This window comes from Phaenicophaeus curvirostris, chromosome Z, assembly GCF_032191515.1.
Source record: "Phaenicophaeus curvirostris isolate KB17595 chromosome Z, BPBGC_Pcur_1.0, whole genome shotgun sequence".
Taxonomy (NCBI): Eukaryota; Metazoa; Chordata; class Aves; order Cuculiformes; family Cuculidae; genus Phaenicophaeus; species Phaenicophaeus curvirostris.
Genome location: NC_091431.1, coordinates 64,037,308 through 64,325,665, shown reverse-complemented (window position 1 = coordinate 64,325,665; position 288,358 = coordinate 64,037,308). Strand labels below are relative to the sequence as shown.

Genomic DNA, 288,358 nt, shown 5'->3' with positions numbered 1-288,358 from the left:
AATAACCTCAGCTGCTTTATTTAAAGAAACAGAACAACTACATGGCTATTCTGAAGCACAGAGGAGGGTAGTGAAGGATGTGGAACTGTCTTGAGCTCCGGAAAAGGTGGACTGAATTGCCAAAGAAATTTATGACCAGGACTATTAGCTTCCTGTCTTTGATGTCTATTCTTGGTTTTCCAGGAGCATTATGGCATTCATGAGGTGAAAACCATGCTGGAGCCAAGGTCAGCTAAGGCTGATGCAGCCTGTTGTACTGCAAAGCTGAGAAATTCACTCTGAACTGTTTCAAGATGCTATGTTTAAAGCTTAAAGACACTTCACTGACTGCCTGAGTTTACTTCCACTGAATCAATGAGAGGTTTTTTCATCAGCTTAATGAGACTGTGACTGCATCTTCAAGCCAAAAAATGAATCAGAGATCAACCTCCAGGCAAAACATGCTGTCAGGGAGCACACTGTTATTTTGAACAGAAACATTTTCAAAGCACTAGCTACACCTTAATAACTCTCCATTAAAAACATCACTTCCAATAATGCAATAAAGCATTTCTCAAAAACAGGTCAATAAAATGTATTTTCTGAAGTAAATGAATATAACTCCTTAATAAACTGAGCTCTGGCTTCATCTTGCAAGGTGCACAGCACCCTCCATCAAAAGTTTTGGCAATGACTGAATGTTCTCAGAACCCAGTTGGGTTTGGTCCTCAGTGAAGCAAAACACAGAAGGAGCTTGAAATTAACTGGTGATGGAGGTAGTCATCGGTAGCTCAGGACATGCAAACAGTCCATAAACAAAACTTCCATAACTACAAATTGCCTGGGACAAAGCATCTGGGCATCCGATTCTTAAGCTGTGGTCTCAGCATACTAAACCACAGGTTTATTGACATTTTGTTTCATCTTTGTGAGCTTAGAGTAGAAGCCTGTGTATTGAAGGCAAGACAGTGGAAGTCAGGTAATTTGTACATAGAACCCTCGAGAAGAAGATTCTGAGGTTAATTAGCTATTACTCCAACCAGTATTTGGTAATTTAAAAAAATTCTCCATTAGCAGAATTTGTCAAACTTTGGCAAACAAGAAGTATGACACCACTACTTCAATTTCAGTTTAACAGGCATAACTAAGATTTAGCAATAAACACGTGACCTACAGGGTCACCCTTTCTCTGATTCAAGCTTACAGCAAGATTTCCTTTGGTTCAGACACACCCAGGATAATACCCTTTGGTCTCCAGTGAGTAAAGCACTTAAAAGCTGAAGTTGTGCATATTTTAAGTGTGTTCTGAAGTGCTGAGCTGGGCCAAGGCCCTCCTTTTGCTGCTCTGCAATACAGATGTATATTTGTAATATGGGCAATTTGTTGAAGCCAAAAATGTAGGTTTTGAGAACTCTTTTGAGAATCAATTATTATTATTTTGATTAGACATTCCCTTACAGTTGAAGTCTAAACATTGTGGCATTGAGCTAATGCAGATGAACCAGAAAGGAAAAGTACATTAGCTGGTAAAGAATCTCTCTGCTAAATAACCTAAACTCAAGGTAGTTTTGATCTACGGTCCACAGAAGACCTGGGAACTATTAGCAAGAGGCCTGTGAAAGGCAGCAAAGGAGAATAAGTTTATTTATGCTACACAGGAATCTACTTACGTGAAATGTCTTAAATGATCTCCACACTTCCATGGGAAAACTGCACAGGTAGCTGTGCACTAATTTAGAAAGACAAACCCCACTGATCCAAAATGTTCTAATGTGCAAGAAAGGCTTACCTTTATTGGGAGGTGCTGGGATGTAAAGTTGTGGTGGCTAGGTCTCCATCAGCATCCCACTAGCAGACATCTCATAAAAACACTTATGAGGCCACGACTAAAAATCCTAAATAAAACTGTTGGTCAGAATTAATATCCCTTTAATTAAAAAGCGACTTCTCATTATATTTTCTTTTTAACATGTTAATTCATAGTATGATGACATAATAAAAAAAGCTGTCTTAACAATTTATTTTCCTAGCCAGATCTCCTGGTCTGACCTGACTCTGCATGGCATAAGAAAAACACAGACGTATGACGCTGTCTTGCACCCTAACTAGTAATTGTGTACTAGTTCACACTGCAAGGCAAGTCATAAAAGACATCATGTTAAAAAGTTTATGCTTCAAATTACACACTCATTTCTCTACACATTAAAAAAAATGCCTTCCTTTTTTTCTGTTGCAAAGTAGTCAAATGGATAAGAGAAAGAGAAAATACTGAAAGGCTTGTTTGCAAAACAAGAAGCAGATCAAAACTCCCTTGGAAATTATCCTAAAAAAACCCAAACCTTAAGCATGCCCAGTGCAAACTGAACTGCTTGAAAAGAATTCCAAAAACTATACAGGAAGCCTTTTTTTCTAGCCAATTCCACCTCCACAGCAGGATGAATGTTTCTCTAACTCACATTCTTCTCAGTTGCCCATGAGATAGGAAGGCTACCTTCAATACCTGTCCACTGACCACAGTGTACTTTGGCTAAGGCATCTTTGCAGAAGTCACACACTCCCAGAGCAGGACATGTGATGATGGAAATCTACCATTCAGTGAACAACAGCTGTTACAATCAGCCCTAAAGACACCATAGCTACCTGGCCTATAGCAACCACCTATACCAGAGCTGCCCTGTCAGGAAGTCCTACCCTATGGCTACCTGGAACACTGGACAACATTTCACAGGGGCAGGCGATGAACCCCTGGATAAGCCAAGAAGCAAGTGAAACAGGAAAATAAAAAAGTCCAAGGAAATACTCCATGGGGTATTTCCCCACCAAAAAACAAAAGGCAAAAGAAAGAAGACTGAAGGCTTTGCTTTTCATTCACTCCCAGCTACCCCAAAAAGGTTTCTCCGAATTGATGCTCTGGCTTCTCAGGGATCAGAAGTGTTGTAGGACAGCGGTATCAGTGCCAGTTTTGAGATATACTTTCAAGCCTGACTATGACTTCCGAGACCAGAAAGTTCTGCTTATGAAATCAGAACAGTATAAATAGAAGGATTTCACACACTGGAACCACAGTCGTAGCTGAGTTTTCCCACAGACAAAAGGTCTTTTTCACCAGATTTATAGTATGTACTGCTCATCTCTGTTTTTTGACTAGAAAGTGCAGAGCTCTCCTTTGTCTAATATAAAACAGCCTGTCAGTACCTAATTCATCACCAATTTTTATTTTGTTCCTGGTAAAGTCAATGGCAAAAGTCCCAAGGATACTATGTACACCTTAGGGTAGTGTTTTACCACGCCGATACCTGAAGGTAGTTCCTTGCATATTTAGTTGTACACAGAAAAACAATTAGTCTCACTGACTAATGCAGGACTATTAAACATATGAAAAGTTCATTATTTTCAGGATCAGGGCCATCATCACATAGACAATTCAAGAATTGCATTTATATTGTTTAAGTAGCTATTTGAATGTAGCACATGCCTGCTGTAGAAGAAAGGTGGACAAAGAGTCTGTTACTATCCATAAAGTCACTTCTCTAAATATGGGTTCTAAAATGTATTTACAGCTGTTGACGTTCCCTGCATGTTACTTCTATCATAAAAAATATGTCTTCAAAACATCTTCTCCCTTAGCTTTTAATCCTACTGAAATAAAAATAGATACTTTAATAGAAAAATACAAGATAAAAAATATCCTAAAAATAAAATGGTAGCATGAAATGTCATCTTTACACAAAAGAGATCCCCTTTCGAGTTGTTTCAGCTATACACTTTCATATTTACAATTCTGGATGCAGTCCTGTGCTCACTGAAGTTAATGGGGTTGTGCCATTGACTTCACTGGGAACAGGAGCAGGCTCTACGTGGACTATAAATAGCTCTCTAAAAAGTCATGGCAGTGGAGAGAAAAGAGCATAATAAAACGCATATAAGACTAAGGAATCAGTACTCTTAGGAGGCCTGATAGTCTTCTCTCTTTCTCATTAATTCACACTAGTGACTCCTCATCCTTCACTGGAGTTATTCTTAACTCTCAGCACCAAACAGGGAGAATCAGTACTTTTAATACTACACAAACAAGGAAAGAATGGTTTGTGTATGTTTCCACCGCCCAACTTTCTCAGTGGAGTTAATTACATCCCAGCGGAGTTGATTACATATAAGTGCCAGTTCCCTCCCAGAATTAAACTCCGTATGTCCAATCTTGTATCCCCTGTAATCGATGGAAACGATTCAGTGATGCAGGACCATACTCAAAATGAACCTCCTTTTTCCTTTTGACAGCAAACTAGCACATGTGCCTGTGAAACCGTATTTAATACCTACGGGTGAGATGCAATTAAAGGAGGTAAAAAAAAAAAAACAAACATGGAACAGACTGAGACATACCCCATCAACCAAACCCAGATCTGCTGCCCTTAATATATGCGTTAGAAACGCTGTCTTTACATATTAACTACATTCTATAACATCAAACTGCATCATTTTCTTTTTCATGAGATGAAAGGCCTTGCGGCACAATGCAATTAATAAATCATTCCTGAGTTTCTGAAAGAATATAAGACAAAATTACTGCTTAAAAGAGTGAGTTCTTCAAGAGCCGCCTCTTTTTACACTGATGTCTTTGGTTGTGTCCTTTTCCCTAATTCTTTTTTTTTTCCCCAGGAAGAATAGGATTCTTTTTCTTCTTCTTCTTTATGCAGCAGAAAAATGAGATCTAATGGAGTCTTCACGTAATTGCCGATGTTTCCCCATATTACAGTCCTCCTGTCGAGTTCGTCTCTCAATAGTTATTCTGTATTTCTTTCTGCATGAAAGGAGAGGAACAGAGTGAGAAATCCTTCTCCCGCTATAGGATAACAGGACTTCCCTTATAAAGAATGCCTGTAGGGGACAGCTGGGTGCCAGTTGAAAAATTAAACGTGGCAGAATGTGAAACCCTGGTCAAAGATTAAAGTAGTTTGCCTTGAAACATTTTACCCAGACTCAAGAATGCCTGTTAATTTCTACACAGCATTCTCAAAGCACCAAGACACAGACATTTGCTTCTTTGAAAATTTCTGATCTAAGTGATGAGGAGTTTTTGTGAAGTGTCATGTGAACTGTGTCACATCACTGCTTTGTATCGATCAAAGCCAAATTTCTTTTCAGTACGTGAGGGGCCACATTCTGCAGAGTTCAAACAGATCTGACTCTTTATTCAGTTTGTTTCTCACTAAAATTATAGATTAACTCACTAAACCTCCCATCTCTCTCCAAGAAAGCTACTATGTTTATAATGCTACAGGAGGTAGTATGATGAATTAAGAAAAGAGATGTAGAGGACAGATAAGAAATAAATACAATTGCTTATGTATCATACACAGTTTTTCCTGAGTGTTTTCCTCCAGGACCTTTTGAAGAATTTTGTTATGTTGCTTTATACATCAAACAAACCCTCTGCCTGCCTTTCAGCTTCCCCTTCAGTACCCAAATCTTCCCTGAAAATCATTAAGATTCATATTTATGTTTTATGTCTTTATGCTTCTACTCAGTTTCAGGACCAGTTTTTCAGAAAGGGATTAGACTGGTCCCACGTGCATACAGTACATGTGCAAATGTGTGACAAAATGCTTGTATGCTAGGGAAAGCTCTGCTCCACTTGAATGTTTAGCAGGAGTCAGAGCTAGATATATAGCAGTGGAAGAATTATTTTTGAAACACTAAGGTTTTAATTTGAGTAACATGGCTCAGTAGAAAGTGGGAACCTACAAGTTCTGAAAAGATTCCCTAGACATTTGTATCTGTATCAGCAGGCTCCAAAACAACCTGAAAAATGTATGCTCGTTACTTCATTTATGTATTTGCAAGTCAGGTTCTTCCACAGGTCAGAGCAGGCACAATAGTAGTTCATGTGCAAGGAGAGGTCCACATTTCAGAAATGTGGCTCTCTGAATTTAAATCCTTTCAAAGGTACAGATCAGAACAACTACATAGATGTTTTAATGGTTTGCATGCACACTCAAAACTGTGTTTGCATGTTCATTTGTGGTAACTGCAGTTCCAAATGAGATGTAATCAGAAGGTACATATACCATCAAAACCACAGAAGCTGCAGGTACAAATTACTTACAGGCACACAATTCCTAGACAGACTTTCTGAAAATCTGACCCATACATCCTGATATGCTACGCCTCATATATTTATTCTAACGGTGGAAATAGAAAGTGGTCCCTACTCCTGCTTTGTGGCCTTAGATGTCTCCAATGTGCAGATCTATCCAATCAAGTACCCCTGCCCTCCTTCAATCAGTGGAGAGAAACAGGTATTTCTAAGAGGCATTCTTCTGACCTAGTTTAGCCTTTACATGAGGATGACATGAGCTGCAACCAAAAAAGTTCTGCTGTCTTCCTCCTGACCATAAATACAAAGACTGCGTGTTCAGTTTAGCTGTGTACATCTACTTTTAAAGACACCTTTGCTCACATGGATTTCCTATCCAAATCTTTGTGTCAGATGAAGAGTTTAAGTCCTGTTTCCTACAATGATGCTTTGCATGGTTTTATACCAGCTGAGGATGTCTTTTGCCTCATTTCTTGTCCTCACCATATCAACTCCTTCCCAATGTCAGCAATGCAAAAGAACACGCCTAAAAAGTATCACTTCAGATTGCAAATGTAGAAGAGATGTGAGAACCTCCGATGACATACAATACAAAGATAGATTTGTATTTTCTTTTTCTTCTACAGACAGTTTTTAACCAGTCCCAGCTAATTTATCTTGTCTCAAACCTAGACAACATTATATAAGCATCAAACAAATGCACGAACACAATCACACTGCAGAACTTCAGTTGTGAGCACCTGATGAATAATCCTGTTTCTGGGACCTTCTGAACCCCTGGGAGTGTGTGCTGGTGAAGCAGGATTTGCTTGTAGCATGTTGTTAACTTTTTTATAAACAGAAATTTTTACTGGATAGAATTCTTTGATTCTTATATGCAGAGGTTAATTCTATTCCCCTGCTTTTCTCTTCATAGAGTAAGAGGACAAATTATAGTACATACAAGATGCTGAACATGTATAACTAATTCATTCTGTCAGTGTAGGAACAGCTCTCAAGACTTTAGATTTGCTGACTAGCAGTGTAAAAATTATTTTACTTAAATGGGAATAAAACACTGATCACCCTGGACTGATCTCAGCTTATTAAGTTAAATGCATAACTTTGAAATCCAAATGCTCTCTTATACGAAAACAGAAAGCTGTTTCTAGCTTCCAGTACAATTCCACTCCATACTCAAAAACTAAGCATGGTACCAGGCAAGTGATACAAATCTCTTGCACAGACACAGCCTGCACAATTGTGCTAGCAAGGAATACCAAACAAAGAATGCTTTCAAGGCCAGGGCGCTTTATCAAGGCAACCATGAATGACTGGAACTCACCAGACTTACTTCCATGAGTAAAGTTACTCTGAGATGAAAGTGGTTATTGGATGAGGCCCTGACTCAATTAAATTATTCAGATACAAACAAGGGACAATCAGAGTGTGCTCACTGTCTTTGGTGGGAATGTTACCACAGATGATTATGGCACCTCTGCTTCCCATTAAAGACATGCTGCCAGAGGCTGAGAGGTTTGGGTGACAAGTAAAGAGTTTACAGAACATTCAGTGCATTGGACTAACCTGAAAAAGTAGAAAGCCAGTAGCAGTCCTGCTCCAAGCAAGGCGCCCACAACTATTCCTGTCACTGCTGATTCTCCTAGACCACCTGCTTGAAAAGGGGAAAAATAAACAATCACGGTTCACATTGAGAGCTATATGCATACACAAATTGGAAAATACACACAACTAGGAAATGAGCGACCAACATCACATAATATCCAAAGCCTTTCTGAGCTCAGGACTCCATGGGAACCTTTTCCTTAGTTCCAGTTTCTGCTTGTTTAGTTTTTGTCCTTGTGTTCCTTGGAATTAAAGAAGTCTCCAAGACCAGTGTCAGCCTTTGCCACTGAGGCACTGGTACCTTCCTATTCTTATCTCCTTGCAATGCCCTGCACATTATAACATTGTTATATCTTGTACATGTATAACTACAAAGGTAGCACACTCGGAAACAAGGACATCTTCTCTGTGTAGGGCACACCCTGCCTTCTGGATTCACAGGTGTTGTTGCATTCAACTGACTTTACTTCTCAGACTGCTGAGCCCCTTGCAGTGCCTTCTCATAGCATTGAAGATCATCCTGCACTGGGAGAACACCGCTCCCACCAGCACTGGCGTCCCCAGCTGCTAATTATATTTATATGATTATTCTCTGTCTGGGGTTTCAGCTACATCCTTCTTGCTGGCTAGAAGAGATTTTACCTTTTAGCCTTGGAAAGTCCTAAATCCTCCAGGGCCCTTGGCTGTGCATCATGATTACTGTCATATTTAAGTAAGGGGAAGTGATTCAGACCACGTACTACCCGGGGCTGCCAGACCTTAACTTCCAAACAGTCAGCAGAGACACAGTCACAAAATCTCAGTCGAACAGCTGTGCTAAGCAATTTAATATGGCCCATTACGTTGCATCACCACATGGATTCCTCCTCTCCGACTGCCTAGGCAGAAGCATTAAGTTACTAAACTTACATGATTTACATGGTGTATTGTTTGTGTGCTCTGAAACTCGGCTTTCATCTACTCGCAGCCTGCCGTGATTCCAAGGATATTTCACATTGGATCGAATTTCAAAACGCCCTTGCTTTCCATAGTAGTCCCCAATCACCTACACAAAAAAGAAAAGAATGAAAAGATTTTCCTGTCAACTTAGGGAAGTGAAACAAACAGGAGAGTGGCATCACTCAGCCTCCTGTGGCAAGATGCTGAAATCACAGAGGACAGAGCTGAAAGGGTGTGTGGGAGGTTATGTAGTGCATGCCCTGCCCCAGGGCAGGATCAGCTGACCAAAAGCATTCCTGACAGATGTTTATCTAACCTGTTCTTAAAAGTCTCCAGAGATGGAGACTTGACAATTCCTGTAGGCAATTAATCTGGAATTCAGATATTCTTACCATCAGTGGTTTTCCCTAACATGTAACCTCTCTCTCTTGTTTTAACCATGTATCACTAATCCTCAAATTGCCAGTGAACATGGAGACTGTTCCTTCCTGCAACAACAGTTTATATATTCAAAAGCTCTTATCTGTTCTCCCCTTAGGTTTCTCTTCTACAGAAACCCCGATCACACAAGATTTTTAACCCTCTGAATGTTCCTCCTGCTCTTAGACTTTCTTCAACTGCTCCATAATGAGCTGAATGCTCAGGGCTGTCACCCAGCTAAGTGGAAGTACCTTTTCAAGTACCTTTCAAGCTGAGGCTCCTGAACACACACTTTAAGCTGGACTTCTCTGTTTTGCAAAGATCTGGAGGCACTTTGTCATTTTCACCTAAAACCTTCAGATCTTCAACACAGCCTGTCTTTTTCCACCTTGCATTTCTGCAGCTGTTGGTATTTACACAGAAAGAGGGTTTCATGCTTTTTATTCTGGTAGCATGGACTATTCTTTCCAAACAAGATACGTCAGAATTTCAGTTCTGTCCTCAACAGTAAATCCAAAAAATTCAGAATACCATGCGCTGATCTACAGCAAAGTTGCAGGACTAAATTGTGCTAACAGTAGTAGGTCACTAATCTGATAGTAATTAAAAAAAATTTTACATACAGTAATGAAGGCCAAATATTACAACACTGAAGTAATCAGAAGCAATAGGAAAAGCACATCAAAAGGCATATTTCCCTACCACAGATAAAATACATATATTAATATTCTACGTTTGGAATTCGAGCCACTGATAGCCTCTTTAAATCTTTCACTAAGTTTCATTTTGAAGGGAAAGAATTAAAATGTAACATTTCCCCTGGTTAGACACACAAAGGAAGATACCACAAAATAAAGGAGTTAATTTCTCTCCCAGTTTTGCAACTGGTAGATAAATCACTAGAAGAAAGACTTTTTAAATTTGGTCAAAAAATACAGACAAATTCAGTAAAATGAAAAAAAGTAAAGCGAAAAAAATCAGAGATCATTGCCAGGCAGAAGGCTATTCATTAAGAGATTGTTTAATTTATGAAACAGAGTGGAAGAGTTCTCTGCTAACAAAGGCTTACTAAATATGAAAGCAGGCAGAAGGCTGAAGAACACAGAGCTGTAAGCAGTGACTAAACTGATTCAGATCAGAAGTAGGATATAGGTTTTTGAATAGCAAGAACAGTTAAACTGTGGAACAAACATTGAGGGAGAAAGAACACAGTTCCTGTTCTTCAATGTCTCCAAACAAAAAAAAGAATGCCAGTTGCAGTATGAGATTTAGTCACATGTAAACGACAGAGCTCCACACAAGGGTGAGGAACCTGCCTGCCTGTAGCACACCAGAGGTCATACTAGGTAATCTGGTGTTTCTGTCTAGCTTTAAACGCTGTGAATGGATCTGAGAAAACAGCTCTGCCCAAACACCCATTCATCTGGCTCAGTTCAGCTGAAACCTTCACACGAGTAAAGCCCTTAGGCATCAAAGAAACAATGTTTGTACAGTGAGGCATAAGGGTAGAAATTAATGTAGCAGACAAGAAATAAGTAATCATGTGTAAAACATGTTAATTGCATATATAGTTGCATGTATCATAAAGCAAAAGAAAATTAAAATGAGAAAAACGTTAAAAGGAAAAATGTAACATCAAGTAAATAAAAGATTGTTTAAATTGCAAGTGAAAGAACAATGGAAAGAAGAGTATGAGAGGTGGATTAAATAGATAAACAGGATAAAAAGCTAATGGATTGAACAAACAAAAGAGCTACAAGTTGTTCAAAGCAAAGTTATCCCAACTAATTTGTACTCTTAGCTTCAATTAATGATGATTACTCCTATCCCTGGTAGTCACTGCAGTTTATTGCTGTAGTTTTTCAGTCAGTAAAACATACCAGAACACACTAAAAATCCTCATGCTTTTAAAAAGGCTTCTTGAGTTTGTCTCTGCCATAGCACCACAGTACCAACAAGGATATAACTTCATCAGATTTAAATCCACACATAGAAATGTCCAGCTTAGATCTACTACTGCTTTACGTTTGACCTTGATGAACGAGAGGAGGCCAGCAAAGCTTAGGTTGATGCTGACATTGTTATTAATGTATGTGCAGCTGGTGCTATTTCTCATAGACTCTTTTTCACAGCATGACTGCTACCACTCCTGCTGTGTACAGTGGAATAACCTATGTGGTGTATACAGAGCTGTCTGATTAAAATGTCTCTTAAACATTGAAAACTAGGCACTCAGGTTTTACTGCCTCATAAACAAGGCTAGGCAAGGTCTGCACTCCTGCCTGCGTTCAGCCACAGGGTGAGTTAAAATATCTGTACTCACTGTGTTTCTACATCAGGGTAACTTGTGCATTCCTGTTGCTGTAGGATCAACCTTGCTTCTTACCAATGAAAAAAAGGCCTTGCTCATTTCAAACAATTTCTCATATTTATAATTTATCAGTGCTTAGCTAGCTTGTGAGATTTCGCCCTTTAAATTTTAAAGACTAGCATCATGTGAAGATGTATTGTTAAAAAAAGGTGAGGAAGTTTTTTTTAAAACTTAGTTAACTATTTCAAGCTAATTACTTTACAGAAAGGATGTGGCCCCCAGGATGATAAGATTAAGCAATACCAGTTGAATGTTTTTATTAAATAAATAGATGTCCACCAAGTAAGTAGATGATACGGTGTTACTGGCTAATTTATCAGTGGTCAATTGCAATGGTGTGTGTTTCCTTACCTCCTGTGTGCCTGTCTCTGGGTCTGTCATTCCAATCACAGAGAAATCCCCGTATCTGTCTCCATTGGCATCAATGGACACTTGCCCTGCAATGCCTAAAGAATGGCATGTGAGGAATTAGAAAATTAATTAGTTAAAATACTGTGCCTTTCCAAGGAAAATAAGAAAACAGTGGACAGGTTTTTACAGACCGATATGACAGGAAATCTCATCAGTCTCCCAGCATTTTTGTTGGCATTCCAAAAGAAATTGTAATTTCATCTCAGTGCCTGCATTCCTGAATTCTTAACATTTCTCTTTTTTTAAATATCAAACGTGTAAGACTGGGGATTACGTGAGAAAAATCTAATCCAAAAGCCAGCATGCAAGACTAAAACACAAACACATTTCATGTGAATTATTTACAGAGAGTCTAACCCTGAAATATCTAACAATGCCTCAATAAGTAAAGTCCATCTCGTGCTGTAGAGGACACAAGGGCACAGCCCTACACCCTCCAGGCTGATGGGGCTGGTGCGCCCATGCAGCCAGTTCAGTGTTGCTTCTATATGAAGCATCCATGGGATACTGGAGGGTGCACAGACAAGAGGCACCTTGTGCATTACACACACATTAAATCCTGCATTCTCATTTACATAGAATTAACTGCATAACGGGGTGCTGTTCATTTTATATTTTTAGACTGCCAGTTCACTTTCTTTCTTTACAAGTTCTAGAAAACTTTAGGGAAAATGGAAATCATAGCCTTATAGAGACTTCAGAATATCCTGAGCCCAACCTCCTGCTCAGAGCAGGGTCACCCAGGAGGTTAGAATAAGAGGATGTGCCCAGTATTATCTGCTCTTCAAAACCTCCAAGAACAGAAAAGCACAATCTCTCCAAGTATCTCGTTCAGCTACCATGGCAAAAAAAATACATCCTTGTATTCATTCTAGATCTCTTCTTTCAAAGGACACACTTGTGTACAAAAAACATGGCTCCAGCTTCTTGTGGTGTAAGTCAAATAGGTTCTTAACACGCACCAAACAATACCAATTAACTATGGTGAAGACACCTTAAGACTTTGCTGATATGCTTTACCACCTCAGATATTCTCAAATATGACTCTCCACTGCCTGACACCAAATATAGCCATTTACACCAGTACAAGTCAAACAAGCATTGTTTTACATCCATGTTACAGCAAGTACATGACAAATCCAGGCACAAATCAGAAGAAAAATGTCACATACTCAGCCAGAGTATGATTTGCCCTTACATTCCTAATGATAGTAAACATGCAACAAATTAACACATCTTCATTTATCTCTGTCTCTGTTCCCGTTCAGCGACATCAGGAATGTTTAAACTTACTTTGATTTTCAAAATATGTAGTGGTTATCAAAACATTATTGTCAAGCTTCTGTTTCATTATAACAATACAATAATCAAACAATTGCCAGTTTGATTTCTGCAAGAAAACAGAATGGGTATAATGACCACCCCAGCTGTGAAAGCACTGGAAGAGGACACTATGAAGAGCTGTAACATCATTGTCTACATGGCAACTTGGATTCTGGATCTGACAGAAGCCATTAACTGGAATAGACATCTTCCTGGTCTAAGAAAGCCAAAAGTAAATTTTTGGAAGTAGATACTAAAATTTGCTGAAACTCAGAATTTCTACTGGATTTTTTTAGTGAGAAAGACTGATTTTTAACTTTTCCATCTGAATCAACACAAAGAGTTTGAAATGCTCTTTTCTGCAACGCTCTTCCTTAAGAAATGCACTTAGGAAATTTTGAAACAACCTTAATAAGAACTGGATAAGGTTGGAGGAATTTTATCCGAATTTTCTTTTTATTCTATTCTGTTACATACTTACATACAGAAGAAATTGCTACTTTTTCAGAGAAAATACCCATGAACAGGAAATATTCTCCACAAAACATGCCCTGCAGTTCTAACAACCAAAGCAATAAGAAATCCTTTGATTACTTCAGCCTTTTCCTTTCCTAAGCACATGATGTTGCCTGTGCAGTCATGGCTGTCAGACTGTGACACAGCAGGGAACACTACCCACATGCCACTGGGATTCTGATGCATCACTTAGCGCAGTCTGTAAAATGATGTGTCCAGGCAATTACATATCTAGATGTCAGCAGTTAATTTAACATCATTTATAAAACTGGAGTTCTCATCGTTCAGGCTTGCAAAAGCTGAAGTGAATTACAAAGCTTCAGGTCTGGTGGATGTATGCATGGACTGTACTCTGCAAGCCTGCACCTGATTCAGAGACAGGCTTATAGACAAATAAAGGATGTGATTTTCCTAAAAGGACTGGCTTGCAAGACATCAAGTTAAAGGCCTCTTTCAATGTCAGTTTTATCCTTGTAAACTATGTCTAGCAAAATGCATTTTCAGAATAGCTGTGAAAGGTTAGCCAGCAACAACAAACTGGTTTTCAAAGGTGGGGAAACAGAATATTTCTTCCTCCTGGTGGGTTTTACAAGAAAGGTGTGAGAACCAACCATGTAAACTGCACAGAGTACCTTGCACTATGAAAGACTTGCATGGGCACACCGGCTGGTGGCTTCCTGAGAAGCAGGAGTAGAGGAAACGCAGACAGTCTGTGCTAGGTCATCTGTTCAGATGCAGGATAACCAAACAGTGAGGCAAATCCTTACACACCAGACTGCCTCTGATAAAACAGGGTGTTTTGGGAAGCCATGAATGTGTAAGGAGGTAGTGGGACATCAAGTACCACATACAACCAGTGCAGGGCTCCTTGTGGGATAACTGCAACCAGCATAATTTAAAGCAATCCTGTGTTGCCTTATGCTATCCTGGGGACCTTCTTCCTTTGTGCTTAGGCCACAATTTGAGAACAAAAAAAGTTCTGAGCTGTCCATCTAGCCTTCCTCCACTATGTTGAAGGCACAGAACCTGGCCAGTGAGATTTTTCTTACACATTCAAAGTAATCATTTGCTTCTTATCTAGGGGAAATGTTCCTTTCCCTTAGGCATTTCCATAGGAAAACTTGCCAACCCTACACCAAAAGGCTAGAGTACTACAAGAGATGGATTGGAATATTAAAAAGATATGGATGGGAATATTATAAGAGATAACAGATTAATCCAATAATCCTCAGTTTCTTTATTATGATCACATTGCTTTGCATCAGCTGGCTGACATATACATGCCAGCTCCTGTGTGGAATTGCAACCTACAGGATTAGGTACAGAAAGCCATAGTACTGTTCAGCTGCTGCCTCTGAGATAACACGCATGGTTCCTCCAAGGAGTCTGGGCAAAATACTTCCAGGGCCCAAAGGAGCCCCATCAAGAAACAAAAAAAAAACCCTGGCACCTGCTTGCTTCTATCTGTTCCCAGGCTTTTAAGATAAAAAATCAAATGGAAAAAATGAGGCAATCTCAGAGCTAATATATGCACATGAGTAAAGCAAGCAGCTGTAATCTTTTCAAAAACAAAGGAGTCTGAGAAAATTATTGATATTTCTTTACAACATCAGTGATTGTCATTAAATTGTTGTGAATTTGAGCTGAATGAGACCACAAGAGATGGTGCAAAAAAGAGTCAGATTGGTGAGTTATGTGAGCCAGCCTTAAAGGTGAATATTGTTTCATATGCTTATTTTCTTCTCATTCGAGAGTGGAATAGACACAGGTCCTTGCTCTGCAGACAAAGATTGGAATTATTTTTACTCTGAAAGGTGTAATTCCATATTCAGTCTTACCTTCATATGTTCTATTTCGTGTTTGCTGAACAATTTTTTCCCCATCTTTCTTACTGAAACCAGACTTCAGGACTTCCTGTAAAGCCAGAGCATAAAGAAGAATAGCATCATGGAATCCCTCCACAAACATGTTCACCTAAAAAAAAAAACAAAAAAGAAAAAAAAAGCAATGGCAACTGACACATGAAAAGCTTTTGTTCCCTATGGATTTCATTAACTAGATGAGATCTCCAAATTAAACAAAATGACTAATTTGGAGGACTATTTTCTCAACTGCTGAAACACAAAGGAATGTGTCTCTAAAAAACCCAGGGGGAAAATGGCAATATTTGACCTGTTTTTAAAAACAGTTAACCACTATCTGCTATTCTGAACAATCAAATCACACTTCAATGTTGTGTCTGTATAGCTCTGCAGATAGGGAAGAAATATGCAGACCACAGTTCCCATGCCCAGACACAAATTCCACAGCTGATCATGCGAGATTCTGTAAGGTGCAGAGCACTCTCATCCCACAGCAACAAGTACGCCCAACTCCCCGTGTGCAGAGGACTTATAACCTCTCAGAATTAGGAAGTATGATCTGTCATGATTTTTTTTTTATTTTGGAGGCCATAACCGGTGGATTTGCTTGTTTAATGATTACCGCTTCCATTTCTGGCCCTTGCTCAGCTGAGCACTACTCCACTAGCAAATGAGCAACGGAGGAAACTACTTACTCTCTACAGTAATGCACTCCCTGGAACTGCCAAGAGAACAGTTTCCTGTCCTTTACAGTTTTTTTCAGTAAGTGACATGAAATGAATGAAATGTTACTTTCTAATCCTAATATAAAAGAAGACTGCTGCCAACCAGCTCTGCCTCCCATGAGTCTACATCGGTAACCTACAGCCTTTGGTCTACACCACTGTCAGCAACAAGACTGCTGCAGAAACATTACAGGTTTGTTCATTTGAGCCTAGTGCGCTTCAGTGATGAAGCAGTAATTATTTTAAGAATTAAGTTCAGATAGAGACCCACCAGCAAAGGCATATAGACATGGCTTGAGCAGCACAGGTATTCCTTCTGTAAGAGCAACTCGTGTCTCAGTAGTGCCGTGCACCCTGGCTTGATGCACAATAATTCAGAATGAATTTTCAGGTGCAAGGAAGATGCTCACTCACATTACAATGGCAAAGCTCCTGACATCCTAGCAAAGGTGTAATCAATGATTATACAATATTATGGGGTCTCTTACTGCTATTTCCAGTGAACAACCCACTTCTACACTATTACAAATATTCTCCTGGATAGAAACAACATTTCGCTTATCCTACTCTTCAGTGTATCTGAACAATTTAAAATATTGGTAATAAAAGTACTACTTTTTTAGCTGGACATTAGAAATGTTAAAAGATAAAAATATGTAGCCAGTTAAATAAATAACTGTCCCCAGGATAAAAGGTATTACAAAGTTGATTGGAAGGCAAACTAATCAAGCCCCCGGCAATGCAATTACATGCAAACAAACTTTCCTTCACTCTAAAACCAGCTGACAACAGTGAGGAGAATTTCAGAACTATTTACTAGTATTAAAAAGGTTTACAGTGCTCTGGTATTTAAAATTGGAGTTGTAGATGACTCCTACATGTTTCATTACGAAAGTGCACTACCAGTTCAGGGCAAGAGCACACAGTACTACAGAAGGCACAGAACAATTCAGCTCAATCTGATAGCCAAAAAGTAAAAGGCAGCTGTAGTTATTCTGACCTAAGGAGAAAGCATGAAAGAGGAGGTGAAAGTCAGGCTTTTTGTGGAATAACAAGAGTTGATGGATGGTGCATGGTAGGAATACGCTTTGCCAGCAGGGGCGTGGGGGGCAGGGGAGCAATTTTTCAGAACTGAAAAAAAGAAAAAACCCTAAACCAAGAAACCACATAGCTTGACAACTACTCTCTGTGCAGCGTTACGAGTCCAACTGGCCTGTGAATGATCAAACATGGGCTTTCTTGATGTGACACTCATTTTCTCTTGAGAGAAATAAGTCTCTCTAGTTGCTTTACCTTCCTGCTGGCTGATTTACAGCTCGTGGCTGGCATCTGTTTCAACGAAAGCTATTTGTCACTTCCTTTGTCCATGACAAAGACCTCTGAGTATAACACAACCTTCAAAATTCATTCTGTCAGCTAAATTGCTCAATCTGAAACGTACCCACACCACCATCCTGAAAGCCCTCCTGTAGACAATGCAGATTTACCAGATAAACCCGGTCAAAACCCACTTGGCAGTCTGGGAGGTTACCATCATGGTCCCTTGCCTTGACTCTTGGCTGAAAACTCTAACATTACATACAAAAGGTCACATTACAAAATCATCAAAAGATCATCTGTGCAACCTCTCAGTTCCTCACAAACAATACTCAGCATTTTATCTTACATTGTCAAGGAAGGTGAAACCACTGGTAATACTGGCCATCTCAAATCATCTTCCAAAAGAGTGATATTTATTTTTTGTATTGTTTGTAGGCAAGACTGCACCTACACTCCCCAGCCAAACCACATGTTGGGCAAACTGGCTACTTTTCACATTGTTCCAGGAACGTGTTCATGCACCAGTGCTTGAAAGGGGATACAGAATCCCATGAAGGCCATGAAGTTTTCCTGCGTATCACCTACTCAATCATTTAGAAATAGCCATGATACTACACAGAGAATGAGTTGTGTGATGCATTGGACTGCTCTAACTGAGAAAGAAGATAACATCAAGAAGAAAAAATTTTTCACAGAAAGGGTCACTGGAACAGGCTGCCCAGGGAGGTGGTTGAGTCACCTTCCCTGGAGGTGTTTAAGGCACGGGTGGACAAGGTGCTAAGGGGCATGGTTTAGTGTTTGATAGGAATGGTTGGACTCGATGATCTGGTGGGTCTCTTCCAACCTGGTTATGCTATGATTCTATGATCAGAGATAGCAAATATACCATGAGGTCCATTTTGGAACCCTGTTTCCTGTGACTGTCTACAACAGATCCTCTGAGTAAAAAGAGGATTTGTGGAATAAATTTGATGCATCTGATACCACTCCTGGCTTATCAGAACAGTGTCCCAGGTCATATAGTTCCAAGAATTCCCTTCTGCACAACATTAACTCTGCTAATGATACCTCTGTACCTCGCGGGTATGAAGGATTTTCCTTCTTATTTTTTTAAATTACTTTAACATAGCTTCTGTTCTACATTTGGTCCCACCAGAAATAATAAAACAGACTGATGCCAAATTTTCCACACCAATTTTCTTTTGAGGCTGCATTTATTTGATTTTTATAATACCCAACAGTAAAAATAAATAATACTTATTAAAAATATCTTCCCTTTGCTGCAGGAAAAGGGCTAAAAAGGCATAGAAATAGTTTACGTTCCACAAATGTTTTAAATAGGGATAAGAGTAAATGTGAAGATGTCTTTCCAAGTTGCTTCAAGGTCTACATTGCAATTTAAAAAGTGTGATTCAACATTAGACAGATTATAAAAGCTACACAAGATCCACTATTCTTGAAGGTAATTAGCATTTCTTTTAGTCGAGCTCTAATAAAAACCAGAAAATTTTAATTACAGTATTTTACGTTTTGGTTTATGCTCGTTTTTTTTTTTTAAATTACATCTGAAAGCTAAACTCCAAATACTGTGATCACAATTTGCCAGGTCTACTGAAATGTGGATGTTCCTGACCCATACCGCACAGCAGAGCCACCCCTCAATGCGTGTCAGCCATAACGCGAGTGGCAGCAGAGAAGCTGCCAGGTTTGCTGAACACCTTTGGAGGTTGCAATACAAATACGTGGAAACCAGACTGCTGAAATATCTTCCAAATTACTTTCACACCCCATTCAAGGTACCATACACTAAAAAGCAGGTAAGCTGTCTGCACAGCTACATGAAGTAAGCATAGACTTGCTCTTTGTGTTTTCCTACCTTACTATTCTAACTATCTTCCATGAGAAAAAAAAACCTCATGGAAATCACATGAATAAACTGAATGTAATTCACAGTTATAGTTCCCCAAGCAACTGCAGTGCGACCACACTATTCATACATACCAAGGTGTTAACAGCATACACAGCAACGCAAAAGACGGGATGGCTACTGCTGTGTATGACCCATAATTTTCCATATCCTGCCCATGACTGTTAAGGAAGCTTATCCTCTTCCATCTGGAACTGCCCAGCTCTGAATTACCACAACTAGAGAAATTCATGCCACTTCAGTGCTAGGAGAGGAAGATCATCATCACTTTCTCTCAAAAAAAAAAGCAAATAGCTGACATTCCCCAAACACAGTCAGTGCTTCTACTTCCCAGTACTTTTGCAGTGATTTTTGCAATGTCAAACTATAGTCACAGCCAATAACAGTGAAGACCCTGGGGCACAGTATAGGATGTACTTCAAACCATTCTCAAGTCAAGCTGGTTCACCTGCTTCATGACTATAGGCTTCTCCAGCACAACAGCACATCTTACAGTTTAGGTAGAGGTTTCCCTACTCACTCTGTTTCTAGTATCACAACACAATAGTCTTTTTTAAAGCAGTTATAAACTAATGGTCAGCTCTTCCTTTTTAATCCTTCTTCACCAAGCCAATTATAATTACAATTACAATCTTGTGAGCTTTTCCAGGAAAAACTGCCATAGCTAATGCTTTTACATGCATTTCCTGACATGTATCTTTGGTTGTTGTGTCTCTATTGACTCACTATTCAGCGATACACTCTTCACTTAATTCTGGAGCAAGGGGGTTTCTCTTGGATGCTATCTACTGATGTTACACAGTCCCATTCAGGACATACTGCTAATGCCATTATTCCATAAAGTACTCCTTTATGTTCCTGGGATGACAGCCTGCTTTGGGTGCCTATAGACAGAATCATAGAATAACCAGGTTGGAAGAGACCCACCGGATCATCCAGTCCAACCATTCCTATCAAACACTAAACCATGCCCCCTAGCACCTCGTCCACCCGTGCCTTAAACACCTCCAGGGAAGGTGAATCAACCACCTCCCTGGGCAGCCTGTTCCAGTGCCTAATGACCCTTTCTGTGAAGAATTTTTTCCTAATGTCCAGCCTAAACCTCCCCTGGCGGAGCTTGAGGCCATTCCCTCTTGTCCTGTCCCCTGTCACTTGGGAGAAGAGGCCAGCACCCTCCCCTCTACAACCTCCTTTCAGGTAGTTGTAGAGAGCAATGAGGTCTCCCCTCAGCGTCCCCTTCTCAAGGCTAAACAACCCCAGCTCTCTTAGCTGCTCCTCATAAGGCCTGTTCTCCAGCCCCCTCACCAGCTTGGTTGCTCTTCTCTGGACTCGCTCCAGAGCCTCAACATCCTTCTTGTGGTGAGGGGCCCAGAACTGAACACAGGATTCGAGGAGCGGTCTCACCAGTGCCGAGTACAGAGGGAGAATAACCTCCCTCTGTACTAACCTGCTGGTCACGCCGTTTCTGATACAAGCCAAGATGCCATTGGCCTTCTTGGTCACCTGGGCCACTGCTGGCTCATATTCAGTCGGCTGCCAACCAACACCCCCAGGTCCCTCTCCTCCAGGCAGCTTTCTAGACAGACTTCTCCTAGTCTGTAGCTGCACAGGGTTGTTGTGCCCCAAGTGCAGGACCCGGCATTTGGCCTTGCTAACCTCATGCCATTGGACTCTGCCCAGCGGTCCAGCCTGTTCAGATCCCTTTGCAGAGCCTCCCTACCCTCCAGCAGATCCACACTTCCACCCAGCTTAGTGTCATCTGCAACCTTACTTAGGGCACATTCAGTCCCCTCATCCAGGTCATTGATAAAGACATTGAACAGGGCTGGACCCAGCACTGAGCCCTGGGGAACCCCACTTGTCACTGGCCTCCAGCTGGATTTCACACCATTTCCCACCACTCTCTGGGCCCGGCCAGCCAACCAGTTTTCTACCCAGGAGAGTGTGCGCCTGTCCAGGCCACAGGTGACAGTTTCCTGAGCAGAATGCTGTGAGAAACTGTGTCAAAGGCTTTGCTGAAGTCCAGGAAGACACATCCAGAGCCTTTCCCTCATCCAGCAGCCGAGTCACTTTGTCATAGAAGGCGATCAGGTTAGTTTGGCAAGACCTGCCTTTTGTGAACCCGTGTTGACTGGGCCTGATCACCCGGTTCTCTTGCATGTGCTAGAGATCACACCACTGTGAAACCAGTCCAGCCCTGCTGTAAAACAGTTAAGTCAAAGCTGTATGTTTAGATGCCCAATACTAAAAATACAGCCTGTTTGCTTGGGCAACCAAAGTGATTCCCTAACAGAACTGGATCTTAGTGGTTCAAAGAAACAGGAAGGGAATAAGAAAAATAATAGAAATATGTCTTCTCTACTGAAGGGCATTTCCTCAATATTTAATTCACAACTGAAAAAGAACATATGGTGTTATGCCAAATTCTGGACAGTGCAGCTGTAGCCAAGGACAGCCTCTCACTGTATTCACCGATATAAACTCTTTACAAATACATAAATATATAAGCTGGCACCTGCTCAAGAACACAAGGCCAGAGCTCAGGACTTGGTTTGCCAAACGACAGATATCTGTGCCAAACCTGACTTGTTATTCGGGGATGGAACCCACATCTCTCCCTAAAAAAAAAAGAGGATGAGCATTCCCCAGTGTAAGAAGATGTCACATAAAAATAAAACGCCATGCATATTTAAAAGATTTAATCCAACCCTTGCACCAATTTAATCCTTCAAAGGAAGACAGTACGTGCGTGGAAACCTGCACAAAACACTTCTATGACTTCTATTATGTGAATTCGGCAAACCAGGGCTTATACTCTGCCTTAAAAATACAGCTTAAAAATTCAGCACTGCAGTTTAACAGAACATCACTCCCCTTTAACTTCAAGGAGCCTTTTTCCAACAAGGCTGCCTGCTTGTGTGCATCTCCTGGCTGGTATTTAACGGCACAGCAGTAATGCAGAGTGCAGAGAAGATGAAGTTCTGTGCCTCTGCCTCAGCTCTCTGCACACCAGGCAGTGTGGCCCCAGCATGGGGACACTGTAGCTAAAGCACAGGTTGAGAGAAGGCGTAGGCAGGAAAAACAGGACGGTGATTCTGCCTGGGTAGCAAGCAGCAGTCACAGTCCATCAGCTGCCCACCTCCATCACAGAGGAGCCTGCAAGCACCATCTGAGAGACAACATACATAGAAAGATCACTGCTTTTACTGCAGTTCATTTGATTTGGACACAAAGATGCTGTGCTGCAGCTAAGCCCTTTCCCTTCTGGTGAGATAACGACTTTGCCTGCCTGCACTGTTCAGCCATGCATCTGACCAGCTGGTACACAAGCTCATGTGCACCCATTGCAACCACTGCTCCACCTGGACAAGAGGATGCTTACACCAACAGGTCTGAAATACCACCAGTGACAAACTCCCACTCGCTTTAAAGACAGCTGTGGACCAGAAGATAGCCCTTTGTTCCACAAAAAAGTTTGCTGAAATGAAATTAACAAGAAAATAGAAGTAAATTAACAATGAATTAAAGCTGCCAATTTAAGGAAGTTAAGGGATTTTGTCAGCAGAGGTTATTTTCTTGCTAGGAAAAGAAAACTAACTGCCAGCTCCCTTGCTCTCCTATCTTCTTCATGCTCTCTTCCTTGTTCTTCTTAAAACCTAATTCATGAAAAACTGGTAGATTTACTCACAGTCGCGCAGCTAGGGCAGCCACAAATTGCTCTTTTGTCTCAATGGTGAATTAACGCAGAAACCTATTCAGTCCCAGGCTGCAAGGCAGCTGCACTGTGAAACACACACTAAAAGTTGATAGGCACTGCAACAACAGAGATGCAAGGACGTGAAGGAACACGAACATTTCCACCTCGCTGCCTGCAAGAACCGCTCATTCTTTACTGTTTGCAACACTCTCCTATCTAGAGAACAGCTTTAAACCCCTAGTGCTTGCTGCCAACAAGCCAGGAAGAAAACTTTCAAGATGCAGCCCAAACCTGCTCCTTGCATTAAACATAGACATAAGAATCGCCACCTCAGCAGATTTAGAGCCTTACCCAGTGAGCTCACACCAAGTTCTTTACTGTTGTTGATTTGCATAAACTTTGGACCAAACCCATATCCTGACACCACTAGGACTCAGTTCCCCCCGCAACCTCCAATAAAGTAGCCGAAACAGGATGGGAATGAGCTTGCAAACTGCCCTGCTCTAGGAACTAGGAGCCACTCATGGACCAGATTTTCCCCCTGCAAACCTGTGTGTAATTTATTCCTGGTTCTATCCAATGCACCCACTGAGGCCTTCTGCAAGCCATTTCACCCCTGTGTGGTTTTGATTCCTGTATTACCTCTTAAAACTGGTCTCAAAGCAGTGCAATCAACGTAGCTAAGGAGCAGCAATGTTTTGTACCAGAAGCAAACTACCTACATAATAATAAACCAGAGGAATTTTTCCTTTATTTATACTTCAGTCACATACTATTCACCTATGTAATTTAGCTCTAAAGGGCTCCTGGCCACCTACCAAGGAAGAGGACAGAATCAAGTGAACATATTAAATGTGTTCCTGCAGTTAAGGTGAAATCCATCTCTCCATGTTCATAGTACACCTCTAATTCCAGATAAACAACCAATGGAAAGGATCTTTAGCACACAGCATTATATTATCATTCCTTGAATACTGATAGGATCTTAACTGTAAAAGCTATAGCTATCATTTAAAAACTAACTATTCTACTTTTTTAGGATTTCCTGTCTTCTAACAAACTATGTGGTCATTCATGCAATGAGTTACAAAACTCTTTTCAGAAATCATATTTCTAGTCACAGTGGTGAAGCATAAGAGATATTAAAGAAGTTACTCTTTCCAGCTCTATGTACGCAGAAATTAAAACATGCTTGTTTTAAATAGATTTTTCTAAGGACTCCATTGCTAGTCTGATGATAACCTGTTATACAGTTGTAATGAATGTCTACATTTTAAGTTAGCATTATGCAACCGTTGGGACATTTTAATTGCAGATAAACACCTAGTAACCAAAAAAACCCACCAGTCCTTTCATTAGATATTAAGTTTTAAATGTCAATGAGCAAGTGTGTTTTTCAAGCAGGAACATATTTCAGCTTTCAGGATGAGAGAGTCACTCATCTGAAAAAATCAGTTCCATTTGCTAAAATAAGCAAACTGGTTTAAATAAATGCAGAGTTAGGACAAACATGAAGGACATTTTTTGTTAAATGTTTATCCTTGTACAATGTGCAATTGGTTTAGGTTCTGTATTCTTACACTAACAACTAAAATGACAAAAATATTTATTTTTCTATACCAAAAACTCCAAAGATCACATGAGTTCTCATGCAAAACTCAAGAGAAAAATCACTGTTTAGAAAACTCAAATGTTCGAACTAAATGTAGCTGTGCTACACTAGCTGGCGAAAAACAGTATAAGGATGGGTGGTGAAATCTTTGACAGGGTAAAAAAACATCTGATAAAAGGAGCATCTGATTTCTGCTTTACAGAGGTTAGCAAGGGCTACCCAGCAGAGCGTTTGCTTTAAATACAGTTTTAAGGGCTGGGTAAACACAGATGACTTAGGCACAGCCAAAAGTGGTGCTTAGCTCAAAAGTATGCTCGGAGCTGGGATTAGTCATCTAAGCTCCTTATTCAGTACCAGGCAAAATTAGGCACACAAAACCAGGATTCATAAGCAACAGCACCCCACCTTGCTCTTGCCAGAATAGGAGGTGGAGAAGAGGGAAGGATGTGACCCTATTACTCCCACACAAGCAGATAACCAGCTCCCCTGCATGGAGATGCAGTCAAATCTTTACAAAAACCCCACAGGGTTTTCAGGGTTTTCAGTCCTTTCAAATCCCCTGCCACTTTCATTTAAAAGCCCCAAGGCTACTGCTGCCGTGCTCGCATGAGAGCAGTTCAGGATCAAATCCCTGTTTGCAGGGAATCTGAGCTCCACCCTCCCCCTGCCCTGCCTGCAGGGCATCCTGGGGTGTGAGTGCCTCAGAGCTGAAGCCAGGTGCTGGGAGAGAGAGATGACCTGCCAGCACCTGGGGTACCCCTGGGCTGGCAGTAAATCCTTTGCCAGAAAATCCCACCCGAGGCTCAAGTTGCCATGACAAATGATCCCTTCATTAATTGCCAGGGTAAGTGGGCATACAAACTTGTAAACTTTAACGGTATTAAACTAATGCAGACCTTCAGGCTGCTACTAATCACGCTTCCATTCCAAAGAATTAAAAAATTTATGACTTGTTTTCGTTATTTTCTTTCGGATAGCAGGTATCTGATGGAAGGTGTTCAGTTGGCTGACTAAACGTCCCTTAACTGGCATACCTGCAAGGATCCCACTAGCACAAGGAGAGGTACAGCAGCTATATCTCAGAAGATTTTTATGTGCACCTGTCAGCAGGCAGCAGAGTTCCAGCCACACACCTGGAATGTGTCCTTTTACCCTCCGGCAGCAGCACAATAGTTAACATCTCAAAATTTGAGGATTTACAACCACCGCAAAAGGCTAAAACCCCATTCTTCTAGCTACTTGGTTCCTTACTGACTGCCTGATCCCCAAGATCCTGTTTGATTTTGCTTTCTAAGGTATTTTGTAGTCTGCAGTCTGGCAGGCTAACTGGATGCATTGTACAAACGTGTGTCCCATCAAATGTAAATGTCCTCCTGCTACTGAATGTTGCCTTGGTTCCCAGCCAACCACTGAAGGACACCCAGTGCTCCTCACCTACCCTCCTCCCATTGTCCCACGCTCCTTTCTCATGCCCCTCTTATTCATTTGCTCTGGGGCATAGACAGTCCTTGTCTTTTCAATCTCCCGTGATATATTAGTTCTTCTTGGAATGGACTAAACCTTTTTATTTTTGTCTCAGGCTTCTTTTCCTAATGAAAAAAGTACTACTAAAGAGAGCAGGAAAGTTGGGAGTATCCTCCTGCGGGCTCCTATGGCTCCTTGTGTGCACAAGAACACCACTACCTTTATTCACACAGCCCATCCTCACAGGCTGACTACATTAACCCCTCTGCGACTGCTAAATATCCACTGGGAAAAAAATAAAAAAAAATCAGAGCTGGCAGAGCAGTATACTCTCCTCACAGTCCAGGCAGAGCACTCAAAAGCCCTGCTGCCTGCCTTTGCTCTGCCAATATTCATAGACCTGGGTGACTTGGCTTGCAGACAGGAATGCCATGCCCTCCTGCTAAAAGTTGTCCCTCCGGAGAGTGGGTCTTTCTCAGGGCCCCTCTCAGGCTGCTGAACCCCCAAGCACGCATCCATAGGAAATGAATGTGCCAGGGTAGGAAGATATCAGAGACTTGTGGTGTTACTGTTTTCCACCCAAACTGTTCTTTGAGGAAGATTTGCCACCCAAAACCACCATAAAGTTAGACCTTGCCCTGCTGCCATTCAGCATAGTTTTCACCCTATCAATACCTCAAATAAGCACCAGAAAACTCCCCGACCCATCTCAGTGCAGAATCTGCCTCTGTAGAGGCAACATCTCTTCTGCCCTGGAGCTCTCAAGCAAGGAATATGCAATTCTGGACTTGAAGACTGCCCTTTCATTATGTTTCTAAAGAACACAGAACGTGTCTCCTTTCCTTTAACACCAGCCACCCTCCTGATCAAGCTCTCCAGTTAAACTGTTTAGCTTACCTGAACTTCAAACACTGAATTCCTAACCTGGTCAGTACATCTGCTCCTCCCAACACTGAGATCAGAGCAGCCTGTTGGCCAGCCAGCCAGCACACAGCTCCCATGAAGAAACACCTTCCAGACGTCCATCTAGGACCCTGCTGCCAGCTGCAATAGCATCCTGACACAGGACAGGCTCACCCACACCTCCTGCTTCATCCCCTGTGGAGTTCAGGGGTTTTTTTCAGTTGAAAAGGAAACTTTCAACCGAGTGTTATTTTCACAAGCTACTTGGTGAATGCCACTCAAAGAAGGTAAGGGCTGCTAGAAAGTCAACTAGTTAGCAAAGGTCTTTCATCTATCAAGTGTCACTGCGCAAAATAAGATACAGTCTTTCCTTGCCCTCATTCAAACATCTCAGAGCCAAACCTGAGGACCATTTAGTACTAGTATCAAAAATCCTGGAATTTACATTTAAAAAAAAAATCTCAGTAGGACAAATTAGCTGTTGAATCATTAGAAAAGTAAATAGCATGGAGAGACATTAAAAACAAAAACAGGTTGTGAACTTCTCTGGGAGACATATTTTTCACAATTTATTAGTGGAAAACAAGGTGTATTTCTAGCAAGTACTTCAAAGGGGGAGAGGTTTGCCCATAAATGTCCAAGTGTCAGTTTAGTAAAGTGGAATGTGAATATCTGTAAAACCCAAGTGAAAACATGGGGCTATGGAAAATATACAAGATACACATGGAGATCCACTCTAAACTTTTACATTCCCAAAGAGTTCAGATGTTAGTATAAAACTGTAGGTATATCTGAAAATACTATCTCCTCCATGGTTTAAGACGGCTCAAAAATATGCTTAGACAGGCTAAAAAAACTAAACAGAAATCCACCAGAAGAGAGAAAATGTCTTTCTTTTCCTGTCTTCTATGACATCTTTTAATGGCAAATAACATTCTATTATGCTGTAGTTTTGCTTAAGACCCCAGTCTTTCAATCACTGAGAAAGCATTAACTTGAGAAAAAAAAAAAGTGTCTGCTGTATTCACCCAGTTTAGCAGTCCAGAATTCAACACTGCTCTTATGGAAATTGAAGAAACCATCATTAATTCCAAGGGGTGAAGGGCTGGTCATGAAAATCCTAAATATGTTTTACTAATAGAATTCATCTTGTTAATAAGCTGGCATATGAACCCATTTTTTTAATGGCTGCTGAAAGCAGCTTGTGGTTTGCTTTTATTCTTTCGAACACAATTAGCAAAGCACTCCAGCAGCTGAATAGACCTATTCATTTGAACAAATTATCGCCTGGCAGGAATTTAAAAAAAAAAAAAAAAAAAATCTCCCTAAAACTGTCTCCCTGTCTCTCCTGGTGTAGTCAGAAGAGACACAAAAGCCTGCCTGTCATTAATCTTGTCTGCCTATGCCTGGAAAAAAGGCAAGTGGGACATACATTGCTGAATACATTACATTTCCTGCACCACAGTGACATAACTGAACTGCTTGCTTCTCCCAGCTCTTATCTTAGCTGGTGTACAATCCTAATTAAAAGGCTGACGTAAGGAATACACACAGGGAAGAGTCTGGCACGGATGTTATGGATGAGATGATAAACTTTATGAGCACAGCTACCTCCCATGCAGCTTTTGTAGTTAACCGTTGGAGCTCTTATGCAGACCCTTTCTCATTTCAGAGGGCTGAAAACGTTAAACAGACTTGCCCTTTCTAATAGTTAGTTGCATCTTGCTTATTTAATTAATCTACATAGCTCATTCTTTCACTGAGATAACTCTACAAGACATGGGCTCCAGTTCCCTTCTCCTGCTGCTCATTTTTGGCGTGAAAAGGGCTGTGGATAGGGTAAAACCCACACATCCACCTTGTGAACAATGCTGTCATGTAGTTAACACAGCAGAAATATTTGTTTAATTAGTTATGTTTTCAGCTTCTAAATGAGAAGAAAAAACAAGCCATGGGTGGTCTGTAACCTCAGAAGAGCAAATATCCCGGGCTGTAAAATCATCCCAGCTCAGAATACTGGGTTGGACATAAAAAAGTTATTTATTGAATCCTAGGCCTGAGTTAGAAACAGAAGGTGCATTAAGAGCTTCCAAACTGCAGCCTACCACCAATTCATTAAGTGTTCGGCATTATTTAATAAAAATGGCTTATGCATATACTTTAACTGAAACGCTATTTATTCATAAACATTTTTAACTAGAGTATCTGTTGGGACTTATACACACACCAATTCAAAGACAGTTTCAAATTTTTCCTTGAAGTAAATGCATGCAATTCCCATTGCTGTCTGCCTTGCCTCGGCTAAAGGTCTGCAAGCAGACCCTGCCGTGTATTTTGCAACTAAACCAAGGACCTCAACTGGTTTATAGAGACTGGGACATGTTGCTATTAATGTCTTAATAACGTAGTAAAATTAGAGAAGTGAAAAAAGCCATGATTTGCATAATACCATTAAACTGATTCTACTGTCCTTATGCCTGAATCACAGATTTGAATGTATTTTTGAAAAAAAATCCTCTTTTTTGGGTATTTTATCAGAGAAGTCAGTCTCCATGTAAGCACAAAATAAAACGGTCAGGCTTCTACAGAACCAGAAGATGTTTCTTGAAAAAAAAATTATGACACTATAGAATGTTGAAATGTGGTCTGAGCAGATCTGATGCTTCAGCCACAGTTCTTTGGGTTCCATTAACATGACAGTAACTGCTTTCAGACTCTAAACGTGGTGACAAAGCAAAATAATACTATTTGCTAATGGACTCAAGCTGTTGCAATGGGATGCTGCAATGGGACACTGCAGACCAGGAACATTTTTAGTCCCATCCTGTGGTACTACTACCTACCCAAATACTTCTAAGATGCTTTCTCAGGAAAAGCATCTTCACTCTTCCTTCACAAGAGAGATTCTTGGAGGAGAGAAATTGCCTTTTCCACACTTTCCTGCTCACTCACAAGGTACAGGTTCTTTCACATTCCCCATTTTCACAGCATAACACCCATGCAGAAACAACAGCAATTTCTGACCTGAGAAAGATGTACTCAAAACATGTTTTTCTCTTTTCTATGTGATTTCACAGCTGGAGATGAAGATGGCCAACACTCTTTGACCTGTTACTCCTCCAAGGGCCATTTGCGTTCTCCATCTGGCAACTGGACAGCTGGGGCTTTAGGACTTTGCCCTTTCTGTCTCCCTTATCTTTCCTTCTGTCATCTGCTTATTTTCCATTTTTATGTTATTCTTTTTTGGTTGATAATACTGACTTTAAGATTAGTGCTGGCAAGAGACCAGGAAAAAATGGCAGCACTAACGACTTTTGTTTGAGTTAGGGTCACTGCACGATAATTTCGAACAGGAGCCTGGGGCCCCATTTTCCCATGACACTGGAAAAAACCACACAGAGAAGCAGAAACAATGAATGCTTCAAACCTAAAGCTCCCCAAGTTCATCATCTTGGGATACAGCTTGCAGAAAAGGATGAGGATTATATTTCAACACCCGTGGACAGGAGTTGAGATGGACTGTACCACTGACTACATTTCCCCCGAGTTTGTTTTCAGCAGCAGAACCCAGCAGAGAAAAATTCATCTCTGTCACTTTCCACCCACTCAGCTGAAGAACTCTCGCCCAAGCTTCCCTTGGAGGACGTAGCATTGCTTACACATACCCTGGCCAAAATTGCCACATTCTTCCCATGCTGCCAAAAGCAGCACAATTAATGAGATGCCCACTACCCACATATCTTCCAGAGAAGTAGCACAGCTAATGTTTTTTGCTATGCACAACCCAGGGCTATCCCTCCCAAAGAAGTTTTATTTTCCCATTGGGTTAGGAGGCTGTGAGAAAGCAGATATGCGAGGCTCTACTGAGACTGATGATCTGTGTAATACCAGCACACACTGCATTTGAAACCAAACCCCCACAGTCACAATCTGTGGCTCCTCCATAGGAAACTCCAGATCCCTACAGCCACCACCACAAGTTTCCTGCCAGTCAAGGATTGTTTCAAACAGAAGGAAGCTGTGGTAAGTGTACACAGATCATGAGTCCTCCCTCTGTCCCAACAGGGAGTGACTGGGAAGGGTGCAGAAAGCCACGTGGGAAAGATAGAGTAGGAAGAGGAATTGGAGAAGCAGCAGCACCAGGAGGGGCCACTGATGCCACTGCCTGTCCCTAGCAAATGCTGATGTTGTTGCATGAGGGAGTGCTTGGGAGCAAGATGAAAAGCTCTGGATTACTGGTGGGAATGGGATATAGGGAGAGGGAGCCCTCAGAGCCGGTCAGGAGAAGGTCAAGGATGAGGCTGTAGGGAGCCAGGCACCCACACAGCTGCCCTGGGACTGCCAGGAGCACTGCCAGCACAGGCAGCTGATTGCACAAGCAACCATGGACTAAAGAAACAGAAAAGAGGACTTCTGGCAGTGGGTATATGCAGCTGTGCAAGGAGTCTCCCCAACACTCATTAGCCTGCAAAACCTCCCCACTGCTGGGACAGGGGAATTTGCTCTCTCATGTATCCACTTGTGCTTGATCATAACAGGGCTTGCATCTATCCAGCACCTATCAACATTGAACTGGCACAGGGTTTCCAATAGGTCCCCATTCTAAAGAACAGCAAAGCATCTCTTTGCATCCCTCCTAACTGCCCACAGACAGCACCACATCCTGAGTTCTCTACGGTTTAAGACCTTTTTCATCTGGGGAAACGTCACACTGCTCAGACTAAAAAGCCACAAAACTGTTGATGCCTGGATCTTTAATATTCAAAATCACATTTCTCACCAACCATGACAAAGAGCACATGGCAGATTTTAAATGTACAAAGCTCACTAAGTGATACCTGCACCTACATAGAGGGAAAGGGAAGGAAAAGCACAAATGACAGTCCCATGCCTTCTTCAAGACGCATCTAGCAGGTTCTTCAGAGAATAGCGCCTTGAACTGGGCATTGAGGTTTCTCCACTAACCTAAGGCAAAGAACACCAAAAAAACGACTACTTATGCCTGCCTTGAATTTGAAAGTTTCACAGGAAAGATAAAAAGCCATTGACGTGATTCAAATATAACATCTTACGTAAAATATTTAAATACAAAAAATTCACATTCTAAGAAGCACAGATTTTCTGAAGACAGATGAGATTATGCAATAAACTGCAGGATAGGTCACTTATTAACACAATATTTTCAGCTTGTGCTTTGAACTAAAGATGACAGCTCCACCTGTGAAAGATACAATGCTTAAAGAAAAAAGATTAGACAGATGCCTAAGTGGGAGCTCACAAATGCAGGGTTTGGGTTGCTCACATGAGTTTCAGGCATAGCTCTCAGTTCCTACAGCTAAAGACTAACAAAACTCTTCAAGTCTCTCTTCTGTATAACTGTATTTGAATAGTTTACTCCCCAGCAGCTCTCCCAGGAAGGTTGACTATCTGGAAAGTATTTATATCAGCATGCAGAAATCCATATAGGTACATGCTATATATTCATGCTTTCACAGAAGACTTTTCTATGAAAATGCCAAATAAACCAGCTTAGTAATGGCTTAGAAGCAATCTTCAGAGATTTCTTTCTCCTCTATTTGGAGAGATTAAAAAATTACATACTTTCCCACATCCATCTCTGGACAACAGCGGTACACCTATAGGCTTAAAAAAACTTCCAAGGACAATAGACGTATTTTAGCCAGATTAAAATAAACAAAAGCAACAACCTAAATATGCTCAATTGGGAAATAAGAGCACTCTTCTCATTTGCGTCAAAAAAACTTCATCAGCTGCAATACACAGCTCTGCAATACACAGCTCTGCAATACATTCTGAGATCTGATTCTATCAAAACAATTATTGGGAGAAAACAAAAAAAAGAATATAGTTATTTTGCTGGGAAAAAAAAAAGACAAACAATTAGTGGGAGAGGGAAAGAGACCAGACAGTCTGCCTTTCCTCAGCCTTCCTGCTGAGAAACAAGGGGATAAGCACAGGACAATTGGTTATGAATGGTGCTGCACCCAGACCAAGCTTATCCTCGCTATTTGCATTACCCATTACGTAGGCAACAGTCGGACTTTGCAACTGAACCCAGGTGGTTCTGTTCTGATAAGGTCTCACTGCTACTTTTGCTTTAATCAGGAGCATGTTTTTGAAGATGCTAAGTCCTGAGGCCCATCAAGTACTTACATAGTCATCCTCATGCAGACCTTGCTTCTGAACAGAACTTTTCACCTCCAAGGAGAACTTCTCAAACTCAGGCTTCACAGTCCTCAGCAGAGTGATGGTTTGGAGGTACGAGTATGCTTTCTTGGCTTCAAGGTCATGTTTGTCTCCTCTTTTCCAAGAGCCATTTCCTAAGGGAAAAACAAGCATATTTCCAAATCCAAATGAGGTATCATATCAGGACTGCCTTCCTTTTTCCATCTGCAAGTCCCCTCTCCTCCGCCTTGGGGGATATGGCAGAGTACAAGGCAGAACTGAACCCGCTCCAAGACCTGCAGGAAACCAGTCAGGGAAGAACAGCTGGTGGGAAGTAAATGTCCAAACAGAAGGTCAGCTTTACCAACATGCTGTGCTTGGTTATTTTTAAAGGGTGGGATGAAGCCTAAGCATGAGAAGACATCTCAGAGGGAAAAATATGTGCCAGATCTCAAACACAGAGATATTTAAGTTTGAACAAGTGAGGGAGGATTCAACCACAAAGTTTTTGTTACACACCACTCCACCAGCAGCAGTCTCAGACAGTTAGAAAGGCACCCGTAAAGTCAATAGTATGCTCATCACCCCAAATGGGAGGCAGATGGTGCCACTACTTCTCCCACAGCTCTCCCACTGCGGTCAAGGAGAAAGCCATGTGTGCAGTTACTGTCAGACCAGCCCTGCTCCTAGAAGAAAAGAAACATTTAGAAATAAAATCGGACCCTGCATCTATGACATATTTACATGATTCGTGTCACAGCAGGGAAAAAATTTAACTGAGACCACCACTAATGAGATCTGTAGAAAGCAGGATCACTGACTGCTCATTTAGAAGGCCTGACCTCAGCAGGTCCTGAGACCCTGATCCAAAGCTGCAAGAGATCAATGGAAAGGTTTACACTGCCCTGAAGGTCTTGTGCTATTCTAAACATAACAGTCCTAGAGGGTACAGCGGTAGCCCTAAGCAGTGTGCCTTCAAATGCTCACAAGTACTTAGAAGCTAGACAGTAGTTTCATTTTTCAAACAAAAGCAACAAACACCATCTTAGCTAAATAACCCAAGAAGATAATGAACATTCAGCAAACACGGGTGAACTGGAGGCACACAGGATCCTGAGATGTGAGAGGATTTGTTTGTTTCGCTTGGGGTGAGGACCATAATGTCATTTGGACCAAGAGAAGCAAGCAGTTGTGAGTGAGCAATGAAGTCTCAGTATCAGACCTATGGTGCTCCTTGCACAGCACTACCAGCTGCATCAGATGCCAGCATGAGCAAATTAATGGGCAGACCATCTCGGTACTCCAGGTGAACACAGAGTTTGCACTTTTTCATCCTAGTACCCTGGCACTACGCTGGGACTCTTTCTCCCTCTTCTTTTCTTTGACAATAAATGCAATTGAAGAATTGTTCTGCTTCCTCACAGAACACAGGAAGGAACAAAGGACCTGCGCTTCTTTGGAGGACAAGCCTTTTCTCCTGCTGCTTTTGGCTCCAGGGCACCTCTTGTCTCTCCAGGAACAGAGCAGGAAGCACAGGACCATCTGAGCCCTTTTACCTCTCTTTTCCACCCCAGGAAAGCCTTTTTTTTTTTCCACAGCTCAGCACCAGTTAGGACTGTAATCTTCATAAATACCATGAACCTTGCCACTTCTTATTTTCTTCTTCTTTTTTTCCTCTCAGAAGTGACTTCATTCTCTTAGGAAGAGGCTCTAGATACATCTGCCTTGGTTTAAGGATTTCTTTCCCAATACAAAGTTTAACTGGTCCAAATTACTTATTCTAGGACCCTATTCATCAGACCTGATGGAAACACTGGAGAGCAACTAACATCCCACCATCTGGCTTTGCCCTCAGAGGCAGCACTCTTCCCTTCTGTGCCTGCACCCTGTGCTTGTCACTGCTTACAAGAAGAAAAAGATGTACATCTGGCAGTTGTAAACTAGCACATCTTGCCAGCTTCCCTGCAAAATCTACAAACTCTCAAGGCTGAAATGTCCCTGACCCGGCAGCATACCTGCATTTCAGAGGTGAAGGGTTCAAGAAGTACAGCAGAGACTACAGCACAGAGGGCTTTGCTATAGCTTTGCATCTACACATAGAGATGGCTAAAAAGAGTGAGATTCCAGACTCAAAAAAAAAAAAAAAAAAAAAGGTGAATAAATCGCTGGCCTGGACACTATACATATTCATTTTTAAAAATCCTGACACTGGAAGCAGAGAAGGTACACTTACATAACAGCGTTCCTAGAATAATTTACATATTTAAATTCCTTCATGGATTATTTTGTAGGAGGTCATCTTTCCACACTATTTACATACAATTATTGCAGCCTCACCACTTAATATGCCTGTTCTTCAGAAAAATTAAAAATATTCAGAATAGAGGGCAACAACAAACTGCAATATGGTCATGTGAACTTATAGGCAAAGTTCCAATTTGCCAATCACACCCACTCTCAGATTATGCCCCTTATATAACACAAAATCTAGTGTCTCCAGACACTAGGAACAAGGAATTTTGGGGAATTTTTTCTACATTTTTCTTTTATGCTTGCTTTCCACATGTGATGACCATCTGCACAAAAGTCAACTTCTAATGCACAGTCTTTCACTCTACATGGGAAATACATCCACACATAAAATTGGTTTAGAAGAATTGTTACTTAGAAATATCAGGTAATACTACATTCTAACTACATTACATTAGAAGACAGTTTTCATTAACCCCTCTGAAAAGCTGCTAGCAGACCAGACTACCTGTGATACAAAGAACGATGGTGCTGAGGTCCCCACAAGACTGCGGGGCAAACGTGTACTGTCCCCATCTCCGTGCCATGTGGAGGTCCCACACCAGAACAGCACAGCATTGCCCTGTACAAAGTGCCATAAACCTGGGGGCTGCACCACCAGGGACACCCACTCCACGCCAGCTGCAATGCCAGAGTCCTTCCTGGAGCAGGGTGCTGAGCCTGGGGATTGGAACACTGGCTCCTGCAACCACCAGTACCCTCTGAGCAAATTCCATCCTGGAAAGCAAAACCACTCCAAAACTCAGCAGCCCACCTCCTGCAGCCAAAGCTCTTACGTAGAGATAACCTGCTGAAGGAGAACTTCAGGTACCATCCATCCCACTCAGCTTCAGCGCTTCCAAGGTAAACACCCTGCACTCATTTCAGTCATGGCAAGGAAATCATCAGTTGTGGGGCATGATTCCTCTGAGCCACTGCAGACACCCAAGGGTGAGGTGAACTGCTGTTCAGGGGTGTTTACTTATTTCCTGTGACTCCAAAGGGAGCCCCGCTCAAACATAGACTTGTACCTGTGGCCAGATGAATCATTTCTGATACATTTCTACTCTTCAAGGTGAAACGCAGCAGTAGCACAGCAGTAACAAGGTACTGCCAGCAGCCAGAGAGGCTATGGGGGTAGCGATTTCTAGTAAAGCCAAGCCTGCAAAACTTCTACAGTTTACAGAAGGGCCCAAACTTCAGCATTTTGTGACTGATTATATGAGTAGACCTGCAGGTTTTTGCTCTGGTCCTGACTAAGGCTGCAGTGCTAAACAGTCTTTGCTTATGTCACACAGAATACATTGATGCCTGCCCCATCCCTGAAAGTGTTCAATGCCAGGCTGGATGGGGCCTTGGGCAGCCTGATCTAGTGGGTGTCCGTGCCCATTCGGGGTGGGGAGGGAGATGCAGGGGTGGAATTAGGCTATCTTTAAGGTCCCTTCCAACCAAAACCATTCTATGATTCTATTAAACCACTCCAAGTTCAACTGAACATGAAGAAAAACTTTGAATCATTGGTTTTGACCTTGTTCTGCCACTTCACACTTTAGTTTGAAGTAATTTCCTTATTACCTGGCAAAACTTGGCACTTCTTTAACTGAGCTGGATGACAAGCGTAGCAGCATCTGTACTTCTGTATGCACCAAATATCTCCAAATTTAATTAGCTACATACATTCATTACCAGACTTTTCAACAAATAGTACTGTTTACTGTGAAATAATATCAGAGGACATAGACAGATAAGAAGTTTATGAAAAGAATTTAACTTACAATTAAATGATTTATTAAACAAAACACAACATCCTTTTTTTAATTCAGTTGTTCTCGTTGGTCAGCTTTTTGATGCTTGAAAGAGACCAAAAAAAAACACCAAACAAGTTTTCCTTCTTTCTCAGCTTCCACTCAAAACTAATTTGTTATTGCAGTGGATTAGTCAAAGCAGCCTGCAGGGAGGAAATTCTTTCCTCTGCACCTGCAAAAAAAGGCTGCTCTTTTCAAAAGCCATGTTGACACTTCAACAAAGCCTAGTTCCTAGGCATGAGCTTGCCTTAGCTTCAGCTATCTGATGTTGTTTAAAGCTCAGCAAACATGTTGCTCCCAGTATTACTTTAACTGTACTTGCTGAGAGCAGGTTTAACCCCTGCCACAATACCAAATGTGACCAAATGCAGGTGTATTTCAAAAAGCAAATGTAATTAATTTACATTTTCAAGTCATGTTTTAATTTAACAAACCTGATCCTTCTACTTAGGACTGGAATCAGCCACTTTTATCTACCTTACTCTAGTAAATTTACACTATCCAGTGTCCCATCCAGTGTTTTCCTTTCAACACAACACTGCTGAATATTTTTGTAGATGCAGTTTCTGATCTAAAGTGGAAACAAATTAGATTTGTGGATCCCCCAGCACAGTGATGACTTCTGAAGACCCAGGCCCTGTAGCAGCCCATAGCCCCGGCCATTGCTAGTGGCTAGTGCCTCCTTCCAGCCATCCATCTGCAGAGACTGGTGCAGGCCATCCGGCAGCTGGGAATACCCCTGCCCTGAGATCTGGCAGACACAAGGCTGGGGATGGTGCAAGCCACGTAGAGCTGAGCACACATGCTGCAACATGAGGCAGCCACACACGGCTGCTAAAAATGTTGTCTCCATCCGGGGCTGCTTCCCCTATGAGTAATTAAATAAGGAACGTCTACAGTGGATCTTGTGATCCACTCAGTGGCAGCTATAGCCATGAGGTCCATTTTATTTTCTGCAATACCGCAGACCAACTGGAAGATAACTGCAACAACAGTGGTGTATTCTGGGACTCAGTGCTGTGTCTCCTGAGGCTAACAACTCTAAAAATATTGCCAGGCTTACAGAAGACTTTTTGCAACATACTTTGGCAGGAAAAAAAAACATTACCATATGATGAGCTGTTGAAGAGTTCAATATTGAAGAAAGCGTAGTCCCCGTTGGTCATTCCTTGTCGATGAGCAGCCAACATGATGTTCCTGATTGTGTCACCACTGGCACACATGATTACAACTGGTGGAAGAAAATGAAAAACACAGATAAGAAGCAGCTCAAGAACTTCAGGGAACAGCCTGTCAAGCATGAAGGCTGCCAGACAGTGACACCAGCTGTCCTCTCAGTGTTGCAACAAACAAGGCAACAGAGATGGTAAACAAAGCTGATTCCCCAAACAACTGACAGAAGACAGGTACCAAATACAGAGAAGCTTCCTAAGACCTTGTCTCCTCTGAAAAAAATTAAATAGAGGCTCTTTGTGATCTATGATTGGTTTTTTACCCCTGCAATATATGATAACTTCTGGCGTCAAATTTCTTCAACTATGGATATTTGGAGAGTCAGTTGCAACCATATGCCTCTGTTGTTACTTCTACGTGGATATAAGACAAGCCGACAGCGAAGAATTAAAGTGATAGAATGGCATTACCATTTTAATTTCCACTCCATTGAACAGTTTAGTATAGATTTACCTCACCTACACCTCAACTATTTAAAAAGCAAGTATCTGGTCTAGAATTTGTCACCTCTCTACAGTAAACAGAGCAGCATCTCCCATCTAGGGACAACAGACTCTCTACAGGATGTGATGTTCTTTCCAGAGACTACACAATAAGCCTAGACCAAGGGGAAAGCAAGTGCCACTTTCGAAGCATGAAAATTAGAAATTGTTACAAGATTAAACAACACAGAGCCTTCTTTATCAGTGACAGAGAGCTAAACTGCTGAGAGCTGCTCTGCTGCTACAATAGGACCTACGAGCCTGCAGGTAAGCTCCATGTAGGCACCAAGACGTACACTGTGAAAATGGTGGTTGAGAGGTGTCCTCCCCAACCTGCTGGGCAGGGGGAAACTACTACTCCTGTTATCCCTTCCTGCATAGGCAAGGTAGGAACTCAGGTGTGGTCTTCAGCAATGAGGAGACAACTCCCACACCAGGCAATTTATACTCTAAACTTCTACATATATTCAGATGACCATGGGCATGAATCTACTACCATCAGAAGGAGCATAAAAGTATTTTATCAGTGCATGCTACAGGGCTATATCCTACAGCAAAGTCGTAAGAGGTTCTGGTGGGACAATGATTTGAAACCAACTACACACAGGTTTCCAAGAGTGCTGTCACGCATGGGAGAGCTCAAAAGCTGCAATAATGTATGCCAATATTTTCACCCCAACAATAAAACTGAATCAAAACCACATTCAGCTTTTCAGGGTAGAAGTGTTTGCTATTATAAGAAATGAAAAGGTCAAACAGGCCAAATTTTTCACACACAATGAATCTTCTCCCATTGCTTTTCTGGTTGGATGCCATCACAGGCATAAACCTCCAGATGCACTGCTAGAGTGAGTCACATTTCGTACATCCCCGTGCTTCAGGAGAGTTATACCATGCATTGCTCTGTCCTCCTGATTACAACAGAGTAATATAATAATTTCCAGAGCAAGAGAACAAGTTATATTTCATTACTATTGCAAAGCATATTAGCATGAAGGAAAATACGAAAAAAAAGTTTTTTTACAATAAAATTTGGATCAAATCTTTTCCAGATGCACATCAGGAAGAAATTCGTCTCACTATTGCTAATTTCAGTATAGGTGAGAGATTTCCTTTTGAAACATTTCCTTGCTGCCTTCCCAATTCTCCCTTGACTTTGCCTTTATAATTCACATCTATCATAAAATCATAATGTTTAGATGGAATCAAAGAGATTCCCACTACAGCAGTAAAAGACCCCGAGCAAAAGGAATAAAAAAAAAGTGGAGGAAAAAAACCCTACTTGAAAATACATTAAATCATATTTTGTAAGCCTCTAAAGGAATGTAAGGGAACTAATATTAACTATTTGGACATGGTTTTAAACCCAGCAGGAGAGCAAAGAACACATATTTCAAGATTTTGAAGCAAATAAGCTCAGAGCATGACTCTTGCAATGTTCCAAAAAACGTAAATTATGTGTATTTAATCTGCATCTGTACCTTACTATTGTGTGTATACAAACGTGTACGTGCAAACACATCCAGAATGTTCTCCCTCCAATATAATTCACACAGACCACAGTAATTCTAATACTAATATTCTGAATTCGTTGACTGGGATTATTGACTCGTTGAGCAAATACTTTAGAGTTTAAACTCAGTTAAAGGAGTAAGTGCTCCCTTTGCTGTGCACATTCCTTGGACTACAGGCTTATGCCGAAGGCATTTAAGCACAATCCTGGATTTGTGACCATAATGGTAAACCTAAGCCTACAGTATCAAGTCTGCAATGTGGCTAACCGAGCCTACAAAGGAACCTGAATTACTCAGTGTTCATTAAAGACAGTGGTTATCCTTTATTATTTTATTTTTCATCGTGATTTTATTGTACAAAACTTGGAGACTGGGCAGGCAGCCACTGCCCAATACAGGTGCATGGCAGAGCGTATCCCTGCCTCCCAGACCCCACAAGCTCAGTGCAAACCCCCTGCCAGCAGCAACCTAAGCCACGGGGAGAGCCTCTGCCCCCGGTCCCCACAGCCCTGCTGGTGGGGCAGCCAGGGAGAGTTTCAGGCAGGTGTTCAGTACCTACTTGAAAGTCCACCCCCATTCAGGCAGTTCAAGGAAGCTCAACCTCTCAGGTCACCAGCAACCTCTGGAAACAGAGAAGGTGCAGGATCAGAGCCCAGGACAACATCATGGCATAGTGCAGCACAGGAACCCCCAAAAAACTGGTGAAAAAAAAACAACGAAAAACACTTCTAGAAAGCACTTCGGACAATGCCTCATCACCCAGAAGTCCTGCTGCCTCACTGGAGGAACCTCTAAGGGGTGCCCAGAGAAAAAAAAAAAAAAGACTTCATCTGGTCAGCTGAGGCACAAGGTGCATAATTCACATGACACATAAAATTTAAAATATTGTGACAACCTGGAAGATGCTAAGCAGCAGGACCACCCCTCAAGGCCTACAGGAATGCGCCAGGCAAGTTCCTACAGTCAGTCTTTAAGGTCAGAAAGGCAACAGTAGAAGCAGAAGGGCCCCACTTTCACAGTAACAACATGAGCCAGAGGACAAATGAAGAGGTGAGACAGCAAGAGAGATCGAGAGGGATCCCACAGAGCACAACAGGATGAAAGAAGTAAGACAGAGGGCAACTTTTGTTCAGTCATTTGCAAGTTACAGAACGATGCAAGACAAAACATCTCATCTCAGCAAAGCATTTAAGTCCAGGCTGAAAGCAAGCTTCTCTTCCCTGACAGCACTGCCTGAAGTGTAGGGCTGTCTTCAGCCATCAGTCATGTTCCCACAGCACAGCCACAGCTCCCTACAGCTTAAGGGAGAACCCCTGTCTCTTCCTGCCATAAGCACGCTGTTATGCTCTTAGCATCAGCAAAGCCAAACACACACCAGTTAGGCTGACTGAAAAAAGTAAAGCACCTTTCCCCACATAGTGGTTTCCTCTAACATACACTTCTCTCCGTTTGGTGTATTTCCCTAAACTGTACTAGGAAAGGTCTGTTTAAGCACCTGCTTTGGTGAATAGAGAATTCTAGGCATACGCTATTAGAGCTCAGTTTTCTCACACATGCTTTTGCACATATAAGGATTTCACAGAAGCGTTACATCAGTTGTGCAAGGCTTCTCCATCTGCAGCCTACAGCACCATAACACCACTTGCACCAGCCACACATGGCATGATCTTTATAGGTCCCATTTTGATGCTATTTTGACCTTCTACAGAGATGTAAAAATTGTACAAAGCACTCTGTGCATCTACACCTCTTACAGAAAAGAGCTAAGGACTTTCTTTAACTTGATCCTGTGGTCCACTCTGGGAAACCACCTTTTCATTTTTGCTATAACTTACCAGGGAGGCTGATGGCTGGGAAAAGCCTCTAACAGAAAATGCTTTTTTTGATAAGCCTGCGTATCCACACATTGCTCAGCATTAAAATACATTTAACTACAAATCCAAACGTCCCAAAGTACTCTGGGCATTTTAGTACTTCATGATGCAAAGCCAGTTTGTCCAGCCCAGGGGTGACTTTCAAAATGTTTTAAAAACCATTTATCTCCACAGTGTTTAGCTAACAGTTGGTGGCAATATTACTGTACACACTCACACATTTCACAACCACACATCCCCCAAAATGAGCATTTCCCCTAAACACATTTGTTATTTATGAGGTACTCAACGCGGCTTCCAATGGCAGGAGTAGGGAAAAGGATCCCTGCAGCAAGACACAGTAGGGTGAGACGAAAACATCTTTGCTCAGACTTTGAACTTGAAGAGAGTCACTTCAAAAACCTCAGAGAGCACACAACGGATTTGCTGCTCCACAGATGCAGGCAATTTTGGGTAACCCAGACCACCTGCCTAAAACTGACTTCCTACTCTACCACAAAACCCTCCTAGTACTGTCCTGAGGACAAACCTCCCTCCCCGATACAGGAGGCAAAGCTCCGGCGAACTTCTTGTGGGCACAACTTTAACTCGGGGCACCAGCTCTCCATCTGTCGGAGGATGCCTGGACCGGGGAGGGGGCTGGTCCCCGTACATCGGGGGACGCCTGGAGCCAGGGAGGGGGGGACCTGGTCCTCGTCCATCGGGGAATGCCTGGACCGGGGGGGATGCTGGACCCCATCCATTGGGGAACGCCTGGACCCGGGGAGAGGGGAAGCTGGTCCCCGTTCATTGGGCGATGCCTGGACCCGGGGAGGGGGTAGGTAGCTGGTCCCCGTCCATCGGGAGATGCCTCTACCGGGGAGGGATGGTGGTCCCCGTCCACCGGGGGATGCCGGGACCCGGGAAAGGGGGGTGCTGGTTCCCGTCCGTCGGGGTATGCCTGGACCAGGGTGGGGATGCTTGTCCCCGTCTATTGGGGAACGCCTGGACCCGGGGAGGGGGGGAGCTGGTCCCCGTCCGTCGGGGGATGCCGGCACCCGGGGGTCGACGCCGCCACAGCACCGCAGCAAGTTTCCCACGGGTGGGGACGCGATGCGGCTCCCCTCTCCCGCAGGGCCTTCCCTCCCCGGTGCTCCCACCGCCCCGAGACCCCATCCTGGACCCCGGCCGGGCGCCCCTGCGCCACTCACCCCTCTCGCCGGTCTGGAGGGCACGGACGACGTCGTCGAGGTCGAGGTGGCGGCTGGTCTCGTCGAAGCTGTGCACGGCCATGTGGAAAGCCTCCTCCTGGAAGACCACATGGACGCCTTCCATGGCGAAGTAGCAGTTGCGCTCGGGGTTGCTGTCGCTGTAGAGCAGCGTGGCCCGGCTCCACTGGTGGTGTCGGAAGAGGGCGAGCAGCATCTCGCCCATCTTGGCGTAGGCGGGGGCGACGCGGGTGAGGTGCGAGTACTCGCCGCCCTTGGCCCCGAAGCCCGCGGCCAGCGCGCCCGCCGACAGCATCGGCACGTCCCAGTGCGCCGCCAGCCGCGCCACCGGCGCCGCCGCGTACTCGCAGACGGGGCCGAGCAGCAGGTCGGGGCGGCGGCGCTGCAGGGCCACCATGTCCACCAGGCTGAAGAGGGCGCGGTTCCCGCACGCCGAGTCCTCGTAGGTGAGCTGGAAGGCGTAGCCGGGCGGCAACCCGCCGCCGCTCTCCCGCAGGCTCCGCACCGCGTACTCGATGGCGGGGCGCACCCGCCCCAGGGAGAAGAGGTAGGCGTCGTCCTGCGGCAGCAGCACCAGCACCCGGATCAGCTTCTCCTCCTCCTCCTCCGCGCCCAGCGCCGCCAGCACGCAGCACAGGCTGCCGAGCAGCCAGGGCGGCATCGCGCCCGCCCCGCCCCGCCCGACCGACGGAAAACTTTTCAGGCTCCCCCTGGAACCCTCTATCCCCCTTTTTCTTTTTTTTTTCTTTTTCCTCTTTTATCCCTCCACCCGCGACCCCGGCCTCGAAACTGTTCGGTCGTGCTTTATTTCTCAGGTGTTTGGCGAGTTCACAACCTGCCCCAGCCTGCGGGTTACGGTCAGAGCATCTCAGCTCCGCTTTTCTCGTTTCCTTATAAATAGCAGATGAAGATGAGGAGGAGGATGATAACGATTAGGCTTATTCGCCCGCCCCTCCCCCTGCGCCGCCGGATCCCCCCGCGGGGCTACCAGCCTGCGCCCTCCCCGCTTAAGTAGCGCGGGAGCGGTCGGTGCCGCCGCCTTTGTGCGCGGGGCGGAGCCGCACCGCCCGCCCGCTGACACGCCCCGCACACCGCCCCGCAGCGCCCCACACACCGCCCCGCTCCCCCCCGCACACCGCGCGGCTCCCGCGGGCAGCGCGCAGCACACGCGGCACCCGCAGGGTGTGTTAAACCGCGGCTTATTGGGGTCCCATACACGTTTGTAGCGCCCAGCATGCGTGTAACCTATAGCAGGCATGTAACCCGTATCGCATATGTAAGCCCTATCACACATGTGACCCGTACATATAGTAATGTGTATCGTGTATGTACTCCTGTCATATATATAACCCATACACATAGTAACGTGCATCGTGTATGTGTACTGTATCACGTATGTACCCCGCATCATGTATGTAACCCTCATCATGGATGTAACTTGAACACTTATGTGAAGCCTAGCATGTGTCACCTATATCACGTATGTAACCCCAATCACATATGTAACTCCTATCACATATGTAACCCATACATATATGTAATGCCTAGCATATGTGTAACCTATATCATGTATGTAACCCCTATTGCATATGTATCCTGTACACACAGTGTGTTATTACCCCATATCATGTATGGTACACATAGTAATATGTATTATTTATGTACCCCATAGCATGTATGTAACCCGTAGCATGTATGTAACTCATACATATATACAAAACATATCATGTATGTGACAGGTATCATCCATGTAAGCCCTATAATGTATGTAATCCATACATGTTTGTGACACGTATCATGTATGTGACCCATACCGCATGCACAAGCCCTATCACATATTTATTTAACCTGTGCACTTATGTAATGAGTATCGTGTATATGACACTTACATACATGTACCCACAAACCTTCCTAACGCATGCCATGTGAGTCCCAGCAGCCGGGACCAGGGAGTAAAGGATCCCATTGCTCTCTCATTTCTTTAAAGTGTTTTTTAGGGGTTGTTTCAGCCCGTGTAAGCTGCACTTCACTGCATGAGGGAAGCATTTCAGCCCCAGCTGAAGGGCTCAGGGCAGGGCTGGGGGATTTGGCAAAGACGAGGTTGTGACATCAGCACCGAGGGATGTGAGCAGCACCCCAGAGGGCACTGCAGCAGGGTTCAAGCAGAGCTGCCCGGTTTCCATCTCCTCACCCACGAATTTGCCCCTACTCAGGGACAGCAGAACCCTACTGGGAAGACTGCACTGGATCCCTAACCCCTGCACATATCCCTCTGGTGTCTTTCTGAGATCCCCATGCCAAGAAGGGCCAGGTGCAGTTTTCTCTTGCTTCCCACCTGCTGTGTCTCAGAGATGTGATTTCATGCCCAAGCAGCAGAAGTTTCCCCAGCGAAAGGAGTCAAGTCCTGTTCTGAGATTATTTTCTTGGGAAAAATATTTTTTTTTCCCTTGACAGCACTGGCGAGTCACAGCATGTCAAATGCATCCCTGTTCAGCTCTAGTCACTGGCCATGGAGCTGCTACGATTAAGATTTTGTTACTGTGCATTCAAAATGGGCACTCCTGTTCTGCAATTAAGTCAATGAAAAATGTTTTGTGAAAGAGGCTTTGGAATACCTGATTCTTTTTGACAGCAAAATCCCAAAGCATGGCTCTGTATGGACTTTTCTGTGCCCTGTAGCAAACCCAGAGCAGGGCTGAGAAGTTTGGTTGGTTTTGCTCACTCAGAGAGTGCCAGGTTTGCACTCAAAAGGTGAGCAGACTGCTCCTGGCTTTACAGGATGTGTTTGTTCAGTTTGGCACAGAGGTCATCATCAGGGCAGTATATGTAAGCTTAACTTTTATTGCTGCCTTCATTGAGGTCTGTGAATGGGAAACCTGCGCTCCTGGGGTGACCATCAGCTCACCTATAGATGCCTCAGTTAAAAAAGAAAGAAAGCTGGAAGCGCTTGTGCAGTTACAGCCGAGAAGTGGAATGACAACAGTAGATAACACAATTTACAGACATAATCATCAAAGACATCTTCTCCTTGGGAGCATTTATCTAACAGGGCTCGTTAAAATAAAGAAGCTCAGAAACTCAAAGATGGGAGGCATCTCTGAGAAATCTGCCTCTCACGTAGTTTTATTTGATTACTGAACCAAACTTCAGAGCGTTCTTGAAGATTACATAAACAGCCACCCTGGTGAAGCTGGTTGTGTATGTCCCTGTACCATAAGTTATGTCAGGCATTTTTTGTTGCAAATGACTCCGTATAACACAGTAGAGATTAAGCAGAATGTTACAATATACAACATCCCAGCCATCTTCACCACAAAGCTTGCAAAAACATTTTCTTAAGACACATTTTGAAATGCTGACCTTTGTAGTCACTGCTTTATGGTGACCCTACAGATGTGTTTACAACACCGAAATCTGGACAGATCTCTCTTGATTCCCTCCTTCCCCCACTGGAATATCTTTTTCATTTTAAGTGTGAGCTCCATATGCTCCTAGCTGCCTTATTTGAGCATAAGCTATGTAAATACAACAGAGGAGATAGCAAATCCACAAATCACAAGGCTGCCACCTCTTCACACTGGCTGCTCCTTGTGAGGTAAAGTGCTGCTGGGAGTGAGTAAAAGTGGGAGAAGCAGGGACAACATGAGGGGGGAAAAGAAACAAAAGGCATCTAGCCAGAACTGCGTAGCAGTAGCAGTATTAAAGAACAGTTTTGTTGCTTTCAGAAAAAGATTTGCTCCTCGGTATGTGGTCCTTACTCACCTGAGCAGTTGCGTTTAGCCTTATGGGAGTCTGCAGAATCAAAGTGTCATGAACATTTCAGTTGTTCCCCTTCACCCTAGGTTGTTTTATAGAGAAAAATCCAAGCCTATGATTGATTTACTTTTCTGAGCCAGAAAGTTAAGCATGAGAATTTACTTGTTAATCCCAATTCAAAATGTCACTTAATCCACCTCATCATTAGTTCACTTACAGTATTTTCCATAGCTATAAATCCAACATTTCTCCACAGACATTATTTTTTTCAGCTACACAAATGCTTTTTAATAGGAACAAATCCTGTAGTCATCAATCAGTAGCAGGCAGAATGCCCACAGACTGCAGTGAGAGCAGAGATTTCAGGCTGGCCCTTTAGGACTAAAGTAATTTCAAACACAGGCTTTCCCACCCTCCACACCCACCCCCCCAATAATCCATACACAGATCAAGAATCACTTAACTTGCTCTAGCTAGCATTAGCAACAGTCTGAACTGCCTGCTGGAGCTGTAGAAAATTCTTCACAGACAGGTTCACTGAAAACATAGTCCCCCCTAGAGGTTGAAAAGATGAAATATTTTAACATCATCTGCCCTGCAAATACATCCCATCATTCAAACTTTAAAATTCTTTCCTTCTTTTATCAAGAAAACTATTCTATTTTGATTTCAAGGAATCTATATTCTTCTAGGACACACCTAAGGGATTTCTTGCCATGACATGTTGTATCTGGGTGTCTTTTCTTGTGTTTCGTTTACTTATGTTATATAAAAATGCAACGCAGCTTTTGGGTGAAAATATTGCAGAATGAAAACTCAAGATGAGCCAATATGATGCTAAAAAAACAAATGGAAAGGGTTTATATTTACTTACTCTTCTTTTCATGGACACCAACTTTTGCATAGATGTGTATCCAAGAACTATAAGATGGCGAAACACACAAAACTTAAGTGTACATACATACAGTAGTAACACTTTGCAGAACTCACTACTTTTGCTATCTAAACAGCTGCCACTTCATGCAGAAAGTAAGGTAAATTTTACAAATAGGCAGAACTAAACGTGGGAAGGCAAGCTGTTATGTTCCAGAGGCCTAGGGCGATCGCAAGATCATCTCTTCACTACACTACTTGTCTTAAATAACACTACTAAAATCATGGCTTGCTGGTCCCCAGCAGTCACACAGCGTGACACCTCTCCTGCCAATGCTGAAAGATGAGCTGAGGTGCAGCTCCACGAGAGATGGGCTGTTCAATTATGTAAAGGCAGATGCTAGGATCATAAAGACTGATAGTCCAACAACTGCCCACCCACAACTAGTACCAGATTCTGCTCATGCTTTCAGAGAGTATTTCAAAAAAGGAGGTACTCTCCTAAAGCAAGCAAATTATGGGTCTAAAACCCAGCCTGGTGACCCAATGGAATCTGATCAATACTTGCTGTCTTTCCTCACATCTACAGAGCAACACCTAATGTAAGGTGGAAAGGGGGAGGACAACAAATCAGGAAATCTTCGGTGAGATAAATACCCAGGCAAAATGCAGCGCTGCTATGTCTTACAGAAAAATCCTGGTCTCAAAATTGTTCTAAGAGGTCTCAATCTGGCATAAGAAGAATTATAACAGGTAGGAATGCTAGGGAAGTACCCTGATTTATCAAAATTAGATCATTGGCAACTGATATGAGTTACAGTAGCTTCAGGAAATACTCAATTAATACCTTGGGACTGATACAGTATAAATCACAGTCAGCACATGTGTTGTGTAACAGCCTTATTTCTGCATGCTATATATCCAGCAAAGAACTGGATACATACCATCATTTGCATCATAAGACTTGGAGACTCCCTGAAGCACTGCCCTTCACTGCATGCAGGAACAACATTAACGACCTTGAAATAAAGATGTCTCATTAGCTCTTCCATGATAAGCTTTCAGTCACCTCATTTCTTCTCCTGTTCTTTTTCAGGCCCATCTATCTGGCATTATAGCAGGGATAAATCAGATCTGACATATTTTATGCACAAAAAAAGTTGAAGATAGGTAATAGATTTGCTTGAGAAGTTGTGAGAATAACCCTATTTTACAGCGGCAGCCCATCAAGACAGCATGTTGGAATTACATTCCATGTTTCCTTTCGAATTAATGCCCTAGTCTGCATGAACAATAAACTGTATACCTTAGTAATGAATGTATCTAAGTATATGATACACTGCCAAGGAAATATAGACCTTGTTCAGATTCATGTTTATTTTAATACAGAGAAATAGTTTTTCATTTCTATGATGTCATTAAAATTGTCACAAATTGTATATAGCATTTTTCAGTTTCTAATAACTTATCACCCATCTCAGGAAGGTTATCCTCTGAAAACTGCAGGAAGAAATTCTGCAAGTTCTGTGAAGGACAGGCAAAATCATCTTTTGAAGTTTTTTTTCAAACAAGAACAGCGTGCACAATATTATGTTTCTATTGTGAACTACTTTCTCTTCAGTACCCCAGCCACTTCTAAACTGAAGTAGTTGCTTTACAGACTATTAAAAAGCACATTTTTCTCTCCCCATGACTAGTATTAATTAAAAAAATAAATAACTCTTGCCTGTCTACAGCTGCAACAATAACTTTGCTACGACTATGTTTTTCATTTCTGAAATGAAAGAAACCTAAAAAAGACATGACTACAGAAGAGGTCCATATTTTTCAATAAATATAATCATTAAGATATCTTAGTTATTATACTTAAAAAGTTCTGGCAACTTCTTTTTTACTTAGGCCCTTCAGTTCGGAATGGAAGGAGGAGCAGGGAGCCTGTGAGTAAGGGACAGGGACATAAAAATGTGTTTGTGTTTAATCAGGTGTGATTTCCAAGGTTAGAAAGAGTGATGTTCCTTCAAGTAGTTCTTCAAGCAGAAAAAGGTTAACAGTGTAAATGCAGTGTTTCCACTGCCCTGTGTGTGCACCATCCCATTGCAACTTGTTTATCATGTAGTTCCGTTGCTGTCCATCCCCAGCAACTGAGCTTTATACTCACCCCAACCCTGTACCCAACCAATAACACAACAGCACATTCAGAGCACCACATGGAATACACTTGCTTTGGGCCAGGACTTTGAGGGACGTTACCTGCCCCACACTGCTGAATAAGGGTATTAGAAATAATACTGGGAAACCTCTTTCATTTTCTTTGTATAGTCCAGGGAAAAGCTGGACTGATTCCTCTGCCTTCTCCTGAGACATGAAAGCACTGGTAATCCTCCAAGGACAGATGGACACTGATTCTTAGCTGCGTCCTACCAAAGATTTTCCAAAGCACATCCTTCCCAGAAAGAAAACACCTTGGGTAACAAGAATCAATCCTTACATTTCATTTCAGTTTGGGGATTTTTTTTAAATTAGTCTGATTAGTAATAAGAAAGTATGCTATATTTTTATGGTATTCCAATTATAACACTATGCCAGGGAGAACTTGGTCTTCTTATTATGTATAGATGGGTATCTATTGAAGTAATTCTCAATTCAGTATCCGCAAAATGTAGTCTCTGAGATTATACTAACAGCAAGCAGCCAAACAAGTAAAGGTGTAAGAATTCAAAGGCCAACTAGAAATCATGGACTCATTTGTTAATATGACCTTATTAAAAAGAACCAGCTGAGAATCAATTCCCAGGGCCGACTTTGAAGGTAAGTAGCTGCTAATAAAAGCCAAGAACTGCTATTCAAATGCAAGTCACTCTATTCTCACTATAAAATTTGGCAGGTGGTTTGTACGTGTGAGGTGATCTGTCTGTCTATTTGTGGCATATGAGTGTTGTGCTACACAAGACACAAGTTGTGCATTTTGGGGTTGGCCTTTGCAGGGATAGGGGTTGAATTAGATGACACTTACGAGTCCCTTCCAACTAAGGTCATTCTATAATTCCATGCTAAGAGCTTGCATGGTGTTGAACTAGTGCCAAACATGGAGCAGGCAATGTGGGCAAACACTCAGAAGCAGTGCAATACTTGCAAACTTCCCTGAAAGATAAATGAGGAAAATCAAAATGACTGACCAGGCTGAGCATAACCCAGGTCACAAGTGGAAATAAAAGGGTTAGCCTTCAAGGGCAATGGAGTATGGCATTACTCATAAATCCACAAATGAAAAAGTGCCCTGCTTGTATAGCATGGTTATTGATGCCGTGCAGGTGTCATTTCTGTACCACCCACAAACAAGAGTCTGTGTTCTTGGGGGTTTATTGGAAACCTATGAGTAATACAATGCTCTACTGTGGAAGTTGTGTTGTGGTGGTTTTGAAATCAGTTAACACGGGCTGTAAAAGAGAGATCTTATTTTTGAACCAGTCCCAGGTGTCAGCCATTTGAGTTCAAGAGGTCTTTTTATTTATACGGGAATTCCTTGTAAAACTGTAAGTGTAATCCAAGTATAAATCCAACCACCAATGAAATCCAGTCTACTAACATAAATACTTTCTACTCTTTCCTGGGTTCAGTTTAGCCTTGGATGGTCACCACTGAGATGAACAGGACATTGGCCACTTTGTTCCTCACGTGCATTCAAAGTCTATACAGAGGACTTAGAAGGACTTGTAAAGGAAAGATCGTTTCTGCCTGAGTTTTGGTAACTCTACAATAGGCACCCATGTTGCCTGTAAAAGAAATGTTAAAAATATTGTCATGACGTCCCTCAAAAACAGAGTTGGGATCAGACATCCCAGATCCAGTGTCAGCCACAGGGTTGGACTGCTGCTGTATATAATCTCAAGACAGGAACTATTTTGATGTGCTACTTTCATGTGTATTCCCGTATAAATGCAACAGAAGTCTTATGACACAAAGAAACCAGACATCTATGCTTTAGCTGGATATTCAACACTACAGGCAGTGCTGGTTTACATACTAATATCAGGCCTAGAGCTGATTAATCTTTAAGAATATCCTGAGGGAAAATGTGGACTATCTTTTTAAGCCAGATGAGTTCGTTGATACAGTTTGTGGTTGTGTTGGTACAGCAGGGTGAGAGATCTGAACAGACAGCAATGAGCCATCAGAGACAGGAGGCAGGAAGCCCTTAGAGCTGCCATTAGCTCTGTGGTCTCCCTAGGTCTTTTTCACTAAGTGTTACTTAATGAATAAGTTATGCAAAACACATGCAGGGGGAACCTCACTTTTGACACTACTGACAGGTCTTGTTGCAGTGACTTGATTTTTCTCTTTCTTGATTTTGAGATATGATATTACAAGTTCTTGAGTAATCATTGGCTTTTGAGGGAAAGAGAGAAATGCTGAAAAGTCTTTTTAGAAAACACAGAATTGAAAAAATCTCCAAGATCATCACACTTCTCATTCTGCAATTAGCAGCAGTCATATGTTCCTCTGCACAAAAATGCACTTGAAGAATGCCTTTTACTGATGGATCTAGCTCTGTTTTAAAATTAGTTCTTATTTTGTCCAGCCATCCCCTCTTTTGGAAGGGTTTCCTATAGTACTGCGCTTTGACTTCCAGAGACTGTCTGTAAATTCAGTTCATATGACACTGAAAAAGGAGGCAGGTCCTTTTTCCCCTTTCAGCTGAATAGCACCTGCTTAATTGTTGGTAACTCTGTTGTATCAAATTTTATCAGATGTCATTCCAGATGCAGTAAGGAGTAATGTCATTTGGTGTTTCACTACATGGAAGGAGGTGGAGTTTCCAAAAACTTTAAAGAGATTAATGTGGGAAAAACATACCAAGTCAAGTTAAAATGAGTTTCATACTGTCTACTTCTGTTATTAGTAGCACAGCTCAGTGAAACATTTGCATTCTAGTTCCTACCCAGGCAGGGAGCCTGGAGAGCTGAAGCTGTGAAGACGAGACTGTTCTTGTGCTACTTTCTGCCTGATGTGAGAGTCAGGTGAAAGACTGATTTACAAGGTATGAAGATCAAGGACCAACAGATCATCATGTAGTCCCGCACTATATGGCCAGAGTCCCATTTGATGGATGGAAGGTGTTCGTGTAATGTCCATGGAAGTCTTCAGACCCAACTCAGAACTTCGCTCAAGATTTAGATATTATTGCTGCTCAGACATGAAAGTATGGAATAAAATATCTTCTATTGTAAGAAGTAGAGTTTTTCTCCAAAGCAGCAGGTAGTGACTTAAAGTATTTAATTAAACACTTTAATTAAAAATTAAAATACGTGCTACAGGAGTTCTGTTATTTTCAGTTTATGAAAGGCCTAATGCAATAAAAGAGGGAATACATGGACTTGGTGGAACACATATTTGTCATTTGTTGTCACATCACTGAAATGGGAACAAATTAGATTTCCAGCTGAGAAGGACAAAGGCTCCAGGAACAGATGGGTGGGTGGAGGAAGACAGAAGAGTAATGAAAAAAGCACAGAGCAAAAAGTGGGACAGCAGTAGTCAATGAGGTGTCATGTGCCAAAACAAGTCAAAGGAGGAGGTCTTGCACTTAATGAAGAGCCGGTCATGTCATATGCTAGTTAATGTCACTTAATTTGACTGAGATGGGTAAGAGGTCAACAAACAACATTGACAGAGATTCACAGGTTCTAGTTCCTGTTAGGAGGCAGTAACGCGGCAGTGCAGAAGAGATCACTTCTTGAAGCTGCCAGAAGCAGAGGAAGAGGAAATGGATATGTCCTCGTCCTCTCTGAAAGACAGAGAGGCCTTTTGGAAGTGTAGGTGCACTTGTGCACTTGCACATCCATCCTAGCAGTAGCTGATCTCAAGGAAGGGGCTTTGCAGACTGGTCTCCAGCCCCTAGCTGGCTGGCTCATCCTGAAGAGTCACAGTCTGAACACGAGTGAACAATACGATGCTGTTACATTAGCAGAAGTGCTGTATGTCAGGTCTGAGCAACAGTCCTCTCCGCTCCGCAGGTGTACTCTGTCTCCTTTGAACTTTATTGTTTCGAGAGAAATAGAGACAAACTGGCAAGTTCAGAAGGGAAGAACAAAAGTCTGGAAGAATGTTTCCCTGAGACAGGCTCAAAACATAAGTTTGCTTAGTCTAGCGAAGAGAAGACTGAAAACAGATGTTGTGGTCCCTACATGGAGGAGAAATGTTTTAAAGATAGGTTGTTTTTCTTCTATTCCATGCTATTGCCAAGGCACCCCATCCCCTTCTTGGAATCCCCAACATAAGAAGGACGTGGAACTGTTGGAACATGTCCAGAGGAGGCTACAGAGATGATCAAAGGGCTGGAGCACCTCTGCTATGAGGACAGGCTGAAAGAGTTGGTATTGTTCAGCCTGGGGAAGAGAAGGTTCCGGGGAGACCTTATAGTGACCTACCAGTACCTGAAGGAGGCCTAAAAGAAAGCTGGGGAGGCACTGTTTACAAGGTTGTGGAGTGACAGCACGAGGGAGAATGTCTTTAAATTGAAAGGGGGAAGATTTAGACTAGATGTTAGGAAGAAACTCTTTGTGATGAGGGTGGTGAGGCACTGGCCCAGGTTGCCCAGGGAAACTGTGGGTGCCCCATCACTGGGGGTGTTCAAGGCCAGGTTGGATGGGGTGGTGAGTAGCCTGCTCTGGTGGGACATGTCCATGGATGATCTTTAAGGTTGCTTCCGACCCAAGTCATTCTATGATTCTGTCTTTCTCCTAAGTAAACTTTGAATAACTGAAATATTGCATCTCCACACCCCCACCACCCCCCCCCCCCAATATGTTCTTCTTCTGATCAGCCTCTAACAACGGAGACCCTCAAGAATCCATCTACTGTAAGCTACTGCTCACTAAGGAGAATTTTGCATCCTCCGTTCCTGTAGATGTTAAACCTTAAAATTATTTACCAGTGTAATATTATTTTTAGTAATATTCTAAGTACTTCTAAACAAAAATGATACAAAGAAGAAAGACTTCACGTAACTTGTCACAAGCAGTTTGACAAAATTCACAGTTAAGATGTTGCTATTTCCATCAGCTTTCTGTGTTTCTTTATTTGAAGCAGTGTTATGGAATTGTATCCATGAAACACCGTTAAAAGGGGATGTTAATGAGAAGATCACCAGAACATTTGAGTCATGGCTAAATAAGAAACTGAGAACATACTTTTCAAATAAAGTAAATTTTACTGGAAATGTGTGGAATTAAGTCATAACTGCAATGAAAAATATGTTCAAAGGAAACAAAACCCTAGAATGCAACATCTGCTCTTCCTATGCTTCCTGCCACTCCCCCCCAGGTTGTCTGATGGAGCCTGTGGACGAGAAGCTAATGGAAGAACTTTTTGTCCTTTGGTGTTTGGAGAGTGTTTTCAGTGCTACAGAGTGTGATGGATATTGCTTGAAGTAAGAAATTGAATTTAGAAAATCGATGGTTAGGGACTGTACCAAAAGAGTGACTCAGAAACTAATTCCTTGCTTCTAATCACAGTGTGTAGGAAATGCCTCCATGTGCCATGTCATGGCTTAGTGTGGAGGACTCTGCCTACAGAGAATATGAATGAACAATTTAGCCTCCATGATGTGCCAATCACTTCTTTTTCTGCTGAGAGTAGCAGGAAGGATATCTGATCAGGCTAATCATTTTTTTTGGGCTAATTATTTTTTAAATTTCATAAGTTATGACATTTAACTTTTCATTGTATAGGTATTAATATAATAATATTTAATAATAATATTTAATAATTATAATAATAATTAATATATCTGTGATCTCTTTTTACAGGCACAGAAAAGACTGTTCTCAGGGGAAAAAACGTAAGTGACATTTAAAGGCAAAAAGAGGTATTCAGAGACTGGAATTCCATCATCACAAAAATATCTGAAATAAACTATGGTCTTAGACTTCAAATTCTGAGATACACACTAAAATGAACCATCAAAGCTTTTTGTTAGGGAAAGAAAGGTTACCACAAAAGTATTTGGGCTTTCAGAAAATCCCACATATGGGGAAAAACGTTCTATGTAGTAGACTATCTTGATGATGCTCAGTTATAGTAAAAGCTAACTTAAATTTATGCAGAAAAGGCAAGGCTGGATCCAAGAGCCAGAACTTTGGGTGAATGTTGTATCGATTGGATATTTAATTTTAGTTCATTGCAATAGTTGAAGTTGTCATGAAGGACAGCTAAGGACATACATTATTAATTTTTTCAGTGTATCGCCCTTCCTGCTCAATATATGCGATTGTGAACATTTTAAATGACTGCTGTCTTCTTTGCCTCAGTCTTTAATAGTAAGGTAAGACGTTCTCAGGGTACTCAGCCTCGTGAGCCAGGAGACAGGGAGGGAGAGCAGAACAAAGCTCCAGTGATCTAGGAGGAAATGGTTAGAGACCTGCTCAGTCAACTAGACATTCACAAGTCTATGGGGCCAGATGCAATCCACACAAGAGTATTAAGGGAGCTGCTAAAGGTGCTCATCAGACACCTTTCCAACATCTGCCAGCAGTGGAGGCAGACCGGGGAAGTTTCACTTGATGGGAAAATGTTATGACCCTGTATGAGAAGAGCGGGAGGGAGGAACCAGGGAACTCCAGGCCTGTCAGTCTGACCTCAGTGCCAGGGAAAGTCATGGAACAGGTCATCTTGAGTGCTATCACACAGCACATGCAAGAGAACCAGGTGATCAGGCGCAGTCAGCATGGGTTTATGAAAGGCAGGTTCTGCCAAACCAACCCGATTGCCTTCTATGACGAGATTACCTGCTTAATGGATGAGGGAAAGGCTGTGGATGTTGTGTACTTGGACTTTAGTAACGCCTTTGACGCTGCTTCTCATAGAATTTGGCTTGAGAAACTGTCTACTACTGGCCTGGACAGGAGTATCCTCTGCCGGCTTAAAAACTGACCCAGTCGCCAGGCCCAAAGAGTGGTGGTAAATAGAGTTAAATCCAGTTGGAGGCTTGTCACAAGTGGTGTCCCCCAGGGCTCAGTGCTGGGTCCAATCCTGTTCAATATCTTTATCACTGACCTGGGTGAATGGATTGAATGTACCCTTAGTAAGTTCATGGATGACACTAAGCTGGGTGGAAGCGTCAAAATGCTGGAGGGTAGGGAGGCTCTGCAAAGGGATCTGAACAGGCTGGACTGATGGGCTGAGACCAATGGCAGAGCCCTGCACTTGGGACACAAAACCCCATGCAGTGCTACAGGCTTGGGGAAGAGCAGCTGGAAAGCCGCCTGGAGTAGAATGACCTGGGGATGTTGGTCAACAGCCAGCAGAATATGAGTCAGCAGTGTGCCCAGGTGGTCAAGAAGGCAAATAGCATCTTTGCCTGTCTCAGAAACAGTGTGGCCAACAGGACCAGAGAAGTGATTCTCCTGCTGTACTCAGCACTGGTAAGGCTGTGCCTCAAACCCTGTGTTCGCCTTTGGGCCCCTTGCTACACGAAAGACATTGAGGTCCTGAAGCACATCCAGAGAAGGGCAACAAAGCTGATGAAGGGCCAGGAGAACAAGTCTTACGAGGAGTGCATGAGGTATCTGGGGTTGTTGAGCCTAGAGAAGAGGAGGCTGAGGGGAGACCGTATCGCTGTCTACAACTATCTGAAAGGAGGCTGTAGTGAGTTGGGTGCAGGTCTCTTCTCCCAAGTGACAGGCAATTGGACAGGAGGAAATGGCCTCAAGCTCCACCAGGGGAGGTTTAGGCTGGACATTAAGAAAAAATTTTTCACAGAAAGGGTCATTGGGCACTGGAACAGGCTGCCCAGGGAGGTGATTGAGTTCCTGGAGGTATTTAAAAGGCAGGTAGATGAGGTGCTCAGGCATTTGGTTTCTTAGGGGACAAGTATGGTTGGACTCCATGATCTCAAAGGTTTTTTCCAACCAAGTGATTCTATGATTCCATGATCTCTTCTGGAAGAAGCAGGAAATTGCCTGGTAGATTTGGCAGACTCCTTGGCACCGTGAATACTACTGGACCACATACCATAGTTGCTATACGTGAAGCCATAATAGACATAGAAACAAAATAAATCTGTCCTCCTCCTTTACCTGAAATATCAGTTAATTTTCTTATTCTTCTAAAAAGACAGCTATTTTCTTTTAATCTTAAGGCCGCAAAGTTGAAAACTATCAAAAGCCAATGATTATACTCTGTTTTCCCAGCATGTTCAAGTCTGAATCAGGATTTCTGTTATTTTCACAGGTGAAATGGCAGCTTGCTTTATTTTTTATATAATATCAAGTGTTGTTAATTTCTGAGTCTGCATTTTTAAGCATGCTTTACTGAGCTTCCATGAAGTATGCAGCTTTGTTCTACCAGCCTGGGAGAGATTAATACAGCAGAAAACTGCACAAAAAGATTTATATTCTCAAAGATGAGATTCCCATATCTGCATCATTTTGTAAGAGGAGCTGATAGCACTTTTCTTGATGTGGGCTCGAAGAAATCCACTAGACCTTGAATCCAAATGATTTATTTTGAATCTTGGATGTAAATGGGTGACTATCACACAATTTGGTTCTCAAATTAGCTGGGAGTTTGAAAAATTAGTAAAAGGTCTACAGTGAACAGGGTGTATTCAATGTACATCAAACATCACAAAACCAAGACACTTTACAGAAAGGTGAGTGCTGCATGAGAAGTTAGATGAGTTTCCCTAGAGCAGCTAGTGAAAGTAAATGGTGTAGGTGTGTTACAGATTGTGAAATATTTTCCTTAAAATATCATATCTTTCTCTTCCTCAATCGTACTCTTTGTTATGCTGGTTTTTTTTCTCCCTTTTAATATTCTGATTAGCTTTTTTAAAAATCTCTTTTCTTAAATGTTAATTATTTTACATTTTAGTATTCATTCTGATTTCATTTTCATTTTGTTTTCATTTTTATTGTATTTTGATTTTTTCAGCTTTCCTAAATGAAACATAAGCCAAACGATGTTGCAATACCAGTCAAACTTTCCAATCACATTTTTTTCCAACAAACTTCAAATGAAGCAGAAATATCCATTCACTTACATGGTGATAACCATTACGGTACACTGAAATCAAATTGCACTGACTTAGAGTCCAGTTAAATTAGGTCACACGTCTTTAATTACGCTGCTTAAAGAGTGAATCCAGTAAAAGGAACTTATTCTTGTATTTTATGCCATAAATTCTGTTATCTAAAGGCAAGAAGGGTGAGCCGGGCATCATGTGGAGTCGTTTCTCACCAGCACTGCGTGTTTTGCTACTGCCATCTGCTGGAAAAAGGGACAGTTCCCCCTTAGTTCTCCCGATTGCATTTGAAGTTTCAGTCACCTCTTTAACAGTATCAGTACAAGGTCTTGTTCATTTGAGGATTAGATAATCTATCTGTAAGTTTTGCAATGTAGTCTTTTAGCTAGTTGTAATTCATTCACACAAAGAGACTTTAGAAGATATAGCAAACCCAAAAATTAGTATTTAAAAATAATCATCCTTTTTATCATTAAACATTGTATTGCTATAGAACATCTTATATTATTAAATGTAGCTGTTTAAGAAATATTTTTTCTAATATTTATGCTGCTCATAGTCTCCTTTTAGACAACAAGTAAATTATTCAGGTCTAGACCTGATTCTTTAAGTTCATATTTACTACACCTTTGCATTTTAATATCTTAAAAAATACAAATATTTGCAATTTTGTTAAGGTCCTACATTTGTGATCAAGTAATGTGGTGATGTTCTCTCATCCATTCTCCACCACTGCATTACCAGTATTTTAAAGCTATGCAAACCTGCATAATTTACCTGCACTTTTTCTTACAGTCTACAGAGTCTGAGGTAAAACTAAGCACACTGTAGCTGACTGAAATGCTTTAAAATCCCGACTCATTGCTGCAGATGAAGAAGCGACTGTTACAACAAGCAGAAGCAGTGGGTGCTCTGCAGGTGGCAGAGGTCCAAGCCAAGCATGACCCCTGATTTTAGACTCTTCCAAGTAAGGATGCTGTGCCAAGATTTCCAAAAACATGAAACCTTGTCATAAACATCTTTCTTACATTAGGCTGCTGTACCACTTCACCAAATGCAGTAAGGGCCTTGAGACAGACCCCTCAGGGAGCCCATACAAGAATGTGCTGAGAAAAAGTAACCTTGCTAAAAGAAGATTTTATTTATTATGTAAAAGCAACAGCAAGGAGAGAAGGAGAGGTGTGGAAGCATGGCTACGAGGGCAGGGGCACATGGACATTCAGGAGCTGGGCTGAGCTGTCAAGGACAGACCGACCTTGACAAGAGCTTTTGCACAAAAACAGGACGTTGTGGTTAGGAGGAATGAGGAAGTAAGCTCGGTAAGTCGGGAATTCTTGGAACTGTAACTTTTGTTGTGATCCAATCAGGTATCGATAATCATGAATATTGATGAGCAGCCACAATATAATGCGTGCCTTCTGATGAATAAACGAAGCTTGCCTATCAACCATATTAGCTGTGCGAGTCTTTCCTCCAGCAAGGAATAGCGACATCTGGTGACCCCGGTGTGATAGCGCTCGACGTGACACCGCTCAGCTACGCTTGCTGTGAGTCCGGGAAAGCGCTAGTTGCAGCCGCTAGGAGATAACAAGGACGAACTAGCAACAAGTCCTCGCATCTGGATCGACCCTACAGAGGGGATCTCGCCGCCCAGAGCTGCCGCCCGCCGTCAAAGCAACAGGAGTTGCCGGTAAGGCTGCCAAAAAGCTCGAGGTCGATATAGAAATTAGAGATGGAAAGGCAGGCAGCATATGATTTGTTAGTGTGCTTTTTAGAAAAGCGAAAAGTACAGGATTTAGACCTGAAAAAGGAGGTGATCAAATTATTAATGTATGGAACAGCTAAGATGCATTTTAGCGATCCCAACACAGTTTTTTGCATTGAGGAATGGAGCGCTCTAGGGGACACATTGTGGGCAGCTGTTATTGATGACGATAAGACAGCCAAAAAGTTGTCCCGTCCCTGGCGAGCAGTCATAAACTGCCTCAAACAGCACCAGGCAGAACAAAAGATTGCCCAGCAAGCTAACCAATACTTAAATCCAAAAAGTCCATCAACCGCATCAGAGTCATTGTCAGGAAAACCCCCAAACCCCTCTGATGGTATAATTCAGTTAGGAAGGCAACAAATCACTCTGCCCCCTTCTCCTGTGAATGTCGTAATCCCCTCGGCTCCTCTACTCCCGGAGCCCTTATCCCCTAGGGACAACAACCCTTCCCTAGGCCCAGCTACCTCAGCTCCGGAGGAGAAGTCCAAACTAGAAGGAGAGGCAGCAAAATACCATAGTGAGGGGGAGGTGGAAGTGCCCCGTGTTAGCAGCCCTACGCCAAGGCGTAGAGAACCCAATATTAATGCACAAAAATGGAAACAAATTTTACGAGATGCAGTAGATGACGGAGACTTTGAGGCTGCTAGTATTTTGGCAGAGGCGGTCGGTCAAGCCTTCCCTGTCACATGCGTTCAGCAGCCTCAAGGGCTCGTGGGTACCGTAATCTCCCTGGATTGGAAACTTATCGCTCAACTAAGAGCTACAATAAATGAGACAGGGATTCATGGAGAACCCGCTAAACAAATGCTGAACTATATTTGGAGCCAGAATATTCTCTTACAAAATGGTATTCGAACTATTACGAAAATGATCCTTAATCACAACAGTTGTTGTGGCAGGCTCACTGGCATGAGCTATGCGTTGCCAGCGCTAACACACAGCATGATCAGGGCCATCCACTCAACAAGGTTACGTATGAGGAACTCATGGGAGTAGGGCCGTTTTCTAACTCAGATCACCAAGCGACGCGGGGGCCCGCTAAGCTAAGGGAAGCGATGAGGTTAACTTCAGAAGCCCTCGGGAGAGTCAAGGTCTCAACGGGTATGCCCACATACATGGGGATTAGGCAAGGCAGAGATGAACCTTTCGCCAGTTTTGTCGACAAAGTTTCAGCCGCTATTGACCAGGAGGTAGATGTCCAAGACTGGATGAAAGGGGGTCTTTTAAGGCAATGTATACTGCAAAACTGTAATTCAACCACGCACTCAGTTTTAGTCACCCTCCCTGGGGATGCCTCAATTGAAGTGATGCTTGATCGAATGAGCAGGGTACCCGTGGGACCACAAACCGTGTTGGTAGAAGCAGTTAAAGAAATAGGGAGGGCAATAGTTAGTAGTCAGGAACAAGTATTGGCAGCCTTGGCACCACTCCGGCAGTCAACCCTCATACCTCGACAAAGACCAGGAGGCGGTCCGTTAAAGTGCTTTCGTTGCGGACGATCCGGTCACATTCGAAGGATGTGCCGCCAACCAACCGTCTGGTGTCCTAGCTGCCGATCGGACACCCACAGCGGAACCGCATGTCATTGCCAAGCGGGAAACGGACGCCCGAGCGCCCAGAGCCGCCACGCGCAGACACCAAGTGCGACTCCCGCAACCTTGATGGTCAGCTCCTCCAACCTTCCTCCCAGCTCCGTCCCTACACCAGCGGATCAGCAGGGCTGGACCTGGCAGCCGCAGTAACTGTCACTCTGATGGACACCCGTTCTACCCGGATTCCCACGTGAATACAGGGACCTGTTAAAATTCATGGTCATCCGGTATCTGCGTTATGGATAGGACGATCTTCGTCTTTTATGAAGGGACTAGAAGTGGCAGTAGGCCTCATTGATCTGGAGTATACGGGAGAAATAGAAATTATGGCAAAAACGGACTTTCCACTGATAATAATAGCAGAAGGAAGCTGCATCGCCCAGCTCGTACCCTTGCCACCCTTCGTTCCTGCCCCACAAGAATCAGTAAAAATAAGAGGAGATCAGGGATTTGGTTCTACAGGAGGCCTAGCCCTACTAACATTGGGGCTAGGAGATCGCCCCATGACAACCATTACAGTAACACTCAACAAGGAAACAATTTGTTTAAGGGCTTTATTGGACACGGGAGCAGATATGAGCATTATAGCCTCGCACGCATGGCCGCACAACTGGCCTCTCAAGGAAGCCCACAGTACAATTGAAGGAGTAGGTGGACTCAATGCTGCTCGGAAGAGCTTACCTGTAAAAATCACATTAGAGGGATGCTCGGTAACCTTACCTGTATCAGTTATTAACCTTCCACTGAACATAAGTGCCTTGTTGGGCTGAGATGTGTTGTCACAGTTGGGACTAATGCTCACAGATATGCGCCAAAATTTTTAATTTCGGCCACTGACAGGACTTTGCCAATCCAGTTGACATGGACAGTAGACAGCTCAGTATGGGTCGAGCAGTGGCCGTTGAAAAAGGAAAGTCTACAACAAGCCCATGCATTGGTCTATGAGCAGTTACAACAAGGACATTTAAAACCCTCAACTAGTCCATGGAATATGCCTATTTTCGTGATAAAGTCTGGTAAATACCGTCTTTTACACTATCTGTATGCAGTTAACGCCCAAATGCAAGAAATGGGGGCCCTTCAGCCTGGAATGCCTAGCGCCTCTATGATCCCGCAAGGATGGCACCTACTCATCATTGATCTCAAAGACTGCTTTTTCACCATTCAATTACATCCTGTGGACACACAGCGGTTTACCTTCTCCTTGCCAGCGATTAGCAAAGAAAGACCGGTGCAGCGTTACGAATGGACAGTATTACCCCAGGGAATGCAGAACTCGCCCACTATATGTCAGCTGTATGTGGACTCTGCGCTTGTACCGCTGCATAAGGAGTGGCCTGAAACAATCATATACCATTATGTGGATGATCACCAAAAGTCTGTTTGTATTAAACCACTTATGTTTTTTTAGACAGTCACAGTTGCCACCAGCTATACGACACCATTGCATAGCATTGGAAGAAACCCAACAGACACGAATGTCGGTCATGTACCGCGACCCAAGAACAGGAACGTGGCAAGGACCGGCTGAGGTCCAATACTTGGGCCGAGGTCACATGTGTGTGCTTACCTCTACAGGCTCTCTTTGGGTCCCGAGTCGATAGACTAAACCAGTGAATGGACCCTGAGGAATGGCAGCGGAAGAGACTTGTCTGTCTGATACGGGCACCACTGCAGGAACTCAACCAGGTGCTGAATAAGCAATATACGGCAGAAAATAGAGATCAGGTTGTTTCCATAATCGTCAAATTAACCCATACCACTAGGCACCTGGCGGTCAGTTGCGTCTGCTATAAGTGTCATAAGCGCGGGAGTAAGGCTTGGATAAAAATATTGTGTGGAGGTTGTAGAAAGCAATGGTGGGTCTTCCAACAAAGGTTGCAGACACTATGGTGTGCCAATTGTGTTTTTAAGTGGTATCGCGCCACGTCACAAAGGGGACTTCAAGAATTTACAGGGTGTCCGGGTTGAGAAGGACTTGAGCTAATAGAAGATTTAGGGGCGCGAGAAAACTTACAGTTGGCTTGGTCATTATATTGGGAGAGCAAGAGAGTTATCGCCCAGCATGACGCTGTTATTTTGGATAGTGTCTGTAAGACGGGCATTGGGATTCCAAGTCTGTGGCAGGTGGACCCTAGGAATTGGGATGACCTTTGCCGTCTTCATGCTCGCGGGACAGTGCGTAACAGCCATTCACAGGATTGATAGCTGCCAGAATATGTGGGTCACCTGAGCCAACCAGATAGGCCAGGAAAGCTTTTGTTTATCTATGAGTACCCCCAGTGATCCCTTTAAGACACGTCTAGTTAGAGTACCGTGAGACAACAGTCATAATGCAACTGAATTTGGGGCCTGGACAAGCGGGTGGAAAACCCCGCAGGCCGCCAATGAGATGTTATGTGAGCTTCTGACCAGTTCTCCTGTTACAGGAACGGTTAATCTTTGTGGTAATAGCACCGGGAAGTTCTTCATAAATAATCTCATTGGGGCGCAGGCATAGTATATAGCTCAAGGCTTGAATACAACAGGCTCCGAGCCTGAAGAATTGGACTTATTAGGCTCTGCCCCCGGCAATTATTGTTTACAGTTTGGTTTTGCAGGCTTAGGAGTAAATATTGTTGAAAAACGAAAACAATATTATCGCACAAGCGGAACGATCATATCCCGTACCAACCCTATATATAGGGACGAAACTATATATTGTGGGAATTGGAGCAAGCCCGTTAACTCCAGTGATCTTCCCAGACGACTACCTCCTGGAATATTTTTAATCTGTGGAGACGGCGCATGGCAGGGAATTCCCTCCCGAGCTGCAGGAGGTCCTTGTTATTTTGGCCGACTTACCATGTTTACCCTCTCTATTCAGCAGTTATTAAAAGCTAGGGGAATGGCTCCAAAGTCCCGACAAAAGCAGGGGGCAAAATGGCTGACCCCAAGATGCAACGACCAAGTTGCGCTATGGCAACCTCCCTCAATTATTACAGCATCTATATTTGCGTCAGAGGTTGCCTCAGCTCAGGCTGTCATGCAGCTAAGACGTCTAGCTTGTTGGACCGGTAAACAGATTAATATAACCTCGCAAGTAATATTTGAGTTACTTTTGGATGTTGGTAACATCCGACATGCAGTATTGCAGAATCGTGCAGCAATCGACTTTTTGCTATTAGCTCACGGGCATAGTTGTGAAGATTTCGAAGGTATGTACTGCATAAACCTATCTGATCATTCTGCTTCTATCCATGCACACTTAAAAGAGCTTGAAAGCAATATGAGGAAACTTAGAGTGGTTAGCAACCCATTTGACGACTAGTTGCAATCCTTGAGAATCTCAAGATAGATCCGGGAAATAGTTTGTGTTAGAATTATATTGATTGTTATCTTTTCTGTGTTACTATTGTTACCCTGTTTGTTAAATTGTATACAACGTATGTTAGACAAGGCAATGCAGTCGGTGTGGCCAGTACAAAAAGAAAAAGGGGGAATTGTGGAAGCATGGCTACGAGGGCAGGGGCACATGGACATTCAGGAGCTGGGCTGAGCTGTCAAGGACAGACCGACCTTGACAAGAGCTTTTGCACAAAAACAGGACGTTGTGGTTAGGAGGAATGAGGAAGTAAGCTCGGTAAGTCGGGAATTCTTGCAACTGTAACTTTTGTTGTGAACCAATCAGGTATCGATAATCATGAATATTGATGAGCACCCACACTATAATGCGTGCTTTCTGATGAATAAATGAAGCTTGCCTATCAACCATATTAGCTGTGCGAGTCTTCCCTCCAGCAAGGAATAGCGACAGAGAGGAAGGTTACAAAGCAAAAAACCTGTGCCTGAGTATCACACTATTTTATTACAGACACCAGTACCCTTCAGCCCCCTAACCTCCACCAAACCTCCCCTCTGGACAGGGACAAGCAAAGTGGGCATACTCCATTGTCCAGATCTGATAGGATCTCCTCAGATCCTGGGAAGTCATAAAATCATAAGCGTTGGAAAAGACCTCCAAGATCATCCAGTGCAATCATCCAGCTGACATCATCATGCCTACAAAACCATGCCCTGAAATACATTTTTTTAACACCTCTAAGGAAGGAGACTCCATCACTTCCCTGGGCAGCCTGATCCACTGCTTCACCACTCTTCTAGTGAAGAAATTTTTCCTAATATCCAATCTAAATCTCCCCTGGTGCAACTTGAGGCCATATCCTGTCATCCTGCCACTTGTAACTTGGAAGAAGAGATCATAGAATCATAGAATAACCAGGTTGGAAGAGACCCACTGGATCATCGAGTCCAACCATTCCTATCAAACGCTAAGCCATGCCCCTTAGCACCTCGTCCACCCATGCCTTAAACACCTCCAGGGAAGGTGAATCAACCACCTCCCTGGGCAGCCTGTTCCAGTGCCCAATGACCGTTTCCATGAAAAATTTTTTCTGATGTCAAGCCTGAACCTCCCCTGGTGGAGCTTGAGGCCATTCCCTCTTGTCCTGTCCCCTGTCACCTGGGAGAAGAGGCCAGCTCCCTCCTCTCCACAACCTCTTTTCAGGCAGTTGAAGAGAGCAATAAGGTCTCCCCTCAGCCTCCTCTTCCCAAGGCTGAACCCCAGCTCTCCCCTTGTAGAGCCTCTCTACCCTCCAGTAGATCAACACTTCCACCCAGCTTAGTGTCATCTGCAAACTTGCTAAGGGTGTACTCAATGCCTTCATCCAGGTCATTGATAAAGACATTGAAAAGAGCTGGACCCAGCACTCAGTCCTGGGGACACCACTTGTAACTGGCCTCCAACTGGAATTAACTCCATTTCCCACCACTCTCTGGGCCTGGCCATCCAACCAGTTTTCCACCCAGGAGAGTGTGTGCCTGTCCAGGCCAGAGGCTGACAGTTTTCTAAGCAAAATGGTGTGAGAAACTGTGTCAAAGGCTTTCCTGAAGTCTGGGAAGATACATCCACAGCCTTTCCCTCATTCAGTAGTCGTGTCACTTCGTCATAGAAGGCGATCAGGTTTGTTTGGCAAGACCTGCCTTTCATGAACCCGTGTTGACTGGGCCTGATCACTCAGTTTTCTTGCATGTGCTGTATGATAGCACTCAAGATTGCCTGTTCCATGACTTTTCCCTGGCACTGAGGTCTGACTGACAGGCCTGTAGTTCCCTGGACCCTCCCTCTGAAAAAATTTTAAATGATCTCTCCACTTGTCCCATTACACCGTGGCCTGTCGCCCCCATGCACTGCAGACTTGTTGCTGGGCCCCACCTGCTCCAGCTTTTGGTCTACACTAAGTGATGCTGCTGCCTCTCTCTAGGTCCATCAGCCAATACCAGCTGATGCAGCACACACACTGCAGCCTTGAACCCATGGGTGTCAATCTGGCTGGCTTTGCCTCCCCTGCCTGGCTAGGATTACAGTAGTGTGCCACTGCACCCGGCAAGTACAAATCAGACATTGGTCAATCTCAATTTTATTTTATTTTATTTTGTTTTAGTCTGCTTTGCAAAGAGTACTCCCATTACTTGATTCATCCTTCATAGTATAATAGAATATCCTGAGCTGGAAGGGACCCACAAGGATCATCAGGTCCAACTCCTGTCCCTGCATAAAACACCAAAATTCACACTACATATCCGAAAGCATTGTCCAAACGCTTCTGATACATTGTCAGGCTTGCTGCCATGACTCTTTCTCTGGGGAGCTGTTCCAGTGCCCCATCACTCTCTGGGTGAAGAACCTTTTTCTGATATCCAACTTAAACCTTCCCTCACACATCTTCCTGCCATTCCCTTGGGTTCTATCATTGGTCACTCAAGAGAAGAGATCACAGAATCACAGAATCACTAGCTTGGAGAAGACCACCTTTATCATTGAGTCCAACCATTCCTATCAAACACTATACCATGCCCCTTAGCACCTCGTCCACCCGTGCCTTAAACACCTCCAGGGAAGGTGACTCAACCACCTCCCTGGGCAGCCTTTGCCAGTGTCCAATGACCCTTTCTGTGAAAAGAATTTTCCTAATGTTCAGCCTGAACCTCCCCTGGTGGAGCTTGAGGCCATTCCCCCTTGTCCTGTCCCCTGTTACTTGGGAGAAGAGGCCAGATCTCTCCTCTCTACAACCTCCTTTCAGGTAGTTGTAGAGAGCAATGAGGTCTCTGCTCAGCCTCCTCTTCTCCAGGCTAAACACCCCCAGCTCTCTCAGCCGTTCCTCATAAGGCCTGTTCTCCAGCCCCTTCACCAGCTTTGTTGCTTTTCTCTGGACTCGCTCCAGAGCCTCAACATCCTTCTTGTGGTGAGGGGCCTAGATTCTTGAGGGACTCCGTTGTTAGATGTGATCAGAGGAAAAACACATTCTGCTGAGGAGATACAATGTTTCATTTATTCACAGTTTACCTACAAGGATCACAGAACCATAGAAACATAGAAGGTTTTGGAATGATCTTATAGATTACCCATTTCCAACCCCCTGACAGGGACATGGACACCTCCCACCAGACCAGGCTGCTCATGATGCCACCCAACCTGGCCTTGAACACCTCCAGGGATGGGGCAGCCACAAATTCCCCAGGCAACCTCTGCCAGTTCCTCACCACCCTCAGCATGAAGAATTTCTTCCTAGTATCTAATTTAAATCTTTCCCCTTCCAATTTAAAGCCATTCCCCCTCATCGTATTACTCCATGCCCTTGTGAAAAGCCCTTTCCCAGCTTTCCGTAGCTCCTTTAGGTACTAGAAGGCCACTATAAAGTTTCCCTGGAGACTTCTCTGAAGCAATTTAAAAGACAGGTAGAATTGGTGCTCAGGGATATGGTTTAGTGGTGGACGGGTGTGGCTGGACTTGATGATCTTAAAGTCCTTTTCCGACTAAATGATTCTGTAATACTGTGACTCTGGGGGTAAAGGGATCAGGACTCTGCAGCCACCCTCACAGGTGCTGGCAGGCGCTTGTGCAGCTGCCCTGAACCCTGCGCCCGGCCCGGCCCAGCCCAGCCGCCCGCCCCCGCCCCGCCCCGGTTGCATCAGCCGCCGCTCCCCTTTGCGCCTGCGCGGCTGCTCTCCGCGTGTGGCCATGGCGGGCGCTGGCGAGCAGGTGGGGCCTGGGCTCCGCGCGGCGACCGCAGGGGCGGCCCTGCCGCCGTGGTGGGGGGAGCGGGGCTCGCCCGGCTGCGGGGCAGCGGGAAGAGGGGAGGGAGCGAGCGAGCGAGCGAGTTCGGGGGGAGGAGGGGATTTACCCGGAGGTGAAACAAGGAGGGATCTCGGTGGCGGGGGGACACGGGTCTGTTCTGGAGCGGGTCCAGAGGGGGACACGATGATGATGCGAGGGCTGGAGCAGCTCTGCTCTGAGGACAGGCTGAGAGAGCTGGGGATGCTCAGCCTGGAGAAGAGAAGGGTTTGGGGAGACTTTAGAGCTCCTTCCAATACCTGAAGGGGCTGCAGGAAGGGTGGGGAGGGTTTTTTTACAAGGACGTGTAGTGCTAGGACAAAGGGGATGTCTTTACATTGAGAGGGGGAAGACTGAGATTAGACATTAGGAAGAAAGTCTTCGCAACGAGGGTGGTGAGGCACTGGCACAGGCTGCCCGGGGAAGCTGTGGAGACCCCATTCCCGGAGGTGTTCAGGGCCAGGCTGGTTGGGGCTTAGGCAGCCTGGTGTGGGGTGTCCCTGCCCCAGGCAGAGGGGATGGAACCGGCTGATCTCTGAGGTCCTTTCTGACCCGGACCTGGAGAGGGGGGCGGTTACAGCGCCGTCTGTGTGAGGCAGTGAGGAAATGGTGCTTCCCTCCCACCTCAGGTAGACGCTGGGGAGGAAAAAAAGGCAGACTGTGGGAAGAAGAAACCGAAGGAAGGAGCCAGCGATGGAGGGCGAATGGAGGTAAGCTGCTGCAGGGCTGACTGATGCGGTGCTCTGGTTGCTGCCTCGTCTGCTGTGCAGTTCATCCCCCTAAAGTGTCTTGTTTGTTACTCCTATTGTTTTACTCAAGTTTTATGTGAAGCGTCTTTGTTGCTTTTTGCACGAAGTTATATTGGTGTAATGGGAGAGCGTCTCTGATTTCTCTTGTTACTCTTTCCACCCTGCCTCTGCACCAGGAGGTGGGCAGCAGGTCTCTGGCATGGGGGAAGCCTGCTTACCTGCTCTGCCTGTCTGCCCTCCTGGTGGGTAAACACAGATCCCTCTGGCTGAACAAGGGGAGGGCTGGCTTCTGGCCGGCACTGACCCTGAGCCAGCTGCAGAGCTGTACAACCTTAGTTGTACCCAACCTGATAGTCCTGCTGACGTGTAGGCTTGAGTCAGCTCCTGTCTGAGTGGCTCAGAGTAGAAGCGTTCCTTCTTTTCTTTTGACCTAGTAAGAAAAATTTGGGTTTATGTTGAACTTCTACAGTCTTTTAAAAATTATTTCTGTTGTTGTGTAGCTTATTGAAACGGATGTTTGATAAGCTGTTTAACAGCTTATTAGCAGATGTGTAGTTTATTGAGTAGGTGTACAGTAGTACTTTGCAAGGTAATAATTTTTATTAAACTTAGTTCTTATGTGTATATAATTCATCTGTAGTAACAATGATTATTTGTTACTTAAAGCACATATATAGATATGGTCACAAAGCTGCACGTGAATAGTATATCCATTCTGTTTGTATTCTTAACCTAATGTGATACTAGATTACTCTAATAATCCATTGATTCTTTCCTTTTTCTTCCTTCGTTGTATATAGCTGAATCCCTGGCCTGCATTTATCAATGAGCGTTTAGAGATGTACAATAAACTTAAAGCTGAACATGATGCCCTTCTTGCAGAAAGAGCTACAAATGATAGTAAACCCATTAAAGTCACATTGCCTGATGGCAAGCAGGTTGATGCTGAATCCTGGAAGACTACTCCTTATCAAATTGCTTGTGGAATTAGGTATGATTCTACCCTGTATTACACTCAGTCATTTCCAGACAGCTCTGTATCTGCTGGTTGTGGCTATGAGGGTACAGGTGATGCATGATTTCTCTCTTAATCACATATCTTGGCTCTTCTCCAGGCATCTTGCATATAATAAACTGGAGGTAACCCATAGGGTTCTAGCTTTGAAGTGTATTTTTTTTGCCTCATGAAGATACAGTTTCTAAAATTAAATAAGAATTTGTTATTTGACATACTTTAGACACACATTACTTGCATATTTTTCCCTGCAAGTACTGTCATTGCATTAAGAACTAATTTGATATACATTTATACTGTCAGATCGAACGTTAACACATGCAAACTAGTTGCATCAACTGGGGCAAGTGACTGCTGGGTGATGTTTCAGTTGATTTCAGAAAGACTTAACAGTACGAGTGTCTTTCAGTTAACTGTGTTTCTGTTTGCATGGGAGATAGCCATCAAAAAGAGCATTCCATGTTTACAGGTTACTCAGACTTGCCATAGAAGAGATTGGAACAGTGTTCATTGGACATCCTAAAATTACAAAACCAGGGTGAATTCCAGATGTGAAATGCCGTTTTTTTTTATACTTAGGTGCCTTGTCATTGTAGCCTTCATGGGTTTTATGCTTTAGGATCAAGGAAAGGATTTTTTTGTCAAAATAAAACTTTAAGCTACTACGTCAGAAATTGTATTTGATAGTTTTTAAAAGAGAGCCTCTGCCTTTTATTCTAATGGGGTTTGAAGTCAGGTTAATGCTTAGAGGTGACTGCCTCCAAGTCATATACATTAATAAATGTATAAATGTTCAACATACAGGACACTTTTCTTCCTGTCTGTGAGATGTGAGTCTTATTCAACATGGAGGGCAAATTGGGGAACTTCTCCTTGCTGATTTACTGAGATTATATGCCATCTATTTATTCTGTAGCCAGGGCTTGGCTGATAATACTGTTATTGCTAAAGTGAACAAGATGGTTTGGGATCTAGACCGTCCTTTGGAGGAGGATTGTACCCTGGAGCTGCTTAAGTTTGAAGATGAAGAGGCTCAAGCAGTGAGTGTCTTATACTAGTTTTTTTAGTTCTTGGATTTGCATTAAACTCAGCCTTGAGTAGTTATTTGCATCTTTACTGTGTTCAGATGATGAGGAAGAAACAGGTTTACCAGGGAGCTGCAGTACTGCAGATAATGTGCATTCTGCTAGGTATTTGTAGCCAGGTCTGCTAGCAGTTTCTGTAGTTCATGCCAAGTCTATCCTTGTTAAAATTTTTCTGTGCAGAATTCACGTTAATCTAAAATACATCTTTTGAACTGACCTCTTCAGTGCTGACTTGGAAAACAATACTGAGCACAAAAGTAGTGTCTATGTATAATCATAAAACTATCAAGTAGGCTGCTCTTTTAGTTTGTACATGCAGAAGTATGTGCTTTCTTTTAGCTACTCATTCAGATAAATGTGGATATCCAGTAAACTTGTAAATACTGTCTTAAGAAAAAGTTGTTCAGTAGAAGCAGCTGTCAGTCAAACTCAAACACAGATACCTTACTTTCAGATCTAACGGTTTCATGTTGGCTAAATGATGGCTCCAATGAGGTTCATACTTTCTGGTCTATGCAGATAAAAGCAGACTAAGTCTTACAGGTTTGCTGTTAATTTGTCAAAACTTTAGGTGTACTATAAGGTGGAGTGTAACTTCCCATACTTAAAATCTTTGGATTAGGACCACAGCCTTATCCTGGAATTGCACCTTTTGGTCTTTATGCAGAGCTGATTGATTGACGTTCATAGAAAATAAAGTGCCTGAATTAGTTTCCTGACATCTTAACAACAATTGAATCATTTTAACAATAGCAGAAAATAAGAATTATTTTCTACCAGGCTGTGAACAATTTTCCAGTGTTACCTTTTGCAAATATTGGTGCTTAAGATGAGAGTGTTACAGGGCAGGTCACTTCATTTCTGCAGACTGCTCTAATATGGTATCTGAGTCAAGTATCCTTAGAAGCAAATGTTTTTAAATAAAATACTCAGAAATGCATTGCTTGTATTCAGATTGATCCTTTCTTTTTTTTACTTCTGTTAGGTATACTGGCACTCAAGTGCTCACATAATGGGTGAAGCTATGGAGCGAATTTATGGTGGATGTTTGTGTTACGGTCCCCCAATAGAAAATGGATTTTATTATGACATGTTCCTTGAGGAAGGGTAGGTTTTGTGGTTTTGGTTTTTGGTGGTTTTTTTAGGAGCTGGATTGTGACAGTGACAGCAAAATTTGTTATTTGCTTGTTCCAGGAATAAAGTCATTGAAGATGGGTGGAATGGAGCTCCTATATGAGAACAGGCTGAGAGAATAGAAGGCTCTGGGGAGACCTTATGGCAGCCTTTCAGTACTTAAAGGGGGCCTGTAGGAAGGTGGCAGAGGGGTAATGGGTTTAGGATGAAAGAAGGGAGATTTAGATTAGATATTAGGCAGAAGTTTTTTTCCTCAGAGAGTGGTGAGGCACTGGAACTGGTTGTACAGAGAAGCTGTGGATGCCCCATTCCCAGGGACGTTCAAGGCCAGGCTGGATGAGGCTTTGAGCAGCCAAGTGTGGAGGAAGGTGTCCCTGCTTATGACAGGGGGTGGAACTGGATGCCTTTCAGGTCACTTCCAACACAAACCGTTCTGTGATTCTGTAATACTGTGGTTTGATCCACTGCAGATTGCTATGTTCTTCACAGTGTGTCCATCCACAAGCTAGTGCATTGCAGCTGGATCAGAGATTGCAGGTGGAAGCATGGATGATTCACTTTTTGCCTGTGTGTTTTTTAGGGGTGTATCAAGTAATGACTTTTCGACTTTGGAAGCATTATGCAAAAAGATAATGAAAGAAAAACAAGTCTTTGAAAGACTAGAAGTTAAGAAGGAAACACTACTTGAAATGTTTAAGGTAGGCTGTCTCAGAAGTTTGTTCCTAGCATGACACAGTTACTCGATGAGTGTTTGTAACTTCAGTTGCATGTTCTGTTAGTGATTGAGGAGGGTCCATCAGATTAACTTTTTAAGGTATTATGTTCTTATAAGCTCATTTGTAATATACGTAATGTGTAATTCTTAGGTTCTGTGGAATCTGCATTAGATTTTCTGCAACTGTAAAAATTCTCATTCTTGACTTGGGTGATCTTGGCAAAATTTTTGAAGCCACATTCTTCATTTACTTCCCTCAGAGATGAATTTGCAATACATTATGTGCAGTATATTATATGCCTACATTGTATTGGCTGTTAGTAAAATGGTTTGGTTGGACTGTTGCTGCACGTGCTGATGCATTCAGAAAGCTTCGTAAAACATTTTTTTAGAATGAGGACTTCTGAGAAAGTCCAAGCAGCAGTGAAAGCTGATGCTTTCCTTCTAGGACTTAGCAGCCAATAATTTTCTGGTATTCCTGAGGTAGATACTACTTTTTGTTGTTAGATCATCAGGAGAATGACAGTGTCATTCACACTGGAGGCCTCTCTAGACCTCCAGCCCAATCTCATGCAGTGAGCATGGGGTCAACACTGAAATCAGACCAGGTTTCTGAGGGCTTGTCCAGTTGGGCCTTCAAAACCTCTGAGAATGCGCAGCCTGCTTGTTGGGCAGCTTGCTCCACTACTTGACTATCTTTGTGTCTCCCCGTCTTTTAAAAATCATCTTTTGATGCAGCATAACATCAGATTTGCAGATAATTTAAACTGCTAGCGAGTTCTCTTGCTGAACAAGAAGTTAAAAATGTGTGCTGCTTTTTTTCTCAGTATAATAAGTTCAAGTGTCGCATCCTGAATGAGAAGGTCAATACTCCAACTACAACAGTATACAGGTAATTACGTGCACATCATAATATTACTGGATCTATCTTCCTAGGATGAAATATATCAGATGAATGTTTTCCTGTCCTTAGGTGTGGTCCCTTGATAGATTTGTGCAGAGGGCCTCATGTCAGACACACTGGCAAGATAAAGACCATAAAAATCCATAAGGTAAGTGCTGGTAAGTGTGGCTTGAGGCTTGATTGAGCTGGTCAGGGTTTACAGTTTTTGTTCAGCTTATTATTATAGCTGAATGTGAAAAAACAGTTGGAATGAGGTGGCTGCAAAGAAGGCAAAATGTCTTAAAAAGAAGGCAAGAGCTTGAAGCCATTTTTACATTTTCTGTTCACCCTTGATTTTTCTGATCAGTGCTTTGAATTTAAGATTAAATTTTTTAATTTAAGATTAAAACTCATTGCCTTAGTTGTTCTGCGTTAAGTTTAGTGATTTATTAGTGATTGCATGCTTTTTCACAGCAGGCAGTAGCAGTAAAAGGTGGAGGCTCCTTCTTTTCTTTAGTATTTCACTTATTTTTCTGCATACAGAATTCTTCTACCTATTGGGAAGGGAAGGCTGACATGGAGTCTCTCCAGCGGATCTACGGAATTTCATTCCCAGATGCAAAAATGCTGAAGGAATGGGAGAAATTACAGGAGGAGGCTAAAAACAGAGATCATAGGAAAATAGGGCGGGTGAGACAGTTTTTCTGGTATTGTATTTCACAGATTCTGTGTGTATGTAATCCCTTAATTAGAAGCATCTTGAAGTCAGTGTATACTTACTGCTATAACAAAGGTGTGACAGGTGTATTTTTGGTCAAGTTGCAAATTCAGGTGATTCTCAAAGAATATCAGAATTCCTAAAGCAAGTAACTTTTCACTGTTAGGAGCACAATTACATTGTTTTACCACAGATCAGTCAGAAGAGAATATGAACACATAGGTCTGCGAACTTGAATGCTTCAGCCTGCAGGCAGTGCTCATCCTTTTCAGTTTGCTGCAGCCTGTTCACTCATAGTTATTTTCTTCTCTATGATTTCAGAATCTGTAACACATTTCTATGTGCTTTTTGTTGGTTAGGTTTTGGTTTTTTTCTCAGATGGAAACTCCTATCAGGTTATTGATAGTCCTGAACGCTGTGGTGAGGTCATCTGTTAGAGCACCAGGAACATGTATGGAAGAATTCCCTCTATGTGGTGCTCAAGTGCATGCACGGTTTGCGATATTGACTGACTACAGTTCATGCATTCAGTTCATGTGCAAGCAATTATGCAGAAGCAGAACTAAACATTACTTGTCATTGCACAAGGGAATCTGTGGGGACACAGTTATGGGTTACACATAAATGTGAAGTTTTGGAGCATCACTAGTGAAGTGAGAAACTGAACAATCTCCTACTATGAGTACTGATGGAGATACAAATACTAGTGAAAATGCATCTGTGCTATTGGTATTGCTTTCATTTTATCATTTTTAAGAAAATGTTTCCGTTAGTGATGCCCAGTCAGTAGTAATTAAGTTGCGAGTGTTAATTTAAAAAGTTGATTTACAAATACTTTTTCAAATATTGTTTTTCTGCAGGACCAAGAACTGTTTTTCTTTCATGAGCTCAGCCCTGGTAGCTGTTTTTTCTTGCCAAAAGGAGCTTACATTTATAACACATTAATTGAATTCATCCGGGTAAGTAATGTCATTTGGAAACCTTATAGAAGAAATTGCTTAATTTTAGAAAAATACTGAAGAGCATGCTGCATCTGACAGTATTAACAGCCCTTCATTTCAAGTTTAGTTTAATCTCTTAGTTCTGTAAGCCACAGGACTAAAGAAACCTGCCTCCTTTGAACTGGTCATGTTACAATCTCTGCTAGGTTATATTTTTATCAATACTTTATCCCTGCTTTAACTGCAGGTATAATGATGCTTTATAATATGAATTCTTTAGCATCTAATAGTACAGCTAAGCTCATACTACAGCTCTTCCACCTATGCATATTGATTTATTTTAATAAGCTGATTAAATTTGTTCTTGTACAGCTGTTTGTTAGGAAATTATGGGTAGGGGAAAAAAATGCTGATCTTCCTGCTGTAGTATTTAAAGTCTGTCTTATTATTATATATTTGGACTGCAATTTACTTTCAAGTGTCATTGAATAATTAGAGACTGCTGTTTTGCTTGCAGGGAGGAAACTTGTTCTTCTTGCTTACTACAGAGGAATTGTTTGGGGGAAGGGTGGTGCTGGTGGAAGAGATGTATCCTGGCATGTCCAGCTTGAATTTTTCTCTCTTCATCTTTTCTTCTCAAGTCATGGACTTCTGTAGGAGGGGGCATTTGTATATTTTTATGGCGGCATATTGATGGCTGGGTACCGTTATTTTTGTTGGCGTTAGTTATTTTATTTACTGGATCTGTTGTTTTAGAGTGAGTATCGAAAACGTGGATTCCAGGAGGTTGTCACTCCAAATGTTTTCAACAGCAAACTATGGATGACTTCAGGGCACTGGCAGCATTACAGTGACAACATGTTTTCTTTTGAAGTGGAGAAAGAAATCTTTGCTTTGAAGCCTATGAACTGTCCAGGACACTGGTAAGGACATAGCAAATACAGTTTACTAAAGATGGTGCTGATTACAAAAAAAAAAACCCAACCTGTTTCTTTTGCCTGCTTAATTGTAAAGATGACTGTCTTCCAGGTACCCGGATGTGGCATGCTGTCAGGAGTGGTGTAATTATGAGTCTTGTTATCTATGTGCTCTCTCTACTTGAGACACTGAGAGATGTCATTTTTCCATAATTACTGTGACTGTGCTTTAGATCTGAAGTTTACCTCGGTATCACTAAACTTGGATATCCATAATAAGTACTGGGATGTTTTAAGTGTTTTGACAGTTTAGACATTCGGGTTTTTGTGCTCAGCTTTAGGAGCTGTTTTTTAGCTGGTTTTGAGCAACAAAGCTGGTGAAAGGGCTGGAGAACAGGCCTTATGAGGAGTGGCTGAGAGAGCTGGGGTTGTTTAGCCTGGAGAAGAGGAGGCTGAGGGGTGACCTCATTGCTCTCTACAACTACCTGAAAGGACGTTGTAGAGAGGAGGGTGCTGGCCTCTTCTCCCAAGTGACAGGGGACAGGACAAGAGGGAATGGCCTCAAGCTCCGCCAGGGGAGGTTTAGGCTAGACGTTAGGAAAAAATTCTTTACAGAAAGGGTCATTGGGCACTGGAACAGGCTGCCCAGGGAGGTGGTTGAGTCCCCTTCCCTGGAGGTGTTTAAGGCACGGGTGGACGAGGTGCTGAGGGATATGGTTTAGTGTTTGATAGGAATGGTTGGACTCGGTGATCCGGTGGGTCTCTTCCAACCTGGTTATTCTGTGATTCTGTGATTATCCTCTCTCTGTGAGGTGAGAGAAGCCTACCAGCTATAAAGGGATATCTGTAATTGCCTTCCTGACAAAACTAGGTGTGAACGATGGTCGTATTTAGACCGCATCACTAGCATTATGGGCATCTGCTTAAGTACTCGCTGCTTGTCATTGGCTGTTCTTTGCAGAGTTTTGGTTCTGGATGAACTTCAACTAATAAACTTTCCCTTCAGCCTTATGTTTGACCATCGTCCAAGATCATGGCGTGAACTGCCATTACGGTTGGCTGATTTTGGTGTTCTGCATCGCAACGAACTGTCTGGAGCTCTTACGGGACTCACTAGAGTACGCCGTTTCCAGCAAGATGATGCTCACATATTCTGTACTATGGAACAGGTATGGGCTGCTGTTAAATTAAATTAGGTAATCAGATCAGATTATCTGATTTTTCCACATTTGAGACTTTATTTCTATTGTTACAAAGATTGAAGAGGAGATGAAGAGTTGTCTGCAGTTCTTGCGTACTGTGTATGATGTCTTTGGCTTTTCCTTTAAACTGAATCTCTCCACTCGTCCTGAGAAGTACCTGGGAGATATTGAAGTGTGGAATCAAGCTGAAAAGGTAAACAGTAGACTTATTAACTTCCTATATTAAAGCAAGGCTGCAGATGGAAATCCTATAAGAATGTACTGCCTTTTGGGCAGTACAGGGACCGCTGGACATGAGCAATATAACTTTAATAACTGGCTTCAATTCAGTCTGGCTGCTGTAAATCACTTACTCTCCATACAGAAGCAATCTCCATGTCAGAATCAAATTAGGTTTCTCTCTTTCTCATGCTCCTTGTATTTCGTGATAATTTATAAAGAAAATAAAGAGAGTAAGAGAACCAATTCTGGCAGCCCCTGCAATTATGACATAGTGCCAGCTTCCAAAAGAGAGATTGCTTCCATGATGAAAGGGACAGAGTTAGCCCCTGCAGGTGCAGTGCTACAGAGGAGATAGGGCAGGAATAGATGCTAGGTGTATCAGAGTTGATCCTGTCTCTGTATTATCTACAGACTGAGTCTAGCATAAAAAGTCCATCTTAGTTAACCCTGCTTGTTTGGCCTCTTCCAAAAGGAATGCATTCATTTTGTTTGTTCAAATTTGAACTAAATTGATTTTTGGTTTTGTTTTTTTTTGCACTGGGGCTTTTCCAAAACTTCCCATTTTCAGAAAACAAATGAGTTGCAGCAGTAGCTGAGAAATACCGAGAATCTGCTAGTGTCACATATCTGTAGCAGCAGGCTGATGTGATGCTGTAATCTGGAAAGACAGTGAATGATTGAGAAACACTAACTGTATGTGTGGTTTATCCCTAGCAACTTGAAAACAGCCTCAATGACTTTGGTGAGAAGTGGGAGTTAAACCCTGGTGATGGAGCTTTCTATGGACCGAAGGTTAGTTTGTTGCTAACCCCTAGCTGAGCTTTAATTCCATTTGGATGATGAAGACAGAAGTTCTATACAATTCCTTGTTTTCCATTGATACTACTGAAATCTTAGCAGGAGGCATAGCATGCAAAGTCTGTTCTTTGTACAATAGGAGATGAGCAGAAAGAAATGCCGAAGTCTTCCTGTGTGTACAAAAATTATGCTAAGCGTTGCGTTTTTTTGGGAAGACAAGTAGGGGGCATCTGTTGTGCAGTGTTTGCTAGATGACTTCAGGTGGTGGGTACCTGACCATGGTAAAACATCCATATAGTTAATGTTCTGCTCTAAGTTAATTAAACAAATACAGATGGACGCTGTATGCTGTTAAAACATCATAATGTTTTTCATATTTTATTTTGAGAAAGGGGGAGCAAGTAGCATGGTGATGCTCTTGGGTTTTATTCACTGTCTTCTTGGTAAAGACAACTTTTATTTTTTACTTCAATTCCTGCACATTCCTTTCCATTGTAAAGTTATAACTACATTTTTCAGCATTAGTACATGTTTCTAAAGCGTCGGTGCTGTTTAGGTTTGGCTGGAGGGTATAGAACAAAACTGATTCTTAAACTGAACTCCTGGATAAGAGCTGGGGCTAGGAAGACAGGAGTTATTTTGTAGTTATCTAGTACCATTTAAGATGCTTTCTGGTTTAAATTTTATAGTTTTCCAGATATATAAACTCTGACATTCCTGAGAGAGAAATAATATTCTGTGATCCTGGTTTGCACATAGCTTTACCACTCATTTCATCAGTTAAATCCAGTTTACGTGTATAAACTGTTTGTCTGCTGCTTTAACAGAGTTGATGGATGTAGTGGAAGATGTGAACAGAAGGTGGCACTGTAAGATCTGTTAGCAGAGCAATTGCTATGTTAGAGAGAATCCTTTGGAAGCTAAGAGCATCCTAAGTCATGAGAAACCCCGAAATATTTTACTGGTTGAACAGATTTTTGAAAAATATTAGTATTACTGGCACAGTTTCTTAGCAGCATTGAGTTGCTGATTTGTTTTGCTGTTTTGAAAAGCCTCTTGCATTGGTTTTGTGGCTTTGTTGGGCTTTTTTTTTAAAAGCTGCCTCTTCACTTTGAACAGATTAAGTAGGGCTTTCTAGAAATTTCCTGATATCTTTGAGCATGCAGACAGAGCATTACAAAATTACTTGTAAATCTTTTCTTGATAAACTTGCACTACATTTTATGTCTGTATTCAGTCATACAGTAAACTAGTTCCTATTTTCTGTCTTTGTATGCTAATTGAATCAATTTCATTTTATGGGTTGTAAGTGAAATGTGTTACAGCAGCAAATCATTCATAATGTGGAGTGCAAACAACTTTTAGTAATTTCCTCGGTTGATTTGATAGAAGGCAAGTATCTACAGGAACCTTTGTCAGTTAGCCTTGTGCTTGCTCCTAATACACTCTACCCGAAGCAAGATGAGCAAATATATAGCATTTTGCACATTTTAATGGAAACTAGTTAACGTTATGTTTTTCTGTGTCTAGGGTATTTCTAAATTACTTGTTTGGTTTGTTGTTTTTTTTTTTTCTACTCTGCAGCTAGGTGGTTTGAAATTAAAGAAGGCTGTAAATAGTTTATTTTGACAGAAGCTCTGTGATAAACTCTGTCACCTGAATGCAGAATCTTAAGACATTTAGAACTTAGTTCTTAGTTAGTGAAACTCTGCTCTATTTGTTTGATTCATAAAATAAGACACACAGCCCCAACAGACAGCCATACTGGTGAGCATGTGGTGAATAAGTAAGGTCAGGGCACTCTAAATCTGTGTTCTATCCATCTCTCTGTCTAACCTGTATCATAAGTGTACTCAGCGTTGAAGTGTAAGTTGTAATAGAAAGAACAGGCTTAGCTGTAGGTACTCAGTCAGGACAAGTGTCATTGATTAATATGATCCCTGCTGATAAGTGGACTATTTAACAGCAGGATTCTCATGTTCATGCCCTAGATTTGTAACATAAGCTATGAAGTAATCAAATAATGCCTAATAAAGGAGTGTCAGTTTGCTGGTCTGAGATTGAATAAATGTCGTTTTTGGCGAGACATGTTCAGTTCTCATCCTGCACCTCTGTTCTGCTGAATTCACTTAGTGAAAAGGTCCATGAAAACCTCTGATTGACACTCACAAATAATAGTCTGAGGTATTAAACGTAGTTCTCTCTGCTTGCTTACCCTGTTTTTAGCTCTAATATATTTTTCATCAGAAGCTGCAAATCATTTAAATTCTGATGTAGGCTGACGTAAAAGTACATTGTCTAAACCCATGTATACTTGCTATACTTTGAGTGAAACCTTCCATATGAAAACAATGAGTTTACTTCCAGAGGGGGATGCCTGCATCTTAAGCTGTAGTAAAAGTTTGTGTCTTTTTCCCCCCACCCCCCAAGATTGACATTCAGATTAAAGATGCCATTGGCCGCTACCACCAATGTGCTACAATCCAACTCGACTTCCAGCTGCCAGTCAGGTTTAACCTCACCTTTGTCAGGTAAGCTCAGAGGTCAGTGGTTTTAATTGCTTTATAATTAACTTTCTTGTCCCTTAAAGGATATATTTACATCAAAAAAACCCTTACATTTTTTAAAACAATACCTTTCTTCACAGCCATGATGGCAATGACAAGACAAGACCAGTTATCATTCACCGAGCTATCTTGGGGTCTGTGGAAAGAATGATCGCCATTCTAACTGAAAACTATGGAGGCAAATGGTAACGTTGAAAAGTAGAGTTTATTCCAGTTTGAGAAAACACTTTATATAGGAGACAAATTAGCACCAAGCATGCAAGGTTTTGTTCTTACTGCTTGCTACAGAGACACACCATAGGTGTTTGACAGTGCAATTCCTTCTGAACCACCTTCCTTAGGCACTAAATAATTCTAGATGTTGTAGGCTTTATTTTATGCGGCGTGCAAGGTGTATGTCTCAACTTTGCTTTTCCTGCTGGAGAAGTGTCGCGGTCGGGCCAATCCACGACACGTAGAACTTGTGGGACAAAAGACCATCTTTATTGATTTTACAAGACTTTTTATACCCCTTCCTGAGCTGCACGTCTGTGCACGATTGGTTTAGCTAAAGACCGACAGTTCATAATTGGATGACTCCTTCTCAGTTGTAACTTCATAATTGGGTGATTCCACCTGCGGCCTGGCAGTTTCCTGAACTTGTTTACTCAGCTCTTCTTGGTGCCTTCCAGCTTCTCCAAGTATACACGGGCATCTATTCAAGGCCAACGTTTAAGTTCACACACTCTAACTCCTCGGACCAGCTGAGGTTTCCCACAGAAAAGCAGGAAAGTCATGTGTCAAGTTGTGTATGTAGGTCATCTCCTTTACCTCCTGCAGTATAATACCTGATGGGGATGATCCCTTTGATTATAATGAGACTCAAAAATATGTTTTCTCATGATTGGTTAGTAGTAAGATCAATGACTCAATTACTGTTGGTTGTGAAACATCTTGAATCTTCAGGTCAGAAAGCACTTTTACCCACAGTGCCATTATTTTAGACATGGAGCTCTTTTGGGGAGATAAATTTTAATGAGTATAGGACTGTCATCACCTCTGAACCCAATCTAAGCAGCAGGCTTTGTAAATCTCTCATGTAGAATTTAGTCCTATCTGCTAATAGGATTTTTAATATCAAAAAAGATGGAAAGCTGCATAAACTTGTTTTGTTTGTTTATTGAAGGCCCCTCTGGCTGTCCCCACAGCAGGTGATGGTGGTACCAGTGGGACCAACATGTGATGAATATGCTCAAAAGGTGACATACATGGTTTGGGGCCTTTTTTTCAGTATATTGTACTTAGTTGAGATACTTGGTTATTAATGATTAATGGTATTTATTCTAGATAAATGTTACAAGCCTTTGCATATTATGTTGTATTGTTTTTATAGTACAGTGACAATTAGCTGCTGAAGTTGTAGCTGTATCTTAACAAGGACCTGAAATAGATTTTGAGTATCTGAACAACAAATGCTGATCTTTTTGAGGCTTTTATTTTTGGAAAATGTAGTTTTTCTCTCTAGCTGAGAAGCTGTCTTTCCCTTCAGATTTGGTCTCCCATGGCCATAGGCATCATGCAAAAGCAGTAAGAAAGTTGAAGAAGGGTCTTTGCATTTTTAGCATCTGACAGGCCTCATCCTGTACTTCTTTCAAGCACATTATAAATAAGTAGAATAGTCTGCTAAATAAAAAGTCTTGAAATCAGAAAGCTGCACCATCTTGCTGCCTTTCACAATATCAAACCCATATGACCCAAATTCAGCCCAAAACATTAGGTAGTCTCTTCGCTGCTCAGTTTAGTGTGTAGATACTTGCATGACAGCTGACCTGTTTTCATTTCTTGTATTGGGCTCATCTCCAACACCTGAGCCAAGGTCAGTGTGTTTGTTTTAAAGGATAGATTAGCTTCACTGGTTTAAGTCTACAAGTTATGAATAGTTCATTGTCATGATTATCCTTTAGTGACAGTTTAAATACTTTTCTCCTAGGTCAGGCAGCAATTCCACGATGCTGGATTAATGGCAGATGTTGATGTAGATCCTGGGTGCACACTGAACAAGAAGATCAGAAATGCTCAGCTTGCACAGTATAACTTTATTCTGGGTAATGTATAGTGCATTTGTTACGTTATCCTGGCTGACTTTCTTGCGTGGGTTATGGGATTTGATCTTTGATCTGTGAGTAGTGGTAGTCAGTAATTTAGGTCACTTTGCTTCTAAGAGGCTCTTTTCCAGAGAGCCTCCCTGCCTGCATGATAGACATTTCTGGCTTGTATAACTGTCATGGAAAGGAGATCATTGTGGCCCAAGGCATTGCTGCTGCTTGAGAAAAACATCTTTGCTCCCTTCTTGTCAGCAGTGTGGAGACATGAAATTTCTTGCCCTTTTTCAATCAGTGTGTTAAGTGATTTTTTTTCCACCCCTCCCCCTAATAATATATGCTCGTGTAGCAAGAGAAGTACCATATTTTCACTGCATTCAGCCATGGTGCACTTCCCAGCTAGACATGCAGGCATAAAAGACTTCCACAAGAGGGTGAAGAAGGTTCAATGAGAAACTGACCCTGAAGAATGTGATTTGAAGCACTACGTTAGTAGTGTTGTGTAAGTTGAGGCTCTAGCTTTGACCTAAAACTATTCTGGGTCCATTAGTCTAGGAGGAACCTTCAACAGGGAAACTTTTCCCTCGGAGTAATTGATAGACACATGAATGAAGTTCCTGTTGTTCTTTAAAACTTTAAGCAAATGATACACATAAGACAAGACTACGTTTTTCCTTTAAGGCTACAAACAAATAATCAGCCAATCAGGGGAAAACATCACATCTAATTTATGCTCAGATATTGTTTCAAAGAGTTATCCCACTGCATTTAGGTTAAGTACCAGAAAACAAGTTCCTGTAGCAACGTCCAAGAATATTATATGAAACTTATATTAGTAATGAGACATACATTTGTTATCTTAGCATCTGAATCTTAGTGTGTAAGTAAAAATAGCTTTGAGATTTTCCAATAAGCTGTCTTGCTGTTTTTGTAAAGAAAACAAATAGCTACTGGTTATTTACAACCGAGATGTCCTTCTAATCCTGTACTTACGCGTATTTCTCATTTTGACCTTGTAGTTCTCTCTGCTTAGTCAGGCTGGACTTAAGTTTACTTTTCTCTTTACTCGTATTTTACTAAGCTGTTGTTCATAACATAAAACTTAATTATATGAGATTAAACAAGGCTTTTGACTGTTAAAAGATCTTAGTGGGGGGAGCTGGGAAGAGGGCAAAGAAGGATTTGGTGTCTTGGACGGTAAGCTTTTTGGAATTTTTGTTTAGCTTTTTAGAATTTTTGTATGCCTGAGTTTTAAAGGTGAGGGTGAGGGGGAAAGGTCTTGCTAAATGTTAAGTTCATTCCTCTGCATCTTGGTTGTTTCTAGTTGTTGGTGAAAAGGAGAAGGCAAGTGGAACAGTTAACATCCGCACCCGAGATAACAAGGTGCATGGTGAGCGTACAATTGCAGACACTGTGGAGAGACTGCTGGAACTGAAATGCTCTCGGTCTAGACAAGCTGAAGAGGAATTTTAACACCATCTGCTCTACCTGGCATAAAAAAATTCATAGTTTCCTAATTCAGTAAACCACAGAGTTTTTGTGCTGAACCGGATTTTAAATATATTTCATATTGGACTTCTTGCTTATTTTAGCAGAGATTTCACTTTAGTCAGAAATGTCTCTTTTTATAAAAAATTGTTTTTCACCAACCTTAAAGTAAAATTCCCTGGCTTCTGACAAATGATGGATGAAGCAAGGTGAAATTACTTCATGTGACTGCAAGGGAAAATGTGAATGTTAATGATATGGGTATCCCTGACTAACTACCATGTTAAAAATATACATTTTGATAACGTTTTTCATGGAAGCTAAGCAAAAGACCTCACACTTAAGAAACTGCGTAGTAACCATGCACTGCAGCAGCTTTTGGAGTTTTTACTTTGCAAGAAATGTGATACCATTCAGTCTTGTCTGACGATCTTACACAAAATAAATATGTTGACTCTGAACAGTTCCCAGTCCTGTGAACGGGGAAATCTGCTTCCATAGCAGCTGGTGCCTGTGGGAGTGTCTTAGCTGTCACTGTGTGACACTCTTGATATGGGGCCACCTGCCGTAGAACAGCGAGCTGCTATCCAAAGCCATTGATACCCTTTTTCAGAGGCAGTATCTGACACAGTTCTAAGACTAAGGTCATTGTAGCTGTGTAATGGGGATAAGACTGCTAGAAAAAGGTAGGGCATAGTAGGGCCAAAGAAGCAGCAAATAAAACTGGGATCCTTGGGAACAGTGTTTCTGCTCTTACCCCTAAGCTCTTCTTTCAGTGAGGCTGTGTATGTCACAGCAAAAACAAGAAGATACTGAACTGAAAAGAATGACAATTATATCTTTAAGGCAAATGATGTTTTTTCAGTTTAATTGGCACAGTCCCCTTCGATGGGACACTGCATTCCCAAGGCTTTAGTCCAGGGCATCACATACTTGATTAGCAGCTCCTCTGATCTCACAGCTGAGGGATCTCATGAATTGTGCTTGGGGCTTTTTTTTTTGTGTGCATTGGGCTGACAAGAGGTGAATGTCTGTTGCTGACAAAAAATAAAATCATGGTCTAAGGTTTATTTGGTTGGTTTTGGTTGGTTTTTTTTTTTGTTAACTTTAACTGACCTGAATAGCTACTGAAGGTGGTTGGTAACAGTTCCTTTAAAAAGAAAGCTATTGCAGCAGCCTTGGCAAAGATAGATGGAGCCAAGGACAGGTTAGAACTGTCCTATCTTTTGAAAACCTCCCAGGTCTCACTGTTTGCTTTATAACCTGGGCGGAAGCATTTAATCTCACTTTCCCTCACCTATCTTTCTCAGGGCTGATTGAAAACGTTATGTCAGCACTTGAACCCTGTGGTGAATTCAGTTGCACTAGACCACAACCCCAGCAACCTTTAGCAAAATCTGTTTACTCCTCTGGTTCATTCAGACTCAGTGTTCCAGCTGACTTCTGTGGAAGGAAAAAAAAAAGGGCAGTTGACTTTGCACTGCCTTGTTGCTTTCGAAATTATTTTGGTGAGGTTTAGGTGGGTTATTTTCTGTATTTTGCACCTGGTTTACTGCGCTGGGAAGTGACTGCTGCTCATGCAGAACAGCATTGGATGTCAGCTACCCCTGCCACAGACAGAAGGACTTCATCAAATGTTGAAGCAGACCCTAGGGAGAATGGGTCGGTAGCTCTGTGTCTGTCTAGGAATCACGTCTCAAACCACCTTTGCACTAGGCTGATGTATTTGATTTTCACCAGGCTCTGCCTTTTGTTCTGCGTTAAACTGCCATAATCACATAATGAGAGCACTGCTGAAAAACACCAGCTGCTACTGTGTGTTCTTCAGTAGGTGTCAGTCTTGGGCAAGTTATTCTTCTGCCGAAACCTCATTGACTTAGATTGTACTTTTAAATAGTTACACTACAATATGTACATCACTAGAAACAACTCGTCTGTGTATGATCCAGTGAAACGTGTCCATCACAGCGTGGACAGAACCTGTCTGTATCCAAATTACGATCAGTGAGCATCCAAGTGCCATCTAAACTCATTGCCCTCTGCTCCTTAAGTTCTTTGTCTGCCAAGAGCAGTGGATGTGTGCAGAAGCAGAAGTGGGCTGGCCTGTGGAGCAGCATCTTGTCGTTCAACCAGAAGTCCTCTGAGGAGCAGGCTTTGGTCACTGCTCTTTGGGTTCTCCCTAAAAGTGATAATTCAGTCCTTTTAGAGGTTTCAACTTAACACTACTTTACCTGAAAACTGGAAGTGCATCAGATAGCTTTGACAGGTACACCTTTGGTGTACTTTGATAGTGATGCTTTTGGTTGCAATAAGCTCCTGATGAAGTCCTGTGCTTGTCTCCTAAGGCAGGAGGCCCTTGATGTCATCCTTAATGATGAGACCGACCACACGTGAAACAGGAGAGAAGCCTTTGCGTATATTCTTCATATATTCTTTACAGGATCTGAGAAAGCTGAAAGCCACCTTTTCAGTTCTGCAGGGCATGCTTTGAGTGCCAGCATTAGGCAAGAGAAATACGAAGTGTTTGCAGATTGATTTTCAGTCTCTACATCCCTACAGAGGTTTTAATAGGAATACAAATCATCTCTGCTGCAGACTCCTCCAGACCACGGGCATTTCCTGTGGAGTAGCTGATGAGGTGCAGCTCCAACTCTGCCTTACTTCATAGCAAGCTTTGTTTGCTCATACCTTAAATAAGGTCTGGCAGGAATCACTGCACCAGCCTTCAGTTTCTGTGAAACTCCTCAGTTCTGCATACTCCAGTGAAAAGAGTTTCCTTGGCCTAGAGCTATCTGGATGCTGCCATGACTACTAGTGATTCCACTAAGACCTTTCCTGTCACATTTTGTGATGGAATTCCCACAGTGGCTGATGCTACTCCCTCAGTTACACCACTGGGACAACATGATGCAGTTTTAATTATCAGGTTCAGTAATGTTCTGTCAAATCCTTCAAAGGATTTGGGAAGAAGCCAGCTGTGAGTTAAATTGTTAATTGGCGTAGGCACCTTTACACAGTCAGTCTTGCTCTGACCAATTTCTTTCCATGCCTGTTTCTCCTGAAAAGCAAATACAGCAAGCCCTCTAGTAAAGGAAAACTGATTTACCAAGTTATCCTTTTCCCATGTTAGAGTGATCCTTGAAAACCCATTTCAGACCTTCAGCTCATGCTCTCTGTAATGTCCTAATTGCCTCCACCATTTCTTAATTGCACAGTCGATTCCAGCAAAAATCTAAGCAATTGGCCCTCAAATCAGATACTGACAAACTGGTGCCATGAAAATTAAGTATTGCCAGAGGGCGGTACACTTATTAATAAATAACAGCACCTACTGCTTGGTGTTTAATGACTGTTTCTAAAACCTCTTGTCCTTTCTGCTGTAATGTTTTGCATCTGCCTAGAGCAGGAATATTCCTTCACAGTTGCCTGCTTGCGGCTGATACCTTGTTAGCCACTGTGATTGAGTATGCTTGTACAGAATGAACTACATTTAGACTTACATCAAGGTTAAGTTTTTCCCTGTAGAAGAGCCTCTGGAGCAAGCCATGCATTAACATCTTCCAATGAATTGCTACAAAGAACACGTGCTCAGATCAGCTAGGGCAGCCAGGGACATTTTGTAGTGTTCTCAGACACTAAAGGGTAAGTAATCTCGGCAACACATTTAGTTTAAATACAAACACATTTGTATCCCCCTTGAAATGATGGATTTTAATTGGATCACAAAGCTCTTCTGCAAAGAGGAAAATGCTCTAAGATGTACAGGGGACACCTGTGAAAACAAACAAACAAACGAAACCAAACACCAAACCACCAACCAAACCCAAAGTGTCCAGAATCCAGAAAAAAAGAAATTGTACCAGTTAAAGATGACAGGCCTTCCACAAGGCAATAATATATAGCCATCTCTATTAAAATATAAGATGGTAGGGACCACTGGAATGGAGACATAACAGCTGAATCCATACTGCATCATGAGATAGCATTGTCTTGTTCACAGTCTTTGGAATTGTGTCTCTGGGGTCTCCAGAGAGAGAGAAGCAGAAACAGGGAAGAGGGTTGGCAGAATGGAGCAGAGATAAGGCAAGAAAAAGTGGAACAAAGGCACGTAGTGCTCTCCTTACCAATATCCAGATGCAAAGTACAATTAAGCTCCCTGGAGTCTGAATCATCCCACCCTGTGTTGGGTTTTTCTCACTAGATTAGAAGAGAATATGTTCACTGCATTCCATTTTGGGGCTGACATTTAAAATACCTTTTGCTATCCATCACAGGAAGAAGCAGGCTTGTAAGCCAGACATTTGTTGATTTATTACATTTCTGAAACATGACGCTCCATTTTGGGAACCCTCTAACATTTTTATGTTGAGTTTGCATGGCAACGTCAACACGAGTTAATTTACTATTCTGCAAGACTTCAAATGTGCAATGATATCAATCTAATCATGTTTAATATGTGATTTTGCAGTTGCACACTTTGAGGATGAACTATTACCTGTCTACAGCACACTAGCAAAACCAGAAAATTTAGCTGTATTTTTGTTTAATGGGATAAAGGCCCATAAGGATGTGAAGTCTCTGCCCCTGCGTTTCTGCAAGGATGTCTGGCTACACAATGGAACAGCTTTGAATGAACTGAGCAATGGACTGCTTAGATATGAATACAAATATGGAAATACATCTTTTATTGTTGTGGCCACAGAAATGTCAAAGTTGGAGGAATTACCTTTCCAAGAAATCATTGCCAGCTAAGACTAAATCATCATACACTGACATTAATTCATAAATACTCCATTTAGCTATGAGAAATCAAATTACACATCTGTATTCTGAGTTCTGGCCTCCAGATAAGAGATGGTGTCAGTAGAGGGATCATATGGAGTCCAAATGCCTTCAGATCATACTAACAGGACAAATGGATCAAACAGAGGTTTTCTTTAGAAGTAAGATTGATTTATTTTGGATTTCAGACCACTTTATATCTTTGAGCAGATCATCCTCACACAGATTGTACATCCACTTTGCGAGAAAGGTTCCTCATTCTCACACTGAAAGGTAAACATCCGTAGACTCCGCAGCATCAGGAGGCCAAACTATTTGTAGCTTTTATTGCCAAAAATCTTTCTGAGATTATTCACAAGGTGGAAATAGAAATAATTTCAGAATATTTGGGTTTTACTTTCCAATGGTGAATTTGTTTTGGTTTTATTTCAGTATAAGGCTTTTCTCACAGAATAAGAGTTTAAGGGTCTTGACAATAAATGAGCATCAAACAAGTCTCTGTTTCATTGAATGATATATGGACATGTATCATTCTATATTTTCAGGTGGGAAATTAAACTTAATGAGCAATGAAGAGTATGTTATTTTAAAGAAATTCAGAGCTGTTTTTTTCAGGGCTCAGCTCCCTTAAACTACAGCTCAATAATTCTTCCAGGTTTCCATCAGAGGAATCTAGCATTTAGCCTGAATGGTTTGGTAAGGACAGCAGCTCGATCTAGAAGGCTAACAAAAATAGCTGTTTAAAACAGCTCAACTCTTGTAACTGTAAGATTTCAGCATCTAGCATAGGATTTAAGTGGAAACTAGAGCCCAGTCCATAATTAGAGCCTCAGTCCAAGTGGTTCTGCAACCAGCTGTTGCTGTACCTGAAGTACCCAAACTGCAGAGGTGATGTCTTACTCATCTCAAAACTGGCCCTGAGTCCTTGTTCCAGATGTGGCATCACCGATTTTGTTCCCTCCTCTGCCTGAGGGGTTTCAAACCCAAAGCACCAGGCTCTAAAGAAGAATATATTATGAGGTTAGGGTCTCTCCCATATAGAAAAAGACACAAGAAAAGGGAAGAGAGTAAGGAAATAGAGGAAGCAAGGGCTGTGCTGCCTAGTAGATCTAGAACTCTTATCAGGTGTTTGAAACTTATTTATACTTTACAGGAAGGAGCCTCTCTCTTCTACTCTCCAGCATATCAAGTTAGAATCTTTACTATTTCTGGTTTAATGAATCTTTGATTCCTAGCAATTAACTCCTGAGATTTCAAGGTGTTCCATGTAGACCCAATGGAGCACGAGATGAAATTATTGGTGTCTAGCTTTGTGTTCTCAACAGAAAAATACTTTGCAAAGCAGTACTATGTTTACAGGATAATCTGTAACCTTCCAATTAACAAACTCATCAGAACAAGTATCATAAACCACTGATAAAGTCATTTCAGTGCATGTATGAAAGATAGTGCTGGGAGGTTATGGCAAGATGTCATTCTATGTCTAGCAGTGTTTCCAAGGGAACGGAAGAAAGTATGCTACAGTTAGTGATTTCAGTCTGCACATGAATTAAGACACACCAAATAATGCAATTTTCCATCCCATCAATGCAGAAAAACAAGTATTACATTGCTTAGAAACATCTTTCTTGCACTACCTATTAAAAAATATGACAGGAATTGTTGTTTGGCACAAAGGTCAAAACTTTTTTTTCTATCTTTAGCTGAACATGCTGTGTCCACACTGCCTGCTGACAGTAGCATCATCCAGCTGCCTCCCCTGGCTATGCCCAGCCCCAATCTAGAGCAGAAAGCGAACACTGGGTTGTGCCAAAGAATGTGCTGACCTGCACACACTGTAGAGAGTTACGGACCAGAGCCTCTGCCAACATTATGATCATGGTTCAATTACCATATATACACAGCAAAACAATCACCCTTTTTCAGACAAATGTTTCTGGGCTTGCTATATTAGGGAGTGCTAGGAAAGCACAGGTGTCTGTATGAGGGGTCATGGGATGATGGGTACTTGCTGTCTGCACTCTCGTAGCACAGATGCTATCTTAGATGACAAAGGCAATGACTATTTGAAGTTCAGCTGCATGTGCCAACCCAAAACAGGGACAGTGAAATCTCTGTTCTCACATGTGCAAAGAGCTGCCAAGTGGGTCACCTCTGCAACTCCCCTCTCTTCCCTGCTGTGGCTGGGAAGCCCATTCATTCTCAGCTTCAATCCTCTGGGGGAATACCATTTGCTTAGGAACAGTAATTCATAGTGCCTTTGTTATGTAGCCTATTTTTGAGCATGATAGCATGAGCTTAAATGGATTATCTCTGTCACAGTAAGAGAAAAAATAACAACAGCAACCAATTGAGCAATTTCTACAAACCTTAGTTCACTGATGGCTGACCTGTGCAAGCTGGGTTTTTATGCCAGTTGAAGGAATAAAAGCCAAGCTCAAACTATCCAGACTATAAGTTTTAACTTCCCACACTTAGCTCCGTACTTTCATCACAGAGTCATTCTTCTTAAAAACTGCCCTGGTGATGTGGCGGTAAATCATGTAATATGCTTAATATAATAGTATTAATGCTATGCCAAGGGACCTCAAACGAGATCAAAACCTCATTGTTCAGAGCTGTACACAGGCAGCCTCTGCTCTGAGGAGCCAGCGATTTAATTACAGGGGGCACCAGGAGTGCAGAGCGCTGCAGGGTCTTACCTGCTGTTGCTCTGCAAATCCCTGGAAGAATGAGACCTCCAGGCTTGCAAACCAGGGCTCTGCTCCCCACACACCACACAGCCTCTTCTGTTGTCTTTGCAAAGTAGCATTTTTAATTAGATTGCTTTTGTTAGAAGAATGAGAGACCACGCTTCTGCATATATGTATGTGAGCAGTCTGTCTGCACAACTGCAAATAGGCACGGCACAAGGGGATTGCTGCTTCTTGCACCAGTGGGTTTTGCCAGCTGCTAGTACTCATTGACCCAGTCTTTTGCATCAGAGCAATTAGTGAACCATGCTATCAGCCACAGAAAGAGAAAAGAGATGTGGTCAGAACCTTATTATTTTAATTGCAGCCATGAAATTCCTGCTCTGAATCACCGTGCAATGGTGTGAGCTGCAGCATCTAGTTTGTGGATCAAGAGAGTGATGATCCGTTCTCAGCAGGACCACCTTCACCTCAAATCTTTAATACCTCTTTTCCCCCAGCTTTGTAGTGCTGGTCTGGCCCAGCATTTGTGGACATTCACAGTACCTCTATAATGCCCAGTTCAGCAAATCACTGGGATCCTGCAGAGGAGTAATGTTCACATCTGCTAGTGCTGACAACAGGATCAAGCCTTTGCCTCTTCTGGACCAATGGACACTTGATGACAACTTTATGTGTACAGCTGTACAGCTCTGCACAACCTGTTTCTCAGGACTGTTATCAACTCTCTGTAAGAGACTACAGAAAGGAATGATATTGCAAGGACCATACTGCCCAGATGCCAAGAGGAGCCCAGAGGAGTGCTGCTTCAAAAGCTGCAAAAGCTAAAATCAGTCAGTCCTTCCTTGGCTTATGGTATTTCAGGCTCATTGTTGATTCAAATATCAAGTGCTAAAAATATCACCAGTGCCTTTAAATGGTAGCTGTCTATATAAGTACTTCAGCTCTTCAGAAAACAACAGTCTTCATAAACTATCATGGATAAGGAAGTCTGGAAAAAAAAGACAAAGAAATCTAACCCACTGTTTACCTCTGCCCCACTGCTCATCAGCAGTGTCTTCAGACCTGGTACCCCCAACAAACAGGCAATTTTCATCACACATCATGATCAAGTATAATTCTAGAGTGACGTGAATATGTGCCAAGGTCTTGCAGCCCAGTTTGGGCTAATTACTGTAGATAACCCTGTGAATTCTCCAGGTACTGACTTTTGTGGTTGGAAGATCTCTCTGAGCCACTCACAAAGACCTGATCTCTCCCCAGAAATCTATCAGTGACTGTTTTTCTCCTTTCTGTTCTGTTCTGTGAGAGCAGCTTCAGAAGGTGGGTGAGCAATGAAGATGTTGCTACACAACTCTGAAGTGTGCAGAAGATCTATACTATCTGCTTGAAAAGGCAAAAGCATCAAAAGCTTAAGAGCAGGCAATTTACTTGCCTTCTCCCTTCCTCCACTTTCATGGTCATGGTCAGGCAGAAAGATTTTTCTTCCCACAGCTCTTCATTATTATTGGATTTCTGTAGCATCATAAAAAAGGCATTTATACTTCACAAGAACCATTGATGCTCAAGACATTGGAAGAGCTGGTGGAGGGGAGGTGCTGGGCAGGGAGGGCAGAATCACAATCCCCAGCAAGGATTGTCTGTTATAATAGCAGCACATGAGAATTTAATAAAGAGAAATCTCATTAAAGAATAGCAGCCCAATAATTTTTATCCTCAGATACCAGTCAGTGCAAGAAAGGCAGGTTTTCTTTTCTCCATCTCGGCTGCAAATAACATTTGGCTCTGTTACTCTTATGTAAAAGAGGAATGAGAAGAGTGAGGACTGAATTTCCTCAAGACAGACAAGACATTATTTGTTTCAGTTACCTACACTCTGTAAAGGGCTGAGCTAGCTGAATAGATTTCTAGTCTGTACTTTCTTTTGACAGCCTTTTTTCTTCACGTTGAAACTGCAGGCACAGTCATAATAGTGATTTTTGTGACCCCCATCTTTAACTGCCCCAGCCATAGTTTGCTGGGCTACCATCAGCCAAGAAAATCAGTGTTTTGAACTCACCTGCCTGAATACTCACCTGCTGTCTGTCTCAATATTAGTATGGCTTTAGCTTATGTTTTCTGTAACATCCTCATTGACAAATTGTTGAAGTATGGATTAGATAAGTGGGAGAGAGGTGGACTAAAATGTGGCTGAACTACCAGGCTAAAGGGTTGTGATTAGCAGCCCAAAGTCCAGCTGGAGGGCAGAGACCTGTGGTGTGGCCCAAAGCTGATACTGGGACAGTACTGTTTAACATAGAATCATGGAATCAAAGAGTGGTTTGGGTTGGAAGGGATATTAAAGATCATCTCATTCAACCACCCCTGCTGTGGTCAGGGACACCTCCCACCACACCAGGCTCCTCAAGGCCCCATCCAACCTGGCCTTGAACACCTCCAGGAATGGGGCATCCACAGCTTCCCTGGGCAACCTGTGCCAGTGCTTCACCATTCTCATTCTGAAGAATTTCTTCCTAATGTAAATCTTCCCTCTTCCAAATTAAAGCCATTACCCCTTCTCCTATCACTCCATGCCCTTGTAAAAAGTCCCTCTCCAGCTTTCTTGAAGCCCCTTCAGGTGCTGGAAAGTCTCTATAAGGTCTCCTTGGAGCCTTCTCTTCTCCAGGCTGAACAACCACAACTCTCTCAGCCTTTCCTTATAGCAGAGGTGCTCCAGCCCTCAACATCACCTTTTCAGCCCTCCTCTGGACCCATTCCTACAGTTCAATATCTTTTTCTTTTGTTGGGGATTCCATAACAGGACACAGTACAGGTGGGGCCTTACAAGAGCAGAACAGAGGGGCAGAATCACCTCCCTTGTCCTGCTGCCCATGATTCTTTTGATGCAGCCCAGGATGTGATTTACCTTCTGGGCTGCAAGCACACATTGCCAGCCCATGTCGAGCTTCTCATCAACCAGCACCCTCAAAACCTTCCCCACAGGGCTGCTCTCAGTCATTGATGATCTTGATGATGGCACAGAGTGGACCCAAAGCAGGTTTGCCCTGGCAAGAGTGGCTGTGCATACACTATTTGTCATCATGTGCTGTATGGTGACACAACCATACAGCAAATGGTTGTGTCACCAGTCAGAGGGACTTCAATGGACAGACGGGAACCCTAGGCAGTTCAACAAAGTGGAATGCAGAGTCCTGCACCAGGGGGCAGATAACCTCCAGCATCTGTACAGGCTGGGGGAGATCAGCTAGAAAGCATGACCAGGATCTGGGGATCCTGGTGGACACAATGAACATGAGCCAGCAATGTGCCCTTGTGGAAAAGGCAGCCAACAGCATCGCGGGCTTCATTAGACACAGCATTGCTAGCAGATCACACAGGGCCATCCTTCCTCTCTTCACAGGCACGCAGGAGGAAGGGCCACGAAGATGATGAAGGATGTCTGTTTCTGGGGGAAAACACACATATTGCTTCAGATGTAATGGAAACAGAATCATTGGTAGGTAGCTAAACAAGTTGAGCTAGAGACTGAAAAAGATATTGTAAAAGGATGTGCACACAGGTGTTTGTCAAAAAAACCCAACCCCTACACAGTTACCAGTTTTTAAATTGGGAACTTATGGTCATGTAAATCTCATCCAAAGGATACTTAGCTGAACACCTGAAGCTTCATTCAAAGTTATCCAAAGCTTTGCAAAGCCTTTTTTTTTGTGAACACGGACTGAATATTGAGAAAAAAAATATGGTATAAAGCAATCGTGATTTTGTTTCTCATTTAAAAAAATGGGGAAAGGACAAGCTTCTGCTGACAAAAATCATGTGAAATGCTGTTTAGTTTTATTGAGCTAACTCTTCAAAGTTGCATGACTAGAAATCATGCTCAACACATCATTTTAGGACTCTCTTCAGATATCAGAGAATAGTAACTTCCTATGAATCATGATTTGAAGCTGCATATGTTAATAAATAACATCCAGTGCCATATAACATATAGCACAAAGGCTATTTAACAGTGAAAAACAATAATGAATGATAGCACAGCTCATCAGTTGCCATGCAGTGTTCCTCCAATCTTTACGAGGGGGAAAATGTAGGCACAGAAAGGAAATTAGACCGGGCATTGTAGTTAGCACCATCATTTCAGAAACCTGTTAATTGTTATTTCGCAGTAGTTGCTAGGACTGCACTCAGGGTCAAACAAATAGACACAGGTCAAGGTTTTGATTGCTTGTCAGCTTTCCACTAAGAACGACAACTGTGACAAGATTTTAACTTGAAAGGAAAATGCTAACTATGGCAATGTTAATTTTATATTCCTTGGGGGAAAATAAAACTCCTCTTTGTCTAATAAAATGTCATTTATTCTAAAACATGTAATTTTAAAAACCAAATTCTGAGCTTCCCACAGCTGAACAAAATATCTTCAGTGAAGTCTCTTTTTATCCACGAAAAAGCTCATGTCCAACTCCAGTCCTGAACTGTCTAGAGATTCAGAGTCCAGCTGCTATTACGTTTTATAAGCTAGCAACCAGTGACACTTGAAATAATATTTGATATTATTTCATATAGAAGGTGGAATTTTCAGTCATGAAACCGCTAAGCTGAGAGTGAGCAGAGACCATCAAAGATAAGTGTTCTCAAAGTTGTCAATTCAGAGGCAAATTATTTCCTGTTTACATGCTTTTACAGGGGTGGCACAAGCGGGAAATGGCAAGTCCTTTAATGAGACAAGGAATTTCCTTCTCTTATGAAAACTGAACACATTTTGAATTAATTGCACCGGGCATCAGCAACTACCACTGCTTTGGAGTTATCCGTGGATGTTTTGCCTGATCACAAGAAAATGGCTATGCTTTTTTGATACATCCAGAATGATCAGTTCAGCACAACACAGGCAAGCAGGTCCAAAGAGCACATGGATTTGTAACAAAGTCATCACTGTCGCCCTCCTCCTCTTACAAATATCCAGCACTCCAAGCTGCTGCCTTCATTCCCCTCCAAAGCCGCAGTAACTGTATCTGCTTACAGAATAATATATTTCCCCTTCTAATCTGTTATAGAGCTAGACTAGCCTCTCTGGATCAAAAGCAGCTCTGTTTCTGGCTTCAGCTAGAGAGATCTTTAGGATTATTTGCTCCATTAATGCAGCGATAAGTAGAGGCAGATTCCTTGACAGCCTGCCTTCTTCAATTTGGTTTTACTCTGTAGGAGCCATGGCCAACTAAAGGCCCCTGGGGAGGAGCAGGAAGGATTTGGATTAATACCTGTGTGCACCAAGGTTACAGCCTGGGGCTAAGATGCACCTTGTCCAACATGAGCCTTGAGCACAACATCTCCTACTGGGTGCTCCCCTGCTGTTCAAATCATAAAGCACAAAGACGAATTTCCTCAGGAAGACTTACAAAACCAGGATCTCCCACATCATAACAACCTAAAATGCACAAGAAGGTTGCACAGCCTGGGCTCTGCAAAGAGAAAATGCTTCTGTCTGGATCCAGAAAAGCCACAGGCACACATAGCTCCCTGGCGGTCCCTGTAGCTCCTGATGTTGCTCCATCAGAAACAGTAGGGGTTTTGCTGCTGTGCCACAGCACGTGATCTAGAAAACCAAGATGTGTAACTGCTGAGTATACATAGGTGCCATCCTCACTCTATGAAGTTCATGCTTTCACAGCCAGCTGTAAACTGGGTCCAAGGTCCTGTCAGACAGCTTCAGGAGATGCCCTAGGAATATCTGTTAGTTGAAGCTTCACAGTCAGAACACCAGCCATCAGTGTGAAGAGAAGCCAGATAAAGGGTTTTTTTCCTGCTGTAACAAATTCTTGCAGTCTTACTATTTCCATGTGCAGGTCTGCAGCTCGTTAGATGTACATCTGCTTGAGTTCTCAAAATTCCTACCATTTTGAATAATGATTAGGAGCATCAAAAGGCAATAGAGAAGTAATGGATCCCCTCTATAATTCTCTTATTTTGCTTTCTTCTCATTTTGGATGTAACCAGCCAGCTGACCCAAGATGTCTCTATGGTTATGATAACAAAAAGCTGAGATCAAAGACATTTCAAAGCTGTTGTTGAGAAAGTTTTGAGTGTGCCTTGAGGCTGAAACTTCAGTAAGACAAAGGTTAGGGTTGTGTCTTTTACTAGGTTGTTTTGACAAGAACCAATCTGATAGAAGCCACAACACTAACATTGCTTCCCTCAGGCAGACAACAAGCTTGGTTGGACTGGACAAAAGACGTGAAAAATTTCATTTTGCCCTGTGGCATATTTTGATTTTATAAACTACCACTATGTTAAGTACAAACATATAAAGAATTCAAAATAAAAATAATATACAAGGGAAACAACAATCAAACACTTTCATTCCTGTAAAGATACTCCTGTGATTAAATATCTTTATTGCTGATCTGGAAGAAAACAGAAAATCAGTCCTGAGAATATGTGCAGCTGACATACAAATTTGCAAGACAGTAAATGAAAGAGATAGATTGGTTAGATAGGGTAAACTGGGGCATTTGTTGAAGTTAGTTGGATTTAAAAGAAGAAAAACTGAAAGGAAAGATTAGAGAGGGGCTGTACGCTGGAGTTCATGACACAGGAAAATACACTGTAATGGCAAACTGCCAACTGAGTGTATGTTTATAACCTAATGGTAGAGCTGTAGTAAGTAAAATATAACCCTGGAAAAGTAGTAGAATGTCAATGATGTATGCAGTGACAAGACCAGATTTGCAATACTGTAGCAAGTTCTTGTGTCTGCACTTCAAAGTGAAATTTTTAAGGGTTCAGAAACAGAACAGAAAAATTGAAGTCCATAAAATACACCTTGCAATAACTGTATTTACCTATTTCATTTAAGGGAAAACTGTGACCAAACTTTGCAAAACCTCTCTGTGGAACAGATTTCTAATGGAGGCTGCACCGACTCCTGGCACTGAAAGAAAGAGCACAGTCCTGAGGCTGGAAGCAGAAAGTACAAATATTTCCACTAGCAAGAGGCAAAAAAGCTTGAACATGTGTAGTAATGAAACACAAGGTTAATCAGCAGTTTCGGTCATCCTAGCAGCCCAACTCATGAGCAAACAAGAAGTCTTGATTTCACTGTGACACAACCTCCACATAGCACAACTTCATAGAATCATAGAATAACCAGGTTGGAAGAGACCCACTGGATCATCGAGTCCAACCATTCCTATCAAACACTAAACCATGCCCCTTAGCACCTCGTCCACCCGTGCCTTAAACACCTCCAGGGAAGGTGAATCAACCACCTCCCTGGGCAGCCTGTTCCAGTGCCCAAGGACCCTTTCTGTGAAGAATTTTTTCCTAATGTCCAGCCTAAACCTCCCCTGGCGGAGCTTGAGGCCATTCCCTCTTGTCCTGTCCCCTGTCACTTGGGAGAAGAGACCAGCACCCTCCTCTCCGCAACCTCCTTTCAGGTAGTTGTAGAGAGCAATGAGGTCTCCCCTCAGCCTCCTCTTCTCCAGGCTAAACAACCCCAGCTCTCTCAGCCGCTCCTCGTAAGACTTGTCCTCCAGCCCCTTCACCAGCTTTGTTGCTCTTCTCTGGACTCGCTCCAGAGCCTCAACATCCTTCTTGTGGTGAGGGGCCCAGAACTGAACACAGGATTCGAGGAGCGGTCTCACCAGTGCCGAGTACAGAGGGAGAATAACCTCCCTGGACCTGCTGGTCACACCGTTTCTGATCCAAGCCAAGATGCCATTGGCCTTCTTGGCCACCTGGGCCACTGCTGGCTCATGTTCAGTCGCTGTCAACCAACACCCCCAGGTCCCTCTCCTCCAGGCAGCTTTCCAGCCAGTCTTCTCCTAGTGTGTAGCTGCACAGGGTTGTTGTGCCCCAAGTGCAGGACCCGGCACTTGGCCTTGTTAAACCTCATGCCATTGGACTCTGCCCAGTGGAGAACTTAAGAACATACTCAGAACAAATGCTGTTAAGGATGCAGCAGTCCTCTTACTAGCAACCTTAACTTAGTAATTTAGGGCTAAATATTTACAATCATTTGTCAGATGTAAAGGAAAGTAATAAATAAAGATGATGAAAGAGAAGAAAGAAACTCACTGCCTGTGTAGCTCTGATGTACGCTGGATTTTGTGCTCCATATATGGCATATTTTCATCTCAGCAGGCAACTCCTATCCAAGAGGGAGAGGTGGCATAGGCTACTGCAGTGGATACATAGTGTTCTTTTCTCTAAGATTTATTTAATTTTTTTCCTCAGACTTATTTTACTTTTTGTCTTCAGGCTGACAGCCCTGTGTGTGCAGAAAACAATGGGAGCCAGTCAGATGAACTCTATATTTGGGGATTTTTTTGTATATGTTCAGACATTTTTGGTAATACTGGCACAGCTCAACCTCTGCTTGCCTTGGTCACTGGCTAATAAAAAAAAAAAGAAAAAAAATCACTACAAAAAAGAATCCTACAACTTTCAGCTTTGTGCTCAGCAGATCTGCTGTATAAAATCAATGTGTCAGACCAACAGAAAATACATAGTTTTTCTGGGTAACTTCTTCTTCCTCAGGGACTGATAGATCACCTAGGGTCAAAATGAAACTGAGATGTTTCATTGTGCGCTGGAGAAGGGACTGTTCCTTGCTCTCGGCTGACAGCCCTAAATACCACATCATGCTGTCTGTGCTGCCATAACTGTCACAATATAGTGGAAAACTGCCAAGAGCGAAAACTGGAAAAGACTCAGGCATCCTGCACAAACCTGCACTCAGGCCACTCACAGCAAGCTGCTGCTAGGAACCTGATGCAAATGCAAACTCCAAGCAACCAGAATACAGCCAAATCAGTTTCTGTCCTGTGAACAGCACCTGACATTCCCCAACACAAACATTTTATATCAGAAATTATTGGTTTTGACGTCATTCATGATTTCTCACAGAAACTGATTTAATATACAAATGGTTTCCAACACTCCAATACTTCAATTTTCAGCAACTAAACTTTCTAACATAGTTTGACACCGCTGCTGCTTAACAAAACCTTCACGTTTGCACAGACAAATACATTCTGCTCCTAGGGCAAGGGTGACTGGCTGCAGAGGACGGAAAACGTCAGTTCCAGTTTTGATTACCTTTCTGCAGTTGCAGACCCTGTCAGGGTCATGGCCATGGCAGTAAGAGCAGCAGAATTAAAGCCCCCTGGACAAAGCTTCCTTTGTACTGATGGACACTTTTTGCCTCCTGACATGCTTGTAACAACAGCAGTCAGGGAGTCCAGAGATACAGGTTGTTCAAAGATCTGTTGAGCTCAGGAGAGAATGTTTTGTGTTCCCTACCTCACCACTCTTTTGGATACTGCAAGTCCAACAAGGAATGAAAGACACAGGGTGAATGCAAGTCAACCGGACTGAAGATGAGCCTGAGTTGGTCCTGAAGAGGCAAAGGGGCAGCAGATCAAAAGCCACATCATCCTTGCATGTTTTTGTGTTTTTTTGTGTTTTTTGGTTTTTTTTGTTTTGTTTTGTTTTTCCCATCACTGCCTGCTCTCAGCAGGCTCCCCATATAAAGGAGATACCCTCATCCAACAGAACATGTATCCCTTGAGGGAAGTGAGCGGGAGCCAGCAGGAAGCTTCAGTCAAAATCAGGTTAGTTGAATGTGTAACTACAATAATTACGAAGACCCATTTCTGCTTCCATTTACTCCAGCAGGGTCTGGCTGCTGCAGTATCAACTCCACCTCCTTGCTTAAAACATTCAATTGGAAGACAGGCATGATTGTAAATGAAGTGATCTTGGAGTGACAGGGAACTATCAGCTTCCAGGTCACATGCAGCGAGCACTTGCTAACAACAAGATGTCTGGTGTACGCAGACTCCTGCTTATGCTGGATCCTGAGGATGCTTGTAACCTCCTCTCAGCACAGATTCAATAACTTTAATATTGCATGGCTGTGAAGTCTAGACCAGCTGGGTTCAACATCTCATCAGATGGGCAGGAAGAGTAAAAGTCAGTCCCTTTTCATCAAGGTTTATGGCTGCAAGGTTCAGAGTTTGGCATAACCCCTTTATAACCGGGGCAGAATCTCACTGGTCTTTCACTGCATTAGTTATTCCAGTGGCTTGCTTTCACTACCAGGGCTGTGTCCTGTAACACTTTCAATTAGCTATCAGGTTGTAGGCGTTGCAGCAAAGGACAGTAATTTTATAAGCCAGCACTGTTTGTTGAGTCTGATTCATTCAGATTCTAAGCAAACACAGTGGATAAGAGGTAATTTAATCTCAAGCTTCATTAGTTCAGCTATTGTATGAAAACAGAAAACAGATGCAGGAGAATAGACAGAAAACATGCCATCTGTGTAAATAAGCATGTGGGCAGCTTCAAAATTCACTACACTCCTGGGCACAAAGAGTCCTCATGGGTTTGTAATAAAGCACTCCCTCTCTGCTAGTTCATTTATCAGCCTTCCTCACACTGGAACTTCCCTTATGGTGATTTCCCATTAATTTTACATTTGCCATCACTCCAGCATACCAGTGTTCCCAGTGCGAATGTTCCCTTCTAGTTGCAATGAATTGGCTTGACTCCAGAAGCAGCCTTTCCTTTCTTCCATCTTCCCCAGCTTCTACACACAGAACACATTCTCTTTTTTGCTACCAGACAGTATTTACTCAAATCCAGAACAACTTTCAGCTTACAAAAGATGGTTGCCAATACTGAAAGTGCTGTAGTTATTGCTCACTCTACTGGCTCTTACAGCTGCCACCAGCATGCCTGCAGGAAAGACTTGTGTTCCTTGGCTAACATAGCTCAGGTTTTGTTCCTTTGGGTGTGCTGGAGATACCTGAACTTGTTTATTAAGAACGAGGAAGAGGTTGGGTTCAGTCAGTCCCAGAAATAAGCAACATCCTTACATGAGCTCCCCATATACTCCACCTGCTGGTGTAAAGAATGGGAGAGGCTGCAGTGCTAGGCAGCAGCAATAAAATGCTTCCTATTAATTGACATTCTGTAGCAGAATGAGAACCTGTGGACACAGCTGTATCAGCCCAAGGAAGAAAGAGGTGCCTGACACTAGGTCTTGTTCTCCAGGGGAACACAATAACTCACTGAAAACAAGGACATCTAAGACATTTACTTCAACAGGGCTTTCTCATTCTTAAGTATCTAATGTATTGTGATTCTTTATTCATAAAATCAATCTATCAGTGCCGCTGCATTAAGTGCCTCCACCTGGAATGCCACTCCTTAAACCCCTACTTCTCTCTCACTTCATCCCATCACCATACAAGTGTGCTCCTGCTGGCAGAGAAGCCTGCACACCTCGAATCTCCTGCAGAAAAGCTCTAGTTACAATTGTACCTTGATACCACAAAGAAGCTACTTTCACATTTTGGTACTAACGAGACTCACACCTATACTTGCCTCACTGCCTGACCGTCTAGGACTGTAGAGCATGAGATGAGAACCTACGTGAAACCCAGGTGGAGAATAAGTTATTACAGGTTGATGGTGTGGACCCTTGTCTGGCCTTCAGCTTACCCAGAAGTGGTTCACAGCAGGGCTGCTGTCATTGGCTGCCACAAACCACACTCAACCTTGCAGCCAGCAGCCTTAGAAAGGCCTAGAGAAGGAAAATGTCCACCATACCCATCACTGAGTTGCGAGATGGTACCTGACAGTTTAAGGCACACATGATCATAGACTCATAGAATCATAGAATCACAAGGTTGGAAAAGACTCACAGGATCATGGAGTCCAACCATTCCTATCAATCACTAAACCAGGCCCCTTAGCAACTCGTCCACCCGTGCCTTAAACACCTCCAGGGAAGGTGAATCAACCACCTCCCTGGGCAGCCTGTTCCAGTGCCCAATGACTCTTTCTGCAAAAAAATTTTTTCCTAATGTTCAGCCTGAACCTCCCCTGGCGGAGCTTGAGGCCATTCCCTCTTGTCCTGTCCCCTGTCACTTGGGAGAAGAGGCCAGCTTCCTCCTCTCCACAACCTCCTTTCAGGTAGTTGTAGAGAGCAATGAGGTCTCCCATCAGCCTCCTCTTCTCCAGGCTAAACAACCCCAGCTCTCTCAGCCGCTCCTCATAAAGCCTGTTCTCCAGCCCCCTCACCAGCGTTGTTGCCCTTCTCTGGACTCGCTCCAGAGCCTCAACATCCTTCTTGTGGTGAGGGGCCCAGAACTGAACACAGGATTCGAGGAGCGGTCTCACCAGTGCTGAGTACAGAGGGAGAATAACCTCCCTGGACCTGCTGGCCACGCCGTTTCTGATACAAGCCAAGATGCAACTGTCCTTCTTGGCCACCTGGGCCACTGCTGGCTCATGTTCAGTCACTGTCAACCAACACCCCCAGGTCTTCCTCCTCCAGGCAGCTTTCCAGATGTAGAGCTTGTTGTCACTATGTGCCACATTGAAGGTCTTCCTGCACAGTGCCTTGGGTCTCAAAGTGCCCTTAAACAAATTATGGAATGAACAGATGGAAGTTCCATATGTAACACTTAGCAGTCAGGGATTACTTAAGAAATGTAGCAAACAACTTTTCCCCGTAGCTATCCCTGGATGCCTACATCTACACTACATACAGTTAATTCTGCTACAACAGGGATAACATCCAGCAGTTCTCAAGTCTTGCCAGAAAACTGATAACAGCCACTGACTGACAACTGATTTGCTGCAGAAGTCACACAGGAAAATGGACAACTGATTGCTCAAATCTACACATGCTCTATAGATCCTGTTTCTACTAAAACAATGGAGGGAATCCCTACAGCCACAAGCACAATGTTTTTCCTGCACGCTGATTTCATTTCAAGCTGATGCTTGAAAAGGGTGTTCCTTGAGTAGGTGCTGCACGCTTGACCAGTGCAGTGAGCCATATGACAAAGGGCAGAAGACAGCAGAAACTGCTTGTTAGGCTGCATGCTCTGCAGCAGGTCACCCAGTGAACACTTAAGTGACTTCGGAAAGTGCAGGTAGCTTCAACTAATTTCTCAATTCAATTCATTCCTCTCCCTTACAGCATTTGTGCTGGATGCTGCCCCTGTGGGTTGGAGATTCACACTTACTTTATGAAGAAGGATCGATTTCCTGCAACCTCCACAGAGTGTCAGGAGGCTGAACCCATACGGATGGGTGGAGTTTAGTAACTGGGTGCAAACTGATGGTGTTCTCTGCCCAAGTATACGTGCCTTAGCTACAATGCCCAAGTATACATGCCTTGCTGTGATGCCAGCGCTCCTGGGCTGCCGGTCAAGGGGCAGCATTAACTTTCTAGGCATCAGCATCAGCAGTACTTGAAAAACTGGAGCATTCCAAAGATTCCAGGAGTGGGGGAGTATATATGATCACATTGATATACATATGATCACATTGCATGCAATTGTTCAAGAAAGGAAATACATCCCAAAACAGACACAGTGGACACGCACACAACTGCTGCCAAGGAGCTAAGGCACATGTGCTTGGACTAGAAATGGTAAGGTTCATCAATTTCATAGGAAATAACAAAGCTTACTAATGTATATTTTTACTTGTACTTTAATTTACCATGCTTTATGCTGCTATTTTTCCCCGCATTCTTTTTAATGACCTCTGTTGAGTTGGAATATCAAGCATCAAAATACCCCAATGATAAGGACTCCCCTAGAACAGAAGAGATGCTCTCTAAGTTTTCTTCCTCAAAATTCCACCTAACGTATCTTCTTGTACCAGAAACATAAAATACCAGAGACATCAGACATAAGCAATGCCATTTATTGAAGCTTGAAACAAGTATGTCATCATAGTTTGTTTTTTAAACCTTGAAATGTCAGAACAAGCGGTGAATGTGCCAAATACAATTTTTTTTTTCCTGAGCAACCTGTGGAAGCTGATGGGTCTTAGGCTAATATAATCATAAAATGATATTATGCCTCTGCACTTAATACTCCATTCAGTTTTGAGAATAGTGATACTCTGGGTTAGGATCATAAATCCACCTTTACTTAAAAAGACTTATGTCATAAGAGAGAGATCTTACTAAATGGATGGGAGAGAAAACTGCACATATTATTAACATAGAGGAGATATTAAGCTCTTGAGTGCAATGGAAGATCCTATGTAAAATACAACAGTGGCACTGCTCTATTAAAACAGTTCATGTTGCTGTCACAGTCTTTTCCCAGAAGTTTTAAGCTGAGCAACAGTGATGACTGCACTTCCCTGGGCAGAAAGATTATTTTGATTAATGTCTACAATATAATTAATTCACTTTCATATATTTAAAATGAAATAACAGCTCCCTGAATAGAATATTGAAGCCAGAAGTGGTTGTACTGCACACTAGCCATTCAGAGCACAGGGACAACCAACCCACCCAGGCACTTTTCCTTCCACCTGCACTATATCCACTCAGTCAGATCCTTTGTCATTAGCCCACACACCTGATGGTCCATTTCTGCCAACTTCTGCGGATAAAACATTGCAGGTACCTCTGAGCACAGAAGAGTCTCATTTTGGAGTGAATCCAAATTCTAGAAGATGCTTCTGGGAACATCAGAAGCACCTGCACTCTCCACCAGTCATGGCTGCTAGGTCATCAGAGAACTGCCTTAGATGTAGCAGCTCTACTCTACACAACACAGTCTGACACCAAGCCCTGACCAAATACTTCATGAATCAGATGGGACGCTTCCAGTCCTTCACATGATTCAATATTTCTGTGTCCAGCGGAAAAAGAACTGACCAGACTTCAAATGCTCAAAGGATCTGCAGCCACTCAGGACCTCAGAAGGACATAAGCACACTGTGAAACTTAAAAAGCATTATGTCTGGCATTGGCCAGCAACACCAGAGACACGTATTATTTTAAGAGTATATGTATGTATGCTATGCACACAAACAGATGCACGTGCACCACTCTAAGTTAATCCCCACATACGTTATTTTAGCACCATATTTTTAACAGTGGATTTTATCAGCACCTACAACTGGGTTTATATTGCCACCACAGAGGTTAATAAATCTAACCTTACTATGCTGCATATCCTGAACTCCCAGAGACTTCAAGTGAAGTAAGCCCTTAGCAAAAGGTCACAAATCTATGAAAAAGGGCAGTTAGACTTGTGGCCTTCATTAGGTTAATATATTACAGCCAGGCCCAAATATTTTTGTTCACTCTCATAAATGTTCGTCTAGAAATAGGGCTATTGCTAGTCATAGCTCTGTAACTATAGTGACACTTGGATTCATGGTGACAATTTGTGCCATTCTACATTGTATGAAATGTGACATTTCCCTGTATTACAATGTCAAATTATCAGGTAGCTAGGAAGTAAATCTGAGATTTTCAAAAAAGCATGAAGAACCAAGCTGTCTAAATCCTATTGAATTTCAAAGGAATCAGTCTCTGTACAGCTTTTTTGAAAAATGACCAGCATTGCTTCAGAGAGTCCAGTCTGTTCTCCCTGAAGTTTGTTCTGTGATTTTCTTCAATAGCAAAACAGACAAGCTACTTGGCTAGTGCTTTCATAATGCCTGAAGCCCAGCGCTGTGCATATACTCTAGGTTACAGGCTCCTGTTGTAGGTGCCCTCAGCCTCACTATAATCAAGGATTCACACTTGCGGAAAAGTTTGCTGTGAGTAAGATGACAGAATATCCTTGTGTATGTGAGCTTACACTCTATTAGGAAATACTGGATTAAATGATAACTCTATCATGGAACATCGGTGTGAATTACAATCTATTACATCAATTTGGTAGATGCAAAAAGCTTTGCTTTCATGGTACCAAAAAATGTTGCTTAAGATCTATGTTGGAACTTAAACCATATCTGTTGGTGTTTCCAGGTTAGAGCAAGGCATTTGCAGCAGAATAAAACTGTCCAGGACAGGCTATAGCTGACGTATCCTTTAGAGGTTCAGTCAAGTACTAAATGATTTAATTTTTACAAACCAAATATTTCAATTTGGCTGGCCTGCACACCATTATCAGTTATTATTATATATTTAAATTTTTGAAGTGAGCAAATAATTTAGAGAAACTCTGCCACTTCACTGTGATTCCTAAAAACAGAAAAGTGAGTGAGCATAGAGGGAAGAGTCCCACAGCGCAGGTCTGTGGCCACTGCCCCGTCAGCTGCCTTCACTCACCACTCTTAAGTAAGTGGTGGTGTTTCACAGCGGTTTTGGAAAAGAGACGGAAGAAAGAACAAATAAAACATTCATTTAAAAAAAAAAATCGAAAAATTCTTGCAAGATTATTTCTAGCCTCTATGCATGCCTAAGAAGTACTAGCTGCTGGTACATAGCAAATTATGTTACAAATTTTGGGCTATTACAGAGACAAAAATTGAAGCAGTAAATTAGGACTGATAACCCTAAGGGATGTGTTTTCCCAGTTTTGATGACAGATTTCCATTTATGTTAGATGGTTCAGAAAAAAAACAAACATAAGGAAGGAATGCAAAACCTGTAAACAGAAGCCCTATTCAAAGCAACTAGACAAAAACCAGCTAGTGCGGAGCAGCTTGGCTGTTGTTTCCTAGGTTTTGAGGTGATTTTCTTCTTGATTTAGTGTAATTTTCTTGCTTGAGGCCTCGCTGATCCCAATATCTTGCTTTGTTACGAATTCGGGGCTGACTACACGTGAAGCAGCACTGAGTCTGTATTGATGGCAGCAAACACTTGCCAATGCCTTTCAGCCTCTGGCAGAAGTGGATAGAGAGTTGGTCTTTGCTGCAGGGTACCCCTGTGGTGGAGAAGATGAGAAGAATTAGTTATATTTTCCTAACAAATTATCTGCATTTCTAGAATTTTTATCTGCTTTATGCCAAAAGAGTGAGTATCTTCCTTTGTACTATGGGCCAGCTTGATTCCCCTGAAAATTAGGACTTCTAAGTGAACAGGTCCTACTAAACTTCACATGACCTTGTGTCATGGAAAATATAGCACTCTTTTATTATTGTTCAGTGAGGCTTTACTTTTGCCACAGACATAGCTGACCTATGTTTTTCACTTTAATGTTTCTGCTTTTAAGAACTGTCAGAGAGAGTCTTGCAAGAATGATTTGTGAGTCTGGAACTTTTTCATTTTTGTAATAGTGCATTTAAGATAAGTGCCAAGGGCGAGCAGCATGCTGCAGAGCCACGCAGGGCAGGCAGAAGAGCACAGATGAGGCACGTGTTCAGCTTGACTACACTTCCATTTCTGCAGCACCAGAGTCAGCCGGGACTGGTACCATCTGTATCACGATGCTGATAGGTCTGGGGTAGCTTTAATAAATCAAGACATGTTAGACTTAGTTAGGTATTACAAAATAAGGGTCCGCAGCTGTAAGAAGAGATGTCTGTTGGGAGCCAAGGTTCACAAAAGCAGGAGGGCAGTGGATTATCCAAATGCAAGGCTGTTGTCCAGCAAACCCCTCAATTCCCTATAACTAGGGAAACTTGATTGAACTAGTATAAAAGTAGTTTAAAACAGATAAAAGAATTTCTTTTCACAGTAGGCTGTGAACCTCTGGAATTTGCTGCCACGGAGGAGGGTAGAAGCAGACAACACTGCAGGGTCAAAAAGGGATGCAACACATTCATGGAAAAGGTTTCATAATTTAAACTAAAAGGGGTGCCTTTAATAATCCTAATATGTCACTTGGGAATGCTGCAGGGATACCATGGAAATGAATTAAGGGAAATAACTAAACTCCTGCATTGTCCCCAAGTAGTAACTTCTAATGGTATTGCTGGAGACACTACTGGGCTGCATGGACCACTAGTCCACCCAGTAGTGCATTTCTTATGTTTTAGTGGCCCCTTGAGCTTTTATTCACAGAAATAACTACTACTGATTTGTGTAGGTAGTATTTTTCTGAGCCTGTCCTTCTGAATAAAGAGGCATAACAGATAAGCAGACCAATTCCACCTTAGGGCAAAACATCTGCTTAAAGTTTGTTGAACAGCAGAAGTGATGCATCATTCTCAGATATATGCCAGATCTGTACTGGAGTCAACCTCAGGAGTCAGGAGTCAACCTCTTGTCTCATTGCCAGATTGGACTCTTACTGCAGACTTGGTCTGAGGGAAGAATCCTCCTTCAAAAGACCTTTGAAGGCTCTTCCAGAAGGACTTTGAGCCATCACTGTTCTTACCTTAGGGTACCTGCTGGATACTGCAGTACACAGACTACACAGATTCAAGTTTTCCCTTGATTTGCATTTGTCACAGAGATAAACTTCTGTAAGCTTCCCTCACCCCCTTCTTTACTGGGCTATTATCACCTACACAGTTGGGCTCCTAGTTCCTTGAAGAAGAGAGGTACAGGACCTTGAATCACAAGGGAACATCTCTCCACCTCCTAATTTTGGAGACAGTCTTACTTTTTGAGACATTGAACTCACAGTGCCAAGACTACCTGGGTTCACTGCCAGTTAGATTTTTCTTGCAGTGCCTGTCTCACTTTGCTTGCTTGTACTCCCAGTCCAGAATGCGTGGTTCCTATGGGTGTTTCTGTCTTAAGAAATGGCATCTGTTTAGACTCAAAGCATGTCCTCCCACAGGCCTCAGAGCAACCTGTGAGTTGTCTAAAACAGGTCAATGCAAGCAGACCTATTCATTTAGTTGTGGTATCATAAATTAGGGATGCATACTCAGAGAACTGCATTCCTCATCACGGCAACACAAGGTCAGTAGAGCTGGAGAACATGACAATGTAATTATGCCAACAGTGCAGCTGAGCAGTAGCAGATTAAGCTGACCAATAATTACTGAGCCTGTAGTATTCACAACAAGCTGATAAATGGCATCAGCTCCCAGTTTTTGCAGAATCTCAGCACAAAACAAGAGCTTTCTGGAAACTGTCTGATGCAGGTGCATTATCATACCTGTGCTTTTCCTGCACTCTTGCAGACTGCATTTTTGATTCTCTGCAGGCTTAGGTTTATCCACACACATACTGTTATCTTCAGTTTCATTAGTTCCTATATTCACACACTTCACAGTTCTTTGCTGAATACCCCCTCCACAAGAAACAGTGCACTGAAAGAAAGTAGTTTTAATGTATATAACATTTTTTATATGGCAATAGTGTAATACACTAATATTTGAACTGTATGTGACAGAAAGCTAAAAATGCCACATGATCCAGAATGCTTGATACTAAAGTACTTGGGTACTGCATTCTCCACCCAGACACCTCCATTGCGCATCGCAGACAGACATAGCAGGACATGGTGGAGGGGTAAAGAGTACAGATACAGCAACTTGGAAAGTGTAACCATTTATAACTAAACACGTACTGCATATCCTGGAAAGTTCCCCACACTCTGTCCTGTTATCCTCCTCTAATGTTGCCTTATTCTACTTCTAACTCAACATGGCTGAGTTTCCTACCCAGTAGCCTCTTCCAGTGTAAAATTTCAAATGACTAATGAATGAATGCAATGCCAATGGTAACGTCTTTTTTATTAGAAAAGGGAAAAAGCCCCAGCCCTCCGTCCAACAACATCTAATGCAGCAACAGATGTCTAACATCTGAAGGAACTTCGACAGGCTGGCTCTGAAAAGTAATATTTTCAAAAGAATTTTCTTCGTAACGCCAGTTGTGCACAAGGAACTATACTTGCCATAGGCACTGAGGTTCACTGACAAGTGGATAATATCTCCATATATGGCCAACTCAGGACAACAAATACAACAAAAAAAGGACTGAATCCTACCGGGCCCCATGCCTGGTTAATCCACTGCGTACAAGGCTGCCTGTTACATGACGCAGTCGCATTAGGTTTTTCAGTCCAGTCACAGTAGCCTTCTTTTGGGCAGTAGATATGCCGCTTTTGCTGGCCACCACCACAAGTTCTTGAACACTAACAAAAGAGGTGCACAAAACCATTAGGACAGAGGTGGGGATGGGTAAGAACCCAGAAACAGACCATAAGGACAGTAGGAAATGTTCATCATTTACAAATGTGGAGCCAGCTCTGCACTGAGACACTTATATCATTGTATGCGTGGAAAGAGACATGGAAGAAGCCATCATTGGTCCAGAAGACTTGGCATCAAGCTGCTCCTGACAGGTATTAATGCAAGGAATATAGGACAGCATGGCAACATAAACATGCAACACAGAACTGCTCATGCAGCACCACCAGCAACAGCAACTTCCTCAGGAAGAACAATACTGAAAGTCACATGTCTTCAGGATTCATCTCCTGTACCTACTGAAGACACTGTATGTTCATGAGATGCAACATCTTACTTTTATGAGGCAGCTGTGGACATTAAAATTCACCTGAGGCACTCAGTAAATTAACTCTTTGGCAATAAAAGCAGCATACAGAGACAGTGACCCAGGATGTATTTTAAACATTCTTTTGTGTGCATTGTATTAGTGTATTATTACTTGCCAACAGGTTTTCTACTATTATTTACTCGGTCTGCGATAGAGCCTTGAAATGCACCAAAAATTCTGCACTTTAACATGAAATAAGGCATCAAAGGCACCAGATACACTTTGAGTAATGTAATACTGCTGTCCTATGAGGAATTGTATCCCTATGGACAGAGGACCAAGGTTGGCATCTGAAAAGTGAAACACATTTATCTGAAAAGTGAAACTTTTCAGCTCAATTCTATCCTTTATCTTCAACATGAAGATAACTGCCAGGGCTGGATAAGTAGTTTTGTAAGATATTTCAAGAGGCAAACAAGCATAATCACTGGGCGACTCCTATTTTTCAGTTCTTGCTGACTGCTCTGACAAGAAACCTGCATGCTGCACAGAGGATGAGGTCTCCTTCTTACAGCAGGTGTGATCATTTCCCTTGAAATCCAAAGACATCAGGTCCAAGGTGCCACAAACATTGTGGCACTTTCTCTAAAGCTGCTTTTAGCAGGAGCAAACACTAAAACATAATGACTACATGCTTCAGCTGATGTAAATATGTGCCTGGCTGCCTATGAAAGTTTGCTGGCATAGATTTATATTACAAAGTGACCCAAAAGTCAGATTTACCTTATGTCCAACCTCAGTCTCTGGCCCCATAAAATTCTAGGCCAAAATTGTAAAGGAAAATTCTACATTAATCATCATGAGAAAGCAACATTCAAATGGCAGCAAAAGGAACCAGTTAGAAAGAATCACATTTACTGATTCAGTAGAAGAGCTAAAACAAATCTTCCAGACCACGTGCTTCTCTGTTTTACAGTATTGCAATAGATCAGGTCTATCTGTGTATCCCATGCAATCCTAGGAATGATTCTGGGAAGCCGTAGGAATGCTGCTAGCTCTGTGTCTTCATTTGAGCAGTTTACCTAAACACATGGGATATGACAGTCATTGTAAATTGGACAAAGAACAATACCTCATTCCAGGGCTCAACGTGCCACTGCAAGCAAGGCTTCATGTTACAGCTAGTGTTGAGTTGTGGTTTATATCCAAGTAATTGGCAATGGAAAGGCCTGAGAAGTCGTTTTTCACGAACATCAATGCAGTGAACATCTCGAGTCTTGAAACCTCCACTGCAGTTAGCAGAGCACTGTAGAGAAAACAGAAATCTCTGAATGCTGCTCTGTTGAACAGCTATCCCTTCCCCAGTCACAGAGGAGGAGGTAGACCAGCCTGAGCTTTGAGCATCCACTCACAAAGGAAATTTCCAGTTTACTGTAACAAAAATCTGTTGTTAGACTTAAAATCTGTGGTTTTCATCATAGCAAATCAGAATATGCCATATAAATGTCTCCCTTTCTTCACAGGAACATTAATAATCTGCTTTAATAATGCAGATGCATATTTAATTAGGAAATCTTGCCAGCTATTTCCAAAAAGTCATAGTGAAAAAGGCATAATGCAATAAACACAAAAAGCAAATCTTGTACACAGGGAAATTCTCAGGTTTTTAGTTGTTTCTGAGGGAGGGAAGGAGGAAAGAGGCACAGTTGTGTGAGCTGATTTCTCCTTCAGCCATGGAAGAGGTCAGTGCTCACGGCAGCAGATTGCTCAGGCTGGCAAAACTGCTCATCTTAGCCCATAGACTTCACTTGCTGCAGAAATGCTGGGAGATGATGGACTCATCCCAAAGTATCAGTTCCCACCCTCACTTTCCTTGGTCCTTCCTGGCACCAGGAGGATCCATATCCCAAGAGCCCCAAGAGCAGCCTGTGAGAGAAGAGTGAGACACCCTGAGCCTCATTCACAGCCTGTGAAATCACTTCTCAGCTTGGAGCACTACTGGCAAGCCAAGCAAGCCCTTCCAGTCTCCTACTTCTCCCCAGATTCATGCCAAGGCTTCATGCAGCAGCACTAGCTTCTGCTCCCACAGACCAAAGCCCAGAACCTCTCCAGCAGCTGAGGAAGAACTGAATTTACCACCCCAAGGATAAAGGCAATACACATTCAATTATTTTGTCTTTAGTCAGAATTAAAGCAAGTTCTGCCTACACCAATGAAAAACCTCAGAGCAGCTTTTGTCTTTTCCACCATGATGTAATGTAACAACTGATGCTGTTCTCTTTTGCATAAATAAGCATTCTTCAGCAGAACAAGGAATCTGAATATAATACTACCCGAGGGAGCTCAAGGATGGATGGAAGGGGAGTCCATACTCTTCTTCACAGAAGTCTCTGTCCCTCTGGACAGAAACAATGCACAGAAGTGACTGTGTGAGATCCCACAATACACGCAGATTATATTATATTTGGTATCAAAATCAGACTGTAAGATCTAGTCTGAAGCCTCTTTCTTTTTCTGGAGGGGAAAAATTGCATGAAAGTAAAGAAAAAGAGGAAGCTTTGCTACACTAGTGGGGGAATACAGTGATTAGGTGTCTTAAAATGTTTGACTATAGTAGCGAGAAAAAAAATCGCTGATTGCAAAAGCAAATGAAAAATAGCAGGTTTTATACATGAAAATGTAATCAGGTTTGTATTGGTCAATTGCTGGAAAATAAGTGTAGCTAACACATCAGAAATCAGCTAGGAAAATCCTTTTGTCTCAAACTGGCCTAACAATTGGACTGACAATTTAAAGTATTTGTTTCCTGTAATATAGAATCATTAACCTGATTTCTAGCCACTTTCTCTGACATAACCATCATCCACTTGTTTTAAGAGCAATAACATTTATTAAGAAAAGGTGAAGGTGAAATATGACCTACTGCAACTAGGACTGCAGAGTGTCTATGTATCATTTAAATTAATTTTGAAGGCTTAAATGTGGTTATGTAATGACTTGGCCTTGCCTGAACCTTCTAATCAGGCATGTATTTCATGTACAAATCAATTCTTCATCTAAGAGCTCAACAAGATGCTGTAGGTTTTAGAATGATAATGTTTTCTGCAGACTCTTCTTTCTATCAATCTGCCCTCTAGTCCAAAGGCAACCACAGTGTCTGCAAAAATGATAGATATTGAGGAAGTTTGAGAGACCTAGGTTTCTCTTTCTGAAATCAACATTATTTCAAAAAAGAATTTTGTAGATTTTCTTTTCTGAGTCTTGAAAATTAACACGCTGTTCAAAGCCTCAGTTTCAGACAGCATGAAGATAAACTGTACAAAGCTTCAAGAAGTCACCGAAGTCCTTAACATAAAAAAGTCCACGACACATCTTACAATACCAAAAAAGAACTCAAATGCAATTCTTTGGGTTCCAGTTTCCACCTTGGAAACTCTTCTGTCTCTTGACCAGGCTTGGGTACATAACCAAAGACGGCCCTCAACATAGCAGGCATTCTCCCCAGTACATTTTCCTTTATTTTTTTGTAATATAAAACTTAGTGGTTTCATGAATGGGAAACAGACCATGTCAAGTAAGGAGATGAATACACACTGGCAAAGGTGAATAGGAGCACACTGACACCCTCTCCCAAACTCTCATTTGCTTTTTAAAATTAGGATATGGCTCTGGAAGCAGAGATAAAAAAGAAGTCACATACAAGTAAGCACAGCTTTGCCTTAAGATCTCCACTGAATATGGATGGTGAGCACTGCTTCAGCTCTAGGTGAAAGAGTAAATGAGCATGATCCCCACAAAGGAAGAACAAAATTTACAGCAGATGCGTTTCCATAAATAACCTAGTCAGGAAATTAGTATATTCGTGTTGATTGGTCATCTGGGAGTCACGTATGCATTCACTGAGCAAACAATTATTTTTAAAATTAAGTATTTCAAACTCCCTTCTCTTTGAAGTTAGCAGGTTTACTGTTCACACACAGCTCTGAGTGAATTTACCTTGCTCCAATTTCCTGTTTTCCAGCTAGCACATGGGCGGAGATAACATTTCCTTGCAGGATCAGGCTTTTTTATGTGCTGACAGTGAGATGTATTCCCACTGCTGCACTCCACATGTCTCCAGAAAGCCCCCAATCCACAGGTAGTTGAGCACTGCATAAGGGTGAGAAGAAAGCCCAGGGGGAAACTCAATGTCAGTAAATAATTCCAGAAAAAATCCAGGAACCTAAATATAAATATCTAGAACCATTTTAGACAACCTAGGTTATCTGATGTGCCCAGAAGATTATTTAAAATTCAAATAAATCTTACTAAGCTTCTGACAGACAGCTTTTTGTTGCTTTGTTAAGAAGATATCAAAGACGACTTATACCATATTCTGCTTTTCTTTGCCGAACTCCTGTTTACTGAGACATTCTAAATCTGTACCGGCTATTCCAGTTTCCTTCTGTGATCTTTGCATATCCAATGCAAAACACCATTCCATCCAATTTTCATCGCTATTCCCTCTCTATCGCCAGTACTTCCGATAAGATATTCAGTAAATTGAGTGTATCATGCTGAAAACCTGAAATACATTGTGTGAGACTCCTTGGAAAACTGTGCAGAAAATGGATGTTTGAAACAATGAATTCAGAGAGTGGCTTAGTGTTTCCAGCATTTGGGAAGCTTTTAGTGTCTGAAGTAAGAGAATATTGATAGTGCCATCCCAGATCCCAAGAGTACACGCTCAACCAAAAAAGTTACCAAACAAAACTGAGAATATCTGCTGATACACACCTACTGTATTAAGTGATCTAGAGTTTATAATGGACCACAAACTGACGAAATTGAAGTGGGATGTTTAAATTGTGAGGCCCAGAACTGCACACAGCACTCAAGGTGAGGCTGCACCAACGCTGAATACAGCAGGATAATCACCTGTTTTGACTGTCTGGTCATTCCGTGTTTGATTCATCCCAGGATGGTGTTTGCCCTTTGGGCTGCCAGGGTACTGCTGGCTCCGGTTGAGCTGCTGCTGACCAGCAGCCCAGTTCACATTCTGCAGGGCTAGTCCTCAGCCACTCATTTCTCTACCCATATTTGTGCCTGGTGTTACTCCATCCTAGGTGCAGAATCCAGCATTTGTAAATTTCATTGCATTAATTATTGTGCAATGCTCCAATCTATCTAGATCCCTCTGCAAGGCCTTGTCCCCCAAGACAGTCAATAGCACTACTTAGTTTGTATTATCAGCAAACTTGCTAATGGTGCATTCAACTCCGGCATCCAGACCATTGATAAAAATATTGAACAGATCTGGTCCTAGAACTTAGCCCTGAGGAATATCACTGGTGACCACTCGCCAGCCAGCTGCTGACTCATCCACTACCATCCTTTGAGCCCTGCTCTCCACCCAGTTCTTCACACAGTGCACTGTGTACCTGCTCATCTCATAGCTGTACCAAAGGAGGCTGTTGAGAGACACTATCAAAAGCCATACAAAAACTTTAAAAAAAAAACCTACATCCACCTCCTTCCCTTCATCCACTAGGTGGATATTATAGAAGGATATCACATTAGTTAAACATGACTTTCCCTCTGTGAACCCATGTTGAACTTGCCTGATGATTGATTGCATTGTTCTTTGAATGCCTTTCAGCAGTACCCAGTTTAACCTTCTCCATAATTTTTCCAGGGACTGAGGTTACACTAACAGATCTGCAGTTCCCTGGGACTTCCCTCACACCCTTTTTACAATCTGTAATAACGCTGTCTGTCTTTTGGTCATCAGGGACCTCCCCAGGTTCAAAAACTTCTGGTAGATGATCAAGAAGGGTCCTGTCATAACATCTGCTAGCTCCTTCAGTACTCTGGGATGACTTGTGAACATTCAGTTGATACAATTGGTCCCTTACAATTTCAGTGCCCAGCTGTGCATAGCTTTGCAGAATCCATAAATACAGGCACATTCTACGTCAGCAATCTAATATTAGCTCTTCCAAGTTATCCTTTTTTTTTGTGTGTGATAAGTATCTCATTTGAATGTATGATACAAATTTCGAACAGTTGTAACAAAGTAAGAAGCTTTATTTCCTCAAGAGTGGTTGAGGTATCTGCTTATAGTCTCCACTTCTTACAAGTTAAAAATAACTTACCTCACTCCAGTTGCCTACTACCCAGTAGGCATCAGCAGGCAAGCTGCTGCTTGTTAGTAGGTGGCTGATTTCTGTGACATTCGTTAAAACACCCTCCAAGGTTGCACTTTGGTTCCTGACAGCATGCTCGAGAACTGATGATTGTGTGTTGGAGGTTATGGTGTCAGGTAGCCTAATTTCTCTTCCATTGTCAGTCTGGTCTCTTGGCACGCGACCAAACACTGTGGGCATTACTACAGTCAATGCTTGTGGGGTAGTTACTTCTACAACAGGTACATCAACTTGCAGATTGATACGGTTTGTGGTCGTGGGAAATGCCAACGTTTGTGCTGCTCTGCTAATAGGAACTAGCGTAGAACGGTCTAGGTGATGAGATGCTGGGTGGGGCTGAGAAGTCACTTCCTCATTTTGAAGGACAGGAGACCTGGTATCTAGGGTTGTGCTCCTGGCTCTGACTTCAGGATTGAGTTCTGTGCTGTAGAGAAGATCCATCGGTTTCTTACTGCCTCCAACCGATCCATCAATGTCATCAGAGTCTTCAGTTAAGTAATCATAGCTGGAAGTTATTTCTGGACTACTGGTAAAAGAGGAGACAGGAGTGTCCTCACTTCTTTGCACCTCACTCTCTACACTAGAAAACAGATCACTTCTAGAAATATTTTCAGCATGCCTTATAATTTCGGTACTTAAGCTATCATGAGAAGGCCATGAAGTAGCATTTTGGTGTGAACTGTTTTCAGTAGAAGCAATTGGGTAATTGTACACATCACTTGATCCAGCAAATTTATTTTGTAATGTTTTGTTGGGTGATCCTTCTGAGCCATTACCCAAAACAGAGGATGTAGGCAAAGACGGAGTTATACTCTCATGTTCAGGTACTTCTGTTGTTGTATGGGTCCTTGGGCTTGGTACGGGTATTCTGTGAGGAGGATTCCATTTGGGATTAGTAGTCGTTTTTCTGATTATGATCTTTCCTCTTCTAGGTGCCAGTGGGGGTATCAGAAATCTTCCAGCAGAAGGACATTGCTGGAGACCACACAGTGCCTTAGAATTTGGTCTCTTGGAAGTATCACATGGCTCATCGTTATTTTTGGCACAAGTGACATTACGTGTCCGTATTCCACCCCCACAAGTAACTGTGCACTGCAAAGGAAACAGAATTAATATATCTCCCATCTTCATTCTGCTGCATGTATCAACAAAAATAAATATCAAATGGCATCTATTTACAATAAAGAAACATCACAATAAATGATCAATACCAAAGTTTTTCCTGAGGAACAAACTCTTCATTCTGGTGACGTTCTGCTATCATAGAGCTCCTTCCAAATTTTTAGAACAGTAAACATCATCTTAGCTAAGGAAACAGCAATGAAAAAAGGCTATACGATAAAGAAAAACCACAGAAGCAATATGCTAAATTTTTTTTCTTCAGTGAATCACAGAAGCTGTTCAGACAATACTTTTTCCATTAGGATTATAAAAAACAGACAAAAAACCCTGTCATCAAAAATACATGTGACTGGCTCAGAGCTGGCTGCTCACAGTGCCACAAACCCAATTTGATGATCCATGCACCTCACAGATCTTTGTTGACTTTATGAAATGGATTTTTCATTCAGTCTTAGTGCAACCACCACATGCTGCCAGGGCTGCCAGCATGTCTCTCCTAAATTACATACTCCTGAAAATAATTAACCTATCTGACTTCTATTCAAATGGAAGGACTACGGTGTGCAAAAGGTGCTGGAAGCTAAAAACCCAATTTTTCTGCTAAGTTTTTCATCCTCAGCCTACACGCATAGTCAAGCCTTCAGCAGCTGTCTCTCCACTGAGGACTTTCTGAAATCAAAACACACTTCCCTGGTTTGAGGTACTAAGGCTGGATAACTGGTTGGGTATGGATAGAGATGTTACATACAACCTAGCGGCAGAAGTCTTCCTAGCATGCAAGGGAGCCTGACCAGCTAATTCAGCTGGCTTAAACCAGGTGCTCAACATGAAGTGATGAACAACTCTGTTGCTAGCACTTTAAAACCCCTGGCATATCTAACCCTTTTTAGCATTAGTATAGGTCATGGGGCAGTAGAAACACCAGTGACCTTCTGTATACAAGGTAAAATACAATCAGCTCTGCAGCAACAGGAGCAGGGAGGAGAGCAGAGTAACATCAGAATACGTTAGTTCATTAGCTGTTTGTCCTCCATGCACTTCCAGCTGTATAGCACATTTAAATCCCTCAGAGCTACGAAAGTTTATATCAGCTACAATTTGACCTCTGAAAGGATTTTGCTTATTGAGGAAATAGGAACTACGAACACTATGTTCTTGCTTACACAGAAATGCAACATATTTTATCAGACTTTGCCATTTTGGATGATTTAGTTTTGTTTTTGTGGAATTTAAAAGGAACATTCAACTTCAATAATTTCTGGGGTGTACTAAAGAGAGACTTCAGAATGGCTACAACACTCTATCCTCATTATCTGCCTAATTAAGTACATTCAGTTTACAAGATACCAAACGATTTTCTAACAGACAGATAAATTCAGAGCAGAAGGAAGTTTTACCTGTGTAAAATCTATCCCTTACATTCACTAATAAAGAACATTGTGCAGTTACAAGTCTCATGACAATCCTGTCATTTGTGCAAGAGAAATAGTCTGTCCTAAGCTCCCTCCCCAATTTCTGCAGGTATAGAAATATATTTTTGTCAGTGACTTGTACATATAACTCAACAACACATAAGCACTGGCTGTACTCAGTAAAAGCACAGGATTTCTATATAGTAGTACTGCTAGCCGTGTAATCTCAGTCTATTTTTTCACAGGCACTTAAAACATAGTGGCTACTCAATTCATGAAACAATCAGCATTCAGTGATGATGGCTTGAGACCAGCATAAACTGAATTAATACTGTCACAAAATTCTGTTAGTTTATTATCCAAAACTGCTCTCAAACACAGTAGTGAGTTTATTTAAAAACCATTTAGGAGAAAAGAACGGAGTTTTCAAAAAGAGAAGAAAACAGTGCTGCATAGAACAGAATATTTTCACTCGGAAGGGACCTACAACAATTGTGTAGTCCAACTGCCTGACCACTACAGGCCGATCAAATGTTAAAGCATGTTGTTAAGGGCATTGCCAAATGCCTCTGAAACACTGACAGGCTTGGGGCATCAACCACCTCCCCAAGAAGTCAGTGCTGGTGTTTGACCACCCTCTCAGTAAAAAACCACATCCTGATCTCCAGCCTAGACCTCCCATGGCACAGCTTTGAATCATTCCACCACGTCCTGTCACTGAATACCAGGGAAGAAGCTCAGCACACCCTTCTCCACTTCCCCTCCTTAGGAATCTTTTTCTCCAAACCAGACAAACCCAATGTCCTCAGTCACTCCTCACTGGACATTCCTTCCAGCCCTTCCACCAGCTTTGTTGCTGTCCTTGCTTGTTTTTGATGCACCCAGGGCAGGGGGTTTGCTCTTTTGGCTGCCAGGACATTGCTGACTCTTGTTGTGCTGCTGCTGAGCAGCAGCCCCAGATCCCTTTCTGTAGAGCTGCTCGCCAGCCACTCCTCTCTAGATCTATGCTTGTGCCTGGTGTTTCTTCATCCCAGGTGCAGAACACAATGTTTGCTCTTGTTAAAGCTAATACCATTAATCATTGCCCAATGTTCTATTCTATATAGGTCCCTCTGCAAGGCCTCTTGTCCCTCAAGAGAGTACATTTAAACAAATCTAGCAAACCGTAGCCATCATTTTGATGACCTCACATTCTGCAGTTCATCAGCTACCAGTGAAGTAACTGAACAATATTTACTTAATTCTTGAAGGATACACAGATGTTCTAGTGCTTGTTAGGACTTCAGATTAATACTGGAAGTAAAAACCTTACGTGCTGTGGCAAAACCAGCAGAGTTATGAATGCAAGAGATACGAATGTAAAGAACGTAAAAATGCTTCTTTGTAGGCCTCCAGACACAAGACAGAGAATAGTCCCATCTGGTCAACAGCAGTAATGCGTACTACGCAGATTTTTAGTATACAAGCATGCTCTGTCCTACCGTCCCAAAAGCACAGCAAACCAAATGCCCAGAAACAGTTAACACGCAACACTTTAGCAAGAGATCTTTAGCAAGCAGTGCAGCTTTTTTTTCCTTCTACAGAAAGAATTTGTGAATACATGTTACAAAAATTTAATTTTTAAAGAGGCAAAAAAGCAGGTCATTGGTCCTCTCTGCTAACTATAATAGGTCATCTAGAAAATATGTTCAATATCACAGTTGACATGAAATTTACCTCAGTCCAGTTGCTCACTGTCCAGTCAGATGGGCACAAAATATCTCTGTTGCATGACAGATGAGTCTTTGGTTTAAGCAGGTGCTGGCATTCTGTGACAGCCAGTGCCTGCTCATCAGATCCCACCGTCTGGATGCAAAGAACAGTTCGCTTTTTCAAGCCTGTTGGGCCACATGTAGTTGAACATTTCTGCCATTCTCCTGCCCACCATCTGAAAGCCAGAGGGATAAGAAACATTAGAAAACAATCCACCACAAGCTCATTAAGGAAAAGGTCAAAGACTACAAGAAAAACAACCAGTAATTTAAATTCTAGGTATAGAAATATGCTTTTCATAGCAAGTTCAGACCACTCAAGCTTTCCTATCTGCCCTGGGCTCCAGCACCAGCCTACCACCAAAAGATGCTGATTCCCAGAAAGCAGTAAGCACCAAGTGTTATGCTTCTACAATGTGTAGGAAACCACTGAATAGGTAGTCTTGCAAATTTTGAAGAACTGTAGCAAGTTTAGTAATCTGTTTATCCCATCCTGTTTATCTGCTTATTGCTACTTCAGTATGGAAAGAGTTAATGAGATATTAATAAGAATCACCAGCAAGTCTGTAATGACAGCACAGAGGCAGAGAGATCCCCTTATACATCTATGCAGCCAGTCCCACACTATTGTTCAAACTGGCTCCATGTGACCTCCAGAAGGGGAAGCAACAAGGCACAGAACCCCCAAAATCAGGCTTGTCAGTGCTACACTGCATGTGACCCCGTGAGATCAGTGTCCTGCAGGGCTGTGCCTCCAGGCCTAGTCTCCGCATCCGCACTGGGCTGGACTTTCCTGTATTTTGTCCCTTCATGAAGTAAAATCGAGCCTCTTTTGTGTATTTCTCCTGATTAAAGACTCTCTTCTGCAGCATGCTATGCAATGTTCCACCCAACAAAAACCAAATGTTTCCTCTTGTCCAGTACTTCCTAATGCAAAACACCTTACCAGTAAGAGCCATCTCCTTTATATTTAGCTTACCTTAGTCTTTCTCCAGCTTCATCCACCTATTTCTTCTCACAGTGACCCAGAGTGGATCAAATATCTGCATTCCTCCCTTCCATAGGAAAGGAGGGCAAAACTGTGTTTCAACTATTTGAGAAGCATTGGCATCAACTGTGACATTTGCCTAAAGATTTACCTTTATATTTTCTAAAAAAAACCCCAACATCTTTTTCCTTCCAGTTTAGAGTACACTAGACAAGAACATAGTTCCAAGATAATGTATAAAGAATCTGGTCCAGCTGTGAACTTTAAGCCACAAAAGCTCCTAAACAATCTTACTTGTTCCTGAGTTTTGAAGCGGATCACGACAAAGCCTTATGCTGAAAACAAAACATCCATATATTTAGAAAACACCTTTCTAGATAGGAAGGTGGTAAAACTTGGTTTTGGCTTATGAGCAACATCATTCTATTATCCTTTTTTCCTTTTAAGGTTAATAATCCCATTTTGACAGATATATCAAAGTTCAATGCCCTGTTTTTAACAGGTTTTGTCCCTTGCTTTGTCTCCCATCTTACTGCATTTCTGCCTTCTTCAGTTTGCTGACAATCCCTCTTGCCTTCCCTCTGTTGTTTCCATCTTCCTTTTCTGTTTCCTAATTGATTTATTCAGCTGCAAATGAGCTGTCACTGATGTGGAAAGCACTGATATTTTTTCCTAATCATTGCAAATATAAAGACTCAGAGCAATGAAGCTACGCATACAGCTCATTTGTGCAACCATCTGGTCTTCTCTGGGGTACCTACACCTAGCTTCCTACATTTTAGTTATGTATACATGCCACACTTCCTTGTAAATTACCCTAGAAATCCTCTGGGGCACAGAATGTTCTGCTACAGGCTTTAGAATGGAGACCATTGCCACCACAATCCTGTGTGAGGCTTCTGGACATTACTGTAATAAAAGAACAAATTATTTTTCTCTTTCTCCTGCCTTTCTTTGGGTTGTTTCTTGCTCTTCCAGGCTTCTGCAAACAACAAAGAAAAACTAACAAGTGGTTAAAGAGAAAAAATGAGAGTGCCTCAGCAGAACACAGCAATAAAAAACCGAAAAATATATTATCTCAACACAAATCAAGCCATTTTAGGGTTGTTTTTATCTCTTCTATTTTCTTTCCAGTTTTATCATTCCTAGTACCTTCTAAATTGCTGACACTTTGGCACAAATGCAACTTAAAGTATATGAAATTCCCTATTAATTTTAATGGCACCAGATTATATAGTTCAAGCTACAGACATGCTAAGCTGACACCCCCTCATCATAATTTTCAAGTGGCTCTGAGTGAGGGTTCAGCAGTTTGTAGGTTTAAACACTGGATTCCTAGCAATAAATTACCAGAGTTTACCACAGACCCTACCTTGATCAGCAGTAACTGTGCATGGTTAACCATTGTACATAAAACTCATGGAAGAAAGTAAAGTGCTCCGAAATTAGAAAATCTCAGAATTAAGATTTTATCCTACCACACTTCCGTGGTCAATCTTGAATTAATTTTAGTCATGTAACTGTTTTGAAAGAATTCTTCATCATTCAGTGCAGGTAACAGCCGGTACTGCTGAGTCAAGCAGTTAATTGCCCAGCACCGTTTACTACAAACACTTCAAAAAACTTGACAATTGGAAGTTTAGTCTAATTAGCAACTGGAGTTTTTGAATGTGCATTTTCCTATTTCCATGCTAAGGTTCATACACATGCCTTAAACACTCAAGCATGAGAAACTTAACATGCAAGCACAAACACTCTTGTCTCTTCATGGTCCCTACTGAGGACTTGTAACTGCTGCATCCCAGCCAAAGGGGAAGAAAGGCAAAGCAAGGACAGCAGAACATTTACCATCCATTTGTCTGTTCTGGTACAGGATGCCCCAAAGCAGATCCTGGACCACAGAGAAGGGAGTAGCACTCGAGTGACTGCTTTGCCATACTCTCGTTATCTTGCAGTTTCTGCTGTCTCCTCACTCTGCAGAGGCATAACCAAAACCAGAGATGAATGCTGAGCACACATCCAGAATTGACACAGCAATCTGAGATCCAAACATGCAACTTCTACACTGAAATGACCAAGCTGTCAGACCTCCCAGCTGTAAGCTAAAAACTGGAGGGTACTGCTAGACAGCCTTAGCTTTGGGCAGGTCATAAACAAGGCTTTCTTTAGATCACACATACAGGGAGATGCTTGTCAAAGAAAAGGATATGACGAAGAAAACTAAACTTGTAGGTAGCTGTTCTAATTGTGGTAAGAGACTGGGACAAGCTGGTGGAAACCAAAGCCTGACAGAAGTCACGATCCCTGTTCCTATTTAGAGTTTCTGATGGCACCTACCACCACAGCAACTGAGTGGTTCTTTAATATGAATGTATCACCTGGTCCCTGCAAAGTGACAGCACTGTCTTATCTCCACAGGCAGGCACGGCGTGGAAAGACTGTGGTAACAAACAGGCAAAGAAGCAGAATGCATGATTTGGATAATTAATTTGTGTGAGCACTAATTTTCCTGAGGCTGTCAAACTAGAGAGCAGTCTGTATGGTGAAAGCTTAAACTCAGTTAGCTATCAATCAAGCGCAGCTCTGAGTGACTGACTCTTCTGTAATCCAGCCTGGGAAAGTTGTAGGGAGCAAATCTGATTTTCTCAGGTGTCACATAGTTGCCTTAAATGAAATCGCCTTCTTTTTCTCCCACACTGTAATAGCCTTGACCATTATACGATCCTCATCTATACCTAGATCATGCATGCTGAAATAAGGCGCATATCCTGTTGTAAAAGCAGAAGCATGGGATTTTGGAACCAAAGTTTGCTAGGTCCATGCCTGTGGGGTTGAATGTTCCCCTTCTCCAGCGTACTGTGTCACACGTAAGGACTGTCTTCTTTCATTTCGTATCTCTAAAACATCAGGCACAGCACATACCATCAGGGCTCTGATTTTCACTCTGCGTATTATAGAAATAAGATTTCCTATTCTTATTATGTCATTCGAGTCTACTAAGTGGTCTGGGAGCAGGACAATACAGTAACAGCAGATAAAGAGCAAGAGATCCCAAGTACTTGTAGAATAATCTATTTATGGCCACTTTGTTCAAATGAGTAGTCAGGTTTAAAAGGCTCCAGGCAATTTTCTTTACAGAGCAGAGCAAATTTTTATTCATAGCACTAAATGCACTTAAAATCTCACTCTTTTTCTTCAAGTATTATCTATTGATTTTTATCATTAACACCTATGGAGCTAAATATCTGCATAACAAAGAAACATATAACTGTTAACCATTGCATAATACGGAAAAAAGCATGCATTTATGCTACAGCATTGTTGACTGCTAAGCAATATCACTCAGGTTCCACATGAGCGACTGTGTGACATTTTAACTCTCAACTGTTCAGCCACCTTTATTTCATTCTGAGTCAATATGTGGTACACAAGTATTGCAACATTTTAAGTATTTTAATTGTTTTGCTCCAGATTCTTCTAGACAAATGTGTGGGAAAGGTAAATGTAGATCAAATCAGCTAACAAACAAAAACATTAAGACCTGGACTTCTCAGAAGCCTGCCATTTAAAGGGTTTACAATTAACTTCCTGAAATGGATTAATGATGTTTTGCAAGAGTCACAACCATTAATCTGGTTTGCAAGAGTCACAAACATTATTGTAATGTTGTTGTTTGCCTGCTTGATAAACTATCTAATTCTGATTCAGTGGTCTAACAGCTAGTTTACCCTGGTTTTCATCAGTGAGATTTAGCAGACCATAAGAGATGCAAGAGAACGTTGTTCTTGCTTTGGATAGGATGTTCCTATAATGAAAATGGTTCTCCTTTGGGAAGTGCAGTATCATGGAATAGCTTCAATGCCATGGCTGCAGCACTAACCAAAGGTCCCCTGTAGTGTTGCATTCAACACCATTGTCCTCAGCTTTAGCACAGAATTGTGCTACAGAACACTTGGTCTTTGGTAGCTTGACATGAACTCGCCGTAATCCTGTACCGTGCCATATGGGACAGTCACACCTTTCTTCAATATTCACATTTTCTTTAGAACCAACAAACCAACAAACTGCACTAAGTGCTGTCTTGCATTCAGAGGAGGATGTGTAACTATCCTTCTGGATTAATGGTGGTACATAGGCCATGGAAACTAAATCCCATGCTGGGACACAGTCTGCAACAGAGACAAGATCTACAAGATGAAGGGCTTTGGAAGCATGGATTGGAACTCATTCTTCACTGCTATCTCTTGCAATAGAACTCAGGCTCACCAACAGAAGCTAGTTGTGAGCTACATTCAAAATGATTAAAATCAAGTGGTACTTCACACAGTAGGCATCAAAGCTGTGGAACTTCTTGCAGAGGAAATCATATATGACGTAAGTTTTATGAAGTTGCAGAGGGAGGCTGGATAAGTGAAGAAGAGTGGGCCATTGGAGGTTACTGATTTGACAAGCCATAAAAGCCTCTGGAAATACCTTGAATTAAAACTAGCTGGAAGCTGGACAAGTATTAGAAGGAGATACAATTTATGCTTGCCTTGTCTTTACTCTTCCTTAGGCACGTAGGCCCTGCTGGGAGCCAGAACACGGACTTGGATAGACCCTTTGTCAAAGTACTACAGTTGTTCTTCTGTTATTAAGAGAAAAACATAACTCTAGAAATAAATACACATGGGTTTCCTGCACTGCATTTTGTTAGTATTTTGCTGTCCTCATAAGTATAACATGCGCTTTCCTCTGCAATGCAGGATGAGCTTGAGAAGCATCACTCAGGCTAGCAGCATGAGAGCTTTTCTGCCTGGCCTGCAAAAGAGTGCAATTCCCATGTCATGTAATTCTACAATCTGTTCAACAAGGGACAAATTCTGCTCCCTCACTTTCAAAAGCATGTCTGAACAGCACAGTCACCTAGAACAAATGGAATAAATTGAACTCATTTGGAACTCTGAAGTAACTAGCACAGTTTATACAAGCTGTAAGTAGAAACTAACCTCTTCTCCCACGTGACAGGGGACAGGAGAAGAGGGAATGGCCTCAAGCTCCGCCAGGGGAGATTTAGGCTGGACATTAGGAAAAAATTCTTCACAGAAAGGGTCCTAGGGCACTGGAACAGGCTGCCCAGGGAGGTGGTTGATTCACCTTCCCTGGAGGTGTTTAAGGCACGGGTGGACGAGGTGCTAAGGGGCATGGTTTAGTGTTTGATAGGAATGGTTGGACTCGATGATCCAGTGGGTCTCTTCCAACCTGCTTATTCTATGATTCTATGATTCTATATGTGGGTACCCTCAGCACTTAATTAGTCAACTAGTTAATAAGTTTGATCTACTGTCAATTGGTTTCCTAGAAATGTACAAAGAATTATGAAACACTGGTAGATTATGCTTTTAACAGTCATTTATAGAGGCTGCAAGTGTGAAGATGTAATTCCCAGGGGAAGCATCATATACTGCTGTGAAGCTACTTGGAAACAACTAATAAAACCAACATCCATGACGAATTTTTTACATTAAAGCTTCATGAAATTCACTACTGGCAAATATAATGCAATACACTTTAAGGGAATCACTGTAATAGCTTCAATTTGATTCTGATTCAACTAGAATTACTAGGAAAAAAAATGGTATGCCATTGTGAACAGCATGATAAACAATCTCCAAAGACGATGGAAGACAAAAGCAAGACTTTCCAGCTCCTAAAGCATGAAATTAAACCAAATATTGATCCCTTCCAGCAAATCTGTTCCTTTTTCAGAAGCCCACAGTTCTGCTGTCACCTGGAATGTCTGCTGTGGTGAGTCTTACTTATCCCACTTGCTAACTGGGTAGGATAGAAAAAGGAGATGAAGATGAATTAAATTTTTTTTATGGGAATGGAAAACATGATTCCCCATGTGATTATTATCATAGAACAAAGAAAGCTAAATTTCGCTGAAAGGAAAAAATAAGAAGGGACAGGATAAAAAGATACAAAATAATAAGCATTATAAAGAAGGTATAATAATTAGAATTACAGAAGTGAACATTTCCCTTCATCCTCCTTCATAAAAAGGACACAGGAGTATCAAAAAATACTGAACAACACCATCAACAGGCTTAAAAAACCTCTCTGAAAGTTCATTTTTGGAACACACAGTAATTCATTATTGGGCTAAGCCAGGAATAGAATTTTTAAAATAAATAAAAATTTACATGATTTCAAGCACACCTGTCTATTTGGACTGGACAGAAAGTAACAACACAGATGAGAGAGCAATCTCTTGCCATTCCCAGCACAGACTGCTCAGTAACTTGCACTGGAAGATTCTTAGGCCAGTTCACTCTTTTTTTGTCCATTGCTGAGTTTCTGCAACCATGAGCTCTCACCATCGCTGGCCATAGACAGCACACTAATCTGGTTTCAGAACCAACATTTTCCTTTGAATAACGCTGCTATCTAGCATCACCAGAGCCTTCACAGTATCTGTTACCTGGGTGGACAGTCCTTTTCATAGCATTTCTTTTGTCGTCCATTGGGCTGTGTTGCTGGGTCACAGAAGGAGGTTTTGATCGCTCTGCTTCCCTTCTGCATGCAGTGGGCAATCTGACGCCGCACCCCTGTGAGAGGAAAACACGAAGGAAATCAGTGTAATGGTAATCCATGTAGGCTGGGGATCAGCTGTAGAAATATTCTAGCATGGGGAGTACACAGTGGTCATACCCTACATCCCAAAACACAGGAACAGCTGTGAAAGCCAGTTTTGCAGAACGTCTGGGCCAAGTCTGGTATAAGCACCCTTTAATCAGCCTTAAACTTACCTCTTTTGGATCAGACAGCTCAAGCAACACATTTGAAATCACTTTCCTTAATCTCAATTTAGTTGTCAGCCTCAGAAAGGGCTCCTGCAGGCCCTAAAGTGTGTTTAAAGGACTATGAAAGGTCTTGGGTTACTCAAAGATAAGAGGCAACTCAGAAGCACCGGGCTACTCACAGCAAGGGTATTTTTGTTGATCATTTCTCTGTACTTCTGGGAAGACGATTTAAACCAAATACAAACTAGAATGTATCAGAAAAACCATAACCCTGTGACTCTTAAAGCTGAATACCACTTTCAAGAAGTTTTGGTATAAACCTTGACCAAAAATGACGATGCTGTAATGCAAGGGGGAAAATCTGATTTCTAAATAACTAATACACAGCACTCATCACAAAAGGCAAAGCAGGGTAATGACAAGAGACACGGAGACTTCCCAGACATACAATCTGGGTTAGCTCCTAACAGTTCCACTTACAAGAACTCCCACACATTTAACAGAAAGAAACATGAACCTAATACTGCATTACCCTAGTGTAAATCTAAAGAAAGTCAGTTTGCAGCGGCCTGCCTTCCCGAGTTCTGCAGTAATTTCAGGTAGGTCCTGTGCTGCAAAGCCGTGTAAAAAAAAATGTATTGGAATATCACAGTTTAAAAGGTTGTAGATAGACTGATATAAAGGCATTAAAATAGTGGCATTAGGTCCAAACAAATCCCAAGGAAAAGACTGAAGAAACCTTGTTTATTAACTCTCGCTAAATTAGCCGTGCTATTAATTCACAGCAATTAATATGCATCTGGTAGTTCACTGTATCTCTGTGACTTTTATCCCTCTCCTGGGAATCAAAGTAACAGCACTGTTACTATGGTGTCAGGGGTACGTGTTAAGCTATTTTGGCTGTTCTATCCTTTGTTTAGGTATCAACCTTTTCCTTGCTTCAAATTCCTTAACAACTAGCATGGGAAACTATCTGAAAGATAAGAACAGTAATCCATAGATAAAATTTCTTGTGAAATATGAAAACATTCCTCTATACAACATATACTTATGTTCCTCTATACAGTAATGACCCCACATATGTCAATTAAAACCTATTTCCTAAAATTTTGTGTTAGCATTATGGCTATCTTGCTTTAAGTAATTTCACAGCATTCAAATGTTTTTCCTCTACAAAGTTTAGCTATCTACTTATAAAAATAAATACAGAAAAAACAGAACAGCAACTCTAGTACTAGGAAATCCAAACCTAGCAACAGACATAACTTTTGGTGGGAGAACTGCACATAGACTGCATGTGTGAAGGGCAAGTTGTAATCAGATCATACTGAAAGAGTCTTTGGCAACACAAGGAAATTAAAAACTTCCTCTGCATATTTGGGTCATTCCATAAAAGCAGATGGAAACTTGTATGTCATTTTTACAGCATCTTGAGACATCAAGTCTGTGACACTTCAAGGAATTGCTATAGCTTCAGAGTACTTTCACACTTGTGACTGAGACATATAAGACTATTATTGACAGCAACACAGTATTTCATGACTGAGACTCCTCCAGTCATACACGAAGGCTGGTTTGCTAGGACTAAGATTAGTTTCACCTAGATGGGAGGATTAAGGGACTGCAGCCCTGTGCTCCCATTAACACTCTGCTGAGGCATTGAAGCTCCAGGGTACATGATATGGAAGTAGCTGCATGACTCTGCAGTGTACCTGGATGTTTCTCTCTTCTGTCTCTTGGGGCTTCAAGCAGCAGAAAGCTTTTTGGTTCCATGCAGGACTCCCAGTGAACAGTTCTCTGATCTAAGCTATGAAAAATGTAACTGGAATAGTTAGCAACTTTCCTGCCAGTTGTAAACAAAGTAGTTCAAAGATAAATGTTCCTGCCCCTTTCAAAATCATGACTTGCTGCTGTTACAAATGCAAATAAAAGAACGCTTTTGCTTTGATAAATCTTTACTGTCATTTCAGCTGCTATCATTTACTTTAAAACCACTATAAAACTGCAAAAGTTTTGTTTAAAGGCTGTAGATTCTCATAAAATGTTTGCCAATCGCTGCATCAATAAACTAATTTACTCACACAAACAATTTTTATTACAGAAGTTATGTGAACTCCCACTGAAGTTTCAAAATCCAGAAAGTTTCAAAATGGATGCATATATTTAAAGATGCCGTAAATGCAGAGTTTTTTCATCATGACTTTGCATAGTTCAGTTCAGAAGTTGGAAGGAATCCTGTACGCATATATACACACATATATGTAGGTATAAATATAATGACATAATTAAACACAGGGGATTTTTTTCAGCTTGAGGAAGTGGAACTAGAAAACATTGAAAAAGCAGAAAACTAGTCCTCTCACACTGACCCTGACCTACCAAACATTTATACAATTACCTTACTAAAATTCACAATATCCTATGTAAGTCATGGATTAAGAATTCTAAATATACTTAAAAATTCAGTAAACCTGGAAATTTAACCATTATTTCTTTAGGGCCCTGAGAGGGTAGATCTTTTCCTTCCCTCACCACTTTCACTTCTCTTTGACCTCAGTGCTAAATAGTCCCCACTGACTTTGCATACACAAAAATGTTGGCTGTATTCATCAGGACATTGTCCCTGTGGTCATAACCACACTGCAAAGATCTTGCTTTTTTCATCTAGAGTGAGAACATCCCATTCCTTTCTGCTCACTTCAGCACTCATTGCACTGCAGCCTTTTCCACACCCATGTTTCTTTACCAGGTAAAGAAGTCTACCAACTCAGCTCCGTGAAAAAAAAAAAAAACCTATGAATATTTCTGGGGAAAAAAAAAAGATGGAAACCAAAAATGACCAAAGAATGGTCTTGATTTCACTAAATCTGCTCAGAGATTGTTTCTGCTTCTCTGTGCCACTTCATCTCTGATGCAGAACTTTTCAGATGGGAGGTTGACCCATTCAGCTCCTGACTTCTCACTTAGTTTGAAAGGGTGTGGAAGGTTTTTGAAACAGAGGTTAGAAATTTGCTGGCTGCACAGAGCTCAGTTTGGGCAAAATTAAGGCTGAGAACAACTGAAATGAAGGACTAGAAGCAAACATACAAAATGTGCATACAAAAGAGCATAATTGATAATAAAACTATTTTGAATATGAAATTGTCACAGTCATGCGTCAAAACAGATACTCCAAAAGGAGTTCACTTTGGTATTTGAATGAACAAAGTACATTCAGTGCATAGACAAGTTATGCACAAGATACAAGAGCCAATCTTTACATTCTTGGTGTTATGAAACTTAGACTCATAATAGGGCAGGAAAATACAATGACCTGTGTTTTCTAGAAGTCAGTTTAGCACTACGTTTCAGTTTCAAGAACACCTGGAGGTAATTTTGCAATATGCTCCTAATAACAGCTGTGAAGGATTTATAAAGCACATAGCAATTAACCCCCAAACAAATCCTACAGTTCAGTCCTTTTGCAAAGCTTTGAAAATTTCCCAGTTACTGATGTTACCTATGCAGAAGTAAATTGTTGAGGTTGCCTAATATTCTCCCTTAGTTGCAGCTGTGCTGTGCTTTGCTTCTTGTTATTGTTCAGTGCCACTCAAACCTAATTCTAAAAAACAAGATTAAAGACTTTAGACAAGGATGAAGGATTTATACTTGTTATTTCTAATTGACCAGTATTTAGAGTAGGAATAACAGGTAGTTTGTCTAAAAAAAATGCAGCGAGGTATTTAAATTAATCTTCCTATACAAAAGCTTAAAGGCTTTACATGCTGTCTTTATAGTAGGCTCTGGAGGGATAGGCTCTTGGCCAGAGGGTGCAGCAATTCACAGGACACTGTCCAGTGTGCTCACATTCTGACTGCAAAACAATTCCTTTCTGCATGGCAAATGGCGGGCTGAGTCAAACAGCCCAGCAGCGAGGACAGAAGAAGGCTTATTGTTTTTACTATAAATTATCCACTTCAGCACTTCTTTGCAGTGAAATCAATCAAAAAGTAATTACATAACTTTTTTCTGCATTGCAAATGGGTATCAGGTAATGGAATGTGTTATCCTTCACCCTGCATGCGGTATTAGGTATGTTTGCTACAGAAAACATTGATTTTAAGACAGTATTTTCCCCTGTTAAACAGTGTTATTGTAGACTGGCCAGACCCGCTCTTTCAGACTACCAAAGACAGTGGCATATGTGAAACTAAACGGAATATATGTGCAGATAAAATCAATCTCATCATTTAATGCCAGAAGTAAGTTCTGTGGAAGTCAGAGAAAGATGTTGCTTAATCCAGTATCACTGAGAACATCCAGTTCTGTCTTTAATTGGCCTCCTGGTCCTGAATTGGACTCAAGGGGATCAAACCAAAACAATATGTAACTAAGTGAGGCTTTCTGGTGCTTGGTCAGCAATTACTACTATGCCCGTTTCCTGTTCAATTATAGAATCACAGAATCATTTAGGTTGGAAAAGACCTTTAAGCTCATTGGCTCCTAGCACTGCCAAGTTCACCATTACACCATGTTCCTAAGCACCACATCTACACATCTTTTAAGCACCTCCAGGGATAGTGAGTCAACCACTTCATTGGGCAGCCTATTCCAAAGCCTGACCACCCTTTTGGTGATAATTTTTTCCATATATCCAGTCTAAACCTTCCCTGGCACAACTTGAGACCATTTCCTCTTGTCTTGTTACTTGGGAGAACAGACCAACACCCACCTCACTACAGCCTCCTTTCAGGTAGTTGTAAAGAGCATCTTCTCCAGGCTAAAAAGCCCCAGTTCTCTCAGCTACTCTTCATAAGACTTGTGCTCCAGACTCTAACCAGTTCTGTTGCCCTTTAGACACATAATGTAGCAAAAGTTTTCAAATTTCAATAATGATGGAGAGCAGACATTTTCCAAACAAACCTTCTCTGCCACTACACTCTGGTTATTATGCAGCAGATCTTCAGGTTTCTGTGCTGAGGCGTTTAGGCTGTGCTTATCTGGGCACGAAACTGATGCATTACTGCATCAGTGTGGTGCTTAGGAGGGCCAGCTAGCTCAGCCTCAGTGCCAAGCTAGTGTGACAAAAGCCTGTCTGGTCCACATTCAGACAGCTCAGAGCACAGCCAGACTAAGCATTAGGTATCCGGGCAGAACTGCAGACAGGCTGCAGTATCAAAGCTCCACTAGTTCAAGTGATGCACTGAAGCGCTGTGCCTGGGTTTATCTTTTTTTCTGGACAGGGAGTAAACGACAATACCCTGACTGCATCATGTATTTCCTATATTAGCAGATTACATCCACCTTTAGACCTGTACAGTTACTTTTATAAATGTATGTTTCTAACAGGAAAGAGAGCAAAAGGTTTATTCATTCCTCTTCTCATACCCAGGATGGAATGCAGAGAACTGGGAAGGTTTATGAACTCTTTTTGAACTGCAATGCTCCTGTTGGTTCCCTTGCAAACTCTTGTCAGTAAATCTACAATCTTGCCTGAATCATATAATATCTACTTATGCAAAGAAAAAGCCAATGATTTCAAGAAGTATTTATTAAAAGCCCAAAGACAGTAAACAGGGGAAGCCACTTATTAAATAAAAGCTGAAAAAAACCCACACAACCTGCAGTACTATAATTAAGTAATCCATGTGGCAGTTAGAAATTAAAGCTAAGCCACACAGTTCTATAGCCTTATAGTAGTAAAATATATAGCCTTTATAGTAGTAAACAGGGTTTTAATTTCCTTAGTGAGAAACAGTTCTGGGAAGAGTGTATCTGATGTGAAAAAAACCCCAAAAACATAATAAAAAAATCTAATATCACCTTCCCCTCCCTCTTTTTGTATCATGCCAATTGCCACATTAAACACTACGCACAACTAGGTAAGAGAAGTAGAACATGCAGGATGCAATTACACAAAACGCTTGTTTCGGGTACCTGTTTAAAGAAAATGATTTTATTTTCTCTTAATCAGAAAACACATGGTGTTATGTGTTGACAGGCTCTTCTTAATAAAAACCACACAACCCAATCCACACAGATATTTGCACAAACATATACATATGGATGGATTTATAAACAACTCTCTCCTTACATATAAAAAAAATATATTTTTATAATATAGCAAAGTTATTGGAGTGGAGTAATTTACACTATTCTTCTAAAAATCTTCTTTTAGTCTTCTCAAATTAAGGCCATACAATGCCCTTTGTTCAAACTACTGAAAGTGCATTATTTTAGTGTCTTCTCTGATGCAAAAGATTTAAAAATTGTTTCCCCAGTAATCATCACTGCTTCTAGACTCCCAGATGGATTTGTTGTAACATTTGTCTGACTTTTTATTTCCTTCTGAATAGCTGTTAAAGAAAGTAATAATTGTCAAAAAAACCCCAAACCTGCAAACCAATATTAGAAAGAGAAAAAGCTTATTTCATGTTTTGTCCAGTGGTTGTAACATTGATCTTCTACTGTTCTGTACAGTTTTCACACAGATGGGCAAAGAACAAGGTTCCTATCAGATCTCCCAGACTCTTGCCCACTCAAACTCAGGAATGAAGTCAAATGGAAATCTGCAGTCTCTTCACTCCAAGTGCAGATTTCCTGTCACAGAGCATGTTTTGCTTGTCTTTTAAAAATTATTCCCACAAAGATTGATCGACACACTGGAAAGACTCATTAGGGAAACAGGAGTAGGTCACAAATTAGTATTGCTGGGAAGCAGAGTTACTGAGAACAATACTGACAACAAATTAGGAGTAAAAGAAAACTAGTTTTACATTTCATTTCACAGATGTTGAGAATTGCAGGTGTTACAGAAACCTATTTGCCTTAAAAGATTTAATAACATTTTATTTTAAAGCCAAAATACATTATTATAACCGCATGATCTGTTTTCCCAACAAATGTAGATTGAAGATCCCTGCCTCTTTAAGAACACTGTCTGGATAACTTAAAGTAAAGACGGGATTTGCCAACAATGAAAAGAAACAGTAACAGAAAAATTAAGTGAGGAAATTACCTCTTCCACAAGTAACACTGCAGGCTGTCCAGTCTCCATACTGCCAGAAATACTCTGGCTCTCCAATTTCATTCTCATAACTTTCTTCTTTACGTACAGTATATTCATATTTGATTCCAGGGTTAGTTTCTTGAAAAAGGAGCTGGGGAAAAAAGTGCGATTAATTTAAACACTTATGATTTTAATAATCTACTGGGCCAAAGCTTTCAAAGCGTGAAAACAGAAGAATCAGCAATGTTTGAAGCAGCCCATTTTGGAGCCTATTACCAGTTCAGAGAAACAGACCGGCAAAATTTCCATAGATGCACTGACAGTAGTGCACGTGCGTATCACTCAAAGACATAGTTGTTTGCCATGCACTTTTGGAAGCACAGGTGGGGGTAAGTTGGTCAGCACAATCGGTATACTATTCACTTTAAGAAAAGATAATGCAGAGTCTATCCAAGGCATTGTCAAATGTGCTGCCATTATAATAATAATTACCCCAACCATACAAAATAGCAGTTACAAAACAAACCAGTAGATCAGACAATTACAGAGTTTATTCAGATATCGCTTTAATACTATTTTTCAGTGTTTCTGGATTAAGAAGGGAAACTCCAATTATAAAGGGCCACTCAGGAAATTTACTGCTTGGTTGATGAGAGGAAGAAAAAAAGAACATCATCAAGGGATAAAAGACTTCAGCAATGAACTTCTACTCTTTCTCCTAATTGTTTCCTTGACGTTGTTTCTGATAGTGAAGGTTAAGCATCCCTTAGATGTGCCTTCTCAGAAGACATTCAAAGTGTGAAAGTGGCTTCTATCACAGTCTTAATATTTCTTTTAATCCCTGGTGGATACACAAACAAATAAACCAGAAAAGATACATTCAGAGAATAAATGGGCAACTTAAAACTACTTCTGTATGCTTAAGAAAAGCTGATTAAATTAGAATCTATAAAGCAACATAAAAGAAACAAGGGAGCAACCCCAGTGGATGCTAAACAGAACCATTTCACTTACTATAAGGATTTAATCCATCTATCTAATGCTGTATTTCCTTGTGCAGTGTAAGCTGTCACTGCTGTCAGCCTCCCCTAGCTCTCAATGCTCACAGAATGACAACAGCTCCCTTTTTTGTAATAAACAGCTACTTTTTATCTGGGTATAGCTGACATCACAGCCACAAGCTGGTCTAAGTTGGCACAAGAGACAGGGCACTTGAGACAAAAGACTGACTAACTATAGCTGGAAGGATCCCTATCCTAGTGGCAGCACTACATTACACCATCCTTAAATCATTATTGGAATATAGACACTGGAAATCCATTTTCAGGCAGGATTAACAACCCTCTTAAGCAGGGTGTTTATTTCCCTCCAAAATATCTCAAATTATTTTTGCAAGATAGCAATCTAATAGAGTGGTTTATGTACAAATATACTTACTTTCCCTGCCTCAGTGTCAGAGCCCCAGCACACTCTGCTGCCCTCCAAACCAAGCAAATTCTGTTAGTGATCCCCTACTTACCTGAATCCATATTGATTCATTGGTGGGTCCTGGAGCAGTCAGATTTTCTAGATCCCCTGTTCTGTCATACTGAAATACTGTCCCTGCCACTTTGTATTCACCATTCCATTGGATGATAAAGCCTCCATTCAGGTAATATTTTTCTGGGTCTTTACTTCGTACAGCAAGGAAATTTCCTGCTTCTGCAACTTCCATGACTTTGATTCCCCTTGCACCTTTTGGAATTAGCCCTATATCAACATACCCTAAGAGACAAGAAAGGTTCAAGGAGGAGAACAACAAAAATGTCATTGCATTTTACTTCTGCATAAAGTTTTTACAACATCAATTTTGCTTGAAAAGATATAAAAATGTGCTATCAAAGAGCTTGTCATTCAGTTAGTTAATAGTGTGACTTTCCAACACAGGTTTTACAGCATCAGTTGGGGAAAAAGATTATGTATTGAGGCATTTAGAAGGGATATGGAGGTGAATGATTTTCTGAGCTGCATCAGGTGAAATCTACTCCACAGACTAGCATCAACATCTCCATGACCATACCCAAGGGCTCTGGTGTACTGCAACACGAGCACTCTGGAGAAATGCCAGGGAGTCCCAGCAAATTAAGAGCCTGTTATGGAAAAAGTCTTTTCAAATTGAAAGGAAAGCTTTCATCTGTCACTAATGTAGAGATATGAACATAATTCCATGCACCTTCTCTTAAGTCATTTAATTTCAGGGCTGTTTCACAGAGATAACCTTGCTAAAAAAACTTGAAACAAGCTTACCACCTTTGATTACTCCCTCACATAAGTGAGATAAACCATGCTGGACGTACTAAGTGATCTTTGGTATCAATGCTCTCTACCTACCAGAAGTACTTACACACTGCACAAACTACTGTTCTAAGTAGGTGCTCCATAGACTTTAATATCTGAATTTTATTTGCAGATCTCTTGTGGTATGGTTAGTATTGGTCCTAACATCTTGCATTGCTTATGGTACAAAAAAGGGTCCATCTACTTCAGGCTTGCCCAAATTAAATGACAGATGTTTTTTGTGTGAGTAACATTGAGCATGGAGAGTTTTCTGGTTTTCACCTTTTGCAAATTTTCTGAGACTGACTGTGGAAATTCAAACTTTTCATAACTGAGGGGAGTAATAAAATCTGGAGGATTACTGAACAACTTCTCTTATAGAAAACCAGTAGTCTAGGGCTATTATTAGTAAGCAAGGTCTAATGATTCTCCTAAATGTTCCATTCATTCAGTGTAGAGGAGATGTGCTATGAACACAGTGTGTGATCGTGTAACTAAAGACTTGATTAGAAGGCATACTCACAAGTTGGACAAATTAACACAGCATGGAAAATCTTAATTGTGTCACGTCCTGAGATCTTGGCTTTGTAACCTTGGTGTCCTTTTCCAATACTTTTTTTCAAATGTAATTAGAATAACATTTGTTTAAAACACAAAGTATAAAAACAATGAATCATACTTTTCTTTCTGTTGTAAAACAAAAACCTGTATCCTCTCAAGTTTTTGCATAATTATGTGTTTGTATCACCTGCTGTTGCTCATAAACCTGATTTAAAATGTACCACAACTGTCTGCTGGTAGACGTTAGCATTTAGTTTGTATATCACATTCTCTTCCCGCTGGCCCTCCTTTTTCCTAATAGCTAAATTACCTCTTGATTTCCCAGAACCTCACACTAATTCCCAATGAATGTTATCTGCTGTTGAAAGCAAAGCTAATCAGCAGCAAGCTTTTGAGCTTGTCACTCAACACAATAAATTTTTGTTTAAAAATGATATGGATGCTGTTTATATAGTTGTTCCCGGTTATATGGTTTCCTCTGATAAGGATCTAGAGATCTGAGATTCAATAACAGCCAAAATGTCAGCTGTCTAACCTACATGCTGTGTTCATTAAAACCCAGAGCATCCGTATTATGGGTGCTCCCACACACTTGTGAAATGGCAACTCTCAAATGCTATTAATCTTTCCTTTTTTAATTAAAATTGGATCTATGTTATCCCAAACATAGCTGAGAGTACAATATGAATAAATTCATGCAACCTTTGTTATGGGCATGGTTCTACCAGGGCTGAAGAGCTTGTTTCTATTTTCCCATTGCTGTAAGAGAGGAGTAATTTCACTAACGTGGTTAGCACAGTATTGCTGATCAGATGATAAGCAGATCTAGCTGCTTCTTATCACAACAGCTCACATCCAACTCTCCAGTTTGTCATTTATGCGAGATTCTCTCTCTTAAAAAGGCACGTTCCTGATACACAACTTTCATCTAGGCCAGGCTCTAAGCATTACCACAAGTATCTTACATGGAAAACAGCACAGGTTCCTGGTGGCACATCAGGTTTGCGAGTCACAGTATGATTGCATACAGCCTTTCCATGGAATAAGGGGAGCACTACAGTGTGTGGTGGTAACGAGAAAAAATATATAGTCCAGAGACAGTCTCCTAATCAGGATCCTGAAGACTTTCCAGTCTCTTGGATCCATATTTGCATCAAGACTATGTCCAGACTCCATTTTCAGGCTTGGTTCAGGCATATACCAGATTTCCTTGCACTTTGGTTACATGAAAAGGAACTAGGGGTAGCAAGGAGACCATGGCCATGTTGAACAAGTCCCAGCCAAGCAGACCAGGATGTAACAGGGCCAGCATAAACCTCCATGTTAGAATGAATAGAGCCACCAGTAGCCTTGCTGGCCCATCACTTTGTTAAAATTCAACCCTTGACAGGAGGGAAATGCACCTAATTTTGCCTTCTGACTGGCACAATAAGAAACCTCCAGCTCTACTATACACTCATTTCCTAACTTTCATAAACTTAACCACATAGTCCCCTTGCTACTGAAAACTGGAAATTTTATTTCTCCCTACACACACAAAAGGGTGAAGACAGGGCAATTCCCCGTGTTCCTGACCACCACTCTTTTCCTAGGCACTCCTCCAGTTCCCAGAGAGATCAATTTATCTAATCTCCACAATCTCATGCCCTCTTTTTGTTATACATTTACTTCACACTCTATTCACTTATCATAGTCCTAAATCCCTGTCCCTTGTACCAGTCTTTTACACCAACATGTCTCCCTATCCAGACTATTTTTATCTTAACAACAGGAGACCTTATAAGTTCTTTGCTGAGGTGTAGGCCCTGCTTTTCAATGCCCTGGTCATGCCGTAACCTTTTGCCATAAAAGTCCAGCTGAAGCAAATTAAATTATTTTCAAATGAACCTCCAGAATATAAAGTGCAGACCAAGTATTTGCTAATATTAGTATTAATAGCTGAGATCACCTATGCATATCAGACCTCTGATTTGCTTTCCAGCACAAAATTCTAACAAGTCCAATACACAGATGAAGCTGTCATTCCTGTGTTGGGAAGCCCTGGACCACTATTTCCATTTTGCATGCACAGGAAAGGCAAAGAATTTTAAAGAAAATCTAAGTAATGATACCAATATAAAACTTGTCTCTCTGAACATGAAGGGGTAAGACTGCAGGTAAAACTGGTCACCCTGCCCTGAATTATTAAATTCTGAATTATTAAAACTCCTTCCCAGTATTTCACTAGCCTGACCTAGCAATTTAGCTTGCAGAAAGAAAATGTGCTGCTGCAGCACCAGACTCTACATAGGGCCTGCTGCATTTCAGAGAAGAAAGATTCACATCAAAATATACTAGCTTTGATCTTGTATTCCTCTGTGCCATAAACAGAAAATACTCTCAACATCTTTCTCACCAGTGGCTGTCAGCATGCTTTCGACCAGTTTTGTTACCTACACTGAATTGTTGAGCCCAAAGTCTTTTTGTTTACATAAACTGTTCAGTAGCCACTCTGCCATAAATATGTACTGCAAAACAGAAAATCATAGTACCCGTCAGAGACAACAAGAAGCTATATATTGTGAACAATACCATTTTCTTATTCTCAGTGAAACACCTATGAACATAAGTGAGATCTATACACTGTCTTAAAAGCTGAGAGGCCCACGAACCTCTGCCTTTTCTGACACTTTTCCTTATTTTTTTCTGCAATGGAGTCAACATTTGTAGAAGGGAAAGAGTCTGTAGAATCAATCCATTTTTTACTGAACCTAGAGAGAGCAGTGAAATAATTAACACTGGGTATTCCTCAGCATTATCTATCAGTGAGGTTTATTGAATCCTGGGGCAAGAAAAAACTAAGTGAAGATAAAACACAAAATGAATTTAAATAAAATAAGAGGCATTTATCCTCCTATGTGCTACATTACTGGGCCTTTTTAGTAAAACTGGTTTGAAAATAAACTTCACACTATCTGCAGCCTTGGAAATTCCACACACAGTAAAAGCAGGGTGAATTTTACATGATCAAGCAAAAGATCAGAGCCTGAGGACTACTGGAGGACAGGGAGCTCTAGATTTTCCTTTCTAATTCGCACATATACATCCTGCACTGCTGCATGGTTGCAGACATCTTCACAGTTTACCTGTGGGATACGGAGCCAAGGGAACAAAATCCAATTGCATAGCACAGAAAAAAGATTGAAGTATTAGAAGTGTTTTTCCTCCAAACTTTGGAAAGCCTTTTAAAACCAGCTTTAAATTATTAGCAAAAATCATATTTGTGCAATCAGAATTATTCTATTAAAGAAAACAAAATAAAACCCGCAAGCCAGCCAAAGCCACACCTTCACCAAAGTTTTTTCCTTCTCACTAGCATGGTACCAATCATTGCTCTTCTCATCTTTGCACCAGGCTTCCTCTTCAGCCACAGACCTTGCCTTCAGTGTACTGATTCTCACCTCTCTCTCTTGTCCTGGTTTCCCATTAAAAACTGTTCATCCTGGCTGTCTCTTTCTCCTCCAACTCACTGCCATGGTTCTCAATCAGTTGTAGTCTCCCAGTCCCTATTCTAAATTTTCTGGTTTCCATTCACCCCACAGAAGGCAACTTATAGCCTGAATGTCTCACTGCCCTCAGCGAAGACAGGATCAGTCCTCCAAGTGCTGATTCAGACGACCTTAAACCTGCAGTGAGTTACTTTTCTCCTCCTTCAAGCCAGAGGCATTCCACAGAAAATTTTAGAGCATCCAGAAGTGCAAAGTTCTGCATACAGAAGAGGTGGCACATGGTCACCAGAACCAATGGTATCATATTCACGGCACTTCAGAAATGAATTCCTCAAACCGCTCACTTGAGCATTTTCTTGGTGCTTCACACGGTCTGGAGATTTGGTCTTGATTTTCCAAGGTGGTAAATTACATTTATTTTGCAAATGCACTTGCTATTTTGTGTTTTATTATTACCTGTGTAACTTGTGTAGGATCTGTTGATCTCAGACATCATTTATATTAGACAAGGTGAACTTAAAAAGCACAGACCACAGATCTTTTCTGGCATTAAGCATCATTCGCTATGAAACATCCATTTATAATTTCCTACACAGATCTACAGAGAAATGCTTAAGCCTTTTTATGGAGCGAAACTACTTCATCAGCTGAAAAGTTTATAAAAAGAACCCATTTTACCAAATCCTTCACTTTGATTAAACATCATCTTCACTGTACGACAAGCAGAGCCATCTCCCAGGCAAACTCCACACTGGTCTTCAGTTGCATTGGAATTTATCTCATAATCACAGCCAACACCCTAGAAGCAAAAACAATTTCAGAATAAATGTAGTCTCCACAATGAAATACTCAAAATCCCATAGCACTGCCTTCAGTGTACTGTGCTTTTCCACGATGGGGAAGAATCAGTTATGGAGGAGTATATATATCCTATATAAACAAACTAAGAATAGAGATTGTCATATCTAGGTCAAATTCATGTTCATTAATATGAAGGTAAAAAAAACCAAAGCCACCACCATGTCATGAAACATAACAGTAGGGATCTGACAGATACTGAAGTGGAAATGTGCCACACAAATGGCTTCAACATCTTAGACAGACCAATATATCTAGGATTTTTGTCTGCTTGCTTATGTTGTAGAGACAATAATAGACTCCCAGGAACACAATCCAGTAATAAAAATGAAATTTCTCTGCCAGCTGTCCATGGCCATCACATAATGCTGGATTGCTCTTCTCATCAGGCATAAAGTTTTATATACATCATAGCTGCTTCTCCAGCTTGCAGCATAGGGCAATGGGTAAGAAGAAAGATCTAAAAGACTGATTTTTCAGTTCATGCCCCCTACTGGGACAAAGGGACAGAAAAATTTATTCATTCTGAGTGAGGACAAAACAAAACAAAAAATTCTGTTTGCCAAACCAAAAAAGGCTGTGCACTAATTCCTCTAAACATCCACAAAAATCTTCGCTTAGTTTAAGGATGGTTTTTGCCTCTCTTTAAAAACTAGTAAGGTTGCAGAACACAGCTTAATGTCAAATACTTAATGGTTAATAGCATCTAAGACATCTAGAGGCCTGTGATTTAGATGAAGAGCCATAACTCTGGTGGTATGTTAAGTTTTTCTTTTCTGTTTTTTCTCAAAATAAGCCTTCAGGTGCCACATCTGCCAACTTCTCTAAAATGAAATGTATGAATGTATGAAATGAATGTATGAAAATCTGGGTATCCCTTCTTCTGATATTTTACTTTCAGTACATCAGTAATGGTCTGTAAACTTCTGACAGGCAAATCCATTTACAAGACTAGTCAGAGTAAAAAGGCTCCATCACCCTCTAATATTTTTCTGTCATTTTCAGCTCAAGAAAGACAAAACTTTTCCTTTATATTCCAGTGCCTTAATGAACAGCTAGAGAAACTGCAAAAACAGAAGCAAGGAAAGCCTCCAGTTACAAACTATATTAAACTCTGTCACTAGCATTTTCATAGAGGATTCAAAAAGACTCATCCACCACTGAATGCCAATACTTAGCCAGCACTTTTGATACCTGCTCTGAAAAACAACAGCCATGTTAAAAGGTTCTGCAGCAGCCTCGGTTTCTCTCTCATTCAGAGAAGGCTACTTTCAAAAAAGAAGAAGTTTTCTAAAGTCTCTCACACAGACATGGCATTGCTCCAGGGATTGATTATGAGCCGCACAGGATGTTGCAGAGGTAAGAACAAGCTAAGAAGGTTTGTCCCTATATTTTTTGCCTCCAAGCACGTAGCTATTCCTTCAAGGATGTATTGAATGAAGTTCTCAAAGTATGCAGGTGACACTGCAGTAAGTGCAGGATGACTCTTTATCTTGCTAAGAGTTCAGATCTGACTCTTCACCTGTTAGCTAAAGATGCACTGCAGTTCACATACAACACTTACGTTAAATATTTAAACGAATTTAAAGAGGTAGGTGGGCAGGTATTTTCTGAAAGATGTGCATGCTGCAGTAAATTTTCTGTACTACCAGTATATTTGTTAATCATCCACAAACACTTAGTAAAGTCATTGTTATCAGGCTTATTAATTGACAAGAGCAGCCCCTCTGGTCAGTCCTGGAAGCTGAAGTTGATTTTCTATTCTATGTACACATTCACTATTAAACAGAAAGATAGGGAGAAAACATCTCAGGCGGACAGAAATTTGCCAGTGCAATTTTCATTTTTCAGATTAGATCTTACCATAAAAAAAAAAAATTAAAATGTGAAAAACAAAATCTTGAAATGGAACCCTTCTTCTTTGTGTTTTGTTATTACAAAATAATATTGATGAGTACTTGTGAGCTTCTCCTTTGAACTACTGGAAAAAGATGTTTTCAAATTGTATCATTTTTACTAAAGCAGTATTTTCTAGTAGAAAACGCATGTTCTTGGAAAGGATTTTGTTCATTCTTATTTACTGTTCATGCTTGTTTGAGTGGTAACACCCAGAAATAATTTAACTAGTTCAGGCTAACAATCCAACATTTTGAAATTAATACCTCTGAGGATACTTCTCCTGTGAGTCTGTGTAGTGTAAAACCCCCCAAAACACTGAACAAATTAGTCCTGAATTACTGTATCGGCACTAGTAAATGAGTCCAGTAGTAGCATCACAGCATCATCATGTTCCTGTCTTCGAGATGCCAATTAGAGTCTCTGCACGGGCTATACTCTGTATCAGCTCAGTGAGAATCAGCTCAGATCTTTCCTACTCCCTTATCAGGGACAGGTGGAATTACAGTGGGTGTCTGCTAAGGCCACTGGATAAGGAAGACCAAGTGGATGAGGCCCATTATAGACAGATAGGCACAGCCTCACACTCACAAGCCCTGGTCCTCATGCGGGACTTTGACCACCCTGATAACTGTTGAAGAGACACACAGCATTCTTCCAGGAAGTTCCTGGAATGTGTTGATGATAACTTCCTTCTCCGCATGATACAAGAGCTGATAAGGAGAGGCGATGTGCTGGACCTTGTTCTCACCAACAAGGCTGGTGGGGAATATGAAGCTCAAGGGGAGCGTTGGCTGCAGTAACCATGATATGGTGGAGTTCAAGATCTTTAGGGCACCCTAGACTTCAGGAGAGCAGACTTTGGCTTCTTCAGGGACCTGCTAGAAGAGAGAGGGGTTCAAGAACACTGGTTAATATTGAAGGATCACCTCGTCCAAGCTCAGGAGCGATGCATCCCAGCAAAGAGGAAGTCAGGCAAAAACCACCAGGAGACCTGTATGGATGAACAAGGAACTTAAACTCAAAAAGGAAGCCTACGAAGGGTGGAAAGCTCGTACAGGTAGCCTGGGAGGAATGCAGAGAAAATGTCTAAGCAGCCAGGGATCAGGTTAGGAAAGCTGAAGACAGAATTTCATAATTCCCTGATAGAACTAAATCTGGCCAGGGACATTAAAGAAAACAAGAAAAGATTCTATACGGACACTGGCGATAAAAGAAAGGCTGGGGAAAATGTAGGCCCTCTCCAGAAGGAAACAGGAGACCTGGTTGCCCAGAGTATGGAGAAGACTGAGCTACTTAAATACCTTTTTGCCAGTTTGGGTTGTTCAGCCTGCAGAAAAGGCTCCAGTGAGACCTTATAGCAGCTTTCCAGTACTTAAAGAGGGTCTATATGAAAGATGGGGAGGAGTTCTTTATCTGGGAATGCAGCAACAGGATGAAGGGTAATGGTTTTAAGCTGAAAGAGGGGAGAATAAGATTAGAAATTAGGAAGAATTTTTTTACCATGAAGCTTGTGAGGCACTGGACTACATTGCCCAGTGAAGTTGTCGATGACCCATCCTGGAGGTGTTCAAGGCCAGGTTGGATGGGGTGTGAGCAATCTGATGTAGCGGAAGATGCCCCTGCCCACGGCAGGGGGTTGGAACTGGATGATCTTTATGGCCCCTTCCAACCTAAACTTTTCTATGATTCTAAGATATCCACTGCATCAAAATATAACATCATTACGATGTGAAGGGAATCCTTTGTCCCTCCCAGTTATAACCACAGAAGCTTAAATTTCCTCTGGTATTTGAAAGACAGTTTGTATCTGATCAGCTATCACAGTCCTACCTACATGTGTGGCATATAGGTGGTACTGAAATCCTCATGAGTAAGGTACTGCAGACAACAGTGGCAGCACAGGCTATTTATTGTGTTACAGTAAATAAAGCCTTCATTTTGTTCCCTAGCTCTGGGGTGCTGCTGGTGCTGCAATGACCTTTGCAACTGGCAATAGGTCATCATATTACAAGGCCATTAATGACCATCACAAAGTGTATGTTCTCATACACCACAGTAAACAGCTCCAGTAGTCATTAATTCTAAATACATTTACATGAACTATAACTTCCAGGCCATGTTTTACTTTCCCGCTCCAGTGAATATCACATTATTTTGTCATTCATTAGATTAATTTCTAGATGCTTCCTCTTCCCTTTTACTTGCTTTCCTCATTCTTTTGATTCTTCTAGATAGCCATATTTTATAAAACTGCCTTAAATGATGTGTCTCAAATTTCCACCAAATTGCCTGTTAAAAGGCATCTGGGGGCTAAATGCACATTATTAAAACAACAAAAAAATCAGCAGCAATTAGTTTCTGATGCCCTAGCATACGTATGTCCTTGTGCTCCATCTTGCCAGTGAAACACACTGTGTACACCAACCACTGTGTGCCAAAGCATGTGCATTACAAATTAGCATCACTCCATGCAGCCCTTTGCCATTGCTCCATTCACCTTTAGCCTGTTTGACGCATCTGAGATGAGCTTTATTACTGGTCCCACCACACAGTGTGGAAGCAGAAATAATGACCTGAATTGCGTGGCTGCATTACAGGAAGGAGAAACAATTTCTTTCCTGCTGCTCAGTGACTAAAGGGAAAACAGCCAGTGATTTTACCTATTTGCCACTTCCAGAAGGAGAGTTTTGTGTCAGACTGGCAGTGGGGGCAGATAGAAAAAGACCTTGCTCTCCCTGAAGGGTACAGCCTGGGTGTACTGTCTGAATGCCGAAGTTACATGCATACTACATTGTGCTTTTAAGCTCTTCCTTCCCTTTGTCTCCCTCACTGGTCTCCAAATAAAGAAGTCACGTTCATGTCATGTTGGGCATGACATTGCCTTGAATGGGAAGAAACATGTCCCGATGTGCTTTTTTCTCTTCTAATTTGTCTTGATGGGGCTGAATCGACATCCTGTTGAACTGGTGAGAGGAGGAGATTGAACCACAGTGAGAGACAGTAAAGCTACTACAAAAAATACGAGATGTAAAGCTACTACAAAAAATACGAGATGTGTCATCTTCTTTTCAGTAAGAGAAAAAATCTGCCTAGTATTACATTGCTGTGCAATTCTCCAATACAACATCAAACTTTCAATTTAACAACAGCAAATTGCAGCAGAGAACAGCTCACAGATTTGCATGACTAAAGTCATTTAAGCCTATTAAAATTCTGAGTGGGGGATGAATGCCTGTTAGAAACAGCACAGATGCCAGATCCTCCACCCTCAGTATCTGCACCCTCTCAGTGCATACACCACATAAGACTTCACTTTTTGATGATGCCATGTGTAACCAAACTCCTCAGTCTTGTATGTACCAGTGCTCAACAAACACACTTTAGTGGCAGTATCTTGCCTTTCTAACACTGAGAGACCAACCAACTCCCATACACAATACAAGTGGACTCTGTAGGAATCGAATTTCAAACACAGAAAGACAGGATGTGCTTTAAGGGTCTTCTAAATAAAGGGGAAAAAGTGACACTCAAAGCGGGGGTGTGGAGAAATACGGTTAAACAGCAAACTAGTCATGGTACATCTCGATCATTTTATATGAAATTACTGACAGACCTTGTTGACTCCCTCCCCTCAAAGCTATTTATGTCAGACATCATGACAGGCATGGGTATAAGAAGATATCTGAAGGAACACCAGGCTAGGTACAAAGGGGATTGCAACTCTCATCCTCTAATTAGCAAGAAGAAAACATGGTTGCAAACTGCAGGCATGTAGCCTTGAAATCCCCTTTTGCAGCCACTAATTACAGCAGGAATGATTTAATTGCATTACAACCTTAGGGAACTCCTCCTCCATGCAAAGCACAAAGCCTACAGAGGACCCAGCTGTTATATAAGCCAGTCCCTCAAATAAGTTAACAATTCTATTTTGTCTATGAATTGATAAGGCAAGTTCTAAGCGAATACCATACCAATACCTCACTGGGAAGGCCTCCTTCTGCACAGAGGCACAGGCAGAACCTCTGAAAAATTAGGATCCATATACTGTACAAATCAGCATCTGTTCATAAGTACTTCCCACTTAAAGACGCATGTTATGGCTTTGCCAAGGTGGCTAGGAAAGCATCCAGTATATCTCAGGTAGCTAAAATGAGGCATCTCATTTAGCTATCTAGGTATGACCAATTTCTCTGGTTGCTCTTATCAAAACCATGAGAAACTGCAAAACCAGACCAAAATCAGCTGATTGAGTCTGAGTCTACCTGTCTTGTTTTGACATATCCACTAGGAAAACTCTGTACTGGGTTCTTAAACAAGAGCTACACTGCACACCAAACACAACATGGACAGTGGATCTAACATAGAACATATCACTGTTTTATTTTTTACTCAATTTCAGACCTATGTGAAGTGTTATTTTAGTACACAGAATGAATGCGAAGTGCTTTTGTGAGCTATAGCACTGAATACCAGAACAGAGCTTTGATAGACACTGCAATTATTGTTCATGAGGTCCTTTCCGACCTTAACAACATATTGCTATCAGTGTACAAGAATGATGTACCAGACTAATTGCATTAAATATATTTACAGTTTTTTTCACCTTGACCTGTAATGTATGTATTGTGTTTCACTAGCTGGACTAAAATAATAGAGAATTACATGGAGATACTTGAAAAAGCTTCTCCTGAAGTGCTGGAGGGTAGGGAGGCCCTGCAAAGGGATCTGAACAGGCTGGACCGATGGGCTGAGTCCAATGGCATGAGGTTTAACAAGGCTAAATGCCGGGTCCTGCACTTGGGGCACAACAACCCTATGCAGTGCTACAGACTAGGAGAAGTCTGTCTAGAAAGCTGCCTGGAGGAGAGGGACCTGGGGCTGTTGGTTGACAGCGACTGAACATGAGCCAGCAGTGACCCAGGTGGCCAAGAAGGCCAATGGCATCTTGGCTTGGATCAGAAACGGCGTGGCCAGCAGGTCCAGGGAGGTTATTCTCCGTCTGTACTCAGCACTGGTGAGACCGCTCCTCGAATCCTGTGTTCAGTTCTGGGCCCCTCACCACAAGAAGGATGTTGAGGCTCTGGAGCGAGTCCGGAGAAGAGCAACGAAGCTGGTGAAAGGGCTGGAGAACAGGCCTTATGAGGAGCGGCTGAGAGAGCTGGGGTTGTTTAGCCTGGAGAAGAGGAGGCTGAGGGGAGGCCTAATTGCTCTCTATAACTACCTGGAAGAAGTTTATAGAGCGGAGGTCTTTTCTGAAAGAAGGTTAAACGCACTGATAGGGTATGCAAAATCTACTAGACATTTCAATATGCAAAGATTTGTTTCCAGATGATTTGAACTGCTCATGGCCAGATCACATCTTTCATCATCACAGCTAACATGCCCATTCTAGTTCTCAGTGAAGTCAAGTACAAATTCTTCACTGCAAGCCTCAGCAGAGCCTCAGTAACTTCCTTTCAGAAACACGTCCTGCAAGGAAACCTTTAAACAAACCTTTTATTGCTGCTCTCTGAGGCACTAGTGTTCTACTGAAATAGAAAGTCTTCAAAGTGGACATACCAATCACTTATTACAAACGTGGAGTTCTCATAACTATAAGTCTTCAAGAAAAGAATGCAAAAAATTAGAAAAAAAATAACGTGATTTTGTGAAAGGATGAACAGGTGATTTCTTCAAGTCTCTTTTAGGTGCATTTTTTATGTGATTTAGTGGCTTAGGGCATACAATCCCAAGCTCCCTGCAGTAACCTAAAGTAGTTTCCACTTGACACCAAGTCCTGGTTTTGTTTCTGGGGGTGTGAGAAGCAAAAAAATCTATCAGGCTACAAGGAAGTACAGGACTCAAATTCCAGTTTCAAGCAATAAGCTGTAATTGTAATATATTCTCTACAAGCAAAGCACCCATTTTTTAATAAAAAATTCACTAAGAGTAATTCTATGTCTGTGGGTATTACAGCATTTATAGAACAAACCTTCAAGTGCCACAAACACACACACCATCCTGGAAACATGTTGTCAACATACAGAATATGCAGAGTACCTTTTACTCATTCCTCAATAAACAGAAGAATATTGAACCACATACTCTGTGTTTGCCTGTTATCTCATAGTACAGCACTACTCAACTTACTGTTGTAAATCAAAATTATTTTTAATCTCTTCATGTGCAAACGTCTGATCCTACTACAAGTCAGTTCAGAACTACATATGTAACACTAAACTGAATTTTCATAAGAAGACCACAGAAGCATGACTCCAATTACAATCATAAAGTTACAGTGCACAGTGAAAACATTTAATGAAAAATCCCTGATTTTCTTAAACTGATTCTTTAAAATAATGGAAGAGGAAGAGAGGAGTTCAAAAGTACCAAAAGTAATTAACACTCTCTCTAATGGATTAATTAAAAAGGATAGAAAGGACTCATGTCTACTTAGAAAAGCTGTTTCTATTAACATGTTTTCTTGATCGTTAAAAAATGTGATAAAACAGAGTACCTAGCATTGATGGACCAGAAAAAAATTGTTGAACATTTTCCCATAACTTTATGAAATAGGAGGTGCCTGTGCCCACGACAGGGGTTTCAAACTAGATGATCGTTAAGGTCCCTTCCCACCCAAAACATTCTATGACTCTATGATTCTATGAAAATAGAACCGTAGAGAAAGAAACATGTATAGAAAGAATATTTCCCCATAACTTTTAAAAATAAAATCGTAGAGAAAGAAACATGCAAACATACCCAATACCTTACACATGCCATTAATACAGATATCTCGGCTGTGCCTTCCTTCAAAGCAAGGAGTACCATCAGTGACTGCATCAAGCATCTTCTCTGAAAAATGTCCATCTATTGGGCGGCAGTGGAGCTCACAGGGGTTTGCTGAAAGGAAAACAAAAATACTTTCTCAGAAAACACTTCAGTGGGACATTGAACTGTGATGCACAGGGAATGACAGTATGTCTTTACTACACTACCCACTCACATTCCCCGGGAGACATTTGCTGACAGGAATGACCAAATTAGAAAGAGTTAGCAGAGCCAGGGTTGTACTGCTAACAGAACGACTTAGGTCTAATAAGTGCCACTTGTGTATTTGTAGGAAGCAGCTGGAGGCTGGTGCCCTCATGCTTTCCAGCTCTCCATGACTGGTACGTTAACTGCCAACTGGCTCCAAGTGGTAACGAGGTCGTCAGCTGTGATGGTGAAAGGGAAAGGAAATCAGTAAAAATAAGTCGTTAGAGAGGGGAAAGGAGGAGTCTCAGGGATGAGATTGCCAAAGACACTGACAAGCAGATGACAACTGTGTGATTTCAGAGATAATTCATAACCGCTCATTAGTGACGCTATGCTCTCTCAGAGAGCAGTGAAGTGGTTGCTTCTGATCTTCTGCATGTCAAGAGATTGTCACATCACCACTTATTTTCAGCTGTCTGCTGGGACTCAATTAATTATTTCAAACACTGGACTTTTTTCCTTCTTGGCAATTCATGAAAAGGGAATAATATTGGCAGGTCTGACAGACCCACGCTGTTATCATAGAATCATAGAGTTAATCTGGGTTGTAAGCAAACCTAAAGGTCACCTAGTCCAATCCCGCAGCAGTGAGCAGGGACATCTTCAACCAGATCAGGTTGCTCAGAGCTGCATGAAACATGACCTTGAATGTTCCCAGGGACGACGTATCCCATTCCAGTGCTTCACCACCCTCAGCAAATAAAATTTCTTCCTTATTACTAGTCTGAATCTACCCTCTTTTAGTTTAAAACCATTACCCCTTGTCCTTTCACTAGAGGCTCTACTAAAAAGTCTGCTCACATCTTTCCTAGAAGCTCCCTTTGAGCACTGAAAGGTTGCAATAAGGTCTTTCAGGAGCCTTCTCTTCTCCAGGCTGAACAATTCCAACTCCCTCTCAGCCTTTCCTCACACGAGAGGTGCTCCATCCCTCTGATCATTTTTGCGGCTCTCCTCTGGACCTGATCCAACAGGTCCATGTCTTTCCTGTGCTGAGGACTCCAAATCAGGAGTAGTACTCCTCTTTCTCCTTTGTTGACCTTGGTTGTGTCATACAAAGAACTCTGTTTAATGTGGAGGAATCTCTAGTAATGGGAGAAATTCAAATTTTTGGTAATGCAAAGAAACTAAACAATTTCCTACAAAGAGATTATGCTTTTGAAGGAGGAAATTCACTTGCGTTTCTTTGGTTTGTATAGCACCAACATACACACAGCACAACACAGTGCACAAAAATTACAGCAGCTCCAACCCTCAAAGTGCTTGCAACTCAAGGGCTGAATTCTGCATGGCTTAAACTTTAAAAATATGAATCTCATCCATGTAAATGGCACCTTTGCAGAACTGGGATTCAGAAACAATTTTAAAAGGGACACTAAAGGAAATTCAAAACCTTATTGAGAAATTTTGTGTTTTTCCTCATCAGCAGAGGTTAAATAGCTTCTTAGTACTGGTAACAAGGACATGCTTGTGGCTTCTCAAAGGAAGATGCCTCTGTAAAGGGCAATAGAGGGATGAGAGGCAGGGGACACACATGGGCCAAGATTATGAAACTGGTGGAATTCAAAGTGATGTGAATTCAAGGTCATGTTCAAGAATATCAACAGATATGGAGCTGTGAAAAAGTCTCAAGCAAGAACATGTATTTCGTAACTCTTATCAACCCACAGCCCCTCTGCAAAAACTGACAGCCATAAAATCCATTGGTTGTTCTGATAAGAGCTGTTACGATAAGCAATACAATTAATTTTACTTTTATCTGCAGAAGACATGTACTGACCACATGGCTAATATGATTACTTGAGTGCTCTGAATTTTGTTTCACCTTGCTTACCTTTTCAATGCACCATTTTTTAAACACAACACACAATACCATTATGGAAAGAAGAATTTCAGATGTCCAGCTAGTCTGTTACCTGCTCAGAATCAATGCTGACAGACACAGACTTAACATAAAGCCAGTTCAGCTTTTACATTGTTCATAATGAAACATGTAGAGTGGCAGCTTGATATCTGAACCTCCTCCCTGGCTATGTGTTGACATAACAAGGATGATGGTATCCAATTTCATTTCACCAACCACTGAGCAAGGAAAAGCAGGCAGTGCTGACTGCTGACATATTCCTGCCACAACTATGATGGTCTAAGTATGTAACTCAGAAAGAGTTTGTAGAGAAAGATAGCTCCCTTACTAAGCCAAAATAAAAAACCAAAATAAAAATAAATAACAACTAAGCTTTCAGACTCGCAAAGATTCATGATTCAAAGAAGGGCTTCCTAGGCACGAGAGCTTTCCTGGTCTCCCTAACAGTAATAACTAATCTAAAACAACATCCTACCTGTACCCTCAATTTTTAATTACTTTTCTTCCTATTAATTTTCTACTGAGCCCCATTGAAAAATGAGAAATTATTCCTCTCTCCCCATAAATTCAATCCTATCCAATATTTACACCCTGGCCATCATTCTTCAAGTTCATAGAATCATAGAACAGAATCATAGAATCATAGAATAACCAGGTTGGAAGAGACCCACTCGATCATGAGTCCAACCATTCCTATCAAACACTAAACCATGCCCCTTAGCACCTCGTTCACCCGTGCCTTAAACACCTCCAGGGAAGGTGAATCAACCACCTCCCTGGGCAGCCTGTTCCAGTGCCCAATGACCCTTTCTGTGAAACAATTTTTCCTAATGTCCAGCCTAAATCTCCCCTGGCAGAGCTTGAGGCCATTTCCTCTTGTCCTGTCCCCTGTCAGTTGGGAGAAGAGGCCATCACCCTCCTCTCTACAACCTCCTTTCAGGTAGTTATAGAGAGCAATGAGGTCTCCCCTCAGCCTCCTCTTCTCCAGGCTAAACAACCCCAGCTCTTTCGTTTTGACATTTCATCTGCACAGGAGGCTGGTTAGGGCACCACTGAGGAAATTATCCTAGCACTGTATTAGCCATTTATTTTCTAAAACTATTTACTTATCTATCTTATACTATCATTATTATTTTCTTAGAGCTGCACTCAGGGACCAGGCAAAAGACCAAAGCCCCACTATTCTGCAGCTGTAAATAAAAAGTACCAGAATCTGCCACTGCCCTCAAAAAGTCTAACATTTTAAACACAAAACAGATACAGATATAGAAAGTAGTTTTACCTTGTATTTTCAGATAGAGAACTAACATACAAGGAAAATAAATACCTCTCCCAAAATTATGGAAGAACTTGGAAGGAAAAGACTCGCATTGGATTCAGAATTTCTAAATGTTATTGCAGACCTGAAAACCTAAAAAGACTAAACAGAGATCAATATGAGCACTAGGGTTGGTCAGAAAGAACTCATCAAAGCAGCTGGTCTAGTTTCAGTTACTTCAGCAAATTTGATCAATTCATGATTAGACTTTAACAAAAAAGAACCGTTGCCTTGGTTACCTTTAGGCCAAAGTACACCAAAATTCTTGCCGTCCAGCATACACATGAAATAGTAGATCCAGTCTGTGAACACTCAGCAATGACCGTGTTCACACAACCCTTGTTCAGAAAAAGCATACTGAATTCACACTTAAACAGAGCTAATTTCTGCCTGAGTAAAGCATATAAGGTTTTGCCTATCCCTTCACACCAAAGTAGGATCAAAGCCACTTACGACTAATTCTGCCCAGGTTCTATTTAAATTACAATGATAATATTAAATCTTCACACCCCCTAGGTAACCTGCTCTAATGTTTAACCACCCATACAGCAATGAAGATTTCTTAATGGATAACTTAAAGTTCCCTTGTGCTGTTTCAGCTGTTTCTGCTTGTCCCACCTTCTACAACAAAAAGAACAGCTGGACGCTACTCTCCCTCGGAATTCCTGCACTACTTGAGTGGATGGGGTGGGAAGTTGCAGTGTGTAGCACAATGACAGAAATCTTGACACTGATCCAAGTTTGCAAGCATAAGAGCTACATTCAAATTGAGCGGATAAGACCACAGGATCCTGTTTTTCAGTCATTTAACATAGGCACAGAACTACTTAGGTATCGACAGCTTCTTCTAGACCCAAACACAACACTGCATGAAGCCAGGCAATCTTGCTAGCCTATATCTCTGCTAGCCCAGGGCCAGGCATAAAGAAACTCTCTTCAAGTAGCTGGCATTTAACTCGCTTAACCTTCTCTTTTCTAGAATAAAACTTGCTTTTATCAATCTTTCTCATAAACTATATTTTCCAAATAATTTGGCTGTCATGTTGCTGTCCTGTAAACTTCCTCTAGTTTGGCTGCACCCTTCTGGCAGCGTCTTGCCCCTTGCTGGACACAAGATTTTATCTGAGGTGCCACCCACACTCAGAAGCACTGAAAAACTGCATCCCGTTTTTCTTCTCGAGTGCCTATGTCCTGCACCAAGGTTACGCCACTGATTTGAACAGGGACAAGATCAATCCTTTAATACATAAAAGAAACGCAGATATAACAGAATCCCAAGCCACAGAGCTCCCATAAGCACCCAGTGACTTATCTATAATCAGCACGGGACTGAGGAAGCAAGCCTGCAAAGCTGAGAAAAAAATCCTACAGTTCAGGCACATGATTTTTTTCCCCTGCTTGTACTATAACAAAATCCAGATTCACCAAGTGTAAACAGAGCAACATGAAGATAAGTTGGAAAGAACATATTCCCTTCTCAATTTAAATTTGTTTCCCCCACAGCTCACTCTTATGAGTTCACATGCAGGAAGGATCCAGCTTAACCTAACTGAGAAGGATATGATTAATGTGTCTGCCAGGAGAAGATAAGGCCTCAGTATTTTTTTCCTACTTCACAAGGAAGAAAAGAGGTCAAGTGGGTCTCTTCCAGCCCTCATCTCTGTGAGAACTCAAAATTGGATGAGAAAATCCAGTCCAAAGCAAATTAGAAAAGATTATTACCAAACACAGACAAAAAGGGGAAATAAAGCTGAGATGAACCAATTTTACCACTTTAACCCCTTCACATTGTGACTCTCAGGTATACTCAGGTCATCCCGCATGAGGCACATGGGTTCCTGTGTTCAGGGCAGCATCACAATAGGACTATGCAAGTTCTCCAATAGACTCAAACTCATTTAAAACAGGAAGAAAAAATCTCAATTCAAAACCTTAAATATTGTTAGTCCAGGTAACAGAAAGATGTCATTCACTGCTTTTCTGCCAGGCTGCTTGTAAAGCTGCTTGTTGCATCTCACCTCATATTAAATCATACGCTTATTCAAAAAAGAGTCTTTGTCATCTTATGAAGGTACAATTTACATAACAGAAAATGATATTATGATGGTGTTTAATAATGTGACATTCATTAGAACTGGTTTATGTAAACTATGTAATTAAAGCAAAGATAGACAATTGTGACCACCTAGACCATTTACCACTTTTCCAGCTGGGTGAAGGAACAGAGAATGTCTAAAATGCTACAAAATGTCTATCTCAGGGTTTCATCTCCTCAACTAGATGCTTCAACACAAAAACTTACGTTATGTGGACTCAGGGTTAGGGAAAGCTTCATGACAAATTCTTTTCCCCTAATATCCCATATGTAACACGCAACACAAGACAATTGAAAATGCCTCATGATAAAACACAAGCCGAAACCTTCTTGGCAGCAAACTAAAGAAGTAACAAGAGAATTGTGAAAAGTCTTTGAAATTGGATGGCAACAGTTAAGGGGTACACTGACAAAGTCTGGTGGACATATGGCGGACATGGTAATTAAGTCTCCAAAGCCCTGAAACATCAGTTCTGTTTTCATGTGAGGCTGATGGTTTGCTTTTGTTTAAAGTCTTGGTTTGTTTAGGACAAACATTCACAACAAAGACCCAAACTTCTTCTCACAGAGAAAGCAATGTCTCATGACCCCATTTGGAGTTACTTTGCCCAGGACACCTTGGGCAATCAACGGAAGGTGATAGAAAATTTGAAACTGAGATGGGCAAATACCTCACAGACGTATTTCAGTCCAGTAGGTAAAGCCATGTCTGGACAAAACTGAAAACCACGTGCCCACAATATCCTCCCACCCTCAGTCATACAATGATATGTCAGATGAAGGATCAGCCCAGGACTAGGCCAACTCTCTGTCTAGATGAATGCTCCTTGGAGAACCTGTCTATCTGAGGAAGCCAGGATTCTGGTAAATTAAGAGTTCAGTTGCAAGAAAACACTTCAAATGTCATTACTGTGATGTAAGAATAAAGTTGCAAACATAAAGGACCTCACAGATCATGAGGGAAACTTGTAACTCTAGACTGAAATTCTGCAGCTGAGAAAACAGGTGAAAACAGTCAAGAAGCTTGGTATTTGAAGGATTTTGTGAAAGGTCACCGAAACCCAGGATGTTCCAGATGAAATATATCAGGCTCAACAGCCCAGCATTCTAAAATTAAGTGGTTTGCCTCTAAAGCTCAAATCAATTCTGTTTGAAATATGGCATGGACACACCATAGGACTACCTTCCACAGAAGCATTTGATTCTTGATTCTTAACCCTCTTTAGAAGCAGAACTTACACAACAAACACACATGCAGAACGACTAGTTCCACAGCACTGCCCTAGAAAGAACATGAACGGAACCAAGCTTGTACCCAGCAGCAGTACTTGTGAGTAACACAGAGGACTGGAATCCCAGTTTCTGTGACAAGTGACTACAGAAACTGAAAAGCTTGGCTTTGGACTAAGCCATAGGCTGTGAGCTTTTACCATGGTTTATTTTACTTGGAGTCCCTCCAAAAAAGTCTTTTTCTGTCTACCATGTTTTCTTAATTCAGTTTGTCTGCTACAAGTTCATCTTCAATAGTATATTTGCTAGATGAAATTTTAATAGTAGCTGAAATTTAGGAACTTTTTTAGAACCGCCAATAATTATGAAAATGCAGCAAATGGGTGAAAAGTACTACTGGCAAGTGAAACTGAAAGTTGAATCTTGAGTTTAACTTCCCTAGCTGGTTCATTTTTAATTTAAAAAATTGTATTGATAGCTTCTGTTGGATAATCTACTCCTTAATCTACATATATCAGAATCAAATTGCACAGTAACAACCATTACCCCTGTACTTAGTAACTAGCGCTTACAAAGCATGTTATAAGGCAGAGGCATTGATTCTTCGTCTACAGTACAGGGCAGTACATTACTGAACCTGTTGAGGTATTATTTCCCCAGTGTGGTGCAAGGTACACTTAACATGCAGATCCGAGTTTGGAAATTATAAAGCCACATTTGTGCAGTGGAAGAGCTCTGCTGACTAGCTGCAGGGATGCCCACAGACCCATACATGCAGCTCTACACTACACTATCATACTTCTGCAGTTGACACTGTGAAAGACAGTTCACATCCCTCCCAAATAATCAGTATACATACGACTTCAACAGATTTTCTTAGTCAATATCCTCCCAGGAACTCGGCTTGTTACATTCACATCCACTACTGCTACAGCTCTGCAAACCCCTCTATGCGTAGATCAGAACCACTGCCTGTGTGTACACTTAAAAGGCACACCTGCAGATGGAAGCACATCAGATTTTCCTTTCTAATTAATTAAAAGACTTACAATTCAGTGATATCTTGCCCTCATAGAGGTTCCTCATAGGTCTGTAATTTCGGCTTTTTATGCAAGATACTAAAAAATGTGTAGCTTCATACCTGTGTTATAAACAGGAACCCAGTGGTAGAATTCATTCTGGTAAGGAACTGTATCAAATTCACTGCACTGCATCTGACGAAATGTTGGCAAGCCTTTGCGACATGGACTAATGTTACACATGCGATAGCGTTTCCTTTCTCCAGTACAGTAGCCTCCTCCAAACTGTGGTCTAGAAAAGGAATATTGAGATTGGGATGTGAGACTCTGAGTAAAGGGTAGTTTTAGAAGACCAGTGTCTTTCAGGTTCCAATGGGATAACAAGGTGAATCTGAATCTGAGACAGGGTAGAGATACTGCTCACATATTCAACTACCCAGACGTGTCTGTATGGAGCACAGTGGTCTAGACATACCTTGTATCCCAAAGAAGTGCTTTGGACATTGCCCGGCTGAGCTCACAACAAATGACCTTATCAAACAACCTCCCCCCAAAAAACATCTTTTCCAGAATGTTTGACAGTTGTTCCAGAAATTCCAAGTAATTCCTGCTGCTAGACACCCACTTAGTGATTTGTGAAAATGAGATGCAGGTTCTTCATGAACTCAGGTACATATCACAAAATTCTACCCTTCATGTTCTGTACCTATCAACTTGTGTGGCTGAAGCTCAAACAAAGCTGATGACTAGGACAAAACACAAAACATGTGTCCTTGATTTCCTTCAGGAACAGATTACTAGCTATTGTTCTCATCTGGTGTTTGAGGACATTTAGCAATTCAAGGCAGTACTATTAAAGCAACATTTCTATTATTTCTGCAAAGCCTGACTGCTAAATAAGATGACTTTTACATTTTGTGTAAAAATAATCTCCATGGAGGGTAAGGATAAAAGAAGATGATGATGATTGTAAAAGCTGAGCCAACTGAACTTCACAAATATGTGCTTACCTGGGAAGGACTGGTGTTCAGTGTCTGTGGCACCTGCTGATAACTCAGCATCACACAAAGTACCTCAAAGGTCTTGAATAAAAGGTATGAAAAGATTGTGCACTCAGCTTACTCTGGGTTATCGCATGGTCTCTCTGCGCTCTGAACTCCTGCCCCACATGTCCTTGTGCAATGGGACCAGGATGACCAAACGCCCCATCCGCCATGGATTGCTTCAGGAGTCTTGCCTACTGTAATGCACTCACCAGAGAAGCACCACTGAAGAGAGAAGAGAAAGGACAAACAGCTTTCAATCATTATTGCAAGAAAATGTTACTGTGAATTATTTTTTATTTCAGTCCCTGAAGGGTAAAAAATTAAGTAGAAATTTATATGGAGATGTCACTGGATGTCCATCCTTCATGTTAAACAGTGGCAGAGCTACTGATGGTTCCTTCACTGTCCTTTTGCAGGCAGTCCAGCTAGCAGGCAGCGTGGCTCTCAGTCACCTTGTTTTCTCCACACCGAGTTCCATCTGCAGCTGCATCCAGTTTGGAGCGGCATGAGCCTTTCACTGAGCACCACAATGTTTGGCAAAGGTTCTGGAAAAGAAAGAAAACTGCAGCAGTCTGAGATAGTGCTGTACTCCTATGGCCAAGATTTTCAAAAGCCTTTCATGGTTTTGTGCAAGCCTTCTAAGGTCTGCATTTCCAGAGACAGATGTTCAGGGTTTTCCACAAATTAGAACCCACCAAGGGTCCAAATTTAGGCACTCCTCATTAAGGTACAAGGAGGGGCTATTTGACAAACGCAAAATGGTGAATACTTTCTATGAACTATTTTAAGTGTTGATTTTACTTGCTTCTCAGCTCCTACCTACACACAGGAAAAAGGGCTTTACAAAGTTTGGGCACTACTGTTTAGAGCAAAGGTTAACAGACTCTATTATTTTCATTTGATGAGTACTAATGAATCTTGCACTGCTATCTGCCTGAAAACATACAGAGAAATCAAAGGTTAGAGAAGCTAGCCAAGTAAATGAAAACAATGTCATGTCTCCAAGTCCAACAGTCAGGTTAATATCTACGGAGGTCTTAAAACTGGATGGGGGAAAAAAACCAGATCAAAATGCAGGCCTCTATAATATCAGCCAAGTAGACAGCAAAGGAATCACCTAAAAGAAGCAGTCCAGGCTAGCTAGCAGAGAAAAAAAACTAGCGGGCTGGGTATAGTAAGGGCTCTGCTTAGTGAATGTTTGCATATTAAGTTACTCAGAAACTGATGCCAGTTTAACACAGCACATTGCCAGTAAAGCACAGCATTTCATCTGCTACTCCACATGAAGTGACCAACTCCACAGAAGGGATAGAAACTTCTGAAAGTCAACAAAGATAGCAAGGCAAGAAATGTTACAGCTAACTTACAACAAGTTATCTTAACTGAATCAGAACTTTCTGTAGAGAACAAAGACAGAGGTGGAGAGCTATTCCCCCCTCCTCAGTTCATGGGCAAGCCAGCTTCTCTTCTGGCTGACACACAGAAGCCCTGTATACTTAGGAACTCCTGAGTGGGCAGAGCTTTGCGTGGAAAACTACTTCCAAGTTGGAGAAACCCTGAGTGTCTGAGAGACTGTGCACTCCCAACTGGAAAAGCAGAAGCAAAAGCCTAGGGGCCTTGAGGAAGGTCTTGGCTGAGGGTGTTTGAGATGCAGAGTTCAGCACTGGGAGAAGCAACAGAGCAGGCAGCCTTTATCTTTGAATCAGATACAGCTGTAAGAGTCATCACAGAAAGGAGCCAACAAGAAGGATTTCACTGGGATCCCACTAGCAGTTCCTACTGGGATTTTCACATAGAAGGTTTGGGAGCCAACAGAGAAACCAGGCATTTGTGAAAATCATGAAGCCCCAGTGAGCTAGCAGCAACATTTGGCTGAGTGCGAAACACAAAACTGCTGGTTTCTGACCTTTTTTTAAAACAGCTAGACTTGAGCACAGTCTGTTTTGAGAGTTGCCTTTTATTTACTTTTCACATTCTATGTTCACCTAGCTTTTAACCTACAACATCTGAAAGAAAGCTGATAGAACAGAACATCTCAATGCACTCCATATCTCCAGCTGGAATGCAATCTCTGGAGCACTGCATCTCTGTCCACTTAGCTGCTTTTGGGTGATGTATACACATCAAAAGTTGTTTTGCAGTTCCCTATTTATAGTTCAAGAATAGCATTACCTGGCAATTCTTTGTGAAGTCATTGCTGTCAGGGTCTTAAGGCAGACCTACCACAGTGTTCTGGCTGATGAATTTTCTTTTGTTATGCAATTAATCCTTTACTTTTAGGTCTGGTATATAGAATATGTTTTCTGCTTTTCAGTGTATGAAGTGCACTCCTGCACTGTGTTTAAGATATCAGAGAAAGGCACAGACACCCAACACAGCGTTACTGACAGTTACATTTTTATGATGTAAAAGTCAAGATCAAAGTCAAGAATTCATGAAGCAAATTCTCTAGGTTTGCAAGATGTTTTCCATGCACCATGGAAATGTCCACACACCAGATCTCTTCTCCATCTTAAAGTACACTGGAATAACAACAGTATAAGAAAAAGAACTATTTACTGTGTGCTTTTGAAGTCAACAGCCAGGAAATTCATCATTCTACCACAGAGATACTGATAGGCAAGAGACTTCTATCATCAGCAATCAGGTATACGCCTTCCACCCAATCTGTGAGATCAGGCTCTGTGCCTTAAAAAAGTTGGGTCCAAAAGGACCAAGTATAACTGCTGTCAGCAGGAGTTTTGGAGATACAGATAGAGTAATAAGATCAGGATTCTGAACTCCTACAGTCTGCCCTATAACAGGCTATGGATCACCTTCCACCTAGGAAATCCCTCCCTCTAATCAGTATTTTTCTATTTTCTTTATTAGAGGAACAATATTTAGGTACTTCACAAGATATTTAGAGGACTTATTACCTAAATGGTTTGTGGAAACTGCTATCCGAATTCTAAAACTCAGTCTTTTCTAAGTGTAATTGCTGAACCCTTGGGCATGTGCAGCTAAATACAGACTCTTCTCTCAAAATGAATCTACAGATCAAATTCAGTCAGGCATTAAAAGTTACAGAACAAATGTAACCTGGTGAGAGAGTGAGTATTAAGTAAATCATGGAAAGGCAAAGAACAGTCAGACCTATTAGACAAAATGACTATACTGATCATTCACAGCAGTGGACAAGAGTAAACCAAAAGATGCAATCTATCTAGACTTCTGTAAAGCCTTTGACATGGTCCCCCACAACATCCTTCTCTCTAAATTGTAGAGATATGGATTTGATGGGTGGACGGTATGGTGGATACGTAACTTGTTGGATAGTCGTATTCAAAGAGTAGTGGTCAATGGCTCAAAGTTCAGATGGAGAACTGTGACAAGTGGTGTCCCTCAAGGGTCCATACTGGGTCTGATGCTGTTTAGTATCTTCATCAATGATATTGAACAGTGAGATCGAGTGCACTCTCAGCAAGTTTGCAGATGACACCAAGCCAAGTGGTGTAGTTGCCACACTGGAAGGACAGGATGTCATCCAGAGGGACCTGGACAGACTGGAGAAGTGGGGCTGTGAGAACTTCATGAGGTTCAACAAGGCCAAATGCAAGGTCCTACACCTGAGTCGGGGCAATCCCCGATTTCAGTACAGGATGGGGGATGATATGATTGCGAGCAGCCCTGCAGAGAAGGAGGGGTGCTGGTCAATGAGAAGCTCGACATGAGCCAGCAATGTGCGCTCACAGCCCAGAAGGCCAACTGTATCCTGAGCTGCATCAAAAGAAGCACGGCCAGCAGGTAGAGGGAGATGATTCTGACACTCTATTACTCTCTTGTGAGACCTCATCTGGAGTACTGTGTCTAGTTCTGGAATCCTCAGCATAAGAGGGATATGGAGTTGTTGGAACAGGTCCTGAGGAGGGCTACAAAGATGATCAGAAGGTTGGAGCACCTCCCATACAAAGACAGGCTAAGAGAGCTGGGCTTGTTCAGCCTGGAGAAGGGGAGGCTCTGAAGAGATCTTATAGCAACCTTCCAGTACCTGAAAGGGGCCTACAGGAAAGCTGGAGGGGAACTATTCATAAAGGCTTGTGGTGACAGGACAAGGGGGAATGGGTAAAAACTGGAGAGGAACAGATTTAGACTATACATTAGGAAGAAATTCTTTACCATGACACTGTGAGACACTGGAACAGGATACCCAGGGGAGCTGTGGCTGCCCCATCCGTGGAGGCGTTCAAGGCCAGGTTGGATGGGGCCTCAGGCAGCCTGACCTAGAGAAATGTCCCTGCCCATGGCAGGGTGTTGGAACTAGATGATCTTTAAGGTCCCTTCCAATTCTAACTATTCTATGTTTCTATGACTCTATGATTCAACATACCAAGCAGACTATACTACTCTCTTTTCCTTTCCTTGCCAGTGCAGCTATCTGCAAAACACAGGCCTTCCACTAAAATGCAAAAAGATATGATAACAATTAATTTTCTGACACACGTCTAGCTGTAAAACTGATTAATCAGGAGATGTAGAGTGTAAAGGCATCCTAGGTTCAAACACAAGGAGAGACAGAATGAACCAATACCGCAGAATCACACTTTAATTTTCTATCTGTACCAACAGACAAATTACAGTAACTGAGGAAACTGGAGCAGCAGGTAATGAAAGCAATCTTTCAATACCTGCTTCAGATTCGGTAGCTGCAGTTCAGCATTGGTAATCATGTTATCTACTAAGGCTGAGAAGATTAATCAGAAATAATCTCCCTAATAGAAGGGTAGATAAGGAAACACATATTATCCAAATGGAATAAACAGTCAACATTGGCAGTCCCCAGTCCACAGCTGTGCACAAAACCATGCCTAAAAATCTCTCCAGCATTGCTGATAGCCATTACAGTGCTTCCGCTACAGCTGTGTTTAACAGGGCTGGATGCTGTCTGTGATGTTTGCTGCAGATTGCTACCCAAAACACAGCAAAGATTAGTGATCACTTAGTTGGACTAGCCCTTGAAAACACTGTTTCTGAACTGTTCTATGCAGAAAAATGCTACATGGAGCCAAATAGCTTTGAATGTTCTAGGTACAGTTAAAATACCATACTACTGCACCTTGGCTAATAGAAGTCACTCTGCAAGTAGCTCCTATATCCTGTAGAGAGTTATGACTATGCTGCTCCCTTGCATCTCCACACACCATTGTTTTGCTGGGCTGTGAGAAAGAACTGAGGGTACTTTGGAAATTACTCATTTCTACATAAAAATCTCATGTTTGATGGGAAAACAAAGATTCTTAAGGTGTGTGGACTGAAATTTTCTTTGATTAGTTAGACCATCAAGAGTAGAAAATCAGGACACATGGGAAGAGATCACAGCCCTGATGTCTTCAAAAAACTCTTCCTGGAGCTGAAGGTTTGTTTGCAGAATGATTTGGTCAGTGGAAAGCTATAAACTTGAAACAACTTGGTTTTTAAAATGGGATTTAAGCTGCATTGATAATCTACCTAAGGTCAGTATTACAAAATTAAAACCAAAACAACTCCACTGCTGAAAGACACGAATTTGACAATAAAAATGGGGGCGGATCTAGTAAAAATCTTGCAAAATACAAGGCAAACAGTGCAACAACTCACTTTCAAAATCTGCAGAGTGGGATTAAAACAGTGTTAGGGAATGCCTGTACTGCCCATCTAGCCTACAAGACTCTGAACATACCACATTTGTAGTTAGCAACTGAGGTTTACTGACTGCACTCCCACACTATTCAAGAAGCTTAAGTTCCTATTAGGAGAATGAAGAAAAACATACAGCACTTACATCCACATCTTCACAGAAAGAAGCATTGGAACCATACTGAAGCTGACACTGGTGATGTACGTCATAAATCATGCCAGGAGTAATGATTGGGGACTTTAAAACTTCTTTCTGGGGGACATCATCTAGACAGAATCCCCACCCACGGCTAAAAGACAAAAACTGTATATTAAAAAAAAAACCAAACCACCACCACACTTTTTTCATACTTCTGTATAGACTTTCAATATCTAATTCTTAATGACAATTTTTTTATGGCCTTTTGAAATAGTACTTCCAGATGCCAGTTAAGATATGCTGAAATGCTGCCAACAAACAGCACTGCATCTATAATAAGTTAGGGAGGATTACAAAGGGAAAATTTAGCTTGTCAAAGTGGAAACGCTATGAGGTCATTTTGGTTTGCAGAGTGGCTGCAGAGCATACCATAGCCTCTGCTTAAAGTTATATCACATTGTTGCTTTTTTAAAAGGACATAATGAATGTGAACAACTCATTGAAGTCAAGCACGTGTCATTGTGGCTAAAGGCAAGGTTTATCATGTTCCCACTAGAGACCTTGATGAAAAGGCTTTCTCCTTCCTGATAACTGTAAAAAGCTGCACGAGGCACCAGACCTGAGCCAATATGACAAGAATTGAGGTCACTTCTAGAAAGCAAGAACATAACAGAGCTTTTCCCAAATATGAAGTGAGCAATAAGCTTGGGGTATGCCATCCATGGGAATTAACTCATGCACACTAAAAAACACTACATCTAGTAATGTAATACTACAGGATTTACTTTAGACTCCACATAAACATCTCATACACTGTCGTGCGTTTCACAGAAATGCTGCAACCTGATCACTCACTCTAGGAAACGTGTGATGTATTCCTTGCTGCATTGTGACCAGGTGAGTGGAGTAGGATCATACTGCAACTGTCGGGACATAATATATGGTCGCTTTCCAACAGGCTCACAGTCATTCTCTTTTCCGTCGTGCTGGATACCAAAACTGGAGACAAAAACCAACATCTATTAACTCCAGGTGATTGGTTGTACTACACCTATCCATGGGTTCCACGCTGTGCTTAAAAAGACTGTAAAGTTGCTTCTTGCCTGGGTGGGTTACAGATATCTTTTGCTAGGACAACCATATAAAAGCCTTCACCCAAAGCCTACAAAAAAATCTACACTCCAACAGGCCTTCAAACATGCCTGTTGTGTACAGCAATATTGTTCAGTACAAAATAAAGAACAGACTGACAAAAACCATATTCAGGGGTATTTTTAAGGGAGTTAGAAAAACCATGCTGCACAGTTGTGCTGGGAGTCACAGTCTAAACATTAGTTGTATTAAACCTGTTAAAGCTATAAGCTTCGTAGCTCTTGGATCCCAATTATTTCAGACTTGTACCACTTTAACTAAGATATGGCTTTGTTACACACTGTCTTACACTGCCTTTTAATAACATCTCGCTTGCTCGTATCTTTTTAAGTCACTTTTGAGACAGAGGTACTGTTTTCCAAATTATTGAACACTCGCCCTTTATCCTCCAGTCCTTCTTCCTATTCAGCTTTCTTAATCTGCGACTTACAAAGACCTTTGTGGCAGGTCTTCCGAACATGTTTCTTTCCAGCTCCTCTGACTTATAAAAGGATTTCTTTAGAATCACAACATGATTTGGTTTGGAAGGGACTTTACAGATTACCTTGTTCCAACCCCTGCCACAGGCAGGCACACTTTCATCTGGATAAGGTTGCTTAATCCATCCTAGCCTTGGACCCCTCCAAGGACGGGACATCCATAACTTCTCTGGGCAACCTGTGCCAGTGCCTCAGCAACCTCATAGTAAAAAATTGCTTCCTAATTCCTCATCTAAACCTGCCCTCTTTCAGCTTAAAACCATTACACTTCATTGTATCACTGCACTCCCTGATACAGAATCGTACAATGGTTTGCGTTGGATTTTATTAAAAAACTGCTAAACTTACAAAAATTAAAAACTAAGTGGGATTCAGCTGATTAAACACACATGCCTCCATGTCATCTCATCATGATAGAGATGATCTGAAACAATAATTCACAAAAACACTGATATATGAAGATGTTGACACCTACACTGTTAATATTTGAAGGTGCAAAAGTCCTTGTATGGAAGAGCAGTGAAAACTAACTCAGGTCGTGATTCAGTCACAGACCAGACAACGTGAGTTCAAACCACTTAAGACCTTGTTTCTGGAAAATGTAACAGTACATGACTCAAATGTTCCAAAAGCGAGACATGATTTCAGTCTGAATCAGCTGCAGTAATGGATCTGAAGTATAAAAGCAAGTCCCCTTATTGACAGGCTTTTTTCCATGAACAAGGTCTGTTGACACAGGAGGCAGCAAGCATCTAGGGGGACAATACGGGGAAGAGTTAACTTTTGGTATCCATCTAAGGAATGGGTGCACAGCTTTCTTCTCATTTTTCATTCATCTATTCTTTCAGACTTTTATTGTGCATATTTGACCTTTCTAACATATGTACTCTATCTAACCCGCTTGAGGGAAAGATGTTTTCATGTTAACAACAAACCATACAGTATTCAATTTTCTTTGTGGAGGCAATTCTTACAGGCAAGGCTCTGCACCACTCCTGCAAAGGCAAGAAAAGCAGAACTCTGTCTCACAGCATCTGAAGAACAGTGAGTTACCAACTAAACAAGGAGAAGGTCAAATACCACAGCTCTGTGGGTAAGAAATGTCTTCTGACAAATAGTGTTAATGAAAAAGCTCCCTGTCAGCAAAAAGTTGTTGAGAGCAAATAACTACACCCAAGCACCCATATACAACTGTAATTATTTCAGCATTATTTACTTATACTATTTCCTTCCTGGCAATTGAGGGTTGAATAAAGAAAGGCCAATTAATGGGTGATGGGATTAATATTGAATTATATTTGTATCCTGTTATTGTTATTATTGTTATTACATCCCATCAGGAAATACAGACTTCATCCTGACTGGTGCATAATAAAGTAATGGGACTGCAGATACAGCTGTAAGCCTGTCACCTAGCCAAGCTATGTGGTCCAGCTGAAATGTGCAGGCATTACAGTCACACTGGAGTACAGGTCAGTGTCAAAAGAGATTCAAAAATTAGGTGGGTTTTTTTTCAGGTGAGTTTTATAAACAAACTAACCTATCTTAATGCCCTTAGAAACTGCAAATGCCAGTTTCAACTAAAATTAGCCAATCATAAAAAAACCTTGGGCGCATTCAAAACTGAACACTCAGGAACTTTGGTTGACTTGATGTAAGTGCACCTAGGATAGGTATACTAATACATATAAGATAACAGTCCATACGAAATGCCCAAAAGTGACTTTAATCGTTTGTCAGAAACGAGACTGCTTGAATTAAATGCGGTTTCTAGCTAGTCTACAACACCTTTACATAATGAAACAGGTAAGTTTATGTAAATTATCTGGACTGATATGGAGATCATCTAAACTAAATGCACAGTAGTTCAGTAAATGCTTGGAAAAATCAGCATGATTAAGTGATGTTTCTCTGTAGATTAATTATTTCATCCTGATATACTGCTCTGGCAGATTCTGTTAAAAGGGCTAGATTGGATAGTTGTAAAGATAAACGAAGGTCAAATGCTTAAGAATCTCTTTCTTAATCCTTAGCTTAGAAAAAGCAAACACAGTTTTGATTTTAATAATAGAGACATTAATTTACTCCTTGTTTTGTTTCTGTCTGGCAACTGAAATATTAATATACAAATAACAGAATAAACTCAGCTAGGTTCTTCTTCACTTTCAACTATACCTGTGTCCAAGTTCATGAGCAATGGTGAAAGCCAATGGAAGGCCAGAATCTTCATTAATGTTACAGCTTCTGTGAGGCTGACACATGCCTGATAGATGAGACAAACCTAAGGTTTCACACGGACGATTCATGCCAGCACAAATGTCCTTTCTAGGATCACAAAAAAAGATGTGTGATTAAAAAAGCTCAAAACCAATTGTAGAGTGACATTTATACTGAGTGGTAAGTCTCCACCTCATAATGTATCAGTGGTAATTTGCAATTTAACCAAAGTGAACATATATGCAACAACAACATGCACTTGTTCTGTTACTATGATATTACACTGCCACAATTTCTAGTCAATATTTGCATTTCTTTAGTGCCTAAATTTAAATAAATTTAAATACGTTAAAACGTGTTTCAATTAAAAATAAATGTTTATTGTCAGCTTGTGTAAGAAAAAGTTTTAAAACCTCCACCTCTGACAGTATTTTGGTTATGCATCTGAAGTTTTCTAGTTCATGCTTGATGGTGATCTCAAAGTCTATAACCTTGTAAAGGAGGCAGACAGATCACCTGTGAGGGTCAAGGTGGCTTTCCTAGTCCCAGTTCAGCCAGCAGGCTGAGGACTGAACAGCTGAATCCCAGGCTCTTTGAGCAAGAATATCCCACTATGACAGAGTCTTCTCTTAGGGTAAGTGGTATATTTACTAGGAAGAACAGGAACTCAGATCCTGTAGAGTGGCAATGTCAGGTATGATGCATCTGCAGCTGCTGAAGGGCTGCCAGAGCTAATACCCAACAATTTTGCTGCAACCACTCCTCAACTTCATTGAAGTGAACTGTCTGAAGCCTGTTTATTTGCAGAGGCAAACCATGCACTATTGTGAGACTTCTCATTTTCACTCTTATTTTAAAATTTATTGACTCTCTTTTTTACTGTACCATTTCATGGGGTTTTGTGCGTTGGTTATTTTTTTTGGCTAACAGACCTTAACTTAGGGCCTTTTATTTCACACCTTAGACCCAACATTTTCTCTCAGATCCATGCAGACTGGATCCATTCCTATAGGACTTCAGAAGTTCTGTTTCACAACCTACTACAAACTGCCTGTGTAACCTCAGTCATCACCTTTAAGTTTTCTGTTCTTCCTTTGCTCACACACAAAAAAATACTTTGTGTCTTTTAAAATATGTAGATAATACTTAAAAATCACACAGCTGAAAGATTAAAAATAAGTGGCATTGTGTTTGCAAAATCCTCATCCATTCTGTACTGCACTTGTATGTTATTTTAGGATTTCTCATTATGGAGTTGTTCATCTCCATGCTACATTGTTTTGGTATATTCCCTCTAAGAAGTACAGAGAAGTGATTGAGCACAAAATGAGATAGAATCAAGCGGGGAAAATAACTTAAGCTCTGCAAATTGCTAATCTCTCGGGACACACAGGCCTCAATTTCCTGACTTAGACACATCTCTAATAAAATGCCCACATGCATACATAAAGTGTTATATGTACTTTGAAAGCAAATGAAAAACAATCCTTTTAAAAGTTGCAGCACATCTAAACTTAAACATGTTTTTATAATATAGTTCATACTCTCTGCCTGTATAGGTGTCAGGCACACTCACACGACGTTATTTTTGCATTAACGCTGTCTTTCAGAAACAGCATGTCTTCATCAGACCATTTCACTGGGTTCCATGCAGGAGGAAGCAAATGATGACATAAGCCTATAAAAAACCCACCATCATCAAAAAACTGCACCCTAACAAAGTTCAGTTCCTGCTGCTGAACTGCAGTAATACCTGGTTAGAAGGACAGCCACATCATGGTGTGTAGGGTTGACGTCGCTCTTGGGGTTGACACTCTTCTGCCATTTGCAGAAGCTGGCTAGCGTCTTATCAGCATGATGAACTATCTTCAAGCCTTGCTAATGGGAAATGAAGAACAGTATTACTGTGAAGATCACACTGCATTGCAATAACACATCGGTGATACCAGCTATGAAGCTAGACAATCTCTGAAATGCAATTTGTTATGTTTTTGCTTAAAGCTAGAAACACCATTAGACACTGACACGTATTTATCTACAGCCTGAATACTAAGCTTAAATCTTGAGAGTTTTGTAATTGGTGCAGCTAAAGGAAAAATTATATGTAGAACTCTACATATTCTTTTTGGTGAGCTGCATAAAATCCAATACTGAACTGAAAACTTCAAACAAACATTTTATATTCTCTTGAAAACGAGTTTTACGCTATAGAGGAGGTAAAGATTGGTGTGAGACTTCATGCTCAAGTTTGTTGCTCAGTGATACGTGAACAATCCCATGCTTAGGGAACAACTGTGCTTCAAAGGCTGTATTTCTTTCACAATAATTTTCAATTCCGAAGAGAGACAATGCAGTCATAGATGCTCCTGCTTCATCTTACTGTTATGTAGTATACATGCAAGTTACTGAAATTTCTTCAGAAACACAAACTGTGCAAAATAAATTAATTCAAAACCATATTTTCTCCTTTCTGATCTTGGGCATACACTGTTCACAATACCAGTTCACGCTATCTAAACTTTAAACATTCTTAGAAAGCTCCTAAATTACTTTTTTTTACCAGATAGCGAGTAATTTCTGGGCAATTTAAAACCAAATTTTGAAAGATATCCAGCATCACTGCTTCCAATATTGCCATGCTTAACTGAATAGGAATCCATGGTTTATTTTCAAAACAGCCATAGAAATTTAGCAAGACTTTAGATCCTAATTGTCCTCTTAAGATGAGAACTACAGGTTTTGGCCTGCATATTCTACTCTTACACTGAGGACTATTAGGATAGACTCTGTCCTAATAATTACTTCAGAAGACATAGCCTGGCCCCATGGCTTGCTTCACTGCCTTCAATAGTATTGGAACTATCCGTCTTGTGGTCATAAACTACAAGACAATGAAAAAATCCCGTTAATGTGCTCCTGCAGTCAGAGCAGGGTATGTCATGCAGAGTGTTTCAAAAATAACTGTAAAATGAGGACTTGTCCTTAAGCATGTAGCAATATACTTGTAAGTGAGAGACATCAGAAGCTACCAACTCATAGCTAGTTCACTGTAATTACCATTGACTTAGTCCTCATTTTTGAGTTTTGAAAGAGATCTAAAAGAAAAATCCATGTTGTAGCTGCACAATAGCACATTTACTTCTTTAGAGACCTGCAAATACTCTAGTGTTATACTTTTTAATACACTTCAGGTAATGCTAGAAAATTAGATTCTGAGCAATGACACATACATTAATTTCTTTTTCTCATCTAGTCTTCCTTGGCATCCCATGTTCTTTTGAGATGGGGGAAATTCCATTTCCCCATTCCTAATTTGCCTATTTTAATTACATTTTCCTTGGCTATTTTTTACAGAAATACCTGAAACCATGAGCTAATTATTTTTCTGTCCAGGGGCAATATTCATTCTAAAAGCAGACATGCCAAAGATTGAGAGAAGAGTAACATGAATATATTATTTTAAGCAAATAAACCCTCCTATCCATAATTATGGCTCAGTGCATTGAACTCCCAATTTTGTAAGTGACATTTTGAGGAAAATAAAAACCTTACCTCCTCCTCCTCAAAGAGGATGAGCCGAACCAGCACAATGTGAATTGCATTGCCAATGCTTGGATCACGGAACAACCCTGTGACCTGTGCCAGAGCCAGGAGGTATGAGATTAATTGATTCCTCTACAGCAGTACAGGACTTTAGAGAGAAAACACATTTACTTCAAACACACTGTCCATCTTGGGGTGGAGGGCAGGGGTGTTGTTTTCTTTTTTAAATCCTCAGTGCACTTCACTGGAAGTTTACCAAAATGCAACAGATGTTCGAACTTCTGCAAAGGGCAGCTCTGCCAAATGAGCAATGATACAGTATTTGGAATCTAAAGAGCAAAAGTGTGCACACAAGTGTTTTACACCCATTTCCCTTACAGAGATATGCATCAATTCTGGACCTGGCTCCCTTCACTGTCAGCTCAGCCACTTCAGAGTTGTTAAAAAAAACACTAGCAAAAAAGAACATAACATCTAGAGTCACATAGCACTGACGGAGAAGTCCACTCAGGCTGCAAAAGAAACAGCATATCAAAATTGTACTGTTTTGATTTCTTAGGAAAGGAACCCTGCTACAATAAAGGAAAAAAGAAATCAGTGCTAGACAGACAGAAATCAGTTAAATGATGGATACATTTCTGTTTTCACAGCACAGAAGAGCATGTCAAGAAAAAAGTAAGGATAATTGATCCATTTAAAAATATCCACATTAAAAAACAAGCAGGAACTGAACTCAGCAAAAATTTGACACAAATAAGATCTGACAAATGTCATCACAGTGTTGAATTAGGCAGGAGGAAAGGGACAGAATGTAGTCATTACCTATACATCAGCTGTGCCATATGTCACAAGAAATAAAAAAGTGTTTAGGCCAAAATTGTTTTGCAGAAGACTGTTAAAGGAGAAATTACTGGAATAAAGTGGAAATTCCATTTTTTAATACAAAGGTTTAATTTGAAAATGGGTCTTTATACATGTTATTAGACTGGAAATCGAATCCTTGTGGGTAACCATATCATCTCAGGTACAAACTGCAGAGAAAATTTTAAGACTTGTTTGTTCCTGAATGTGATCACGGCACGGTTTTATTTCATGTATTTTCCCTGTGTGGATAATACCTCACGTGCTCAAATCAGCTTTGTGTCTATTTATTCAGCCTCACTGCCTCAGTAACTAGTCAGATCACTTGGGCACAGTTGGGAACATACTGTATAAACATAAGGGACAGACTGGTTACCATGGCTAGAATTACACTGTGATTAATTTCACATATATTACATGCATATCATGATAAGAACATAGAAGACATCCTCAATAGACTCTCCAAGGTCAATTTCTACTATGATATAGATAACAGCGTAAGTCATATCCGTAGGTAGCCTTAGGTCAACTTACATTCTGAAACTTGCCACAGAGGAATGCATCAAAAGTTTAACTTTTTTTTTGGACTTTGTATTAGAGAACAGGATACTTATCTGGAAAAAACAGCTATACTGGTTTTAACTGGGACAGAGTTAACTTTCTTCATAGCAGCTCATATGGTAATCTTTAGATTTGTGATCAAACAGTAACACACTGATATTCTAGCTCTCGCTAAGTTGGTACAGTTTCCAGTTGGCTCCTGTGTGCCTTTCTCATCCACAGACACAGGAAAGAACCTACAGGCTTAAAACTGTAGAGACTGTCTCTGTTGCTGTAGCTACCAACCTGAAATCATCAATAAGCAACAGAGGAAACAGGGAATTTCCGTGGAAAGAAAATTAGTGCTATAAGACTTCCTCATTTAAAATACAGAGAAAAATGACATCTATGCAACATGTAAGGAAAAAATGGTTTGAAATACTGAGTTTTAAATGGATCAAATTCCACTTCTTTTAGTGAACTATGTTACAGATTGGCTTCAAGGCGATTAAGACGATTAAGATTTCGTTCAGTTAAAATTTGTTTCATTCATCTATCTAGAAAAATGAAATACTGTACACACCATATTCATTATAGTGAGGATATACGATTCCACGTGGTCACTTCCATGATACTCAACCATCTTACTGTCTGCAACCACAAGTGTCTCCACCCATCGTTCTTTGCTGACAGAGCGCCGAGAAACCTTTCTGACAGCCATACGACTTTGTTCCCATCTCTGCCTCCGATGCTGCTGCTGTTTGAAGAAGCTGAGAGTATCTGGAAGAGTAAGAAGCCACACTGACTCCAAACTGTTTACAAGCTTGATTTGAAGTATATGGCTGTAATACTTGCAGACAGAATGTCAGCTTTGCAGAATCACAGGATGATACAGGTTGGAAGGGGCTTCCAGTCGTCACCTACCTGACCCCATGCAGGACCAACTCCAAAGTGACACCAGCCTACTGAGAGCCCTGTACATTAAAGTTCTGAATACCCTTCAAGACGGATTAAACAGGCATCCAAAAGTAAACCCTACTCAACCACCAGGGATTAAGGTACAAAACAGAAACAAGCTGAAAAAATTGGATTGGGAAAGGCATTTTCAAGGAATTGAAAGTTTGGCTTCAAACTTTATAATTACACCCAATTACAGTTTAAGAGAAGGCACGTGTTTTCTCTACAAGTAGCTCTTACTCTCAGCAGAGTGGCAGACTAAGTCCAGAGTCCTGGCACAACCATGAACCCTACGTTCTGTGCACGGAAAACATCCAGCCTGGAGAGGGAACACTTAACCAGTAGGTGTCATCTATATACCGGCACGGCAGTCACCTGCAAGGCTCCTCAGCTGCTGTCATCTTGTCTGTCTGATAGTCAAGATGTGCTCGGCATTTCCACTAAAATTTTGGGATTTGTGCATCGAGTTTTTTTGGGAAGGTGTGTTTCCACTGCAGAGTTGCTAGCAACCTTGCACTGCACTCAGTGGGAGTAATTATTCTCCACTCATTCTAGCTTACAACACCAGCTGACTCTGTAACCAAGGTAATATTGAGAATGTAAATACCTCTTAGGCCTGCAAAAGAAGTGTTGAGATGCCAGTTTGACAGCAACTAGTGGCATTTTTCCAACCTAAAAGCCAGAGAAACACTTCTAAGGTGCTCAGATTCTCTGAGTCTTAGGAAGAATCAGGAGCACTTGTTACTATTACAGATACTGCAATAGTCCTTTGGCATCTCATTCACAGAATATGATGCCCTTATTCCAGATGGGGCAAATTCACAGGCTAGGAAGACAGCTCCTGCCTCAAAGTCCGTACAGTCTGTCCAGCATAAGCCCCACTACTATGTAGCAAGGAACAGTTATTCAGCATTCCCTCCATCACCCAGCACTAATAAGTATTGAGGGACAGTAACCAAGACTACTTGTACCTTGAAGAATGGATGACCTGACAGCTAGTTCCCAAATCTTGTGTTCATAACAGCAGATCTGTTGTGTCATGAGCATGCCTTTTGCCCTTAAGAAGACCTAAGCTAGTTTTATTTGTTTGGAGTTTGAGGGGTTGTTTTTTAAGAGGAGGGAAATGGATTATAACTGCAATAGCCTCTACCCTAGCCCCACTAACCCAGGCTGTGGCGTCTCTCCTGTGGTCTTCCTCAACTTTCGTTCAGTTACTGCAACAGTCATCTCTGTCGGGGGCTATTTATGATCTGCATTCATTAGTCCCTTTTGTACATTTGCATGGTTATCAGCATTGTTTTTCTATGAAGCACAGTTCCCAGTATCTACATTTTGGTCATTTTGTTCTGAGAAAAATCTTCCCCACAGCTATCTGAACAAAAAAACTCTGTTCAGATTGCTGCTTAAGTGATTTGTTAATAGCCAAATAAAACATCGTGCCAGCTGTCAGGCTTTGTATTGACATCTAGCAAAGAGCTTCATTTATTGCTTAGACAGATGACGGCTCTGCAGGTAAAAATGTTTAAAGTGATTCTGACTGCAATAGTGAACAACTCTCAGGGGAAATTGTGGAGTCCTGGTTAAGCATGAGGCTATGTACCACAGGAAAATCTCATTAGATATCCAAGTTGTGAAAATTAATGCCCCACAGCAAGAGGATGCTACAGACAATTCTATTCTGTGACCGATCCATCCAGGGGCAGGGAGTGAACCTGGAGCTACGGTGCCTGCCATATAAGGACTGGATCCTCAGCCTCCTGGCAGCTTTTCTTAGTTAGATGAAGCACAGAACCATTAGGAGCTACATTAACATACAGGCAGCTAGAAATAAGAGTCCCACTTCTGCTTTTAAGTCTCTCCACAAGATTGCTCTGTTATGCTTATCATTCTGAAGTAAAATGATTTCACCTTGCTTTTACTTTAAATCGGCAAATTGTTGCATGTAATTTCAGATTTCCTGAGAAATTCCAGATGCTGTGTAGTCCAGCAATAGAAAACTTGACCAGACACCCACCAGTTCAGGAATACCCAAGAAGCAATGTATAGTTTGAGATCTACTAACACACAGTGCTGTTTGAATAAAGCTCATTTCCCCACACTTTTCCATCATAACTGCTGAGCAGACCACACTCCACCAGCAGCAGAAGAGAGAAAGCAGGCACTTGAACCCTGAGGGTTTCTATGATTTTTTGAAAAAAGATCTCTCAAAGGCAGGAATAGCGCTAGAGTCCTTTAGAACAGAAACAAAGGTAGTGCTGAATGGATAATTCCAAGACCAAACAAAAAGGAGTCTGCTAAGAGATTCGGCTAACAAACTCGATGAAATTCAAGCAGCCAGACTCGGAAGTTTCTATTGATTTTTTGAGATGCTTTTGCAGAAGTAAGGTTTTTATTAGAAAATCTGATTCAGCCAAACGAGTCAATACACAACATTCCACAGGTCAAATGTGATATCCAGTCTTACCATTGCATATTCAGGAGAAATGGTACAGATTACAACATTTCATCAACTTCTAGTTAGAAATGGATGACAAATTTTATCAAAAGGATTGGTTTTTAAAATCAAACCCCAAGTTTTTTAGTGAAAAAATAAAAATGTCTCCATTATCCATATAAATCCTACCTGACCAATTCAACAACATATGGGACCCTTAATTTTCAGCTACCAGGAATGATTTTAAGTTAAATCTCAACTACATATGAAAAAAATGTACTTTACAAACTTTTCCAGTATAGGGTAAAGCTGCATGGCTCCTAGGTAGGAAAGAAGATACATATTCTCTCTTTTGGCAAATAAATTCATTTTTCATTAGGTGACAACAGAACTACAGTGTTCTTTTGCCAATCCCTATTAAGAAAGAGTTTTCTAATCTTTAAGAAGTAATGATAGTCTCACTACAAAACACATTTAAGTTTTTAACTTTGAATAATTTGTGCATTCAAAATGTTGCCTGATCAGGGGGTTTTGTTTATTTCTGCTTATTTCCCCGTCAGATTTCCTTAAGGAATAGATAGGACTCACTGCACTTAAAGGCATTATGTGAGATTTCCATATCAAAGGGTCTTTTTGCACCTTTGTTTCTTCCAAAAGTTGTTCAAACAAGAGTGCAGCACACACAGTGGCACACAAAGGAACTTCGAGGTGCTAACTGCACACAGCCAACTTTCAGCACCTCTACAGATACACAGGGCAATGAAGAAGCAAGGTGAAAACGTCTGGAGAATCACAGAATCCCTGAAGAGAAGAATGTTGCCTGTGACTCTAGGCTGTCAGACAAAATATAGTAGTACTGATTAAAGTATTCACTTTCTATCCTCATCTTCTTTTTCTTTGCGCAAGAACTCTTTAATTTTTACCCATCTATATCATTTTCAGTCAAAATGCTACATCTCCAGACATGAGATACATATGATGCTAGGGATCCCACACTGTTCATAACTTGCTACATTTTTAATTTTCCTATCTTTGTTCTAAGATGCACCTTTAGTTTAAGTAGTAACATAAATACTACAGTTTTGGGGTGAGTCCTTCAGAAGGTCAATAAACTGACAAAATGGGGACATGTAAAAGAGGACATGAATAAACATATGAAACCATCATTAACAATATTAACCTAGCATTAAAAAATACACAAGTCTGACCACAGACTAAATAAAGGAAAGGCTGAGGAGTGACTCAGCTAATAAAAATTTACAGGATAGTAAGGCAGAAGAAATTGACACGGTTTTCTATTTTTTTCAGGTTTTTTGAGACTAGACCTAGTAAATAACTTGGGATTTCCCAGGACAGTGATCTAGCCACCACACTTGTGGATAAAAAAGGTTTGACCTTCTCCTCTTTCACTAAAGAAGGAGGAGAGCAGCTCTTAGTAGCTGATTTACCACAAGAACTTACTAATTATTCACAAAACTCAAAGACAGTAAGTAAACCTCTACCCCAGTACTAACTATGTCTGCTGAAATAAATAAGGCAGCCATCTAAAAAAAGCTCAGTGAAACCAAATACACTAGAAATTTTGTACACATAACATCTTACATATACAATCATGGTTACAAATATCCATGAAAAAAACGAACCTGGATGCTGACAATGTGAGAGTCAGGGCTCATATGCTACATGGAAAAACTGTTGTAAAACAAGAAAGAAAGAATGTGAATTTAAAACAGAACAGGTAACCAAACCAGCTCTTTTAATAAGCATTTCTGAAACAGGCTAAGCTAAATCACACAAATACTTTCTGAGTGTAAAGCACTGTTCACAAAGGAAACTATTACAGCTACTTAATTATGTACTTCCCCCAAGCTAACAATCCTCAAGTCTTAACAAAAGCAAGCACAGAGGAAGCAAGTTTACAACTCCATGAGCTTTGTTTAACTTTTAATATTCCTTCTATCAAAAATGTTAAGTATCGAACAGTGGTGTCACAACACTCTAATGCAGAACGAAGCTAAAATTGGACCTGTGTTGACTGATGCACTTAATCAGATACTGCTGCTGACTGTATCTGCTGCTCATCACCACCTAGGCTGGAAGGATGGAATGATAAATGTTCCAGGACACACACGATGTACACAGAGAACAACACTGTGGGAAGCAGATACACCTGGAGCTGTCTACAAATTGCAGTCATGATTTTCCCTGTGCCTGAATGATACATTTTTTCCCAGGGATTAAACCCAAGCCAATAATGGGCAACAAAAAATAAAAGCTGCACAAAATACTTTCCTAGGAGTACATTACTTAATGCAATTTGAACTTTCCGTGCTCATTCACTTAGTGACTTCAGTGACTGGTACCTCTTATTTTGGAGAAAACATTAATGTGATGGATTACAAGACCAAGGTGTCTTTTTTAGTAATTAATCTAGCACTTGATAAAATGGCATCTGAAAACAACTTAACTTGCAGCAAAACTCTGTTTTTATTTGATGAAAAACAAGTATCTTCCAAAACAGAATACATCTAACCGTAAGACAAATTTTCAAGTTACAAATTCCCAATAAATTATGTCTATGCCTTAATGTCTGTTACCAAACAATTTAAGAACCACCGACCTAAGAATGAGTGAGAAATGCTGTTTTAGACAGTCATTACAATGCAAATGATAATTTAAACATATGGCCTTTATTAATGAATTTTCTTCTTTCTACATATCTACATGAAAATTCATTTGCACAAAATGAATGCAAATAACTGGAATTGGCATCTTGAAGTAGTTGTTTGTGCATTGTCCTTTCCTGTAAGGTTAACCAAATAGTATCCAGAACCTCTTCAATCATACTCCAAAGAAGTTCTATTAATGTTCCATAAATTTAATTTACATTATAATGAAGAAATAATATCTGGCTACATGCTGGTGACCAGAGATCACCAACCTGCTTCGGTCCAGAACAAGAAAAACGCTAAAAGGCTGCAAGGATCTTACTTACAGCAAGGAAGACACTGAAGCACTGGAACATGTCCAAAGAAGAGCAACAGAGCTGGTTAGGGTATACAGCACAAGTCTTATGAGGAGCCACTGAGGGAACAGGGGCTGTTTAGCTTGGAGAAGATGAGGCTGAGAGGAGACCTTATTGCTCTCCACAGCTACCCAAAAGGAGGTTGTAGCAAGGTGGCTGTTGGTCTCTTCTCCTAAGTAACAGGAAGTTACTCAAGTTGTGCAAGGGTAGGTTTAGACTGGATATTAGGAAAAATTTCTTCGCCAAAAGGGCTGTCAAGCATTGGAACAGGCTGCCCAGGGATGTAATGGGATTACCATCCCTGATGGTATTTAAAATATGTGTAGATGTGGTCCTTAGGGACATGATTTAATGGTGAAATTGGCAGTACTAGGAGTCAGTGATCTCAAAGGTCTTTTCCAACCCAAATGATTTCGTAATTCCATGATGGGAATGGGCATAGTAGTAATTGTTGACCAAGCTCCAGAAAGGGTCAAGTGGTTACACATGGTTGCATTGTTGTGGTTTGATCCACTTGAGTCCAACTCAGCACTAGGAGGCAGAGTAAGCATAGGAACAGTCTGCCCTGGGAAATGGTTGAGGCACCATCCCTGGAAGTGTCTGAAAGATGCATAGATGTGGCACTTTGAGACACAGTTTCGTGCGATTTAGTGTTAGGTTAAGGGTTGGACTTGATGACCTTAAGGGTCTTTTCCAGCTTAAAAACGATTCTGTGATTCTCTTCCCTAAGCCTGCATGCTGCACTTAAGTTTGTGCAGGCACTACACAATGCAGCAGTGAAAGAAAGCATTGAGCTCTGAAATGACAAGTGCTTTGTGGAGCTTCTTGGACACATGGACAGGAAGACAAGTTATGAACCAGCAGTACCCAGAAAACAGCAACACAGCTCTATGGAGTGTCCATTAGTTCTTTAAAGTTACTCATGCGATTTCCACTGCAGGCATTCCTTGAAGGCTGACCTAATGACAACTGGTGAGAACACAGAAACCGTAGACAGTGAGTATCACTGCAAGGAAAGGTTCCACAAAAAAAGCAAGATTACGCTGGAAGAGGAAAAGGACAGGAAAGGACTACAAAGGGTTGTAACTCCAAGGATTTGGGCAGTGTGAGTGATTTAGATGGAAGGTTTGTTCTTTGCATGTGGTTTGGACAAGACAGCAATGGGGTTTTCAAGCTGTGCAGGCTGAAGCCAGTCACCACAGGAACTTGAGAGACAGCTGAAAGAGGCCTCCACCTCCTGGCCTTTAATCAGCTTGTGTATCCACTGGAAGGCTTGATGCTATGTGATAGGGATTGATGAGAGACACTCCTCTTGGGCAAAAGCCCTTTAAGGCACTTTATGTACCCACATTTACATATTTAAATCCAAAATACTAATTGAATCTAAAACTGAACGTTATCAGCTGTCTCTCCAAGAGAGAATGACTGAGAATAAACACATTCCATTCAGAGGTTATAAGTAAACTGGTGCATTTGCCTTTGCAAACATTTTACTTCAGAAAGGCCGCGCAGCTCCTTTTTTATCAGGCATAGAATTCTACATGGTACAGATTGAAGTCCTGAAATTAAGAAACACTTTCTTCTGTTCTCCAACAGAACTACAAGCTTGAGTACAGCAAAGGGGGTATGTTTGTCAGCATAACTCTCTCCTCTGATCTCCTCCTTTCATTCTGATACATTCTCTAACCAAGGTATAAAGTTCCTATGGTTTGACCATGGATAAACAGCTGCATAACAAAAGGCGAGAGTTTGGGATTCCCCTTGTTGGGGGGGGAAACAGGCCTCTCTTTCTGTCTGCAAACGCCTTGACATTTTCCCGCACCTCCCTGCAGAGGACAGAATGCTGCTCCGTACATCCAAGATGCCCATATTGGCTTTTTCATCCTTGCAACAACTGTAGAAGGACTCTCTACACAGATACCATTCACAAAATCCTCCCTGTATTGTCACCATCGCTACAAAACCGATATGCCCAGCACGACTTTGCCTCCTTATGCTCCCCCACACATAACCAGAAATATCCGGTGTTTTTAAGTGCCTCCTCTAGGTCTTGGAGAAGTTGACCTGGGTGCCACAGGAACTCCTCTCTGGCTCATCATTTCCCTTCAGTATATACAGCAAAACTAGCCACTTGCATCTCTCTGTGCTTGCAAACGATCACTACAGAACCAGCTGGGATCAGCTGCTCCTGCCTCTTGTCCTGGAAAGACAGATGCACACACAGGCAGCACAGAGTGAGCTGCCACCACTCCTGTGTTTACCCAGCCTGTTGGGTGGCCCCAAAACAGGATGCAGCCTTCCTGTGAGCTGTGACCCCACTCCAGCTCACAGCTTCACCCTCACGAAGAATCTTGTGAGTTATCGAGAACTGAATCTCAGCCATTTGGTTTGCAACTGTCTGTGAAATGCATGGCTACTGAACTAAAGCTATTTCACCCACCTCTGCCCTCCTGCTTGTCCCAAGCTCTTTGCCTTCTTCTGCAAGTCTTGCCCTGATTGCACCCCTTCCCAAAACAACCAACAACCCCCCTTGCTGAAAACTCTGCAAGGTTCCAGCTCAGCCGCAATTCTCACAAGCAAGCCCAGGCATCCTGACCTCGTGCCATTTTTAGGGTCATCTCTTTCTCTTACATGTTGGCACACTCGATTCTGCCACCTCCGCTCTTCATGAACTTGTTTGGGGTCAAAGAAGGTGCTGCTTAGCTCCCTCTCCAGGAAGCTCTGGATACTTCTAATAGTCAAAACGAGTAAGGAGACAGTAGTGCCTGTCAGACTTTTTACTGGATACCCATAAACATGGGAACCAGGGAACACAGTTGAAACCCCTCCAGCTGCCACCCCCTTACTCTTTGCCACTGCCACCACAAAAACCTTGGACAGATTTCAAGAAGACAGATTACCTCCTTCAACTCTTCGTGATGTGAAAGTAAGTTAAGAATTCAGCTAAAAATATCTCTTCAAGAAGATTGGATTTCAGAGAGTTCTCTAGCTGTAACATGACAGTCCAATTATAAAGCAGACAGAAATAAATGACTTAATGTCCAAACATATGACAGGTAAATGGGTTTTAAAATGTTTATAGATAGATCTTTTTTCTTAGTATTTGCTGAATTGACCAGTCAAGAAATAATTTGACCCGAGGCCCTAAATAGGTAAGTAAAAATGCATGAGGTTGCATTTACTTACATAAATTAATGAATCACCCATTAAAATACATAAGGGATTATTTCAGTGAACACTGAGAGTGAGAATCTCCTGTTCTTATAACCAATTGTTTAAAAATTGGCTCTTAGTTGCCTTGAAATCCTGATATATAACCCCAAAGGACTGGAAAATACTAGGAAAAAAATTTAGATTACACTTTCATCTTTTTCGGCATCTTAGCTTAGATCTATTAACATAGAAGATAGAACTCCATTTTTTCAAAACTTACTACAAGGTTTCCTCTATGTTAGCTATAAAACTACTTATTGTACGCGGTACCCACATTAAAGAAAATGTATCTTGAATTTTTTTAGCAAAACACATAAAAGGAGAAGGAGCTAGAAGAAAAATACTCCAAATCTCTACATAAAGTATTTGGAGTACCCTTCGTAACTACTAAAAACCTTCTTCAGTCATCAAATGAACCCTCTGTCCACCTCCTTGGTGTTCCTTATATCAACTGCCAGGCTTAGTTTTAGCACTGTGTCAACATTTTGGTTAGCTCATGGATGTAAACACATTGCTTTTCACCTTTTTTTCCCCAAAATAGTTTCTTATAGTTGATAGATACTGTGCACTAACAGGACTGGAAGGGGGTTTTAAAAGCTAAAAAAGCCATACAGCAATCTGTGATTTCCAAATACTCCAAAACTCTTTGAAAAACTAGTGTCCTTGGCTGCTAGTAAAGTGAAGATGAAACCACAATATGATATCTGTATGAGCTATTGTATGGGTTACTGCTATTCTCAGGAGTTTTCCAATGGTCTCATTCTAAAACCTGTACCTGCTCATTAATCTATCCAAAGGTAAGTTTTCATAGGACAAGCCAGAAATGGACAGAAAGTCCAGTCCAGGAGACTGGACGTGGCACAGCAGACAGGCTGAGGCACCACCTAATCCAAGTCACAGTGCCAGATCAGCCAGAAATCATGAAAAATTAGTCTACGTTGAAAGGCCTGCATTGGCACAGCCAGCTTAACGGTGTTCCCAGCAGCCTTCACTCACAGCAGCTCTGCAGCTCTGTAGATCTAGAAGGAACAACTGCCTCCATGCCTTCCCCTGTAAGGTGGTTTAAAGCATACTGAAGTGGATCACATAGCATGATTGGAGACAAAATAAAGCAGACCTGTGCTTCCAAAATGAAGTTAATCTTGAAACAAAATGCTATTCTTTCAAGGATTGATGCATTTCTGCACCTTCTTATCTCTGGGCTCATTCAACAAAGTATATTAGGCCTTCCTCTGGACCAGCTGTTGTTTTTTCCACTCAGTTTCTCCACTGTATTTAAAAAATACCAATCCTCCTAGCATGCTCAAAGGAAGAAAAAATATGCTAGCATTTTGAGGGGCCTCCTTGTCCTTGGCTGGGGCCAAACATCTTGCATTTCAGATGATGTTACTAGAGCAATACAGCCTTCAAAAGACTCAGCCCTGAACCTACTGTGCTCCTGCAGCAAGAGCACAAAAGCAGCTCTCACAGGTGAGAACTCCTCCTGGAGTGTAGGCCTGAGAAATGGTTGGTCAGTCAGGGAATTACCAAAATGAATTATGCTAATAAGAGCTCTTGAAAATCTCAGACTCATACTGCTTTTAACGTTTTCTGTTCTTAGAAGCAGGTCCTGACAACAACATTTTCCAACTACATGACATTTTGAAAGATGATTGTGGAATTTCTCCTGCTCCAACTCAGCACTCAAGATTTCGTTTTGTCTCATTAAGCCCCTGAAGAGACACACATACACAGACACTAGTGGCTGAAACAGCAGAGCAGCAACAGCCCATCCACCAGCTACACCTGTGACTGGGGAGAGTTGACAAAGGTCTCTGTAAACTGTTAAAAGGAGCAAGAGGTGGAACAGAATCACAGAATCACAGAATCACAGAATAACCAGGTTGGAAGAGACCCACCGGATCACCGAGTCCAACCGTTCCTACCAAACACTAAACCATATCCCTCAGCACCTCGTCCACCCGTGCCTTAAACACCTCCAGGGAAGGTGACTCAACCACCTCCCTGGGCAGCCTGTTCCAGTGCCCAATGACCCTTTCTGTAAAGAATTTTTTCCTAACGTCTAGCCTAAACCTCCCCTGGCGGAGCTTGAAGCCATTCCCTCTTGTCCTGTCCCCTGTCACTTGGGAGAAGAGGCCAGCACCCTCCTCTCTACAACGTCCTTTCAGGTAGTTGTAGAGAGCAATGAGGTCACCCCTCAGCCTCCTCTTCTCCAGGCTAAACAACCCCAGCTCTCTCAGCCGCTCCTCATAAGGCCTGTTCTCCAGCCCTTTCACCAGCTTTGTTGCTCTCCTCTGGACTCTCTCCAGAGCCTCAACATCCTTCTTGTGGTGAGGGGCCCAGAACTGAACACAGTATTCGAGGAGCGGTCTCACCAGTGCCGAGTACAGAGGGAGGATAACCTCCCTGGACCTGCTGGTCACACCGTTTCTGATACAAGCCAAGATGCCATTGGCCTTCTTGGCCACCTGGGCACACTGCTGGCTCATATTCAGTCGGCTGTCAACCAACACCCCCAGGTCCCTCTCCTCCAGGCAGCTTTCTAGCCAGACTTCTCCCAGTCTGTAGCACTGCATAGGGTTGTTGTGCCCCAAGTGCAGGACCCGGCATTTGGCCTTGTTAAACCTCATGCCGTTGGACTCTGCCCAGCGGTCCAGCCTGTTCAGATCCCTTTGCAGAGCCTCCCGACCCTCCAGCAGATCGACACTTCCACCCAGCTTAGTGTCATCCGCAAACTTGCTAAGGGTGCACTCGATGCCTTCATCCAGATCATTGATGAAGACATTGAACAGGGCTGGACCCAGCACTGAGCCCTGGGGAACCCCACTTGTCACTGGCCTCCAGCTGGATTTCACACCATTTACCACCACTCTCTGGGCCCGGCCATCCAACCAGTTTTCCACCCAGGAGAGTGTGTGCCTGTCCAGCCCAGAGGCTGACAGTTTCTCAAGCAGAACGCTGTGAGAAACTGTGTCAAAGGCTTTGCTGAAGTCCAGGAAGACCAAATCCACAGCCTTTCCCTCATCCAGTAGCCGGGTCACTTTGTCATAGAAGGCGATCAGGTTAGTCTGGCAAGACCTGCCTTTTGTGAACCCATGTTGACTGGGCCTGATCACCCGGTTCTCTTGCATGTGCTTCATGATAGCACTCAAGATCACCTGTTCCATGACTTTCCCTGGCACTGAGGTCAGACTGACAGGCCTGTAGTTTCCTGGGTCCTCCCTGCGGCCCTTTTTGTAGATGGGCACAACATCAGCCAGCCTCCAGTCCAGTGGGACTTCCCCAGTCTTCCAGGACTGTTGGAAGATGATGGAAAGGGGTTTGGCCAGCACATCCGCCAGCTCCTTCAGTACCCTAGGGTGAATCCCGTCCGGCCCCATAGACTTGTGACTGTCCAGTCGGGCTAGCAAGGCTCTGACCACCTCCTCTTGGATCACGGGAGCCTCATTATGCTCCTCTAGCTCCTGGGTTTGTACACAGACGGAACGACCCTCCTTACGACTAAAGACTGAGGCAAAGAAGGCATTAAGTACCTCAGCCTTTTCCTCATCCCCTGTTACTGTTGTCCCTTCTGTGTCCAATAGGGACTGTATGGTCTCCCTAGTCTGCCTTTTATTATTTATATATTTGTAGAAAGATTTAGGATTTAGAAAGATTAGGAACAGCGTGAATGACATCAAGAACTCTCAGAGGAGGCAGCCAATAGCACCTTTTCCCATGAGATGTGCAGGACTCTGCCACACGGAACCTCACATGAGCAGTCCTCTTAGGATAACACTGTTTTGGAGTGACTGGTGCCATTCTCAGCTCTTCACGAGTAGCAATGCACAGGCTAAAGTTTTAGCCCATTTTAGCCAAAGTTTTGAGAGTGATTTCTTTCCTTTGATTCCACTTTCCTATCAAAGACTGGTTATTAGGAGCATTATAACCTGCTGGATGTCACAACCCTGTTAATTTGCATCCATTTTTGTCATGCATAGGATGAAGGTTCACCATTAACACCAACAATAATTAACTGGACTCCCTGTGGTTCACAGCCTTCAGAACACTATGCCAGAATCCTTCACAGACAGGAGATACTGGGGCTCCCACAAGTAAAATGCCAAGAAGTATGGAAGTGTCTGCTTACGACTGGGTTTCAGCTTTGAAATTTGCTCTCCTGTGCAAAAAGAATCAAGTGAAGCCCTGTCAACAGACTCAGCTTCTGTTATTTCCTAAATGAGAATCTCAGTTTTCATTTGCAGAAGGTCCCTGGCTCCTCTTCTCTCTGGGTAGCCTTTAAATTATAAAGGTATGTAAACACATGGAACCAGAAAGAGGGAAAAATGCAGATGCATTTACCTGAAAGAAACATCAACTTGATGTGCATCACAAAACAAAATGATTAATTATAGCTTAAGGAAAGAAAAATACCCCAAAAATGGATAATGATGGATAAAATCAGGTTACATCCATCAGCTGGGGAATGCACTGTTAGTAATCCATCCCCCAATATTAAGGCTATCTTTGCTTAGACAATTCTCAGCTGCCTGACAATGTTACCAGACCAGGTTTTGCAGGAAAAAACCCTTCTTTTACTGCCCTTCTTCACCATTACCTCCCTGGCAGATGAAATTTCATCCCTCTCATCTCTTTCCATCTCCTCTGAGAAAGACCTGACTGACAGAAGTACCTCAGAACAGGCAATGAATGCAACTGGGATATTGAAAAGAAAATACCATAAAGCAGAGAGTAGTTCAGTGAATACTTTACCTGGAGAATGTCAAGTAAATAATACAGAAAATGTCAGGAATGATCCCTTGTTAAAACTGCAGCACCTGAAAGAAGACTTTGATCCAAATCCAAACCTCCACAGAGTTGAGGGGAATCCTGACTGAAGAAGCAAATGACAATACTGCAGATCAGAGGGGAAGCACCTTGATTCAACTTGTTTTAGAGCTCAGAAGGGCAAGAAACTTGTTGCAACTACTAACTTTGGCAGAGTGAAAGACTCAGATTGAGGCCATTTTTTAATTGTGCTTTAAAAGTATTTGAAATACAAAGAGCTATGTACAGCTTCAGTTCAAACGCTGTTTCACAGCTGAGCAAAATATTATACAAGACCTTTTTTAAAATAAGTATAAATCAGAGACAACATGGAATTAGACCCTTTTTTTCTAGAAGAAATTAATAAAGGACATCAAAGCTTTAGACTTTTCTGTTTTGCAGAAAGATTCATTTTGGGGCAACGTTTCTTGAGACTAATTAGAATGGTTTAGAAGATACTTTCTCTAATTTAACACTCTAATTTCTGTGCACAAAGACTTTATCATTGTTTAAAGGGAACAGGAATACATAGTTTTGTCAGCTAAGCTGCCTGATTACTTGTTGTTTGCTGAAGTAAGTTTAGGTTTAATAATTGCAAGAAAAGAAATGAAGGAAGTATAGAAGGGACCACAGCAAAAAAAAATCAATACCCTTTTTTATGCTTTTTCAAACAAAAACCTGGACATGGATCAAATAGTTCCACAAAGTCTTAAAACAAATGTAGTATTTAAGAGTATCAATCAAAACCACTCTCTATACCTCTTAGTATAGTAATCTTCCAGCCACTCTTTTTTTCATAAAGGTGGATGACTACTTCTGTTAGGCAACTCCTTTTTCTAGAAAAAGAAGTGTATGTAATTCTGTATGATCTTCAAGTGAATAGTGCCCTTCCAGTCTGTTATTTACATACAGTTTTTTCCAGGACAGTTCAGAACTACCACACAGTAAAGAGGTTTTATTTGCAAAGATATCGTGCAACAGGTAATCTTTGCATCAGCTCTGTGAAACAGAGACACAAACCTCACCCTACTAGAATTCTTTCACAACAAATTAAATCCAGCTAGCAAGTACAGTAACTCACTAAATCTGTTTTGAGGTATATCTTTGCTTTCAGCAACTAAATGTAAAAACAGTTCAGACATAAAGATCTGTGTCAAAAGTGACATCTTGGACTTCCAAAGATGCCCTTTGCAGACTGATGTCTAGTGAAATTGCATCTACTAAACACATCACAAGCTACTCAATACTGCCAGAAATGCATTATGAGAGTGCTACTCACGAGCACCAATCACTGGAATTGAGATTTCCATCCTACATTGAGCTGATAATCAGGAATGCAAATCAGGATCTGTGCACTCCAGAACATGCTACTGAGTAAATATGCATGGAATGGGATACATGCAGATATGGCCTCACTTCTCCCTAAAAGGAGAGATCTTACAGTTCTCTACAAGATGACTAAAGAAGTGGTGGCTAGAAAAAAAATCTTAAAACTGCTAAGTTACACAGTTCCCCTTGTTCCCAACTAATCACAATGCTAAACTCTATGCTGAGAGCAGTATTACAGTCTCCTTTTAAGTGCAGTGCATCCAGAGGAGTCTCTACAAGCACATAAAATGACTCCAAGTTCAAGCAGATGCTGGGAGCATGGAGTGAAGAACACCAGCTCCAGGCAAGGAGTGAACAAGCTGCAAGGACACTGTGCTTCAAGCAGAAAAACTGTGCTCAGACACCTGTTTAAAGTGGGTCATGTATGATGACGGGAAGCTGCCAGGAGCTCACCAGGGACATGCAGACTTTGTAGAAAGTAATTGTGAAAAGGGAGCCCATATCCGTGCATTAGCTCCACAGCAGAAGTCCAGCACTCCTCAGAAGAATTCAAAATCTGTGATCTGCCCAGAAATAATAAGGTAATTGTAGTTTCTTTTCAGAAAGTTCACAGAGAGTTCAGTATGACTGAGAAATCCGGCACTAACCAGACTGAAGGCTTGAATAGCTTTGCCAATACTACTCTAATAATGGGTCAAGTGTACTGAGCAAATTTTCAAACTCCTTCAATAAAAACACTTCCTAAATGCAGCTTTCTGGGTTTTCTATTCAAACTGTGGAAGCAAGGTTTACAATTGTTCAAGGCTAGTGTTGTCCTACAAAAGAGAAAGAAGTTGCATGTGACATCCATCAGTTTAATTTTAAAGCTTGCTATTGCTCTGTGGATCGATACCATAGCAATTTAACATTTATATTACCAAAGCATTTGTTTACCCAAGCAATGGAAATACTACACACAGTTTGATAAGGAAAGCTGTAGGCACAGAGCAAGAGCAGAATATATTCCTCTATGATACTACGTGGTTAGAAATGCCAAACTACATTCAGTCTGGATGTAGGCTTATACTCCTCAATTTTGTGAGCAGTTAATCAAATTGTTTCCATGAAGACAAGGAAGACACCACAATCTACCCTTGAAACTAGAGGAAAGCAAGAGCCGTAAGCAAGCATGGTGTAGCAAATACTATTTCTTTCCAGTGGTACAGGGACAGAACAGAAACACAATGAAGCAGATACTTCCCTCTTTATAGTTCTGACTGATATTATTTGGAAAATGCCCTGTCACAAACTTTTAAAATCTACGCTGTCATTGAGTGAGGAAGCACATAACATTTTTTATGCCTTTTGGTGTCAGCAAGTGACTATTAGCACATTATAACAACAACCTCCTGTTTCCACATTTTTCTCCGTTATCTCCTGCACAATACAAATACTTATAGGAAGCACCTTGTTTCAGTTAGTAGTAGCTAAAAGAATATAGCAGCTGCAGAGGACAAGAAAACAACCTGGGACCAGGGTAACTGGTGCCAGCATTCTGCCAGCACTGAGCTTTCTCTGGCCTCTGTTCATTACAGATTTAGGATCCCCTTGTAGAAAGTTCTGGTTTTGATTCTGCATCCATTTAACTGAAGAGGAAGAATAGCACAAAATACCGTGTTTTATTCCCTTCTCCTCTACCAATATTTCTACTGCCTGCAACTACAGCCTAGTCAGATCCCAAGGACAATTCTTCCCAGAAATCAAAGACAACATCTTAGGATAGAATTAATCTGTCTTTGGCAATGACTGTTCCACCTCACTAGCTATAAAAGGAGCCAGCTTGTAATGCATCTAACTTAAACTCAAGTATTTAATGGCTAAGCTACTCAAGTTAAGAGAGAATTTTATCATTTTATCCTGTGTCCTTAGAACCTAAAGTTCAAGTAGTGGCAAACTCATCTATTCATGCTAATGAATCATAGAATCCTTTTTTTTAAGCTTAGTAAGCCTTCACGTTTGCACTAGCTCATTTGTTAGAAGTAACAGGATTTTTGACAGCAAACTGAAATGAACACAGAAGCCTTCTTAAAGTCATATGTCAGATGTTAGAAAATCAAAGTCAAAGGATTCTTATCTCCACAGCGCAGAATCCAGAAGTTATAGAAACAGAAGAGGACTCTTCCTTTTTCTGGAGAAGGAAAGCATGTGTTAATGAGAAAAAGTCTATCTTATCTCTGATTAGCTTCTAATAAAATCCAGAAGCAACTGAAAACAACAGTCTTCCTGAAATCTGACACAAAGTTAGAATCTTCCACTTCCATTTCATGAGCTTGTTTGGGGAGGAAAAGAACTCTCGATACCAGTTAGCAGCAATTGTTCCATCTGCTGCTAGAACAACTGAGCTATTACGTCTTTCAGTCCCAGGTACCCACTCATGAAATGTTAAATCTCCTCATGTCTGCACAAGCCAGCACTCACTGTTTCTAGTTCAATGCAAACTGTTCCAGAGACAAGAGATACTTCATGCAGTCCTGCAAGCTGTTAGTTTTGTTCTCCTGCTTTAAAAAAGAGGTCATTCTGACCAAATGTACCCATTTGCTCCTTTTTTTCATGGTGAGCGTCTGTTAAACAGGTTAGTAGAGCATATTCATGGAAAGCAGAGAGAGGCAGGGACAAAAATGCTCTTCCCTCCACATTCAATTAATCTCACTACAATTCAATGTGTGAACTTGGCATGCTAAGAATAATAGCCTCTGTGTTTTGGAGAAACTACACAAATTAAGCTGAATAGTAACTGACATGGTTAAATATAAGATAAACAAATACTGGAAAAACGTCAGCATTATTCTTTAAAATATATAGAAGGTACACAGCATGTACTAGGGGTACAGCAAGCAAGGCTGCTTTCTTTGGCCACAATGTTCTTCCAAAAAAAGACAGGCTATCCTTTGAGAATAAAACAGTGTCCTGGGCTTTTTTCCCCTCCCTCTTCCAAGTGGTTAAACAAAGGACTTCACTGTCAAAAGCTAAGACTAACAGTTTATGCTGCACACTTACAGACAGAAAAACTGAAGAGAATCCTCTGGCAGTATTGTTAATCATCAAAAAGCAAGACCATGACAGAATAAAATACTGTGCTCAGCCACAACCCTTAGGAATAACAACAGGTAACTATTGTCTGAAACACCTTAATGGCATTCTAGACCTAGAAAACAGGATAGATTATGTTGCTCTGTTTTTTCAGTTCCCCTCAATCTACTACTCATTTCACACAGCACCCATCCTCTGCCTCCTCCTACCCCAGCCTTACCCCACCACAGCCTCAATAAAAAATTGCTCCAAATGTAAAATTTTCAGTTATAAGATTTATAACTCCTCTGCACAGAAGGAGCTGGAGGTCCACGTACAACCCAAACTAATCCGAACGTCTGATCTGTGTGGAACTCATCTATCAAATCTTTTCAATGTCAAAATGAGGGTAAAGCATATGACAACGTCTATACACTTAAAGCTCCAATGAAATATTCCGAGAGATCTATTTTAATACTTTAAACCTTTCTTTTCTTAGTTATATATTACAGCCTACTTCAGCAAGCTCTAGGTCATAGTCTTAATAAACTCAATTATTCTTCTTCTAACCAACAGCAAGCTGACCACCTCCCCAGCCCAAGAAAAATAAGTCCATCTACTATCAGTCCTCTCTGTAGCAGTTAGCCAGGAAGGAATCCATTACATCACAGCATTTTCATTCACAAATTTAACTAAACTTCTCCACTTTGCCGCTCACAAACAATTAATTTGCAGCAGACTGCATGAAAACAAACAGAACTAAATGGGAGATCTTTTCTTATTCTGTAGAAGGGAGGATAATTTCTTCTTTCTCACATTATTCCTCAGAGAACTGTAAAGTTTTTAAGCTAACCTATTTCAAAAACAAAACAAGTCCCTAGATACTTAATTTCCTCTCATATAGGCACAAATGATTATGTAAGTTATTTATAAAGCTTAGGGCCACTTTTCATTTATCATTCTTGCTACTTGTAACACAGATTTCAAATGAGACAGTAACAGAGCAGCTTGCAATATACAGTAGCATAATGCAACTTTCAAGATTAGTATTCAGTTTCGCATACAGCTAATGACCGAGTCATCTGGTAGCTGCCTAAGTAGCAGTGGAAACATACAGCACAAACCTAAGTTTTAATTTACATCATTAATCACTATTATTTTTCTCCAAATATCTGAACATGTTGAAAATACTGCAGATTATAAGTTAGTTAATGCAATCATTGCAAGAACACAGGAATGTAACTGATGCTAAAGTGTAACTGTATGGTAAGGCACATGACAAGTAGGCTGGAGCCTGGAGGATCACATGATTGCTGCCATGGTGAAAGTGGTAAGCACACCACACAGGACTTCTTACAAGAGGTGACATGGTCCTTGAATTAAAAAAGCCTGAAAAGGACTGCATAGGATGGTCAGCATCCTCTACCTATTTCTTCCCATACTAATTCCTCTATTTTGATTTTTCCTGTAAAACTAGTCTTTACATTCCTTGCCTGACAGATTAGTTCTGAATAAAAGATCAGTATTAAAACCACCCAATCTTGTGTGTTGACTTCAAAGTATCCAGGTTGTTCAACTTTTCCAAGCAAAAAGCCCAGGCACACAAAGAGTTGCCCAAGCATAACTCTTAGAAATTACTCAAACGTATTGGCCTAGGTTTAAAAAAAACAAACAGAAGCAGAGCTCAGATACACAAAAGCAGACGCACTGTATGATGAATCTTGGCTCACAAGGTTAAAACTTTTGATTCTGAAAACCAGTTCCTACAAGAGATATGGCAGGCAACTTCATCAGTTAAGTCCCAGCCCAGTGGGGACAAACCTAGGGCTGAGAAAATACATGGTCATGATGCTTAATCGGTAAAACAGAATTTATTTCTAAAAGTAAATGTGAATAGAAATATTTATGCTTTAAAGTGACCCCAAAAGGCATTACTCTGGGCCATCTGTGACATCACATGACTGTATCAGACTTCATGCATCAAATTTAACAGCATGAAGCACTCAGGGTCTTGAAAAGAGAGAAGAGTCAACTTACCACCTTTAAAATTTATTTATGCACCAAGCATTCCCCTAAGCTTGTGTAGTGAATATATTTAGCCCAGGAAACAAGAATTAACTCACTTTCCTTTTTGGTTCCGTATTTCACTTCTAACAAGAAAGAGCATTTGCTCTGACAATGCACAGTGTAAACAGGAGATGACATTGACTACTTTTTGTTTTTCTACCCTTGCTGAAGAATTGGCCACAACAGAAGTTAGATAACAAAACACAACACACAAATCAAAAGTTGATCCTTCAGAAGAACCAATGACTTGTTATATTGTGTCACACAAAGGGCAAAAATTTAATGAAGGAAATGATTTTTCCTCCTTGCACTTTTCACTCTGATTTCTTAAGGTTTAAGACTGTCAAGCAGATTACTGCTTGACCAAAAGCAGCCTGTAAAGGCTGATAAAAGGCAATTAAACATATAAACGCAAACGACAATATGTTACTTTGCTAGTTAGTAAGACTGTACTTTTGTTAGCCTGGAATATCATGAACATATTATTACCACCAGAAATAGTTCTATCACATTAAAATGAATAACATCAGATAGGCAGTTTAAATTCAAAAGCTGATTAGAGCAAACTTAGCTAGCCTAAGTGATGAAATCTCAGGGAAGCTGTGCTCAATTTTTCCCAGCACCGAGGCACAGTTAGTCTTTTTCTGTTTCTTTCTGCAATACTTTGAAGGCAGATACAAGAAGTAAAAAGTGAATGGTAGAAAGAAAATAAGCAGGCTGCACAAAGCAAATAAATAGTATGATTCCTCATTCCTCCTATCTCCTCTCCATATTTAAAATTACTGCACACAGATGTTATTTCATCCATAGAAGAAACCTGGAAGACAATAGGCAAGAGCTTTTCCTCATTCTTCACAGGCAAATCTAAACTAATTCTTCTCATTTATCCTAGCAGTCATCAGAAGAAATGGAAAAACAGGGAGATATTTTATATTAAAGCCAAACTAGACACCAGCTTTAGATGTTCAGAGATTTTCAGCTTCAGGCTTGCTTGTCTAGCAAGTAGACATATTTATATTTGATGAAAAACAATAAGGTACAGTATTCATACTGACTCTCATGGCTTCCCCTTCCCCTGATCTTCCCAGTATCACAGTAGATTGAATAGCTCCCCTCAAGCCATCAACTTTCCAGTTTCCTCAGCCACCATTTCACATTGATGTTGGCCAGCAAGCAAGAAGTGCAAAGCTGGTCTATGGCCAGAAATATAGTGGAGCTTTGTTGTTGTTTGCTTCCTTAGTTTGTCAATTCACATTCAACAGTAGTAAAACTTCAGCAATAATTCTGACCGAGGATTAAAACCTCCTACATTCCTCCTTTTTTTCCACTCCTGGAAAAGAACCAACTACTTTTTAACCACTAACCTATGAAAGACAGAAACACACCACCATTTTTTCTTCAGGTCTGTCTGTACATAACTTGGGTCTTATGTCATTTAGGGTATTATTCATTCCCCCTATCAAGACAGTGCCTTTTCTAAAGTTTGGTGCAGACATAGCTTGAAGGCCTCAAACATCAGGGACCAAACACAAGATCTGCAAATTTTTGGTATGAAGTCAATCAATCACAGAATCACAGAATCACAGAATAACCAGGTTGGAAGAGACCCACCGGATCATCGAGTCCAACCGTTCCCATCAAACACTAAACCATATCCCTCAGCACCTCATCCACCCGTGCCTTAAACACCTCCAGGGAAGGTGACTCAACCACCTCCCTGGGCAGCCTGTTCCAGTGTCCAATGACCCTTTCTGTAAAGAATTTGTTTTCCTAATGTCCAGCCTAAACCTCCCCTGGCAGAGCATGAGGCCATTCCCTCTTGTCCTGTCCCCTGTCACTTGGGAGAAGAGGCCAGCACCCTCCTCTCTACAACATCCTTTCAGGCAGTTGTAGAGAGCAATGAGGTCTCCCCTCAGCCTCCTCTTCTCCAGGCCAAACAACCCCAGCTCTCTCAGCTGCTCCTCATAAGGCCTGTTCTCCAGCCCTTTCACCAGCTTCGTTGCTCTTCTCTGGACTCACTCCAGAGCCTCAACATCCTTCTTGTGGTGAGGGGCCCAGAACTGAACACAGGATTCGAGGAGCGGTCTCACCAGTGCCGAGTACAGAGGGAGGATAACCTCCCTGGACCTGCTGGTCACACCGTTTCTGATACAAGCCAAGATGCCATTGGCCTTCTTGGCCACCTGGGCACACTGCTGGCTCATATTCAGTCGGTTGTCAACCAACACACCCAGGTCCCTCTCCTCCAGGCAGCTTTCTAGACAGACTTCTCCTAGTCTGTAGCACTGCATAGGGTTGTTGTGCCCCAAGTGCAGGACCCGGCATTTGGCCTTGTTAAACCTCATGCCATTGGACTCAGCCCAGCGGTCCTGCCTGTTCAGATCCCTTTGCAGAGCCTCCCGACCCTCCAGCAGATCGACACTTCCACCCAGCTTAGTGTCATCCGCAAACTTGCTAAGGGTGCACTCGATGCCTTCATCCAGATCATTGATGAAGACATTGAACAGGGCTGGACCCAGCACTGAGCCCTGGGGAACCCCACTTGTCACTGGCCTCCAGCTGGATTTCACACCATTTACCACCACTCTCTGGGCCCGGCCATCCAACCAGTTTTCCACCCAGGAGAGTGTGTGCTTGTCCAGGCCAGAGGCTGACAGTTTCTCAAGCAGAATGCTGTGAGAAACTGTGTCAAAGGCTTTACTGAAGTCCAGGAAGACCACATCCACAGCCTTTCCCTCATCCAGCAGCCGAGTCACTTTGTCATAGAAGGCGATCAGGTTAGTCTGGCAAGACCTGCCTTTTGTGAACCCATGTTGACTGGGCCTGATCACCCGGTTCTCTTGCATGTGCTTCACGATAGCACTCAAGATCACCTGTTCCATGACTTTCCCTGGCACTGAGGTCAGACTGACAGGCCTGTAGTTTCCTGGGTCCTCCCTGCGGCCCTTTTTGTAGATGGGCACAACATCAGCCAGCCTCCAGTCCAGTGGGACTTCCCCAGTCTTCCAGGACTGTTGGAAGATGATGGAAAGGGGTTTGGCCAGCACATCCGCCAGCTCCTTCAGTACCCTAGGGTGAATCCCGTCCGGCCCCATAGACTTACGGCTGTCCAGTCGGGCTAGCAAGGCTCTGACCACCTCCTCTTGCATCATGGGAGCCTCATTATGCTCCTCTAGTTCCTGGGTTAGTACACAGACGGAACGACCCTCCTTACGACTAAAGACTGAGGCAAAGAAGGCATTAAGTACCTCGGCCTTTTCCTCATCCCCTGTTACTGTTGTTCCTTCTGTGTCCAATAGGGACTGTATGGTCTCCCTAGTCTGCCTTTTATTATTTATATATTTGTAGAAAGATTTTTTGTTATCTTTCACAGACTTGGCCAATCCAATTTCTAGCTGAGCCTTAGCCCTTCTGATTTTTTCCCTACACAATCTCACTTCCCTCCTGTAGTCCACCCAAGAGGCCTGTCCCTTCTTCCAGAGGCCATAAACATTTCTCTTCTTCTTGATATCCCTCAAGATCTCTCTATTCAACCAAGCTGGCTTTCTCCCCTGCCGGCTTTTTTTCCGGACCACGGGGATGGCTTTCTCCTGAGCTGCTAGGACCACCCTTTTGAAGAGCTCCCAGCCCTCCTGGGCTCCCTTGCCCTTGAGTACTGTCTTCCATGAGACTTCACCAACCAGCCTGCTGAAGAGATCAAAGTCTGCCCTCTGGAAATTTAATGCTACAGTCTTGCTAACCACCCTCTTCACTTCACCTAGTACAGAAAATTTTATCATCTCATGGTCGCTTAGTCCTAGGCGTCCACCTACTGCCACATCCCCTACAAGGCCTTCTCTGTTCACCAACAGCAGGTCCAGGAGGGCACCCTCCCTTGTGGGTTCATTCACCAGCTGTGCGAGGAAGTTGTCTCCCACGCACTCCAGGAACCTCCTAGACTGCTTCCTTTCTGCTGTGTTGTACACCCAGCAGATATCAGGCAGATTGAAGTCTCCCACCAGAACGAGAGGCATTGATCTAGAGATTGACCGCAGCTGCACATAGAAGAGCTCATCAGCTGCTTCTCCTTGGTTGGGTGGTCTGTAACAGACTCCCATCACAAAATCTACCTTCTGGTGGGCTCCTCTGATTTTGACCCACAGGCACTCAACCTCCTGATGGTCACAATCCATCTCAATGGAGTCCAAGTCCTCCCTTACAAAGAGGGCTACCCCGCCTCCTCTCCTACCCTTCCTGTCCCGCCTGAAAAGCTTATACCCCACCATAGTCGTACTCCAGTTATATGAGTCATCCCACCACGTTTCCGTGATGGCAACGACATCATAGGCCCCTTGCCCTACGACAGCTTCCAGCTCTTCCTTCTTATTCCCCATGCTGCGTGCATTGGTGTAAATGCACTTCAGCTGAGCTGCCGAGCCTTCAGCCCTCCTAGAGGGAACAGGGTTCGTTCCCAACTGCCTGGTAACTGGAGTAGTTGACACCAGAGAGCCTGCATCTCCCTTGGCACCCCGAGGTGTGTTCTCCCCCACTTTTTGTGCGGTGAGGTACTGGTGGTCCTCACCCGCGCACCCTCTCCCAATCACCAATTCCCCATGTCCAGGCTCGTTCCTGTCTAGCCTGGGCTCAACCCCCTCCCTCTTCACATCTAGTTTAAAGCTCGATTTATGAGCTTGGCTAGGTTTCTAGCAAGGGCTTTAGCCCCCCTAGGAGACCCATGTTTCCCGCCCTTAGCGAGAAAGCCTGGGGGTGCGTGAGCCCCCCCATGATCAAAAAAGCCAAAGCCCCTCTCCTCGCACCAGGCTCGGAGCCAGGTATTAATCGAATTCTTCATCCTGGCTTCCCGCTCCTCTCTATTTAGCATTGGGATGGAGCAGAATACTACTTGTGCCCCAGAGCCCTCAAGTGAATGATTTTACTAAATAAAGGGACTCATGCTGTAATAACGAGATGTCAACTACCCTCTAGATACACTCTTCCTTTCCTGAAAAAAGAGAAGATGCTGACACCAATACTTAAGTTATGTTTACTTATACTTCTATGAAAAACACCTTGCTGTTGATGCCCTGCACTCCATTTTCAGAACAACCAAATAAAAGTCTTTAAATATTCTGGTAACTATCACAGAGAATGTAGAAAGCCTATATTTTAACCATGGTTTAGAGAGAGTGTATTTTAGGTTTAGGACAGCATTTGCATGGCGTGAGAACATTTTATTAGAAATAACAGCAACTACAATTCTCATCATCCCTGAACTACTCAAGATTTCAAGTCAAACTCACTGAATAGTTTTGGTTGAAGAAAAAAATGAGGACTAGAAAGGATCAATGGTGTGAAAAACATATGTCAGCAGTCATAAGAGGAATTTATCTTTTCAGAAAGTAGCCCAGATGAGAGGCTCCTGGGGTGTTTTGACTGGGATGCTCTCATTTTGCATTTTGCTCTCTTTTTACAGTATTTTAAAAAGCCTGGCAGAACAAAAAGCACACACCACTGGAAAACAAAGGCTGCTTAAAAAGATGCAGAAAGCAAATAGGCAGAAATCTAGCAATACTTGTACCATTCAATCCACATGCTGCTTCTTTTTCCATTGGGATCGCTCGTCTTCTCCTTAAAGCATTTTGATGGATATTTGCCCCATAGATAATATGGGGATGGGGTGTTCCCTCCTTCTGTGAATGCTTTTTAATGGGCTCAATGAAGTAATCCCCATGAGGCAGATGGAAATATCCAGTCTGAAAGTAAGAATAAAAGAGTTAATCTCTACTGTCAAGTAGTGGAAGTAAAAAATAATCACCATCCCCGAGTTTTTATCATGAACGAGTGATTACAGTGCAGAAATATAAAACCAACAGGTTTTCAGCATTTACTTTTTTGCATATATCAAGGCTCCTGGTTTGTACATCACAAAGACATAACAGTTGAAAGGGGAATAGCAACAATATCTTCTTCCTAATAGCCTGAAATCCTGTATACTGAGGCAGAGGCTCCCAGATTGGTACAAAGCCACTGAAAGGTCAAAAGTTAATTTGTCAAACATGATGCATTAGATAGAGTTGTGCCTTATTCTTACAGTGTTTTGCATCCATTCCCCACAGAACAAGCCCTGAATAGAAGTTCCCTCATAAGTGCAAAGCATAATTCTGCTCCTAGCTGCAGTTCCACAGTGAGATTACACAGCCTATCAGATAGTCTGGACTGCATGGTCCACTCTTAACTCAGAATACAAAAAACCCTTCTGGCCCACAGGTTTCCCATGGATGAAATAAATAGCTTTTCATTAATTATAATAAGCTATTGTGATCATATAATAGACTTGCCTAACAAAAGCTCATACTATAACCTCTGTATCACCCTCCCAGCTTTGAATGAGCTACAGGGCCTTTGATATTCATCTGTACTACACAGGATTAATTTACACCTCCCCCTGCCATAACCTAAGAGACACATTCAAACGGACATGGCCTTGGTCCGTTGTGTCTCTGCATTTTTGCAGGGATTGCTAACATTGCAAAACTGTGGTATAGCCCTTCCACTTCAACATATACAGTGCAGCACTAAAACAAGGAGTCTACTGACACCTCAGCCCACACTGAGGATGTGACAGGAGACTGTGGTATCCCAGTCTTAGGGCTTCATTCCCTCTTCACTTTCTTGTTGTAGCCAGTGCAGCCTTCTTAAATTTCTCTGGAGCTGGGAAAAAATACAGGATTACCATGTTCTTGCAGCTGCTGTATTCAAACTTATAAGGACAGATAAATTAAAAAACCCTTTTGAAACACTGCAAGGTCTTACAGTTTCCCTGGACAGTTGGGAAAGCCAGCATAAGGATAAGAACAAGAGAGAAACCATATGAATGGAGGAAAAGAATTCTTAACAAATGAGCTGTCACAGGCAATGTGTAGTAGGAATCCAAAGGCAGCTCAGTGACATCATGTGCTTTGAAGTCCGCATTACCAGATACCTTCTGGCTTCACTCTGACACAGGCCAAATAAACCCCACAGCAAACTTTCACAAATAAATAACCATGACTGTTATTTCAGAGTTTGCCCAACACTTCCTAAGAGCAGAAACTCTTTCACTGTTTTCCAGTGCAAGTCAAAGTTTAAAAGCCAGAGGCTGGCCTTGGTCTGAAGCCTTGGTTAAAGTTTCACAGGTTCAGGACTCAAAGTCACGTATGTTTGCTCATCTGGGATTACAGTTACTACCTGTATGTTTTTTTGAAGAGGCTGGGGTGATACCATGTTATTGTTCTTACACAAAGATCCCACAGAACTCACAGTTTTCCAAGTGCAACACTTGTAGATAAAGTGACAGATTGCAAGTTTTAACAAAAAGATAATTTGCTCCAAAAGTTCTCATGGATCCTAAATTCTAGAAGCAATTGAATTTGTTTAAACAAAACTGCCACCTCTGTCAGTAACAGATTTCCCACTATAATGTTTTTAAGCAATCATTCCTTTCACTTGAACTTTGCACTTTGGTAGTTTCTGAAGGAGTTTGATATTTGGATGAAACCATCATCACTACAATACAAAGTCAAAGCTAAGCCATTATATCCTACACAGCATTCTAGCACTGCCTGCACTTGCCAGAGTGCCTGGATGTGTTCCCTGCTACAGGACAGAGAAAGGATGTTGTAACCAGGCCAGACAATCTCTCTTTGAGGTTATCAGTCAGTGTGTTACCAAACACCCCTAAGTACTCCCTCTTCCCTGACAGTTTAATCATGGATATTCTCTGTCCACCTAGCTAGCTTGAAATCAGTGCAGGCATTGCCCTAATGTATCTAGCAACTGCAGTTCTCATGGTGCTACAGTATGTAGGGGAAGAAAGCTGGGAGAAAATGTGGAAACGGAAAAGTAGAACAATCAGAGTAGATTCTCTGGTCGTTATTACTACACCCAGCCATCAGTCCCAGGGTTCTTGAAACCAATATCTTAAATACAGCTCAGTAAATGTGGTACAGAAATGTTTCGTGTCCTGTGTTACCTGAAGCACCATAAGCCAGAGCAAATTCAGGGAGTCTCAGGAATCATAGACCTTTCTGCTCACAACTGCAAAAGTAAACGGACTGATACCAAAAAAATGTAATACTTCATATTCTCTAAAAATATGTGAAACATTATGACATGCTCCACTTTTATTATCCACAAATGGCTGCGCTGTGTGTGTAAACTTAGCAGAGATCAGAAGACAACACAATGTTTAGCTCATGTAGAAGATTAATTCTGGAATATACCTCAAATCTTTACACTAATTCTACTACCAACTGATTTTTTAAATGTCTAAAATCATCTGACAGTTCCACTTTTGCACTACAACAAGAAGAGGAGCTGACACGCTCCAGGAGAAAACTTCTTTTCATGGCTATTCTCAGAAGTAACTGGAAGTTAAGTTAGGCATTTTCATATTTTCTAAATCAAAACATTTTATCCTTACTTTGTTATCCTGAAACTCTTTTATTTTTGACTGACTGGCTGTCAGATAGAAACTATGATTTTCATTCCTGTCCAGAATCATAAAAAAGAGCACACACAAGTTATATTCTAAGTTATAAATTTTAAAAAATCCATCAATTACACAGCTTATCAGTTGGAAGTATAAAGACCCGAAGTATAAAGTCCCCTATACATTAGCACTAGTGTATAAAATTATCATGGTTTTCACCCTGAGAAATATGGTTCTCTCAGTAACAGTCCATTACTGTAAAAAAATAAATAGTTCATATTTCAAACACTAATCTACTGTGGGGAGTATTTTTGTTTAATAATTTAATTTCCTGTTTTTTCTTGTAGAGAAATATGTTATGGAGATAACTGTGTAAATTTATGGGTGAAGTCAATTAAGGAAATCAGAGTGGGAAATGCATCATGCTCACTAGCGATGCTTGCCATGAAGTGACTGTAAAAGTCCACTTCCAGCACACAGCTGTGCTTTCCAACACCTTTGGGAGAATTCTAGCACTTACTGAACTCAAGCTTTGCACTTGCACTTACATCCTGCACAGGCTATACATCACAAAGTGAAATGCTGAGACTGAATGTGAGAAAACACCATGAATCTTCACATCAAACTATCACTTCAAAACACTGAGAACCAGCAAAATTTCCTCTGCTGATTAAGTACTTCTTTAGTTTTGCTCTTTATCCATGCTCTTTTTGACTCACAAATATGAAAGCAAGAATTTTTAGTTAAAGTTCATCAGATTTTAAGTATCTATACATACAATATATACTTTTTTTTAGCAGTTTGAAGAAACATCTGCTTTTGAGCACATTCACATGGCCTCAGACTACACGAAGGAGTGCCGTTATGAAAGCCTCATCTGAAATAAGCCATCCTTATTTATGCTCATTACAGAGTTTAGTTTTCACCACAGAAAAACATGACTGAAGCCAAGTTTCCCTCATTCAAACTTCTTTACGAAAAACTATCATGTACAATAGTAATAGAAAAGGCCAGAAAATACAGGGTGAGGTGGTGGGTGGGTGTCTGTGTGTTGTGGTTTTGTGGCAGGGATAGAAGTGGTGTGTCTTTGTTCCCCTCAATGCCTATGGAGGAAAATCTAAAAATCTACCATGGAATATTTTTCTAAATTGTTCTCCCCTCCTTCAAATTTCCTCTTTCACCCCCAAATTCTTATATATTTTGGCTGAAAAGATTTCCCAGAGTGTATTTGGAAATGCTGCTGCATTAATTACTGGGATTTTTAGTTCAAGCACCTCATTATTTTGACACATCAGTCCCTTGGACACCTTGCATCTCCCACACTGCATGTTGCTGGCCAGGAGAAAATGGTGATCCTAGCACACTTTTGACTCAAAGTTATCAACTAACTTTGTTGATTTTCAGTAGAAATCTGTGTTTTCCAGTGGAAAGCAGATATTTTTCACATATGTCTTTCGGTCAAAAGTTCAGAAGTTTTGTCAAAATATATTTTCTGGCAGAATTTTTTCAATCAATTCCACATGGGAAGTTGAAGCCAAGTCCTCAGGGAAGGGAAAAGAGCAGCTTTAGCCTTGGCAAAGGTCTTGCAACTGCAGTTTTATCCCAGACAGGAGGGGCTGGAATTAATGGGTGTATGTGAGGAGAAAAAAGGAGGGGAAAAATAACCCAGCAATTTACAGTCTAAAGCTATATAACTGAGTATGTTGACACCAATGCCAAAAAATAACATATGTAGTGAGAACAGCGCAGACAGTGAAAGCAGACAGCAGTATTTCTGACAATAGGGAAGACACAGATGCTAAAAACACAGTCAGTTTTTAGAAGCAATGTGAAACAAAAATATGAAGATGCTTGTTATATCTTTAAGTACTTTGCTCCAGCTGCCTATTGCAACTGTAATGCATGGTAAGAGAAATTCAGTCTGAATAAAATATTCTAACCAGAGAAAAAATTGTGCTGTGTGAAACTTCAGCCGCAATAATCAAAACTGAACTAAGTGAATAAATTATCTGGAAACATTACATGTGCTAAGTTTAATTTCTTTTTTCAGCTTATGGCTTAACTGCTTTCTGTACGTTATTTTTTTCCTCAAGGATCTTTCTCTTCGTGTAGTCATTTGTTCCTATCTCTGCCAGAACACAAACTCAATGAAATAAGGGTCCAGATGAGATTTTCACCTGCATCCTCAGCTACAGCTACAAAAAAATTGACCTGCCAAGCCGCTGCTCAGGCAGAAAGAGGAGGTTGATTACTTTTTAGGTATTGAGAAATGTGACAAAAGATTTTTGTGACCAGCACCCACAGGAAAGAACAACACTCTAGCTTTTATACAGTTCTATAGGAAAAAAAAATGCTTTCAAGCAGGATTTGGTGTGCTATGACAGTGGAACACAGCCTTATGGTCCAACATAGCTTGGCTCCAAAATTAAAATAGTTTCTTTTTAAGATAACAAGACAAGTAAAAGAATAAGACACTACCATATCACAAGATTTTACACTCTTTTATAATGCTTGCTACCTTGTATATTTTAGAAGCTGCCAGAAAACTGGACAGAGGTGCCAAAAATGTGCAGTTAGGCCCTGCACACTGTGGGCTTAGAAAGTTCCATCAGACACAAAGGAGATGGAAAAAAAATATCAGTGCAAAGCCAAATTTACAGCAAGGTGTACTTCTGTAGAAGAAAATAAGGTATCAAAGGACAGAGAAGTGTCTGATATCTTCCAGTTTTCAGGTTCTTAATGGTCAGACATCAGCCCTGGATACTTCAGAGATAAGGGTCCTTCTGGCTGAGGACATAACCTCACCTAAGGAGAAAAGTCAAGTTTGTGCAGTTGTATCAGTTACCATTCAACTACTTAGAATACCTGATAACTCAGCCAGTAGACTTAGCAGAGAATCATTGCTCTGGGTTATGCGTCAGCTGCTGGTGACCATGCTCAGCTTCATTTCTTCCTTTCACTGCACTTGAGCAGGACAGATTAATTCCTCTTCCCATAGCTCACTGGAGATGGGGAATTGGTTGAAGGATATCTGGGATATGTTTTAAGAAGCTAAAGCATTAAAATCCATCCTTTATAAAAATGTGTAGGAGATGCAAAGAGTCCACATCCAGTATTCATTTGCTCCTCTGCTGTGCTCCAGAAACAGTTAATTAAATAATACTGATAGCCAGGAATTTCTGTGGTCCTCCAACCCACTGTAAGCTTTGCATCTCTTAAGACAATCTAAAGTACCCCGAGCACATCTGTTTATACTCGAGGAATTTCTCTGTGAAATTAAACTTCTGTGGTGATTAGAGCATGCTCAGACAAAAAAAAAAAATACATCTTGGAACATGTAATTCTAAAAGATATCTTTGTTCTTACTTCAGGTCATGACATCCTCCACTAGCAATCTTTATCGTCCATCCTAAATACATTTATTACTTCTTCCAACTATTCTCTGATTATACTTAGAAAAAACAGTCCAGATATCTTATTTAAACATTCACTTGCGGATGTGCTCTTGGCTGTAGCCATACTTGGTTGTAGAAATACCCCATTTAACTTATTTTCTTGTGATGGAAGATCTACAAGTGAAGGAAAACTCTGGGGTCATGAAGCTGCTTAAAGACTCATTTGCCTCTGTACAGGCTTCGAAATGTCTAGCAGCTCATGAGGACCATGAAGTTTTCCCACAGCTGCTACATCTCTAAATGTACCATGGTGCCCAGCAGCAGTTATTTCATGTTTTCTGATTCCCAGAAAGCCTTTCAGCTCCCTCCCACACTGTCATTTTCTACTTTTTGAAATATCTCCCATTTGATGTGCTTAAGCCAGAAATGTCCTCCTTCACTGCATGTGAAGCTCAGACACAACATTAAATTCCAACAGGGTAAAAATTTATTGTCCATTATAGGAGATTTAGTAAGTAGCCATTTTTAAGGTCTTAAAATACTGCAAAGATGCCATTTAATAAATCTTACACAACTTCCAGTGCTGGTTATATTAAGCTGAAACAAGCTTGTGTTTGCCACAGACTGAGCATCCAACAGGGAGATTGCATGGCACAGCTGACTCTTAGTTCATTAACTCAAACACAGTTTGAAACCTTTTTCTATTTACCAGTGTGATTTCTGCCTTGCAGCTGAGAGACAGATGAAGCACAGAGCGCTCCTGAGATCTCAGGCTCCTTTTGTCAACATTTCCTTGTTGCTCAGTTGCTGAGAGGTCTGTTGTCCTTTTGGAGAAGACAATGTTGTAGTCCTTTGATCTACCTAGTCTGCCCAAAGCCAGTGAGGTGACACCCTAGAAGGACAGGCTGAATGGATGATGCCTAGTCTGTGTCCTGAGCCTGTCCACAGAGCAAGTTACATCACTTCTGATGACAAAATGCACCCAGCAAATCAGCTAGGTCAAACAGGGCACTCCATCAAGCAGAACTCTGAAAAAGCCTCAGGCTTTACCTCAGGTTGAATCTAATAGCACGCTAAATCTAAATTAAAAATCAATAAGCTTTGTTATCCAGCCTGAAGGATACTCTCTGAGGAACAATAACATTTCTACATCTTTGACTCCTCCTCTTATCTATGCTTTCTCCTGGCCCTTCTTCCCCTGTTTTTGCACTAGGAATTTTAATGGCAACATGTGATGCTGGGGGGGAAAAAAAAAAAAAAAAAAAAGAGCTGTTTCTCCAGGTGCAAGAGGCTTACTTTGACTATAGTCACAAAAGGGTGAGACTCTTGCAAGTTTTTACTTCATTTGGGATCCAAAAACAACTTGGCAAGTGTCACTGTTCTGAGACAAAACAAAAAGTTTGCCCAATTCCTCCAAAAACAACCTTTAGTTCAGAAGAGCAGGGAAGAGCAACAGCTGTTTTATTCCTGGAAAATACTCTTGGAACATCTAATTCATATATTTCTAATTAAACTTGTTCAGAAAGCACTGCATTCAGCAGGCTTATATTGTACAAATAGGGTTTTTTTAATCTCATTAATATCAGAACAACTTCTCATAAAAATGAAAACAAACACTATAAAAATGGTTTGTACTATCCAGCATTTGAAATCCCTTCTGAGAGTTTCAATAGCAGGATAAGAAGCTCTAAAGCTTGGATTTGGAAGCCAGTGAACTTTTACAGTTTGCAGTGCAGATCAAGTTTGATGATTGGCAAGACTGGTAAGAAGTCCCTTGCCTAAACTGTGCTTTCTATTAACAATAAAGACACAAGCAAGAGGATCAGCTAATGCAGACGTGGTATCTAGTCCTGGAGACAGAAAGCACCATTGCTCTTCCAGTTTCCTGCTTACTTACCTTCTAAAACTAATTTCAAGCTAGTGAGCATGACGGTGTTCATGCTGCAGAGCTCTAACTTTATTAGAGAACAACTAAACACAAATATTTGATCAAATCGTAAGTGGCTTTGTTTCTATTGACAAGCATTGTTTGTATTACTTGTGACCCACAGGAATCCCAGTCAACAGCCAGAAAAGCAGATACAAATAATGACAGCTGCTACAACATGTGCAGATAGATGGAAGAACGAATGATTATCCCATTTTCCAGTGGATGAAAGCCCAGCAGGAGCTTCACTCTCCTCAAGAGCAGAGGAAGGGAAGGTCACAGCCCAACTTCTTCTACGCAGGAGACATTTGGCTTGAAGAAACACAAGTCTGTGGGGAAAAGCAACATCAGACTGGACTACACTGACCCATCTGCTAACACTTTTCTTCTAGCCTCATTCTGTCCAGCCCAAAAGCAGAGATGTCAAAAGCAGACATTACATTTTAGGTCTACAGTTGTTATTGTAGGTGTTTTGGGGGAGAGTCTTTTGCCTCTCTTTTCCAAACTCCTTCAGCTGACTTATGAGTCAATTTCAGCATGCCTAGGAAGGGTCATACCACCACTTATCATGAAAGTGTCACATTAAGGTGACCTAGAAGGCAGCCCATACTGATGCCCTTGCTCTCTTCTTCACTTACCACTTATGCTTCCAACGCCTTTCTAAAGGTGACTTCCCCACTTCAAAGGATAACCTCAGAGCAGCACTGTGACATGGAGTTTTAGCTCAGTGCCTACAGGAGGAATCATGGCTTCTGCTCAACATCTGCATCTTGAAGTACACTGCTCTTGTTTCTGTGGGAGGGATGAGAAAACAGCTGCTCCATTTGCTCTGCACAGCCTTGCACAGACTGCGAGCTGAGCCATGCTCAAGCTGCAGCTTGTTGTGCTATCCCCGGCAAGGAATGAAGGGGGTGGGAGATTAGCAAAACCAAACACCTTATAAAATAGGAAAATTCAGTCCCCATTTAAGGACAGTTGTGATACATTAAGATGCCAGTGCCAAATGAGTGACACTACATTGAAAAGGTTATTTTGCATCACAGCCAGTGGCTGCATTGTAAAACGATTGAAAATAAGAGATGGGATGTGGAAGGAGAGGTGAGAAGAAATGAAATGAAACCACAAGAAAACGTTTCAAGCTGAGTCCTAGATCTTGGAGGTCAAAGTGCAGTCTCTAGTACACAGCTGATGCTTAGCATATGGCATGACGATAATCAGCAATCACAACAGAAGCTCCTGCGCATACTGAAGCTGAACGCTGATCAGATTTAGTGTTGGATTCAGGTCAGTTTAAAATCATAAAGCACTTAAGTTAGCTCTAAACTTGATTTAAATCCACTCTTGAAACTTGAATTCTGACTGAAAGCCATTTATTTTTATATGAGAGGTACAGTGCACACACTGATATATTATCAAAACTACCTGCATATGTGAGAAGCTACAGCTTGCAGGCAGAAAATTAACAGCTCTCTCAGAAGTGCGGAGAGATGACCTGTAGTTTGAAATTCAAGTTGTGCGAAAAAAAACCCAACGACCCAATAAGAACAAAAGCATGCAAGACAAACATACTCCTCCATCTCCTCACAGACAAGTTACAGCTCAAAACTTGGCAGGATGTATACTCAGTAAGTATACTTAGGCTGAAAGAGCATTTGCCACAGAAAATTGCAAGTCGGAAATGTTTAGAGAGATTCCAGGAGTAGCTGGCTAGATCCATGTAGAGAAGACTAGTCTTGCATTTTTAAATATAAACAAGCCACCTACAGCTCAGAAACAGACAGCATGTCAAGGAGATAGCTCTATTTTCCAGCCCTGTTCTTACAGCTTTTCCCAGGAATTTGCTGTTGACCATTACTTTCTTCTGAAAGTCAGTAGCATACTCAACAAAATCAAAGGTCTGGCAAATCAACAACCTCCAACAACATGGAAACCACAATCTGCTCCTCAGGTCCTGCCTCTGTAGAAGCTTTTTTTAGCAGAAAAAGAGCCTTCCTTGTTTGGCTGCTTAGCCGCCTTGGTTACTTTCACAGCCCTAGGGGCTTTTTCCTATTGTGTCTTTCAACACTCCAGACTTCTATTTTATTTTAACTGTAACATCAGCCCAAGATGCCCTTCTGGGACTTCACCGCATGTGCACTCCGTTCTCTCTCCTTATTGAGACTGGCCCTTCTTGTTCCAGACTGATGATGGGGCAGACTGGACTTTTGGGCTGACCTTGTGCTGCCATAGGTCTTAACTCCTCATACAAGTAGCAACCTCTCCCATTAAAAAGTGCCCCTTTTCAATACTGTTCTTGGGGACACAGGTTTGACTGCTTGCAAAGTGAAAATGTCTTAGTTGTGCAGCTCACCCATTGAGATCAAAGGGATAGATTTCAGTCTAAAAATTACTAATTTACTGTTCTAATTTTTAAATGTTTCGATACATTTCTGTTTGCTTCTGGGTTTGCCTGCTGAAAAAGCTATTGTTTTTATTTGAAACTGACAGAAGAATTAGAATTTCCATCAAAATAATTCTTTAACTGTAAAGACATTGCTTTTACTGTTTAGGAAATAAAACATATGGAATAAAATCATTTCATTTTGCTTGCTTAAAAGCAGCAGTCAGCCTTTTAGCTTTGAATGTGTTAACCCATAGTGCAAAAAAAAAAAAACCAACCCCAAATAAAAAAGACAATATAGAGAAGAATTGGGCTATTTACATGAAAAAAAAAATGCAGTAAAACATTCTTTGGAACCAAGCAGGTGAGAAAAGTATTTTGCTATTATAAAAAGACTCATTTTCTTTCTGTTAAAGCTCTGCTGTCCCCTCTTCTTTTGTTCATGGGATGTTAAAGATTTGACTTTAAAATCATGTTTTGAAATCCTCATAATGTACCTTTCAGGAATTCAGAAATTATGAAAATCTCTTTTAACTTAAAAAAAGGCAGAGTTGTTCAGCATTTCTAATAATTAAGCAGTTTGTTTCTTTAGTGTGTATAGTATTTTTTATGCAAAAGTGACATAGTGATATATAGGAAAATACACAAAAGAATAAGAAAATACTTTTTGTACAAATCAGAGAGATCTTGTCTGCAGATGAAACACTCTCCTGTAGACAAGCTTGTAGTTCTGTAGAATGTTTTACTGAAAAATTAAAAGCTAACTCAAATCTAAAAGATACCCTGTATCTTCACGTCCCACTCAGCACATTTCTTGCTAGTCTAAGAATACTGAAAATACAAAAACTTGATAACAATGGAAAGAAATAGAAAATAATAAAGATTAGTTCATATACAGTCCTAGCAGAACTCCAGCGGACTTAAGAGGTATATTTGACCCATAAACATCTAATGACCTTTTGTGTGGTCAGAGACAAATGTAGGAAGAAATTCAGGAATGAATCATTGATCATTCACAATTCATCCCTCACAAAGGTGAAATTACAAAAAAAGTATGTACAATAAGCAATTCATTCTGCTGTCACTATTAGTCAGAGTTGCACAGCTAAATACTAGAATTTTAATGCAGAAACCTTTGCAACTGAGAGTTGAGACTGTGGCTTTTGGAAAGAGACATTTCTCAAAACCAGGATTTTTTAATAGTATGATGCCAGATCATGACAGAGGCACTTAAGTATCAGTAATGGAAACACTATCATTGCAAAACCAATGTTTTTGCACAGGCCAAGTAAAAGCTATTTTTGTTCCTCCACAAAACAATTAAGGTGAGATTTCCTTGAGGTGATGTGTTTCTTCATCAGTGCTACATCACTTTTCCTTTTTTCCTCCGACAACAAAAACCATAAAAACAAACACTGAACAAAACACATCCCTGGCTCAACTTCATTGATTTATTTACAGCAGGAATGGCTCTGACAGCCTACATAACAACAAACTATGTGTGGATTCCAAAGGCAATGAATAATCCCCTCTAGGCTCAGATGCAAAACACATGCAGTATTCCATTCCCTCTTTTCACACTTTAAAATGTGCTTGACTTTACTCTGGGCTCATTACTCAACACACCACAAGCACTCCAGCTCCTCAACATTAATTTTGTAAACGAAGACTTTCAAAATAGGTTCTGCCAGAGCTGACCTGGAAACACAGAGGTGGTTTAGTGGAACTGGCCGTTAAAAATCACTTTAAGCAGGCTTCTTTCCTGCTGGCTGTTTCCCAAGAGCTACACCACCTACTCCTAGCCCAGAGTGCCCCTTCCACAGCCTGGCTTATCTCCCCCAAAATGGTGGTTGTTTGGCAGCATAACCCTGGATTCTGCCTGATTTTCCTCAGAACATCAAGGTTCACATGTGTCTTGTGTGAATCTTTAACAAGCTTCAACAAGCCTGCCCAGTGCTGCTGAGAAGACAACAGTTGCCCTTCCACTGTCGCTGCCCATCCAGTGTCCAGCTATCCTACTCCTTAGGTTCTGGATTTCACTATGAAGTTACTGCCCAGACTGTCTAAAACCTTGTGTTTAGTCTCTCCACATAATCTGATTTGATTAACTTGGCACAGCCTTTGATTACCTTTCACTAAGAAGCATTTCAGAATATTTAAAAATAAGAGTCATGCACAGTTACTGAACAAGCTCTGTTTTTATCCTCAGTCTCCTTAGTTTTCAGACAGTCTTTTCAGAAAGGCTTTTTCCCCAATTCAAGTCTCAGCAATTATTTTTTGAGGCTCCAGGGAAGCTGCTGGGATTTGCTTGTCTGCTGTCCTTAAAACGATAGTTCTGCTAATTTAGGAAGACTGTAACACAGCCGCAGAAATGAAAGATTAGCTTTAGCTCCAGCACTTCAAATCACGTCCAGCTCTCAACCACAGCAGTGCGAAGCGCAGAAAGTAAGCAAATGAAAGGATGCAGTTATACACACACACAGAGTAAAATCAAGCACAGATGAAACACAAGAATTACAACAAAGACCTCAGTCGGATTCCTGTAATTACAAAGAAGGTTTGTGCAATTGTGAACTACAGCTAGACTAGAACTGAGAGGCAGAGAAATTTTTAATTCATCCTCAACTTTCAACAAACCAGCTGACTTTTGTGTCATTTCACTGGAAATGCATAAGCAAATATAAGTCAGTTCAACTACATTTGCAATACTCCAGATGGGACAGTTGGTAAACATATATAGATATATATGTGTGCTAGCCTTTTTCGAACTGTAGATAAATTGTTTTCCACTACAGACATAATTCCTTTAGAAATACCATATTGCAGCTTGCTGCAAGCATATGTGCCCGTATATGAGGGAGGGAGACAAAGAGAGAGAGAAATTCAGAGCTTATAAGCCCATTTCATTGATCACCTGACACGTACCCTTCACACATAAGAAATCCATAAGGATTTTTGGACAATACAGCACAAGCCACAACTCTGAATTATCTGTAGAACTAACAGCCCAACAGCAGATTCTGGCCTCTAAATATTCAGTGGCAAAAACTGCCCTGCTGGTGGCACACACCATCTGCACATTTCAGCACTACACATAGAATTGCCAGTGGAGTTTTAGAACCAAAAGCCTGAAACCCCCTTCAGAAGCAAAGAGAAAACTCCATTCCCTTTTTTGAAAAGAGGACGTAGTGCACCAAAATGTATGTCAAATGTACCATTTCCCAAGGGAAAACACTCTTTTCCAGCCAGCACTCATCCTGCTGCCTTTTGTTCAATGCAGTCTCACAGCAATGAGTAAATGTTGGTGTCGTTTATGCAGAACTTAGCACAATGACTGTGACTCAGACACACAGCCCTACTGCCATGCAAATTATTACTCTTGATAATAATAACAATAAAAATGAGTAATGCTCAATCGAAGTAAACTTTATTTTACTGTTTGGCTCCCTATAGAGATGTGGTTTGAAAAGCCATCTGCCAAATAATGCCCTGTACACCCACTCACTGCAATGGGGCACATGTGTGTTTACAGACCTCCCTCCAAGTCTCAGCAACACAAAACATCCATGGTACAGCCAAAGCTGCAAGATTTCATGGGCCCCACTTCATCTCTTGAGGTACCCAGCAAACCCTTTGTGTGGTGGCCAAGACATTGTTCATCACAAAAACATGCATCATATGAATCTCTATGACTAGCCACCAACAAAGTGATTATTTTTTATAATGCCTGACAGACCTGACAGACTCCACAATCTATTAAATATACACTAAATACAGAGGAATCAGAAGCACATCAGAAAGCCAGTCTATAATGGAGACAATCGTCTAAAATTTGTCTATGTCTGAAGTTTGCCTTTTTGTATTTCGACACACTGACCCAGGCCATGTCTGGTCCTCCAAGAACAGCACTGTGTTTGTTTTCTTTCATTTACTATTTTTCAAACACAGTATTTTCATATCCCCAGAAAAGCTTTATAATCCCTGTGCTGCAAATATACTCTTTCCTTAGGTAATTAACATCAGGTACCTCTGCAAAGAGTGAAAGAACCATGGACTCATTTATAATAGGAAAGTCCAAATGGAAACAGAAATCTGCAAGTAGTAGTGCAGAATGCACATGAGAAGTGCCTTTGGATTCATTTCCATAAGACATTTATCCAAATTCAGACCTGTTCACTTAGACCACGGCACATTCCTGCCAACATCTGAAATTCAGAAAACAGCACGTTATCTAATTTGCCATCATGGAAGAATACAGTATGTTTTACAACATTTGGAGCAACCCATGGAAAACTTCATGATGTTCAAAGATCTTGTTCAAAAAAACCCGACAGTATTTACATTGTCCTGTTCAAGTCTGTCCTGCTTTTCACTACTTCTTGATGAAAAATTGATTCCTCATGGTGCAATTACACTCCTGCCAGCGTTTCTACCCGCACTGTCTGTCTCAGTGGTCAATTTGTACATGACCAAACAGGTGAAAAGGTGTAGACAAAGTCAATGCTATTGCTATCAGGTATTGTGTTTCCACAAGGTATAGCCAGTAATTAAGTAACAAAGTCTGTGATTCTGCTCAACTGTCTTCGAAGGTTGCTGTGGCAGAATTCTGCCTCTGAGTTTGCCAGCCAAAAATCATCCTTAAAATATATGCTGACCTAATCCTCAGTCAAGGGAAAAATATTTTGGAAGGACAAAGACTGATTCTAAGGGTTGATTATGAAGACAGCCTGATGTGGTGGAGTCATGAAAGCCTTCACAGAAGAAGGGGTGGAGACATCAGGGTGATCTCAGGTGTTGCTCAGGCAGGTCACCTCATGACAACAAAGATCAGATAAGGGCAGATCTGGACTCTTTGGTGGGATCGACTTCACCACAGAGGCTCTGCCGTGCTGTTCAGGAAGATATTCTGGACATCCTTACATCTCAGGTGAACTCGTCAAATGCATCTGGAGTGAGTGCTGTGTCTGTAGGATCCCAGACTGAATTCCTATGAGTTGAAACAAGTTGAGCAGAGCTGGACAGAAGCCAGAAGCTTTCTGAAAGGCCAATGCTTAAGCCATGTTGGTGTAAGAAATATCCTTAAGCTCTTCCTTCCTTTCTTCCTGTTTACCTTTCTCCTTCTAAAACTGGACTTTGCTGAATGACTTTTGTCCTTCCTCCAGCGAGACACCAAAGTGTCTTTGAAGATTTAGAGATTTGAAGTGGTAGGAATGCTCAAGCTCACACAGAGCACTGGGGAGTAGAACAGGCAACTACACAGAGTCTTCAAAATCATGTGAGGTTCTGATGCGTGTTCCCAGAAACAAACCCCCTGAGGGTACTGCAAGCTGCAGTGAATAGACAAGCCTGTGGTTCACATATCATTGTGTAGCAGTGGAGAGCAGCAGGATGTTTGGAAAGCAAGGTCTTTTGCTTGCCACAGTCTACAATCTCCTGGCTTAATGTCACAACACAGCAATGAATGTTAAATGGAATTAACACTGTCAGTTTGATGTCATCTTTGATGTCACGTTTAAATCATCACACAAACAACTCTGAGTTGTGCTGGTTCTTGTAACTTTGTCTGTGGAAAGAAAGGCATCTCCAGAGGATCACCGAAACCACGGGCTACTGAAGAACCACCAGTTAAGGAGGTGTCTAATTTAACATCTTGGAGAAGTAGATGGGAAGACTCTATAACAAGGTATTAACACTGGATGGTAAAAGGAACAGGAACTAGCAGAGGCAGGCAGCAGAAATCAAAACTGACACTGAACTGTTAGCATCGTCTAATTTATTCTATATTTGTAAGTACCTCGAGGTGAGGTCTTTCAGCAAGACCAATGGGACAGATAATGGAGTTCCACCCAGCACTGCTCTACTGCAGTTCTCCATGAGTATGGAGGGGCACAACTGAAAACGTTAGTAGAAGATATAAGCAGGCAGGATTTGACATTAAAGATCAAGGGTTTTTCTCTGATCTTTTGAGAAACTATTGAGTTTCACAAGTGTAACTTTCTCAAGCCTTCTGAGTGACAGAATGATTTAAGAGACACTTGACACACTGACATCCAGTAGTGACTCAAGACAGAAAAATAATTTAGCCTGCTTTAAAAGGGATTCAGCTAATAGCCAGGAGGAAAAATAGTTTCAAACCTTTCCATGGTAAGTCAAATGTCAATGCACCAGTACTTCGTCACTTGCACCTATGTGTAGTACTAAATCACAAAGGTTCAAGAAAAGGACTGTCATTGTCTGCTTGGAGTAGAAAGGAGAAGCTCTACTCCCCAGACAATGACAGCTAGCCCAGTCTGCCTGTGGGTGGTTTAATTAAAGATCTGTAATCCCCTGGCATTGACCAGCTGTGTTTCTCTATCCCTATTCTTCACTGGTAAATCATTTGTTACCATTGTGATCAGAAGCATCTGCTCTTTCTCTGAGGGAAAAAAAAAAGCTATTCTCTTTTAATTGATAACATACAGAATGCAATACTGGAAGTTTTTGTGCTCTGACTTGCACAAGAACAGCATGAAGAGTCATTCACTACATGTAGCTCTACAGCAGGAGGAGCAAACATATTTCCCAGTTCCAGCTGGCCACCAGTTCAAATACTGACCAAACACACTTATGCAGTTATTGTGCAATAATGATCTTGTTTATGGTCTGATTCTTGTCTAAACTATGCTTCCTGGGAGTTTGATGTAAATTTCATCAAGTATAAAAATCCACATCAGCGGGAACTGGACTGTGGTGAATGGAACAGTAACTGAGAAGACTCTTGACAAAACTCAGAGGTTCAGTAATCCTGAGCTGAAACACAAGACAGAAGTGTAAGTTTAAAAAGCAAAAGAGGAGTCAAATTGCTGCTTTTGAAAGGGAAGGGACTCATGATGCCATCCCTCCATATCATTGCAGCAAGACAACTACAAGTCTTCAGACGTGCCTCTGAAGTGACTCAAAAGACCCTATTCAATAGAAGCAATGAGCATCTATAGATTTCGTGGCTACATATCAACTGCTTACAGAACTGCTGCCAATGAAACTGTTACTTTAATCACATAAACCCATGTTTGCTTTAGTCATGCATTAGGGGACATGCCACATATTGACTTACTTTTGAGAGCCTTTTCATTGTTGCTTTTATCCCTTAGATTCCCTCCCTGCTCTCTGATGGCTGGTGTTGTGTGACTGGCAAATATGGTAAAAATTGATCACACATGTCAAGCTTACTCATACAAGCTGAAACAAACAAACAAAAAAATTACCCTCCCCATCCTGGGCAGTCTGAGCTCCACTCAATGAGCTCCACCCATAATTGAGTTTATTTCAAGGACAACATGAAACTCCAAACCTGGCCTTCATCTGAACAAACGTAAATTTATACCACCAAGTTTGTGCCCTCAGGATCTCTTTCATAATCTGTGACGAACAGACAAGTTTACTTGATGTGAACAATTAGTCTTGGGATGAGTTAAACTGCACACAAGAAGGTGTCCTAGAATTGTCCTCCTCATTGACCTTGTAGAAAGTCTGGACAAGCTGAGAAGTGGACACCTATACACGAGACATTCATGTTTGGTCAGTTACATCTTATTTACAGTGACCTGGGATACCATTAGACTGTTCTGTGTTCCATTTAATGGTTTTCTTCCTGCAACGCTGGGGAACACTATAGAGCTCAGGTAGAGAAAACTGACTATCAGGTATAGAAAACTGACTGCTGCAAAGTCTGTACTGCTGTGTGAAATCTGGACACCTGAGGCACAACATCTTCATCAAACTCACATAAAATTCAGCATGTGTACATAACATTGTGGCCAGCCAAGCAGTACTGAGGATGCTGTCCACTGCAGGGACATATTTCTAATCACCATATAAAGAAAGGATAGGGAGCCTGGAATATTTTTAATTTCTGAATTATGATAATTTGCTAAGTCCCCACCTGCCCAATTATTAAAAATATTTTAAGTCATAAAGCACTGGAAGCAAAATAGAACAAGCTTTTCATTTAGAAGTACATCCCTAAATATTTTCATTAATTTAAGTAATTGTCTCTCGCTCCAGATGTGATTTTTTTTTTATCTAGGCATTTTTGATTTTACTCTTTCAAATTACTTTCTTTTTAGGATCTTTTCATAATTTTTAAATTACAGTGTCAATACCAGTAAATAAAACACTGGACTTGTCAGTGCATCCACTCTGTTGTTCTTATGCTTCTGTGTAAATGTTTGCTGCTACAGATGCCGTTACTCAGAAAACACTACCCTCCTTCTCTGTCTGTATTATTACACCTCACAATGCAGACCAGCAAGAGATTCAATTCTTCAATCCCATTCCAATTCAGCTGAATTATAGTGCTCATTATCATTAGCAAATTGTAGCAATAATGAAATAAAAAAATAAAGCAGTTTGTAAAAATGACACTCCATAAGCACTAAAGTATGGTAACCCTTCAACAATTTCATTTAATCCTCAATACTTTTACTAATTCATAGAGATAATGCTTATTATACACTATCTACTGGACCTCTATTGCACAGTGGTGGGAAAGCTATTTTAGAACAGAGTGCTACATATACTATATCAGTTCCCAAAACATAAGAAGTAGGACCCCATAAAGCAAATAAAGTCAGGAAATATGACTCATTCAGACCACCGAGTTTTTTAAAGCTAGATTCTGGCTAGATTTCACACATGTGAAAGACTTGTAAAAATGCAGTCAGAGACTACATATAAATCTTCACATTTGCTCAAGATCACAGAAAGCCTGAAACAAGAGTTCTGAGAAACATCCTATTTTGTTTTCAAATAGTGTTATCTCAGACACCAAGAAGAACACATTAGCCTTGTGAGATTGTCTTTCTTTAAAGTACATACTGTCAGTCACAAAGAACTCTGACAGTGCTTTCCAAAGCAAGCTCAGCCTGCATTCAGAGCAGATTTTAAAAAGTAGTCTTGTCAACTGGGACTGTTGCACTAAAAAGAGGAGGCCAATCCTTAATTTCGTGTGGATGGAAAAAATAAGCACATTGTTCTCCTAAAGTATAATGCCAACAATGCCGTTATATATTGTGTGGCAGGTAAAAATCATTCTGATCTGATGTCGTTGCTTCTGCAGTGCCTCACATACTGCTGTGTTTGCGTTCAGTTTCTGGCTGAGCAAAGGTGCTAATTAGACAAAAGGATCCTGGTTGGCTATTTGGGAATCCTTTACTGATTTTAGAAGAGCAATACAGGTAAAACTGTACCCAGACATAATGACAAGGTCTTCTTTGCAAGTTACATGCAACAGGCTTTTTACAAGACTACCTACATTCTTCTGCATAATTCTACTAGCTCTGTTGGTCAAAACAGTGAGCCTTCACCAGAAAACAGCCTTAGTTTTAATCCAAATTATGCCAGCTTTCCTCAGTCAGTAAAACGATTTCAGAGGCTGGTGCTGCAAGATACCAGGAGGGTGTTAGTAGTCACTGAAATGACGCGTAGTTTGCCCAAACAATTAAATGCTAGCTGACCATCAGAATGGGATTTATGTGCTAATAACCATGTTCATATTCCAAATTCCAGTCCCTCTATGTAATCATTCCAACAAAATTGCAGCTGATTGCAGCTATACCTAATATGGCATTGAGTTCCACATTATGGACTGCAGCACTACGCTATGGGCTATTTCTGTATAAAATCCATCTCATCAGCCAAGTTCTAAAATCAACAGAAAGAGCACATTCCAGTTCACTTTATGCCCCTTTCCCCCCATAATGCAACAAGAAGTTTCTCAAGCCCCGTGTAAAGTATTTTAGTATCATTTTTTTAAAATATCAATACACAATTCATAGGTAACAAATGACCCAGCTGTTAAGGGCTTGAGAAAAGCCAAATTTTCTACTTGGCTTTCCCAAAGCAGATTCTCCTCAATACTCCTGTTTATGCCTAGTGGTGCAGCTACAGGACAACACACAAAGCCAGATTCTCCTGTCCACTTCTGCTGCTCTACCCTTTTATAGCAACTCACCATATTTTAGAAACAGAGGAATAAAACTGTTGCGTGATTAGACCACCATTTGTTTATACTTGCAAGCATATGCTGGAAGAGAATAAAGGACCTATTGTTAAAGCAATATTTGATAATTTGATTCTACCACTGCATCTGTTGTAGCATTCTAATTTGATGTTGGGCACATCACTAACACAAAATCTCACAAGCAGCCCCTAGTAACATATTACTTCCTATAAATACATATCAAATCTGCAGTGAAAGCTACCAGGAGCTGAACATTAAAAAAAAAATAGCTTCCCAGGGAATGTATAAATTAACTTTCTGATACTTTACAGTAAATATCTCAATGTAGTGAACATTTGAATTTAATCTCTATTGAGTCAGAGTTATAATGTGTAAAACAGAGTAATACTATCACCATAGTCATTTTGTAAGTCACATTGATAAGCACAGAAAAATGCAGGAAGAACTACATAGGTTTGTTCCTCAAATAAAAAACTTATTCTCATTAAGCAAAACATGGTTCCACACAGGAAGCAATGAGAAACAGTTGAAGTGGCAACAATTATGTGTCATTAGGAACATTGGAGAGGAGTCATAAATGGTTTTTGTATTGATTAAATCTTCTACAGATCTCATACCACTTGCACCCTTAATTCCACCCTTGAGGTTGTAGCACCAAGCAGCAAGCATTTCTCAACTTTAGTGCTGTTACAGCAGATTTCTTTAACAAAACCACATAAAAACCCATTGTTGTGGGTTCTTCCCACACATGTCCACCTTTCACAGGAGTGATATAATTGACTAGTGCACCATGTTCACCACTTCAAAGTGTCTCCCCACAGCACTGCCATCAATAATAAAGAGCATAAATAATAAAGAGCAGCATGTATTGTGTCAGGCATCATGGAGTGTCAACTGGGGAAGGGGAAGGGGAAGGGGAAGGGGAAGGGGAAGGGGAAGGGGAAGGGGAAGGGGAAGGGGAAGGGGAAGGGGAAGGGGAAGGGGAAGGGGAAGGGGAAGGGGAAGGAAACCACACACACAACCCACCAAGAAGCAACTGTTTCTAATCCTCAGTAACAGAATTACAGGAGGGTACATATGACTTCTCAATATCTGCTACTCACACACACGTGAAATCAGCAACATTTTTAAAAGGTAAAAAGGACGCAGGGGATTGAGCCCATTTCCTAGAGACTGAGCGTTACTTTGAATGGATATCCAGACGTAACTAGGGACACGTGATTTCGAACATACTTCAAGATACAATAATCCTTTGGGAGAAAAAATATTTTTGTTGCTATTTTTCATCTGATCTTCCCTTAGTTTATTTTGCATGTAATCAGCAATCTATTTCTAGATGCCAAGAAGAGTTTTTTCCTCAGTTTTTTATACAGGAATTAACAGCTTTTCTTTCCTGAAGAAGAAAAATTATGCCATTTTCTTGCACCCTTCAGATTCACCTACAGTTCTTTAATCCAATTTACTTTCAAACAATCCAAACCAGGAGAGCAGTAAATAAGAATTTCAAGCAAAGAAAAGGTGATGCAGAAGAAACAGACTTATCAACTGTTGTACTGTTCCAGACCATGTTCTTCCACACACTTTTTCTTCACACACACCTTTCCAGTGTTTGGACTGCATACTGTATCATTTGATCACACACAGAGTGCAAGTCTTGGTCCAAGACAGCTTTTTCTTGCCCCAGGAATGCTAAGGACTGGCTGTGAGGCTCAGACAAGACACTGCTGTACAAATTTACTACCTGTAAGAAAGACAGCAATTCTCAACCTCAAACCAAGAGGAAACTAAGAGGAATAAACAGCAGAGATGGAGAAAGTGTCCTTAGTGAAAGACAAAGACTGAATATCTTCAGATGTAATTCTAAACTAAAACCAGCTTCCTTCTCTGCTGACACTGGGGATGAGTCAGATGCAAATGAATCCTGGTTTAAGGACTGGAAAAAAGGCTTCTGTTAACATCCTTCAGCAACAGCTTCATCAAATTTCTAGTTGCATGTAGTTGTGGAGGAAGCCTACAGAAACTGCCTTCAAAGATAATCTACCTTTGGCAAAGAAGAATATAAGCCCAGAAGGATATAACCCATTTGGGTCTTATAACATTATAAACAATATTAAAACCCCCTATAACAGATGCAGAAGGGCTCTATCAGGGAGCGCAGTGACAGGACAAAGGGTTGTGGTTTTAAGCTGAAAGAGAGCAGATTTAGATTATATACTAAGAAGAAAATTTTTACTGCAAGGGCAGTGAGGCACTGGAACATGCTGCCCTGAGAATTTGTGGATGCCCCATCCCTGGAGGTGTTGAAGGCCAGTCTGGATGAGTCTCTGAGCAACCTGATGCAGTGGAAGGTATCCCCTGCCCATGGTAGGGGAGTTGGAACTGGGTGATCTTTATAAGGTCCCTTCCAACTCAAACAATGATTCCAAGATTTAAATGCTGCAGCAGCAGCAGGAATACCTGCACAGAACTGCCACCAGGTACCTACAGCAACAAGAAAATTGCAAAGCCCACTGAAAGTAAGAGACATGACTAATTTTTTAAAGGCCTTTCTAAAGAAGAAATGGTTACATTTTGCATCACTAGAGATTCCTTCTCAATCCTAACCAATGGAAAGGAAAATGTAAGTTTCAGTTAGCAGCGTAATCATCCTACAGATTATTATAAACAGCTATAGTCACACACACAGAAACTCTAGATTTCCGAAGGGAATTACACACCTTTGGTCTATCCTGTTGAATGACCAACAGCACCTAAGGTCTGCTGTTAAGGTGCAGCATGCACGTATCACATATCATATACTGAATATCTACCTAGAAATAACAGAGCTCTGAAGAAAGAATGAAAGAACATGGATATAATCTGTTCCACTAAACGTTACCTTTAGACATCTAACTAAAACTGTGAAGATTAAATCAATCCACAGTTGTGAGATTAGGACCAATCTTCCTCACATCAATACTATCAAGGATTGCCAGAAAGGAACCAGCACCACTTTCTGCAAAATAGCACAACTTAACAGAATCCTCTGGGTATACCAAATGATTTCCTGCCATTTATGGGACTTCAGGTGTTAAGGTGTCCTTGGTCTTTGCTCCTCATCATTAGCAGCATGCTTAAGTTTAGTTCCCTAGTGTTAAACACTGTTAAAACATGGCTAAGTTAGCAAAACTTAAGATGAGAGTTTGACATCCCAATTCAAATAGACATGAAGTCTCTTGTGTTGTAAGATCTTCTTAGGCCACATTGAGTTAATTGGTATGACTTTAATCCAAAAAAATAAAAAATTAAACATCTCCACCCCTGTAGTTTCAGCAAATAATTTCACAGCATGTTGCACACATGGGGTTGGAAATAATAATTCTGAATTTTTTAAACCTAAAGTAGTAGGTTGAATGCATCCATTTAGGAGCTAAACTCAGTTTGAGCTCTTCAATTTCATTTTTCATGCTTAAGCATGAAAAATGCTGGTCCTGGTGTGCCTCACCAGGGGCACACTAGGGACCGTTTTCATGACTACGCAAGCAGTATAACTGCATGCACGCAAATACAATAAATTATATATGCATTTAACAAGGTATAACATATTTTCCTGTAAACAGAGGAAGAATTTACTCAAATTAACAACAGAACTCAGAAAGGTAGTCAAGGCTATCCACTTACCATGCTTGAACTTTAGGACTTACTTAAAAGTGCTACTCAGATGTAACTTGCTTAACAATATAATCCACAATTCAAACATTATACAGCTGAAATTTAAATGAAACTTGAAGCTACCAACTATGCTGGTTTGTTTAAAAGGCTTCAGATAGGGGAAAAAACACTCATAAATAAGATTTGTTTCAATCATACACATAATTACTGAGTATGATACCAACACCACAATGTTATCTTTACTGAAGACTTTCACTCAAAGTGTCAATTGACTCAAAACTGTGTAGTACAAAGGCACTCTTGTCTATACCAGAAAAGGCAAATATGTAAGTCTATTCTATACTAGGCTCACCAGCATGGCATTAAATGACATAAAGTCCCCAGAACAGTCCGGACAGATTTTCAGTGACAGAAATAGTGAACAGGACTGTAGGTGTTTGTTTTCAGATGGAACTTTGATCTTTTGCTGCCATTCATGCATGCCAAAAACCTTTCTCAGGTCTAGCACACTAGTGCTTAATGCATTAAGGGGAGAAAAAACACAAGAAATTGCACAGTATACATCTTCTTTTATTACAGTACTGTCTCACACTGCTTTTCCATAGCAAGAACAGCACCAGCTACATTTGGCAGGGATATTTTTGTTGTGGGTTTGGGGATTTGAGGGGGGAAGGGTGGTGTGTTTTCTTCTTTTAAATGGCTATGCATCCCTCTTCATTTCCATAGAAGGAGTATCTTCCCCCAAAGAGAACAGGGACTGAATGCAGATAAGAGAAGAAGCAAAACCTTCCTGTTCCTTCCCCTGCTATTCTACGGGTTAGGCACCACATAGTGCTAAGGAACTTACAGTCAGTACTAGTGAAACAGTCTCATTTCTGATTACATCTGTATAGCTCCTGGTTTTGTAGTTTCAGAAAAAAAAACGGCACTGAAGGCTGAAACGTTAAGTTCTTTACCTCCAGGATGTTAATTAAAAGGTTACATTCAGAAAGCCTGGAGAACTTTCTTTGAAAAGCAAATGACAAAAAGCAAACACAGTTTAAGACCTACGTGGTTCACCCCAGGGAAGGGCTGTAAAAGGAAGTCCTCTCAGCTCAGTAGCTTTGAATACTTCAGATGGAACCACACAATCAATTTAGTTACCTATTTATGCAGATTCACCACAGATTTAAGCATTTAATCCTATGTGATAGAGATCCAAGGCTAAAGTAAGGCACTGTCCCGGGGAGAAACGAAGATCTCTTGAGTTGACCCTTGAAATGAGTCACCTACTTACTGAGCAAAATATTGTCACAAGAAGGCTATAACACAGAAGATGAACACTACTCCCCAAAATCATTGCCACAACCACAATTAACTCTGTAACACTTTTACTAGAATCTAGGTCTGCAGCTGAGCTGCATGTGAGATGTCCGTGTGTAGGAGCTTTCAGGGTCAGATAGATCCAGAATGTAAGCAACTGAACTCTTTTGTAGGAAGCTGGTAGGATTTTACATAGCTGGCTTAACAAACTAGTACTAAGACAGGATCTCATCTTCAGGTATCTCATCTCCTTTTTACTTCAGCACAGCTGAATGGAAATACACATTGTAATAACTTCTGCCAGGATGGGATGGGTTTGTAAGCAGTCACCACTTCGAAAAGCAGATAACGTCCTGAACCTGATAAACTATTAATATCTGTTTCACTGTGCATTACAGACACCTTTTCAATAAAATTCATTACTTCTGTCTGTCGCTAATGCAGCACTACGAATGCAGAGAAGTGAATATTGTCCAAAACTCTACTTCAGTCAGTAGTCTCAGGTACATCACACAACAGCAAAAGGTATTGTACAGAATAAGAACATATCAAAGATACGCCCCACCAAACATGGGTATTTTTCAGAGGCCTACATTCACAGGAGGAAGAAGCAGTGGCTGGATTTGGAGCTGCCATTCCAAAGAAAGGGTAATGTAATCACTGACTACAGGGACAGCCTGTCCCTGCAAGCCAATTATGCAAGGAGAAGATACCTGAAAACTCAGAAATGACAGGTTTAAAAGAAAGAAAAGAAAAGGAAATAAAAAAAGCTCTAATGAATTTCAAGCATGTCTCAGCTGGAAAATCCACTCTTCTCATACATACCATCTCCATGCAAGCTAAGGAGCATTCACGAGTTTTTCCTAAACCCAGCACATACAACAAGAGAACTATAACTTTGTGGGGGAGGGCGGGGGAAACAAACAACCAACTATGAGACGTCATCTATAAAAATGCTTGAAAGAATTAGGGTTTCTCCAGATTAAGTTTTAATTTTTCTCTTGCCACAAGAAAAACAATAAAAATGAGCTTGTTTGAAGGTGATTTGCAGGAAGGCCAGCTGTGTCAGTCATGCACATCCCTCTTTCTCTAAAAAGAGGTATTATTATTTCATACACTTTCCTATGTACCACCAGGTGTGAAAATACCTCTAGCCCAGAGCCACACTGAAAAGGCTATTTCATTTTCATTCCTTACTTTCACACTCCAGCACTGCTAAACAGGCCAACAACACAGAAGAAGAGCTTTGGACCTATATTTAAGTTTTTAAACAGAAATGCTTATCCAGTCTGGCTCACATAGAACTCAAGGTCCACATTGCCTTTCAAATTCAGGTAAATGGTAGCACTTAAGCAACCAGAGTCATCAGATGATAATTAAGCAGCTCCTGGTAACAAGAATAAATCTTGATATCTTGTTATTTAATATACTTTCACATTTTAATGGATCCCTCTCATTTAAGACATCTAATGGGGCCTGTATTTAGTTACAGCACTGCACAAGACAACTGTAGGATAAACCAACAGTTCTATTGGTGAATTTGCCTTGGCCAGGACAGGAGAGATCGGTGTGCTCTGCTGCCAGGAGGAGGAGTTTGCTGGAGCTGGACTTTTCTTCTACCTGATCTAGTCTAATCATTGCTCACACATCTTTGCATTCCACCATATTAAGAAGTACAGATGTAAGTAAAGACACCCAGACACACAGGCAAGCCTGGTGACAGCAGTTGCTATATAATCTCCTCCTTACTCTCCTTTGATTACCCCATACGTAAGAGGCCACTTAGCTCTCCTGTCCATCTGAGTTTCACTTCTGCCTGCCATCCCTGTCCAACTCCATTCCTGCAATACCATGACAGAGTCTGTTCCCTTCATTACAGCTGCATCACATGAAATAATCCTTGAACAAATTAGATTTACAGTTTTATATTGAGAACAAAAAACTGCCCTCCAAGAAATCTTGTATATTCTACTACACTTCTAGAGGCAGCTTACTCCTTATTTTTTAAAACATAACATCACAACACAAAAGCAGGAATAAAAATAATTTCTAAAAAACCAAAAGCCTTTACAAACAGAGTAGGAAGTCATATTTCTAGTCATTTGATACCCATTTATTCAATCTATGGATATCTCCACACCATACATATTAAAATACCTGGTAGGAGACATTGCTGGAAAGATAAAACCACAAAAGAATACATGGTGCCTACCTCTAATAATTTAATTTAAGATAAGGCACAACAGGTTCTTGTAACAATTTATAGGAGAATAGAGGGGAGTGAGGGACAACAGTGTTCCAAAATTAACTCTCATTTTCACTGTTAGCAATTGCTAACTTTGATTGTCAGAGATCATTAACAACTTCTTAGACCAAATAAAATTCAGTCAGAAACAAAATGAGAAAAAACAGCCCCAAGTTATACTTGAAATGAGAGAAATACACGTTTTTAACCAGATGGTTTTCCCTCTGAGTTATAGGTTTTTACAATATTAAATCATTCCTCCGCATAGTAAGTGTTACTACTCTCTTGATTGAACATGTTTTTTAAATTCTAAGAAAATCTAACTGCTGCATTGTTCGCAGTGGAGACTTTCAGAAAATGTTAAGAATGCTAAGAATGTTAAGAATGTTAAAATGTTAAGAATGTTAAGAATGTTAAGAAAATGTTAAGATGCTAGTCCCTCCAGTGTCAACCTGTTTATTGACCAGCAACCAGAGCTGAAAACCCAGGCAACGGTGCCCTGAGTTCACACATACTCAATGAAGTCAAATATTTGTCAAGATATTATAATTAGCTTTGGCTGGGATGGAGAAGAGGAAGGAAAACAGTCAGGATTATGAAAAGGCAAAAAGCCACCATTTTGTTCAGAGAAGATGTTAAATTACGTAGCTGTAGCCTAGACAAAACGTCTCATTAAAACCACCAGTGGGTAAGGATTCAAACCCCTTTAAGAACCTCTGTGTATGACATAAACCTGGAGCAACTACATATTGGGAGATGGAAAAATCCTGGCTGTAGTAACTTCATTCCTTTCTGAATATGCAGACTTAATCCCTGCTTAAGTCAGGGTTAACACTGTGGATTCCCTTCACCCAGCTTTAGGCTCAATGAATACCTGTTGAAGTTATTAATGAAAGATAAACACAGACATGATTTAGTGGTGGACTTGGCTGTGTTAGGTTTACAGTTGGACTAAATGATCTTAAAGGTCTTTTCCTATGTAAATGACTCTACGATTCTATGACCTGTGCTAGATAAGGCTTTTACAAAACTATGAAGCACCAACAACCACAGTTCAGAGCACACTGCCTGAAAGACCCATTTAGAAGTCTTCAGAAGAACTACTCTGATCTTTAGCAGGCTGGACCACCCTCCCAAGCAACCATGCTCCCACGTAAAAGATGCTTGCGTAAGAGTCTAAAATAAACCCATATGAATCCGGTTCTAAGAGCTCTGGTTTGATACAGGAACAAAGCAAACATTGTTGTCCATACATCTCTCCAAATGCACCTGTTTTCATACAGACTCTCTTTAAAAAGCTGCCAATGAAATCAGCAATATAAAACCATGACACAGTTACCCATCCTACTTAAACAGTCCTCAGGAAAGCACAGTTAACAACTGTGACTTGATCTCTTTCAAAACAAAGGCAGGACATCAGCTCTCATCAAAATGCCATATGGTGGTTCCAATCTACATTTCGTGTCTTTCACAGAGCTGGTTTCTCAGAAACAGGGGAGCACAAGTGTTTGGTCTTCTAATTCATAGCAAAGAACCCTTTTTATGAGACATTTCAGTAAATGAGGGTAGCATATCAAATAACATCTCTGAAAAGCAGAAAAGAAAGTTGCTATGTATTTTTCAGCAATAATTAACTGACCATCAATTTCACAAATGCCATGTATTTTCTTTCATATGAGAACTGCTTTTCCTTCTTTCATATGAGAATTGCATTATCTCTCCTTCCAATATGCAACAGCCTGACAAAACACAACTGCAAACAGCTTTCCAGATCATTGTCCTTGGACTTAAATACAAGCTGTATTAATGTTCTTTTCCCCAGTGTTAAATGTTTCTGATAGCTAAAAGAAAGGCTCCACAGTTTAAGAGCTAGTTGCTAGATGAGGGCATCCCACTGTGGGTTGTATTTGGCACTTCTTTCCTATAATGTCAAAGCATGACACCCATTAGTATAATTGGGATTTACAAGCCTGCACAATGAAGCAAAACTTATAAAAGACCCAAGAGGGTGAACAGAAGCTATCGTCAACAGGGGTGAATTTGATGCGTAAGCCATAATGCCGCTACTAGAGCACTTCTGGCTTTCATAAAAAACAAAATTCTTTGTATTGTTTGGTACTCATATTGTTGATCTATTTTGTGCTTTTATCTCATACTAGTTCTTAAAAGCAAAAGTGAAAAGCCAAAATAAAGAAAGTCATCCTAAAACATGACACAGACACACATTAATAATAATATAAAAAAATATTTTTAAAAGGGAAAAACTGACAGGGTGGCAGATATGCAGGTCTTCACTTCTTCAGCTTTCCTGTTCACTATTTCAAAGGATCAGCCTAGTGTAGATGGCACAGTTTGAATAACTGATTTTCTCTAAACAGTACTTGTGAAAAGGCTTTTCTATAAAAGAGCCTATTTCTTCTCTAATGCTGCTCAAACCACAATCAAAAGCTAGCAAATTTAAACCACAGTCCTTCATCTGTCCACTAGAAATTGGCTTCTATCATGTCCAAACCGAGTTCAAACACAATGGCTTACCCATCCAAAAAGCTGCCCACATACAGCTGTTATTTTAACTCATACTGTCCTTGTAATCTCATCTAATATACTGTACCTACGCTATGTCTGTTTACATATATGAAAAAGTCGTGCTACTTGACTCAAAAGCAAGGACTAAGATTTACCTCTTTCCCCAGAACTAACCTCAAACAAAATGAACAGATGCCCAGGTCAGCAGAGACAAAGAATTAAAGAATTCAGTGGAGGCACACATCTACCTTGTCTACATCCTTTCTACCCCTCAGAAAATGGTTACAATGCCAGTGAAACACAAATATAACGCATGTATTTGAAATAATTTCTGATCCGTTATTAAATGCAGAATATCAAATTCTTGACACATAGAAGACAGGTGGGGGGGGAACCAAACCCAGAATTGCTTATAAAAACATTCTTTTTTTGTAGGTGGGAAAACGGTCCAGCAATAGAGTCTACTTCAAAATGTGTTCTACTTCAAAAATAACCAAGGAGGACGTTAAAGAGCAACTCCTAAAGCTGGACACTTAGGGCCAGTCGGTTTTGATAACTTGTATCCAAGAGCTCTAGCAGGGAAGGTCACAAAGTGTGTGGCAACTTCCCAGTTTTCAGAAAATTTTGGAAGGAGAATTTTCCCAAGAACCAACAGAAGTCAGTGCTGGCTTACTGTCTTCTGAGGGCGTATGGCACAACACGGGACATCACAGACATGTCAGCCTGACATGATTCAGAGGGACAGCTGATATTAACCAGACTAGTTAAGAATTAACAGCAGGAAATATGGCCAAAGCCAGCTTTATAAACAACACATCCTGTCTAATGAGATTACAATTTTTACATCTTCTAATCACATTTCCCAATGAGATTAAAAGTTTGACTAGTAGAAGATAAAGTACACTTACGACACATCTAGGCTTGGCTTTGTAAGGCATTTATCTTGGCACATTTTGATGAAATATGAGTTAAAACAAAATCAAAACTATACACATTCCACTGATTCAAATCCTGGCTGAGTGAGAGAGCTTCAGATAGAATTATGAATGAGGAGCCATTCTGAAGTAGGTACATTTCTACCAAAACTCTCCTAAGGTATTGATTTTGCCCCTCTGAAAGTGAAAATTCTTGTGAAGTTTTGAAAGATGAGATGAAAATGCTCTTCTTGCCATCTGTAGATGATACAAAGATCACAGGAATGCATCTTTATTAGGAGGACAGATAACAGACATGCAACCACCAGAGCCATTCGTAAACTGAGCTCCAGGAAACAGCATAAACTTCTGTATTTTCAAATAAAAAGTCATGTAACAGAGGAATAAAGCCTCAGGGAAAGGCTGTAGTCTGCAAAGCAGCAACTCTGAGACTCTTGGTGTCACCTTTGAGTGGCTGAACACCAGCTCTTAATAGTCCTCTGCAGTCAAAAGGTTAACACAATCCTGGGAGGCACACAAAAGAATCTGGAGTGGAGTCTCTCCTGGCAGTTGCCATCTATGGCTGCAGGGGCCTGCTTATGTCCCTGCCAACTCCACTTTGCATGAGTGATACATGTATTCTAACCAACATCCAGGCTTCTTTTGGCACAGAAAAGCTTTGCTAGAAAGCAGGTCCCAAGCTACTATTGTTTTCTTTTTTTCAGAGCTGCCACACCAAATGACAAGAAAAAGAATATACACTTCAAAATTAAAAGCTGCTACTTACCGTTACACAGTAAGCAGTGTGATATTTCATATTTTTCTCCATAGTCTTTCTGTCTTCAAAAACTCTTCTGAACAGTTAAGACCTTCACTTAGGCAAGCTATACTTACCACAGCCTTGTTATTCTCCCATTTACCAGTGCTGATTTGCTCACACCAGCACTCTAGCTTACGTTTCCTCAGAAACAAAGAAAATTCCATATTTCTCAGTGGCAGAGCTACCACCATTATTTTACCTCTCTCACAAATGTTTATATTTTGGAAAATACAATCCAGCATTTATCTTTATAGGCAAAGGCACATACCAGCTTCTGAAAATCAATGATCCAAGCTGTTCAATCTTGTCCTTGTTATCAACCCCTCAATTACCATTCATTGACGTGTGTTTCTGAAGTGGTTTTTTTTTTGGAGAGAGTATAGTGAGCAGAGTAAGCAGAAGGCAAATGTGGCAGCTCAGGAGAATATCCTGTGAGTTTCAAATAGGCTTGAGTCAGCCCGGTCCTAAGGACATGAACTTGCCATTTTTCCCAGTAAGCTCAAAAGCATTAACATACTTGCAGGAAGTCTTCACATAAAACGAACTGCTTGAAAATTAACTTTGATTAGATTCCATGGGGATGCTTCCCTACTGCCTGTTGCCTTTCTTAAGTGCTTGTTATTTCAATAAATATCAGCTGTGGCCTGCAATAATTTCCTATATGAGAAAACTATCTATTTTTGGAGAAAACTATTCTATTTTCCACCTTAAACTGAGCAGTAAATACCAGGCCTTAACAACAAAACAAAGCAAAACACCACTGTGGATGCAAACTACATGTTTGGGGCAGGATGCTGTAATTAAAACAGCAAACTGTCTGGTCTGACAACAGAAGTGGGGATTGCATTAGTCTTGCATTCTTAAGTCAGACATCCAATTTTCACAGCTGCATAGAGCTCATGTACCACAGAAACAAGAAACAGTCTGAACTGCAGCAAGCAGACTTCCAGCACCCACACATGTATCACCTTTGCTGGTAATCTCCACCTCTTATTGCTGCTCACAGCATCAGAATACTATTCTCAGAAGTCCCGCTTTCTTCTCCACCCCATCCCTGAGCTCTCCTGCCTGTCTCTTCTAGTTCCTTACAGAGCTTTTTAGACATGCTTTCTGATTTCTCTCATGATTTTGAAAACTGTCCTATATTCTTACTTCTATCACTAGTAGTTACATAGACAAATAGTTCATTCTAAATTTTCCACTAAGCATCAAACATGAGTTTCAAATGGTACTAAACTACATTTAATAGGGCCAACTAGATACTAACGCTACTTCTGCATAGAGTTCTGAACAAGACCTCACAAGTAACCTCATCTATGTTGAAAATGCTGAAGTTATGCTCTTCAGTAAAAGACTTAGATTGTAGACTCTGACCTTGTGTGACACCAGTGTTGTCTAATAATGCTACAACAATAGAAAGATTATTTAGAAGCACTACAGTCTTGCTTCATTATACACAAGAAAACCTGTATCAACACACAGCCAAAGATTTAAAATTGCTCTGAGCATACAAGAACATTCAACATCACACTCTGGTATTTACCCTTTTCTTGGCTGTGCAAAAAGAGCAGAATTTGGCCCTTAGCTGTGACTGGCTCTCCCATTCTATTCTTATGAGTTTTTATGGCTCAGAAAATGTTTTGTTTACAAAAAAATTTCAACTCCAAACCCCCCCACAGATACCATGCCAAACTGCTTCTGTACTACTGCTGAACTAGCCCTTGTACAGACTAAATTCATGTGCAAACCCAAATACTTTGCATTTAAACACTGCCTATAATTTGCCTTTCACAGCTGGATTGGGCAGAGGGCAACTAGGTAGAGAAGCCAGCTAGCCAGCTCGTGAGAGAAAGGAAACCTGCCAGAGCCTGACAAAGACCCACCACTGGCTTCTGCCCACAGAGGCAGCCCGGAAAATGCATCAAGGTCCCTAGCAGCCATGGGTACACACCCTGTTTCCCACCTTTAACTATCACTCCATTCCCAGCTGTGACCCCAGCACCTCCTCCCAGCTCTAGTGGGGTAGTCCTACCCATTTTACACATTAAAAAAATCCAGTATAGTTAATGAGTTGGAAACAACACTGTATATCTGGGACTATTGTCTTTTCCTGCTGTAACCACAGCACAGAACTGCCTCTCTAGTTAAACCTTTGCTCAATTAACATATAATACAACACAAGGAACTGTGTTACAGGTCAGCCATTAAGCTCATGCTGCTGCAGAAGACAGAGAGCACATTACATTCTTTGACGTTACAGTAATACAGAAAACCAGAGATGGTCTTTCTCTCAGTCTCCGCACAAGACAGATCTGGAAGCACTACTGAGTATTTTCTGTGATGTTATCCAACACTTACGCAGAGCCAAACAATTAGAACTTCTTGTCATCTGCATCAAGTTCACCTCTCTGTTCTTACCACTGTCCTGGGAGCACATATTAGCCTTTCAGAGATAAAAAGACCAGAGACTATAGAGTAAGCACCATGTCTGCTGCCTGACTAAACCCACTGCAAGTCTGTACGGAAAAGAATCCAAGCCAGAAAGTAAACAGTTTGCTGCCTCACATACTTGTCCAGTAACTTCTTAAAGTGAAAGATGACTGCAAAAGTCTTTCCAGCCCTGGAAGACTCTGCAGAAATAATTCTCCAAATAATTAATCTGGCTGTTACGTTGCAGAATTCAACATGCAAGCACAGGATACCCAGGCTTCTCTCTGTGTAACTCCAGTGCACTGCAATCACGTACAAACCAATGTATGAGACAATACCTTACTTTAGGAACAGAAAACAGTGAATTTGAATCCTCCATTAAACCAACACCAAAAAGACATGTGATAGTACTAGAAATGGTAGTACTATCAAGCCCTTTGGACAAAGGGTTAGTGAGCTTCACAGTACTCCAGGCAGCAGCTAACCACTCATGGATTACTCTGCTCTTGCTGACAAGAAAGGATATGGCTCTGGGAAAGACCAACGAAAGATGGCACGCAGTAATATGAGCCTACCTAATTACAAAAGTCAGTGGCTGTATTCAGAGTAATTTATCCCTCCTGTCATCCCTTTACTCCCTCAACGCATAAGCCCTGGGCTCTTCGTCAGCCTTCTCCTACAACCACACATTCCTGATGCTACCCAAAGGCACCACAGCATGCCATCAACTGCAGGAAAGTAAGGGGGTACCCAGATTAACTCCCGTCACCTTCCTTGTTTTTGAATTGGAAAGTTCATTCAAGCAGCAGGTCCCCGCTGCAAGCAGGGGCTAGAGGGAGTAACGAAAGCCAGAGCAAGCAATAAACAGAAGAGGGCTTAGCCACACCACACAGAGCAGTGTATGGCAGATGACAGTCAAACCTAAAAGCTGGTATTATGCTACAAAACCGCACTCACAAAACAACACAGCATCAGTATGTCATCCATGAAGGGACAAAAGGCGTCTTATGACACAGATGTTAATATCCTTTAGACATCATATACTCTAAGGTATGGCTAATTCATACAAAATACTTTAGCAAGCAGGATCAAAGCAATGGGGAAATTTTAAGAGGGCCTTTTTCTTATTTGGTGTTTGCAAAAAGTTATGGTGGACTTATGCTCTGTAGTGCAGAGCACCTGAACGAATCCATTCAGCATCTCCAGAATGCCGATGTTCATAGACATTGCTTTTATCAGGCTGTGCTTGGCCAAGCAAAGCAGAGAATCCCACACAATCCCTGCTCCCTAGCACTCACCATCTACAGGAGACAGGTAAGATGTATTTGCATAGGTAGGTTCATCTCAGAACAGGACAAAGAAAGAGGAAATAAAAACTTCATAAGCCCTGTTTGGAACTCATACTGCATCAAATGCCAGAGTGCTTACTGTTGTGGGAATGGGACCCTTCACATGACAATGTTCTGAGATGCTCTCTCCTGCTTTTCTGAGCCCTGGCACCAGTAATATCACCTCGGCTGGGCAAAAGTCTGATAAGGAGAGGATCATAGAATCATAGAATCATAGAATCATAGAATCATAGAATCACAAGGTTGGAAGAGACCCACCGGATCATCGAATCCAACCATTCCTATCAAACACTAAACCATTCCCCTTAGCACCTCGTCCACCCGTGCCTTAAACACCTCCAGGGAAGGTGACTCAACCACCTCCCTGGCCAGCCCCTGCCAGTGCCCAATGACCCTTTCTGTGAAAAATTTTTTCCTAATGTCCAGCCTGAACCACCCCTGGCGGAGCTTGAGGCCATTCCCTCTTGTCCTGTCCCCTGTCACTTGGGAGAAGAGACCAGCACCCTCCCCTCTACAACCTCCTTTCAGGTAGTTGTAGAGAGCAATGAGGTCTCCCCTCAGCCTCCTCTTCTCAAGGCTAAACAACCCCAGCTCTCTCAGCTGTTCCTTATAAGGCCTGTTCTCCAGCCCCTTCACCAGCTTTGTTGCTCTTCTCTGGACTCGCTCCAGAGCCTCAACATCCTTCTTGTGGTGAGGGGCCCAGAACTGAACACAGGATTCAAGGAGCGGTCTCATCAGTGCCGAGTACAGAGGGAGAATAACCTCCCTGGACCTGCTGGTCACACCGTTTCTGATCCAAGCCAAGATGCCATTGGCCTTCTTGGCCACCTGGGCCACTGCTGGCTCATGTTCAGTCGCTGTCAACCAACACCCCCAGGTCCTTCTCCTCCAGGCAGCTTTCTAGACAGACTTCTCCTAGTCTGTAGCACTGCATAGGGTTGTTGTGCCCCAAGTGCAGGACACAGATGATATTTGATTTGGTCCAGAGTACAGAGTCCTCGTATACATCCCATTTTCAGGATCTATTTATCACAGAATCACAGAATCACACAATGTCCTGGGTTGGAAGATACCCACAAGGATCATCAAGTCCAACTCCTATCCCTGCATAGGAAAACCCCAATACTCACATCGTGTGCCTGACGGCATTGTCCATATGCTTCCTGAATATTGTCAGGCTTTGTGCCATTATTGCTTCCCTGGGGAGCCTGTTCCAGTGCTTCACCATCCTCTCCGTGAAGAAACTTTTCCTAATATCCAACCGAAACTTTACCCTGGCACAACTTCCTGCCATTCCTTCCGATGCTAATTTCCTAATTTCATTTTCTCTTTCTGTATAATAGTAGTGATCAGACAAGAAACACTTAATACCAGGGAACAGAAATGCCCTAGATGGGACAGCCTGAAGGAACCCGTCGGCAAATATGCTTTTTGCCCATAACAACATATTCTACCGCAACCAGCAAGAAAAAGGTTAATGCTATGCCAGATCACGACTGCAATGCTGTGACATCCACACTCTGCTGTCCCTGACTGAAAGGACCAAGGAATTATCCTACAACACTCCTGAAAAGCAGTGCACAATTCAGATTTTTTGCTGTTCTTTTAGGAAGCCCTCAGCAGTTTCTAAAGTTGTACTGTGGTTTCCCTAAATATCTGTGTTCTCAAACAAATGCACTGGCAAGTGGATGCTCCTGATGCATACAGCTGTGAAGCAATCCCTGACACAAGCCTTACAGCAATACTGCTGTCCTTGCTTGCGTTAGACATATACAGACACTGCACTGCCTCAGCTTCTGTATATAGCAGATCCCAAACAACTGAACTTTATGGCTGCCAAGTTCTTTTCTCTACCATCAGTCACATGAAGAACAATCTCTTCTTTTTCTTTTTGCATTATCTGGACTCATAACAGATACAGGCACACTGGCCCTGGAGAAATATTTCCACTTTAACCTTATATCCTCAAAAGAAGGATAAGACTGAAGAGAATGAAGGCCACCTGTGAAGGAGATATTTATCAATTGTATTTCTGAGAAGCCCTAGAAGGGAAGATCATGACTTCCTGAAATCCCACCTTCAGGTAGGTCCAAGTATGCCTAAATCATCTTCCCCAGTTACCTAATCTCTTATGCTCCAATTTCAAAGCTTGTCTAGTTTTTCTTAGTTTCCCGGTCTTCCCAAGAACATTAGCCTGTTTGTTCCAAGAAGAGTCTGTGAATCCTCTCAAATCACTCTGTTCTGAGCATCCAAAACAGTACTCAGGCAGCTTGAAATAGGACGTGAAGGGAAACCCTAAATGAACAGATCCAGTTGCCAGTTTTCCCTCACATAAACAAAATCTCACATAATAAGAGCAGGACTGGCTCAGAACAATGTCTCTTACTGCCCCATCCTATTTCCCAGAACTGTCAAATGCAGACACCTGGAGAACAGTAAAACAAGACGATACTTTCCACCACTGTTTTTCCCTTTTTCAAACTAAGTGATGACAAATGCCTGCTCTATTTGAAGAGAACCTTTAGCCACATTCTCCCGTATTTTTCTAATCTCTGCTCAATCCTAGGATCTTTTTTTTTCTATTTTTTTTCCCAAGGTAACATCCTGCTAGTAATAAACTATTTTAACCCACCCCCCAAAGTATAAAGCAGGTATATTCAAGTCTTGCTCTTACACTTCCAACAGAAGAGCTTTTAAAAGCAGAAATTGCTATTATTTACTAAAGTTATGGCTTTGCAATCCAGGCTATGACACTTGAATCTTGTCCCCCTCAATGTCAAGTCTAACATTATTTGTTTTAGTGATACAACAACCCAGCCCTTCTCTGTACTGATGATACTTTTCAACTTTGTGTCCTAAGCAAAGTTCATCACGTGTTCCTTATTCTTGTCCGATGAGTATCAATAAAAGTTTTAAATAAAAGCAGCCCCAGTACAGAGACTTAAGGGATGATGTGAAGAGACTTACTTCTCCCAGTAATTGCCCCTCACTTGATATTCTTCCACTTCATGAAGCCATGAAATACAGTAGCCTTAGTTAAAATCTTTGTTGTAGTATTTGCAGTTTTATTGGCTTCTGTCTCTAGCACTCCAGAAGAAAAGTTGTTACTGCCTTGTCCAGGACCTGTGGTAAATCTGTCTCATGACACTGCCACCACCCTTGCAGGTATGTTTGTAGCACACCAGGAGATTTCTGCTATCTGGTCTATGCTGGAATCTTTTTAACACCCTGCCACAGTCAGAAAACCCCTACAATCACCAATTCCTGTGCCCTTGTCCCTAGGGAGTGCATTCCGGTTCCTCTTTACCACAGTGAAATGAGACAAATCAGACAAGTATTCTGCAGTCAGTCAGATATTGCATCCAGGATTGCTATGAGCAACTCAGATTAGCTGAGTCAGCCAAGCTCAGCCCCCTTTCTAGTCCATGGATAGGAGGCATTGCAGTGCCTAAAGTAGAAGTGAGCACAGCTTGTGTCCTGACAGCAGACAGGAGAAAGCCAGGTTATCATTGTAACACAGTGCTCTCAAATGCTGAGCTTCCATTACATTTGATCTGTGACAAATACCGATAAATGCAAATGTAAAAAAAGTAAATGTTACACACAGATACCTACGTACTCACCTTGCCATATGTATATTGTTAGCTTGCTTAGCTGGATGCAACCAGGTGAGTAGAAAGGATGAAAGGAGGCCCTGGAATGCCTAATGCTACTACTATCAGTCAGTAACACAGTGGTGCTTCACAAGTGGTAGATGTACCATGTGCATATATAAACTAGTGTCCTGATTTAATTTTACCATGGACAAACTACAGTGAAGAACAATACTTAATTCTCTGTGGCACTGCTAGAGATCTAACACAGACCAGGCTAAACCCCTAAAGAGACACTGCCTTGCAATGAGGTTTTAAAAAGAAGAAAAAAAAAAAAAAAAAAAAAAAGAGAAGCCCTGAACACATTGGTTGGGGTTTAGTGGTTTTGAGGGGACACTGTGGAAGTTTTCTGCTTTGATTTTTTTTGTTTTGCTTTTAAACCACACCAGTCTGATATCCTGAGTTAGAGAGAAATAGGACCCAAGTAACTTGCTCAGTCACAAAAATAGCCTGTATGAAGACTAAGAGTCAGGAATGCCAAATTCCTACACTTCAGAGAAATCTATCCACTTGGAAAGTCTGAGCTATTATGCCTCATGCATTTTTCTGATTTGGACTTTTAATTCCCCCAAGGCTTATCCACCTACATGTTTTGTAGCTCTCTGCATCATTATGTTCTGCATCTATAGTGTCTGGATGGATATCTACTTCCTACACAAGTGTTAGATGGGACCTCATAGTTCAAAGAACAGAAATTTTTAGTAATGGGAAAACAAAGACCGTTTGTCAAAGGATGAAACGTACAACCCAGTTTGGCTTGCTCCAGCCTCCATAAAGTAGCTCGGCTTAAACAAACTTGACTGGTTTATATTTTAAAACATCTAATTGTCATTCAAACTCCTTACAGAACAAGTTTCTTGAGAAGTGTTATGACAATCAACTTAACTAGAAAAAATACCATACATAGCAATATTCACAGCCATAACACGGAGAAACTATGTCAAAAGCTGCTCTGCTATCTTCCCAGAAGAAGGCGGACTCTCCATAACCTCCCTGGACATACTGTTCAAGTGCTCTGTTTTTTCCCTCATGTCCAAGTGGAACTTCCTATGTTCCAGTTTGTGCCCACTGCCTCTCATCTTGTCAATGGGCACCACTGAAAACAGTCTGGCCCCATCCTCCTGACACCTGACCTTTAAATATTTATAAGCATTGATAAGGTCGGCTCTCAGACGTCTCTATTCCAGGCTAAACAGATGCAGGTCTTTCAGCTTTTCTTCATACAAGAGATGCTCCAGTCCCTCCCTCATCTTCGTGTCCCTCTGCAGGACTCTCTCACATAGCTCCTTGTCTGTCTTTAGGTGTGGAGCCCAGAATTGGACACAGGACTGCAGATGGGACCTCACTAGGTTAAGAGCAGAGGTGGAGGAGAACATCTCTTAACATGCTGGCCACACTCTTCTTGACATACCCCAGATACTACTGGCCCTCCTGGCCACAAGGGCATGGGGCTTGCTCATGGTTAGCTTGTTGTCCACAAGTTAAAATGGCCAAAAATATAACACAGGTCTGTTGAAGATAATATTGCTGGACATTGGGAAAAAATTCTTCACAGAAAGGGTCATTGGGCACTGGAACAGGCTGCCCAGGGAGGTGGTTGAGTCACCTTCCCTGGAGGTGTTTAAGGCACGGGTGGACAAGGTGCTAAGGGGCTTCGTTTAGTGTTTGATAGGAATGGTTGGACTCGATGATCCGGTGGGTCTCTTCCAACCTGGTTATTCTATGATTCTATGATTCTAATGACCAGAAAAACTCAAAACACTGCTACAAAAAAACCCCTGATGGCCTAAATCCTCACCTGAGTAAATCACTGTGATGATGAGCTGGCATTACTTATTTTGTCTCTCTTACCCCATTTTCTGAAGACAGTGATTATCACTGCAAACAGAGGCTTTGTGGCTAGTTGTAGCTAATTTACACTCTCCAGTTTCCTTCCCTCCTTAGATTTGGCTTGTCTCCCACAGGAGCAGTAATGATCATTTAGCTTTACAACCCCCTTGGCATCTCCCTCCTAAATTACCACAACTCTCAGACTTTTGAACTCTTCTCCAAAACCAAGTGAAATCCATTTCCTCATTTGAAAGAGAACACTTAATTGATAAACAAGTGGCATGTTGTCCCTGAAGTTCAGCTAGCAATAAAATCAGAAACATGCATATCTCTGTGTAAGGAAAAATCTGTAGTATTCTAATTTACTCCTTATTTTCTGGCTATAGGGATAGGGTTCTACTTTGAAGTTGCCATAGCATCCTCTGTGCATTTTGATGCAAAAAAAGGTTATATGCACCTCCCTTTTTTGACAAGCATATAATACCAGGCTGTAATTTAACTAGATTATATAAAGATACATCAAAAATGGTCAGGAATTACTGAGCCACTCCAAACTGACAAGATGCAAAAATCTGTCAAGGGAAGAAACAAGACTTCTCCCTTTGGTTATGACGTAGTAGGAAAAAGTCAACAGCTGTTGTAAAATGTGTAGGCAAAGCAGTTCAAATGCTTTGGTGTCCTCTATAGACAAACCAAGATCGTTTAATGCAGAATTAGATCTAATGAGGCCCTTTGAGGACAAAGAACAACAAAGGACATTCGGATTTCATATGAAAAACAAGGCCAGAAAAAAACCCTATTTTTAAAAGAAACCCTCAAATCTCATGGTAATAACAGCAGCCAATTCTTGTTTTCCATACCATGCACGAAAACTTTGAAGAGAAGCACATTTATATTAACAAAGGGATATAGCAAAAATACTCCACATTGGTGAGAACCCATTACATACCCTATGCCATAAGTACACAGATAGAACTAAAATAAAGATCCCTTCAACCCATCAGCCTTCATCTGGCAGCAGATAATATCAGGTTCCTATGGAAAGGCTGTAAGAACAGTACAAGGACAAAAGGACACAATCACTGACCTCCAGATGTTCTGGCAATCTTCCAGTTACGGACTTCTAGACTTAAAGACTGCTTTTGTCAACATTTTGCTGGAACTTTCCTCCATTAGTTGCTCATTTGATCCACCTACTATTCTGCCATCCGATATGTCTCACTGCATACATATTTACCCACCTTCTAAGGCCAGTTTACGTGATAGCAATTTTATACTAATTCCTTTTGAAAAGCACCTAGTCTTAGTGAATTTTATTTTTTTTTACTAAATAATGAAGCTTCTTTCCTATGGACTTGCCTCCTTAAACCACTTATTTTATTCTCAATCACACACTTAATAATAGAGTCTCAGGCAGGCCTACTGATTCTGAAGTATTTGAAAAAGCTCCAAATGTGAGCACTTTTAACAAGGGGGGTTTTGTAACACTTTTTTGTTTATCAACTAACTTTGTTCAGTTGTCTTAACAGCTTTTACATGAATTTTCCATTTTCCCTTGCCTCTATTTGCAAGAATAAACTTGGTTTTCCCCTTACTTGCTCTTTTTATTCCCACCAGCTTTTTGTGGTTTCCTTTTTTAAAGAAGTTACGCGACAATCATGAATTATCAACATGTCCTAAGCTTCCAAGAAGACAGCATTAAGCAAGTCCCATACAACATAAGTATTTTACCTCATCAGCTTCTTCTTTTTAACCCTCATCATTTTTTAGCAGCTTCCCTTTTAGAAGCTATGCACACCCATTGGGAACACACACTAGATCTACAGGAGCAGAAATGAGAGCGAAAGCTTCAGGACAAGTTAATATTTACAAAAGAATTGTTACAATTATAGCACCTCTAAAGGTTCCTAGTCTTAGATCCGGTATCTTATTATAATCAGCACAGCTCTAACACAATATAAAGATGTATTCCACCCTAACAGAAGGGCCCCCGACAGTCACAGTGTGAAAAAAGAGGTGATAATAAAGAAATACAACACTGTTTGTTTGTTTGTTTGTTCGTCTGTTTGTTAAATAATGAAATACAAAGCATCTTTAAGACAAGCAGTTTCCTCTTCTCATTTGTTTTGCCCACCTTAACACAGCAGGAAAGGCTAGGGATGGCAAATATTACACATTTAATACTTGTTTTTTGAAACATTTAAAGATATAATTTTTCTTGTCAGAATAGGACCACAGAGTAAAGAAGTATTCCTTGACAGCTACTGTAATAATAGCTGAGTTGGCTAAAGAATCTTAGCTAGAGGAAAGTACATAGGAAATGACAGCAATCTCAAGGGCAGTTTGGCAGCTGGTCTATCGTGTCACACTGCACAGCAGGGAAAGTAGGGGAAAAAAATAACACATCAGTGACGCTGCAAAGAGCAGTTTTATTCCACTCATTATTCCATTCTCTGTGCTTGAGTACACAGCCATTGACTAAGGAGTGAAGATACTATGCTAACTTTAGCTGCCAAGGTAGAACAGGGACTACACATAAGTCATCAACTCCAGGCATCCATGAGCATGATTCACCATGACTACTCATGAATCAAGTTTGGAAGTCCTTTCTTTTAAGAGACGTTAAATTTTCCCTTTCCTGGAGGAACAGCAGATTGCAAATCTACGCACTCACCCTGGAGATCTCTAAATGCTTTTTGCCTTGAATGCACTCTGAGAGGCAGACTGCTGGGGTCCCTTGATTTTATTCTACATTTTGCTTCATATTTTACCACACCCCAGGTAATTAGCAACCTGCCAGCATTCTGCACTCTGTTAGAAGTGCTCCTTTATAGGCCAATTCTGCTAAAGAAAGGTTATACTAAAAACTCCAACTTATGGAAAAAAAAGGCACTTTCCCACCCATGTGAGGTGCAAGACTGAACCTTATTCATACTAAATAATATTTTTTTACTGTTATAATGGTATACATGACAACGCCTCAACTTTTGATTTCCAGTGCAGTCCAGAGCAAGGGACACGCATTTAATTACCTTCAGACAGAGGTGAAGACCAAAGTAACAACCTGTGTTGCGGCCTCTTCACATCTCCTGGCTGAAATACATTCTGAACACACCATGCGTCCTGGCATGCAGGACCAGCTGTAGTGTCTGCTTGTCACTGCCCAACCTCACCTGTCTCCTGTCTGATGCATCCCACACCTGGGAAGCAGTAGCAGCAGTACCAAGCACCAGCGTGAGGGCAAGGGAGCGCTACGGTTTCCTTCCGCCCTACATGTCAACCCAAATAGATACGGATGTTTCACTGGCTCCATGCAGCCCTCTCATACGTCAGTACACTGCAAGAACCAGGCATGTGATGTCTACAAACAAACTGTAAAAATTACAACCCAGTGGTATATTCATGAGCACTCTCATCTATCAGAGCACTGCAAGAACCAGGCATGTGATGTCTACAAACAAAATGAAAAACGTAGAGCCCAGTAGTGTATTCATTCCCTGAGCAGGATTATGAAACAATACACAAAGGAGCAGTGAAGGACAGTCACAGCTTATGTTCACCAAGAACTCTTCATCAAGTTCCTTCTTCATCTAACTACCTGCAAGTGGGCAGGGTCGTGAGGGGTCAGAGCAGTTGCAGTACTGAGATTATTTAGAGTTAACATCATGAAATAGAATTTCAACCTAAATGCACACAAGTCTGCACTTTCCCATACATGATTATTATTTACATCTCAAGACACAACCCCTCCAAGTCCCTGGCAGTACTGACAGCACAATGAAAATGCTGCCTTTTAAAATTTGTTACTGGGGGAAACCACAGTATACTTGACCTAGAAGGTTCAAGATTTCTGGCTTATTAAAATAAAAGAATAACAGTTCTAGAGCACACACAATGTTCTTTCACTTACAGGACCTGAGGAAGAAAAAATTAGCATAAATTTAGAAAATTACATGCCGCGCTTTTTTGTTTTCAATTCAAGGTGATCTTTCTGACTATAAACATTCCCAGATAGCAACACTCCTCTGCTAATCTTGCAAATACAAACTTGATCCAGTCTAGAATGCAAAAATAATTTGCAATGAATAGATTGCCACAACTGTGCAAATCAAAAAAAATAATTACGCAACATTCAAGATATAAAAGACACCGGAAATATTTGCATGGGTGCACTACAATATCATGTCTGTCATTCAATGCTGATGAATACAGCTCAAAAGAAAATTCTACTAGTTCAGCTGCCTTGTACCTGGCTTCAAAGTAACAGGCATCTAATCAGAGACTAATTAAAATTTTTGAGATGAAAACAATTTTTCAGGATTTGTTTTTAAACTACCTAGCATTATGAAACATAAAGATGAGGATTTTTTCTGCCAATTCCCAACTTCCCCCTTTCTCTTAAAAAAATTGCAGACAACGACCAGCTAAAACAATGTAATGAACAAACTGAAAAGATTTTTTTTCCATAATTACAAAACGTAAACTGTTTGCTAGTCAAAATCCTAAGCAAAAATTTAGTTCAGTATTCAACTAACGTTCCAGTTGAAACTATACTACGTGGACATGATGGGTAATGGGGAAGGGTGGAGAATGTTTTGTTCAGTGATAAAACTCTCCAAATTAAATGTAGTTGATCAATCTGAAGTTACTAAAAGTTATTACTCATAGTACACTTCTTAGCAGAGATGCTTTTCTCAAGTGGCACACACACACTAACGTGTAATGGACTACAGTAAGGGTGAAATAGTACTCACAGTGTCATTCTAGGTCCAGTAAGTATCCACCAAGGAGACTCATAGTATTGTTTACTTGATATGATCTAAACATGGAGATAGTTGACCTGACCAGATCTTGATTCAACTATTTAATAAACTCAAACCGGGTAACAAAAATGAAGAAAAATATCTGCTTCAACTTCTAAGTTCCACTTAGCTCCAGAAGTATGGCCATGTTAACAACGCTGCAAAAGAACTCAAATAATTTTTAGTTCATGGCAATTTTTTCTCGTGTTTACACTTTAGACTAAAAAGTAGTTTCAATTTGATTAACACAGTTACAAGAAGGCATTAGGGAGATAAAGGACAAAGGATAAGCAATGAACTTCAGAAAGCTCTCATGAGCCTGAACAGCTGGACAAGAAAAAGGAAGATGTAATTCACAGCAGATTAATGCAATATGATAACATATGGCATGGTGAAGGGGAAAAGGCAGCAGAGAAATAACCCCAACCTTTGTGTTTTAAAATGATGGGCTCTGACCTACCTGCTACTCTGCAGAAATAGGAACTTGAGCTGCCACTTTCACGGGGGGAAAAAAATAGATCTCTATAAGAAATCAATCTCAACAGCTGTCCAATAAGCCTGGGTCAAGTTTGGAATTACCAAGAAATAAAACCGAAATTAATTACACAATGCCACGGAGTAAACTATTTCAAACACTGTGATGTCTCCTCCAAGACAACAGTTTCAGGAAGCATCAACTGCAGCTAATAAAAAGCTAGTTAAAAACATAAGAAGATACATTGAAATTCATTTTTAAGGGTTAGAATTCATAGTGAAGTTTCTTGTTTCTACCGTCAAGTGACTCAGAGGAGACCAGGAAAGTATATGAAAAACCAGTTCCTCAGTAGATTCTGAACAAGGCAGACACAACCATACCAAGAAATTTGATCTGAGTTGAAAACAGAAGCAAGGATGAACAAACAGATGTCTTACTACCCTATTCTTACTGTCCCTTAGATACTTATTTAGTCATTGTTGGACTGAGGATGCTGGATAAAACAAACATTCACCCTATCCAGCCTATCTCTGATCTTACAGTTTTGACCGGATTTGGTCCATGACTGTTCTAGATAAGGAAACAGATAAAGTTAACATTGCATCCAAATAAACAGATATGAAACTTTGCACCGAGCATCTAGAATAGTCTTTGCTTTAAATATATAAATTTTAAAATGGAAAAAGAGAGGAATTTGAACAAAAGAAAACTTTGAAACAAAAAAAGTGTCTGCATGAGTCTTTACTGTGTTACAACTGCAATGGATTTAGATCCACTCTTGGGATTTCCATGCATCAACAAGTAGAGGCAGTTTATTAAGAACTTGTTTGCCATGAGAACCAGAACTCAGAAGGGTTGTGTTTAAACACAAACACTGTTTAGGCAACACAGCCAGCTTTTTTAATGACTTTTTATTTCCTTATTTATTTTTAAAGCTTGCAGTTTCAGATGAGTCTCTCTCCAAAGCATGTCCTAAAGCCAGTCTGTATATAAAGCGCATACATGTCGCAGCCTAAGTTACTAAATATTTAAATACTGTTGCATTTCACAAATGGGTTTCTGGGAAAACCCAAAACATTTGGCCATGGCTTGGTAATACCCAACACATAAAACAGTACAGAAACCTTTTCAGCACACAGCAGAATCTTAAATCAAGAGCATTAGCTGAACTGTAACTGTTCTGCAATGACAGAGCTACATATACATACACAGATTTGCATGTCTCTGTGTGTCTGGTGTATATGTATATGTAAGCATCTTCTGAGGCTGACAGTGCTCAGGGACGGCAACAGCTTTTCTCTGACAGACAAAGAGAACTCAAGAGCCAGGTCCTGATCCTGAGGTTGCTGTTTTTCAGCTGGGGCCAGAAGCCATACGCACACAGCTGCTGTAAGAGCACCACCAGCCCATCCATCCTCTAAGTGCAAACAGTAGAAGAAGACTATTTGGGTCTGTTGTTTACCTCTCCCATTGCTGTTCACCGCCAAACCCCTTGCCAACATTTGTCTGCTCTGAACAGGACCAAAACAGGCTTTTCTTGGTAATTTTCCTTTTTTTTTTTTATTAATAACAACTAGAAAATAAGGTGTGCAATTGGCAACATTTGTCCCAATTAATGTCACATTATATGCATCACTGGCTGGGTATGCAGAAAAGCTTCAGTTCTTCCTTTCTCTTCTACTCATTATTAACAATTACATACAAAGCAAGAGCTGTGATGGGCAGCAGGTACAGCACATTGTTAATATGGCAACCAGTACAAACAATTCTATTTACTTCCAAGCTGGACCCTGCCTTTCAGCATCGTGAAAATGGATTAAAAAAAAAAAAAAATCTATGAATAGCATAACTATCAAAACCTTGATTCGCCACAATTTTGCTCCTCATTTCCTCAGTTAAAGTAATTTTATCTAATGTCCCCTGAATCCTTCAGCACAACTCACCATCCTCTGGGCCACGGGTAGCACTGCACCCTGCTCAGTAACCACTTACAGTTGTGCTGAGTCACTGGTCAACCTGCCCATTCATCCATCATTTTACTGATCAGAAGTTCCCACCAAAATTCATAAGAACTTAATGGCTTTGATACCTCCATTTCTATTTCATACTGGGCTGAATTTGGCCAATAACTTCCAAAGATACTAGAAGCAACAAAGAACAGACCATCTTAACAATCTCACATTATTCAGAACCAAGGCAAAATAGATGTTATGTACATTTCTGGGTTCTGAACTTTTAGACTGAAGTTATAATCTTACAGTCTTCCCTTAGTAAACAAGACTATTTTTATAAAAAAATACCACACTCATTAAATCATGTGTGACAACTTACAGAAAAAGAAAAAAAATACACAAAACAGATAGAAGATTCATTAAGAAGACTCACAGGCACTGGAAATATGATTGACAGCTCTACTCATTAACAATATGCCTAAGTAATTAGCAGATTAGTAGGTATAGATTTAAACAAGAGAATAAGATTCCTTAGAACTATGTAAAAAACGGCCTGTCTTTCATATTCTTAGAAAACATTATCTTAAAGGAGCATTCCAATCGTGGGTAGGCCACTCAATTTATTTTAACTTATCCCATCAATGACTGTTCCACTTAAATGAAACAACTATGCTACAAAAACTCCATCCATATCCAGCTTCTCAGCTAACAAATTCATATTGGTTAAAGGTGACAAGGCTAAGACCTGCAGCCACAGACACAGTGGATTCTCATGTATTGAGATCACTGATGAGATTTGTTTGACCTGTCAATTAGAGTATTTTTGCAGACAAAAGACTTGAGGGAGGGGGCTGGCAGATGGGTAGCTGAAGGTCAAACACAAATAAAAGGGGGGATGTTAGAAGGACTGCAGCAAATGCTTGTCAAAGTTTGAATAATGAATCTGTTCAGGAAAGGAACCCCAAACAACAAAATAAACAAAAAACACCACCACACAACCTATCTCTGGATCATCTTCAAAAAAAAAAAAACAAAACCACACAACAGAGTAACAACACCAGTCAAGCAAGGAAAGTATTTGTTATTATATGGAGAAAATCGACAAACCAAGCATGACATAGAACAGAGTCACAGGGAACACTGTACTTACTTTCAGTGTAAATGTTTCTGCTTACAGCCTTTTCCACACCACTGCCTAAGAGAATAAACATACAGCAGCTACACAACAGTTACTCAGCAGGTCTTTCCTTCTTTACACATGCCAGAACAAGCCAAATCACTACATTGAGATTTTGGAAGCTCCGCTATATCAAACAAAGGAGCAATTCCCATCCCCAAGAAAAAGGCTGGCAGCTTGTTTTCATGCCTGGTTTTCTCGAAACATCTTATCTACATTTTGTTTCCAGGAGATTATCACTAGCTGGACAAACCAAAAAAGGACTGCTGTGGAGAAGACAAAAGTGGCAGTAAGGACCACTTGCTGTACTTCCAGCCACAAGCAGGACCCACCAAGAACTATATGTCAGGGGAATGGCAAACAAAGAAGTCAGAGATTTTCTCAGAGTACACACGGAGATGAGTGAAAGGAGAGAGACCCCTGAAGAAGAACTTCTGTATTTGTATCCCAGCACCCTTGTTCCCAGAATGGAACTCATTTATTTGAGGTAGCGCTACAGGAATACATTCCAATTCACCTACTCTCCAAGTGTGTTCTGGGGCCATACAATTCCATGTCAGGGATCAGTGCTGAATGCAGTTTCAGCATAACTGAAAATGAACTTACATCTCCCCTTTCCTTAAATGTATTTCTGCACCACCACCTACTTAGCCACTTATAATAATAAAAAACTGCTTCCATTTGAAAAGAAACAATTCTGTGGGTTGGTACCTGCATAGAACAGTTCAGCCTGGGACAGATCATGAGATGATGGCATGTGGTTCAATATCAAGAAGGCCTCTGATATTAACTAGAAAAGCATCATGACACATAGTAGGATTATGGGGATCATGCTAAACTTGCCAAAACTGAAGCAAGTGTGCTGTAGATAAAGTGCTATAGGTGGATTTTATCAAATGGACCCAACTAAGAATATATGTTACACGGCACAAGGATCAGAACTTATTCCTAGGATTCATATAACAGTGACATCCTGTGACAACTTGCCACGTGTGTCAGGGCAGACACAGATCTGCCTACAGAGGTCTCACTTGGAGCATCTCCCACCAGCTGCCATATAAAGAGAAATGGTCGTGCAGCCACCAATTAAACACAGAGGGCTGCCCTGACTGCGACTGGGCATGGAGGGAAGACCCAGTCTTCTGCAGATCGCCAGGCTATGGAACAGCCACCAGGTCTGACACACATGCCTGTCACTGCTAAGAAATGGCAGTGCTCTGCAATAGCTGGACTTTAGGAGGGGGGGAGGAAATAAACAAACATTCCTTCATGACTTTGTGCTGTACTGCTGTTGCCTGGGCAGCAGATGACGACAGCACTTCTGGTGAACGCTGACGGCCATCAGGACAGAGGCAACCCTCCCAACCAGCTGAAGACAGCCAAAGCATTGTCTGTCCACAGTACCATGCAAAGCCAAACATATCCAGGAGCCTACCAGGTACATCTGGACCAATCAATTTCCACACTAATGTTCTTCCACTCTTCTGCCATTTCCGTGGTAATGCTTGCATAGCCTTTGAAAATAAAAGCATTACCAGAATCAACTGTCGATTGACAGCTCTACACTGTAAACAAGTGCCAAGGAAACAAAGCCTTAATGATGCTCTGTCATCTAAAAATACTATAAACGATGTCTGTGTTACTGGTGAATAAAAGAAGGCCTTGTTCCTAATGAAGAAGACAGACCAGCAGAGAAAAATTCACTTCCAAGCTCTATAGGACTCAGTGCATAAACCCAGCGTATTCATTCAACTTCACCCAGCTTTGCTCCCTCCCAGTGCCACAGAGGGAACCAGCTGACACTTCTGCTGCACCACAAGGGATCCTGCGTCTAACACACAAACAAGAATTCAGGCATCAGTACTTGGAAAAGCTCATCATAATCTGCAGAAAGGCAGTGTTGAAGCATAAAACATTATTAGAAGTGTGTCCTGGATAGCCTGCCAAAAAAAATGCAAACATTATTTCCACTGAGAGAGACAAAACCAAAACTATTCTCCCCTTTACTACTTCTTGGAAATTTTCCTGTACCTAAGAGTTTTCATGTCTGCTCTCTTCCCAAGTGCCACAGTTCTTTTTCCTCCTCCAACTGTGACCCAAAATAAACAGCAAGGTCTGCTCCACTTTTCACACGTTAATGCAGTCTCATGCATTATTCTACAAGACTCAGAACTGCAAAAGACTTAACTAGGCAACTAACCCAGACAAGAAGAGACAGAGCTCACAGCATCATGTTTGCCAACCTGTTAATAGGGTCATGATCTATTTAGCATGAAAAGAGTAACAAAGACATTGCAAGGTGTTAAGAAAAAAAATACATTTGGAAATTACAGCTTAGTTCCTCCAAATCTCTACCCTTTTGTCCTTTATCCTCATGTCAGATTCTGCCCAAAATCCTTTCTGCACCTAGCAATTTGTTTCCAAATATATTTCTCAAGAGAGAGACATATCTACATTTTAAAAAACAAATGTCGTATAATGACTGGGTTGTGTCATGTCCCCCACATACCCCAGATCTATCACACTGTTATTCCCATTACAGGCCACATTAGGAACATGTAAATACATAGGAAAACGAAAATTGTAAGACACCAGCTTATTTTGTTTTCAAAATAACTAAGGAAATGCTGCAATTCTTAAGTATGGTAACATTTTAGCTGAAAAAGCAACATACTGTCAACCTGACAAATGGCAAAAAGCTGTTTCCCGCATTTTGTATATGTCAGCTTTTCAATAGTTTGTCAATATGATTTAGTCAAACAAAAGGCCCTGTGCAAACTACATCCTCTCAGCCTCGTCCATTTGATTCACGCAGAAAAAATCTGATTCTGAAATGTCACAATTAAAAACAAATATTAAGAGTTATATCTTCACTTCATAAGCAATGCCTATTTAATGCAAATAGAAACTGGAATATATTTCAAAGTAAAAATGTAAGGGAGATGAAAATCCATTTCTACGTTTCCTATACTTTCAGCACAGTATGTGAGAGACCTTTGTGACAGAGCACAAACTGATAGCGCACATCCTTGTTTTGTTCATATACACCGCTATTATCCTGGAAATTCAGTAGCTTTCAAATACGAACCAAGCAGACTTCAAATGAGAGGAAGTCATTGCAAAAAGAGGACTAAAACAAGAATTCCCCTCACACAGGCATCCATAGAATTTTATATTGCCCTATATCAGGCCAAATTTTTTTTTCTGGTGGTGCGGGGGTCAGTGTTCCAAAAGATGACACATTCTTAAACAATTCACTTGGACAAAATCATAAGATCCTATTTCAACTATTTCCCACTAAAAATGTCAAAAAAGAGATATTCCAGTAAAACACATTTATTTAATCAAATCGGTACTTTCCATTATTATTAATTTTTTTTAGCAGCTCCTATGATTAAGAAAGTAAAAAATTAGCAGTTTAGGGATCTCACACTTTCTGATCACCTCATTACCATGGTAAATTACTGCCTCATTCAGCTTATCAAAGACCATCTCAAACAAAAAAGCACAGTATGTTTATCATTTTATAACACACCTGAGCTGTCAATGCAAAACGGCATCTGGGAAGGAACATCAATAATATTCCAGTTCCCTGTATTTGAAGGCTAATTTATCAGTTCTTACTAGCTCTTGGGTTAAGAGGCACATCAGCACCACTGCCAACTCACAGTGGTGGGATTAGGAGCTAAGTTTTATTGGTATCCACTTGCCAAAGCACCCACTCAGAGTACAGTCTTGATCCCGGTCACCACAGCATATCCTGGAAAGCTGGCATCTTCCAAATGCACTTTTTGCTACCTCTCTCTTTTTCCCACCTCAGCCCCAAGGATCCTTATTAATTTGCCCTGTGCAATTCATAGAATCATAGAACGGTTTGGGTTGAAAGGGACCTTAAAGATCATCCAGTTCCAACTCCTATGTCATAGGCAAGGACACTTTCCACTGGATCAGGTTGCTCAAAGCCTCATCCAACCTGGCCTTGAACACCTCCAGGGATGGGCCAGACACAGCTTCTCTGGACAACCTGTGCCAGTGCCTCAGCGACCTCACAGCAAAGAATTTCTACGTAATATTTAATCTAAATCTCCCCTCTTTCAGCATAAAACCATTACCCCTTGTCCTGTCACTGCATTTCCTGATAAAGAGCCCCTCCTCAGCCTTTTTGTAGGGCACTTTTAAATAGTTGAAGGCTACTATAAGGTCTCCCCAGAGCTTTCTCTTCTCTAGGTTAAACAACCCAAACTCAGGCTATCCTTGTATGGGAGGTGCTCCAGACGTGTGATCATCTTCATGGCCCCATAAGTGTTTTGTACCACATCAATTTAGAATTAACCTCCTACAGTAAACAAGCTTACAATTTCTCTTCACTGAATAGGTTTCTATTATCTCAAACAAGCTGTTCCAATTCCACAGTGTTCACTTATCCTTACGTTTCCTTCTCTTCCTAATAAGAATACACAGAAAAATTCTTTTCATTGGAGAAACACAACACATTTCATGAAGAAAAAGGGAAAAAAGAAAAAGAGTAAAGAAAAAATCAGAAATAGACATGGTGCTTAAGAGCAAAAAATCGAGGATCTTCAGGATGGAAATAATTTACCATTAGCTCAGGAAGCAGCAGACCAACAAAGTTCTTGAAGTGTCAGGTTTTCATCCTTAAAAGCAGATTCCATTTCACAATGCTGGCAAAACTATTCTTTAATAAATGTTTTCATATGACACTGTATCTTTTGGAAAACTTCTAGGGGAAGCGCAATTTTAAACCACCTTTCCCCAACTTGTGGCACTCAGAAGAAATATGAAATTCAGACCCAACTCATATGAACCCTCTTCAGAGCAGTGATTTCTGGACCTTAAAAATCATGGCATCCAAACCATCATGTCATTCCTCAAAAGGGAATATTTTGCTGAATTAATTATGATTCTGTATTTTCAAAGTTTCACTTGGGGGGAAGCAGGGGTCAAACCATGATAGTATTTTCTCACTACAAATGTTTTGTCAGAAAGAAAGAATCCCCAAGCCTGTATTCTAGCAAACAATGTTTCAAAAACCTCCAAATCAAAGAAAACCTCCAGAAATTTGTAATCCAAATTAAAGGATCACTTTGAAGCATATTACCAAGCTGAATTTATAATGTAATTTGAGTATTTTTTTTAATCCTTGTTGCAGAATAAATGCTTCAGAAGGCATAATGAAGACCTAGCATTTTCAAGTTCTCATCCCAATGAAAACTAACAAAGACATTCTGGTTAAGCACAATACAAACCAACTAAGGAACTATTTATATCATCATATCCCCATATCTTCTTTTCCTTACTGACCCTGTATGATCATACCACATTTCAGGTAAGTTTTGATATGTTAGTCCCCACTGGAAGAATTACTTAGAAAAACCCTGATCTTCATACCTGGGGGACTGAAGTTTCTGACCTCAAGCAATGGACTGTTTCTCCAGGCAATGTGCCAAAAGTGTCATTAGCACTTGTGTAAGATTCCAGTTTCCCATTTTATCTACATCAGAGCTGTCTTCATGTTACTTTTCATAGATTGCCAGGACACATCTCTAACCCACTGATTTTCCAAAGCTTCTGAATAGTTCATACTTCTCAATAGCAAGAAACACACTTTGATATTGACAAGCTGGCAGGGAAAGGACGTATATTACAGACGCCCACCTTGGTTTTGAGGTCAGGCTCAAGAGCGAAATATTAAGTCCCTACCCTGTTGCAGAATGAGATGTGTTGGCCAAAAGGCATCAGTGCACTGCTCTACGCACTTTCAAGCAGTATCATTTGCACTCAAGGATCAACACTGCCCACGCTTCATCACCTCTGCCTGCACGCTCCATAAACCCTTTGCATTTTGCCTGTCACAGATTACCTGTGGTGTTTTACACAGCATGCTACAGCATGCCCTTCAGATTCAGGCAGTTTGTCTCTTCTTGTCCTCCCTGACAAGATAGGTTCAGCCTTATCCACTAAAATGAGAAACCTAGGCTATAGTAGTGCTACAAAAACAAAGCACAGGAAAAACAAGGCTTCCACCTCCTTGTCTCAGTCTGAACCACAGGCTATCGAGACATGTAAGACTTCAAGCTTTAGAAGTGCTCTTTTGAATGAGGGATGCCTAGAAGTGGTTCAGGTTTGAATTTAAATCTCTGTCTAAGGCTACATATACTCTATCATTTATTTCTGAAGTTGCAGTGCAGTTCTGAAGCAAATGTCCCAGTTTTCCCAGTCTACCATGAGCTAGTTTGATTTGTAGAGCAGTTTTGGCGCACCTGAGTTACATCACATATAGAGAAAACTAAAGTAGAAGCTCATATCCAGGTGCATACCAAAGGCATTACAACTACTAATTTGATCAAAGCAGTGACTGGGTATTTGGATGGCTTCAAGACATAGTAATGATAGAGATGTTAAGTCCAGACCACCAGAAAAAAAAAATCTAGCAAAGAGTAAACCTCAAAGGGCCCCAGCATCAACTTTTAACCTTCTGATACTCTCTTCCAAAAAGACAAATGACATCCATAGCAAAAATAATTCTTTCAGAGCATTACATCAATAAGGTATCAGATTAGCTCATCCAGTTTCTTACCAGACACATTCATATACCAAGTACTCTAGCTCAGTTCTAATGACACCAAAATTAACCCAGAACCCCAGTAAAGGTCACAACACTTACCAGACCATTGCAAGTGCTGATGGCTGCTGTCCCACTGCCGGAGCCTGGCTGCGACACTGTACCAATGAAGTGGCAAGGAATTCCTGAACCTGTTGAAATCTTCGCGCTGGTGTGGTTGCCATGCCTCCTCTCAACTATGTAGTTATGGGAAAGAAATCCAGTGTGGACAGTCAAGTTGAAAAACAGATGATTTTCCTCATGGTTAATTTTGTAATATACCACACTTTCCTTTTTGCTGAGGTCTCTCTTCTTCCGTGTGTCTGAGGTGTGATGGCGTAAATTAAAAGAAAGAAAATGCCCGCTTGCATCTACTCTTGCTGGATCGACCACGTGGTATTCTGGCAATGTCTTGATAAATTGCTCTGAGATAAAGGGGAGGGGGAGAAAGATGCAAAACTAGGGTGAGTGCTAATCTGTTCAGATCTCGTATGATTTAAAGGGAAAAAGAAAAGTGAGAGCTATTCAGCACACCAACTAACCAGCACAAAGGCAGGCATTGCACAGACTACCTTGCAATACAATCATAGTTTGGGCTTTCTCCTGCCCCATTATAACACTAAATTTAAAAGGTAAACTTTCTTCTTTTCAAATATTTTGTCACTGTTCACATAAAGGATTGACAGTTCATATAAAGGATTGTGAACAGAGAAGGCCTTATGGGAGATGGGATGGTTGGAGGACATGATCATGAGATGATAAAATTCTCAGTTCTAGGAGATGTAAGGAGGGTCAGTAAAACAGACACCTTGGACTTCTGGAGGGCAGACTTTAGACTGTTCAAAAGGATGGTTGATAAAGTTCCATGGGAGACAGTCCTTAAGGACAAGGGAGCCCAAAAGGGCTGAATGCTCTTTAAGAAAGAAATCCTGTCGGCACAAGAGTAGGCCATCCCTGTGTGCCGGAAAATGAGCTGTCGGGAAAGAAAACCAGCTTAGCTGAGCAGAGAGATCTTGACGTATCTCAGAAAAAAAGAGGAAAGTCTATGAGCTCTGGCAGAAGGGTCAGGTACCTCGGGAGGACTACCAGGATAAAGTGAGATCATGTGGGGAGAAAATCACAAGAGCTAAGCCCAACTAGAACTTAGACTGGCCAATTCCGTGGAAGGTAATAAAAAAATCTTTCTACAAATATATCAACAATAGAAGAATGGCCAAGGAGAATCTCCATCTTTTACTGGACAAAGGATCAGGATAAGACTGAGGTACTTAATGCCTTCTTACCCTCAGTTTTTAATAGTAAGGTGAGACGTTCTCTGGGACTCAGCCTCCTGAGCCAGAAGACAGGGAGGGAGAGCAGAACAAAGCTCCAGTGATCCAAGAGGAAATGGTTAGAGACCTGCTCAGTCAATTAGACATTCACAAGTCTATGGAGACAGACTGGATCCACCCAAGGGTATTACAGGAGCTAGTGGAGGTGCTCATCAAACCCCTTTCCATAACCTTCCAGCAGTCTTGGCTTAATAGGGAAGTTTCACTTGACTGGAGGCTAGTAAATGTTACACCCCTTTACAAGAAGGGTTGGTGGGAGGATCCAAAGAACTACAGGCCTGTCAGTCTGATCTCAGTGCTGGGAAAGGTGTTGGAACAGGTCATCGTGAGTGCTATCACACAGCACATTTGCAAGAGAACTGGGTGATCAGCCACAGTCAGCATGGGTTTATGAAAGGCAGTTCCTGTCAAACTAACCTGATTGCCTTTTATGAGAAGGTACCTGCTTAATGGATGAAGGAAAGGCTGTGGATGTTGTGTACTTGAACTTCAGCAAAGCCTTTGACACAGTTTCTCACAGCATTCTGCTTGAGAACTGTCTACCACTGGCCTGAACAGGCACACCTTCTGCTGGGTTTAAAACTAGCTGGATGGCTGAGCCCAAAGGGTGGTGATAAATTCAGTTAAATCCAGCTGGAGGCTGGTCACAAACAGTGTCCCCAGGGCTCTGCGCTGGGTCCAGTTCTGTTCAGTATCTTTATCAATGTCCTAGGTGAAGGGATTAAATGTACCCTTATTAAGTTTGCAGACGACACTAAACTGGGAGGAAATGTCAATCTGCTTGAGGATAGAGAGGCTCTGCAAAGGGATCTGAACAGGCTGGGTTGATGGTCTGAGGCCAATGGCAAGAGGTTCTACAAGGCCAAATGCCGGGTGCTGCACTTGGGGCACAACAACCCTGTGCAGCTACAGACTAAAAGTCTGCCTGGAGGAGAGGGACCTGGGGGTGTTGGTTGACAGCGACTGAACATGAGCCAGCAGTGGCCCAGGTGGCCAAGAAGGCCAATGGCATCTTGGCTTGGATCAGAAACGGCGTGACCAGCAGGTCCAGGGAGGTTATTCTCCCTCTGTACTCGGCACTGGTGAGACCGCTCCTCGAATCCTGTGTTCAGTTCTGGGCCCCTCACCACAAGAAGGATGTTGAGGCTCTGGAGTGAGTCCAGAGAAGAGCAACGAAGCTGGTGAAGGGGCTGGAGAACAAGAGGAGCGACTGAGGGAATTGAGGTTGTTTAGCCTGGAGAAGAGGAGGCTGAGGGGAGGTCTTATCACTCTATACAACTACCTGAAAGGAGGTTGTAGAGAGATATGTGTTAGTCTCTTTGCCCAAGTGATAGATGATAAGACGAGAGGGAATGGCCTCAAGCTGTACCAGGGGAGGCTCAGACTGGACATTAGGAAAAACTTCTTCATGGAAAGGGTTATCAAGGACTGGAAGAGGCTGCCCAGGGAGGTGGTTGAGTCGCCAACCCTTGGAGATGTTTAAAAGATGGGAAGATCAACTGCTTTGGGATATGATTTAGTAGTGGACAGGTACAGCTGGCCTTGATGATCTCAAAGGTCTTTTCCAACCTTACTGATTCTATGATTCTATGAAAATTCTATGACTGTCACACATACAACTCTTCCCAGTACAACATGAGCTGGCAACCCTTTTTGACCGAGGTCCCCAGCACTGGTGATGCGCTGATCAAGGAGATTATCCTCACACATCCATAAACCTGACCACCTCAAGTAGGACACAGAGCCTGATGAATGCACATGAGTGAAAACAACACTACTAACTGGCTTGATAAGCTGTAGCAATAGCACCTTGGTAGCATCAGCTTTAGCAGATGGTGCAGCAGAGGAGGGAATTTAAATGAAAGGTTCAAAAGGGGATGAAATAACTGTGCCTTTTTGTATCAGGGGTTCGAACCAGGGTAAGATTGGACAGCTTGTCACTTGTCAGGACCTAGCAGGGGAACAAAGCATTACTGGCATTCTTGTCTCCTGCTATGATAGCAAACAAAGAACATCGATTCCGACTCTTTTTTTTTTTAAATGAGTGTAAAACTCAAAAGCCCCGAGCAAATACCATAAATACACATAAAACACCACCCCTAAGAACTTATACCCTAAAGGCCAGATCTTCCACTGGCGTACTCGCCTTCCTGCCAAGCAATCAGTCTGAACACATTTCATTGGAAAGAAATTGTGAGCACATATGTCATTCCAATTCTTCATTCCCCAGGACTGTTCTTCATTCCTAAATGTTCTTCACTCCTATAGCCACTTATATATGAAGCAATTACACCTCATTCATTGATTAAGTTTGTTAACGAAGCAATCGGCCTGCTCCAGGTACTTCCAGAGCAATTTACTCCTCTCTAGTACTGGTAAGACAATTCTGAAGACACTTATTTCTCTGCCTGCACCTTCAAAGCCACACAACATAAATCATGCCTAGACAGATAGCTGTCTGGATTCATCACCTTCGGGAAGGAACATATTTTCTTCATCCTCGTTAGCTGCAATATGAGATATGGCTGATCATGTTTCCTCAGGCCATGGACCCCCGAGACACGTGCACAGGAACACTCTCCATTGAAAAAAAAAAAAAAAAAAAACAAAACATACAAAAAAACCCCACTTATCAGCGCATACACAAAATTGCATGAGAAATCTGGCCTTCTCTCAGCAGCATCCGTATTTCAGAAGTTTATTCTCACACAAAACATACTTCCGTGTACACAAGCCTTTCCACCAGCCTACAATGACTTTGTGCCTTTGCATGATGCAGATGCAGCTAAACAGGTCCCTCTTCTTCACATTCCAGAGTGAAGCAAAAAACAGACAGGGAGAAGAGAGGGTAAACACCCAAAAATATGGCTTACATGCTGAATTTGAATTACAAGACTTCTGGGAACTTCCACATCCCATGCTGTCCTAGCAAAGACAGGCTAACAGAATGCTGCAAGACCAGGCCCCCATTTCTATGGTTTCCAGCACAACTCATGAAATAATCAAATTAAATGCCTGAAGGAAAACCTACTCATTGGCTGCCACTGTGCAATTTGCCTCTGCTCATTGTCTTGAGCTTAATTTGTTGTGGCTTAACTGTTAAGCTCCATGTGTGATCAAACATTTGCTGTTTTGGACTTCAAGGAAGTTTTTTATTTCATCACTACAACATATTAGTGTGTAGAGGTTAAGGCAAATTATACATCATCATCGGTAAAAGGGAAAATGATGCCTAAGCATCTGGTGGCAACAGGATTATCAAAGCAGAGAACTCTAACTTCTTCCACCCACTCCTTAAATACTTATTTCTGCACGGTTGTCACTGGAGAGCAGAATTATGCTGCAATAATAATAATATACTGTAATGTAACCACAGAAACAAATTATTAAAAACTTTTCAAAAGACATGAGGGAATAAGATTACAAACCAAAGTTGAACGAGATGAGGCTAAAGATATTTCTGAAAGTAATTACAACCAGTTTCATCTAAGCCTTTGGGTAGAGGTAAGCAAAAGCAGTCCTACAATAACAGAACGATCTACTGAGTTTCACGTTAAGCCTAGCATACTGCTTGACTTTTCTAGGTAGACAAGAGTCTAAAACAAAGACAGGAGGAAAAATTTTCATAATTGCCTTTCTGCCCTTCTGAGAAAGAACTGCACTCAACTAGAAGGCAGAGGCAACAGAGCAACTTAAAACACGCAACCCAGACTGCGTAAGAGTTGTATTTTTCAACAGCAATTGCCTCAATTTTCATGAAGTAATAATTAATTCATCTTACAGCACCACGAGTTCCCATAAAACTTAGTGACAGCAAACATTAAATGGAGGGAATCTTTCCCAATGCCACTGACACACCTCGGGGCTGGCACATCCTCCTTAGCCACCTCCACTACAGGGAAGACCTGCCTGCCATGTTGCACTGCTCAGTATTTATAGGCTAGAAAGGGAAGACTTCCCTAGGCAGCTTGTCTAGCTCCAGAGAATGCTGTCTTTCCACACCTGCAGCCTGAGGAGGCCAGCTTGCATCAGTGAGGCAAGCAAGACCAAAAACGTCACACCAAGCAGGACACATTCAAGTCAGTACTCTGGCTTGCAATCATGGTGTTTACACAGGCCATCCTGGGGACACAGGACAGGCAAGGTTCAGTCCCTTCAGGCTTGTTTGATGACTCTAATACTTGTTTTAAGTTGTTGGAGAAACCTTCCCTGCAGACCCTTCTGATCCTGCATCACTGAAAACATCTGAAAATACTCAAAAGCATTGCTGTCTGTTGCTCCTTTGTAGATTCAAATTCACCACACATGGCAGAAAACTGCCTGTATTAAGAACGGATGTACATAAAGTGAATCAACTAGCATAAAAGAGAAAAATATATACAGTCTGCCACACATGACAGGAAATACACAATTTCTTTGAGACAGATAACATGTTTTCTGACAAAACTCCTTTAAGATGTGACACATTGCTTCACCTCTGTCTTTGTAGTTCACCTACATCTGCCCCTCAGATGCCCTGGCTTCTTTTCAAATCATTCCTTGGGTTAGCAAACAGCATTGCTCATCCCTGGAGGAAGCATCATCCTGAGCCAAATAAAGGCTCTGTAGCCAGGAAAGACTCTGAGCTGCAAAGCCCTGCAGCAAGGAACAGGCCTTCAACATTCAGCAACAGCATCCTTAACTGTTCCATCCATCACGCTCATGGTGGATGTGAAGGGAGCACACTTAGTATCACTTCAGCTATGTGAGATACAAATTTTAGTTCTTCGCCCTTAGCACTGCATTAAATCCTCCTCTGCAAAAAATCAGCCAAATTTTGAACTGTTCCTTTACGCAAAGCAATCCCCTGGAAAAGTCTATACTTCTCATCCCTAGAAGTTAAATTAATTCTTCTGTCATTTCCAAATGCCTGACAAACTACACAGGTACTATATGCTAACATAGCCATCCCTGTTCTGTCCCACGTAGTCACAGAAGTGCACTGATCAGAGAATCATAAAATGGTTTGAAAGGGATCTTAGAGATCATTCAGTTCCAACCCCCTTGTCATAGGCAAGGACACTTTCCACTGGATCAGGTTGCTCAAAGCCTCATCCAGCTTGGCCTTCAACATGTCCAGGGATAGGACATCCACAACTTCTCTGGGCAACCTGTTCCACCATCTAACCATCCTCATAGTAAAAAATTCTCCCCAGTACCTAAGCTAAATCTCTCCTCTGTCATCATAAAACCATCTACCCTTCTGCGTTACCGCCACATACCCTGATTGTTTGCGTTCACTTTGATGAATCCAGCAGGAACTAATTTCAGGATAACTGTTCACTTTTTAGGCAGATTACTTAGCCGCTTCTCCTTTCCATGACCTCTGAGGATCACAGAAGGAAGGTTTTCACCTCTGTGTTCAAGCTCTCCCACTGACAGCATCACAGCTGTTGATTTTATCAGGAAGCAAAATTTCCTCCTACACTCTTGGGTCTTCTACCATCAGGCAGAGTCTTCCCGCTACTCATAACTTTTCTCTTGTGGAAGGTGCTTCTCTGATTTTTCCTTTTAACAGCCAACAGGATAAAATTCCTGAGTTACACTCCTCCAGCGAACCATGCAGCTGACACCATCTTGGGGAATGAACTTAATGAACTCGAGGGAGCAGCCTCAGGAGACTTCCCTGGCAGATGAAGCCTCGCTTTGCTGTCCTCGCTGAATCCAAATAACTCAGAGTGGGGTTTATATCCTGATAACATAAATCTTTCTGCAGTTCATGCTGCTGTAGTACAGAAGTTTAAAATCACAGAATCACAGAATCCCTAGGTTGGAGAAGATCTTCTAGAGTATCAAGCCAAACATACCTGTCCACTACAAAATGATATCTCTAAGGACTTTATGTACCATTTCTTAAGTATCTCCTGGGATGGTGAGTCAACCACTTTTCCTGGCAGCTGTTCCAGTGCCTGATAGCTCTTTTGATGAAGAATTTTTTCCTAATGTTCGATCTGAGCCTGCCCTGGTGCAACTTGAGGCCATTCCCTCTCCTACTATGACTTGGGCAAAGAGACCAGCACTCACCTCACTGCTACCTCCTTTCAGGTAGTTGTAGAGAGCAATGAGGTCTCCCCTCAGCCTCCTCCAGGCTAAACAACCCCAGCTCCCTCAGCCGCTCCTCGTAAGACTTGTAAAATGAAGAAAAAAAAAATCAGGACTGTAAACTTTTCCAGCCGCGCGGTGCGAAATGAAATCGGTGCCTATGGAGTCGCCCGTTAAGGAGGAAGAACGAGCAGAAAGCGAGATGTACAAGCGCCCTCAGTCCCTCGGCGCAGCCCCCGGTGCCGGGACGCCCCGCGGTGGGAGCGCAGGGGCGCTCTCCCGGGGTGAAGGCTCCGCACCCCAGCCCGCCCCGCACAGACCTTGCCTCCCATCGGGGAAAAGGGACCCTGCGGCCCGGGAGGGCGCGGGGAGCAGCAGGACGAGGATCCAGAAGCAGCCGCGCTCCGCCCGGCGCGGCGGGACGCGCGGCATCGGGTGCGGGCGGAGCGGAGCGGAGCCTCCGCCGAGACGCGGCCTCCCGGTGTCCGGTTCCTGCCGGCGGAGGAATGGGGAAGGAGCCGCTCCCGCCCCGGGGTAACGCGGCGGGGAGGGAGGAGAGGGGGCCCCTGCCCTGCCCGCCGCCGCCGAAAAGCGCTGGGGGGGGCGGGTTTCGGCGCTCTCCGCCCGTTCCCACGCGGCGGTGCGGGGCGAGGGCGCGGAGAGGCTGGAGCGAGACTGCGGGGGGAACCGGGGTTGTGTAGCCTAGAAAAAAGGAGGCTGAGAGGAGACCTTCTCGCTCTCTGCGGCTCCCCGAAAGGAGGTCGTAGTGAGATGGGTGCTGGTTTCTTCTCCCAAGTTGCAAGCGATGGGGCGAGAGGAAATGGACTCAAGATGCACCAGGGCAGGTTTGGGTTGGTTGTAACCAAGCGAGCGGCTGAGAGAGCTGGGGTCGTTCAGCCTGGAGGAGAGGAGGCTGAGGGGTGACCTCATTGCTCTCTACAACTACCTGAAAGGAGGTTGTGGAGAGGAGGGTGCTGGCCTCTTCTCCCAAGTGACAGGGGACAGGACAAGAGGGAATGGCCTCAAGCTCCGCCAGGGGAGGTTTAGGCTGGACATCAGGAGAAACTTTTTCACGGAAAGGGTCATTGGGCACTGGCAGAGGCTGCCCAGGGAGGTGGTTGAGTCACCTTCCCTGGAGGTGTTTAAAAGACCGGTGGATGAGGTGCTGAGAGACATGGTTTAGTGATTGATGGGAATGGTTGGACTCGATGATCCAGTGGGTCTTTTCCAACCTAGTGATTCTGTGATTCTGTGGAGGTCCTGCACCTGGGTCAGGGCAATGCTCAGTATCAACATGCACTGAAAAATGAAGAGATTAAGAGCAGCCCTGTGGAGAAGGTCCTGGTGGATGAGAAGCTGAACATGAGCTGGTGATGCACACTCACAGCCCAGAAGGCCAACCGTATCCCAGGCCACATCAAAAGAAGCGTGGCCAGCAGGTCAAGGGAGGTGATTCTGCCCTGCTGCTCCACTCTGATGGGACCCCACCTGGAGTACTGTGTCCAGGTCTGGAGCTCAGCACAGGAAAGACATTGACCTGTTGCGGCAGGTCCAGAGCAGGTCCACTGAAATGATCAATGTCCTGCAACACCTTCCCTGTGAAAAGAGGTTGAGAGAGCTGGGGTTGTTCCATTTGGGTAAGAAAAGACTCTGAGGAGACCTTACTGCAACCTTCCAATAGTTAAAGGTGGCTTATAAGAAAGATAGGAAAAAACTTTTTAGGAGTGCCTGTAGTGATAGGACAAGGGGTAACGGTTTTAAACTAAAAGAGAAGTTCAGACTAGATATTTGGAAGAATTTTTTTTCACTGAGGGTGATGAAACACTGGAATAGGTTGCCCAGACAGGTGGTAGATGACACATCTCTGGAAACATTCAAAGTCAGGTTGGATCAGGCTCCAAGCAACCTGATCTGGTTGAAGATGTCCCTGCTTACTGCAGGAGTGTTGGATTAGTTGACCTTCTTGGTCTTTTCCAATCCAAACGATTCTAGGATATCAGGAAAAATTTCTTTCCTGAAAGAGTGGCGAAACATTGGAACAGGCTGCCCAGGGAAATTGTGGAGTCTCCATCCCTCAAGGCATTCAGAAAACGTGTAGATGGGGCACTTTAGGACATAGTGTAGTAGGCACAGTGGTGGTGTGTGGATGGTTGAACTGGATGATCTTGGAGGTCTTTTCCAACCTTAACAATTCTATGATTCTATGATTCTATGATGGTGGGGCCTCACCCACAGCCTCAGGCCTCTCAAGTCCCAGCTTCCAGATTATCTTCCCTGGATGATGAGGTCCCTCTTGTGTTTTATAGTGTGCTGCTGCGTTGGAGCCACTTACCTTCCTAGGGAAAGTTTCTCATCACCTTGGCGCTGATATTTTTAAAGTGTGTGCAATGTCCTCTCCACCAAGGATCCCTCGCACAGCCTTTTCCAAGTTCGCCGCCCAACTGTGGTTCCCCAGGTGCCACAGGGGGTTCCTGGGTGCTGCTGCGATGTGTCCTGTCCTTGGGACCAGGACTGAGTTCCTTGTCTATCCTAATAGCCCTCTGCTTAAAATCGACTCTACCAGGTGTTTCTTGGTAGAGCTTCTACGTGGCTGTTCTGTAGTGACCTGTGCTTAATTACACTTAGTCCTTTGCTCAGATTTTGCTGAAGGCAAAGGGCTGATGCATTTCAGCTGCCTGAACTGTAAGAACTGTGAACCTCAAACTCCAGAGTGTGAAAATGAAAGAAAGAGTTAAAACGCCAAAAATTTCTAAATCAGATAGAAATGTGGCTTCTCCTCAGCTTGAGACATGATAACTCCGAGAACTAAATGGATTTATAGAAGAGTGATATTTGATTTATGAGTCATAATGTGCTCTCTTCTAGCTAATGGAGTGACGTGCAGACTTATGCAAAAAAGAATGAATTTATGTAGTATTTGATATCCAACAACACTTGCCAAGAGAAGTTTTGTTCATTGCCAAGTATTTTTTTAAATATAGCCATCTACATGTTCTTCATATGAAAAACTTCATATGAATAACTTTATGAATAATCTCATCTGTTACAGTGACAAGTTTCCCAGTGTGTTTGCCACTAGGATTCTTATAGTCTAGTCACATAGTAGGCACTTCACTGGTTTGTGACATTAGATATTGTAGCATGCTTAGCTCATTATCAGGACTTCCCTGGAATTAATTTTAAGGCAAGCATGGCATGGAATTGATATAATATCTGTAATACTTAACATTTTAAGAACACTTGACAGTTGTTACACAGAACAAGCTACACGGTTTGCCATGAGTATTTTAAAAGAATTAAACTGAAGAATAAGGAAGCACCTACAGTAAATGAGATAGAAAGGAAAAGGATCATAAAATGGGCAGAACAGGCAAGAGCATTGGAAAGAAGGGGTGAAAGTTCAAGGCATGGGCATATGTTTACGAAGTACAGATTTAACAAACTTCTTGAGGGTGATCAGAAAGAACAGCCCTTTTTTGAGGGACGCTTAACTATTTGTTTTGATTTCCAGTCATCTTTTTGGGCAGGTGTTCACTGCATTTGATGTGAGGCAACCAATATTTCATGCAGGATTCCAGCTTGGTTTCTTCCTCAGCAGGAAAAGTTAATTCCCATTACCTGCAATTCTCTCCAAGCATGAAGGTGTTTTTTTCCTTCTACTCCTTCCTGAGACCACAGAGTTTCTCCTTCTGGATTAACTCTCTCAACCTGTTATTCTGGCTTGTTTTCTTCCCTGTTATCTCTTCTCCAGATGGCATCACATGAGATAAATAAAAACATCAGGAAATTATGGAGAAATAAAAGCTTTAGGAACTCAAGAAGGTTTGTGGGAATGTGGGTGTCCTGTTTTGATATGATCTTTTTTTTTTAATGACCAAATATTGTAGATGTAAATGTCATTGAGATTGGAGAAAGAAAACTGTGGGAATCTGATCTGAAACATCTGTAATTCCCTGGGCTTTGGGCCAGTATGCATATACACAGAAGAAATGATTCACTGGGTGTAGAGTCAGAAAATACCCTGGGGAACAGAAGGATTCCTGCTTAAGGGATGCTGTCACTGAGTCACATACAGTTAAAACAGGAAATGATAACACAAGTAGAAAGCACTGTCCTCCTGTGAGGACATACCAAGGCCAGCTATTTAAGTCAACAGAATTTATGGCACTGTCTTCCCAGTACAGACCTGGTTTAGGACAGCATTTGTGGGCTGTTAAAATAAGATGCCTATATGTTAAACAATTTGCTCACTCAAAAAGAATTGTAAAAATCTAATGGAATTTAATTAGTGGTTTCCTGTTCCAAAAGAGACGTGACCTGAAGTTTTGGAGACTTCTGAAGGTAAGGGCACTCTTTTTTTGATAACACAACCTCAGTTATAAAAAGAGAACCAGTACAATAACATACCACTCATGTTCTTCTGACAGCATAAATATTGCAGTTCAGTAATTGCAGCTACACACAGTACAGTTAAAAAACTGTATAGTTAAAAAAAGGATTTGTGACCAAGGGACACAGTCAAACCTGAATTGACAATCCAGGAACAATCAATATCTGAGTTCTTTTAAGTATACCTCCATGACAGAAGTAAATGAAATGTGCATATAGGAATTTAAATGCTTGTGTAAACATGTACAGAGAGACAGAAAAGCAGAGGTTTTGAGCAGTGAGGAACTGCAACATAAATTACATGATGTGATGTTGAGGATTTGCTACAAAATGAAGCCCAGCTGAAGATAGTCAGGAAATCCTGCTTCACTGAAAGTGAGATTCTGCCGCTGAAAGTTTAAAGCTCTAAAAGGTGTCTAAACCATGCTTTCTTGTCTGCTTCTCCAGTTAGTAGGGGGACAAAATACCTCTGGAGCATAACACATCCCTTTCAGTCACATACAAGGTGAAACACTGCCTGAACCTGACTACCTATTAACTCTACAGGCGGGTTAACCATTTTCTTGGACTAGAAACGTTAAGAGGATGAATCACACCTGATGTGATGGGTGATGTTAAAGGTACCGAGTGTTACAAGAGGGGTGAACTGAAAAGAGTGACTCTGAATCCCAGAGACTCTGTGGAGTTTCGTAGGTAATTATTGTGCAAACATTGATTTTTTTTCTGAGACAGATTTAGCTCAAAGTTTGTGAGTGCTTTGGGTTTTTTATCTTATTTCATCTTTCTCATTTAGAGATGCAGCCTCTTAACACAGCTAACTGTTGGAAGTTGAGTCTGAGATGCTGGTGGATCTCAACTTCCATTTCAACTGTAGCCTTTAAACATTTCTGGAATTTCATGAGTTACTCGTGTAAAAAAATATTTGCTGGTATTCCACTTACAGTATGGCTGTGGGCAGATTCAAGTAACAGAATGAGGCAAACTCTGAAACAGTCAGTGATACTATAACGTGATGTTTTGGGGTATGCTTACATTCAGATTCCCTATTAGCATTCACACATGGATTGTTATTTGTAATTGGAGAGCTAATTTACAAGATTATAACTTCATGCTTGGACTATGTGAATTTGAAAGCTCCTTTGGTCTTGCTTTCCATACTAGCAGTTTTAAAGCATATTTCTGGAGCAATAGGTCACTTTGAAATTAACTTTTAATGAAAATTAGTACCAGGAAAATATGTTCTCAGTGATCTGCCTAGAAAGCAAATGAGGAGAGAACGTAAACATGATAAAAGTAATATTTTTAATTAAAATTTATATCTGTAGTTGAATAATACTTTCTGGAGAATGTCTGTGGTCCGTGAAGCCTACCAATGATGTTTTCCTCTGAGTATGATGACTGTGTTACCTAACTGAGATTTTGTAATGAAAACCTGTATACATTTCTTTCTACGCTTTTAAGAAAACTATCACCATGAAAATCTTCCCATGGTGGTCACACAAAACTTCTCTCGGAATGGAGAAAGTAGAGTTGTGAACACCAGTTAAAAATGTAACTGTTAGCAGTTACTGTCTGACTATATTCAAAAGCTTGAGACTGTGGCCCTGAGCTCATATAAAGCCAAAGGAAGACCAGGTGGGTTCCAGAAACTAGAAATGAGAAAACAAACAAGTGTGAGATGCCCTTTTCCCCCTATTTCTCTTTCCTTCTTCTGCTACAAAAATTTGCTTTAATGACAAGAAAATGCCATGAAAATAATTATTCATAAAACAGAATGTTATGGCAAGAATGCAACATTTAAGAATAATATAAAGCCCATCTAAGTAACATATTAATAACTTCTTAATGAAATATGTTTGAGAGCTTTGCTATAACTACTCATTGCTTCACCACATTGAATACAAAGATAAAAACATAACTTGCCCAAAGAAAGAGTCCTGTGTTTCTGTATTTAAAATAGTAATACATTCAATATTTAAAAAATCTGCTTTAAGCTACAAAAATGGCTTTCCTGTTGAAAACAGAACTCCATCTCCCTTGCCAAAACATTTCAGAACAGTGTGCAGCTGGCTGAATCACTAATCATAATCCATCGTTCATTTGTGTGTGAGGTCTGTAAAGGAAGTGGAAAATGATAGGGATCCTTCAGGGTAAATTTTAGGGAAATAAGCACTTTCAGCAAATATTTATTTGATGTATTTATCTGAAACATTTTTAAAGGCTATTTGAGAAATACTTGGAGGGACATATTAATCTCTGATACAGTATTGTCAAAATCTTTGGGCAGTTTCTCTTGGTGGTCTGAACTGGTGTGGGCTTTTTAATTTTGCTGTACAGATCATTACTCTCTGAAAGCCGACTGGCACCCTCAGCCCCATGGATTATTTTAGCATAGTACTATATAAACTCCCAAAAGCCTTTTACAAAACTCTACAGGATCTGTTTGAGGTTTCCAAGTAAACAAAACTGCAATTATTTCCTTGTTATCACCAGACTACTTCCCAAAATCCTTTGCCCTTCAAGTTTACTACAGTTCTTAAAAAGACTGGGTCAGTAACAGCAGTTACACTGACACTTTGATAAAGAGAAGACTCCAGAAAATTTTATATTAGCAACAAGCCTTTGGCAGCATTGGTTGAACAAATTAGGAACAAATAAAAACCTGCGTTTTCCAGAATAATAATCCTTAGGTAATGTATCTGATGAATTTTGCAATACTTTTTCAAAGTAGCTTGTGACTTTTTTAACATCTTTCCAACTACAGAAATGTTCTGATAGCGTGATGAATAAATTATTCAGTGAATATTTCTTCTATTATTCATTCTGGTGTAGCAAATTCCTTTACCTACCTCTAAAACTTCTTCTGTGAGGTGAAGAATGGCAGAAGAAAAAGACAAGCTACATGAGACTGACAAGGAATTTGTCTGGTGGTCAGAATATGAAGAAAACACTTGGAGAAGCATTTTCACATTTGCAGCCCTGAGTTCAAATACACAACTGGTGTTGCCAGGAGGTACCAGGGTTCACAGTTGCTTTCTCTGAAAGCAGTCCATCTTCAGACATGATTTCTCTCTGCCTTTCTGAATCCCTATTGCTGTTCATCCCCTGCAGCACTAACCTTCATCTCGGGTAAGTGCTGAAACTCTCTCTGAGGCAGCCAGTGCTGCTGAGGGCTGGGCACACTTCACCTCCTGTACTGTTTGCAGTAACAGTGCAGCAGCGCGACTCTGGCTCAAACTCGGAGTTTTCACTTCGCTTGTTTGTGTAGTTGTTGAAGTGATGGTGTTGGAGGATCCTTTCTCTCCTGCCTGTACTGTTACACAGCTGGCTGTGCGACGCTGAGGGGGCTGGGGAGGCTGCTAGCTTTTACCACAGGGGGGATTTGCTTTGGCTGAGACGATTTGAGGAACTGTTGCCGTTCAGCAGCCTGACAGATGCGACTTAATGCTCTGCTATTAAAAATGCCACCTGAACGCAACCCAAGTCTGTGATTAAAGTCTATGGGAGACTAGAAAACAATCCATGACTTAGAGACAGTGGCAAAGAAATGTCAGGAGCCCATTATTCAAGGTATGCTGCAGCCTGTTAAAGGGCCATTGTATGTTTTGTTTGGTTGTTTTTTTGTTTCATTATAGCACCAATGTATTTAGTGCAGCAAGTCATCTGGAGGCTAAGCCTCCCAGTTGCATTGCACTGCTGATTCCAGTAAGCTGTACCCTCATTATATGGAATACAAATTATGTGTAAGAGTTCCTAATTACCGTTTTTCCTCTTTAGCACTCCCGTGATCTGGCTAATGCTTTTACAGGGTTGCCGTAGGTATGAACCAGGCCAATGAGGGGACCGCTGGCAACCCATGACACGCACGACGATGTCTTTGTGGAAACTGCATTAAGATAAATCAGTTTAAAAACTATGGAGAAATAACTCACTTGTTAAGTCTTCTGCCGCTCTCCCCCCGGTGGCTGATCTACAGGCTTTATTTAGGCGAATTTAGAATCTGTGGCGTTTTCAGAACGTGCGCTCCTTTTGATTTATTTAGCAGCGCGGCGGGGGAAGGGAACGCCGGGTTCCCATCGGTCGCGTCCTGTTCCCGCTGGCGGCGAGGGGAGTTCGGGGCAGGGACGGAGCCGGCGGCCGCTCCCGAGCCGCGGGGTCCCCTGCGGGCGGGCGGGCGCCGGGAGAGCCCGCGGGCGCCTCTCTGCCCCCCGGGGAGCGGCTGCGGCCCGACGGAGCCTCCCCCGGGGCTGTGCGGAGTCAGCGTCCGTGCGGTTCGGTTGAGAAGTAGGGATAGCCACCGCATCCAAAAGCAGGAAAGGGGTTTGCATCCCTAGGGATAGCCGCCGCATCCCGAAAGCAGGAAAGGGGTTTGCATCCCGTTTGGGGGAAGGAGGAGCCCGTCCGCGGTCGATAGAGAGGTTTTTAAAACTAGGGATAACCACCGCATCCCGAAATTCCCACAGCAGGAAGGGTGTTTGCATCCCGTTTGAGCGATGGAGGAGCCCATCCGCGGACGATGGAGAGGTTTTTAAAATTAGGGAAAGCCACCGCATCCCGAAAGCAGGAAAGGTGTTTGCATCCCGTTTGGGGGTTAGAGAATCCCGTCCGCGATCGGTGCAAAGGTTTTTAAAACTAGGGATAGTCACCGCATCTCGAAATACCCAAGGCAGGAAAGGTGTTTGCATCCCGTCTGGGGGATGGAGAAGTACACCTGTGGTCGGCGAAGAGGTTTTTAAAACAAGGGATAGCTACCGCATCCCGAAATTCCCACAGCAGGAAGGTATTTTCATCCCGTTTCGGGGACGGAGAAGCCCCCCCCGGGCTGGCTTAGGGGTTTCTCAGGCGGGACGACCCGGGTCGGTCGGTCTCTCCGCGCAGCTGAGCGGAGACGAGAAGCCCCCGGGCAGCAAGGCCGGCGGGATGGAGGGCTGTGTGGATTCTTTAGGAGCGGGGTTCCCGGGAGGCGGCAGGGCAGGCGCCGGTGCCCCGCGCGGGGGGGTCAGCACCGCGGAGAGCTCCGCCGGCACCGCGCATGCCCCGCCCCGCGGCGCGGATATAACCGCGTCCCCGCCGGCGCCGCCGCCGCAGCCGCCGCCGCGGGGCCCGGGGGAAGGGGCTCCCGCCGCCCTTCCCGGGGATGGGATGGGCGAGCCCTGCGAGCCGGCCGCCGGCATGAAGGGAGCGGCGGGCGGGGAGCCCTGGGACGCGCCGCTGGGTTTGCTGGAGGGCGCCCCGATGGGCAACCGGAGCAACGTGTCCTTCCTGCAGCTCTTCAGGAACGTCAACCTGGAGCGAGCCGACGGGATGCAGGGCGACAGCTCCGACGTGGTGCGGATCGTCATCTCGCTGGTGTACTCCGTGGTGTGCGCCCTGGGGCTGGTGGGCAACCTGCTGGTGCTCTACCTGATGAAAAGCAAGCAAGGCTGGAGAAAGTCCTCCATCAACCTCTTCGTGACCAGCCTGGCGGTGACCGACTTCCAGTTCGTGCTGACTTTGCCGTTCTGGGCAGTGGAGAATGCGCTGGACTTCAACTGGCTCTTCGGCAAGGCGATGTGTAAGATTGTCTCGTATGTGACAGCCATGAATATGTACGCCAGTGTCTTCTTCCTCACTGCCATGAGTGTGGCTCGATACCGCTCTGTGGCTTCAGCCCTGAAGAATCAGCGACGAGGTGACCCGCTGGGTGGCTGCTGCTCTGCCAAGTGGCTTTGTGCGCTCATCTGGCTGTCGGCTATCTTGGCTTCCCTGCCTCATGCCATTTTTTCCACCACTGCCACCGTCTTTGATGACGTGCTCTGCCTTGTCAAGTTCCCTGAGGGACGAGGCAACAATGCCCAGTTCTGGCTGGGTCTGTACCACATCCAGAAAGTGCTTCTGGGCTTTGTTGTGCCGCTGGTCGTTATCAGCCTCTGCTACTTGCTCCTGGTGCGCTTCATCAGTGACAAGCATGTTGGCAGCACCTGCAGTGGCCCCAGCACCAAGCGCCGCTCCAAAGTGACTAAGTCAGTGTCCATTGTGGTGCTGTCTTTCTTCTTGTGCTGGCTGCCTAACCAAGCGCTCACAACATGGGGCATCCTCATCAAACTCAACGTGGTTCACTTCAGCACTGAGTACTTCCTCTCCCAAGTGTACCTGTTCCCCATCAGCGTATGCCTGGCACACTCCAACAGCTGCCTCAATCCCATCTTCTACTGCCTCATGCGCAGGGAGTTCCGCAAGGCACTGAAGAACCTCCTCTGGAGAATCACCTCGCCTTCCCTCACCACCATGCGCCCTTTCACCGACACCACCAAGCCCGAGCAGGAGGAACAAGCCCTGCACGCCTTGGTGCCTGTTCACCCTGTCCCTGCTTCTTCCCCGGCTGCAGCGGTCCAGCCGGAGATGATATACTACCCCCCTGGAGTGGTGATGTACAGCAGCCGCTATGACCTCCTACCCGCTGGCTCCGCAGAGCAGCGCTACTGAAACAGGCAGGGGACTCTGCAGGGTGGGACTGTGGGGTCTGTGCAAGGTGTGGACCTGGCTTATTGAACGCCTGGTAGGGACAAGGGGAGGAGGGATGGGTAAAGGAGAGTCCCTGTGTAAGAGATGCTTTTTGGGGGTTCTGCCTGCTGCTGGAACTTGTTGATGTAAATAATTGTCTTGAAAACATCCTCTAGACTGGAGGACAGGAGGAGGAGGAGGCACTGGGGATTGGAGTGTCTCCTAGAGACACTTTTTAGTGCTTACACCTGTTCTGGGAAAGAGGATCTGGGGAGGGTGGCAGGACTACATCCAGGGAGGATGCAGGATGTTCACAGCAGGGAGAGGGGCTGGATGGGGTGGAGCCAGGCTGGAAGGCCTTAACAATGTCCCCCTTCCCCAGCCTGGAGGTGCAAGCAGCAAAGGGCCAGCAGCCCTCCCTCCCCTTAGTGTGTTTTTACGGCAGGGGGAGGGAGCAGGGCTGCTTTCTCAATGCTGTATGACATTGAAAATGATGCCAGCCCAGCTGTGGTCACTGTTTCCCCGGGTTCCAGCGAGGGCAGAGATATCAGGCAGCCTATGTCCTATTTCGTATGGGAACAGCCAGGACAAGTGGATACAGAACTCTTGCTTGTTCTGGCTTGGTCCCTTCCCCTCTCTTAGGGACCCAGGAAAGAGAGGGGACAAGGAGCACTGTGATCCCCTCCAAATCTCTCCAGGATCTGCTTTTCCAGCTTCCCTCATTCCCTCTGGTGCTGCCAGATTACAGAGCAACCCAGACAGTCAAGAAGAAATACAAGGACGGGTCTTGCAGCTTCACAAAGAGGTATTGCTTTGCCTGGGTTTGGAGGGAAGGATGTGAGCCCCTTGGCATCACATTCTCCAGCCTCTCTTCGGGCTGCTGGATGGGAAACCCACAGCCTCAAACCATGTGTGGCAAGGCAGGTGTCTCTCCCAGGGCAGTGAAGCTTCTGGCTTTGCTCTTGCCGTGCTTCAGACTGTTTGGGTTTCACTCCAGGGAATCAGCACAACTGTAAACAAAAAAAGGTGGGGAAAAGTAAAAATCACAGCCACTTCAAGCTGCTTTCTCTGGGATACATCTAGGTTCAGCTAAAACCAAGCACAAAGGTTTTTGTTCTGCCGAAGTGTTTGTTAAGGGTCTGTGCTGATACTTGCAAATGTTTCAATTCCTCCAGTGTGAGCAGCCCTAGAACCTGCAGTTCAGTGCTCTCACATGCTTGAGAAAGGCAAGGGCAATGCCTGTCCCAGCCTGTGTTCCAGAGAAACATCTGGGGAATAATTTGATATTGATCTGAAATGAACTTCTAAGGGCATGAAAAAAGTGTAGTTTTAAACTGTGAAACTTTTTAAGGTTATACATTTACTTTTTAAAATATTTTTTAAATTATGAGGAAAAACAATTTGAAATGAGAAGCTCAGAATATTTATTTTAAAAGACTGAAAAATACAGCAGTCTGGGTTTGTTGTCAAAACACAACTTCATTAATCCCCAGTACTGCGTATGGGATGAATATATAAATCTGACATTCAAAATCCCTCTCTATTTCAGCCCCTTCCCCTGAACCCTGACTCCAACATCTGCCTGACTCCACTAAAAAAACCATTTCTGCAGAGGTTTGTTTGTCTGCTCTAAGTACTGATTTGGAACAAACTTGCTATTTCTGTCCAGAGAAAATTGCAGTGCTGTAAGTGGCAATTATGCTTTGCAGACTCTTGGGTTTACTGTACGTCAGTAACTCCTGTTGTAAAATTCAGGTTTGGTTAGGAAGCAGCTGGTTCTGCTACTTGCAAGGAGAAGCTTTTCTGTTTTTTCAAAGCAGAAGAGACTTCTACTGCAGCCTTCGGTGCTTGCTGACTGAGAAGATAGAGGTGCCTGGAGAAGAACAGCAGGAGCGAGCTGGTAGCTGATGGACATACTTTATACAGATGCAAAGGCTCTGAAGAAATCAGATATATCCACAGAACTTGAGCATCTAAGTACTGTATAACTGCTCCTCTAAGTTCCTAATTCCTGACTTGGCTGCCAGTTGAAGTCTGTAGGTACTTGAAGTTTTTTTCTAGTAAATTTTCTTGTGCCTAGAAGTCTACTGAGCATGCCTAAACTGCTTATGTGTGAAGCATTTGCCTCAGTGCTTCATTGGGGATATTTCAGTCAGGACTGGCCACAGTGTGTATCTTAAGTGAGGGAGGCGGTTCTGCATCCCGACATGAAACAACCTGTGCCAGGCCACTCTAAGCTAGCAGGGGCTGTAAACTTAACTCACTCCCCCATCCCTTTGCATCGAAGTCTAAATATGCTTCTCCTTTCCCACCTTCAATGTATGTACAGATTATGCACTTTCCTCTTCCCTTTTGAAACACAATAACCGGGCAGAGCTTTAGCCCACAGCCTGGGAAACTCAGCTTCCTCCCTTCCATGTCTCTTGGGAATGACCGATTCTATGGGCTACTTTGTGAATGTGCCCAAATCCTCTGGCTTGAAACAGTTCCCTGTTGCACAAGTTGTTCGCCATTACTGGGTTATAAAGGGATAATAAGTCCCTGAACAGTACTTTGCAGCACAGCAGTTAGGGTGCAAGCTCTGAAGAGGAAGTGCCAAGATGTTTTTTCCCCTGTAGATATAGAGGAGAAATGGGATCCAGGTCTGGATTCCAGGACTCCCCTTTCCAAGAACAGTGATAACTTGCTCCCAGGTCCTGGTTTAATTAAACTTTCAGTATGCCATGCAAGAGAGCTTTCTAGACCTATAAATCTAGCAGCCTAATGGGTCCAAGGATTTGCAAGAAATATGTTCAGATCTCATGTGTTCTAGAAAAAAGCCCTAATGCCTGTCCCAGCAGATGAAGAAAGCTACACTTGTGTGAGAGAAGGATATCATGAACACTTAACTCCAGAGTTCAGAGAGATCTGATTATGCCTTTATAGGCCAGGAGAGAGCACCTAAATTAAGAAGAGGGGATAGATCTCAAAGCCAGACTCTTGACTTAGTGTTTCCTTTTAAACAGCCTAGTTTCTTGCTTGGCTTGCTGGAATTTTCATCCCTATCTTGATAATTAAGTGTTGTTGTGTGTTATGTAAAAAGCTATCCAGGTGTCTATAGAATAACTATGAATTTCAGTAGCTAGCAAATAAAAGACATCCTCTGTGGTGCTCAGCATAACAAAATCCATGTGCTTTTGTGGATGTCAATGTAGCTGTAATATTATGCCAGCAAAACGACAAAGTAAACTAGATGATGTTCAGAACTACCCATATTTAGCCCAGAACACTAGTAAGATACCATGCTCAGAGGAGGCCCCAGGTACCCAGTCCCTAAAGGCATAAAAAGCTTACATTTGGCAAATCATTCAAATAAGAAAATGCCATGGATGTATATGTACTGGCCTATGGACTTAGAGGCAGCTCTCTTAAGCCACTGACCTGCCAGGTGTATGAATCTGCTGTTTGGAAGAGGCATAACCCCTCTACAACTGGCCAAATGTTGATGTAGGCTAGAACATCAGTTCAGACTGTGCAGGTCTCAGTGAGTCCAGCATGGCCAAAGAGCACTGCTCTGGCTGTGTATGAGCAGAGCGAAGTTTTGCTTTACCTCTGCTGCGAGTCTGCATGAAAACTGGGCTGTGTGGCATGGGCAGGGGCACCATCCTGAGCATTGCAAGGAAGGGGCAGCTGAATGTGCGTGTAGTATCAGAGCTGTGGCCTGTGCAGGGGGTCTTTTCCAGCTCTAGCTTTTGAGACTACATGTTAACAACAGCAAATCCTACTGGGTATTCGGGACGTTCCTATGTAATCAGTACAACACTTCTCAAAAGCACTTCTGTTTCCTCCAGATGTTCATGTCTTCATTTGTAACAATTGCTTTTCATGGACTGAAATAAACACAAATTAAAGATAGAAAACAATACTTACAGAGTTCTTTAAGAGATTTCTGTGGCTGGTCTCGTGCTGTTGGAGATTTCTGGTGTGGTGCTGGTGAAGAGATGCTCTTACTACAGCATAATAGGGACCTGAAGGTGTAGGCTGACACCTAGTGACAAACTGAAAGAACCTTTAAAACCCAGATATTCTCATTAGGCGCTGACTTTGGTTGCCTAAGGACTTTTAAATATCTTCCCCGCCTCTGCTAACCAAGCTCTTAATGTAATAACAACCTCCAATTGCATTTCCAGGTTTCCCTTTGAAATACCTCTTCAGTGGAAACACTATTTCACTTTCTCTTGAGTAATTCTGGCACTTTCTTTAGCAGTAAAAAAATCCAATCCCCTTCATTCCTGTTCATGACTGTCTGCTTTAAAACTTGATTATACAATTGAGTGCCTGCGCAGAAGCTCTGATTTAATTGGCATCCCTGAGCTTGAACAGGCATGGGCATGGGTGCAGTGCAGCTCAAGGATGTTAGATTGGGAGCTTGGATCTCCAATTTTTGGTGAGGGTTATTACTTTCCTGCTGCAAAGGAGAGTTCTGATTAATCTATGGGGTTATTGAAAATATTTTTTTATCATGATTAAGCAGTTATAGGAATCTCCTGCAGGTACATTCTCAGCATCCATAAGTGCAGTGCTGGTTAAGACAAAGTCTGCAATGAAAGGCTGGGGCACCCGTTAACTCATTCTTTGCTAAACTGTGGCAGGTAACATGCCTTAGAGCTATTCAATAGTTGCAGGATGTTGTTTTCCTTAGGACTGCCTCTTTCAAATCCTATCCACCTTTGCATGATTTTCAGCCTGTGTTGTGCATAACCTCAGAGTCCTTCCCAAAATCTTAGCTGTAAAATATAGACTCAGGGAATAGCTGAGCCACTTGGCCAAAAAAACAGCTGGAGACAGAAACAATTTATTTAATTGTGCAAGTTTTTTTAAACCTTGACTTACCTGCTTGCAGAGGACTGCAGACTATTCAGTGTGGGAAATAACAAAACAAAGGTAGCTCACTCAGATATCAACTCTATCCCTCACTGATCCATTCCTTGGGACACTGAGATAGTATTTCTCCAAGGACTTGTGTTTCTCCTTGCACTGACCAACTGAATGAGTATGTTCATTGTGCAGTGATTGAATTAACTATTCAACACTGATGTCTAGCATAATTTTCAATAAACGTTTTCACTTTGTGATCTTGTGTTGAGTGAAACTGGAATCTTGCAGAAAAAAGTACTTTGTCTTTGCAGTTGTGAAAAAGTTTCTGATCTGCTCAGACAAGAAACATGAAAATCAAATGCCTTCTATTTTCTTTTCAGGCCAAATCCAAGAAGTGAGATAATAAAGTTGCTATTATTTCATAGCTACCAACAATTTGCCCAGAGTTAAGACAAAGGGGAGATTGTGTCTGACCAAGCTGCTAACCTTCTGCAATGATAGTACTGGCTTGGTGGGGGAGAGAAGAGCAGTGAATGTTGTTTACCTTGACTTAAATAAAGTTTTGATGCCATCTTCCATGACATCTCCATACACAAAACAATAAAGAATGGTCTAGATAAATGGAAACTGATATGGATTGAAAATGGCCAAACTGCCAAGCTTAAAGGATTGTGATTAGCAGCACAAAGTCCATCTGGAGGGCACTGACCAGTGGTATGCCCCAGAAAACACCACCAAGGCCAGTCCTCATTCAACATCTTCATTGAGGAGCTGGATGTGTACTCCAGCTGTCTGGAAATGATACGAAAGTGGGAAGGGTAGCTGATACACCAGCTAGTTGGTCTGCCATTCAGAGGCTGCTTCACAGGCTGGAGAAATGGTCTGACAGGCACCCAAGGCAGTTTGATAAAGGGAAATAAAAAGTTCTGCACTTCGGAGCAGATAACCCCCAGCACCAGTCGAGGCTGGGAGCTGATCAGCTGGAAATCTGTCTGAGGATCTTGGTGGACAAAGTGAACAATGTGCCCTTGTAGCAAAGATCAATGGCATCATGAGCTTCCTTAGATAAAGCATTGCTAGGAGGCCAGAGGAGGTATTCCTTCCTTTCTAGTCAGCCTGGTGAGAATGCCGTGCCCAGTTCATGGCTCGCCAATACAAGAGAGATTAAATTCCTGGAGGTGCTCCAGTACGATGCAGAGCTTAGAGCATCTGCCATGCGAGGAGAGGCTGGCAGTGCTGGGGTTGTTCAGCCTGGAGCTGAGAAAGCTCACATCTTATCAATGTGTGTAAATACCTAATGGATTACAGCTAGCAGCAAGAACTTCCCTTTGTTGTCTGTGCACGAAAAACGAGAACTGAAGTGCATCAGTGCATCACTATGAGGAAGCATCAGAGGAAGATGAAATGAGACAGGGACAGGATTGAGGTTAGGAGATTAGACAAGGCCAGGCGGCTCCTATGTTCTGAAAAAGTGCTGTAATGCCATTGATCACCGGGGGGCAACCAAGGACTCAGCCTTCGGGCAGGAGAGCGCTTGATCCTTCCTTCATCTCCTAGCCTTTCGTAACTATCCTTTCAAAAAGCAGCCTATTTTTTAGAAAAGGTCGCAGAGCTCACTCTTTACAAACGACAGGCAGGAGCTGCTTATCTCAGCCGACTGTGCAATCCAGAGTCAAAAGTACTGAATTTTGTTTTCCCATTACTGCAAGTACTTACCTGGAGCAACACAAGGCAACGCTCTGGCTTGATGTCTCTGCATAATGTGAAGTCAGTGTCTTTAACAAACAGGTTAATATTAATACATGAGGGGGATAAGAAGTTCAATTCCAAGAAAAAACTCTAGGAAATACAACTGATACACCATGCATGCCTAAAATAGCAATGTATGAAACAATACACCATAGAAGACAACCTAATTAGAAATTGGTTTTCACAGTGTAGTATTGAACAAGTGACCCTGATTATTTGCTGCTTAAATAAACAAATAAGGAGCATCTAGGGAATGAGAAATGAATGCTGTAAATTTAAAATGCTTTATAGATAACTTTTTATAGCTTTATCATGCCAAAAGTAATGTGGATAAATTTTGCAGCAGACACTCCGACTCTTCCTCCATGATGCAATCCCTCTACGGATGAGAAATAGCAAATATCACTTTTGCTACATCTCCTATTTACACCATATTCTCTATCTTTTCACATGCGGCAGGGACTGGTACCAATTCAAGGGCACTAATACTAAAACAGCAAAAACTTTCAGGACAAAAACATTCAAGATGCATCCTGACATGTGTGGTTTATCTGGAAGAGATATGTCTCCCACAGACCACCTGAGTTGTTTCTTTTCAAGAAAAGCAAAAAAACCTAAAGGCATCACTGTGAAAGACAGAAGGAACACTGGAAAAAACCAGCCAAATTGTAACTTTGTTAATACTGCAAATCCGCTAAACAAGAGAAACAAATCTTCTTTGAATGGTTTGCTTGCATGATGTGCCCGCTTTTTAAGTCAGAATAAATGGCAGGTTTTTGTAAGAGAAAAAAAAAGTGATGTGTCATGGCAGCCTTGTTTCCAGCCTCAGCTGGAATCAGCTATGATTAGTTCCATTAAAGTAGGAGAGAGGAGGGGATGGATATCTGAAGACATCTCTTCTTCAGCTGAATGTATCATTTGCATAAACATGACATAGAGAAGTTCTTTATTTATTTGATTTTATGTATATGGAAAATGAAAGCAGGTGAGAAAGATCAAACCAAGGTAATTCTAACTTTGCAACTCACATCACTACAAGTACAACAGCAAATCATGTTAATAACTCAATTCCTGAACTAACATAGAATGTAGTTCATAGTACAGTTCTTCAATGCCTTTAATATTTTTGACATTTTGGTATACCTAATGCTGAAAGAAATATTATTTTCATCCCTTTTATGAATTATTAATATTTTAGATTGGTTTATGTAACACCTGCAATACGTTTTCAACTTCAAAATGAGCACCATCATAACTTCTCTGTTTTAAACACTGTTTTTCAAATGGTACACAGTTTTTTTGTCTGCTTGCTGTTCTTGATGATGACCCATCAAGAAAGTTATTATTTTGGAGTCCTAGAAACAAGTATAGGGTGTTTCTATGGAGAGATTTCAAAAGAAAAACTGGCTTTATTATGTTCTACATTCTGTGGCATGCATTGGATTTTAAAAGGAAAGATAATGGGAAAAATGATGATGTGAGATCCCGAAACAGGTTTTTTTCTGGATAAATTTGTAAATAAACACATTGATTTATGTCATGTTCACAGCTCTCTGCTCTCTGCAGTTTCACAATTCTTGTTGTATTGCTGGTGCTAAACCTCAAGAGAAATATTGATAAAGACACAGGTAAATATTCCAAAGTTTGCTTTTCCAGACTTACACTGGAATCAGAGCTTGATGTCCTGCGTTCCTGGAGCATGGGTTTACATGGTTGCTCCAGGTTCAGCAGTCCTATAAAACTAGATCACCTCCTCCTTTCTTTATTGTTATGGCTCCACGGAAGCCTCACTCTTTCATTCAAAACTCCTCCTCCTGGGAGATATGAAGTTAATGGAAGCTGTTGAGTTAACGATCACACAAAGTGAACTGAGAAGACAAACATGCTTTATTTTCTGTCCTTCTCATGCTTGTTCCAGTTGAGACCCTTTTGCTCCAGCCATCTCAGCACCTACCAAGTGTTCCAAGCACAGTGTAAGGGCACAGTCTTCCAAGCTTTTGCTTTTCTCTTCCATGGATATGATGTGAGAGGGATTAATGAAGAGTGACAAAACGAAACAAACCATAAAA

General features: G+C 41.6%; 3 protein-coding genes across 7 annotated transcripts; 2 read left to right on the top strand and 1 right to left on the bottom strand.

Moving 5' to 3' along the window:
* The first annotated feature begins 43,747 nt into the window (after positions 1-43,747).
* TARS1 (threonyl-tRNA synthetase 1) lies at positions 43,748-87,512 on the top strand. Of its 2 annotated transcripts, none has more exons than XM_069880102.1 (19): positions 43,748-44,309; positions 70,557-70,637; positions 71,477-71,667; positions 72,608-72,731; positions 73,762-73,883; positions 74,491-74,608; positions 75,453-75,517; positions 75,599-75,677; positions 76,052-76,198; positions 77,087-77,185; positions 77,924-78,090; positions 79,091-79,253; positions 79,342-79,479; positions 80,223-80,300; positions 82,737-82,837; positions 82,954-83,058; positions 84,039-84,111; positions 84,843-84,957; positions 86,279-87,512. In XM_069880102.1, exons 1-19 carry the CDS (start codon positions 43,854-43,856, stop codon positions 86,425-86,427), a joined length of 2,571 nt encoding a protein of 856 aa, XP_069736203.1. In that variant the 5' UTR covers positions 43,748-43,853; the 3' UTR covers positions 86,428-87,512. The 2 variants fall into 2 exon arrangements, with proteins under 2 accessions (XP_069736203.1, XP_069736202.1); XM_069880101.1 differs by lacking the exon at positions 43,748-44,309 and adding an exon at positions 69,819-69,855.
* Positions 87,513-107,650: 20,138 nt separating this feature from the next.
* ADAMTS12 (ADAM metallopeptidase with thrombospondin type 1 motif 12) lies at positions 107,651-269,252 on the bottom strand. 4 transcript variants are annotated; one of them, XM_069880075.1, is made up of 24 exons: positions 269,132-269,252; positions 261,463-261,824; positions 205,058-205,232; positions 179,205-179,401; positions 177,230-177,313; positions 175,431-175,555; positions 173,636-173,785; positions 170,685-170,828; positions 169,836-169,980; positions 164,488-164,580; positions 164,112-164,257; positions 163,112-163,281; positions 155,198-155,331; positions 146,371-146,491; positions 140,847-141,091; positions 139,337-139,478; positions 132,018-132,144; positions 124,532-124,742; positions 120,231-121,373; positions 118,093-118,245; positions 115,229-115,402; positions 113,585-113,731; positions 112,751-112,904; positions 107,651-110,623 (listed from the first exon to the last, which is right to left on the bottom strand). In XM_069880075.1, exons 1-24 carry the CDS (start codon positions 269,241-269,243, stop codon positions 110,388-110,390), a joined length of 4,890 nt encoding a protein of 1,629 aa, XP_069736176.1. In that variant the 5' UTR covers positions 269,244-269,252; the 3' UTR covers positions 107,651-110,387. The 4 variants fall into 4 exon arrangements, with proteins under 4 accessions (XP_069736176.1, XP_069736177.1, XP_069736178.1 ...); XM_069880076.1 differs by lacking the exon at positions 146,371-146,491 and having other exon boundaries at positions 155,191-155,331; XM_069880077.1 differs by lacking the exon at positions 170,685-170,828.
* Positions 269,253-278,342: 9,090 nt separating this feature from the next.
* Positions 278,343-283,054, top strand: RXFP3 (relaxin family peptide receptor 3). Its single transcript, XM_069880602.1, has one exon. The coding sequence runs from the start codon at positions 278,343-278,345 to the stop codon at positions 279,663-279,665; it is 1,323 nt and encodes a 440-aa protein (XP_069736703.1). The 3' UTR covers positions 279,666-283,054.
* The last annotated feature ends 5,304 nt before the right edge of the window (positions 283,055-288,358 follow it).

Excerpts from the sequence above, each read along its gene's own strand:
- TARS1 (XM_069880102.1), top strand. The coding sequence starts at position 43,854 with ATGGACGCCTTCCATGGCGAAGTAGCAGTTGCGCTCGGGGTTGCTGTC. Across the intron at positions 74,609-75,452 it reads CACTACTTGAAATGTTTAAG|TATAATAAGTTCAAGTGTCG; the intron begins GTAGGCTGTCTC and ends TTTTTTTCTCAG. Across the intron at positions 80,301-82,736 it reads GAGCTTTCTATGGACCGAAG|ATTGACATTCAGATTAAAGA; the intron begins GTTAGTTTGTTG and ends CCACCCCCCAAG.
- RXFP3 (XM_069880602.1), top strand. The coding sequence starts at position 278,343 with ATGGGCGAGCCCTGCGAGCCGGCCGCCGGCATGAAGGGAGCGGCGGGC.
- ADAMTS12 (XM_069880075.1), bottom strand. The coding sequence starts at position 269,243 with ATGCCGCGCGTCCCGCCGCGCCGGGCGGAGCGCGGCTGCTTCTGGATC. Across the intron at positions 155,332-163,111 it reads GGTTCCTGTTTATAACACAG|CAAACCCCTGTGAGCTCCAC; the intron begins GTATGAAGCTAC and ends TTTTCCTTTCAG. Across the intron at positions 110,624-112,750 it reads AGAGTGCAGGAAAAGCACAG|GGGTACCCTGCAGCAAAGAC; the intron begins GTATGATAATGC and ends TCTCCACCACAG.